This window comes from Bos indicus, chromosome 28, assembly GCF_029378745.1.
Source record: "Bos indicus isolate NIAB-ARS_2022 breed Sahiwal x Tharparkar chromosome 28, NIAB-ARS_B.indTharparkar_mat_pri_1.0, whole genome shotgun sequence".
Classification (NCBI taxonomy): domain Eukaryota; kingdom Metazoa; phylum Chordata; class Mammalia; order Artiodactyla; family Bovidae; genus Bos; species Bos indicus.
The window spans coordinates 17616062-17863451 of NC_091787.1; the positions used below are offsets into that span (position 1 = coordinate 17616062).

Below are 247390 nucleotides of genomic sequence, written 5' to 3' on the forward strand. Positions count from 1 at the left end.
ACATATGCCCCTAAATGACATATGATATATGGATGACTTCACTTCTCCCCATTTACAGACTTTACATTCAGAAACTACTTAAACGGAAAAGACTTACTGCTTAAAATCTGACTTCTTTGTTTAAAATGTTCAAAGAACACAGAAGTTGAAGAAGTACAAGTTTGTTTCAAATTCAGAAGCACGCAAGTAATGATTTGATTTAATAGTTACGTATTTTAAGAAAAGTCACAATAGAACAACTTTAGTTTGAAGTCATTCTTAGGGATTTTGGAACATCATTCTGGGTTGGATTTAGAGTATTGTGTATAAATAAAAGAAATGTTTTTTTAATAAGTTCAAAAGTATTTTAATGATCAACCATGTAATATTCAAGCTTGCAGTGACCTGGGGGAAATGAGATCCATGGTTTCTTCTTAGATTTGCTAAATATTGGCTGTATTACTAGCACTGGTCACAAAGTCTCCCAGGAGTTCAGTTTCCTCATCTCTAACCTAGGAGATTGGACTAAATGACCTCTAAAGTCCCCTTAAGTGCTGTGACCCTATGTTGGAGTCAAATAGATTATGGGAAAATATAAATCATGTGATCTGAAAGGAATGTGAAAGACGCTTTTGATAGTAAAATATTCTGAAATATCCAAACCTTATTGAATGAGAATTAGGCTATAATGCAAACAACATCTGGATGTGATTGTTAAAAACCAAATGCAAAAGGGGAATCCAAATTATGTTAGATGTTACACTAACATCAGAACCTTGGGAAAAGAAACAATTTAAAAGAAAAAACAGACAGAAATGGCCCATAAGAAAAGAGTGGTTACAATAAACGAGGGTATATTCAGAACAGGGGAAATGATACTGAAGTCCAGGAGACTGACAAATCCAGAAAGGTAAAATACTCCAGCAATATACTGCTTCATGTTGGGCCTAATTGACTTCATAATATTTATTCTAAATAAAATACAAATTTATTTCTCCATGAAAGTCTAAATGATAAACATTACCCAGACAAGTTAAATTAGATTTACTGCATTTGTCAGCCTGCTAAGCATTTTTATCTATCCTTTCCAGTAAAAACAGTTTCAGTGGTTATGACTACTAAATGTTCCCAAATTAGATGGGAATATTTTCAATGGTGGGGTTAAATATTTGCTAAAATTTTCTTTGTTCTAAATTGACAAAAATTGAAAATCTCCCTGGGCCCATTGTTATCCATGCATCATTCCAAGTTCCCCAACAGTAGAATCTTTTGAGGAATACAGCCAGTCAGAAGCTCAGGGCTATGAAAAACAAAGGTGATCAAAAAAATAATGAAAACTACTACTCCTACCATTTATTGGGAAACGTATACATAATCTTATCATGTACCAAGATGTATTAGGTGGGTGTTATCTCTGTATTAGAGTTGAAGAAATTTAACTGAAGCTCAAACATGGTAAGTAACTTACCTAAATTCAAAGTTCTAGTAAGAAGCAGGGCTAGAACCTTAACCCAGGTCTACTAGTCCATGCTCACTCCACTATGCTGTACTGTCATTGACAGAGGTAGACAGGATATGAAGCCATATGCATATAAAATGTGTGTGTGTGTGTGTGTGTGTGTGTGTGTGCGTGCGTGCATGCGCACGCGCACTCATGGGCACAGACCCATTTCTCTGCAGTGAATCCAGCAACAGATCCTGGCTGAATATTTCACCTGGAGAAAAAGCCAGAAATAACAACATTAGAAGCTCCCATCTAAATGACTTCATATGTGTTACCATCTGCATGCTTCATAGATGCATAGTACTTTAAAATGTACACAGCTCTTTTTTCATCCTCATCAGAGCCTTTCTACAATCACCAGTTTTTCACAGGAGGAAACAGGCTCAGATTGAATAGGAATCTCATGGAAGAGTTCCTCACGAGGTGAAGGTTGAACTATCCACTCCGTCCTCACTCCAAATCCGGTCCTCTTCTCCTCCTGAGCCGGGCATCCTGGTAATGTGCCATCACGCAAGGCATGCAGATTCTCAGAGCCTCCACTCTCTCCCCTGACCAGGTCTCTTAAGTTTCCTTTACCAGGATGAGATTACTGAGGCTGCTGCCAAATGCTCTAGAAAGTAATACAGAATCAAAGGAAGAATTTTCCAACCCTTTCTGATGTCCACCAAGAAAAGGAAGAACTTGAGTTTCCATTAAAATAATTAACATTTTAGTGTGCCTGTTTTTAAAGTAAACTCAGTCCTTTTCTCCATGGTTAGAAAGAGTGATTCTAAAGTAATTGCATACTGTCCCCACCCCCTCAAATACTCTTTTCCTTTCCCAGGCCACTAAAGGATCCAACTATTCCAGAAAACACACTTGTTTCAACAATTGTCCACCAAAACCGAATTGTAATATTGACTGATGCCTAATTTATGAGTCTGCTTAGTCTCATATTTTTCTGATTCTTTCCAAAGTATTTGTTATACATCTATATATCCTTCAGGCCCTGTTCAATTTCCAAAAATAGTCAACTATTTCACTGTAAGTTTAACCTTGCCAAATATTCAGTTCAGTTCAGTCGATCAGTCGTGTCTGACTCTTTGTGACCCCATGGACTGCAGCAGGTCAGGCTTCCCTGTCTGTCACCAACTCCCAGAGTTTACTCAAACTCATGTCCAGTGAGTCGGAAATACCATTCAACCATTTCATCTTCTGTTGTCCCCTTCTCCTCCTGCCTTCAATTTTTCCCAGCATCAGGATCTTTTCAAATGAGTCAGTTCTTCACATCAGGTGGCCAAAGTATTGGAGTTTCAGCTTCAACATCAGTCCTCCAGGGAATATTCAGGACTAATTTCCCCTAGGTTTGATCCCCAGGTTTGACTGGTTTGATCTTGCAGTCCAAGGGACTCTCAAGAGTCTTCTCCAACACCACAGTTCAAAAGCATCAATTTGGCTCTCAGCTTTTATACTCTGCATATAAGTTAAATAAGCAGGGTGACAACATACAGCCTTGACGTACTCCTTTCCCGATTTGGAACCAGTCTGTGTAAAATATACACAGATCTTATCACAGTTGCTAACCTAAAAAGGAGGAGGAGACAGCAATGGGGAGGAATGGAGACAAACATACAAAAAATGTATTATAGGGTTATGGAGTCTTCATAACTGTTCTGGAGGGAGAGAATGAGGAAAAGAGGAAGAGAAAGAGATGGAAGAACATTTTTTTTGGATAATATGGACTAGCTAGAGATTACAGCTATCAAGGATTTAGAATAGGTAAATACTTTCCTTGGAAAGATCTTCTCCTTGGGGTTACTCTTCTGCCTTTCCTCCACCCATCCTAAGGTGCAGAGTGGTGGTACGTGCCTTGGGGCAAACGTTCAGGTTTGTGGTCCAAAAAAAGGCTATGACCATCTATTTCGTATTTGTTCTATAGCCAAGTTAAGCAATTAAATCTCTGTATCCTACCTACGTAATTTGGAAACCAATGGTCAGAGATATTATCAATACCCCTTGTCCCTTGCACATTCCAATAAATCAAACTCCTCCCTGGGACTTCCCTGGTGTTCCAGGGGGTAAGAATCTGCCTGCCAATTCTGGGGACACAGTTTTGATCCCTGGTCTGGGAAGATCCCATATGCCAAGGAACAACTAAGCCTACGCACCACAACTACTGTGCCTACATCCTACAGCCTGGGCTCCACAGCAAGAGAAGCCACTGCAGTGAGCCTGTCCACCGCAAGTAGAGAGTACCCCTGCTGGCTGCAACTGGAGAAAGCCAGAGCACAGCAGTGAAGACCCAGAGCAACCAAATTAATTATTTTAAAAAAAGAGCTTCACTATGATTTAAAAAAAAAAAAATTCCAAAAGCCATTCCAGATTTTCATCTTGGGAAGACAGAGAGAACAGCTCTTATATGGCAAGTCCGGTTCAGGGCTTCATTGCTTTTCAGTGAGTCAGAAACATGACAAAGAATATCTTTGGCATAACATCTATCAGTGACCATTGAACATTTTCAGTGGGAGGATTTTGACTCTTTGATTCATGCCTTTTACAGGCTCTTAATTGATTTTCTTTAAGTAACTGAAAGGCAAAGCAAACTAATTTAAATCTTAAACAAATTCTAATTATTACCTCTTAATAACAAGACTCTCCCTTATGGTGATAACTCTAATCTAAGTCATGGTCTCTGCTTTAGCCCCTCACCCAAATATTTAATACATCATTCCTTTCCTGCGTAAACTTCCCTAGATCCTGTCTCATGTTTCTGGGCTGTTTATGAGAACAGATAAAGGAAATGACTTCTCACTTTGTTCTTTTACCCATATGGCATAGATGTGTCTAAGAATAAAAGTCACAGGACCCTGGGCAGAGAACAGAGGAAGAGAGAGAGTGATTTATGATGGCCAAAGTGTGGGATGGTGCGGGAAGATAAGAGAATACAGCAATCTCTTGCATGAGCCTTGTTTTCAAGGATGATTAAAAATAAACAGCTAATCTTTCCTTCTGCTTGAATGAAAGACTTGTACTGACATGTGGGTGGAGAGGGAGGCCACTTCTTCTCATAAGGACTTGAACTCAAATTAGTCAAGAGATGTTTATTGACTATTTACTAGTTATAAGACTCTGTTATTAATTCCACATTCTGCTCTTGAACCAGATTTATCTAATGGTTACCTAATTTTGCCTCTCTTATCACTCCTGGCTCTTCTAACCTAGAATCTTGCTTAGCTCCTATTTTTCCATTTAATTCTATGATAATGTAAGAATATATTACACATTTGCTGTTAGTCATCAAAATTATTTCCCCCCTTAAGTTCATTGGGTAGCTGTTGTGGCACAAATTTACCAAGTTACACACCATGGATCCCTGCATACCCCTTTTACCTGCAAGTTGACCTATTGTGCAGGTCCAGAGCTCCGTGCAAGCCTCTGGGGACATGGGACCCATCTGCTCAAAAGATTCTCAAAAATGCTCATGCCTTTAACTTTAAAAACTGTCAACTACTTCATGGTGAGACTGAGTCTTGAATTTACTTTTATTCTGCCCAAGCATGGGGATATTAATAAACCAGCAACCCAGTAGATTTATATTAAATAACTTGATTCACTCCTCCTCTAGATGTTTTTCTTTCTCAGAAGCTGAGTTCATTTTCTCCATTTTTCAGCTGGTATATAAAAGTGATTGCCGATCAGTTTCATGGCTATGGCTAGTATTATCTGAAGTTTGTTCAACAAGAATAGTCCAGCTTCTGGGACTTCCCTGACAGTCCAGTGGTTAAGAATCTTTGCTTCCCAAAGGACAAAGAATTAATCTCAAAAATATACAAACAACTCCTGCAGCTCAATTCCAGAAAAATAAATGACCCGATCAAAAAGTGGGCCAAAAAACTAAACAGACATTTGTCCAAAGAAGACATACAGAGGGCTAACAAACACATGAAAAGATGCTCAACATCACTCATTATCAGAGAAATGCAAATCAAAACCACTATGAGGTACCATTTGACGCCAGTCAGAATGGCTGCGATCCAAAAGTCTACAAGCAATAAATGGTGGAGAGGGTGCAGAGAAAAGGGAACCCTCTTACACTGTTGGTGGGAATGCAAACTAGTACAGCCACTATGGAGAACAGTGTGGAGATTCCTTAAAAAACTGGAAATAGAACTGCCTTATGATCCAGCAATCCCACTGCTGGGCATATATACCAAGGAAACCAGAATTGAAAGAGACACGTGTACCCCAATGTTCATCGCAGCACTGTTTATAATAGCCAGGACATGGAAGCAACCTAGGTGTCCATCAGCAGATGAATGGATAAGAAAGCAGTGGTACATATACACAATGGAGTATTACTCAGCCATTAAAAATAATACATTTGAATCAGTTCTAATGAGGTGGATGAAACTGGAGCCAATTATACAGAGTGAAGTGGGCCAGAAAGAAAAATACCAATACAGTATACTAACGCATATATATGGAATTTAGAAAGATGGTAACAATAACCCTGTATACAAGACAGCAAAAGAGACACTGATGTATAGAACAGTCTTTTGGCCTCTGGGAGAGGTAGAGGGCGGGATGATATGGGAGAATGGCATTGAAACATGTAAAATATCAGATGTGAAACGAATTGCCAGTCCACGTTAGAAGCATGATACAGGGTGCTTGGGGCTGGTGTACTGGGATGACCCAGAGGGATGGGATGGGGAGGGAGGTGGGAGGGGGTTCAGGATGGGGAACACATGTACACTCGTTGTGGATTCAAGTCAATGTATGGCAAAACCAACACAATATTGTAATGTAAAATAAATAAATTAAAAAAAAAAAAAAAAAAAAAGAATCTTTGCGTCCACAGCAGGGGGGTGCAGTGGGTTTGAACCCTAGTCAGGGAAGTAAGATCCCACATTCTGTGTGGTTAAATAAATAAATATTAGAAAATAGGAACATGCTAGCCAGAGTAGTTAAGCAATCTGAAAGAAATAAATATTTTAAAAAGTAGCCCAATCTCTTTAACAAGTGGTGCTGGGAAAACTGGTCAACCACTTGTACAAAGAATGAAAGTAGAACACTTTCTAACACCATACACAAAAATAAACTCAAAATGGATTGAAGATCTAAACGCAAGACCAAAAACTATAAAACTCCTAGAGGAAAACAGAGGCAAAACACTCTCTAACATAAATCACAGCAGGATCCTCTATGACCCACCTCCCAGGGTAAGGAAATAAAAGCAAAAATTAACAAATGGAACCTAATTAAACTTAAAATCTTTTGCACAATGAAGGAAACTATAAGCAAGGTGAAAAGACAGCCTTCAGAATGGGAGAAAATAATAGCATATGTAGCAAATAAGACAAAGAATTTATCTCAAAAATATACAAGCAGCTCCTGCAGCTCAATTCCAGAAGAATAAATGACCCAATCAAAAAACGGGCCAAAGAACTAAACAGTTCTCCAAAGAAGACATACAGATGGCTAACAAACACATGAAAAGATGCTCAACATCACTCATTACCAGAGAAATGCAAATCAAAACCACAATGAGGTACCATCTCATGCCGGTAAGAATGGCTGCTATCAAAAAGTCTACAAACAAATAATGCTGGAGAGAATGTGGAGAAAAGGGAACCCTCTTACACTGTTGATGGGAATGCAAACTAGTACAGCCACTATGGAGAAGCGTGTGGAGATTCCTTAAAAAACTGGAAATAGAACTCCCATATGACCCAGCAATTCCACTGCTAGGCATACACACCAAGGAAACCAGAACTGAAAGAGACACGTGTACCCCAATGTTCATCACAGAACTGTTTACAATAGCTAGGACATGGAAGCAACCTAAATGTCCATCAGCGGATGAATAGATAAGAAAGCTGTGGTACATATACACAATGGAGTATTACTCAGCCATTAAAAAAGAATGCATTTGAATCAGTTCTAATGAAGTGGATGAAATTGGAGCCTACTATACAGAGTGAAGTAAGTCAGAAAGAAAAACACCAATACAGTATATTAATGCATATATATGGAATCTAGAAAGATGGTAACAATGACCCTATATGTGAGACAGCAAAAGAGACACAGATGTAAAGAACAGACTTTTGGACTCTGTGCTGGACTCTGTGGGAGAAGGCAAGGGTGAGATGATATGAGAGAATAGCATTGAAACTTGTATATCACCATATGTGAAACAGATCACCAGTCCAGGTTCGATGCATGATACAGGGTGCTTGGGGCTGGTGCACTTGGATGACCCTGAGGGATTGGATGGGGAGGGAGGTGGGAGGGGGGGTTCAGGATGGGGGACACATGTACACCCAAGGCTGATTCATATCAATGTATGGCAAAAAGCACTACAATATTGCAAAGTAATTAGCCTCCAATTAAAATAAATAAATTTATATTTTAAAAAAGTAGCCCAGCTTCACAATAGAAAGGATAAAGCTCTCTGGTTGTGTGTGTGAAATATTGCTAATGAAGTGAAGTGATGTGAAAGTCGTTCACTGGTATCTGACTCTTTGCAACTCCCATGGACTGTAGCCTGCCATGGAATCCTCCAAGCCAAATGCTGGAATGGGTAGCCATTCCCTTCTCCAGGGCATCTTCCCAAACCCAGGAATCGAACCCAGGTCTCCCACATTGCAGGTGGATTCTTTACCGTCTAAGCCACCAGGGAAACCCAAGAATACTGGAGTGGGTAGCCTACCCCTTCTCCACCAGCTCTTCCTGACCCAGCAATGGAACCAGGGTCTCTTGCATTTCAGGTGGATTCTTTACTAGCTGAGCTACCAGGAAAGCCATATTGTTAATAGATATCTATTTACATGTTGTTAATAGATAACAATATATAAACATATATAATAAGCAACAAAGCAATCAAGAATAAGTAACAGTTTTGTGGTGGACTTGGTGAATAAACACATACGTGGCAGGCAGCGGAGCCACAGGATATAGAATGAAAAGAGCCAGTGATGGGTGAAAGAACTATACAGACCATAACCACCTCCTCCCTCTGAATTTAAAGTAAGCAGAAAGTCACGGTGAAGGTTAAATGAGATAATAAATGTGTTTGGAAGGATACCTAGCCCACAGCAAGTGCTCAGGCAAGGTTATTACTACTACCAGGTTCTGTGTGCTTACTATTACTATGTGCCTGGCAGTATGGGAGATGCTAGGGTGGCATGGGAAACAAAGCCAGCTAGGAGTCAGGTCTCATGGAGTTCACAGTGTAATGAGCAAAATAAACACAAAACAAAATGCATCTAAATGGGAAATTTTAAATGGGAAATTTCATAATTGGACAGGTCATGTGACAGGATCAAGCAGAATGCAGAAGAATAAAGAATGTGCAGGTGTTCATTTCCATAGAGCAGCAAAGGAAGGTCTGAAGTGGAAATGTCTGCACTGGTCTGGGGACCTCAGATGGGAAAGTGCGTTTACCATGACCTCTTGTATTCTTCTCCAAGAAAAGAAATGATGTCTTACCCTTGCCCTTAATTATACCGTCAAAGTTGCTCATGAGCTCTCTTCCCTTAGTTACAATTCCATATAAACCAAGCACACTTCTTAGTTATCCCTGTATTTTTTTCTAACTAGTGATTAAGTGTTTTATGATTTTTGGCATCAAACGGATTTGGGTTGAAATCCCACTTCTGAGGTGTGTGCTCCTGGCCATTTTCTTCACCGGTAAAAATGTGGAAATAAAACTGCCTATTTCATAGAGATGGAATTGGATAAGTAAAATAATTTATGTGATGTCATTACATAGTTACTGACGTAAAGCAAGTGTTCAATAAACAGGGAGCATTTATAATAAGAATTGGACATTTTGGATTATTCAGAAAATTTAAGTGTATTATTGAACAACCATGGTGATACCACTTTTTGCATTATTCATGATTATACTTATTTCACCTTCCTCAATCCAAGCTCTTTCAAAAAAAAAAGAATGAAATAAGAAAGAAAAAGAACCCAAAACTCAAATGCATATATTCAAGTTGTTCACCTGTGAACCTAATTTGTGGGCACCTTGAGGATCAACTATTAGTTTTCTTTATTTTTTAAAGTCTTTTTTTTTTTTTATATGAACCGTTTGTAAAGTATTTATTGAATTTGTTACAATATTGCTTCTGTTTTACATTTTGGGTTTTGGGCTTGAGGCATGTGGGATCTTAGCTCCCTAACTAGGTATTGAACCCGCGTATCCTGCATGGAAGACGAAGTCTTTACTGTACCGCTAGGGAAGTTCCTGTTTGTTTTCTTTATGTGACTGTCAACTTCCCCAGTATCACCAAATAGTTGCTGGCTACTAGAAAAATCCATGCCATTGTCCACATAAATGCTCACATTTCCAAAAGCAAAGCTTATAAAAAGCGAGGGAAAGGGCTCATTCTGTCAACTCCTTTCATAGGACAGCTCAACTTCTTCCAGTTTTGCTAGAATGACAACATACTCCTTCTTTTACATCTCTTCTTAAAAATCACAGATAACTCTTTGCATAAGAAAGTGGCAGTTCTCACTGTGAGACATGCAGATTCAAAGCCAATATCCACTCTTGCCATATTTCATCACGGGTGTCTGAGAGCCTTCACTCCCCTTTTATAGAGTACATAGATACACCCTCCAGACAGTTCTACAATGACTGTAATGAACTCATATGAACTGTTGGAAATACTGGCCTGTGTTGCTTTATACTTAGAATCCTACTTTACTGCCTCTGCTTACCAGGCCCACGTACACACAGAGGGAGTGTGTATCATTACCTGACCCCTAACAATTTACACAATACTCTACCAACAAGAAATGGTGACAGACTTATTTTTTTGAGCTCCAAAATCACTGTGCATGATGACTGCAGCCATGAAATTAAAAAACGCTTGCTCCTTGGAAGGAAAGCTATGACAAACTTAGACAGTGTATTTAAAAGCAGAGACATCACTTTGCCAACAAAGGTCCATCTAGTCAAAGCTATGGTTTTTCCAGTAGTCATGTACAGATGTGAAAATTGGACCATAAAGAAGGCTGAGTACCGAAGAATTGATGCTTTTGAACTGTGGTGTTGGAGAAGACTCTTTAGAATCCCTTGGAAAGCAAGGAAATCAACCCTAAATGTTCATTAGAAGGACTGATGCTGAAGCTCTGATAATTTGGCCACCTGATGCAAACAGCTGACTCACTGGAAAAGACCCTGATGCTGGTAAAAAATTGAGGGCAAGAGGAGAAGAGGGTGGGAGAGGGTAAGATGGTTGGATGGTATCATTGATTCAATGGACATGAATTTGAGCAACCTCTGGGAGATAGTGAAAGACAGGGAAAGCCTGGGGTGCTACAGTCCATGGGGTCGCAAAGAGCTGGACATGACTTAGCAAATGAACAACAACTTACCAACAAGAGTTGTTTAGCCCTCTGAACTTACCAAGGCTTTGTGGTGTCTATTTTCTGATTCAGCTTTCCAGTTCTGTGGAGTATGGCAGCTGTCACAGTGCCACTTTACAGTTGGAGAGAGACCAAATTCTAGAGTTTAGAGGATTTCTAAAAGCCACTATCAATAATTTTAGTATTTGCAAGTCGCTCATTAACAGGCCATCTGAAGGAGTTTAGATTAGAAAGATCGCCTCATTTTGATGAAATTTAAAGCAAGTGTTTTCAAGCAAGTGCAGTTGGAATATGTGCATGCGAAGCAAAAAAGCTTACAGTTCAACATTTTAGTCCTCAGAACCACTGCTTTTGACTGGTATGGACACCCTTTTAAAGTAGGGAGACAATGAAGCCTCGATCAAAGGTGCGATCTTCTCCCAGGTGAGTTACACTCTTCAAGTGCTAAATCTTTTCTCTTCTGCAAAGGCCCACCCTGGAGCCTAGTGGGCTGTTTCATAAATCCACATTTCTGATCACAGAAACAACTAGGTGGGACAGTGTGAACACTTCAAAGTAAACTCATAACAACTTCTGGAAATCTTTCTAAGCAAATGCCCTTTTGTCTCTTGACAGTAAAAAGGGGCAGACATTGTGCATTATTTTTAATAAAAAAAATTGGGGGGGCTGTACCACATGGCATGTGGGATATTAGTTTCCCAACCAAGCATTGAACCTCCACCCCTTGGATTGGAAGTGCAGACTCTTAACCACTGGACTGTCAGGGAAGTCCCCAGAAAGAAATTTTTAAATACATCAGAATACAGAATATAAAATTTCTATGCACATACGTCTTCCCTTAAAAATAATAACTTGTAGTTCTTTTACATCACCATGAAAGAGGGGATATTTTAAAAAATATAATAGAACAGCAAACCACAGCCTGCCATCTGTTTTTTGTAAATAAAGTTTTGCTGGAACCCAACCATGCCCATTGATTTATGGTTTGTCTATGACTTTTATGCTGTAATGGCAGAAACTGTATGGCCCAGAAAGCCTACAATATTTACTATTTGGCCTTGTATGGAAAAAATTTGCTGACTTCTGTTAAATAATGTGGTCCCAAAGTTTGAGGCAGAACAATATCCTAGTTTAAAGTACAGGCTCTGAAGTCAGTATTCTGTGCTTAAAGCCTGGTTCTGCTGTAGAGTAACTGAATCTTGTGCAAAATACTTAATGTCTCTAGGCCTCCATGTCCTCATCTGTAAAACAGGAAGATTAATAGCATCAACCTCAGAGAAGTGTGGAAAAGATTAATTGAGATAATACATCTAAAGGGTTTTGAATATTGCCTGGTATAAAACATCATTATTAGTATCACATTGGGAACAGCTGTATAAACTGAACTCCCACAGAAAAGCTTCAGCTGAGTTTCAAATGGCACTTAAGCATGCTTGTAAGAATTTCTAAGATTCATTGCTGTGTTATACAAAGGGGATTCTCAGCTTATTTCCAGTGACAGGCTATAGGCTGACACAAATGACAGCTTCAGAACACAGCCATTTTATATCCCTCCCTTATTCTATCCCCAAACCATTGCTTTTGATTTCAATAGCTTATGTCTACAAATGTCATATGTTAGTCAGTACTCAGGCATCCAGACTTCAAATTACTTGATCTTCAAACTTGTCATTCTTGGTGTTTTTCTTCCTCATCTCACCTCCCTTGGATGTTTTTACTCCCAACACTCTCCTTTAATATTGATTTTATAGCTGGAAGATGCTGGAGAAGGGAATCCTCATACTTCCACCTAAGCCTGCTGCTGCTGCTGCTAAGTTGCTTCAGTCGTGTCCGACTCTAGGTGACCCCATAGACGGCAGCCCACCAGGCTCCCCCGTCCCTGGGATTCTCCAGGCAACAATACTGGAGTGGGTTGCCATTTCCTTCTCCAATGCATGAAAGTGAAAAGTGAAAGTGAAGTCGTTGAGTCGTGTCCGACTCTTAGCGACCTGATGGACTGCAGCCTACCAGGTTCCTCCGTCCATGGGATTTTCCAGGCAAGAGTACTGGAGTGGGGTGCCATTGCCTTCTCCCCACCTAAGCCTACGAAACTCAAAAGATCCTGTGCTAAAATCCCTAGTAAGATTATTTAAAATGCAGATCCAAGCCTCACAGAATCTTATTTCATAGGATTGAGATGATTCTAGAAAACTGCTTCTGTAGGAAGCAAAGCAGCTGATTGCAGATCTTCCTGACCCAGGAATCGAACTGGGGTCTCCTGCATTGTAGGCGACTCTTTAGCAACTGAGCTATCAGGGAAGCCTGATTCTTACTTAGGATATTTTGAAATACACTGCCCTGTTCCTACTCTTTCCCCTGCTTCACCAAGACAGCAGCTTTTTGTGGTCAATACATGTGCATCACCATGTCCTCTTTCTCTTTGAAAATATGCTTTATGTGTTTGAAGAGTTGGAAAGGATGAAAGTAGGGTTAATATTTTTATGGGCTTCCAATGGTCCCAAATGGCTAGCATGAATGGACTTACTGAAAAGAAAACAGAGTTTTATGTCTGCTTGTAGGAACTGTATAGATTTTTCCAAGATGCATAATGATGTGTGCCGTGTACCAGAGGGTAAAATTAAGCTCATAAGACTCTTCAGCTGTATTTGATACTTTGGAACATGAGGGTCCTTATAGATCCATTTAAACTATCTGGTTGAACTATCTGCTTTAGAAATTACAGGACTTTTTTTTTTCCTGACTTAGCCAGTTTTGATTTGTAACTCCAAGTTTGGGAAAACCATCTCAAGTTCAAGGCTGGTTTTTGAAAATCATTCTGTTCACCACCACCCTTCCCCACTTCCCTTCTCAGCAATGGGATGAATTATTAATAATATGCTGAGGGTGTACAGCTCTGCCAAGATTTACTTCCTATTTCTACTTGGGCTGGTTTAGTATTATTTTCCAATGTTCTGAAATTACATGTCAGAATTTATTTGAAAACATAATAATTTGGAAACGGATATCTTGCTAATTGGATCATCTGTCTCTAGCTACAGCTCTTTTCTTCTCTTTGTAACATCCTGATTTATAATGATCATCTCACCTTTGCAGATATTGCAGTATTTAGGAATAATGCTCAACCCCATTCTGTCTCTGGAATAACATAAAGTCATCTTGGATTATGCTATTATTCTATTACCTAAGAATTATCTCTATGCTTCCTTCCTGATCGTGTTGGTTTGTTGCCAAAGCGGTGATTTATGTTTGCTTGCTTCTAGACTATATTATGCAATGCTTTCATATACAGACTGATTAGACTCTACACAGAAAGGAACACAGTTCAGTTAATCAAGTATGTTACATACCAATCCTTGTTTCCTTAGGCTTCCTCATGGCTTCCTTTCTGAGATGGGATATGGAATTCACACCACCAATGTAAAAACCCTGACCATTCTCACTGATGACTTTCAAGCTTACAGAGCTTCTGTTTCTAGAATTAAAATACTTCTTGTATCTGGCATAGCAAAAGAGCTGCTGCTATTTTGATAACTGAAAGGTTTAACAGTTGTACACACCAGAACTGATTTTGGTTTTACTCTTGTCATTTAAATGTACATAATTTGTACATACAACCTTATCCTTATAGAGTTGGGCCCTTCAGACTGACTGGAATCAAGGAAATATAGTCCTGCAGAAGGAAGGGGCTTCTCACATTGTCTAACATTTCTCTGCAGGCAGCCAACCCTTAACTAGCATCTCTGACCAATAGCTATTCAGCATCCCCATGGTCACCTTCAATGATAAGGGGTTCAGTATTGGAGACATAGCTGATCCCACTGTTGAGTATTACTAGTTGATGATTCCTTCTTGTTTTCAATAGGCACCAAAGCTTCATGTGCAGTAATCTCTACCCTGTAGCCTAGTTTTTTCTTTTTTTCTAGAGCACTTTCTATGGACTGGATGTTTGTATCCCTCAAAAGTCACATGTTGAAACTCTAATCCCAAATGTGATGCTATTTTGAGGTGGGGTCTTTGCGGGGGTAATTGGGTCCTGAGGATGGAGCCTTCATGATGAGATTAGCGCCCTTATAAAGAGAGACAGAAGCAATTTTGCTTCCTCTCTCACTACCAAATGAAGATACAAAGAGATGGTCTTTTGTGAACCAGGAAGAGGGTCTTCACCAAGAACCCCACCATCCTTGCACTCTAGTCTCTGAATTCCAAATTCCAAAATTATGAGAAATATGTTTATTGTTTAAGCCACACCATCTCTGGTATTTTTATTACAGCAACCCAAACCAAGGCAGAACTGATGAAGAACTTGATATGGAAACCATTCAAATAAAAAGACATATAAAATTCCCTTCTCTAGCAAAACATGCCCAATTTCTCTTGCTATCCTTCACATCCATAGTTTTCAAGTATTTCACCTTTCCTTCAAATTTTTAGCAATCACTTCTCCCTGTCAGTTTCTCTTTCTGCCTCTAACCAGCCCATGTAATCCTGGAAATAATCATTTCCTAACTTGTGTTATAGATGAGATGGCTGGATGGCACCACCAATGCAAGGGACATGAACTTGAGCAAACTTTGGGAGATGATGAGGGACAGGGAACCTGGCGTGCTGCAGTTCATGGGGTTGCAAAGAGTTAAACATGACTAGGTGAGTGAACAACAACAACTTGTGTTATAACAAACACACATACCTTCCTACTCAAAAATTCTAGATTCTAATAAATCCACAGGAGAAACCCACTGCAGAATACTTATCAAATTATTCTGAACAAATTACTCTATATAACTCAGTGGGAGAAGAAAAAAATATATATATATATGTACTTGCTAAAAGAATGAACATACTATTATTTTTTTTTAAGTTTGAAAAGATAGAATCCAAATGATAATAATTATTCTGGAAATATTATAGATACATTTTTCTGTTTTTGCATATTTGAAACTTTTTTCTACAATGAGCCAGCATTTTTTATGTAACTCTTTTTACAACCATTGTAAGAAAGACCCTGTATTCTTTAAACGATTTGTCAGTTAATTATCATGGCATAGGCAACTTCCAAGTGTTTAAACTCTGGGCATTTAAAACTTGGAAATTATATTTCAAAACCATTTAGTGTAAGACAATTATAGTTTTATAATTGATGCAGAATCATGAGAAATTATCCATGATCTGAAAGTAAAGGCAAGGATCTTGAACAAAGAATTCATTGGAAACATTTGAGCAAAAGCACTGCCTCTGGGTACATTGTTTTAAATCCATTTCTTTGAGAACCTTAATGTGGAAGATACACATACAATGATGTTAGCCTACGGTAATATGCAACAGAAAAATTTTATTATACTTGGAATACTTATAAGCCTCCTTAGACAAAAATGTCCAAAGTAGCTGCATGAATTGAGACATCTGGAAAATGAAGACATTATGTGTTGACCTAGGATAATTTGCCATGATGCTGGTGATTTTCTATTCATTTTCTTCAGTACTTTTCAAAAGACTATTGTATTTAAAAGCCAAATTGCTGGCACCATGCAATTTGGAAAAAAAAAATACATCAAGTACACAAATTACTGAAGAAAAATACTGCCTGTAGTTTCCAACCAAGTGAGATCCACAGAAAATGTCATGTCAAAATCCTGCAGGGTCATCCTTTATACATTTGTGGATGAATTTACTACCTTACTACCCAGACCATCCCCACATTATAAAGCAAAGCTGCCTATGTAATGGAAGCTTATGCAAACATTGATTTCTTGTGGTTAACTTCCAAATGTCTTCAGATCATTTCTGTGCACTCTGAAAGTTTATCTCTTCCCCCGCAGCAGCAAATCAGAATGTTAATATAGAATTCTTGTGTGTCCATTTCTGTTGACACAATGCCCAGACTATCAGTCGCTATTAATTCCAGGAGAATAAGGGCAGGGCAGAGGCCAGGCAAAGTGGAATCCCAACAAAACAGGAAAAAGAATAAGTGCTGTCGGATCTCTTTTTGTCGAATAGTTCAGTTGGGTACCACTGATCCTTTAAAGTCTGTGTTTCCACTACCTTCAATTACTTGTTGAAAGGAGCACAGATTGGCTGGTACATGTCATTGTTTGTATAGCACAGAAACATGAATTAAATCTGTCAGTCTTTTGATCTGCATGCCAAGTCAACAGTGTAGTCATTGTAAGTACTTATCAAAAAAAAAAAAAAAAAAAAAAACTCCTGTATTCTGCCATGAAGAGAGGAAACAATTTTTGCCCTTTTGCCTAATTTTGTCACTCTTCCTGTTAGATTCTTTTTAAAAGTGACATTTATTTGTCAGTGAAAACAAAAACAACAACAACAAAACCCTCTTGTCAGATACAATCTTAATTATATATTTTGAGGTCTGTGAAGACTTGAGTTACCTCTTTCCATTCCCTACGTAACCACACAAGAGAGAAAGGTAAATAGTAACACAAGGAAAATACTATTTTGCATTGGTCTTTGTAGGATGGTGTGCCATTTCTTCCCTTAGAACGTTTTATAAAATCAAATACTGTGGAAGCAGACAGAACATAAAACAATATTTTAGGAAGAAAATGGAGAAGACAGTGAGTTCCATACAGGCTGAAGTTCAACATTAAAAAAAAATCATCTACTGGAAAAAATTAAGCTGGTACTCTTCATTTTATTTAATCACCAAAAATAAACATTCTTGTCATGGAAAATGCTTCAAACAAGAGGAGATTTCTCTCCAAATCATGTCTTAGAAATCTCAGAATTAGAAGCTCCCTACTTTTTTATTTAGCTTGTATTATGGTTAATATTAATAGAAAGTGTGCAAAAATGTTACATTTTAATAGCCACAAATAATTAGAAGGAGATGGATACAATTAACAGTTGAACAATCTCTAAATCTCAATTTATTAACTGTTCCTTAGATAACTAATAAGTAGAGAATTCACGTCATCCAGTCATTTGTTGTGAAAAGGGATGAAGAAAGCTACAAGGAAGGTAAGAAAAGTAGACCAAATGATCTCAACAATAAATTATATAATCGAACTCTGAATATAGAGTAGGTAGGTACTTTATGACTGAAAATCATTTTTGAATTCCTTATCTCCACAAGACAATTTTAAGGTAAACCAATCAGTGTTCAGTGTGGAACACTTAGTCATTTATCTCTGGAGCTTTGGGGTAAACATCTTTTATGACAGCTACATTTATTTTATTTGATGAACTTGAGAGAACCCCGCCATCTGACCAACAATTAATATTCAAACGAACGATGTGCTAAAAAACCAGGATGATCATAATTGGAAGTTACTGAAAGTTACCTCTTTTAGACTGAGCTGAGAACAAAGATGCTACTGAATGTGTTGTCTTGGGTCTTTTTGTCTGGCTGACCTTACTGTAGATGAAAAATCGGTGACAGCTGTAGCTGTGCATGACACAAAGATCGCTCTCAGTATTCTGTATAACACACACACTTCAGCTCACTTTGCTTTGTTTCCAGAGGCGTTTTATTCTCGAGTTTCAAAGCTGAGAGGCAAAAAAAAGTGCCAACTGGAAGTCAAAAACGAAACAGCGAGGAGATACACTTTAATAGATTCATCTGCATTGCTTTGTTAACAATCTGTGATTCAGATTTTTTTCTCCATTGCTTGAATGAAGTACATCTGAGTCACATAAAGACAGTCTATGAATAGAAAATTGTCAAAGAAAGGTGAATAATTTGAGGGCCCCCATTTCCAGCAAATAAAGTTTCCAAGTAGCCATGGAAGAATTACACATTTTGTTTGGACTAGTTCTAGTGCCAGCTTCCAGGGTTTAATTACTTATATAAACCAAATATTTTATCCTTCAAAAGTAGGGTAAAAATGTGTGTGTGTGTACGTGTGTGTGCACGCATGTGTGTGATATGGTATGTGTGTGTGTGTGTGGCTGTTTCCTTTCATGAGTAGTCTGTCCAGAACTTAAAGCAATGTGAATCTGAAAAACAGTCTCTTATGTCTCTAATGCTTTTGTCAATCAGCAATGCCTCTGTTTGAACTTACTTGCTGAATATCATATGTCTGAATTCTCTCATATAAAAACAGTAAGTATTAAAAATATTCAATCTGACAAAGATTTGGGGAATGTAAAACTTCAGGATTCATAATGTATGGATGGTTTTTTAGTGAATTAATATCAATGGGTTAAAGGAGTACTTTTAAAAAATGCACTAGTCAGCAGAAAATCATGGATATTTGAGTCTGAAAATAAAGGCAATCCTATTTTCTATACCTTGGTGGAAGGCCAAAAATATAACAGATCCTCCTACATAGTAACACAGAAAATCTGTCCATTAATTAAAACAACAGTTGCCATGATTGTGAGACTGTTTTCTAAGTTCCTCAGACAGCATCACAGTGGTTGATTTCCTCAGAAGAAAAGCTATGACAAACCTAGACAGCGTATTAAAAAGCAAAGACATCACTTTGAAAACAAAGCTCGACACAGTCAAAGCTATGGTTTTCCCAGTAGTCATGTACAGATATGAGAGTTGGACCATAAAGAAGGCTGAGCACCAAAGGATTGATGCTTTCAAACTGTGGTGCTGGAAAAGACTCTTGTAAGGAGATCATACCAGTCAATCCTAAAGAAAATCAACTCTGAATATTCATTGGAAGGACTGATGCTGAAGTTCCAATACTTTGGCCACCTGATGCAAATAGCCAACTCACTGGAAAAGACCCAGACGCTGGGAAAGATTGAGGACAAGAGGAGAAGGAGGTGACAGAGGATGAGATGGTTGGATGGCATCACCACTCAATGGACATGAATTTCAGCACACTCCAAGAGATAGTGAAGGACAGGGAGGCCTGGCACGCTGCAGTCCATGGGGTCACAAAGAGTCAGACACAGCTTAGCAACTTAACACACACACACACACACAAGATTCTGGAGAATCTTGATGCAACATCTTAAAGTTTAGATAAATTGAGGCCCTATAGCTTAGTAGTTATAAATTTGGAATCTGGAACCAGATCGACCTGAGTTAAAGTCCCAATTCTGTCACTTACTGGCTGTGTGACCCTAGGCAAATGACTTTATTCTCTGAACTTGTGTACTCAACCATTAGAAGTGGAAAATAAAAGAGCTTTGCAAGTTTGTACAAAAGAGCTTTTGCGTTTGCTGGAAGGATTAAGATAGAAAACTCCTCTAAAGCGCTGGCAGGTAGTATGTACTTAGCAGAAGTCAAGGACTTAATTATTACATTAAAGGTTCCATCAGTTGTCAGATGACTCCCTGAGGGAATGTGGCTCATTGATTGGTCACAGATTAGTCCTTCACACACACTCAGTGAAACTTTTAGGAGTTTCCGGAATAAGAAACACAAGTAAGAGGAGGGAGGCAGAGAAAAGACCCAGCAAGGAAGGAAGTGAAGGTGGAAGAGAAAAACTCCGCTAACCAACTAATGTGATGTTGACATTGAGCCTTTCCACCAAAAGGATGTTAAGCTTTGAAATCTAAACTGTGAAAAGAAACTCTAAATGTCTCCCAGACATTTTCTCACTTGCCACTCCAGAGATCCTGAGGAAGACTACAGGATTTCTAGTTCTTTTAGAAGCAGAACACAGTAATGAGAGAACCACACCTGAGCAAAGTCACAAAGATTATGCGAAGTGTAAGACAGTCCAAGTGATGTGAGCAACAGGCTGCTTTGGGACTGGCTCTGAATTCCCTTCTGCTACCAGAAGTCGGCAGCCTCAAGAACATATTACACACACACACACACACACACATGTTCACATGTGTGCATTCACACACAGGCAGGCAGGCACAAATGCCATGTTGATTTCAGAAATGATTCCAGCACAACCATTTCATTACCAGATAAAACAGCTTAAGACTTAAGAGACAAGAATTTGATCCCAAGCTAGCACTTAGGACACAAACACTTTAATATCCATAGTCAACCCAGAAACCCTTTATGATATAATACCTAACAGCTCACCAAATGGCTTCTCAGAAAAAAATAATTATAATTAAACATCAAGCCAAAAAAACGATTTCTCTATTCCTTGCTACATCCAAACTGTTGGCAATTCTGTGTTCTCTGCTCCAAAATCGATCCCAAAGCTGACTGGGTTTCACCATTTCTAATTCCAGCATCAGAGTCCAAGCCCCACTCTTTCTCACCTTGTGACCCTATAGCTTCTCTTACCCCTTGAGAATCCAGACTTTAAATAGAAGTCAAAGACATTGTTTTAACTGTGAATCAGAACACCTCATCTCATACTCAATTTCCTCCAGGGTCTTCCCAAAGGACAGAGGAGTTACCCTGCTGTTCAGTTTTCCAAAGTCACATCTTAGCTGTCTCCCCAGCCCTCGGTTCCTTCGAGGGAACTGTGCTGTCCTCTGTGCCTGGAATACTCGAGTCCAAAACGTCCCAAGGCTGTTTCCTTGACATTAGCAAGGTGTCATCTGAAATGATATTCCTCACAGGGATCACTCAGGGAAAGGGTGATCCTTCTCACAGTCATTACCACCTAGAAGGACACTGTCTGGCATGTATTTTTGTGGAATAATCATGTGTTGAGTGGTTACTCTGGACAAGTAGATGGTAAGCTTTTTGTACAGATTCTCTTATTTAATGTTCTCCAACATGCTGGAAGAGTCGACTCACTGGAAAGACCCAGATGCTGGGAAAGATTGAGGGCAGGAGGAGAAGGGGTGACAGGGGATGAGATGGTTAGATGGCATCATCAACTCAATGGACATGAGTTTGAGCAAACTTTGTGAGATAGTGAAGGAGAGGAAATCCTGGCATGCTGCAATTTGTGGGGTTGCAAAGAGTCAGATACAGCAGTGACTGAACAACAAAAACATGTTGCAGGCAGTACAACAGGTAGTCCTACTTTTACAGAAAGAGCATGAGACTGAGATCAATTAAATAATTTGTTCAATCAGATAGCACGGAAATGATGGTACCTGTATTTTAAAAAGTTAAATCTATTGAGACTTTAGTAGTTTATGTATAGTAGCTTATGTGTAGAAAAATGTTCCCATTTTAAATATAGAGTTTTGATAAAAGAATGCACCTTGTAACCACCCCCACAATTAAAACCTAGAGCACTGCCATCACCCCCAAGATTCCCTTGTGCCCTTCCCAAGCTAACCCCCAACTAAGCCTGGCCCCCAGCAGCTAATGATCTGCTTTCTGTCAATGATAGATTAGATATAGCCTGCATTCCCTTGTGGCATCCATATTTAAATCTTCATTAGAAGCCATATTCAGCTCCCTAAAGCCATTTCTTTTAAAAAATATTTATTAACTTTTCATTTGGCTCCATCAGGTGTTAGTTGCAGTACACAAGATCTTCACTGCAGTGCACAGGCTCAGTAATTATGGCCTGAGAGCTTAGTTGCACCACAGCATGCGGGGTCTTAGTTCCCTAACCATTCCTACATTGGAAGATGAATTCTTAACCACTGGACAATGAGGGAAGTCCCCCTAAAACAGTATCTGAAGTTTACATCTTCTTTAATGCATGACCAGGTAACATTCAGTGGTTTAGATTCAATTGCTATGTATTCCAAAAATTTTAAAACAAAAGCTAACTGTGCAAGCATGAATGTAGATAAATAATAATGAATATAAATAAATGAATAACCATCACTTTTAAGGTACAAAAACTACACAGAGACTCACAAATCAGGTTCAGATTCTGGTTTTGCCTCTTACTAATTTGTTGACCATAAATTAGTCACACACCAAATCTTAGTTTCCTGATGTACATGTAAAAATAAGTATACCCACAATGGGCTTCCCTGGTGGCTCAGCAGTAAAGAATCCACCTGCAATGCAGGAGACCCAAGTTCAATCCCTTGGTCGAGAAAATCCCCTAGAGGAGGGCATGGCAATCCACTCCAGTATTCTTGCCTGGAGAATCCTATGGACAGAGCCGAGCTGGCTAAAGTCCATAGGGTCACAAAGAGTTGAGCATGACTGAAGCGGCTGAGCACACAGCACAGCATACCCACGTTGCATTGACAGTTAAAAGATTATGAGATCATGTAATTAATGCAAGGCACAGGTAGGTCATTGATAACTGTTATTACTCACTACTATTGTTATTTCTATTCCAGAAGCTAGGCCATACTGCCCTAAATTCTTAGTACTGTTTGTCTTTTCAAAGTATCACAGTTGCCTTCTGAGATACAGACATCTCTGTGAAATAGGTAGAGGAAGAAAGTATGACTCATATTGTTCAGATGCAGAAACCAAAGCAAAGAATAATCAAAGTGACTTGCACAGGCATCAAATAGACTATTGGCAGAGTAGGGTCAAGAACTCAGATTTTTCCAAAGACTCTCAAAGTAATTCATGTGCATTATTCATTGCCACTATATTTTAGCTAAGTTGATAGAAGGAAACGGCCCTCATTGCATTTGCTAAACGGGGAATAGAAAGCAGGAGTGTGCTAAATGACTTATACAAATTGTAAACGTTAAATAATGACAGAGCAAGAATGAAAACTTCTGCCTGTGGATTTCTGAGCTTGCCTATCCCACCAACTTTAAAACTGGAGCTTTACAAAAACAAATTACTAGTCAGCACATTCAAGAAAAATGAAGAGATAAAGAGACAGAAGGGAAATAGAAAAAAAAAAACTCTGAAGAAATTTGATGGAATAAAGATAAACACTGAAAATGGTTGGAAGTTGTGAATATGGCCCATATGTTCTTCTGGAGCCAGAAATTACCCAGACAAATAGGTGGGAATATATGCCTGCTAGACAGACAATGTACCAGAAATACCCATTTAGGGATATAGTAATCAATGTGTTATCAAGAAATGTGTCTTTAGGATCATGGAGAATATGCTATTTCCAGTGATGCCTTCGAAATTTCAAAATTCTTGGTCTGTGACTGCATAAAATGAGTTATTGGCTTGAACTAGAACAGAGGAGACAGACTTGCAATGCAAAAAAAAAAAAAAAAACTTGACTCTCTTTTAGCCAGCTCCTTGCAAAAGAATGTTGTGATAGTTAGTGAAAAAGCACTTTCTAAAATAAGATAATCTGTTTTGGGTACAGAACAATTCTTAATATTTCAATGTTTAAAAGCAGTAGTTTGCAGCAGTCTTTAAAAAATTATTAGGGTATGATGTTCCAGAATTCGTGTGCCCCTTTTCTGAAAGCACAGAGTGGAGAGGAGGGTTTTGCTGATGTAAGTCATGAGCTATATAAGGTTTACTTCTTGAACACTTGCTGGCATGGACTTAATTCCACTCCCTACATGCTAACCTACTTTTCTTACCCTTTCAGGTAGAGCAGAGTAAAAGCTGTACCTTCATGTTTTTGATGGAGATACAGAACTTTGTTCTTTAAGAGAGATACTTTCTGAGTATTTTAAAGGAGATCTTATTTCCAGGAGGGCTTAATGAATACCACAGGTGTTCATATGTCAAGAACACTTTAAGACTAGTCCTGCCTAGAGGCAGAATGACAAATCTTCGTGGGAGGTGTTTGAATTATGCTGGAATTCAGAACATGCAATGACGCATGGCAATATTCAGTTCATTCCCATGCCCGAACTCTCAAGAAATAAAAAGAGCAAAACAATACTCCATGTTTCTACATGTTTGGAATGTGTGGGATTTGTGTGTGTATATGGTTAAGGTGGGAGAAGGAATGTCTTCATTCCTTACTGAGGTTACCCTGTCACTCTCTGAGCTCCGTAGTTCAATTTGAACAACTGATCTAAGAGAATAAATAGCAGGGGAAGATAGACACTCAAAAAAATGTAGAAATCAGTAAAAGTTATCATTGAGGGCTTTTTTTTTTTTTTTTTTTTCCCATTGAGGGCTTTTGATGGGACCACAGCCACCCTTCCTCTCCAACGTGCGAATTTTGATTCTCTGGATGTGCTATTCCCCCATCCTAAGCCACACCACACAGTGTTGTATTCCACCCAAGAGCCATAGGCCTGAACTTTCCTGAGCTCCTGTCCAAATACTGAACTAGACCCAAAATATTGTACTAGCCTTTCTCCACAAGACACAATGACATGTGATTGTAAATGCATCTATTATGACTTGAATAGCCTCTTTTCAAATGTGATATCATGCCAATCATTCAAAATAGAGTGTTCATATACAAATCTGATTTTGTGCTTTTCTAGTAGAACTGAAAGATCTAAAAATACTGGGCTCACCATCCCCCAACATAGCAAACTCCAAAACAGCTGCCCCCCACCTCTTTCAACAGAATGGGCACACTACTCTTCCCCAAGCTTTCAGGGGGCACCTGCAGGTTTTTTACTGTTTCCTGGGGGCTCAAGGCAACAGAATGGGTTGTTTCCCATCTGGAAGCACAGAGGGAGTTGAGCGGTCTGGGGCTGCGACCTCTGACTAGAAGGTAGGTGAATGTTGACTGTAAACCTACAGGCACAACTAAGTCCAGCAGATTCGGGAAATCTTTGTTTCATTGTTTTACCTTAGAGCAAAAACTAAAACAACAATAGGAAGGAATCTTAGACCAAACTACCCACAGCCCCATCACCTAAATAAATCAGCATTGTCTTTGAATGTATTATCTGGTGACCTTACCTGACACATTCACCAATTCTGTATTGTTGGTAATGGTGTAGAATGGACTGTGTTACTACTATGTATGTTCCCTTCACATTATATTAATACTAGGAATAACTTAAGTGTTCTGCCTCCTTTAAAAAAAAAAAAATCCTTTCAGTACTCAAGCTGCAGCTGCTGTTTAATCTCTAAGTTTTATCTGACTCTCTGTGACCCTATGGACTGTAGCCTGCCAGGCTCCTCCGTCCATGGGATTTCCCAGGCAAGAATGGAGTGGGTTGCCATTTCCTTCTCTAGGGAATCTTCCCAACTCATGGATTGAACCCGTGTCTCTCACATTAGCAGGCAGATAGGTACCCAAGGTACCTATGCAAACATATACCAACGTCTATAAACATACATATAAAAGCATTTTGTTAGGGAAAAATGGGATTATGCTATGAACATTTCTCTGCAGTGTTCTTTTCTTGTATAACAATGTACCATACATATAGGGAAGATTTATGCCACTTAAAAACCTGTGACAAAATTTCAGAGCATTCTATGAAGCCTTCTGCCTCTTTATGGAGGTTCTGTCTCCACCTATAGGGCCCCACACACCCAGGACTGGGACGCATCTCAGGCATGGCTCACTAGGAAAGCCGCATTATCAAAAAGCCTGGGCTTTGGCATCAGACACACCTAAATTTGAATGCTTTCTCTGCCATTTACTGGGTCTGTCACCTTGGCACCAGGCCTCCATATAATTAAGGAGGAAAGTGGAAAAAAAAAAAACTGTCTTAAAACTCAACGTTCAAAAAACTAAGATCATGGCACCCGGTCCTATCATTTCATGGCAAAGAGTTGAGGAAAAAATGGAAACAGTGGCAGATTTTATTTTCGTGGGCTCCAAAATCACTGCAGAAGGTGATGCTTGCTCCTTGGAAGAAAAGCTATGACAAGCCTAGACAGTGTATTAAAAAGCAAAGATACCACCTTGCCAACAAAGGTCTGTATAGTCAAAGCTATGGTTGTTCCCAGCAGTCATGTATGGATGTGAGAACTGGATCATAAAGAAGGCTGAGCACCAAAGAACTGATGCTTTTCAACTGTGGTGCTGGAGAAGATTCTTGAGAGTTCCTTGGACTGCAACGAGATCAAACCAGTCAATCCTAAAGGAAATTAACCCTGAGTATTCATTGGAAGGACTGATGATGACGCTCCAATACTTTGGCCACCTGATGCGAAGAGCTGACCCATTTCCCTGAAGCTGGGAAACAGTGAGAGCAGGAGAAGAAGAGGGTGACAGAGGATGAGATGGTTGGATGGCATCACCGACTCAACGGACATGAGTTCGAGCAAACTCAGGGAGACAGGGAAGCCCAGCGTCCTGCAGTCACCATGAGTTTTTGAGCCATGGCTCACAAAGAGTAGAACATGACTTAGTGACTGAACAAGAGCAACAAACAATAGCCCCTCAAATTTGATACAAGTCCACCTTCAAGTAATTTACCTGGGATTTAGCCATAAAACAATCTGAAAATAAGCTATTTAACAAAGCATATATGTGAATGTATTGTGTGATGTGTTATTTTATTTTGAATTATATTGAGGAAGGGATGCCATAATCTCATGGAACATAATCTAGCTGTTCCATGAATCTTAACCATGTCTCATGTGTATGTATGTGTGTGTGTGTTATTTTGTTTTAAATTTTATTTAGGAAGGGATGCCATAATCTCATGGAACATAATCTAGCTGTTCCATGAATCTTAACCATGTCTCATATGTGTGTGTGTGTATTGAGATAAGATCTATTGTTTCTAAATGAAGCTGACCACATTTGGGTTCATGAAGACTGCAGGAGACAAACTGATGGGAAGGTTTCATTCGGGCAGAGGCTAGGTGTTCCTCAATTGTTTCCCCTCATGCAGCCACCATTCCTCTCTATTCGGCCCATTTTCCCTACCACAGACCTCAAGGTTTGACCCCTGACAGCCTCCCTCCATAAACTTTCCTCATCTCCCTCTTTCTGTCCTCCTCATCTCCTTTACCATGTTCTTGTTTTCTGCATTTTTTGGTACCTTTATCTCCACCTCCAGATGGAAAGCTCCTTGAAGGTAGGCACTGAATCACCGCATTCCCAACACCTAACTTCTACTCACTAACTGATACACACTGTAATAAGGCAGGCAGTGAAAGCAGAGAGCTGCTTCCAGTATCAGTGCTGAAGGCGGCTACCATCTTCAGCTGTTGTCGCTCTAGCTTGCATTCCCTTTTCTTAATTTTTTTAAAAAAAATTTATTTACTTTTAATTGAAGGATAATTGCTTTATAATATTGGTTTCATTTCTACCATACATCAACATGAATTAGCCATAGGTGTACATATGTCTCCTCCTTCCTGAACCTCTCTCCCACCTTCCACCCTCTAGGTGGTTACAGAGCCCTGGTTTGAGTTCCCTGAGTCATACAGCAAATTTCTATTGGCTATCTATTTTATATATACAGCCACTATGGAAGACAGTATGGAGATTCCTTTAAAAACCAGGAATAAAACTACCATACAACCCAACAATACCACTTCTAAGCATATACTTGGAAACCAAACTCGAAAAAGACACGTGTAACCCAGCATTCATTGCAGCACTATTTACAATAGCTTGGACATGAAGCAACCTAGATGTCCATCAACAGATGAATGAATGAAGAATCAACCTATCTTTTTTAGCTCAGGCGCTGGAGTCCAAGTGTTAAATGCCTCATTAGCACCTTTCTTTTAGTGACTTGGAAGAACTAAGGTTCTCAAGTGACTCTGAAGTTGACCAAGGTGCAAGGCTGTGGCAGTGGGGCAAGAACCCACATCCCTGGGGTCTGAAGTGAGGGAGAAAGCAAAAGGGGTTGCAACTTTGTTTCTGTCCTAGTTCTTAAAACAGCTCTCATTTGGGGCTTTTCAGTTTCAAGTTGTACACTCTGGTTTTTTTGTTTTTGTTTTTGTTTTTTTAAGGGGCCAAAGTGAATTCTTTCTGCACTGGACTACAGCCCACCAGGCCCTCCGTCCATGGGATTTTCCAGGCAAGAGTACTGGAGGGGGGTGCCATTGCCTTCTCCGGTTTAAAAGAATACACAGCCTTAAACACTAAATAGGGCAGCGCTATAACTCGGGTTGCTGAAAAAATTAGGGGGCTTCCTAGGTGGCGCTAGTGGTAAAGAATGTGCTTGCCAATGCGGGAGACTTAAGAGGTGAGGGTTTGATCCCTGAGTTGGGAAGATCCCCTGGAGGAGGAAATGGCAACCCACTCCAGTATTCTTGCCTGGAGAATCCTATGGACAGAGCAGCCTGGCGGGTTACCGTCCATTGGGTTGCAAAGAGTCGGACACAAATGAAGCAACTGAGCATGCAAGCAAAATGAAATTAAGATAGGCAATCATAAAAGGGATTTTAATATATAAAAAGACTCATTGCCATAATTTGCCTCCTAAATAATAACACCCAATGAGCTGTAGCATATTTTATCTGAAGTTTTGGCTGCCTTTATTTACTCCATGAAACGGGGCCCAGAACCTACATTATTGTATTAAGTTTACAAAGCTATCAAGATGCCCTTGAGTAAGATTCATCATCTTGTCCTAAATTCTCCACACGCTCCACTAAAAGCCTAGTGGCAGACTGAAGGGATTGTCAGAAAGCATAAAAGGCAAAATAAAAATTTTATGCTCTTTTAGGCAAGTGAAGATCTGCCCTCTAGCAATTTCTGATATTAACTCATTAATCCTCACAACCTATCTAGAGGATGGATTTCAGGAATGAACAACCCTTGTCACCTCAATCGCTTTTAAAACCTGCACCAAACACAGCACTGTCTATTTTCCTGGGTTGGTCTGAGCATCGCCTCAGAGCCCAGGAAGAGCTGAGACTGAGACAGACAGGATTCAGAAGCATCTCTACAACTCCCTTCTTTCCCTATCACCAGGGCCAGCAGCTGCACAGGACCCGGTGCTTGGTTGACACACTGTGCTGCCATCTTGAATTTTTTTTTTCCAAATGAATATTGATCAAGAAGTACTGCATTTTCATTCTACACTGGGTCCCACCAATTATATAGCCAGTCCTGCCTGTCACACATCCTGGGTGAAAAGACATCAGTAGTATAACACCTAGGCCTGGACGTGTTTCCTTGATCTCCATACTGATGCCCATAACAAACATGTCCACCTGCTCTGCTGTGGCATCAATCCTCTAGTTTGCAATGCTTGTTCAAAATGAAATTGGACTATATGCTTAGAATTGTATATAAAACTTAAGACCATATTCCTTCTCAACTGTATTCATGCCACATTTATGTTTTCTCGGTTTGAAATTTACTTTAGTGTGTTTAATTATTGCCACATAATACTGTACCTTCTTTGGCTGTGGCATCTCAACAATGTGCAATTTCTAATAGTCAGCATGAAATCATAACTTAGAAAAACATTGCTGAGCTAATTACAGAGACTATCAAAATACATCTACATCTTTTCTGGGCCACCGTCCATATCTGAATCATAATAAGTGTGAAAATGTTTACAAATCATTACAAGTTTTCCACCGAGTTTCGCTCTGTGTTGGGACCAATCGTGTTCTTTCAGTCATTTGAGTCGACAAGCTGGATCATCTCCAGTGAGAATGCCAGTTTTAGAAAACAGCTTATTAGAGATTATAAAAATCAAAAGACAGAATTAAATAGACCTGAAAATGCAAAATGTAAGGAACATTCTTCGTGTAACTATTAGAATACACCCCTCAGCATAATATTTATTTTGCAAAACATTCCACTGAAGTTAAAAAGGGAAAGAATTGAAGGAAAGTAGCCAGGGACTTAATTTGGTATATTTTGATGAATTTATATGTTTTTTAAAAACCCTATTTAGAAGCCTGGAAATTAGGTGGTAAGGAAGTTAATAGTTCATGACAAAATAAAGGAAAATTATTTTAGTAAGTATTCACCTAGTATTACTTTTATGACATTGGAGCTGAGCTGCTACATCAGAATTCTGATTTTTCATTACTTCATGTAAGATTCATTGTACCTATTATGTACAAGGTATTGGAAGAATCCAGTAATGCTCCAAATTTCTTACTCCTTCACATGTTAAGCCTTAACAACTGAACTAGACATATATTTTGAGGAATAATGAACCCATTTTTTTCCTCTAAATAGTTAGATATTATATATTTTAATTCAAGGAAGGAGGGTTTAGTTTTTGCATTCTGATAAAAATGCTGTGTATATGGTTGGATGGCGTCACCAACTCAATGGACATGAGTTTGAGCAAGCTCCAGGAAATAGTGAAGCACAGGGAAACCTGGTGTGCTACAGTCCATGGGGTCACAAACAGTTGGACACGACTGAGCGACTGAACAAAATATATATGTGTGTGTGTGTGTACATATGCATATATATGTGCATGTATATATATATGTATATATGCTTGAGTCTAAAAATGAGCTTTAAATATGTGTATGTATAACTGATTCACTTTGCTATACAACTGAAACTAACACAAGTCAACCATATTCCAATAAAAATTTTAAAACATAAAAATGAACTTTTGGGAGTCCACGAAACCCCAAAATTGTTCATGAAATTTTGGATGGAGGAACATTTTTCTGGTGTTAGCACTTGTAGTTTTCACGATTCTCAAAGAATTCATGATTCCAGGTCCTAACAGACTTCCCATAGTACTGCCGACTTCTGGGCTTCTCAATCACTATCCTGAGAACCTGGTGCACTCAAAAACCATGAAGTTCAGAGTCAGGCAGATTCCTTATTCTGAAAGCTCTCGGAGATTGTCTGGTTGTAGCATTTTGTGCTCTTGGCATCATTTGGTTCTGTGCTTATTTTCCCTGTGAGTGAGGTGTGTACTCTCCATGGGGATGCAAACTACTTTGGAGCCATAAATATTTTTAGTCTACTGCAGCTTAGATACATGTTGTATCCTCAGACATTTATGCAGTGTGATCCATAGTGTTTAGAAGATGTCAGAATTGAGAGCATTAAATTCCTTGATAGAAACAGAAAACAATTTCCAACTTGACTAATATTGTTAAGTAATGTGTGAAACAAGAAGGGTTACAATGTTGATAATGTTATGATTTGCTAAAAGTGGAAATTACTTTTGTGGTTGAAATGATTCAAATGAATTCATTCCAGTCTCACTTCTATCTTGCTTAGTATTTTTTTCTGATAGAAAATTCAGCTACTTTTCAATAGAAAATAAAGCAAATTATTTGTCTTTGACTTCAAAGTTTCACATATCATTCTTCAGAGATTCTGCAATGTGCTATATTTAATATAATTCACCTAGACCTCCTGTCCAGTCAACAATAGTAAACTCTTCCAAAGGTCATTGCTTGGGGAGAAGATTGAGAAATTTTGAATAAGTGAAATTCTTTAACTATATCCTTGCTTACATGCTTATATCCATAGCTATTATTTATCTGTATAAAAGCAAAGAATTTGATGATATACAATGAAGGCCCATGATTACCTCTGAGAGTGTATCTCAAACTTGGAACATACTACTAGGTCAGAGAGATGTAGTAGACATTTTGGCCTTCCCATTATCCATTGTCTTTTTTTCTTAGTCACTATACTCTAATTTCCTTTTGAGTATTCTCTCAACACAGCAACATTTATATATTTATATATTTATATATATATATATATATGAGTACAATTGCATTGCCTTGTTGTATTAGTTTCTGCTGTACAATAAAGTAAATCCACTATATGTATACATATATCCCCTTCCTCTTGAGCCTCTCTCTTGCCTCCCCCCATCCCACCCAGTTATCCCAGGGCACCCAGCTGAGTTCTCTGTGTTATAGAGAAGCTTTCTCCTAGCCATCTATTTTACACATGGTAGTGTATCTATGTCAACGCTACTCTCTCAATTTATCCCGCCCTCCCCTCCTCCAGCATGTCCACATGTTAATTCTCAATGTCTGCATCTCTATTCCTAGTCTGCAATAGATTCATCTGCACCATTTTTCTAGATTTCATATATAGCAGCAATATTTTCTGATGAGAAACTGACTCATCCCCAATACCAGACATGTTGATGACTGGCCAAAACCAGTCAGCAAGTCCAATCTCTGACATAATAACCAGAGTCCAGCAGGAGTCAATTAAACAATATTTTGCTGAGAATTTCTCAAGAACTAAGTTTCCACCCTCTTCTTTGAGAACTTCCAGGAGATGTTCTCTCTTTTATTACTTAATATGAATTAAGATGCTTTCAGTTCCCCAAAGCTGAGGCTTTCTTGGTTGAAGCAAACATTTTGGCAGGCAGAGAGGATAGTCAGAAAGAAAATGGAAACATTGATAACACTGTTTAACCCTCTGAATCAAAACCTCACTTGAACTCTAACCTACCTTCGACTCACTAGCAAGTCAGTAAAATACCTTTTCAGTTCTTTTTTTCTGCAAAATACAGATGAAGTCATGAAGTCTGTAAATCTAGAAAACTACAGGCAAGCAACATAGAACAAGTTGACAAATTTTGTCTCTAAACTATCACTTTTTCAATAATACAGAGTAGGAAATATATTTAGAGATAGTAATATAGCCTCAGACATCTTTCCTAGATTCAGCTGCCCAATAAGCATTTACAGAATGATAATGAGAACAATATTTATCAACAACTTGGCATGTTCACATACACAAACAAAAGCTATTTTTCTTGTGACAAAACAGGCTTAGGTTAAGGTATTTGTCAAATGTCACCAAGTCAGTGGCAGAGGCAAAGCTTGAATCCATGTCTGTCAGACAAAAAAGCTCATGCTCTGAACCCATCACTTACCCTAACTTCAGTGGCCTAAACAGTTTAAGTTTAAAAGTGCTTGTAAGACTCCCACGGTGGTCCAGTGGGTTAAGAATCCACTGCCAATGCACGGGACACAGGTTCCATCCCTGGTCCAGGAAGATCACCACAAGTACTGAACACGTGCTCTAGAGCCCTTCAGGTGCGACAAAAGAAGCCCTGGAAATGCGAAGCCCACGCACCAAAACTAGAGAAAGTCTGCATACAGTGAAGCCTCGGTACAACCATAAATAAATATATAAATAATTTTTATAAGGTAGTTTGCATCCTTATTAGACATCTATGCCTCACTCACAAGAAAAATAATCCAAGAATCAAATGATACAAAAACACAGCAAAATAATAATAATAATACGAAGAAATAATGAAGTTGTAGAAACTCAGAGAAATTTCAGCGTCTTATACCAGGAAGCAAGTGGCAGCATGGTGCCAGGAAGAGATGTGGCCTTGTCGCAGGAAGCTGAGTTGATTACTCTGGACCTCAGTTCCCTCATCTTGCAAATGACCTGGTAAACTGAATAATCCTTAGATTCCCTTCCAGTGTGTAGAATCTGGTAAGCCTCATCAGAGGAAAATGTCGGAGCAACTGCATGTTTTGTCTTTAAATATGGAACTCATCTATTTTGAGAGATAATTAAGTAGATATTCCTTTTATAACTTTATTAAAAGGATTCTATACCATGGTTAAACAATTTCAATCCTCAGAAAAATTAGTCCATGGAATAATACAATCAAGAAAAATAAGATGGTCTTCCATGTATATGACACTGAGCTAGTTCTGATTTTTATAATCAACTGCTGGCTGATTCTGCTATACAGTGTTACTTTGTACAGGTCTTTAAAATATGTTACTTATAACACTGGGAATTTTCCTGCCAATAACTTCATGATTTTGAATTTCCAATAGGAAAATTAGGAAGAAGATGAGTATTCTATGTTATGTCTTATTATTTTAATCTTAATACACTGTTTTTCAAACTGGCTCAAGAGCTCTAGATCAAATTCACATGTTAAATGGAAACTCTACACTGATTGACTGCTTTCAAAGGGACAGAGTTGGCTAAATATGTCACAGTTGCTTCTTGATGATGACCTTCCGGGGGGAAAACTAAAATCAAGTCACAGAATTAGGATCTGATCTAAGATTTTCAATAATAATACTCCATCTTCCTAAGACATCTACCAGTGTGCATATAAACCAGCAAACCTGTCTATACCTTCCATCCCCAGAGCTCTAGCCCCCACTTTCATTAACTGTCAAAATTACTAATGGATGGGTAGGTATTACACAGAAGCTCTTTAGAGGAACACAGACTTTCAGAAGGGGAAAAAAAAAATCAGGAATATTTTGCAACATTACACAGAATGACCCAAACTGACAAATTGACATATAGTATATCAATAAAATATGGCCATAGAGCAATAAATAAGCACAGGAAGTCTGTAGATGACTGGAAGCCACATGAACAATCTCAAGTCTCTTGGGTCCTAACTAGCATATAGAAGTCATTTGTTAAATGAACCTCCAACCACTTAAAATCTGATATGCAGCTCTGAAGAGCAAATTACATCCTGGGAAAGTTAAGTTAATTGAACCCCCTTATGGCTCTATTTTTATCAATTTAATGAACTTTGAAGAATTTGAAAATGATGCAGAAACCTGTGAAATCTCTAGTGATTTATAACTTTGGTGTAATTCTCCACTAAATTTGCCCCACAGAGTACCACATAACAGATATTTATTGAAATGGTCAATAGAAAAAATTATGTTGACATGAAAATCATTCAAATATTTGTTAAAACAGCTTTAAAGAGGCCCACAATTCTGCACTGAATGTAGCATTGGATATCCACTATTAATATATTAAATGGCAGGTGCCAGTTAATTATTTACACAGTTACTGACAGATCACCTAAAGGCCTGAAAGAATTAATGCAATTACCTCATTTACACTAAGGTCATACTTGAACTATGAGAACTGATCCTCCAGCTTTCATTCATTGATGATAGATCCAGCTGTCATTACTTCTAAAGAACTAGATACATTGGTCCCTATTTCTTCCCACTTTCCAGGAACATATTTATTGAATAAAGTGCATATTGGGTAATATTTTTGCATTGACTTCACCACTCTCCCATAAGAATTTTCTTTCCTAAACAGATTGTTTATGTCTGTCTACCAAATATATTTTACCTTTTCCTATCACTAACCATAGTTACATAGCATTGGATTGGCCAAAAAGTTCATTAGATACTATGGAAAAACCCAAATAAACTTTTTGGCCAACCCAGTATTTCCTTGTGCATGCTAAGTCACTTTAGTCATGTCTGACTCTCTGTGATCCTATGGACTGTAGCCTGCCAGGCTCCTTTGTCCATGGGATTTTCCAGGCAAGAATACAGGAATGGGTTCCATGTCCTCCTCCAGGGGATCTTTCCAGGACAGGGATCAAACCCTTGCTTTCATCTCCTGCACTGGCATGCAGGTTCTTTATCACTAGAGCCACCTGGGATGCCCAGTATTTCCTCACCTGGAGCTATAACTCCTCAACCTTGCCACATTGGATCCACCCTTTAGACCCAACTCTAGTCTTGCCATTACCTCTATTCCCACTCAAGGGCCTTCCCTTTCTTTCTGTTATTTATGTATGTGGTCCTCTCCACAGCTAGTTCATAAGCAGCTTGGAGAAAGAAACTAGGCATTGCCTCTTTTGGCATCCCCCGAAGTATATAAGACTATTTCTTATAACCTGTGCTCACAATTTAGATCCTGGGGGTCTGACTCTGAAAGACAGCATACTCTTTCTGTTTAACACTCGATGTGCAGTTGATCCCAGATTTTGCTGGACATGCCACTCTGTATTTGTTCGGCCATTTCAATCATTGCTTTTCAAATTATATACGGAGTTGAGAGATGACATCAAGTAGAAGACTTTTTAAAGAAGTTAGGTTCTAGGGACTTCCCTGGTGGCTCAGTGGTTGAGATTTCACCTTGCACTGCAGGGGATAAGGATTTATCCTTGATCAGGAAGCTATGATATCACATGCCTTGCAGCAAAAAGACCCATAAAAAAGAAACAATGTTGAAACAAATTCAATAAAGACTTTAAAAATGGCCCACATAAAAAAATTAATAAATAGATAACAAACTTGTTGCCTGGGGGAAAGATAGGAGGAAGGGATAGTGAGGAAGTTTGGGATGAACATGTACACACTGCTGTATTTAAAATGGACAACCAACAAGGACCTACTGTATAGCACATGGAATTCTGCTTAATGTTATAGGGCAGCCTGGATGGGAGGGAAGTTTGATGAGAATGGGTATGTGCATATGTATGTCTGAGTCCCTGTGCTATTCCCCTGAGACTATCATGGCATTGTTAATCAGCTATACCCCAATATAAAATGAAACGTTCAAAAAAATTTAAAGATAAATTTAAAAACTTTTTTAAAAGATCGACTATGAAGGAAAGAATCAAGCTAAGTCAACTGCTTAAAAAGAAGCTTAGATCAAGGACAAGTATCATGTTTTATGGACTGGATTTGGGGGGAAACTTGACAGTGCAAATTGCAGGAAAGAGGATAGTGGAGCAAGAGAGACTGAGGTGATCCCTAATGGAGCAAAGTCTAGGAAACAGTGAGAGAGGATGAGATCAAGGGAAAGAGTTTTATATCCTTTTTAAAGATACACATTTGTGGGCTAGAAAAAAAATAAAAGGAGGAGCACAGCCATGTTTTCAAAACAAAGCAATTTAGGTGGATGCCCAATTGAGGCTTCATGTATGATGTGAACAAGGTCAATAACCAGCATCATTGATGGATATTAACCATGTTCAGAGTGCTCATCATCTACCAGGCACTGTACCAAAGGACTCACATACATCGCCCCATTCAATTACCACCCTGGCACCTTAGCATGATAATACCATGAAGATATTAAACTCAGCATTAACGACTTCCACTAGGAAAACTTATCCAAAGGGTCATGTTTTTTTAACTGAGTTGTAGCAGGAATGTCTTGATGCCACTTATAAGGCAACTGAAGGGAAGTGTTTACAAAGTGACTGCCTCAGAATAACTCCTTCTGACAAAGTTCCCATGAGGCAGTTCCTGGAGTAACTAGCAGTGCTGTTCTGGAGTCATAATAAAGCAAATGATTCAGTCAGTTGAATCCTTCCATTGTGTGATTAACAGAGGCACAGAACATTACACAGATCATCAAACTGCAGTGTGATCATAGCAAAGCCCCAAAGCCTTACTTAGCCTGAGAGCCTAGAGGACTGGATATATACTACTGTCCAGAGGAAAACCAGCCTGACCAGTAAAAATGCTTCATTAGAGGAGAGTCCAGGAACAGGGTTTTCTTATTTTTGCTGTTTTGTTTTACTATTTTTTCTTTACTGCACAGGTAAACCAAGCATCATTAAGCCATTTAAAAAAAAAAAACAAAACAATGTATACATTACCTTGGGGCTTCCCTGGTGGCTCAGCAATAAAGAATCCTCCTGCAATGCAGGAGATGTGGGTTCAATCCCCAGATTGGGAAGATCCTTTTAGAGAAAAAAAATGGCAAACCACTCCAGTATTCTTGTCTGGAGAATTCCATGGACAGAGGAGCCTGGTGGGCTACAGTCCATGGGGTCACAAAAAGTCGGACAAAATTTATCAACTAAACAACAACACCATACATTACTCAGTTAACCCTTTATATTTTTAAACAGTTATTATTAAGAAATACTTGCCACAAAGATATGAAGTATCTGGATATGTGTCACTGATAAGTCTCAATTAACTTAGGTATTTATGTTCTGAAATCATAAATTAAAAAATTCATAATCACTGATTAATATATGGAAATGCAGCAAAAACAGGAAGGGTTAATAATAATACCACCAACAGTCATACTTATGGAATCAATGGAATGTTTTATAATACACAGAAAGAAGTATAAATAAGTAACATTTTTAAAGAGAGCCCAAAACCAGGAAGTGGGCCTAAGAAGCATAGCTTCTCATCAAGATCACTTCCTCATAACATCAATGTCCATTCAGACTGCCCTGTACTATCCCAGAACACTGGGAGTTTTAAAAACAAACCCTAAACTCAGGAGGTTAGTCTTACCTCATACCTCAGACACTACTTCACTAACCAGTGCAAAGGGAATCCTAAAATCTAAACAGAGAGACTGAGACACTAAAACACAGAGAACAAAATACAAGTCCTGACAACACCCATAGTATTCCAAACTTCAAAAGAAAACAAAGCTAAATTGTGGTGAAACTGCCAATGTATATGTGCATATGTTCAGTCACTAAGTCATGTCCAACTCTGTGAAACCCCATGGACTGTAGCCTACCAAGCTCCTCATGTGATTCTCCAGGCAAGAATACTGGAGTGGGTTGCCATGCCCTCCTTCAGGAGATCTGACCCACGATTGAATCCACATCTACTGCCTTGGCAGGTGGACTCTTTACCACTGAGCCACCTTGGAAGCCCATAAATACACACACATACACACACACACATATATATATATATTCATATTTGTTGCTTTATCTCATACAGTAGAAAGCTTAGATTACAGCCAGATTTTATGATTCTATTCAACACGTATAGATTGAGGTAACACTTATCATCATAAATCACATTAAATGAAGTAGGATTGATTCATGGTTGGCATCAATTTTTTCCATATTACTACTTTCCATGAACACTGCTGATACCAACATACACACAAACACACCGCAATCATAACCATAAACTAAATAACTCCATACTCAGAATAGATGGCTGTTAGAAAATACTCACACTAATTGATAATGACATCATGCTGCTATGCACATTACAATATAAATGAGGCTTCCAGACTCATTTATGGCTCTTTTATTCAAAGTTTAGTACTTATTAGTTTTTTTTTCAGGGTTTAGAAGGTTCTTCTTAAGGCTGTGGGATTACTTATTCCTGCTAATTTTGCCCCTTGGAATTGGACCAGGAGTACCAATTTTTGACTGTATTTTAAAACAGATGCTTAGCAGCAATGAAACAGAATTGAAATGTCTAATGGAAACCACATTAGTGAAAGAAAACAAGCAAAGAGAAAAACTGATTAACAGATTTACTCAGGCAGCCATTTGGCTTTATGAAAAACGTGAATCACTCTTTGCATCAAAATATAACAGCTTCCGTGCTTTTGTCTAGGTATGTGTGAAGAGAGCATCCAAATGAACACTTCTCTTTGGTGATATATTTTGAAAAGTGGTTTAAGATCCATCTTAAACACATCTGTAAACTTAAGTGACTTCTCAGGCTCATATGAAAGATCTAGGAATACGATACAGAACTCTGAACTTCCCCTAGTGTTTATAAAACTTAGCCAGATTTAGCAAAACCTGGAAAGAAAACAATGCTTGATATAATGCCCAACTTTTCTTTGGCTTCTATTAGTGATGATTCACAGCAAGACCACATGGTTTCCTGATGTCTCAACTCCTTTTTCTAAGAGCTCATGTTTCTAGAGCCTCTGTTAGTCTCCTCAATGCTAGAAAGTAAAGAGAAAAATTAGAGAAATGCAAAGTTGGGGCCCTGATGGAGATGTAGAATATACTTGTTTTCTTTAAGTTACAGAAAGCTGATCGATAACACTGCTGCTGCTGCTGCTGCTGCTGCTGCTGCTAAGTCGCTTCAGTTGTGTCCGACTCTGTGCAACCCCATAGACGGCAGCCCACTAGGCTCCCCCATCCCTGGGATTCTCCAGGCAAGAACACTGGAGTGGGTTGCCATTTCCTTCTCCAATGCATGAAAGTGAAAAGTGAAAGTGAAGTCGCTCAGTCGTGTCTGACTCTTAGTGACCCCATGGACTGCAGCCTACCAGGCCCCTCGGTCCATGGGATTTTCCAGGCAGGAGTACTGGAGTGGGGTGCCATTGCCTTCTCCAGATCAATCACACTACATGGTGGTAAAATTTTAAGTACAAGAAGGCTTACTTTTGCTGAGTTTAGCTCATAAGAACATTCCTTTATGTTTATAACAATTGCAAATTCCATCTATAAATCACAGCATGTAACTCACTGCCTAGATTGTGCACCTATTGCACTGTTCATGATGAAGATGGGAGAAGACTTTATGTGTTTAAGAAACAGGCTGAATAGGCTTAAAAAATATAGATGAGGAGATATATGTGTACATATACCTGATTTACATTGGTGTACAGCAGAAAACAACACTGTAAAGCAATTGTACTCCAATTAAAAACTAAAATGAAAAAACAGACTACCAAAAATTAATATAATGAAGGAAGAGAAAATACTTTATTACCAAAAATAATTTATGGAGCTGTAAAATTGGGATCAGGAATGATGGAAACTTTGTGAGAACTCGGCCGTGATGACCTCACCAAGTGATATCACTAGTCATTTTTCAGTGCAGTAGTAATTTGGCAGAGGGATGGTCTGACAGTGGCTCTACATTTTGCTTAGCTGAGAGCTTCCCTTGTAGCTAAAGACATCGCAAAATTGAAAGCATTAAGCTTTGTTTTGCAATTCACAATTCAGCCCAGGTGGGCCACTATTACACAATAACTGTGCAGCTGTTAGCATCATTGCCTAAATTGCCCTTCCTTTTTAAAATTTACAGTATAATCTGCTCAACCAATAGATACTAATGTCCAAAAACTCAGCTCTTATTTACCATTTACTCCCTATAAAGGTCCAAAATAACTAACAAATCATTCTCAAAGGAATTCCAATTATGCTGCTTGTTCCCTTAAAGAGTATAAAGGAGTAAAATGTCAGTATTGTGTGTAAGACATAAAGTACTCACACCTGCTAACAATACATACTGTATAAAGCACTTAGCCTGTTATGCATTTCTGGAAATCATTTCAGAAATTTACAAACATAATTTTTGGCCTATCTTCCCACCATTGTAAAGACTCACCATATGCTACAATTTTTATCTGAATTGCCTGATTCTTTAGTCCTGATGTTAACAGGGTGGCAGTGCTCTACAGGCACATAGATTATGTCAAATACCTAGATTTTTGTCAGTTAATGCTTATAAAAATTAATAGTTTCTGCTAAAGCTTTCTGATCCCAGTGAAATTGTTCATTTATTTAACTGATCATATTTGTATCCACAGTGGTCATGTATGGATGTGAGAGTTGGACTGTAAAGAAAGCTGAGCACCAAAGAATTGATGCTTTTGAACTGTGGTGTTGGAGAAGACTCTTCGAGTCCCTTGGACTGCAAGGAGATCCAACCAGTCCATCCTAAAGGAGATCAGTCCTGGGTGTGCATTGGAAGGACTGATGCTGAGGCTGAAACTCCAGTACTTTGGCCCCCTCATGCGAAGAGTTGACTCATTGGAAAAGACCCTGATGCTGGGAGGGAATGGAGGCAGGAGGAAACGGGGACAACAGAGGATGAGATGGCTGGATGGCATCACCGACTCAATGGACATGAGTTTGAGTGAACTCCGGGAGTTGGTGATGGACAGGGAGGCCTGGGGTGCTGTGATTCATGGGGTCGCAAAGAGTTGGACAGGACTGAGCGACTGAACTGAACTGAAGAAGTGTTGAACACATCCAAAGAGCTTTGGTCAGACAAAAATTGTTAAGCAGAACATGTGTATATTCATTTGTTTTCAAGGCTTTTAAAACATTATTTTGGAGTTCTAAGTGCCTTCAGAGAGGACAATAAATTAAACAAATTAGTGAGAACTGAAAGGTCAAACTCCAGTGTAGTCTATGATTTGTTAATAGATAGTAGCTAAAATAACACAGTAATAAGACTAATAGTTTTTATAATACACAGGTGAGACTGACTACAAACTAGAAAAGCTGTTATAGAACCAGTACATGGGTCTGCTTGCCTGTGTACAGTAAAGTCAATCTACTGACCCTGGTTTGTGGTGAAGGAAAGTGCAGCACTTACTGCCGTGCCCCAAACCAGGAGTCCAGAACAGCTAATGCTTAAAGAGCCCAAACTCTTCCTGATGGGTTTCAGCAAAGCATTTTTGAGGGCAAGGTGAGGGAGGGGAATCCTAGGGTGTGTGATCAGCTCATGCACAGTTCTGATTGGTTGATGGTGAGGTAACAGGTCAGCATAACTGGAGGTAACAATATCTAACAACCCTTAGATTCTGGTAGGTTTGGGATGGTGGTGCTTATGGTCATCAACTACTTCATTCCTTCCATTTGGTGGGGGTTTTAGCATCTGTAAAACATCTCAGGAAATGTACACCAGGTACTGTTATCTAAGTACTTCAGAGTGGAGCTAAAGCAGAGGATATGGGAGAGGGGCCTGTCCCAGGAAGGCCCCAGAGGGACCTGCTGTTAAACTCCCTCCTATTCTTTGCTACTTCTCCATCCTGACTAAAGAAGGGAAATGATCTCTCTGGGTCCATCCTGCTGAACAGGGGCAAAAGTCAATTTTTCAGGATTAGAGGAAAGAAAATCATTGACTTTCATTTCAAAGAATTCTTGAGTCCCAAGAAGCTTAGCATCAGTATTTTGTATTATGAAAACATTACCTCTCTTTTTGATGGTTTTTGTCAGAGTACCCAGAGAAACATTTGAAAATTAGTAGACACATTACAATTAGGAAAATGGTCAAAATGCACCCTTGTATTAATAGTATTTCCCAAAGGAATCTGCCTATTCCAGATGGCAACCAGGACAATAAGTTAAGATCTACAAATACCTTATAAAATTATTATATTTATTTGGGTTTCAATTTCTCCAGGGGTATTACATATCTAAAGAATCTAGTGACTTCTGCTGGGAGACTATAGCTTAAGATTGTCTTATTTATTATAAGAGAAAGGTTTCATGATACAAGAGGAGACCTTCAGACAATAAGGCTGCAGTCAGCAGCTGCTAGCAGATATTGTTTTGAGAACACCTGGCAATGTCCCTTAATCTTAAACAGTTTGGAAAATTCAAGCTCTCAGCCATCCATGAACATATCTGAAATTGTGTCCACAATGGCTGTCTAGTTTTACCTAGGGTGTCTGAACCATAGCTGCTCCATTTTGACTTTTAAATCCTCGCCCTCCTCAATTGCCACAGCAGATAGCAAGGTGTATTTAATAAGCAACAAGTTTGTCAGAAGTGTCAAAAATTTTCAAAACATTTGGTCAAATTGCATCATAAGGTACTGGATATATATTCATTTAATCAAAGTGACAAAAGATTTGAAAAGCAAATACAGATCCCTTCAATGACATAAATTGCAGCAATATTTTTTGAACCCATCTCCTAAAGGAAATAAAAGCAAAATAAATAAATGGGACCTAATTAAACTTAAAAGCTTTAGCACAGCAAAAGAGATCTCTAACAAAATGAAAAGACAACCTTCTTGGGGTAAAATGTTTGCTAGTGATATGCCCAATAAGGGATTAATATCCAACATATATAAAAAGCTCATACAACTCAACATAAAAAAAAAAAAAACTAACCACATGACTAAAAAATGAGCTGAAGAATGGAATAGACATTTTTCCAAAGAGAAAATGCAGGTGACCAAAAGGCACATGAAAAGATGCTTAGTGTCACTAATCCGAGAAATGCAAATTAAAACCACAATGAGCTATCACCTCACACCTGTCAGAATGGCTATCCTCAAAAGGAACACAACAAATGTTGGCAAGGATGCGGAGAAAAGGGAACCCTTCTACACTGTTGGTGAAAACGTAAATTGGTACAACCACTGTGGAAAACAGTGTGAAGGTTTCTCAAAAAACTGAAAAGAAAGCTAACATATGATCCAGAAATTTCACTCCTGGGTATATACCCAAAATACCCAAAACATTAATTCCAAAGATACATGCACCTCGGTGTTCACAGCAGCATTATTTACAACAGCCAAGATACGGAGGCAACTTAAGTGTCCATCAACAGATGAATGGATATAGACGTGGATATGAATGTGTGTATATATATACACATACATGCAATGGAGCTATAAAAAATGAAAATTTGCTATCTGCAGCTACATAGATGGATTTGGCGGAGAAGGCAATGGCACCCCACTCCAGTACTCTTGCCTGGAAAATCCCATGGATGGAGGAGCCTGGTGGGCTGCAGTCCATGGGGTCACTAAGAGTCCGACAGACTGAGTGACTTCACTCTCACTTTTCATTTTCATGCATTGGAGAAGGAAATGGCAACCCACTCCAGTGTTCTTGCCTTGAGAATCCTAGGGACGGGGGAGCCTGGTGGGCTGCCGTCTATGGGGTCTCACAGAGTCGGACATGACTGAAGCGACTTAGCAGCAGCAGCAGATGGATTGGAGGGCATTATCCATGGGGTCGCAAAGAGTCGGACACGGCTGAGCAACTTCATTTCACTTCACTTCAAATCTGAAAACTACAACAAACTAGTGAATATAACAAAAAAGAAGCAGATTCAGATATACAGAACTAGAGGTTACCAGTGGTGGTGAGTTACAACCAATGCTCCACCAGTCAGAGATGAAGCCACATGGCCATGCTTGATCCAAAAGGGAGAATCCCTAACCAATGACTGGTCAGAGAGGAAACCAAAATGACTGTCCAAAAGAGAAAATTCCAATCAATACTCTGCCACAGTGTCGTTACACGCGAGCCCCGTTACTCACCAAAGATGTCTGAAGCAGCCAAAGCGATTGCCTTGTTTCCTTCACCACAAAAGCTCTGTGGGCCAAGGATGCCCGAGTTGTGGCAAGCACTGGGGGCTGTCCCTGAGGAAAAGACGCTCTGTTAGCTGCTGCACAGGCCCCGGGAGCCACCATAAGCCAAGGTGAATGTGCCACGGGGGACGTCCCTTCAGGACCATGCCCACCTCAGGTGCCAAAATTACCAAACCAAAGTTGGGGTCTCTCAAGAAAAGCCAATTTTTGACTTGGGTTGTCCTGAAGGAAAATGCAGAGTTTCTTGTAAGAGGAAGAGTCTGGAACTGCTAAAGCTCAAAAAACCTGAACACTTACAGCTAGACAGTTTTAAAGACAAATTGCAGGGGGAGGCGGGGAAAAGGGCCTTCCTCCCCTGGGAGGGGAGGTACGCGATCAGCTCGTGCGCAACTCTCTGATTGGTTGATGGCCAGGTAACAGGGCGGAGTCACAGGTGTTAACATTATCAATCCTCAGGGTCTAGGGCTACGTGCTCCCGCTGTCAAGTAGTTAATTCCTCCCGTTTGGTGGGGGTTTGGTAACTGTAAAGCTTCCCTGGTGGCTCAGCTGGAAAGAATCTGTCTGCAATACGGGAGACCTGGGTTGATCCCTGGGTTGGGAAGATTCCCTGGAGAGGGGAAAGGCTACCTACTCCAGTATTCTGCTCTGTAAAATTCCATGGACTGAATAGTCCGTGGGGTTGCAAAGAGTCGGACAGGACTCAGCAACTTTCACTCACTCACTCAGAGCAACTCAAATGTTCTTCAGATGCTATTATTCAGGTACTTCAGGGAGGACCAGAAGCAAAGGATATGCGGGAGGGGTCTACCCTGGGAAAGCCCCATAGGGTCCTGCTCACTTACAAAGTCTTCTACCAGTAGTCTCTCTTAAGTGATCTTTTGGCAACTTTTGTGAGATTTATCAGAAGGCGGAACATGTTTGGGAACAAATTTCTGCAATATCATGTTTAAAATTAGTTACAAAGCAAATTTACTCAGCCTCACACTTCTTTGCATTTTCTTTTTGTAACTGAAACCGGGGTCCAGCTGGTGCCACTCGGAAGCCATTAAAGAAGACAGTTTAGTGGAAAGAAATCTTTGTTTTATTTTGGATGCCAGCAACTGGGGGTTGGGGGGTGGTGGATGCCTGTCCAAAGGCAAACTCCCCTCCCCATACCACCCCTGCAGACACTCAGGGGGCAAGAGCTTTTTAGACAGAGGGAGGAGGCTACATGCAGAAATAGCACAATCAGCTCTGACAGTCATCATTGGTGGTCTGACCAGAGTATATCTTGATTGTTTTAAGTATAGTTAAACTTCAGTTCCAGGGTGGGTTTTTTTTTTTTTTTCTTTTCTTTTCTTTTCTTTTTTCTCATTTCTTGAGGCTAGTTCTTGGATTGTGGTCAGACCGTAGAGAATCTGCCTGCAATGCAGGAGACCTGGGTTCCATCCATGGGTTGGAAGATCCCCTAGAGGAGGGCATGGCAACCCACTCCAGTATTCTTACCTCAAGAATCCCCTTGGACAGAGGAGCCTGGCAGGCCTACAGTCCATGGGGTCGCAAAGAGTTGGACACGACTTAGGGATTAAGCATAGCATATGCCATGGCTACAGTTTGGTCATCATGTAGTTAACTTCTCCACGTGGGGTCTCAGTATCTATAAGACAGCTCATAATATATGGCTGAGAATATTATCTATAGCCCTTGAGAAGGAACTAAAGCTCCTCCACTATGCTTAATGACTAAACTATTATTATTTGGTCTCTTTTGACTGTTTTCCTTTGTTTCTGCATTTTCTCACTTTTCTGACTAAACTACTATTTGGCTAAAGTTTTTTCACAGACAAAAGGCAAGCATGGTGGGAAGGGGTGTGGCAAAGACAATGTGATCCTGCTCCGTTTCACTTTATTGCTCACACTGGAAAGGTGGGTTTAATACCTATTTTCTAACTGAAGTAATGTTTCCCTCTGATATAGGTATTTCTACTTCAAAGTATTTCACTAAAAAGCCTATGAACGTAGCTGACATAGTTTGTGATTATAATCTCCATGAGCAATATCTCAGTGTATGTTATTAAAAAGTTATCTGATCCTGATACTGTTGTTTTCTGCTTCTCCCAAACAGCTTTTCTTCATTAATTATTTATTTTATATATATGAAATGTTCACTGCCGAAGGACTTCTGGGCTTGTGCATAAAATTTAATTCTGCAGCTAAAATCCTCTTAAACTAAAATGAAATTACCAAGTTAATGGAGTGGTATAATCAAACCAGAGTTAATAAATATGGTGTGGCCTTAATAGATGCCATAAGAACAAATGTCAATAGATATTGACAATTTGCCATGTGAAAGCATGACATTTATTATATTTATACTCATGTTGTCACACATTTATTATTTTTACGGTCCAGCTCTACTGAATGCATCGAAAGCACAGTATTGGACCTCATGGAAATAAAAGAAACAATTTTCCACTTTCTAAAAGTAAGTTATCTAGGATTGTAAAAAATAACACACATTCAAAGTTCACCAGAAGGGTTAGCCCATCAAAATGCATACACACCCACCAACACACAGTATGAAAATGTGCCTTTAAATCTGGCACAAAAACAGGAGTCTTAAGAGAGGTTTTTAGTTATAAATATACTAGACAGTGTCTGTTGCATCTCTTTGTCTTTCATTCTTCAGAAGGGAAAATATTTAAACTCGTGGGAGTCTATTTTTTTTTTTGCATGGAAGCACATAATCCTTTGGAGAAGACATGGTTGGCTGTTAACTTCTCAAATCTCCTTGCATTTCAAATCTGCTTACATTTCGTACATTTCGTATTTCAGATTCTGAATTCAAGAATGAAAGTGCATCCCAAACTGATTACAAAGTCTATGGACCCTTTAACTTAAATGTGTTTTACCAAATTCTGCCTCATTCCTAAACTATATGAAGAGATGCAAGGACTTCACACAAGTGGCCACACGGCCTTTTAGATCTCATTGCTCATAAGCTTCTTGTTTATATATTCAGAGAAAAAGTGATAAACTGCTAAATAACAGAATTGTGGCTTTTACTTGGATAAAAATTTAAAAATCACATTATTGATTTATTATATTCATTAAAAACATTGCTTTGCACTTTCTCTTACAAAAATTTTTGGTGACTAAGGCAATGTTTTGTAAACAGGATTTGGGCAGTGGAAACAAAATATTTTTAAAAAGAAAAATATGAGAAATCCCTTATTAAGAATCACATTAATAACTCCAGGAGGTTTGGGCACAATGGTTTGTGGATAACTGAACTTTGAGTGCCAAAGAATTGATGCTTTTGAACTGTGGTGTTGGAGAAGACTCTTGAGAGTCCCTTGGACTGCAAGATCCAACCAGTCCATCCTAAAGGAGATCAGTCCTGGGTGTGCATTGGAAGGACTGAGGCTGAAACTCCAATACTTTGGCCACCTCATGCAAGCAGTTGACTCATTGGAAAAGACCCTGATGCTAGGAGGGATTGGCGGCAGGAGGGGAAGGGGACAACAGAGGATGAGATGGCTGGATGGCATCACAGACTCGATGGACATGAGTTTGGGTGAACTCCTGGAGTTGGTGATGGACAGGGAGGCCTGGGGTGCTACGATTCATGGGGTCACAAAGAGTCGGACCCGACTGAGCGACTTCATTTTCACTTTTCACTTTCATGCATTGGAGAAGGAAATGGCAATCCACTCCAGTATTCTTGCCTGGAGAATCCCAGGGATGGGGGAGCCTAGTGGGCTGCCGTTTATGGGGTTGCACAGAGTCGGACACGATTGAAGCAACTTAGCAGCAGCAGCAGCAGCATTATAACTATAAACATATTTACTTATTATAACATGCATTTGTCTATAACTATAAAAACTAACATAATGAGACTGTTTCAGTCTCAGTAATGAAATTATTCCAAAATTCTGACTTGGTTTCATAATATTAAAAAAAAAAACTTGATCTACATAAGTAACTACAAATGGTAGGTTAAAAAAAAACATAACTTCCTGTAATCTCAGGATATTCTTCATTTAAGTAATTCAGAGCTTAAAATAAAATCAAGGGTTAGTCACTAATTATATCACAATTCAGGCAAAAAAACATCTAAACCGAACCAACAACACTAGAATTACATTTTATATGACATTACATGACCATGTTATAGGTTCTTTTTTCAATATGTTGTCAAGATTCCATCATGATGATAACATGCAATCGGCAGACATTCCCAATCCTACCTCATGCTACACATGAGCTATTTTAGAATTTTCTGTTGAACAGAACTACTGCCTGAATTTTCTTAATCATGCAAAATTTAAACATTGAAATGGCAACCCACTCCAGTGTTCTTCCCTGGAGAATCCCAGGGACAGGGGAGCCTGGTGGGCTGCCATCTATGGGGTCACACAGAGTCGGACACGACTGAAGTGACTTAGCAGCAGCAGCAGCCAATGAAACATTTGTACAATGTTCAAATACATGTACAAAAGTGGAAAAAAATTTGCACATGTGCAAAAAGTACCTAATCCTCAGTTTAACAGGTTGAGAACCTCCAATATGTTAACATGTGAATTATTATATATTTAAGTACATGGTTTTAAACAGTTTTAAATATAAGGCTAATAATAGATGCTTTGAAAAACTAATGTCAAATCAAATGTCACTGCAACCTTCAAATCCAGTTAGAAAACTGTTGCTTGAAACATAGTACAGGATGCATGATTTGGGCCCTTGATCAGAGAGTCTTGAATTTAAATTCTATAGCCTCCACTAAATAGCTGTGTTACATGAAGTAAATAATTAACTTCTTTAAGCTTCGGTGCCTACATCTGTTATGAAATTTAAATAAGAAATGCACAGAAAACAGTTAGCTAGAATGCTAGTTATGATAATGGTGATGATAAGCTTGCACAATTGTCATTTTTTTTCCAAGGTGAATCCTGACCATCCTACTTGAAATTTCAACATGCATAGATTCTCCCAACCCCACACTGCTGATCTCCCTTCAAGCTGATCTGTTTTTTCCCATAGCACTTGGGTGTGCTAAGTTGCTTCAGTCATGTCTGACTCTTTGTGACCCTATGGACTGTAGCCCAACAGGCTCCTCTGTCCATGGGATTCTCCAGGCAAGAATGCTGGAGTGGGATGCCATGTACTCCTCCAGGGGATCCTCTCAACTCAGGCATCAAACCCAGGTCTCCTGAATCTCCTGCAACTCCTGCAGGTTCTTTACCACTAGTCCCACCTGGGAAGCCCATAGCACTTATCACTCTCTAATAAACTATTAACCATCAACCAGCAGGATATTATTTCCATTTAAAGAAACATCACATAAAATATTGAGCTCTTTTCATGTCTTAAACTCTCAGATATTCATAGACAAAAAGCCTTCCAAAACACTAATTAGTGGGTTCTTATATCTTGAAATAGAATCTAGGTGTACTACCTCATTAGAATGGAATTTTTGGGCAGAGAGTTTTTTGTCTTTTTTTTTTTTCCATTTAGTCTTCTTGATATATCCTGTAACTGAAATACTATGATGTAAAATTAATAATACATAAATGCTGTGATATAAACTCAGTACATCTTATGTTACATAAGGGAATAAGAGAAAAGAAAACACACACAAGGGTGGGTGTTCATAACAAGGAGAAAATACTCATGACGATTATAATTTTTGTTTCTGTAAATGGTTGGTAGTGAAGGTTTGTAGCTACGTTTTCACTATCTTTTATGTATTCTTTTTGCCTTCAGCATGCACTTCAGCTGGTCATGGTTTTTCAGCTGATGGGGTGAACATTCCTGAAGGGTCTGGGCCATCAGTTGTCTGGCCTGGATTGGGTTTTGGTGGTTTTCTGTTGATCTTAATCCCAGGTAATATTAGCTTCCTCAGTGGCTCAGATGGTAGAGTCTGCTGCAGGTAGACTTGAAGATTCCCTGGAGAAGGAAAGGGCAACCCACCTCAGTATTCTTGCCTGAAGAATTCCATGCACAGAGGAGCCTGGCGGCTACATTCCATGGGATTGCTAAGAGTGAGACACAACTGAGCAACTAACACTTTCACTTTCATAGTAATATTGATATTAACAGAGGCCCTAAGGAATCTCCTATATACCTGACATACTCTCTTTACCCCCACCGTAGAGTAGTATCCCAGTTTCCTCTTGGTAGTCAAGTCAATCACCTCAGCCAATACCATAACTCCCTTCTTTGTCTGTTGATTCAGGCGTATGGGGTTCAAAGTGGCTGGGTAGCAGCCTTAACCTCCAATTCAGTGGGGTCATTGTTGTGTCTCCTGGTAGAAGTATTTGTCCCCCTGGAACTAAATGCATGCACATTCAGTTACTCAGTCATGTCCATCTCTTTGCAACCCTAGGGACTACAGCCTGCCAGGCTCCTCTGTCCATGGGATTCTCCAGGCAAGAATACTGGAGTGGGTTGCCATGCTCTCCTCCGAGGGATCTTCCTCACCCAGGGATCAAACCCATGTCTTCTGCATCTCCGGCATTAGCAGGCAGGCAAATTGTTTGCCACAGGACCACTTGGGAAGCCGCTCTGGAACTAAGACCACTAGGCTGACAGAGCGTAAGGACACGGAAACAAGAAAAAATATTTGGCTAGTGGATCGTTCAGAGAAGGCAATGGCACCCAACTCCAGTACTCTTGCCTGGAAAATCCCATGGACGAACGAACCTGGTAGGCTGCAGTCCATGGGGTAGCTAACAGTCAGACACGACTGAGCGACTTCACTTTCACTTTTCACGTTCATGCATTGGAGAAGGAAATGGCAACCCACTTCAGTGTTCTTGCCTGGAGAATCCCAGGGACAGGGGAGCCTGGTGGGCTGCCGTCTATGGGGTCGCACAGAGTCAGACACGACTGAAGCGACTTAGCAGCAGCAGCAGCAGTGGGTCATTAGGGTATAATAATTGTGCCACTCCCATTTCCACTCCTTGATTCCTGGACACATGTATCCTGACCATGGGAGAAAGAGTACCATATATTGGATGCTGATTCAGAGCATGTACAACCATCTGGAGAAACTTGATCCAGGCCTGCAATGTAACTGAGTCTTCAAAAGGTCATTCCACTGTTTGATCAAGCCAGCTACTTCAGGGGATGGGGGGTGGGGAGCAGATGTAATAAGACCAGTGAGTTCCATCAGCTTGGGCCCAGACCTGCACTTATTTTCCTGGGTAGTAAGTTCCTTGATCAAGGGTGGTGCTATGTAGAATACTATGACAGTGGATTCTGATGAATAAATGAGATAATGTATGTAATTTTCCTTCCCTCGAATCATAAACATGTATATACATCAGAAATGTTTAATAACAGTAATACTGTGTACTTGCCAAAGTGAACATTTCAGACAATGAATGCTTTGGGAAATTATATTGTAATAGAATTTTCAGAGATGAAGTTTCCTTAGAGATTACCTAGTGGATTTGAAACTTTTTAAAGCTCAAAGTCTTTCCTTCTAACAAAATTCACAAGAAAGCTATTATGTAAAACAGGTAAAATTAGACTTGCTATGTTTAAAAGTGGAGTGGGGTGGGAGGCAGCACAGAGAAGGGGGCAAAGCTTGCTCAGCCAAGGCACTTTTCAGAAGCCCCCAGGATAAATTTTCTCAAAAATATATCTGAAGAGCAATGGAGTCCCCTACCATTAATTAAATGGCACCCAATCACTTTTAGACAGTTTTAGAAGGAAAAAAAAATCAGTGAAACTGTTTTGATCATACATATTTCACAAATTAAAATGTAGGATAAATTTTGATTTTTACAAAAATTATTTGTGTCTAACTCAAATCATGTGTTTAAAGAGCTTGCTTTGCACTTCAAAAATTTGCATGCATTTGCCTGGGTGAAGGAAATAGGGTGTGGTTTTTTGTCAGCTGAAGTATTTTCATTTTAGGTGTATATTGTTGCTTAAATTTGTTAACTTGGTTTTTTGCATTAAGTTGTCTGTGTGTGTGCATGCGTGTGTGTGTGCACGAGCACGTGTGTGTGTGTATTCGGTCGCTTGCCCAGTCGAGTCTGGCTCTTTGTGATCCCTTGGGACTGTAGCCCTCCAGGCTCCTCTGTCCATGGGATTCTCCTGGCAAGAATACTGGAGTGAGTTGCCACACACTCCCTTCAGGGGATCTTCCTGACCCAGGGATCGAACCTGCATCTTTTCATCTCCTGCACTGGCAGGCGGGTTCTTTACCACTATCACTACCTGGAAAGCCCCAGTCCACAAGAATGGATTAAAGACTCTAAAGTAGTTCCCTGAGGAGAAATATCAATAACCTCAAATACACACATGACACCACCCTTATGGCAGAAAGCAAAGAAGAAATAAAGAGCCTCTTGATGAAAGTGAAAGAGGAGAGTGAAAAACTTGGCTTAAAGCTCAACATTCAGAAAACTAAGATCATGACATCTGATCCCATCACTTCATGGCAAATAGATGGGGAAACAGTGGAAATAGTGGCAGACTTTATTTTGGGGGGCTCCAAAATCACTGCAGATGACGACTGCAGCCATGAAATTAAAAGACACTTACTCCTTGGGAGAAAAGTTATGACCAACCTAGATAGCATATTAAAAAGCAGAGATATTACTTTGCCAACAAAGGTTTGTCTAATCAAGGCTAAGGTTTTTCCAGTGGTCATGTATGGATACGAGAGTTGGACTATAATGAAAGCTGAGTGCTGAAGAATTGATGCTTTTGAATTGTGGTGTTGGAAAAGACTCTTGAGAGTCCCTTGGACTGCAAGGAGATCCAACCAGTCCATCCTAAGGGAGATCAGTCCTGGGTGTTCACTGGAAGGACTGATGTTGACGCTGAAACTCCAATACTCTGGCCACCTCATGCGAAGAACTGACTCATTTGAAAAGACCCTGATGCTGGGAAAGATTGAAGGCAGGAGGAGAAGGGGACAACAGAGGATGAGATGGTTGGATGGCATCACCAACTCAATGAACATGAGTTTGGGTAAACTCCGGGAGTTGGTGATGGACAAGGAGGCCTGGCGTGCTGCAGTTCATGCGGTCGCAGAGAGTCAGACATGACTGATCGACTGAACTGAACTGAACTGAGGCCCAAAGGGTAGCTTCAGGGGCTAAGGGACCCACCTTAGCCATCAAGGCTTTTGGTGTAGGAAGCCAGCTACTGTACACCCAACTTGTAATCCTGAAGAAAGGAAACAGGGAGAATAAATGACCCTGGACCTCACTCTCCTATCATTAATCTGCTGGTGTTCCCACTGGCCAAAGGTAACCACAAGTCTCAGGCTGACGAACTTGGTGAATCCAGCTGATGGGTCAGCCTTCCAGGGCACAAGGCCAAGTAGAGAAGGCAAGGAATGGATATTTGGGACAAATAGGATAGGATGTCCACACACCAAGGAAGACAGGACCTGGGACAGCCCTTGAGAGGACGGCTTTAGGAGAGCACAGGCAATTAGAGACCAACTGTAGGACACGGTGTGGTTAAGGAGAGGTGACCCCATTTTTCTTTTAAAAGATCATCTGGAAGAAAAGGAACAAGTTACAAAATTATCTTTTTTATTTAAATGTAGTTGATTTATAGTGTGCCAATCTCTGCTGTACAGCAAAGTGACTCAGGTACACAGGCACATGTGTGTGTGTGTGTTTAGTCTCTCCACTCCATATACTATAGCCTGCCAGGTTCCTTTGTCCATGGGATTTTCCAGGCAAGAATACTTGAGTGGCTTGCCCCTTCCTACTCCAGGGGATCTTCCCCACCCAGGGATAGAACCCGCATCTCTTACATCTCCTGCATTGGCAGGTGGGTTCTTTACCACGAGTGCCACCTGGGAAGCCCAAACACATATATAATTTCTTTTTAGTATTTATTTCCTTTATGATTTATCCCAGGATATTGAATATAGTTCCCTGAGCTATACAGTAGGACCTTGTTGTTTATCCATTCTAAATGTAGTTTGCATCTACCCCAAACTCCCAGTTCATCCCTCTCACTCCACCCCTCTCCCTTGGCAACCACAAATCTGTTCTCATGTCTGTGAGTCTGTTTCTGTACAAAACTATCTTGAAGAGGTCTCTGGGTTAGGAAAAGAGAGCGTTTTCTGATTGGAGAAAAAGAAATTTCATCTTAAGTGCATAAGGATTCACTGTAAAGTGAATAACTGGATAATAAAGAATAACAGATATGCCCACAATGAGTTTTGAAGACAGGATGCAGTATTACATGAACAAGTTCAAAATCATACCAACTGACTGAAAATCATTACACTTCCCCCACTGCAACCAATAATTAGTTAGTCTCAGAATACATTCTACTACAGTCGGTTTACTATCCCATTTCCTATAAGCACTTTGTTAAGGTGAGACTAAAATGTTCTCACATATGACTTGAACAGATTAAGGCACTTAATTGAAATGAGAAGACCTGATTTGAGAAGTAGGTAAAGGTTAAGAAAATGAAATATATTTCAGAATTGATTAGCTACTGGAATACTTTCTTTGCTAAAAATTAAATGTGTAACAAAAAGTAAAGGGAATTATTTACAAAATAAAATGCTTGTAATAGCTTTTCTTTCTACATCTAACAATTCAATGTATCTCAAGGCTAAAATACAGCGTGTTATGTAAATTCCATCTCCACAACTTTGTGGTCTCTCAGTACTATTTCAAGAACAAACTGGAGTTTTTCCAGCCTGATCCACTTAAGACTATCATGGGTGTCACTTAAAAGATTCAAGACCTCAGGAATGACAGTGTTGGAACTACTAATATGTCATTAATCTCATTAGTGACATCATTTCATTTATTGTTGAAGAACTTCTCTTATACTTAAAATGAACCAGTAACACGTAAATCATGAGGAGTGGAGTGAAAATAGTTGCTGACCCTAAGAAGACAGTGGAAATCTCACCGTCAGTTTTCATTGTCTTATATTGCTACACTAGACCATCAATACCCAATAAAAAATTATCTAGCCCTTTCCTAAATGTTTATTTTTTTTAATGTATTTATTTATCTTATTTTACTCCATTGGGTCTTACAGCCTGAGTGATCTTTCAGTTGTGGTACTCAAACTCTTAGTTTCAGCATCTGGGATCTAGTTCCTTGACCAGGGATCAAAGCCAGGTCCCCTGCTTTAAGAGCATAGAATCTTAGCCTCTGGATCACCAGGGAAGTCCTGGTATTATTTTAAACATTCAAGGCTCAATTAGGGCTTCCCTGGTGGCTCAAACAGTAAAGAATCTCCCTGCAATGCAGTAGACTTGGGTTCAATCCCTGGGTCGAGAAGGTCCCCTGGAGAAGGGAATGGCTACCCACTCCGGTATTCTTGCCTGGAAAATCCCATGGACAGAGGAGCCTGGCAGGCTACAGTCCATGGGTTCGCACAGAGTCAGACACAGCTGGGCGAGTAACACAAACAAGGCCTCAACTGATAAAATTATAAAAATATCCCTCTTCAAGAAAATTTGATTTCACTTGTAAAATCTGCTCCTCATAGGTTTATCAGCATGTAGACTGGAGTATTTTCATTAGAATGAGGGCCAATCCAATTGGGCAAAAAATACTATCAAGCTACCCCATATTTCACTTTGATGTGCTTAAAGTCAGAGGTCATTTAAAAAACTAATTGTAAACTACAAGACCCATATGTTTCCTTTTCCCTACTAGCCCTAAAACAATAAACTAAGATAACAAATGGAATTTTGCAGGCTTTAGTTAGAAGCCTTTATCTTCCAAAGAGACTTGAGAAGGAAGATATAACTGACCTTTCCATGTAAGAACGCATATCAACTACTGAGATTTGTCTTTCCTGTTGGCACCTCCCTACAAAAGAAGTGAGACATTAAAATCAGCTCCAACTTGTCCAAATTAAAAGTAACCTTCAGGCTAATGAGTTTTCAACACCACTCCTTACCAGGCCAAAAAAAAAAAAAAAAAAAACGTGCCCCATAAAATTAAATTACCTCCTCGAAACTGACTTCTCTAATAAATTACAAGATTAAATACAGTAAAATTGAAATTACTACAAAACAATCCCCGCCCTGCCCCCACCAGAGGTAACCCTCCTGTCATTGGTAGAATTTCAGTTCAGTTCAGTTCAGTTTAGTCGCTCAGTCATGTCCGACTCTTTGTGACACCATGAATTGCAGCACGCCAGGCCTCCCTGTCCATCACCAACTCCCGGAGTTCACTCAAACTGTCCATCAAGTTGGTGATGCCATCCAGCCATCTCAGTCTGTCGCCCCCTTTTCCTCCTGCCCCCAATCCCTCCCAGCATCAGGGTCTTTTCCAATGAGTCAACTCTTCGCATGAGGTGGCCAAAGTACTGGAGTTTCAGCTTCAGCATCAGTCCTTCCAATGAACACCCAGGACTGGTCTCCTTTAGGATGGACTGGTTGGATCTCCTTGCAGTCCAAGGGACTCTCAAGAGTCTTTTCCAACACCACAATTCAAAAGCATCAATTCTTCAGCACTCAGCTTTCATTATAGTCCAACTCTCGCATCCATACATGACCACTGGAAAAACCATAGCCTTGACTAGATGGACCTTTGTTGGCAAAATAATATCTCTGCTTTTCAATATACTATCTAGGTTGGTCATAACTTTCCTTCCAAGGAGTAAGTGTCTTTTAATTTCATGGCTGCAATCACCACCTGCACTGCTTTTGGAGCCCCAAAAAATAAAGTCTGACACTGTTTCCCCATCTATTTCCCATGAAGTGATGGGACCAGATGCCATGATCTTAGTTTTCTGAATGTTGAGCTTTAAGCCAACTTTTTCGCTCTCCTCTTTCACTGTCATCAAGAGGCTTTTTAGTTCCTCTTCCCTTTCTGCCATGAGGGTGGTGTCATCTGCACATCTGTCTGTCTTCAATGGAGTCCTCCACTAGTTCTGGGGTCCAAAACCAAAGAGAGGTGAAGAAAATGTAAAAACTGTAAAAGACATGACAGAACAATTAATGGCCAGGAAAATAAATCAGAAGTTTGAGAAAATTAGAACTACAGTTTAAAGAAATAAATGTTTTAGCCATTAACTAAAGGCTAAATTTAAAGAATGCAAATGGCTTTTACTTTGCAGAAGGTTAGCCATTGTTTTCAGTTTCTCCGAAGTATGGATCAGAACGAAATAATTAATTAGCATTGTAATGAGTTTGTAAGGTGGTAGCTCTTAAGTATTAACTCTGACAATCACTAAAATTGTCTGTATTTTCACTAACTGATGGACTCTAAATAGGGTTTTAAAATAGAGTTGGAAATCATAAACACATTGTTGACTAAATATTCTGTACTAAGAACTAGTTTCTTTAGGTGTAAAATACTAAGGAGAGGAGGACTCTGCAATCCACTTAAAAGACTGACCAAACATATACAAACGTAGAGACAATTCATGAACCACAAGTTGACATTACAAATTGTGAGGCTAATCTTAACAAGTAAGACAAGGAAAGGCACAATTATCATGAAGTTATATAAAGGTAAATTGTTCAGTTTGGTCTGAAAGGCAGGGGTCAAATATAAGAAGAGGTCCATGATGGAAGTATTATTTTGGCAATGGTTGTACAGGATGGACTAAAGAGAAAAGTACAAACTAATACTAATCTTAATAATACAGAACTACAGTTGCTAGATACTGTCCTTAATATTTCCATATATTAACATGCTAAATCCTCACAATAATGCAATAAGGCCGACACTGTCATTATCTCGTTTGACAGAGGAGGAAAGTGAAGCATTTAAATGTCTGATATTTGCAGTAAGTTTCCTGCATAGCAACCCCATGGAAGTTAATAAAAGTAAAACACGTTTCATTATCGAAGCAGATACTATCGTTCAGAGAAGAACACTCACAAGAAAGTGAAAGTTGCTCATACCTGTCAGACTCTTTGTGACGGCACGGACTGTATGCTACTGCTGCTGCTAAGTCGCTTCAGTCGTGTCCGACTCTGTGCGACCCCATAGACGGCAGCCCACCAGGCTCCCCCGTCCCTGGGATTCTCCAGGCAAGAACACTGGAGTGGGTTGCCATTTCCTTCTCCAGTGCAAGAAAGTGAAAAGTGAAAGTGAAGTCACTCAGTCGTGTCTGACTCTTCACGACCCCATGGACTGGAGCCTACCAGGCTCCTCCATCCATGGGATTTTCCAGCCCATGAAATTCTCCATGCCATAATACTGGAGTGGGTAGCCGTTCTTTCTCGATGGGATCTTCCCAATCCAGGAACTGAATCCAGGTCTCCCACATTGCAGGAGGATTCTTTACCAGCTGAGCCACCAGGTAACCCCAAGAATACTGGAGTGGGTAGCCTATCTCTTCTCCAGCGATCTTCTGGACCCAGGAAGCGAACAGGGGCCTCCTGCATTGCAGGTGGATTCTTTACCAGCTGAGCTATCAGGGAAGCCATACAAATACTAAAAATATTGTTTTTCAACGTTTTTATTTGGAAAAAAATCAAACTATAAAGTAGAAATAATAGTATAATGACCATGCCCCTCCCCCCCCCCATCTTGATTCCTCTACTGTACCTCCAATCATTATCCATCTACCCTTCCTTATTTTGGAGTAAATCGTGGACATTTTATCACTTCACCATCACTAAATCTTTTAGCATGTTATCTCCAAAAAATAAAGGCTGTTTTTCCTTCTAAACATAACAATAATATCCTAATATTTTAAAATTACAATTTTTTCATGTAAAATATTAATTTCAATAATATACCTCACTTTAATACTTACTGGGGGCTTCCCTGGTGATTCAGTCGATAAAAATCCGTCTGCAATGCAGGAGATGTGGGTTCGATCCCTGAGTCAGGAGGATCCCCTGGAGAAAGGAATAGCAACCTGCTCTACTTGCCATGTATTAGTATTACACACCCACATTTGGTGGTGGTAGTTTAGCCGCTAAGTCGTGTCTGACTCTTGCGACCCCATGGACTCTATCCCGACTGAGCCACCAGGGAAGCCCCACTTCCCCGTTTTCTAGTTCAACTGCTTTTTTTCTTTCCCTTTTTTCACTCTTACTAAAAGGAAAGTCTATCTCGATTCAGTTACTCGAAGCCCTGCCATAGGCTTTCCCGGCACAGCGCCCCGCAGCGGTAGGGCCTGCTCTCTGGCTCTTACAAGCCTGGTCCTGACCATTTCCCAGGTGGGCATGGGGCTCGGGACCGGAAGCAGCTAAGCGTGGGCTAAGTTCCCCAGCCCAGCGACCCCGGCCCCGCCCCCTCCCCGGTTGCCTAGGCGACGAGGGGCCGCAGGGCTGAGGCGGGATCATGGCGACGTTTGTGGGGACGACACCCGGGGGAACGACTCCCGCGGGAATGACTTCGGCGGGAACCACACCCGAGTCGGAGGTACGCCGTCTCTGCCCGGTACCCGCGACCCCCGAGCGCCGGACCTCTCCCGCGGGCCTAGGCTGTTCCCTCGGAGGCGCCCCATGCCCGAGTTGGGTGCTCGGCCCCGAGTGGGTGCGACGCCCAGGCGGCGCGAGCTCTCAGGGAGTGAAGGGGGATCCCCAAGCCACCGTCCCGCGCTCCCCTGGCCCTGTCGTCCGACGCTCCTCCGTGCCCCCGAGTGTGAACTAAAAATCCCTCCATTGGACGGTTCTTTGCCCAAAAGGCCTCACAAATAAGCGCTTTCCCTAGGATTCTCTACTTAAAAGGGAATTTTGAAAAATTTAAGTGAGAGCGTCTCCTTTGTAAATGACTACTAATTCTCTTCAGATATCACAGTTCTGTTGCTCAAAAGATGTCATGGAATAATTACTCTTCATTGATAGTGGATTGATGAATATTTGAAGGCCAATGTTTCCCGTATTATTTTACTGTTTCTCTAAATAAGTAAATAGTTGATAGATCGGACAAAGGAGGAACGCCTAGAAAATCAACCTTCCGGTTGTGGCTGAGTTGCTCATTAGCACCTTGTCTTTAGGAAAAGACTTTAACATTCTTAGGCCTCCAGTGGTTTCCTGTGCAAAATAAAGATTTCTTCTCCGGCCCCTCCCAGCACTAATTCTCAATAATAAATGGGTTCTATGTAACTGGGATTACTCAGACGCTTTGTATCCTGAGATTTTAATTAAAAATATTTGCCAGATACTACTAAGAAATGTTTAAATCTTCACATACTGAGTCAATCATGTTATTCTAAGAAGTTTTTTCTTCAGCTTTTTTTAAGACTCTGAAGGTGAATAATAATGTTATAATTAACATTGCTGGGTTAAACTCACTTAGTCTAAATAGCATTTATTTATTTTTTGTACAGAAGATGTGTATGAGCTGCAGTTTTATAAATGAGGATACACAGAGCCAGTAATACAGTGCCTTGCCCAGAGATATGCAAGTCATTCCCTACGGGTTCTTCCCAGTACTGTATGCAGACCACTAAAGCTGCTGACTCTCCTATGAACCTTTTGAAATTAGCATACATTAAAAATACATTTTAATGTGATAAACTGGTTACTAAGCCAGTTACTCTCTTGTGATCTATAATGTAAGTAATACAGTTTCAAAAGTGGCATAGGAAATTTCCCAATTAAATCATGGTATATAAATATATACAAAAACTTTCTTGTGAGAATATACCCAGTACTTATCCATGTATCAATAATAGAAATATCCTTTATAAGTAACTGATAATTTGGAATTAATGCTCTTCAAAAAAAAAAAAAAGAAAGAAAGAAATACCCCTTAATTTTTTTTTAAGATGCAAAAAAACAAAAAACAAAACCGTGTTCCAGGGTGAAGGGTAATCACTTTTTATAAAGGATAAGTGAAACTAATGAACCAGTTACAGACCTTAGGTGATTATCTGCCATCTTAGCACAGTCACTGAGCTCTTTTGTTTAACTTCTTGGAGGAGCAGCAGGTATTCCTCATGGCAGTCAATTTGGGATATGCTTAGTCTTTTAATTAGTAACATACTGAAAAAGTAAAGTTGGAATTTGGACTCACTTAACTGTTCGTTTGCTAAGATTAACAGTCTGCATCTAGGAGGGTTCATTCTAAAACCAGAGTTCCTGTAGTTCATGGAGAAGACAGTTGATCTTTAGTGTTGTGTCATTCATAGAATAAATCCTGCCTGCCACCCATTTACCCCACTCCAGTACTCTTGCCTGGAAAATCCCACGGACGGAGGAGCCTGGTGGGCTGCAGTCCATGGGGCCACTAAGAGTCGGACACAACTGAGTGACTTCACTTTCACTTTTCACTTTCATGCATTGGAGAAGGAAATGGCAACCCACTCCAGTGTTCTTGCCTGGAGAATCCCAGGGATGGGGTAGCCTGGTGGGCTGCCATCTATGGTGTCGCACAGAGTTGGACATGACTTAGCAGCAGCAGCCACCCATTTGTGCCCACTGTGGGTTTCAGGGGTTAGATGGAAAAGATAGCAAAAATCTCTCTTGGTATCTCTATTCACAAGGCTACTTCTTTTCAGTTAGGTATTGAAAGGTTCTTGTAAGGTGAGATTCTTTCCAGAGTTGATCCCTGGAAACCTAGTAGTATAGCATTATTTCTCAATAATTTGTACCCAAATTGACTTAGCCAGTGGACCATTCAGTCATCTGAGCCAAACAGTAGTGAAATATTTCTTTTTTTGCCAAGTTTGTTGGAAATAAAGCATACGCTTTCAACAGTCTGAGGTTTCCCACTTGTTTGTTGTCATTACCTAAAATTAAAACAACTATATGATTGTCTCAATCATATAGTAGGCACTCAATAAAATTTGATAACTAATTGGAATTATAGAGGGTTTGAGGTATGCCAGGTATAATAGTTATCATAGATTGAACTCTATAAGTAACCTTGAACAAGCAGACATGAGATATGGCTCCAGAAAAATATTTTTATGTAACATTACATAAACTTTCTTGCCAACTTTCTGCATTTAATAGTACAGTTTCTTTAGTAACATGGGAATAAATGCCTCTTGCATAAGGCTAAAGTTTTGGGAGAGAAACATTTAAATGCAGAAAACCAGAGAAATGATGACAATCTGAAAATATTTGCTACCTAAAGATCTGTAAGTGAAAGGAGTTTATAAATGCTTATAAGTTAATTTGTACGTGAGTATATAAATTCAGTTCATAAACTGACTTTCTTAATATCTTCAAAAACACTGTTTGGGATATGTAATCATTTAAGTATTAATAGTATAATTAAAAGGGACTATACTCCAACTCTGGAGACGGCAATGGCAACCCACTCCAGTACTCTTGCCTGGAAAATCCCACAGATGGAGGAGCCTGGTAGGCTTCAGTCCATGGGGTCGCAAAGAGTCGGACACGAATGAGTGGCTTCACTTTCACTTTTCACTGTCCTGCGTTGGAGAAGGACATGGCAACCCACTCCAGTGTTCTTGGGCTGCTGTCTATGGGGTCTCACTGAGTCGGACATGACTGAAGCGACTTAGCAGCAGCAGCAGCAGCATACTTCAACTCACATCAGAGACGTAAAAGAAAAAGTAAATGATTGTTTCCCAGTTGGCCTTCCCAGGTGGCTCAGTGGTAAAGAATCCGCCTGTAATGTGGGAGACACGGTTCAATCCTTGGGTCAGGAACATCTCCTTGAGGAGGACATGGCCACCCACTCCAATGTTCTTGTGTGGAACATCCCATGGACAGAGGAGCCTGGCAGGCTACAGTCAGTGGGGTCTCACAGAGTTGAATGTGACAGAAATAACTTGGCACACATGCACGGGCTTTGAAAACAGCCCACCCCATTACTGGTAGGTCGGAGAGAAACACTTGGGGCTCAACTTGAGCACCAAGATGATCAGGTTCCTACAACTGAAATATCATTCTAGAGGGATTTATTGAAGCCATTCACACCACGTGATATAGATAGTATAGGACAATGGACAGGATGCCAAAAGGTTGCTCAAAAATATTGTTGAGAAAATAGTACTCAGTCAGTTCAGTTCAGTTCAGTCGCTCAGTCATGTCCGACTCTTTGCGACCCCATGGACCTCCCTGTCCATCGCCAACTCCTGGAGTTTACTCAAACTCATGTCCATTGAGTCAGTGATGCTATCCAACCATCTCATCCTCTGTCATCCCCTTCTCCTGCCTTCAATCTTTCCCAGCATCAGGGTCTTTTCGAATGAGTCAGTTCTTCACATCAGGTGGCCAAAGTATTGGGGTTTCAGATTTAGCATCAGTCTTTCCAATGAATGGAGAAGGCAATGGCACCCCACTCCAGTACTCTTGCCTGGAAAATCCCATGGATGGAGCAGCCTGGTAGGCTGCCGTCCATGGGGTCGCTAAGAGTCAGACACGACTGAGTGACTTCCCTTTCACTTTTCACTTCCATGCATTGGAGAAGGAAATGGCAACCCACTCCAGCGTTCTTGCCCGGAGAATCCCAGGGGCGGGGGAGCCTGGTGGGCTGCCGTCTATGGGGTTGCACAGAGTTGGACACGACTGAAGTGACTTGGCAGCAGCAGCAGCTTCCAGTGAAGTGAATATTTAGTATCATTATTTGTCAAACACTTAGAACCTCTGGAAATACTGATAGTGGATGTGGAGGTATTCACAGATGTTTGGTCTTTTAGTAAGTCTTTCATCTTACTATTAAGTTTAGTAAGTCCTTCATCTTACTATTAAGTCTTCCAATTTGCTATCTTATTCCTATCTATTTCCTGCTTCTCCCTACTCCATCCTCGCTTTCAGGTTGGACAAATCATCTTCAATCTTTTTCTGATATTTAAAGTTTTATTTTACTAAAGTTAGGTATCTAACACAGCTAACATTAATTTTTGATAGATGTATATTTGAAATGGGGATCTAATTTTGTTCTAGTGTGAACCATCATGCTAGTTTCATTCACTATAAATTAGCTTTTTTTTAATTCATATTTTACTGAGAGTTCTGCTGCTAAATTCTTACAAATGCATATTTATTATTTACTTATATAATCATGGTTTTAACTTTTAATTTGACTAAAAAGTACACGAGACTTGTTAACTATAATTTATCCTTGCATTTATGAAATTAACCTTATCTTGTCATAATGATAGCTTCTTATTATTTTTGTACAATGCTGGATTCAACATTCAAAGATGTCACTTTTAAAAAATATTTTTAAAGTTTTATGTATTTATTTGTTTTGGTTATGCTGGGTCTTCATCGCTGTGCTCAGTCTTTCTCTAGTTGTGGTGAGTGGAGACTACTTTTCTGTAATAGTTGCCGTACATGGGCTTCTCACTGTGGTGCCTTTTCTTGCTGTGGACCACAGGTTATGGGCTTGCCAGCTTCAGAAGTTGTGATGCACGGGTTTAGTTGCCTCACAGCATATATCAGTGATGGAACCCATTTCCGCTGCATTAGCAGGCAGATTCTTAGCCACTGGACTATCAGGGAGACCATAAGATATTTTTAAGTAGAATTTTTGCATCTGAGCTCATTAATTATTTTGACTTTAGTCACATTTCTGTGCTAGTTCAGGTTTTTGTATATAGACAATGCTGGTTTCTAAAAATGAATATCTACAATCTATAATCATTAGACTAACAGAATTTATGTGTTCTTGGTTGTTTAGTAGAACCTCAAGTGTAAAACTATCTGGACATGTGACCTTTTAAAAAGTAGACTTCCAGTTTAGTTCATGTTTGTCTGGTCCATTTTCTCCTTTACCCTTGGTCAAATTTATAACATATATTCCTAGAAAATCACCCATTACCTGTAATTCTCAAATGTGTTCATTTAATGTGGCATATATTTATTTCTTCTTTAATCACCTTTGCCCAGAATTTGCCTATTTTGTTCATTATTTTAAGGAACTAGCTCTTGCTTTTACTTATCCTTCTTTCATTTACTTTTTTTTTCTTTTTTAAATTGTCTCTTTATGATGTCCAGCACTATAGTGATGAGAGTGAGGCACCCTCCTTGGGTACAAAATTTAACGGATGCTAAAAAATTCCGTAGTCAAGAGAAAAAATTTAATGTAATATTTAAAAAATTATAATAAATGCAAAAACCCATAATGGATTTAAATTCTAAATAAAGACAGAATTGTTAATACTAATTTTTCGTTTTTGCCTCAGCTCTAACACGGCTCAACACAGAGCTGATCTTAGTTCATTTATTTTCAATCTTGAAGAAAGCCTTTCAGAGTGTGGAAATGGTAGACTACTCTATGTTCTCTAAGGCTATGAAACCCCTCTTAGGCATCTTTGGTGAACTGTGCTATATATTTCTTTAGTGAACATTTTTTAAGAATCTTTTAAGACATATCAGTGATGGATACAAAGATGCCCCCCAAAGATAAAATTCTAAAAGAAAGACGTTATGTTCAAATGTGAAAAGTTTAGCTGACATTAGAGAAAAAATTCACAGAAAAGATTATCTGACAAAAAATAGCAGCTTACAATTTTAATGCTTCTGGAATAACAGCTAAAATCCACCAGGTGGTGAAATAAAATGAGTTACAGTGCAGTTTAGCTCACATATTCTCCTAGTCAGAGATGTAATTTTACAGAGAAAGTGATAATTACATATTTACATTTTTATTAGCCTATTCATGAATTTTCCATTGTATCTTTAATTTTTACAAATGAGAATGTATGTATTGAAAGATTAAAGATATTTAACCACCTTACATCCTTTCTAGTGCACGGCAGTGTGTAAACAAACAGAAGAAAAGCTCTCATTTAAAATAGGTCCAGGAATTCAATTTAAAACAAAACAAAAAACCAGAGGCAAACCCTCCTACAAAATGATTATCTTAATCTATCAAGTTTTAGTAGAAGAACGAGGCACTGGTATTAGACTCCTTAGCTAGAATTATTATTGTATGAAAGATTAAGATTATACTCTTTTTTACAGTTCTTATGTGACCTATTTTCTCCTATTAAGAAAATTTTCAAGTCTGAGACAATTGATCTGAATGTCTATATATCTTTCATGTATATCTTTATTCATTTTTAATAATGATAACAATTGTGTTTGCATTAAAACATATCAAAATGATGTTTTAACATGAATCTAATTTTAGGTTTAAATGTCTTGCTGTTAAGTCACAGAATTCATCAGTATATTAAAGGCATCATGGTATCTCCAAATCTACGTCTGGCTTTTCATCATGGTCCATCATCTAACAATGTCATCACAGGATGAAGATGAATTCAGACACAGGTTGATTAACAACCTATGTTGACCTAACTAGGAACTACAGAATTCTCAAAAGAAATAAAAGATTGAATGACTGTCCCTGAGGAATTTACAACCTAATGGAATTAATAGTACAGTAATAATTATAGTTTACTGCTAATAATAAAAAATGCATGTAACTAACAAATATTTAAACAAATATATACAATATATTGTGAACTAAAATACTATCCTGTCTAAAAACTGCATGCATTTAATTCAATTTATAAGCATCTGAGTGCCTACTAGGTGCAAAGTATTGTATTAGGTCCTAAAATATTTTTTCTTCTTGAATTTATAATCAAATGGATGACCTAGTTTAGGTTAATTTGCTGACTCTATACTGAATAACGGAGAAGGCAATGGCAACCCACTCCAGTACTCTTACCTGGAAAATCCCATGGACGGAGGAGCCTGGTGGGCTGCAGTCCATGGGGTCGCTACAAGTCGGGCACTACTGAACGACTTCACTTTAACTTTTCACTTTCATGCACTGGAGAAGGAAATGGCAATCCACTCCAGTGTTCTTGCCTAGAGAATCCCAGGGATGAAGGAGCCTGGTAGGCTGCAGTCCATGGGGTTGCACAAAGTCGGACACGACTGAAGTGACTTAGCAGCAGCAGCAGCAGATACTAAATAAAGATAGTTAATAAAATAGCATATTTTACTTTTCAATTGAATTTTTAAAAATAAAAATATAATAACCTAATAGTAAATTACAAACATTAAACTGATTATTATTTCCAGTGAGTGTTAGCTTTGTGGTTTTCTATTCTTGAAAAAGAATAAAGAAAATTTGGGATGTAATCTTATTAATTATAGCAGAAAGTTTCCTGTTGTTCTTATTTATTGGAGTTCATTGACATGGAAGGATAAATAACTGTTTGTTGAATTAAAAACATTTGCCCCACTCTTGCCCAAATCTCACAATACTTTTTAAAAATTTATTTATTTAAAAAATTTTAAAGTTTATTCGGGCTTCCCCTGGCTCAGATGGTAAAGAACCAACCTGTGATACAGGAGACCTGGGTTCTATCCCTGAGTTGGGAAAATCCCCTGTAGGAGGGCATGGCAACTCATTCCAGTATTCTTGCCTGGAGAATCCCCATGGACAGAGAAGCCTGACGGGCTACAGTCCATGGGGTTGCAAAAAGGCGGACACAACTGAGCGACTAAGTACAGCACAGCACATAGTTGGTTTACAATATGTTGATTTCTTTTGTGCAGAGAAGTGACTCGTTATACACATATATATTATTTTTAACATTCTTTTCTACTACATTTTGTCACAGGATATTGAATGTAGCTCCCTGTGCTACACAGTAGGATATTGTTTTTTATCCATTCTATATATAATAGTTTGCCTCTGCTAATCCCAAACTCCCAATTCTTCCCTCCCAACCCCTCCTCCTGTTTGGTAACCACAAGTCTGTTACCTGTATCTGTGAGACTTTTTGTTTCATAGATATATTGATTGTGTCTTATTTTAGATTCCACATGTAAGTAATGTCATATGATATTTGTCTTTCTCTTTCCGACTTTCTTCACTTAGTATGATAATCTCTAGGTCTATCCATGTTGCTGCAAATGGAATAATTTCATTTTTTTTTTATGGCTGAGTAATGGATGACTCTACATATGGACATCACCAGATGGTCAGTACCAAAATCAGATTGATTATAATCTTTGCAGCCAAAGATGGAGAACCTCTATATAGTCAGCAAACACAAGACTGGGAGCTGACTCTGGCTCATATCATGAACTCCTTATTACAAAATTCAGACTTAAATTGAAGAAAGTAGGGAAAACCACTAGACCATTCAGGTATGACCTAGATCACCTCCCTTATGATTATACACAGAAAGTGACAAATAGATTCAAAGGATTAGATCTGATAGACAGTGCCTGAAGAACTATGGACAGAGGTTCATAACATTGTACAGGAGGCTGTGATCAAGACAATCCCAAAGAAAAAGAAATGCAAAAAGGCAAAATGGCTGTCTGAGAAGGCCTTACAAATAGCTGAGAAGAGAAGTGAAAGGCAAAGGAGAAAAGAAAAGATATATCCATCTGAATGCAGAGTTCCAAAGAATAGCAAGGAGAGATAAGAAAGCCTTCCTCAGTGATCAGTGCAAAGAAAGAGAGGAAAACAATAGAATGGGAAAGACTAGAGATCTCGTCAAGAAAATTAGAGATACCAAGGGAACATTTCATGCAAAGTTGGGCACAGTAAAGGACAAACAGTATGGACTTAACAGAAGCAGATGTTAAGAAGAGGTGGCAAGAATACACAGAAGAACTATACAAAAAAGATCTTCATAATCCAGATACCACGATGATGTGATCACTCACCTAGAGCCAGACATCCTGGAATGCAGAGTCAAGTGGGCCTTAGGAAGCATCACTACGAACAAAGCTAGTGGAGGTGATGGAATTCCAGTTGAGCTATTTCAAATCCTGAAAGATGATGCTGTGAAAGTGCTGCACTCAATATGCCAGCAAATTTGGAAAGCTCAGCAGTGGCCACAGGACTGGAAAAGGTCAGTTTTCATTCCAATCCCAAAGAAAGGCAATGCCAAAGAATGCTCAAACTACTGCACAGTGCATTCATCTCACATACTAGCAAGGTAATGCTCAAAATTCTCCATGCTAGGCTTCAACAGTGTGTGAACCGAGAACTGCCAGATGTACAAGCTGGATTTAGAAAAGTCAGAGGAACCAGAGATCAAATTGCCAACATCCATTGGATCATAGAAAAAGCAAAAGAATTCCAGAAAAACATCTACTTCTGCTTCACTGACTATGCCAAAGCCTTTGACTGTGTGAATCATGACAAACTGGAAAATTCTTCAAGAGATGGGAATACCAGACCACCAAGCATGCCTCCTGAGAAATATCTATACAGGTCAAGAAGCAACAGTTAAAATCAAACATATAACAATGGACTGTTTCCAGATTGCGAAAGGAGTAAGTCAAGGCTGTATATTGTCACCCTGTTTATTTAACTTCTATGCAGAGTACATCATGCAAAATGCCAGGCTGGATGAAGCACAAGCTGGCATCAAGATTGCCAGGAGAAATATCAATAACCTCAAATATGCAGATGACACCACCCTTATGGCAGAAAGCAGAGAAGAACTAAAGAGCCTCTTGATGAAAGTGAAAGAGGAGAGTGAAAAAGCTGGCTTAAAACTCAACATTCAGAAAACTAAGATCATGGCATCCAGTCCCATCACTTCATGCCAAATAGATGGGGAAACAATGGAAACAGTGAGAGACTATTTTTTTTTTAGTTCCAAACTCACCACAGATGTTGACTGCGGCCATGAAGTTAAGACACTTGTTCCTTGAAAGAAAAGCTATGACCAACCTAGACAGCATATTAAAAAGCAGAGAAATTACTTTGCCAACAAAGGTCCACCTAGTCAAAGCTGTGGTTTTTCCAGTAGTCGTGTATGGATGTGAGAGATGGACCATAAAGAAAGCTGAGTGCTGAAGAGTGGATGCTTTTGAACTGTGGTGTTGGAGAAGACTCTTGAGAGTCCCTTGGACTGCAAGGAGATGAAACCAGTCAATCCTCAAGGAAATTATTCCTGAATATTCACTGGAAGGACTGATGCTGAAGCTGAAGCTCCAGTACTTTGGCTAAGTGATGCGAAGAGTTGACTCACTGGAAAAGACCCTGATGCTGGGCAAGATTGAGGGCAGGAGGAGACGGGGACGACAGAGGGTGAGATGGTTGGAAGGCATCACCGATTCAATTGACAGGAATTTGAGCAAGCCTCAGGAGTTGGTGATGGACAGGGAAGCCTTGCTGGCGTGCTGTAGTCCATGGGGTTGCAAAGAGTTGGACACAACTGAACTGAACTGAATGGAGTGTATTAGTTTGCTCTTTTGGTCAGGAAGTCTTCCCGGAGAAGGGAATGGCTACCCACTTCAGTATTCTTGCCTGAAAAATTCCATGGACAGAGGAGCCCAATGGGCTACAGTTCATAGGGTTATAAAGAGTTGGATACAACTGAGCATACACTCATGGCAACTCTATTTTTAATTTTTTGAGTAACCTCCCTACTATTTACATAATGGTTACACCAATTTACATTCCCACCAACCATGTTTGAGTTACCTTTTCTCCACATCCTCTCCGGCATTTGTTATTTGTAGACTGTTTAATCATGGCCATTCTGACTGGTGTAAATCTCATAGTCTTCGATTTTCATGAAGCTCCTGGTGTCTTACCACTTTCTCAGTCTCCTTTTCCATCCCCCATTCACAGTTCTCTTTATCCTCTTGACTTTGGGCAGTTTCATTCATTCTCATACTTGCAGTGACTCCTAAACCAATATCTGTAAAGTTGACCTTGTGACTCTAGCATTTCTAGTTAATCTCGAAACATTTCTTGCTATTCATATTCCACCTAAAATTCAACCACTGAAACCAAACTCATCATCTTGCCTTCTTAAAACTAGCGTCATCTTCTAAATCTCTTATTTCTTTTGGTGTAATAAGAGTGTTTGTGTATTAGTTGCTCGGTCATGTCCAACTCTCTGTGACTTCATGGACTGTGTCTGTGGAATTCTCTTGGCAAGAATATTGGAGTGGGTTGCCATTCTCTTCTTCAGGGGATCTTCCCGCCCAGGAGTCAAACCCGCATCTCCCACATTGCAGGCAGATTCTTTACCATCTGAGCCATCAGGGAAGCCCAATAAGAGTGTCATGTATATTTTTATGGATTGTACTCTGTACAAAAGGACTCAGCTGAGGATTGAGCAGAAGGTGGAACTATTCTGTTCACAAGTGGTACACTTGGGTGCAGGGCTGTGTCAGACATATCTTTTAATACTCTACCCAGAGAGGATTCTTTTGTCTGGTTCGTGCATGGGGGCATATTTGCTTTTGGAGGCCCTGAGTCTCATCACCTTTTTCTTCTAGTCACCTATTTCAGAAACTCAGACTCTGCATTCATTCTTTCCTCTTTTTAGTCCCCCATATATATGTTGCATTTATCCTTATACATTTTCATGCACACTGCTAGGAGCCCAGTGCAGCCAATGCTTCATTCCTGAACTGTTCTAATAATTTTTTCATTTAACTCTTCCTTTTTATCCTTGCTCTGCTCCTGTCTTTCCTTCACCCTGCTACAGATTACCCTTCATTGAAGCATAGTTTTATTTTGTCATTTCACTGCTCAAAAACTTCACAGTCCATTTCTGCCTATATTATTAAGAACAGACTCTTCAACCTGACATTCTTCCAACAGCCACGGTCCAAAATATGTATGGTGACTTGTGCAATATCTTGTGTCTTGTAATCGCTTAGTAAATGTTTATTAAATTATTTAAGATCGCCTGTGATATTTTCCCAACACCCACCTTCCACTTAGGTTCAACTTGTACCCTGTGTGTATGCTTGGCACCACTGTGAATTACTGATATTCACAGAACTGGTACCCAACTGTCCTGGATTTATCATCTTGGTGTTGCTGATTCATTCACCTGGGGCACTATCCACATTCATGCTCCGAAAATCTATTCCTCTCTTTAGACTTTCTTTGTTCTGTTCCTGTCCTTGTCCCTTCCTTCCTTTAGACTGAATGACAGCTATTTTTAAATTTTAATCTATTTACTTATTTTTGGCAGTGCTGGATCTTTGTTGCTTTCTGTGAGCTTTCTCTAGTTGCTGCAAGCTCAGCCACTCTCTAGGTGTGTGCACCGGCTTCTCATTGTGGTGGTTTCTCTTGTTGTGGAGCACAGGCTCTAGAGCGTGCAGGCTTCAGCAGCCGTGGCATATGGGCTTAGATGCTCTGCAGCATATGGAACCTTCTTGGACCAGGGATTGAACTTGTGTCCCCTACATTGGCAGGCAGATTCCTATCCACTAAGCCATCAGGAAGGTCCTGAATGACACCTTTATTATGGCTCACTTATAATTTTATTTTCTTGTTTTAAAGTCACCTTTCGTTTGTTCCTTCCACAAGATGTTGAGCTTCTTTTGGGTAACAAGTCTTTGTTGTCTTTGCCTCCTCTTGTACCCCAGGTTCAAAGAGGAATATATAGATATTCAAAAATGTTTGTTATTTGAAAACCATCACCCAGTTTTAAATATGCACAGAAGACAGATTGACTAACCATTCAGCTTTGTAGAAGAGATACCATTACTTAAAAATTTTTTCCTGATAGCAGTAGACAAAAGTAAGAACAGATTTTGGTATTATTAGGATTAATATGTGAAATGTGATTGAAATAATTATTCCACTTTTTTTTGTAGAAAGATGCTGAATTCCAGGAACATGAAAAGATTCTGTCTCCAGATTTTCTTTCAGTTGCCCAGATCACTGAAATGCTAGCAGAGGATGTAGATGGAGTTCAACAGTAAGTACTTTGATATCACAACCAAATGTGGAACAGTTCTAGTTCTGCATCTATAAATGGCATAATATGTTATTACACATTTTAAACCTTTTTTCAAAATATGTGTTATTATGTTGTGCACGGATATATATATATATATATATATATCCAGACTCTGGAACACAAAAATTCTCAAACTGACTTTTTGCACTGCTCAGCAGTCTTCTTTATGGGAGAAGTGGATTTCAAACCAACTTGTTATCTTAACACAGAATAGGGATTTATTGTTAAAAGCAACCATTAACATATGACATCTTCTTTTCTCTTTCATTTGTAAAACTGACAGTATACATAAGAACCTCTAGGTCTTCCGTCTCATCATGACAAGAGTAAGATGTATTTTCTGTAATATTAATAGTCAATACATGTATAATTTTGGTAATCCTGAATATGAGCCATCCACCTGTGATTTTTATTGGATACGAAGCTATACTAAGTATTGTAATCTCACACATTTTGTTTAAATATGGTAATATAACTGAATCTGTAGGCATCAGTTCTAATACAGGTACATCTTATTTTTAAAGCCATTGATTTCTATAGTAGATCATTTACTTAGAACTCTTAGATATACTCAGATATATTCACCACACAAATGCCTAAATGGTGTTTTTAGTAACATTCATTTAATTATCTCATTCTAATAATGGAAGCCTGATTAGTTGTAATATATGGGGAGTGGTAATGATGTGATGGTGTTCTGGACTGTAATGTTCCAGGGTAAGATTTCTGTAGGCCAGTCATCTGGATGCGAGCAGAGTGTTGTAAACCATAATGGCAAATAGAAAATTACTCTGTCAGTGGTTATCATTTGCAGATCATAATATCAAATACTACAGAATAGAGGTGATTTACGGCTGAGAAGGAAATATGACAAATTTACTGGGTGGAGGAGAAGTTTGAGAAGGGAAAGCATATTAAGAGCAGGCAAATGACACTGACAGGCCTTTTCCTGAGATGCTCTTCACCTCCACTGCCTTCAAATCCTGCTAGAAATCTTGGTGGTCTGTGATTTGGCCATACAGCTTACTATCTGCATCTTTAGAAATATGAGTCAATTAAAAATTTCATAGATATCAAGTAAGAATTTCAAGGTCATTTTACCATTTTTATAGAAACAGATACTCTTTGGGAATTCTTATTTTTTAGTACCAGAATTAATTAGAAAAATTCATTTATTGTATTAATTTCACTGATTACTTAAGTCAACCATATTATTTTGGACTTCTAGGTAACCCCAAATGTTGTTATTGAAATGTAAAAAATAGATATTTAATACTAGGCAGATAGAGTAATATGATGTAAGTGACACATTTAATATAGTTTATAATTTAATTGTATTTAATAGTAAATAAAATATATTGTTTAAAAGTAGTTAATAAAACTTATTACACAAATGCTTTTTAGACTTATGTATTTCTCATCACATCTTAACCATACTGTTTATATAACAATCTTTTTGACAATTTTTTTCAACTATTGTCTCTTTTTTGTTAAATATCTAATTTCTAAAAGTATTTTTCATCTCTAAGAGGTGAGATCTAGGAGAAAGTAAATGATTCAAGGAGTGATACAGAAGTTAGCAACATAGAAACAACCCAAGCTAAACAGCAGGTTGACCTAAAAGGTCATTCTTTCAGGATATGTCATTGACCATCTGATTAATAGAATTCACCTGAAGTAATCTCAGATTATAGAACATCAGTTTTGGATAAATGACATCAGTATTATGCCAGGAACCATTTCTTAGCAGAGTAATTTTCTTGAGATTTTTTTTACATGATTTTTTTAACAGTAATCCTGAAATATTTGCAATCAGTCATTTACTTTCCATTTAAAATAGCATTATTATAAGTCAGGATTATATACCTTTCAAAATGACAAAAATATAATTGAAGTATCCTGTCACCAACTGGCAAAAGTATGCCAAAAATCATACAATCTAGAAAGCTAAGAAAATGAAAGTGTTAGTCACTCACTCCTGTCTGACTCTTTGCAACCCCATGGACTGTAGCCCGCCAGGCTCCTCTGTCCATGGAATTCTCCAGGCAAGAATATTGGAGGGGGTAGCCATTTCTTTCCCCAGGGGATCTTCTTGACCCAAGAATCAAGCCAGGTCTCCCACATTGTAGGCAGATTCTTTACCATCAGAGCCACTAGGGAAGCCCCTGCAAAGCTATAGTGAAGTGAAGTCATTCAGTTGTGTCCGACTTTTTGCGACCCCATGGACTGTAGCCTACTACTGGGTTCCTCCATCCATGGGATTTTCCAGGCAAGAATACTGGAGTGGGATGCCATTTCCTTCTCCAGAAGATCTTCCAACCTAGGGATTGAACCCAGGTCTCTCGCATTGTAGGCAGATGCTTTACTGTCTGAGCTACCAGGGAAGTCCTGCAAAGCTATAAACCTACTTAAATAAATTATAGGACATCAGCACATTCCCTTACCTTTTAACATTAAAAATTTTGCTCCATAAAAGCAACCAATCAAATGAAACTTTAATATTAAAATATATTTCTGGAATATAATTCAAGCAAGGATAAATATCTAGGTACATTTCTCATCTCCTAACTGCTGTCATTCATGTTTTCATGTAACCCTGATTTTATTTACAGATCCATGCAAATCCCTTAAAAGAGAGAGACTAAATTGAAAATAACTATTTAAACATAGAAATAATGTGGAGTGATCTTTTAATAACCTTTCTATAACTGGTTTCCATGAGCTGTTCAGCTCTTGCCTTAAGGCTTATTTCTGCATGTCATCATATTCAAAAAATGAAAGATTCCAATTTCAAGAGCATACAAGAATAATGTAATATTTTTACTGAAATTCTTGGTGAGATAAGTAGGTAATTACATCACCTATCACTATAGCAAAACTTCCTAAATCACTATTAAGCATCTTTTTCTTTCCCTACTTTCTCCTGTGGTACATCAGTGGCCATCTCACTATTCTCTCTGTCCCTTCTCCTTATCCCTAGAGGAGAAGCTTACAAATTTGCCAGTAAAATGCATGGAAACTTTACATTCAAACCACAGCTGTATCTTGTTCCCAGCATCTCCCTGCACAGTTTCCTTTGGAGTGAAATAACTAAGAGAATAGAAATGTTAAATATTTAGCCTGCAGCTCAAATTGAAGGTTAAGATTCGAATGGTACTTAGGGAAAGCAATGGAGGACACATTAGGGAAAGAGAGCAAAAGTGGAGGGACCTCAAGGAGATTTCACCAAAATATTCTCAGGCAGTTGTCTATTAATATACAGTTAAAACATTCAAACAATAAAAATGTAAAGCAAAGGACACATGCAGTTATTTAGGTCAGATATTTAATTGAAAAAATAACATGCAGATTGCAGATGAAGAATACATTTGGAAGGAAACCAACTTCCGGAAACAAAAAAAATCGTTAGACAAAGCTGATGTTTAAAGAGGACACTGATTCCATAAAACAAGAGATAAAAAAGAGATTATAAAATATGTTTAAAAAGAGCTGTTAAGACTAAGACTGGAGAAGGCAATGGCACCCCACTCCAGTACTCCTGCCTGGAAAATCCCATGGACGGAGGAGCCTGGTGCGCTGCAGTCCATGGGGTCACTGAGGGTCGGACACGACTGAGCGACTTCACTTTCACTTTTTACTTTCATGCATTGGAGAAGGAAATGGCAACCCACTCCAGTGTTCTCGTCTAAAGAATCCCAAGGACGGGGGAGCCTGGTGGGCTGCTGTCTATGGGGTCACACAGAATCGGACACGACTGAAATGACTTAGAAGCAGCAGCAGGACTAAGACAAGAAACTACAGTAAAAAATAAATCCTGGGGAACAAGATGGTGGAGGAGTAGGTGGATGTGGAGTTCATCTCTCTCCACGGCTACATCAGGAATACACCTTTAGACACAGAAGTGCATGCAGAACACCAGCTGAGAGCAGACAGGAGTACCTGACAAGAGGAAAAGAATATATAGAACAATGCAAAAGTCGGTAGGACGAAGGAACTCGTGGGGGAAACAGGAGTGTTAGTAGGACTGGACCTGCCCTTGGCGTGTGGGGGAACTGAAGCAGCATCCAGTCCCCACAGGGGCACTTGTCTGAGTCGGAGGAGAAACATTTAAGGCTGAGAGTGAAACAGCTGATCTATGGAAGCCTAAATGGAATGAGAATCAAACAGTCCTTGCCACAGCTGTACATACCCCAGAAAGGGACAAGGGTTCCCTGGAAGGCGCAGAGGCTGGTAGTGTGGAGCAATCCCAGGGCAGGGGCTGCTGTTGATTGCAGAGAGACCGATTGAGGGGAGGTAAGGGAGGAGATTGTGATGGGAAATGCCTGTGGAGGAAAGCCTGGCAGCCATGGAAGCAAGGTGATACTGCTGAGTCACACATAGGGGGTGGAGCCATCACCATAGCCTTTCTATCTCCACACACTAGGATTGGCAGCTGAACAATACAGAGGCTGGCCCATCAAATGCCTGATGCACTGAACTACAGAGCAGGACCCCACCCAGGTTGCTGCTCTAAGTGACTGACACACTGATCTACAGAGTAGGAACCCAGCTAGGGCGGCCCCTCTATGTGCATGATGCACCAAACAACAGAGAAGGACCCCAGGCAAGGGAGCCCTCTAAGTGCCTGAATGGGCGGAGCTACAGAGAAAGACTAGCCAAAGAGGCCTTCTGATTGCCAGCCAAAAAAAAAAAGCTCAAAAAAAAGACTGATGGGGCCATACTCCTGCGGCGGAAGCAGTCCACATCCCTGCACACTTGGCACCACCAGAGTCCCCACAAGCCAAGCAGCTGCACTACCTTCACGCTCAACTCTCACTGGGGCAGAGCTGCCACAGGCATAAAAAGCTTTGCATCTGTGCAGGCAAGGTCACCTGGGTAGTATCCAACTCTATGTGACCCTGTAGACTGTGGCCTGCCAGGCTTCTCTGTCAGGGAAGGGGGTTCTCCAGGCAAGAATACTGGAGTGTATTGGCCAATACTGGTTGCCATACCCTCTAGAGCACTATATTTCCTGCTGCCCTAGCCACCAACTCCCCTGAGTACCTGGTGCTGGCAGAACCCCTGCGACCCAAGCAGCTGCATCACCTCCACACCTCACAGGGGCAAACCCGAGTCCTCCAGGGCAGCCTCAGGAGCAAACCCCAGTGGACGACCCTCATACAGAGGTGGAAATAAAACCACAGTTGAAACCCAGGGGAAGGGTGGCTAAGGAAGAAGACCCAAAACCTTCCCGCCAGCTGTACAAGCTGCAGACTGAATCCATACGATCAACTAGGCAGACTCTGTGCCTATGGACACATGTAAAAGATCATTGAGAGCTCCCACAAAAGAAAACACGCTAGTACTGATAGCCGTGGACATTGGAGGCAAGAACACACAGGAGTAGCACCAGATTAGAATCTGAACTGCCCCCACAGCAGGTCTAGAGATCAGCACAGTGTTGGAGGGCATCCTAGGGAGGTGAGGTGGACTGTGACTCCCAGTGAGGGAAAGGACTCTGATAGCAGTGACTCAAGAAAAACATTTATTATTCTTATGTTTTGACTTGCTCTGTAGATTCTTTTGGATTCCCCTCTCCCCCTTTTTCCCCCTATGTTCTAGTTGTCGATTTTATTGGCACTATTGAGAGAGTCATTTCCTAGGCAGGTTGATAAGGAGTCTAGGGGTCCCCAAGGAGAGAGGGGTCTGGAATTCTCAAGGAGGAAGAAAGGACAAACTTTTTTTCCTTCTCTACATTCCTTAGGATTATATAACAATAATGTATCCTGCCTGAGGACAGCCTCTGGATTAAGGACAGTCTCTGGATTAAAGCTTCTGGCTAATTCTGTTATCCTAAAATGTAAATTATGGGAGTAGGTCTGGTGAGGTCTTTACAAACTCCAGACATTCTTTGGATTCATTGGAGAGTATATAACTTCATTGTTAACACTAGCAAGCGGGTACTCTTTCTGCCCCCTTCTGATGCCTATGTCAGAAGCTTTCTCTATCTCCTTTATACTTTAATAAAACTTTATTATACAAAAGCTCAGCGATCAAGCCTCGTCTCTGGCCCCGGATTTAATTCTTCTCCTCCGGGGGCCAAGAATCCCGGTGTATTCGCGTGATTCAACAACAACCTTTCACTATGAAATCTAATTCAGCTCTTGAGCTTTTTTTTTTCATTCATTTTTTATTGCTTTTATAAACCACTGCCACTATATTGGGCTTTTGCAGTTCTGTGGGGTTTTCTTTTTTTTCTTTTTCTTTAGTTTTAATTTTTAAACCTATTATTATTTTTGTACATTTATTCATTTGTTGGCTTTTCCTCCTGTTCTTTTCCCCTTGCAGTTGATCTTTACTGTATATAAATCTTCTTTATCTACCTCTATTTAACTTTGCATATCTATTCTTTCTTTCCTTTCTATCTTTCCTTTCCTCTCAACATATTTGGTAGTTTTATTTGCATTGCTTTATTCCCTAGTTGGCACCTTGCTTTAGTTTTGTTTTCCAGTTTGTGCTTTAGTTAGTTTTGTTCTGGTAGATATAATTTTTGGTTTCCTTTGTTTGCTGGGTCAATAGGTTGTACTTTATTTTTGTTGGACTGTTTTGATTCTGCTTATGAGTGTATCTGTATATGTGTATATTCAGTCACGCTTTTTATTGTTGCTGTAAACCACTGCCTGGACATGGGGCTTTTGCAGTTCTGTGGACTTTTCTTTTTCTCTTTCTTCTTCTGTTATTTTTTTTTCTCTTTTTATAATTTTAATTTTCATTTCTTCAAACCTATTATTTTTTTTCTTCTTTTGTTCCTTTGTTTGCCTTTCCTACTGTTCTTTTCCCCTTGCAGTTAATCCTTAATGTATGTAAATCTTCTTCATCTGTTTAACTTTTCATATCTATTCTTTGTTTCTTTTCTTTATTTCCATTCCTCTCAACGTTTTGTTAGTTTCATTTTCATTGCTTTATTCCCCAGTCGATACCTTACTTTAGTTTTGATTTACAATTTGTGCTTTAGTTCGTTTTGTTCTGGTAGATGTAATCTTTTAGTTTCCTTTGTTAACTGGGTTGATTTACTGTACTTTATTTTTGTTGGACTGTTTAGATTTTGCTTATGGGTATATATGTATATGTGTATATTCAGTCACACTTTTTATTGTTGCTATAAACCTTTGCCTGTACGTGGGGCTTTTGCAGTTCTGTGGAGTTTTCTTTTTTTCTTTCTTCCTCCATTTTTTTCCTTCTCTTTTTTATAATTTTAATTAAAAAAAAATTATTATATTTTTACTACATTTATTCCTTTGTTTCCTACTGTTCTTTTCCCCTTGCAGTTAATCTTTAATGTATATAAATCTTCTTTATCTACCTCTATTTAACATTGTGTATATATTCTTTCTTTCCTTTCCTCTCAACATAGTTGTTAGTTTTGTTTTCATTGTTTTATAACACACTTGGCACCTTGCTTTAGTTTTGTTTTCCAGTTTGTGCTTTAGTTAGTTTTGTTCGTAACTGGTAAATATAATTTTTTATTTACTTGGTTGGCCAGGTCAATCTACTGTTCTTGATTTTTGTTGGACTGTTTTCAGTTTACTCATGGCTTTATATGTGTATGTGTATATTCCATTATTTTAATTATTATTTGCCTGATTTAATAACTGCCATTTGTCTGGGGTTCATCTTTGGTTTCTCATTTTTGGATATTTGTTTTAATCTCACTTAATGCCATAACAAACCAGTTGTGGAATCTTAATTCCTGACCAAAGATCAAGCCCTGAGCCTTTGGAGTACGAGCACTGACTCCAAGACCCTAGACTACCAGAGAACTAACCCTAGGGAGTATGAAATACTGAGAACTCACAGAAAGGAAACCACGTAAATACAAGACCTGGCATCACCCAACCACCAGTAACACCCTATGCAGAACCCCTCATCTAAACAACAAACAAAACAAAAATACAAACCCAGTTATCAGCAAATAGGATTGCCACCCCATTCAGCCTTGCCCATCGGAGGAAAAACAAATAAACAAAGAAAAACTCAGCACAAATCTCATAAGAAACTTACACAAGTCACTGGACCAACTTTCAGTTCAGTTCAGTTCAGTTGCTCAGTCGTGTTTGACTCTTTGCGACCCATGAGTCACAACATGCCAGGCTTCCCTGTCCATCACCAAGAGCCCATCTTTGCATGAAATGTTCCCTTGGTATCTCTAATTTTCTTGAAGAGATTTCTAGTCTTTCCCATTCTGTTGTTTTCCTCTATTTTTTTGCATTGATTGCTGAGGAAGGCTTTCTTATCTCTCCTTGCTATTCTTTGGAACTCTGCATTCAGATGCTTATATCTTTCCTTTTCTCCTTTGCTTTTCACTTCTCTTCTTTTCAGAGCTATTTGTAAGGCCTCCTCAGACAGCCATTTTGCTTTTTTACATTTCTTTTCCATGGGGATGGTCTTGATCCCTGTCTCCTGTACAATGTCATGAACCTCCGTCCATAGTCATCAGGTACTCTGTCTATCAGATCTCATCCCTTGAATCTATTTCTCACTTCCACTGTATAATCATAAGGGATTTGATTTAGATCATTCCTGAATTGTCTAGTGGTTTTCCCACTTTCTTCAATTTAAGTCTGAATTTGGCAATAAGGAGTCCACGATCTGAGTCACAGTCTGCTCCCGGTCTTGTTTTTGCTGACTGTATAGAGCTTCTACATCTTTGGCTGCAAAGAATATAATCATTCTGATTTCAGTGTTGACCATCTGGTGATGTCCATGTGTAGAGTCTTCTCTTGTGTTGTTGGAAGAGAGTGTTTGTTATGACCTGTGCATTCTCTTGGCAAAACTCTATTAGCCTTTGCCCTGCTTCATTCCATACTCCAAGGCCAAATTTGCCTGTTACTCCAGGTGTTTCTTGACGTCCTACTTTTATATTCCAGTTCCCTATAATGAAAAGGATATCTTTTTTTGGGTGTTAGTTCTAAAAGGTCTTGTAGATCTTCATAGAACCATTCAACTTCAGCTTCTTCAGTGTTACTGGTTGGGGTATAGGCTTGGATTACTGTGATATTGAATGGTTTGCCTTGGAAATGAACAGAGATTATTCTGTTGTTTTTGAGATTGTATCCAAGTACTGCATTTTGGACTCTTTTGTTGACCATGATGGCTACTCCATTTCTTCTAAGGGATTCCTGCCCACAGTAGTATATATAACTGTCATCTGAATTAAATTCACCCATTCCAGTCCATTTTAGTTCGCTAATTCCTAGAATGTCGATGTTCACTCTTGCCATCTCCTGTTTGACCACTTCCAATTTGCCTTGATTCATGGACCTGGCATTCCAAGTTCCTATGCAATATTGCTCTTTACAGCATTGGACCTTGCTTCTATCACCAGTCACATCCACAACTGAGTATTGTTTTTTCTTTGGCTCTATCCCTTCATTCTTTTTGGAGTTATTTCTCCACTGATCTCCAGTAGCATATTGGGCACCTACCGACCCAGGGAGTTACCCTTTCAGTTATCTATCATTTTGCCTTTTCATACTGTTCATGGGGTTCTCAATGCAACAAAGTGAAGTGGTTTGCCATTCCCTTCTGCAGAGGACCACATTCTGTCAGACCTCTCCACCATGACCCTCCCGTCTTAGGTGGCCTCACATGGCATGGCTTAGTTTCATTGAGTTAGACAAGGCTGTAGTCCATGTGATCATAGTGGCTAGTTTTCTGTAATTATGGTTTCAGTGTGTCTGCCCTCTGATGCCCTCTCACAACACCTACCATCTTACTTGGCTTTCTCTTAGATTGGACATGGGGTATCTCTTCATGGCTGCTCCAGCAAAGCGCAGCCGCTGCTCCTTACCTTGGTCAAGGGGTATCTCCTCATGGTCGCCCCGCCTGACCTTGGACGTGGAGTAGCTCCTCTTGGCCCTCCTACACCCACGCAGCCACAGCTCTTTTGACATGGGTTGTTCCTCTAGGCCACCTCCCCTGACCTCGGGCTTGTGGTAGTTCCTCTCGGCTGCCGCCCTGACCTTGGGCTTGTGGTAGCTCCTCTCGCCGCCGCCACTGACCTCCATCATGGGGTAGCTCCTCCTGGCCGCCGCCCCTGACCTCGGACATGGGGTAGTTCCTCTTGGCCACCGCCCCGACCTCAGATGTGGTGTAGCTCCTATCGGCCAGTACTATGTTGACACAGCCTGGCACTCTTGGTTGCTGCCCCAGACCTTGGGTGAGGGGTAGCTCCTCGGACCAACTTTAGGAGGTCAGAAACCAAAAATAAAGAATTCAACCTTGAAGCTTGGGGATAGGAGACCTCAAAGATAGTCAGGTTTTGAAAAAATGAAAAAAGCAGAGAAATACCACACAAATGAAGGTACAAACTAGAAACACAGAAGTCCAAATGAATGAAGATGAATTAGGCAAACTACCTGAAAATTAATTCAGAATAATGATAGTAAAGATGGCCAAAAACTTTAAAAAAGAATGGATAAAATGCGAGAATCAACTAACACAGACCTAGAAAAATTAAAGAATAAACATACAGAAACAATCAACACAATTACTGAAATTAAAAATACTGTAGAAGGAATCAATAGGAAAATATCTGAAGCAGAACGAATCAGTGAGCTGGAAGATAAAACAGTGGAAATAACTTCTGAATAGCAAAATAAGTAAAAAGAATGAAAAGAACTGAAGATAGTCTCAGAGACCTCAAGCAATATCAAATGCACCAACATTTGAACTGTAGGGGTCCCAGAAGAAGAAGAGAAAAAGAAAGGTTATGAGAAAAATTTTGAAGCGATTATATTTGAAAATTTCCCCAACATGGAAAAGGAAATAGTCATTCAAATACAAGAGCCACAAAGAGTCCCATATAGGATAAACCCAGGGGAAAATATGCACGACACATACTAATCAAACTAACAAAGACTAAACACAAAGAATATTAAAAGCAGCAAGGGAGAAGCAACAAGTAACATAGAAGGAAAACCCCATACAAGTAACAGCTGATCTTTCAGCAGAAACTCTGCAGGCCAGAAGGGAATGGAAGGTTATTAAAATATTGAAAGGGAACAATCTACAACCAAGATTACTATACCCAGCAAGGATCTCATTCAAAAGTGATAAAGAAATAAAAAGCTTTTCAGACAAGCAAAAGTTAAGAGAATTCAGTATCACCAAACCATCTTTACAACATATGTTAAAGGGACTTATATAGTCAAGAAATAGATGAAAAAAGATCTACAAAACCAACCCCAAACAATTAAGAAAATGGCAATAGGAACATATATATCAATACTTACTTTAAATGTAAATGGATTTAATGCTCCAACCAAAAGATACAGACTGGCTGAATGGATACAAAAGCAAGACCCATATATATAATGTCTACAAGAAACCCACTTCAGAACTCAAGAGGTCAAAACCTCAAGTGAGGTCACTTCAGACCTCACTTCAAACCACATATAGACTGAAAGTGAGAGGATGGAAAAATATATTCCATGCAAATGGGAAGCAAAAGAAAGCTGGAGTAGCAATCATCATATCAGACAAAATAGACCTTAAAGATTACAAAAGATAAGGAAGGGAACTCCATAATGAACAAGATATCAATCCAAGAGGAAGATGTAAATATCTATGGACCCAGCATAGGAGCACTTCAGTACATAAGGCAAAAACTTACAGACATAAAAGGAGAAATTCACAGTAACATAATAATAGTAGGAGACTTTAACACCCCAATCACACCAATGGACAGATCATCAAAACAGAAAATTAATAAGGAAACACAAGTCTTAAATGATACATTTGATGAGATGGATTTCATTGATATCTTCAGGATATTCCATCCAAATCCAGAAGAACACACCTTTTCAAATGTACATGGAACATTCTCCAGGGTAGACCACATCTTGGGTCACAAATCAAACTTCAGTAAATTTAAGAAAATAGAAATCATATCAAGCATCTTATCTGACTACAATGCTATGAGACTAGATATCAATTACAAGAAAAAGATGTAGAAAACAAACACATGGAGATTATACTGTAAGTTTCTAAATAACCAACCAGTTACAGAAGAAATCAAAAGGGAAATCAAAAAATTTCTATAAATAAATGGCAATAAAAACACGACAACTCAAAACCTATGGGTTGCAGCAAAAGCAGTTTTAAGAGGGAAGTTTATAGAAATACAATCCTACCTCAAGAAACAAGAAAAACATCGAATAGACAACCTAACTTTACACCTAAAGCAAGTGGAAAAAGAACAAAAAAACCCAAAATTAGTAGGAAAGAAATCATAAAGATCCGAGCATAAATAAGTGAAAAATAAATGAAAGAAACAATAGTAAAGATTAATAAAACTTAAAGCTGGTTCTTTGAGAAGATAAACAAAATTGACAAACCTTTAGTCAGACTCATCATGAAAAAAAAAGAGGAGAATCAAATCAACAAATTAGAAATGAAAAAGGAGTGGTTACAACGACAATGCAGAAATACAAAGGACTATAAGAGACTATTTTGACAACGATATGGCAATAAAATGGATAACCTGTAAGAAATGGACAAGTTCTTAAAAAAAGTTCAATCTTACAAGACTGAACCATGAAGAAATAAAACAACCTAATTACAAGCACTGAAATTGAGGCTGTGATCAAAAATCTCCAAAAGAAAAAAGCCCAGGACCAGATGGCTTCACAGGAGAATTCTATCAAACATTTAGAGAAGAGCTAATGTCTGTTTTTCTAAAACTCTTTCAAAAATTGCAGAGGAAGGAGCACTTCCAAACTCATTCTACAAGGCCAGCATCACCCTGACACCAAAGACAAACCCAAAAAAAGACACACAAAGACAACACAAAAAAAGAAAACTGCAGGCCAATGTCACTGATGAACATACCTGCAAAAATCCTCAACAAAATTATAGCAAACAGAATTCAGCAACACATCAAAAATCTCATACACCATGATCAAGTTGGGTTTATTCCAGGGATACAAGGATTCTTCAGTGTTTGCAAATCAATGTGATACACCATATTAACAAATTAAAAGACAAAAACCATATAATCTCAATAGATGCAGAAAAGGCTTTGGACAAAATTCAGCACCCATTTATGATTAAAAAACTTCAAAACTAGGCATAGAAAGAACCTACCTCAACATAGTAAAGACCATATATGATAAGCCTACAGCAGACATTATTCTCAATGGTGAAAAACTGAAAGCATCCCCACTAAGATCAGGAACAAGACAGGGGTGTCCACTTTCTTGACTGTTATTTCAAAATAGTTCTGAAAGTCCTAGCTACAGAAGTCAGAGAAGAAAAAGAAATAAAAGGAATCCAGATCGGTAAAGAAGAAGTAAAGCTCTCACTGTTAGCAGATGACATGATACTGTACATAGAAAATCATAACAATAGTATCAGAAAATTACTGGAGCTAATCATTTAATTTACCAAAGTTGCAGGATACAAAATCAATACACAGAAATCACTTGTATTTCTATATACTAGCAATGAAAAATCAGAAAGAGAAATTAAGGAATCAATCCCATTCACCATTGCAACAAAAATAATTAAATATCTAAGAATAAACTTACCTAAGGAGACAAAAGAACTATACACAGAAGATTATAAGACACTTATGAAAAAAATCAAAGATGACATAAACAAATGGAGAGATATTCCACACTCCTGGGTAGGAAGAATCAATAATATGAAAATGACTATACTACCAAAGGCAATCTACGGATTCAATGCAATCCCTATCAAATTGTCAATGGAATTTTTCATAGAACTAGAACAAAAAATTTCACAATTCATATGGAAACACAAAAGACCCTGAGTAGCTGAAGCAGTCCTGAGAAAGAAGAATGGAGTTGGAGGAATCAACCTTCCTGACTTCCAGTTATACTACAAAGCTACAGTCATCAAGACAATATGGCCCTGGCACAAAAACAGAAATATAGACCAATGGAACAAGATAGAAAGCCCAGAAATAAACCCAAGCACCCATGGGTACCTTATTTTTGACAAAGGAGGCAAAAATATACAATGGGGCAAAGACAGCCTCTTCAATAAATGGTGCTGGTAAAACTGGACAGCTACATGTAAAAGAGTGAAATTAGATCACTTCCTAACCCCATACACAAAGATAAACTCAAAATGGATTAAAGACCTGAATGTAAGACCAGAAACTATAAAACTCTTAGAGGAAAACATAGGCAGAACACACAATGACATAAATCAAAGCAAGATCCTCTCTATGGTCCACCTTCTAGATTCAGTTCATTACAGTTGCTCAGTCATGTCCGACTCTTGGCAACCCCATGGACTGCAGCATTCTAGGCTTTCCTGTCCATTACCAGCACCCAGAGCTTAGTTAAACTCATGCCCATCAAGTCAGTGATGCCGTCTAACCATCACATCCTCTGTCATCCCCTTCTCCTCCTGCCTTCAATCTTTCCCAGCATCAGGGTCTTTTCCAGTGAGTCAGTTCTTCTCATCAGATGGCCAGAGTACTGGAGTTTCAGCTTCAGCATCAGTCCTTCCAATGAATATTCAGGACTGATTTCTTTTAGGGTGGACTGGTTGGATAGGGACTCTCAAGAGTTTTCTCAAACACTACAGTTCAAAAGCATCAATTCTTCAGTGCTCAGCTTTCTTTATCCTCCAAATATCACATCCATACATGACTACTGGAAAAAGCATAGCATTGACTAGACAGACCTTTGTTGGCAAAGTCATGTCTCTCCTTTTTAATATGCTGTCTAGGTTGGGAATAACTTTTCTTCCAAGGAGCAAGTGTCATTTAATTTCATGGCTAAAGTCACCATCTGCAGTGATTTTGGAGCCCCCAAAATTAAACTCTGTCACTGTTTCCATTGTTTCCCCATCTATTTGGCATGAAGTGATGGGACCAGATGCCATGATCTTCGTTTTCTGAATGTTGAGTTTTAAGCCAACTTTTTCATTCTCCTCTTTCACTTTCATCAAGAGGCTCTTTAGTTCTTTGCTTTCTGCCATAAGGGTGGTATTGCCTGCATATCTGACGTTATTGATATTTCTCCTGGCAATCGTGATCCCAGCTTGTGCTTCATCCAGTCTGGCATTTTGCATGATGTACTCTGCATATAAGTTAAATAAGCAGGGTGACAATATACAGCCTTGATGTACTCCTTTCCCTATTGGAACCTGTCTGTTGTTCCATGTCCAGTTCTAACTGTTTCTTCTTGACCTCCATCCAGATTTATCAGGAGGCAGGTCCAGTGGTCTGGTGTTCCCATCTCTTTTAAGAATTTTCCACAGTTCATTGTGATCCACACACTCCAACGTTTTGGTGTAGTCAATAAAGCAGAAGTAGATATTTTTTCTGGAATTCTCTTGCTTTTTCTGTGATCCAGTGGATGTTGGCAAATTGATCTCTGGTTCCACTGCCGTTTCTAAATCCAGCTTGTACATCTGGAAGTTCATGGTTCACATACTGTTGAAGCCTGGTTTGGAGAATTTTGAACATTACATTACTAGCTTGTGAGATGAGTGCAATTGTATGGTAGTTTGAACCTTCTTTGGCATTGCCTTACTTGGGTTGGAATGAAAATTGACCCATTCCAGTCCTGTGACCACTGCTGAGTTTTCAGATTTGCTGGCATACTGAGTGAGCACTTTCACAGCATCATCTTTCAGGATTTGAAATAGCTCAACCGGAATTCCATCACCTCCACTAGCTTTGTTCGTAGTGATATTTCCTAAGGTCCACTTGACTTCTCATTCCATGATGTCTGGCTCTAGGTGAGTGATTACACCATCGCTGTTATCTGGGTCATGAAGATCTTTTCTGTATAGTTCTTCTGTGTATTCTTGCCACCTCTTCTTAATATAATATCTTTGCTTCTGTTAGGTCCATAACATTTCTTTCCTTTATTATGCCCATCTTTGCATGAAATGTTCCCTTGGTATCTCTAATTTTTTTGAGACATCTCTAGTCTTTCACATTCTATTGTTTTCCTCTACTTCTTTGCATTAATCAGCGAGGCAGGCTTTCTTATCTTTCCTTGCTATTCTTTGGAACTCTGCATTCAAATGGGTATATCTTTTCTTTTCTCCTTTGCCTTTCGCATCTTTTCTTTTCTCAGCTATTTGTCAGGCCTCCTTGGACTACCATTTTGCCTTTTTACATTTCTTTTTCTTCAGGATGGTCTTGATCACAGCCTCCTGTACAATGTCATGAACCTTTGTCCATAGTTCTTCTGGTACTCTGTCTACCAGATCTAATCTTTGAATTTGTTTGTCACTTTCAGTGTATAATTGTAGGGGATTTGATTTATGTCATTCCTGAATGGTTAGTGGTTTTCCCTACTTTCTTCATTTTAAGTCTGAATTTGTTGATATGGAGTTCATGATCCGAGCCATAGTCAGCTCCCAGTCTTGTTTTCACTGACTGTATAGAGCTTCTGCATCTTTTGCTGCAAAGAATATAGTCAATCTGTTTTGGTATTGACCATCTGGTGATGTCCATATGTAGAGTCTTCTCTTGTGTTGTTGGAAGAGGGTGTTTGCTATGACCAGTGCGTTCTCTTGGTATAACTGTTAGCCTTTGCCCTGCTTCGTTTTGTACTCCAAGGCCAAATTTGCCTGTTACTCCCGGTATCTCTTGATTTCCTACTTTTGCATTCCAGTCCCCTATAATGAAAAGGATCTTTTTTTGGTGTTAGTTCTAGAAGGTCTTGTAGGTCTTTGTAGAACCATTCAACTTTAGTTTCTTCAACCTTACCTCCTAGAGTAACTGAAATAAAAACAAAAGTAAACAAGTAGGACCTGATGAAACTTAAAAGCTTTTGCATAGCAAAGGAAACTCTAAGCAAGGTGAAAAGACAACCCTCAGAATAGGAGAAAATGATAGCAAATGAAACAATTAACAATGGATTAATTTCCAAAATATAAAAGCAGCTCATACAACTCAGTGCCAGAAAAACAAACAACCCAATCAAAAAGTGGGAAAAGGACTTAAACATACAAAGAAGACATACAGATGGCTAATAAACACATGAAAAGATGCTAAACATCACTCATTATTAGAGAAATGCAAATCAAAATTACAATGAGATATCACCTCACACTGGTCAGAATGGCCATCATCAAAAAGTCTACAAACAATAAATCCTGGAGAGGGTGTGGAGAAAAGGGAATGCTCTTGCACTGTTGGTGGGAATGTAAACTGATACAGCCACTATGGACAACGGTGTTCAGATTCCTTAGAAAACTAGGAATAAAACCACGATATGACCTAGCAATCTCACTTCTGGGCATATACCTTGATGAAATCAAAATTTTAAAAGATACATATATTGCATTGTTCATTGCAGCACTATTTACAATAGGTAGAATATGGAAGCAACCTCGATGTCCTTCGACAGATGAATGGATAAAGAAGTTGTGGTATATATACACAATGGAATATTACTCAGCCATAAAAAGGAACACATTTGAGTCAGTTCTGACAAGAAGGATTAACCTAGAACCTATTATGCCGAGTGAAGTGAGTCAGAAAGAGAATGATAAATATCCTATTCTAATGCATATATACGGAATCTAGAAAAATGATACTGAATAATTTATTTGCAGAGCAGCAGTGGAGAAACAGACATAGAGAATAGACTTAAGGACATGGGGAGGGGGAGGAGAGGGTGAGATATATGGAGAGAGTAACATGGAAACTTACATTACCATATGTAAAATAGATAGCCAAGGGGAATTTGTTATATGCTTCAGGAAACTCAAACAGGGGCTCTGTATCCATCTAGAGGGGTGGGATGGGGAGGGAGATGGGAATGAGGTTCAAAAGAGAGGGGACATATGTATACCTACGGCTGATTCATGTTGAGACTTGACAGAAAACAACAAAATTCTGTAAAGCAATTATCCTTCAATAAAAAATAAAGGAAAAAAAGAATAAATCCCGTATCTTGCTGAAAATAAAGTCAGTAATGAAAAAAAATTTATGAAAACATTCAAAATGCAGATTATAGCAATTAGATGTTAGAGTATATATCCAGCATAGTGAATCAGAGAAGTAATTAAACTTCATAAAATAAAAGCTTTGATAGCAAGGAAAATAAGAAAAGTTGCTGTTCAAAAACTGTTTCTTAAACAAATACACTGTTATTGTAAATTTCCCCTCTTCCCCCAAAAAACCAAAGCTTTAAGGATATAATTCAGAATAAAATGCTACTGGGTTTGTTTTAGTTAATCCATGTATTGGTTAAAGTATTGTTTTATTTTCTATGTGGCTAGCTAGTGCTGCCAGCATCTTTTTTTTAACTTTTTAATTTCTGTTGGAATAAACTAGCATCATTCTTGAACAATTCGTACTTCCCTTACTGATTTTGAAATATTACCTCTCATATTCCTGTTTCCATATATATTTGGTCTGTTTCTTTGTTTTCTACCTGTTTCTTGGCCTGTTTATTGATTCTAGTAAAATACCACAAGTTTTTACTACTATAGAAGTTTTCTTACTGCTTTTCACCTAAGACTAAGTGGTACTATAAACATTGAAAAATGAATCTTTCTGACTGAGATCCAATGCAAATGCAAGATGGCTGGCTAGTAAGATAACCTCCCTCCCCAGAGTGCCTGCCCGTTCTTTTCTGCATCTATCATTTAATTTCTCTGCTTGACAAAATGTATCAGTTGTGCATGCTTTTATTTTCTTGTAACATACTGATTGTATTGTCTTAAAAATAAAGTTTATGCACATGTACACATATGAGAAGGCTGGATGGCATCACTGACTCGATGGACATGAGTCTGAGTGAACTCCGGGAGTTGGTGATGGACAGGGAGGCCTGGCGTGCTGCAGTTCATGGGATTGCAAAGAGTCGGACACGACTGAGCGACTGAACTGAACTGACACATATTTGTGTATGTAAACTATCACATAATGGGACATTGAGAGAGAGAGTGACTACAGTGTTGGTTGACTCAAGTCCTCAAAATTATCAGGAAGTAAGGCTTAATCTTGGGACTGATTTTTCTAAAACAGCTGCCAGTAGCAGTCAAAGCTACTTATTTATGCTTTTGATTTTTGTTCCACAGAAGAAAATTAACCTTACCTTTAGTTATGCATTAACTAGAACAATTTAGGACAGTACCCACTGTAGGTCAATAATTATAAAGAATGCCATATACAGAAAGGCATTATATAGCATTATGAGAAGGGAGCTATGATTACTGTGAAAAGACTCAGATCTCACTTTGGGGATTGGGGTCTACTCAGATACCACTGTAAATGAAATGTTTCTGAGTTGGATGAGAGTGTGTTAAACATAACATCAGTTTTATTTTTTCCCAAACTTGTTTAATCTTGCTGTATTCATTATTCTGATCATATAATTTATTTCAATATTATAAATAATAAGGGCTATCTTTTTTTTCAATAGCTGTATAAAGTTGTCACACAGACACATACACACACTCTCTTTCTCCCTCAGAAATCACATATAAGCATCAAGGAAATACCAATTCCATCTCTGTACTAACAAGGAGAATGAAAGTCCAGACTGCAAAATGTGAGTATTACTGCCAGAAACATGGTAGATCTAGCCAGAAACATGGTAGATCTAGCAGAAGTGTGGGGAAAAGTACAAGGAAGATCACATAGTTGAAGATCTGAGAATGAGTTTAAAAATATACTTATTGTCCCAGGTGAAGTGAAAACCCTGAAGTGCCATTCCAAGAACACTTGTTTGCAACAGCAGGACTATATTATAAGGTGTGGAGCAGACCCTATATCTATAAGAAATAGATTATTTATGTGGTATAAGGACAACTTATTGTACATCTTTCATTTTTCCCACTAATTGAATAAAGCCTAAAAAGTAAAATAATTGACATAAACTTATTTCATATAGAAAATAGCTTGTAATATGACCAGGTTTGAGCATTAAACTAGGAGTATACATACAAAGACATTGCGAGGATAAAAATGAAGAATAGGAAAAAGAAATGTCAGGCAAAGGAAGTACACGAGAAAAATATGTCCATGAACAGACAAAAAAAAAGCTCAAATATTTATCATGAATTAAGAATAAGAACTCTTGTGAAGTAATCACAAGAACATAAGACAAAGATACAAAAAAAATCAAGGTAGAGATAAAAAGAAATAAAAGGTGATGAAACTTTTTTTTAAAAAAAGTAGAGAAGGCGCGATCTCACAGAAGTGAAATTTATAAGTAGCCCAAGGGAGAATTAACAATGCTGAAAATACAAGGGACATAGAAGACAGTAATGAGAAAAGCATATAAAATGAAAAGGAAATTGATTTAAAAATTTTTGAAGATAAAATTACAGTATTAGAAAAAATGAGTAAAACATACATAATTGGAATTCTTAAAAAAGAAAACAATAAATATTTAACAATCCAGTTCCAGAACACTGCTAGAAGTAAAAGAAACTTGATTGTATAAATGGAAAAAGACATTGAATTTGAAAGAAAATAAAAAGTTACGACATTTTACTTCAGAGATAAATAAGAGAAAAAGGAACCTCCCGACAACTGTTGGTGGGAATGTAAACTGATATAGCCATTATGAAGAAAAGTACAGAGATTCCTTAAAAAAACTAGGACTAAATATACCATATGACCCAGCAGCCCCACTACTGGGCATAATCCCTGATAAAACAGTCCTAAAAGGCGTATGTACTGCACTGTTCATTGCAGCACTATTTACAATAGCCAGGACCTGGAAGCAACCTAGATGTCCATCGACTGATGAATGGATAAAGAAGATGTGGTATGTATATACAATGGAATAGTACCCAGCTATAAAAAATGAATTTGAGTCAGTTCTAGTGAGGTGGGTGAACCTACAGCCTACAGAGTGAAGTAAATCAGAAAGAGAAAAACAAATTAATATATTAACCCATATATAAGGAATCTAGAAAAACAGTATCAATGAACCTACTTGCAGGGAAGGAATGGAGACGCAGATGTAGAGAATGGACTTGTAAACGTGGTGGGAAAGGGAGAGAAAGAGTGGGATGAGTGGAGAAAGTAGCATCAACATATGAGCAGCTGGTGAGAAGTTGCTGTATAACACAGGGAGCCCAGCCTGATGCTCTGTGATGACCTACAGGGGTGGTATGAGAGAAGGGAAGGGAGGCTCAAGAGAGAAGATATATGTATAATTATGGCTGATTCACATATTCTATGGCAGAAACCAACACAACATTGGAAAGCAGTTTTCCTCCAATTAAAAAAAAAGAGGAGAGGAGAGAAATTTAGAAGAAGAAGAAAGAGGAAGTGGAAAAAAAAGAATAATAAGAATTTTCATGTGCTCTCTCTTTTGAATGCTGTTTTGAATTTAGGATGTTGATATAATCATAGATTTTTTCGATTATGAGCATTATAGAATCTTCATTCAAGAATAGTATCTGTTTTCAAAACTTAGAAAAGGAACTGTCAGTGTTTAATCAATTTTAATATCTGGATTTTTCTTGTTACAGGAAACTAGAAAAGTTTTTGAATTTCAAAAATCTTCAAACCTGTTTAAAGGAAGCCAGTCTACTAGATTATTATGTATCTGGATTTTTGTGGGCAAAAGGAATGGACTTCTCTGTTATTCAATATTCAAAATTTATGACTTTACTAGATATGCTACTTCATAATCTTAGAAGTAAGTACATTACTTTTTCTTTTTTTAAGAAAAGAAAATTTAGTCCACTGTCTAAATGAATTTTCTCAAGCAAAAGCTCCTAATTTTATTGTAAATCCTACAATGAAAATTATGTTTTTTCCTTGGGTATATATAGAAAGAATATACTTCATAACTTCATTAAGTTGTAAAGTGTTAATACTTAATAAGGTTAATGTTCTCTTAATAATGAATTTGCCAGATATATTACTTTAATTTTGAAATCTCATCAGTGTCATCATCCCAAAAATGTCAATTAGTTCAGATTTATCTAGATATTTTTTATTGTTTGAGCTGTTTTCATCTTATCTTACATTTAAATATTACTGTAATATCAGGTTTGCTGTTAAGAGGAGGTACTTTGGTCAGTATCAAAGCCCCATGAAATACACATTAGTCCCATACACTTAGATTTTGTGAGTTTTTTAATTTACTGAAATGAGTTACTACGGAAATTTGGAAATTCTTCCTTGGAGCAGTTTTAAATGTGATGACTTTTGTTTGAGAATAAACAGAGTTACTTTCTTGGAAGGAGGAAAAGAAGGAAATCTATCATTACTTATTGCCAACTTTGTCCTAGGCAGTATATTTGGTTCCAATCTTCAACATAGATTGTAAAATGCAGAACAACTGCAGGGGAGGTATCATAACCCCTATATCACAGTTGAGCAAGCGGTCCAAGGTGCATAGTTGGTAAGTGGCAGAACAGGAACATGAATCTTACTGTGTAATCAAAAGACCATGAACACAATAAATGTCAAGATATTTCTAACTCCACTGAAAGACCTGCTTGTGTCTACGGGAGGCAGCTTTGCTTCCTTCCTTCCTTCATTTCCTCCTCCTTCCATTTTGTCTCTTCTTTTGATTATTTGCTTGTTTTTAGTTTCTTTTTTTTAAAAATTTGGGGAGGTAGAAGACCTTTCTACCCCTAAAGTATTGTCACCATTGTCCTACTAAAATTAATGGAGGGCTTTTGGTCACACAAAGCTTATTTTGTTCCTTGTATCATTTTCTAACTGTTCAGAAGCAGCGGAAGTACTGTGTTAGCAAAATTAATTGAGGAATCACTCACACCTTATGTATTCTTCCTGCTCCTTATCACTCTTAACAAGGGAAGAATTGGTAGTTTTTTGTATGTGAGGAAGAAAAATCCATATTTTTTCTTCTCTGCAAATAGGAGAATTTCATTTTTTCTTTACTTAGGTATGTGGTGCCATGTTAAACACTAATAATGTACCAATAGAAGAAAAAAATAATTATATTTGACAATGAGAAATATTGTATGATATTAATTGACTGATTTCAGATTATTCTGTACCTAATATAAAACTAAAACAAAAACTGAAGTCTTAGGTAGTTAGTTTTGAGAATTCAGTCTTTTCAGTACTATTTTATTAAGAGTCCTGATAAATAATATAACATTGTTTCAGTGTCAGTTGTTGAACTATAATCTTCCAAAAAAGAATTCTTAGTAAATCATCACAAAAACAGACTTTGGCTGTTTTTTCCCTCATTACATAAATATTTGTGGAATCTTTGAGTACTACAGGTCTCGAAATAGAAATAATATTATTTGAATACTATTGTCAAAATTACTAGGCAGACAAAGAACTATGTGGATCTCATCCTGTATGGAAAATATTAGTAACTAGATACTAACAATAAGATGAAATGGATATTGAGATTAGATGACAAAGACTTCAAAACAGCTACAAGAGCTTAAAAGAACTGTTGTGAACATTGTTGAAATAAACGTTAAAATATAAAGCATCATGAAAGAAACAGAAGGTATAATCAAGAAACAAAATTTTAGAACCAAATTGTACAATGACCAAAATTAAAATCTCACTGAATGGAATCAATAACAGAATGGAGACAAAGGAAAAATCAGTTAACTTAAAGATGGAAGAGCAATAGAAATTATCCAATCTGTGCAATACAGAGAAAAAATAAAAAAAAGATTGATAAACAAATGAACAAAACCTCAAGGACCTATGGACAACGGAAGTTCTACTATACATATCATTCAGAGTCCCAAAAGGATAGGAGAAAGAGTACAGCAGTAAACAAGCATTTGAAAAAGCGGTAGTTGAAAACATCCCAAATTTATCAGAAGACATAGACCTGTAAATTCAAGAGGCTGACTAGGTCACAAATAAGGTAAACCAAAAGAAAAACATTAACTGTCTGTATCTAATTGCCATTTACAGAACAGTATACCCCAAAACAACAGAACAGTCATGCTTTCAAGTGTGTATGGCTGGCACATTCATCAAGGTGGACCATATCCTGGGTCATGTAACAACCTTAAGTTTAATTGAAACCATACAAATATATTTTCTGACCATCATGGAATTAAACAGTTAACAACAGAAACATGTAAGGGAAATCTCCGAACACTTGGATATTGAACAGCACAATTCTTAATAGTCCATGAGTCAAAGAGAAAGCCTCAACAGATATTAGAAAAGATTTTTAAGTAAATGAATAGAGCATGGATCAAGGAGAAAAGAAATAAATAATAAACAGAAGTCAATGAAATTAAAAATGGAAAACCAATAGAGAAAATCAGTGAAACAAAAATCTGGATCTTTGATAAGATCAAAATTGATAAACATGAAGCAAAACTGACTAAGAAAAAAGATGGCAGGTACAGGTTATTTTTATCAAGTATAAAAAAGGATATCACTAAAGACTGTGCAGACATTAACAGAATAATAAGAGAATATTAATTATATGTACATTAGAAAACAAAAGTAACTGACCAGTTTTCAAAAACCTCAAACTAATAAAATTCACCAGATGAAGTAGATATCTTGATAGTCCCATAACTATTGAAAAAATTGAATTTGTTGCTAAGAACTATTGGAAAAAATTCTTCAGGCCCAGATGTTTCTACTGGAAAATTCTGTTAAACATTTAATGAAGAAATACCACCAACTATATATGACATCTTCCAGAAATAACAGAGGAAAGAACTCTTTGTAACTCATTTTTTGAGGCTAAAATTATCTTCATACCAAACCTGACAAAGAGAAGAAGGAGGGGTGAGGAGAAAGGGAAAAGAAGAAAAAGTTGAGGAAAGGTGGGGGGAAGTAGGAGTAAAAGGAGGAGAAGAAATTACAGAGCAATGTCCCTAATGAACATAAAAGCATCTCAACAAAATATTGTCAGAATTAATCAGGCAATTCATAAAAAAATAATATAGATGACCAGTTGGGCTTTATATCAGAAATTCAGTGCTGAATGGTTTGGTGTTGAAAATGTGATTCATGTAAAAAATTGAAAGAATAAAAGAGCACATGATCATGTAAATGGATGCAAAGATAGCATTTGACTAAGTACAACACCCATTCATTATTTTTAAAGTCAGAAAGTTAAGAAAAGATGTGATTTTTGTCAACCTTATAAAAGACATCTACCGAAAAGCCACCATCATACTTAGTGGTGAAAAGCAAAATTCTTCCCTTGTAAGATCAGGATCAAGGTAAGAATGTCTGGTCTTACCTCCTTTTCAACATAAGAATTGGAGACTTAGCAATAAGTGCAGTATACTGAGAAAAAGAAATAAAATACAGGCAGACTGGAAAGGAGGGAATTATACAGTGCCTGTTGTCAGATGAAATGATTCTCTATATAGCAAATTCCACAGAATCAAAAAAATTCCTAGAACTAATGAATTTAGCAATGTTGCAGGAAGAAGGTCAAAATACAAAAGTCAGTTGTATTTCAACATACTAGCAATATGTATTAGATACCAAATTTTTAACAAACAATTTCATTTATAATAACTCAAAAAATGATAGAAGTATTGATACAGAAGTATAAATCTAACAAAATGTGCACAATCTATATGCTAAAAACTACAAAATGATGATAAAATTAAAACCTAAACAATTGAAAAAATATACTGTGTTCTTGGATTAGAAATCTCCACATGATAAAGATGTCTTCCCAAATTGATACGTAGATTTAATGCAGTATCAATCCAAATGCCAGCAGGATTTTTTCTAGACATACTCACTGATTTTAAAATTTATATGGAAAGGACAAGGAGCTAAAACAACTAAAAATTTTTTGAAAAATAAGAGTAAAGTTGCATAAGGCTTAACACTCAGTTTAAGAATTACTATATAGTTATAGTAATGAAGTCAGTGTGGAATTAGTGAAGGGATAAACACATGTATCAATGAAACAGAAGACAGAATTCAGAAATAGAAAAATGATCATCTGACTTTTTGATAACTATGCAAAAGTAATTCAGTGGAACCAAGTCTCCTTTTCAATAAATATATTGAAACAACTGCTCATCTATATTGAAAAGAGTGCACTTCAGCCTAAACTTTTCACTTGATGCGAGTTAACTCTAATTGTTATAAACTTGAAATATAAAACTATAAATCTTTTAGAATAAAACAAGAGAAAATCTTTATGACCTTGGGTTATTGAGACGTTCTTAGATGTGAACCCCAAAACAGTACCTGTGAAAGAAAAATTTATAAATTGAACTTAATCAGATTTTAAAATTTTTGTTTTATGAAAGTCATTGTTAAAAGAATGAAAAGTTGCAGACAGGGAAAAATATATTTGCAAATCACATATCTAAAAAAGGGCTTGTATCTGTAATGCATGAAGAACTGTCAGAACACAGCAATAAGTTAAAAAATCCTATTAGAAATGGACAAAGCCATCAAAAACCCATAACTTCTGTTTAACCATCAGGCAAACTAAATTGAGGAACATTGTACAAAAATATTTGACCGGTCCTTTCCAAGCTGACAAGGTTATTACAAATAAGAAAAGTCAGAGAAACAATCTAGGGGGACCTAAAGGGCATGACAACCAAATGTAGTTGGTGTCCTGGATGATGTCCTGGAATATTAAGTAAAAATTATGGAAATTAATAAAATAAGGGCTTTAGTTCATTGTAATGTTTGTGTGTGAAGTCGCTCAGTCGCGTCCAACTCTTTGCTACCCCATGGACTCTAGCCTACCAGGTTCCTCCATCCATGGGGTTTTCCAGGCAAGAATACTAGAGTGGGTTGCCATTTCCTTCTCCAGGAGATCTTCCCGACCCAGAAATTGAACCCAGGTCTCCCGCATTGTAGGCAGATGCTTTACCGTCTGAGCCACCAGGGAAGCTCATTGTAATGTTTAAATTTGGTTTATTAGTAGTAATAAATGTACCATGATAATGTTTGATATTAAAAATAAAATATACTGTGTGGAGGGTTAGCAAGAACTCTCAATATTATTTTTGTAATTTTTCTATAAATGCAAATCTTTTACAGAATAAAGTTTACCTTTTTCTAAAAAAAATGGGAAAGAATCTGAACAGATGCTTCACCAAAGAAGATATGTAAAGATAGCAAATAAACTCCTGAAAAGAAGCTCAATGTCCTTAGGGAAATGTAATAAAACCATTGTGATACCATTACACATCTGTTAGAATGGATAAAATCAAAAATACTGACAATATCAAGTGCTGACAAGGATTCAGAGCATCTGGAACTCTTGTTCTTTGTTTGTGGAGATACAAAATGGCACAGCCACTCTGTACAATAGTTGGCAGTTTCTTAGAAAATTATATCCCATTCATCCCTCTCTAAAGAAACATTCATTACTTTCATTACTCTAAAGAATGAAAATCATATATTCACACAAAAACCTGCACATGAATGTTGTCTAGCAGCTCTGTTCATAAGTGCTGAAAAGTAAAAACAAATTCAAATGTCTATCAGTGGATAAACAGGTAAATAAACTATGGTATATCCATACAGTGGAACACTACTCAGCAGTTAAAGTAGTTGAGCCATGATACAATTTGAATGAGTCTCAATAGCATCATACTGAATTAAAGAAGTCAGTCTTAAAAGATTGTATTCTGTATGATTACATCTATGGGAAATTCTCAACAAATCACGATAGCAGTGGAGAACAAATCAGTGTTTGCCAGAGGTTGAAGTGATGAGAGGACATAAAAAGATAGTATGAGGGAGCTTTTGGAAGTGATGTACCTTTTCTGTATCCTGATGGTTACATGGGCTATCCAAGCATTTAACTTTCTAGAACTGTGCACCAAAAGGGAAAGTGAATTTTACTGTATGATGGTGTTAAAAAATATTTATGTATAAAAAATATTTGTACATAAATATTTATGTATAAAAACATAATATGTATAAAATATTTAGTGGAAGAAAAATATGTGCTCTAACAACAACAATAAAAGACTAAGCAGGAATAAGCTTTAAAAAGGCAATGTGCAGGCCCTATATGAAGAAAACTTCAGAGCATTTTTAAAGTCACACAGGAGGCTTTTAACATTTGGAAAAACTTACAACATTCTTTAAAAGACTCAACATCATAAAGATGTGAAGTCTTATCAAGTTAATTTATAGCATTAATATTCCAATAAAAATGCCAACAGTATTTTGTTAATATTTTTGTCTAGGAGTGAGTTTCTAGGCAAGATGATTCTAACAAAATATGGAAAATAAACAGGACGAATTGCCAGAAAAACTGTCTTCAGAAAATGTAATAAGCTATAGCATATCTTAGTAGTAGTAGTACTAGTAGTAGTACTTCTGTAGTTTAGTAACAGAAAACCTCAAGTATTTGAACACAGTGGTGAATCACTAGATAGACAGACCAAAGGAACAGCAATTTAACCAATAGAAGTCAGTATTCAGTAAAATGACATTTCAAATCTGTGATGGAAAGATAAATTATTCAATAAATAATACTAGGACAACAGTATCCATCAAGAAAAAAATAAAATGAAATTGGATTCAAACCTGTGTCTGTCTGTTAATATAAACCAGAATACATTCCCAATGAATCAAATGCTTAATTTTAAATTAAGTTAAGCCTTAAAAATATTAGAGAAAAACATGGTTTAATTTATTTACAACCTTGGATGGGGAAGATCTTTATACTTCAAAATTCGGAAGCCATAAAGATAAAATTTGATATATATTTGATATAAATTTCATTTATAAAAGTCAAAAGTCTGCAATGGAAAAATACCAAAATAAAAATTAGAACCTGGGGTAAACATTGCATCTCAGACATCAACAAACAAATTCTATAATATAAAAAAGAGCATACAAAAGCAAGAAGAAAAAGACCAATAGCGCAATAGAAGAGTATACCAAGGCTATGACTAAATAAATACAAATGATTCTTAAATAAATGAAAAGCTCAGTCTTAAAGATAAGAAAAACATTAATTAAAACTACACAAAAATGTTATTTGTCATATATCAAATTGACAAAACTGTAAAACTTTGGTAGCATTTTCAGCTGTCAAAGCTGTAAGAAAACAAGTACTCTCTTGTGTTGCTGATGGAAGTAAGAGCCCCATTATGGAATGTAGGTTAGCAGCTGTCTATCAAATTTACAGATGTATTATCTCTTTGACAAATGTATTGACTCTTCCCAGCAATTCAACTTTTGGGAACTTATCATGCATATTCACTGGCACACACATAGCCTGACATATATGTAGTGTCATTAGTTGCAGTAATGTTTGAAACAGCAAAAAATTAGAAACATCAATTGAAAATATTGGTGTGAACTCTTAACATAAGAAATATACAGATGAATAGTTGTAGAGTTCAGTGTAAACATATATTCATAAACTTCTCAGCTCTATTCACAAATAGGGCCGAAAAGCAATGATATCCAATAGCATTGAGCGTACCACCCAGGACTCAGGCCTTGGTTTATAATTTCATTTTCAAATGAAAGGAACTAGGGCTCCTTAGAAAAATGGCTGATTGTAGACCTAGAGCAGGGAACATAAAAGGTGAGCGTGGGGCATCTTGTAGTGGCCAGAAAAAAGTGCTTAGAAATAAGAATGATGGGAGTATGTCCAAAGAATGGAGAAGCCAACTGAAAAAGCTCCCAATACCCACAGAACAAATTGAACAAGATAGCATAGTATTGAATTATAATCCAAAGTATGAAATTAACTTCCATGAATCCATGCTGATGAAAATTAATGATTGAATAAATAATTGGAATAAATGAATTAATACTTGAATAAATAATTAACTACCTACAAATGGCCATGGGATAACATGGCTTTGGCAACCTGAAGTGGTGTTGGTGGCCTGGGAAGTGGCTTCACAAAGATCACCCCAGAGACGGAGATGGGAGCAGGGTAGTGACAGATTGGACCCAGGACAACCACCAGCAGTGGAGAGGCCTGGGTACTGTTCACTCCAAGGTGGCTGATCGGCTCCAGAGTAGACAGTGGCTCCACAGCAGACAGCGGCTCCTGGGCGGCACATCAGCTCCACTGGTGGACAGCAGCTCCTGGGCGGTACATCAGCTCCATGGTGGACGGTGGCTCCTGGGCAGCAGGTTGGTTCCAAGTGGCCAGTGGCAGCCATGATGCTGGGGTGCCCTCTGCTCCTGGGAATCCTTCAACATTGGCTCCAGCCTTCCTCCGACCCACTTACCAGTCATTCCAGTGTTGCCTTTGCCTCGATCCCCTGACTGCACATTGACTGACACTGGATGGCTAGTGACAGTTTAAACGCTCAAGGAGGATAACAGTGGGACCGCGGGCCAGCCGGGGCACCATGCATGTAATCCAGCTACCTTGAGCAGCTGAAGGCCATGTCCCTGCTAGTTAGGGCCTAACAAAACATGGTCCCCTGGAGAAGGGAATGACAGACCATTTGAGTATTCTTGCCTTGAGAACCCCATGAACAGTATGAAAAGGCAAAAATACATAACTGAAAGATGAACCTCCCAGGTTGGTAGGTGTCCAGTATACTACTGGGGAAGAGCAGAGAAATAGCTACAGAAAGAATGAAGAGGCTGGGCCATAGCCAAAAGGATGCCCAGTAGTGTTTATATCTGGGGGTAAAAGTGAAATCCAGTGCTGTAAAGAAAAATATTGCATAGGAACCTGGAATGTTAAATGCATGAAAAAACGTAAATTGGATGTGGTCAAACAGGAGATGGCAAGAGTGAACATGGACCTTTTAGGAATCAGTGAATGAAAATGGATGGGATAGGCAAATTTAATTCAGATGACCATATCTACTACTGTGGGCAAGAATTCCTTAGAAAGGATGAAATAGGCCTCATAGTCAGCAAAAGAGTTTAAAATACAGTACTTGGGTGCAATCTCAAAAATGACAGGATGATCTCAGTTCGTTTCCAAGGCAAACCATTCAACATCACAGTAATCCAAATCTGTGGTGCAACCAGTAATGCTGAAGTTGAACTGTTATTTATTTTTTTTTTTTGAACTGTTATTTATGAAGACCTACAAGACCTCCTAGATCTAACACACACAAAAGATGTCCTTTTCATCACAGGGGACTGGAATACAAAAGTAGGAAATCAGGAGTTACCTGGAATAACAGGCAAGTTTGGCCTTGTAGTACAAAATGAATCAGGGCAGAGGCTGACAGTTTTGCCAAGAGAACATACTGTTCACAGCACAGCACAGTACTCTTCCAACAACACAAGAGACAACTCTACACATGGACATCACCAGATGGTAAGTACTGAAATCAGATTGACTACATTCTATGCATCCTAAGACAGAAAACCTCTATACAGTCAGCAAAAACAAGATCTGGAGCTGACTGTTTCTAGATAATCAGCTCCTTATTGCAAAATTCAGGCTTAAATTGAAGAAAATAGGGAAAACCACTAGGCCATTCGGGTAGGACCTAAATGAATCCCTTATGATTATACAGTGGAAGTGACAAATAGAAACAAAGGACTACATCGGAGAGAGAGTCACTGAAGAACTATGAACGGAGGTTCATAACATTGTACCAGAGGTGGTGACCAAAAACAATGCAATGCAAAACCAAAAGAAATGCAATAAAGCAAAGTGGTTGTCTGAGGATTCCTTATTTGTAGCTGAGAAAAGAAGAGAAGCAAAAGGCAAAGGAGAAAGGGAAAGATATTCCAAATTGAATGCAGAGTTCCAGAGAACAGCAAGGAGAGATAAGAAAGCCTTCTTAAGTCAACAATGCAAAGAAATAGAGGAAGAAAGCAGAATGGGAAAGACGAGAGATCTCTTTAAGAAAATTGGAGATACCAAGGGAATCTTTCATGCAAAGATAGGCACAATAAAGGACAAAAATGGCAAGGACCTAGCAGAAGCAGAAAGGATTAAGAAAAGGTGGCAAGAATACACAGCGGAACTCTACAAAAAAGCTCTTAGTGACCCAGACAACCATGATGGTGTAATCACCCACTAGAGCCAGACATCCTGTAGTGTGAAGTCAAGTGGGTCTTAGGAAGCATTACTACAAACAAAGTTAGTGGAGGTGATGGAGTTCCAGCTGAACTATTTGAAATCCTAAAAGATGATGCTGTTAATGTGCTGTACTCAATATGCCAGTAAATTTAGAAAAAGCAGTGGCCACAGGACTGGAAAATGTCAGTTTTCATTCCAATCCCAAAGAAAGGCAATGCCAAAGAATGTTCAAATTACCATACAATTGTACTCATGTCATGTGCCAGCAAGATTATGCTCAAAATCCTTCTCACTAGGTTCTACAGTACCTGAACTAAGAGCTTCCAGATGTACAAGCTGGATTTAGAAAAGGCAGAGGAACCAGAGATCAGTTGCCAACATCCGTTGGATCATCGAAAAAGCAAGAGAGTTCCAGAAAAACATCTATTTCTGCTTTATTGACTATGCCAGAGCCTTTTACTGTGTGGATCACAATAATCTATGGAAAATTCTTAAAGAGATGGGAATGCCAGACCACCTAACCTGCCTCTTGAGAAACCTGTATGCAGGTCAGGAAGCAACAGTTAGAACTGCACATGGAACAACAGACTGGTTCCAAATAGGAAAAGGAGTATGGCAAGGCTGTATATTGTCACCCTGCTTATTTAACTTATATGCAGAGTACATCATGAGAAACGCTGGACTGGAAGAAGCACAAGCTGGAATCAAGATTGCCAGGAGAAATATCAGTAACCTCAGATATGTAGATGACACCACCCTTATCAGTTCAGTTCAGTTCAGTCGCTCAGTCATGTCCGACTCTTTGCAGCCCCATGAATTGCAGCACGCCAGGCCTCCCTGTCCATCACCAACTCCCAGAGTTACTCAGACTCACGTCCATCGAGTCGGTGATGGCATCAGCCATCTCATCCTCTGCTGTTGCCTTCTCCTGCCCCTAATCCCTCCCAGCATCAGAGTCTTTTCCAGTGAGTCAACTCTTTGCATGAGGTGGCCAAAGTACTGGAGTTTCAGCTTTAGCATCAGTCCTTCCAATGAACACCCAGGACTGACCTCCTTTAGGATGGACTGGTTGGATCTCCTTGCAGTCGAAGGGACTCTCAAGAGTCTTCTCCAACACCACAGTTCAAAAGCATCAATTCTTCGGTGCTCAGCTTTCTTCACTGTCCAACTCTCACATCCATACATGACTACTGGAAAAACCATAGCCTTGACTAGATGGACCTTTGTTGGCAAAGCAGTGTCTCTGCTTTTGAATATGCTATCTAGGTTGGTCATAACTTTCCTTCCAAGGAGTAAGTGTCTTTTAATTTCATGGCTGCAATCACCATCTGCAGTGCTTTCAGAGCCCCAAAAAATAAAGTCTGACACTGTTTCCACTGTTTCCCCATCTATTTCCCATGAAGTGATGGGACCAGATGCCATGATCTTCATTTTCTGAATGTTGAGCTTTAAGCCAACTTTTTCACTCTCCCCCTTCACTTTCATCAAGAGGCTTTTTAGTTCCTCTTCACTTTCTGCCATAAGGGTGGTGTCATCTGCATATCTGAGGTTATTGATATTTCTCCTGGCAATCTTGATTCCAGCTTGTGCTTCTTCCAGCCCAGCATTTCTGACGTACTCTGCATATAAGTTAAATAAGCAGAATGACAATATACAGCCTTGCCGTACTCCTTTTCCTATTTGGAACCAGTCTGTTGTTCTATGTCCAGTTCTAACTGTTGCTTCCTGACCTGCATATAGGTTTCTTAAGAGGCAGGTCAGATGGTCTGGTATTCCCATCTCTTATGGCAGAAACCAAAGAAGAACTAAAGAGCCTCTTGATTAAAGTGAAAGAGAAGAGTGAAAAAGTTGGCTTACAGCTCAGCATTCAGAAAACTAAGAAGATGGCATCTAGTACCATCACTTCATGGGAAATAGATGGGGAAACAGTGAGAGACTTTATTTTGGGGGGCTCTAAAATCACTGCAGATGGTGCCTGCAACCATGAAATTAAAAGATGCTTACTCCTTGGGAGAAAAGTTATGACCAACCTAGACAGCACATTAAAAAACAGAGACATTACTTTGCCAACAAAAGTCCATCTAGTCAAAGCTCTGGTTTTTCCAGTAGTCATGTATGGATGTGAGAGTTGGACTGTAAAGAAAGCTGAGTGCCAAAAAATTGATGCTTTTGAACTGTGGTGGTGGAAAAGGCTCTTGAGAGTCCCTTGGACGGCAAGGAGATCCAACCAGTCAATCCTAAAGGGAATCAGTCCGGAATATTTATTGCAAAGGCTCATACTAAAGCTGAAACTACAATACTTTGGTCACCTGATGGGAAGAACTCACTCATTGGAAAAGACCCTGATACTGGGAAAGATTGAAGGCGGGAGGAGAAGAGGATGACAGGATGAGATGGTTGGATTGCATCACTGACTCGATGGACATTAGTTTGAGTAAACTCTGGGAGTTGGTGATGGACAGGGAAGCCTGGCATGCTGCAGTCCATTTGGTCACATAGAGTCGGACATGACTGAGTGACTGAACTGAACTGAGATGCAGAGTACATCACGTGGAATGCCAAGATGGATGAATCCCAAGGTGGAATCAAGATTTCAGGGAGAGATATCAACAAACTCAGATATGCAGATGATACCACTTTTAATGGCAGAAAGTAAAGAGCAGCTAAAGAACCTCTTGATGAAGGTGAAAGAGGAGAGTGAAAACCTGGCTTAGAACTCAGCATTCAGAAAGTGAAGATCATGACATCCTGTCCATCACTTCACGGCAAATAGATGGGGAGAATGTAGAAACAGTGTCAGATTTCGTTTTCTTGGCCTTCAAAATCACTGCAGATGGTGACTGCAGCCATGAAATTAAAAGATGCTTGCTCCTTGGAAGAATAGCTATGACAAACCTGTACAGTATATTAAAAAGCAAAGGTCCATATAGTTAAAGCTATGGTTTTTCCATTTGTTGTGTATGGATATGAAAGAGTATAAAGAAGGCTGAGTGCTGAAAAATTGGTGCTGGAGGAGACTCTTGAGAGTCCTTGGAGAACAAGGAGATCAAAGCAGTCAATCCTAAAGGAAATAAGTCGTGAATATTCATTGGAAGGACTGATGCTGAAGCTCCAATAGTTTGTCCACCTGATGGGAAGAGCTGACTCATTGGTAAAACCCTGATGCTGGGAAAGGTTGAGGGCAAGAAAAGAAGGGGATGACAGAGGATGAGATGGTTGGATGCCATCACTTTCTCCATGGACATGAGTTGGAACAAACTCCAGAAGATAATGAAGGACAGAGAAGCCTGTTGTACTTCAGTTCATGGGGTTGCAAAGAGTTGGCCATGACTTCGTGACTGAACAACATCAAATAATTAACTGGGGCAAAATAGACAAATCTCCCATGTGGAAGTCCCAGTAATTTTTATAGATACCTCCCCTGGAGGAAAGCATGGCCACCCATTCCAGGATTCTTGCCTGGAAAATCCCCATGGACAGAGGAGTCTGGCGGGTTACAGTCCATGAGGTTGCAAAGTCACAGAAAGGACAGAACAACTAAGCACATCACTGCATCCTCAAGAAGTTGAACACCTTTTCCCATTTCTTAAGAATGTGCTGCACACCTCATTTCAAAGAGGACAGTATGGAAAGGAGGGAAAATAGTAACTTTATATAGGGAAGCCTGATAGATACAACCTCAGCAGGTCCAAATAGTAGCACTATTAGTGATGAGCCATGTTAAATAGCAATGTGATGTGGGTGGCAAAAGCACGCATAGTAAGGTGTGTGCTTGCTCAGTCACTCATGTCCAATTCCTTGCAACCCTGTGGATGGTAGCTCACCTCGCTCCCCTCTCCATGGGATTCTCCAGCCAAGAATACTGGAGTGGTTTGCCATTTCCTCTTCCTAGGAATCTACCTGACCCAGGGATCAAACCCGTGTTTCCTACATCTGCATTTGTAGACAGATTCTTTACCACTTGTTATAGTGTGAAGAAAATGGCTCTGTAGTCTTCCTCCCCAAAACCTTTATTCCTTATCTAATCATGACAGAAGTATCAAATTTATACCAAATTTAAGTATACACTACAAAATACCTGATCAGTATTTCTTGAAACTGTAAAAGCCTTTAACAACAAGGAACGTCTGAAAAATTATGCAATCTCAGAAGATGAGATGAGTAAATGTAATGTGTTTGGAGGGAATCCTGGGACAGAACAAAAAAGACTTTAATAAAAACTAAAGAAATCCAAAGAGTGAACTTGAATAATAATATAATATTTGCTCATTAGTTGTGCCAAATGCACCATAGCAATGTTAACAATGGGGGAAACTGTGTATAAGCTATATGGGAACTCTTTGTGATATTCTTGCAACTTTTCTGTAAATCTAAAACTACTCCGAAAAAACAAATTTATATGTAGGGATTACCCTATCCCTAAATCATGATACCATGCAGCTGTAAAAAAAGAAAGAATGAGGAAGCTTTCTAGATATCATATGTTGTTACTGAGTCAAGCAAAGTGCAGAGTTGTATTCTTTTGTTTAAAAAAGAGAGAAGAATAAGTCTTTATATGTTTTTATTTGTTATATATACAAAGAAGTGCTGAAATGATGTAGAAAAAACTAATAATCAAAATTTTATGTGCAAAGGGTATAGGAACTAGACATATGGACAACAGGATTGGAGTAAGTCTTCTTACAGTACACCTTGACATATATTTTTTGAACCATGTGAATGTACCACTTATGAATTTAATTGTAAAAAGAAGTATATGACATGAATAGTCTTAAGCTTTGCAGCCTGTGAGCTAAGAATTTATGAACTAGAAACAGTAAAGGAAAGTAGAAAAATTTCATGAATCTCACATTCCAAATTTGACAAGAGATTTCCATTTTAAACTTTTTCCATAACTTCCAACTGCATCACAAATATTTCTTTGATGTGAAACTTTATATTGCTAATGTCAGTCCAAAAATGAATTTTTAAAACTTGAACAGGATCCATTCAAGTACTCATAAACTATGAGAGAGTGAAAGTACATGTGTAAAGGCTAACCAGAAAAAAAGCAAGGGATCTAGTTTTTACCTTCTGATAAAAACAGAAAATCCCCTCAAACCTTTCAACCTGAAAAGGTTCTAACTACCATCAGGACAGAATGTAATCTTAGCCAGGTATACCAGGGAAATAGGTAAAGTATGTTTATACTTAAACGAAAACGTGGTAGAGTCCTGAGTGCATAGTGAGCACTCCCATTCCATTCTGCAACATCTTCATAGAAAAAGCACTGAAGAGCAATCTGCTCTGAACTGTAGCATGGTTGATGGTTACTAATAAAATTCTAGTGTGGAAATGACATTTTATACTGACTCACTTCTAACCTGTCCCTTGTCTCAGATTTTGCTGCATTATCTATGAGACATTCTGCAGACAACCCACCTGGAGTCAAATTAGATCAAAATAAAGGACTATGGAACATAAGATTTGTACAATTATCTTTCGTGAAGTCATGAAGTCACTCAGTCGTGTCCAACTCTTTGTGACCCTATGGACTGTAGCCCACCAGGCTCCTCCATCCATGGAATTTTCTAGGCAAGAGTACTGGAGTGGGTTGCCATTTCCTTCTCCAATAATATACATATTGAGGTCTAATTTTTCCAGGACCTGACCAAGCATTGGATGTAGACAGACAGACTGGATATTTGGCCTCTGTCAAGGTCAATGGGCCAAGATTAATTCTCCTCTATATAACATGAATTTATTAAATAATCATAGAACACTTCTTAGTTCTATTAAGTTGAATTGTTTTTCTTCCAAATAGGAATAATATTAGTAAATATTTCATAGAATTAACTTGTGTCACTCACGGTGCCATTTGCTTTCCAAATACTGTCACTTAATTCATCCACAATCTTATGATATAGTTCTATTAATATTATTCTCCTTATTTTAAAAATTATAAAAATAAATGAGATTAAGAGATGCCACATCTGAACTCCAGCAAGTGAAAGCCCATCTTCCTGACTACCTCAAATGTGCCTGGTTTTGGGTTGAATTCTAGAAAGCGCTATCAGTTCAGTTCAGTCGCTCAGTCATATCTGACTCTGCGACCCCATGAATCGCAGCATGCCAGGCTTCCCTGTCATCACCAACTCCCAGAGTCTACCCAAACCCGTATCCATCATGTCAGTGATGCCATCCAGCCATCTCATCCTCTGTCGTCCCCTTCTCCTCCTGACGCCATTCCCTCCCAGCATCAGGGTCTTTTCCAATGAGTCAACTCTTCGCATGAGGTGGCCAAAGTATTGGAGTTTCAGCTTTAGCATCAGTCCTTCCAATGAACACCCAGGACTGATCTCCTTTAGGATGGACTGGTTGGATCTCCTTGCAGTCCAAGGGACTCTCAGGAGTCTTCTCCAACACCACAGTTCAAAAGCATCAATGCTTTGGCACTCAGCTTTCTTCACAGTCCAACTCTCACATCCATACATGACCACTGGACTAGACTTGTGGTCAGACCCTTGACTAGACGGACCCTTGTTGGCAAAGTAATGTCTCTGCTTTTGAATATGCTATCTAGGTTGGTCATAACTTTCCTTCCAAGGAGTAAGTGTCTTTTAATTTCATGGCTACAAGCACCATCTGCAGTGATTTTGGAGCCCAAAAAAACAAAGTCAGCCACTGTTTCCCCATCTATTTCCCATGAAGTGATGGGACCAGATGCCGTGATCTTCGTTTTCTGAATGTTGAGCTTTAAGCCAACTTTTTCACTCTCCCCCTTCACTTTCATCAAGAGGCTTTTTAGTTCCTCTTTACTTTCTGCCATAAGGGTGGTGTCATCTGCATATCTGAGGTTATTGATATTTCTCCTGGCAATCTTGATTCCAGCTTGTGCTTCTTCCAGCCCAGCATTTCTGACGTACTCTGCATATAAGTTAAATAAGCAGGGTGACAATATACAGCCTTGCCATACTCCTTTTCCTATTTGGAACCAGTCTGTTGTTCCATGTCCAATTCTAACTGTTGCTTCTTGACCTGCATACAGGTTTCTCAAAAGACAGGTCAGATGCTCTGGTATTCCCATCTCTTTCAGAATTTCCCACGGTTTATTGTGATCCACACAGTCAAAGGCTTTGGCATAGTCAATAAAGCAGAAATAGATGTTTTTCTGGAACTCTCTTGCTTTTTTGATGATCCAGCAGATGTTGGCAATTTGATCTCTTGTTCCTCTGCCTTTTCTAAAACCAGCTTGAACATCTGGAATTTCACAGTTCACATATTGCTGAAGCCTGGCTTGGAGAATTTTGAGCATTACTTTACTAGTGTGTGAGATGAGTGCAATTGTGTGGTAGTTTGAGCATTCTTTGGCATTGCCTTTCTTTGGTATTGGAATAGACATATAATATGTATGTTTTCAGTTTACCAAGAGTTTCCCATGCATTCCTTATTCGATCTTCACAGCAGCACTATTAGTTTGAAAATTGATATTATTCTCATTTACAGATAAGCAAATGAAACTCAGATCACCTCGCTAGTAAATGGCAGTTATGAGGTACCAATCTAAATCTTCCAACTAATTATAAGTATATTTTGTTTTTTGACTCCCCTAAATTTTCAAGGATAAATTTTATTTCTAACAGCTTTTACTATTTAATTGGTTTAATCTTTTATATTTTAATCACATCACTAAAAGTGATTTTTTAAGGAGCAAACATTTCAGTTAGATAAGTAACTTTCATATTTTAAAAGGCATTTCCTATTGAAAGACATTAGACATAAAAACAGTTTTAAAGAGTCAGTTATATTTTAACATAAGGAAATAGCCGTATAAATTTATTTTTGTGCCTGAAAGTATAATTACATATAGAATTATAATCATCTAGATTTTTTCTCTGCATCTCTAATTAATATCATTTTATTAAAAAAATGATTCAGATTTTAGTCCATTCATTTCTTAGGTAATCTTATCCAACAGATTTTTCATTTCTGAAATTGCTCTCACTATTTTCAAAAGAAGTTTGTCATGAAAAAAGAAATAATTCAATAATAATTGAGCTCCACTTAAAATGATATAGGAAAACCTAGTTATCTAGCAATAATTCTATATCTCTGACAGATATAAAATAGTATCTGTAAGGAGGCTATGAGAATTAGACTAACTGTCATTCATTAAACTAGATTTTAATTGTTATGTAGTTGTATGCTTTTCTAATTCCTACACATAGAATCTAGACTAAACAAATTACAAGCTGGTGTTTATAGTGTCTCCCAAATTTTTAAATTACTGTCATTTTATTAGTAATTTGGGGACCTAGCACTTACATCCCAGGAAAAGTTGCTGTGTAACTCAGAAATAAATGGGTCCAACAATCAGCCTATATTCTCATAACTTCCAGCACTCTCCCCTTCTACCTCCCTGAAAAATCCACACACCCCATTAACAAGACATGGAAACTTTATTAATGGTTTGGTTGGGCTTGGGAGGATGAGGTTCACATTGTTCAGCACAGTTCTCTCCTAGTCCCTCATCTAGGCCCCCAGCTGACAAGTGCCTTCCCCAAGCAAGCAATCCAACCTCCTCTGTGCTGCTGCTGCTGTCACTTCAGTCGTGTCCGACTCTGTGTGACCCCATAGACGGCCTTTCAAATCTCCAGCTTCATGCTCTTTGGTGTCATGTCCATACACCCTTCACTTATCAGCAAAGGACAACCGAGACACTCCAGTTACCTGGATTCATCCTCAGCACGCAGGGAGCCATGACAGTCTGTGTATGTGTATTTTGTATTTGCCTGCCACAAGTAAAAATATGAAAAGATGAAAGTTAATATTTGTAATATACACATTGTAAAAGTTTAAGTCTCATGCTTTTGACACTTACCTACTTCTTTTTCAACTGAATGCCTTAGGAAATAGTTTTACTTTGTTGGTTGTTTGCTTTTAATAGTGAAATAATTGACTTGTTTGGTGTAATGGTGACAAAGTGGTGCCAGTGTCACTGTTTTTGCACTGTCATCTGGCTCTCACCACCACCATCAGGCATACGTTTGAGAAACAGCATATGTATGTCTGTAGCTTGGAAAAGAAAAATGAAAAGTCTTGATGTTTTACATAAAAATCCATATTTCTGGTGTCTTTGAAACTCTTCAGGCCCAAATTCCCACATGGTAACAATCAGCTAAAACTGAGTATTAGTCAACTCTAACTCTGTTCATTTACATTTTCAGCTCTGGGTTTGGTTTTGCTGTCTACCATGGCCAAGTCTACCATGTAGGCCTTCCTTACCAGCTAATCTAACCAACCTTTGGGTCATTTCCATCTATACTCTTGATCTAAGATCATAAAAAGATTTTCCTTTCCATTCTAAAGTAATTTTTTGAGGGTTTTTTCCCATCTTAAAATGGAAACAAACTCTTTAGACATTTGAATAGTGTTTATGGTAATTTACTGTTGTTCGGTTTGTCACCTGCTGTTCTTTTACATAAAATGTAATTATTAGCATAAACAAACAACAGTGGTATTACCGTTTGTCCTCACAAGTACTGAAATTTTTACACATTAAGGACATCTTTGGTTATTTTGTTGCCAAAACATCCATAAAAATAATGCTTAAGACTTCTATGGATTTTTTTTTCAGCACTGCATATGTCCTTAGAAGACAGCATAAAATGGCTTGGAGAAGTTATGGCTGAAATAGGACCATCACACAAAAATGAAAAATGGAATATCTTTGATGTGAAACAAGCCAGTGCTATTGTTGATTACTTGAAAATCAGGTAGGGACTTTATTCAGTAGCATTTAGTTTTTTATTTCAGGTTTTCTAGAAAAGGTCTATTAAATAGAAACTGAATTTTTAACTAAGTTATACATTTACAAAATTTATACAGTAATTAAGTGAAGTGAAGTGAAAGTCACTCTTCATGTCTGACTCTCTGCGACCCCATGGACTACACAGTTCATGGAATTCTCCAGGCCAGAATACTGGAGTGGGTAGCCTTTCCCTTCTCCAGGGAATCTTTGCAACCCAGGGATCAAACCCAGGTCTCCTGCATTGCAGGCAAATTCTTTACCAACTGAACTATCAGGGAAGCGATACAGTAATTAACCCAACCAATAATTAGATAATAGTCAAATCATCCATCCAGTAGATCCAGGACATTGAACATTTTTGCTAACTTTGCGAATTTAAAAAATCTTTGTGTTTGATAAGTATAATATCATTGGGATATAATTCTTGTCTAAGAATTTTTTCTCTGAATCACTAAGTACTACTGTTCTTATTAATAAAGTGATTTTTTCAGATTATTCAGATTTGATCACAATGGATTCTTTAGGTAGTTGATCTTGACATTAAAATTTTACATTTTATAGAGTAAAATTTATTTCCACTTATACATTTATTTAAATAGTTTGTATTAGAAATTGAAGAGATTTATGTATGTATTTCCTCAGATTTATTATGTGCCCTGAAATATTTTGTAGTATTGACCAATTAAACTCATTAAGTCTTTCTCTTTGCTTTGAAAATGATGAGGGTTGGAGGAAAAGTATTTTTATTACAGTGATTCTTCATTGTTGAACTAAGAAATCTGTCTTTTTATATGCTCTGTCACAAGACCTACATGAGAGTCATGCATCTCTCTCAAGGGATTTTTTTTAAAGTTAGCAAATATTTAAACAAGAGTTGGAAAAAAAAATCTTTCTTTTGCCTAACTAAAAGTTTCTGCAGAATATCTTTGTTCCTCCATTACTATATACTGCAGTACTTTTCAACTTTAAAAATTCTAAAATAAATGGTGCTACATGATGGTCTAGACGTGCTCGTAATTTGCTTGGCAAGGATCCTGGTTGTAGTCTGAAAGTTTTTTTAAAAATTAATGTGTTTAATATGATAAGGTTTATATACTGGTTTCTGGCATGCATTAATAATGGTGTATGATGTATTTTTATGTAATAACATTTGATATATAATAATATGATTTCTTAATGTAATAACATAACCTCTTAATGTGTGTTGCACTGAGAACCACAGTAGTCTTCCTATCAACCAGATTAAAGGGAGATCCTATGTGGGGAGAGAGAAGGGAATGGAAACCCAGAATTGGAAAGGAAACAGGAACAGGAGAAGGAAAGGAAAGGAAAAGGAAAACCTGTTGCCCAGGATCCTTCTTCCCATCAGACTTTGGAGATCACTAGGCAGGGGAGTTTAGACCATTCTTCTTTCCTTTCTCTCTCTATTTGAGCCTTCTAGGTCTCTCTTGCACATTTTTCAGCTGAACTCTCAGCCTAAGAGTTTTACTTTGGGCACAAGGATGGATAATTAATCACAACAGCAAAACCCAAGCACCTTCTAGATAGTGAAAGATGGCAGCTCTTTTCTTCTTCATCTCATCTCTCCAGACGAACATTCATCAACATGTTTCTTTTCATTTTATTTACATTCAGAAAATGGTTAAGTGAGGAGAGGTATCAGTATTAGTCACCTTTAGATCCTAACCAAGGTAACTTCACAAACCAAAATTACCTAGTAATTTTGTAAGAAGTAAAAAAGTAAAATTTTGTAAAAGGTAAAAAATCTTACCTCTCCCCACCCCACCCCCCAAAATTGGAAGTTTAGTCAAATAAAGTAAATCAGAACTAGTTTTTCTTTTTAAAAAAAATAATTTACTTACTTTTTGACTGCACTGGGTCTTCTTTGCTTTGCACAGGGTTTCTCCAGTTGCAGTGAGTGGGGGCTATGCAGCAAGCAGGGCCTACTCATTGGTGCAGTGCACAGGCTTCTCACTGCAGTGGCTTCTCTTGTGGAGCACAGAATCTAGGGTGCGCAGGCTTCAGTAATTGTAGCACACAGGCCCAGTGGTTGCGTCTCACAGGCCCTAGAGCATGCAGGATACAGTAGTAGCAACGTGCGACCTGGTAGTTGCAGCTCATGGGCTCTAGAGCACAGGCTCAGTAGTTGTAGTTCATGGATTTAGTTGCTCTGTGGCATGTGGAATCTTCCCAAACAAGGGATTGAACCCGTATCCCCTGCATAAGCAGGTAGATTCTTATCCACCACTCCACTAAGGAAGTTCCAGAACTAGTTTTGATGCTATTAAATCTTTATGTCGTGACTTCAAAGAAATTATATGTTTTAAGTGTCTATGTCACATAGAATAAAATATCAGTTGGTAAGTAGGATATCTGGAATTGATACTGACATTGTGTAAAGAGAAATGTGCTTTACTACAACACTTGTTCACAGTGTCACATAGATCCACAAATATTAGTTTAATGGCAGTTAAATCATATAAGAGTTACCATTTTAATGACTACAGAGAAATTTTCTAAATATGAAGCTAACTCATGTATCAAAAATATAACCATGTTTCATTTTAGCCTGATAATTAAGTTTAATCAACCAGCGATAGCCCTAGTCAATTTTGGGAGAGTGCTTTTTATAATATGACTTATTGCATATGAAACTTAACTGACAATAAAATTGAAATTTCATTTGATGCTCTTAATAAGTCTACACCATATACTCTATCAGTATAAAGTGTTTACGAACTAAAAAATAAATACCAAAATTCCTTCCCAACATTGCTATGAGTACTGAGTAATCTGAGTAATATATACGTAGCTTTTTAACATAAGACATCATTTAGATATCCATCGGCTTCAAGGACACTTCTGTCATTGTATATTCTATATCTTCTGTAGAAATCAGGTGAAGGTAATGTGCACAAACTTATACCCAATATAAGAAAAGCAGCACTGTCCCTGTTTGCACACGTGCACTTCCTGGTGTGGAGCCAGGTATCTTGACCCATTTTCATTCTGAGTCCTCTCCTTTTGATTTAAGACCAAGACAGATGTTTGGCAAAATAATCTAGGGATTTGAGTCAACTGGAAGTTCAACGGTGGAGGTAAAAAATACATTCCCATTTCAGAAGTGATACTTTGTTCCCATATAAGTCTCCCTGGTAAAGTGAGAGAACCCCAGCTGTGGTGGGGACCAGATCAAGGCACTGGGGGTGACTTGACCAGAAACTGAGTAAGTGCCTGCCTTTGGTGGCCCCTCTCCTTGCCTGTCTCACTATAATCCTGACCTTGCCCAACTTTGCCTCTTTGACCACTGCATCCAAGTCATGCATTTTATATTCATTGTAAGAAGTGAATTTCTTTTTTAGTATGGGATAATCTAATAATGACTTCCCTGGTGGTTCAGGTAGTAAAGAATCTGCTTGTAATGAGGGAGACCCAAGTTTGATCCCTGGGAGATCCCCTAGAGAAGGGAATGGCAACCCACTCCAGTATTCATTCCATGGACAGGGGAGCCCAGTGGGCTGCAGTCCATGGGGTCACAAACAGTTGGACACAGCTGAGCAACTAATACTAATCTAAGAACTATATGCAATAAGGAGAATAAAGTGGAAAGATTGTGAAATTGCAGGAAGGAAGATTTATGAATTGACTTCATTGAGTGACACAAGATGGGGAAAGTAAAGTTTTATATCAGTTAACTGAAAAGAAGCCAAGCTCTTTCCAAAATACTCTACAGTCTTATTTTTCTACTCAAAGTCAGTTATTGACAATGTAATAGTTTTAATCTTAAAGCTTTCTCTAGGTAACCAACGTAAGGGAAGGTGGATTTGAATGTATTTTGCTTCATTGAATCATCAAATGTCACTAATCTTAATGTATTTTCTAGCCAACAAATCAAAGTAATGTCAAAATCTAAGTTAGTTTCTGAATGTTGATGACTAATTTGAATGTAGTAAAAAAAAAAAAAAAAAAACATGACTGATCTGCACACACATCACTTTTTAATGGATTGTGTTAGTAGTGAGATCAACTGCTAATATAACTCAGAGAGACCCAGCTGCCTGAGGATTTCTTCATTGATTTCAAATGAATTGAAACTTTGATCCATTACAGCATTCAGAAGCCATTATTATACATGCTCTGTAGCTACATTTTGCAAATGTTAATTTCTCAGTTATATTAAAATCAATTTTCTTAAATAGCAAAAGGCACCAGAGTGAAAGAGAAACCGCTAAGACAATTTTTTGTTCTTCGGCATTTCACTGTATTATGAGTCTATTAATTTTCCCAACCAGCAGGAAGAGAATTAGAAAAATTCAAATATTATCACAAACAGGATATTAGAAGTCAACCTTTCAGTAAATTTTTAACTCTCAGTAACACATTGCTGAGATCTTTAACCTTACTAGAAATACATATATTTTAAGAAACTCCTATTTTTTATTTCTTTATAGGTTTTATACACTGACCACCTAGTCTTTAGGGTAGGAGCTAAAGAGATTATCTTTCTTAAGTTAATTCCTGCCTTTGATGTGAAATCAAATATTCTTTAAGAAAATAAGACATCTTCTAAACAGTAGTTCAGTTAACATTACATCATTTTTCAGGTGTTATTAGAGATTAATCTTGAAACAGTTTGAGAACATGAGAGGTATAATTGATATGGAAGTAGCCTAGAATTCAGTGCTATTCATATGAGAGGAAATTGATTCCAGTTTGGAACAAAACATGAAAAAGAATATGAAGGTTGGTGTTTAGGTATATTGCATTATTTGGTCATGAGCCAAGAAAAGTCAAGATGAAATCTACCCCAAACCTATCCATTCATCACAGATTAGTTTACTGATACTAACTGTGTTATATTGTCATTGTATCAGAAAATAAGCCTTTAAATTTCTTAGCATTTCTGGACAACATATTTTGAAGTAGTGGAGGTGACTGATACCATATTAGTGTTTAATGTCTTTAGCTTGGTCAATGCAGACAACTTTCCTGTATTAAATATTCTTATATATTTGCTTTTTTTCCTGAAATAAATTTATCAATTTTCCACATTTATTTTGTGTTTCAGCTTATTTCAACACTACAAGCTGTATGAGTTTCTGTTCTTCTCTGCCAGGGAAGAAATTGTGATAGGAACTGAGGTAAGTAATTTATCTAGATGGAACCAATTAAGCTGAATCACTTAATGCATGCTGATCAGCATCTGGATCTTTAACTGCTTAAAGCAACTTCTTGTCAAGATTACTCAAGTGTTAATATAACCAACTAGTAGTTTGCAAAAAGAATAATTACACAAAGTGAGCTTTGGATTAAGAAAATAAGCTGTCTTTTGGCATTAAAAGCATTGTTAATCACATATACTTTATGTATTTATGGATTATTTGACAAAGCTCAGTTGGATAGAGTATGTGTGTCTTCATACAAATAAAATCAGGAAAAGTGAGATAAATTAATTCAGTTAAAGCTCTTCTAATTTCACATTTATTTTCAGTGTACTCATTGTTTAAGGCCTAATTCAAATCCCACTTTCTCAATGAAGCAAACCTTCCTTAATTACATCGCATCTCAAAGGAAGGGTTTAGAGAAACTCTTTAATCACATTCTATTATTTTATTCCAATTTATCTCTTTCTGCTGAATATTGGCTACTCTTGGCACACCAACAAGCATGTATGTTTACATCACATTATATGGTTTTCTGATTGTTTCCCAGGGATTGATATAGTTGACATAATCCAACTGTAATTTACTTGAAGCCACGAATCATGTGCTGTTTTATTATGCAACATATAGTATAATGCAGGGCACATAGTAGTGCCTCTTAATACTACATAATTCATGATTCAGTGATAGTGCATATAATAGCAGTTCTACAAGAAATGGTTTACCTAAAGATATTTTTGAACACTCTTACATATAATCACATATTCATAATTACTAGAAATGAATCCACGATAAGAGAACATCTTATGAAGGCTGTGCTGTACTTAGTCGCTCAGTCAAATCCAACTCTAAAGATGCCATAAAAAGTGCTCTTTAGATTCACAACTAGAAAAATAGGAGACGGGAATGGTCATAAAGTGAATAAGGGGATATTTACATTATCTGTATAATTTTCCTAATATTAAGAAGCAGATGCAATGTGCCAGCCATTTGGTCTTCCCTAGTATTGTTATTCTGCAGTTTATAAATTGCTGCCTTCATTAAACACCTGAGTCATGGTGTCTCACTCTCCATTTGGGTACTTGTTCTACCGTTGGCCTTTTAAATGAGCTGAAGGAAAACAAAGAACCCTTTTTGCTTTTGACTTTCCTTAAAATTTCTTCTTTGCAGTCTCCTCATTCTGTATCTTAAATTGTCACTTGACAAAAGTTTCACTGAAAACGTTTCCATTTCAGAATTAAATCATATAGTATGACAGCATTATAATAATCATCTGTTTGGCGTACAACCCTATCTTATCTACTCAGCAGAACTTTGGGAAAATGGTAGTGGCTTCCAACAATAGCATACACATATTTAGAATCATGAAGGAAAAAAAATTTCATGAAGAACTCCCTTTCCCTTTGTTAATTACACAATCATGACTTTCTTCTCTGTTGTAAGGTTATATTTAGGTGACATTTATGCTTATGGAAAGAAAAAATGGAGAAAGTAGACAAGGATTGATCCATTTATTTTCTATTGTCTTTTGCATTTTCCCCAAGTTGACCAGAGCTATAAATAGATTCCTTAAGGAAAGGATGTTGGGTCTTCAAGAATTAGATCATTCATGTAATTTTAAAGGATTAACCAAAGCAAATGTTATACTACAGTTATTTTATAGCATTTTAGAAGTTTCTGATAATGTTTGGTGCAAATACCTTTTTTTAATTAAAACCTTTCATAGAGGCCTGGTCCACTAATGTAATTATTCATGCTGACCTCAGGGCTCTGGAACCAAACAAGGGCCATACAACAGCCATGTAAGTGTTCCAAATTTAAATCTCAGGCAAGCATTCAAGTTAAGTAACACTGACGAAATTTAGTTTGTTTCTTAGTTATGGATAGATGATTATAACAAAACATATAAATCACCTCTAAGAATAACTGCTAAATAGTAATTTTAATTATTAATAAGGAACATAAATAAATCATACTCAATCTTTTCTTGGGTTTTAGTTTAAAGAAAATTGAATTTGTATTTTTGATTTTAACAGTTGTTTCTAGCTATTTCTACTCACCTTTTTTAAGAAATTTCATATTAGGTCATAGAGGCACCTTTTTGTTAACTCATTATTCTTGACCTGAGATTTTTTAATAATCTAGAAATCTAATGTATATAGTTCTATAAGCAGCATGTTTTGTAGTTCCTTCAATAGTTCGCATATAAATATATGTTGAAAAAGGTAGTAAACAACTAGAATGAGCTAGAATAATGACAGGATGGAGCAGATATCTATCTATCTACAACTACAGGTATCTATCTGCTGTCTTCCAGCAGATAGATACCTGTAGTTGTAGCCATCTTAGAGGATGACACTTAATTTATTTATAGAGATGAGAATTTCCTTTTAATCACCCAAGCCAAGAACTCTCCAAGTCTGTTGTTTTGGCAATACGATTGGATCACAGATCCACAGATATAACAATTATAAGGGAACCAAAATCTCCTCAAGGCAGCAGTCCCCAACTTTTCTGGCACTAGGAACTGGTTTCGTGGAAGACAGTTTTTCCATGGACCAGGTTGAGGGGGATGGTTTCAGGATGATTCGTGTATATTGCATTTATTGTACACTTTGTTTCTGTTATTAAATGGGCTCCACCTCAAATCATCAGGCATTAGATCCCAGAGGTTTGGGACTCCTGCCTTAAGGGATGAGGACCCACCCAGAAACCTGGAAACTGTCCTTTGCTTTTGTTACCTGAAAACTAGGAGAGACAGTGAATACTTGTACACAAAGAACCCTATTGGATAGTAGCAACGATGATCATCAAAAACTTATAGCAGATACCCAAAGACATGGTTCTAACCAGCTATCTACTGCCGGGCATCTACTAAAATGAGATGATACAGTTACAACATTTATTCATTATTCCACATGTTTATGTGATCCAGTTCCTATTATGCTCTAGGCCTTGTACAAAAGTTCTAGGGGTACACAGTGACAAGCAATGATCCTTGTCCTCATGGAGTTTATTGTCGAATGAGAGGAGAGAGATGATTAAGTAATTACAATATAGGGGGGCTTCCATTAACAAGTGAAGTCTAAAAGGAAATCTAAAGGCTATGACTGAGTTAGCCAGAAAGTATATTTTTTTGGTGCAGGCGAAAGAAATTCCACTCAAAATAGTTCAATTAATTAAAAAAGGGGAAGATATCTTATTATGTCATGTGCTTGTGTGCTTAGTCAGTCAGTCATGTCCGACATTTGGGACCCCACGGACTGCAGCACAGCAGACTTCTCTGTCCATGGAATTCTCCAGGCAAGGATACTGAAGTAGGTTGACATTCACTTCACCAGGGGATCTTCCCAACCCAAGGATTGAACCCTGGTCTCCTGCATTGCAGGCAGATTCTTTACCAACTGAACTACCAGGGGAGTCACTAACAGGTAAAGGCAGGGGTGAAAGCTGGACTAAAACTAACTGGATCTCATAGTCAACCGTGTTACTGAGTGCATATGTACATGTGGATCTGTATATGCATGCATGTGGTTCAGTCTCTCATCTCTCCTAGACTTTTTTCATTTCTTTTTTCTGAAGGGCCTTGTTCCCTTCTATTGCAGTCAGGCTTCCTCCAGCCAGTGGTGGACATGAAAGAGACAGCTCCAGTTTAGCACCTCCAAAAGAAAGAGACATTCCTCCTCCCAATATTATTTTCTGTGTTTGTGTTATATGTCTGCTCTCAATTAGTCACTGTGACCAGAGGAGTGATACTATTAGAACACCCAAGATGACCATATTGAATGAGTGAAAGAACATGAATAGATCCCCAAAGAAGCAGGAAGAACTTTTCCAAAGGGAACAGTGGTTTTATCAAAAGAATAAACTAAGCACACATGTATAATTCCTCTTGCATCCCAAATCCTATAAAAGACCAAAATTTTCAAAATTCAGAATAATATAGATAAGAGGTTTGATGACATCTAAAATGATAAATTATTGATTAGATGAAACTGTAGCCCCATATGTATTGAAAAGACACTACAGAGTAATGCTACATTTCTTTAGGCACCCTAAGTTGATACAGAAATGAGAGAAACTTTGAGAGGGAAAATGATGAAAGCATTACTTTCAGGTCAGTTTTCATTCCAATCCCAAAGAAAGGCATTGCCAAAGAATGTTCAAACTACCACACAGTTATACTCATCTCACATGCTAGAAAAGTAATGCTCAAAATTCTCCAAGCCAGGCTTCAACAGTACGTGAACCGTGAACTTCCAGATGTTAAAGCTGGATTTAGAAAAGGCAGAGGAACCAGAGATCAAATTGCCAACATCTGTTGGATCATCAAAAAAGCAAGAGAGTTCCAGAAAAATATCTACTTCTGCTTTATTGACTATGCCAAAGCCTTTGTGTGGATCACAACAAGCTATGGAAAATTCTTAAAGAGATGGGAATACCAGACTACCTGACCTGACTCCTGAGAAATCTGGATGCAGGTCAAGAAGCAACAGTTAGAGCTGGACATGGACCAGACTGGTTTCAAATTGGGAAAGGAGTACATCAAGGCTGTATATTGTCACCCTGCTTATTTATCTTCTATGTGGAATACATCATGAGAAATGCTGGGCTGGATGAAACACAAGCTGGAATCAAGATTGCCCGTAGAAATATCAAAAACCTGAGATATGCAGTTGATACTACCCTTGTGGCAGAAAATGAAGAGGAACTAAAGACCCTCTTGATGAAAGTGAAAGAGAAGAGTGAAAAAGTTGGCTTAAAACTCAACATTCAGAAAACTAAGATCATGGCATCTGGTCCCACCACTTCATGGCAAATAAATGGGGAAAGAGTGGAAACAATGATAGACTTTATTTTGCTACTGCTGCTAAGTCGCTTCAGTCGTGTCTGACTCAGTGCGACCCCATAGATGGCAGCCCACCAGGCTCCTCCGTCCCTGGGATTCTCCAGGCAAGAACACTGGAGTGGGTTGCCATTTCCTTCTCCAGTGCATGAAAGTGAAAAGTGAAAGTGAAGTCACTGAGTCGTGTCCAACTCTCAGCGACCCCATGGACTGCAGCCTACCAGTCTCCTCCATCCATGGGATTTTCCAGGCAAGAGTACTGGAGTGGGGTGCCATTGCCTTCTCCGACTTTATTTTGGGGGGGCTCCAAAATCGCTGCAGATGGTGACTGCAGCCATGAAATTAAATGATGCTTGCTCCTTGGTAGAAAAGTTATAACTAACCTAGAGAGCATTTTAAAAAGGAGAGACATTACTTTGCCAGCAAAGGTCCATCTAGTCAAAGCTATGGTTTTTCCAGTAATCATGTATGGATGTGAGAGTTGGACTATAAAGAAAGCTGAACACCAAAGAATTGATGCTTTTGAACTGTGGTGTTGGAGAAGGCTCTTGAGAGTCCCTTGGACTGCAAGGAGATCAAACCAGTCCATCCTAAAGGAAATAAGTCATGAATATTAATTGGAAGGACTGATGCTGAAGTTGAAACTCCAATACTTTGTCCACCTGGTGCAAAGAACTGACTCATTGGTAAAGACCCTGATGCTTGGGAAGATTGAAGGCACAAGGAAAAGGGGACACCATAGGATGAAATGGTTGGATTGCATCACCGACTCAATAGACATGAGTTTCAGTAAGCTCCAGGAGTTGGTGATGGACAGGGAAGTCTGGTGTGCTGCAGTCCATGGGGTTGCAAAGAGTTGGACACGACTGAGTGACTGAACTGAACTGAACTGAACTGATGAAAGCAGGTAGAGCAGCTACACCATTTAGCCCATTTACCTTCTGCTGCTTGTATAGGACACTGGGATTCTGCGGCGTTCATTCCCATGCTAAAGAAACTATTGTGGGTGTTGACACTAAAGAGGAGAGCAGTTCTGAAGTGGCCATTGATGTTCAGAAGTGACAGTGAGTACACCCTGAATGCCTCACCTACCTAACATCATTCTTTATGCCTCCCCTACAGTATCTAAAGGCAAGCTTGGCAAACAGACATCCACAGACAAATGAACAAGGATCATCTAATTTGAAGGTCAGCTGGCAGCACAAAATCAACTAGTTGAGGAAAATAAAATTATAAGAGAGGCATGAAACTCTGTGAACAGGTCAAATGATAGCTAAGGAACAGAGTTGATAGAGCAAACAATAGAAGATCTAAACTCTGATTAATAGTCTCACAAAAGTTTGAAAGTTTATTGTTTTCTTGATAAATGAACTGATAGAGATCTTGTTTGTTTAAAATGAGATTTGAAAATGTTTATAAAATACCAATTTTCTGTTGATAGGCTTGAAAATCCAGAAAAAGCAATATTCAGGGAACTGTAAATTTTACTTGAGAAATATAAATTTACTTCAGAGTGTAGAAAATCCTAATAGAATGTTAAACATATAAAATATTGAACACTCAACACATAAAAATGCCATCAGATGTAGATTTTATAGGCTACTTCTACCAAAATTTTTTTTAACTTTTATTTTGTCTTGGGATATAGCCAATTAGCAAATAATGTTGTGATAGTTTCAGGGGAACAGCAAAGGGATTCAGGCATATATATATATATATACATACATATACATATATCCATTCTCCCCAAACTCCCTTCCCATCTAGGCTGCCACATAACATGGAGTAGGTGCTATATTGTAGGTGCTCTTTGGGTGTCCAGAAAATTAGGAAGTTTGGGATGGACATGTACCAAAATTTCTAAGAGGAAATATTTCCCTTTTATATGTTATTATAGAGCATAGAAGGAGATGGAAAGCTTTCAACTCATTCTCTGAAGTTAATATAATCCTGAGAAAGTTTTAAATTTATCCTTTGAATCGGTAATGAATTATAATTAGAAATAGAAAAGAATAACACAATATTGTAGGCAGTCACAGTTATGAAAATATTATAGATGCATTAATCTTAAATAAAATATTATGAAGTGAAAAATGGCAAAGGATTAGATGTTCAGATAGTGTTTATTCCAGATATGAAAGGATGGTTTAACACTGGGATATCTATTAATATAATTCAGTACATTATCATATTAAAGGGAGAAAAAACCAAATGATGATCTCAATAGATACAGTAAAACATTTGATAAATATCCATTTCTCATTTTAAAAAGACTCTAGTTAGTCCGTAATGTAGGTTTACACTCTTAACTGATAGAATATACCAAAAACTGAAATCTCTCTAAAATGTCTTAATGAAACCATTAAAATACCCACAAGGAACAAGACAAGGCTGATTATTTTTACCCAACATTGGATTTTTAGTTCCTCACCAGTTTGATAAAACAAAAAAAGAAGTCAAAATTAGAAGAAAAAGGGAGGTATTGAAAAACAAGATACAAAGCTGTCATTGTTTGCAGATGGTATGGTAAGAAACCATCATTAAGAAAAAAAATCTTCCTGTATTTTGGTAATAGCCTTGAAGAAAAGGATCACATTGGTAATAATGAAAACCATAGAATATGTAGGAATGAACCTAACAAAATGTGCAAGAATAATACAAAGAAAATCGAGCATTTTATTTGTTGAAGACTTTAGATCTTCTATCCTATAGAATTTACTGACATTTGACTAAATTTTACCTAAATTTGACTGCATTTCTATGGTATCTCTTCCTTATTTCCAGAACACAGTTAATGTTGGAAGGCTAACTAGATTTCACTTCAGATATTTAACAAGAATGATTTAAACGTGGTTTTGCACAATCTTATTAAGAGGCAAATAGTGTCTGGTTTTCTTTCTTTTTATTTTCTTTTTCTTTTAATATTTTGTCATTCTTCATTTATGAGATCAATATTTCTAGAAACAGAAACTTTCACTCTTCAATTATTTGATTAAAATGAGATACAGTTCATATGGAAAAGAAAGAACAGGTTTCTTATTCTCTCCCTTTCTCTGAAAGTTTTCAAAATAATAAGTTGGATTTTTAGTATACTTCAAAAGTGATGGTGGTGGACTGAATAATTAATTTCCCACCCATCATTTCAAGATGCCTGCATACCAATTCCTGGAACCTGTGGATATGTAATCTTACATGTGAAAGAGATTTTGCAGATATGATTAAGCTGAAGGCTTTGAGATGGGAGGACTATCCAAGTAGGCTCAATGTGATCATGTTCCTCCTCAGAGGAAAAGAGAGGAAAGAGAGAGTCAGGTGACAAGGGGAGAGATTTGAATATGCTAAATTGTTAGCTCTGAAGATGGAGAAAGAGGCAAGGAACCAAGGAATTCAGGTGCCTTCTAGGAGCTGACAGAGAAGGCAGTGGCAACCCACTCTGGTACTCTCGCCTGGAAAATCCCATGGACAGGGGAGCCTGGTAGGCTACAGTCCGTGGGGTCATGAAGAGTTGGACACGACTGAGCGACTTCACTTTCACTTTTCACGTCCATGCATTGGAGAAGGAAATGGCAACCCACTCCAGTGTTCTTGCCTGGATAATCCCAGGGACGGGGGAGCCTGGTGGGCTGCCATCTATGGGGTCACACAGAGTCGGACACAACTGATGCGACTCAGCAGCAGCAGCAGCTAGGAGCTGAATAAGGCAAGGAAATAGATTCTCCTGTAGTCTCTGAACTGAATGGAGCCTCTTCAACACATTAAGTTGAGGACTTCTGACTTCAAGAACTGTAAAATAAATTTATGTTAATTTAAGCCACTGTTTGTGGTAATTTGTTGTAGCAAGAATAGGAAACTGAAATAGATTTTATTTTGTTTTTGTTTTGTTTGATCCATTAATTACTATTCTTAATGCTCAGTTTGACTCATTTTGACCAGTAATCCCATTGGTTTATTTGTGAATCCCTGTCAGAATATCATCCTGCTTTAATTACCATACCATAGTAGAATTTCTTGCTATCTACTATGGCAGTGCCTTCTTATTGTTATCCTTCTTCATTATTTGGTTGATTATATACTTGATACTAAAATACTGTAAAAGAAAAGAGGAATACTTTGATGAGCTTATTGGTAATCTGGAAACAACTGAGGAAAGAATCTCTGAGTTAGAGGATATTATCAAAAGAATCCTCAAACCAAAAACCAAAGAAAACAAACACTGAAAGAGAAAATAAAATGGAACAGATTATCTAAGGTCTACAGGACAACTACAAAAGGTATAACATACATATAGTGGGAAAAGCAGGAGTAGAAGGAGAGAAAGGAAGAGAAGAAATATTTGAAGCAATAATGAATAAAATTTTCCCCAGATGAATTTCCCTACATCCTGGGAGGTCAGAGAACCCCAAAGATGATAAATGCCAAAAAATTATACCTAGGCATGTAATTTTAAAACTATATAAAATCAAAGATAAAGAAAAATTCTGAAAGGAGTGGGGGGAGGGGGGAACTCAACCTATAGGAACTAATATAAGAAGTACTTTCAGTTTCTCTGAAACTGTATAAGTAAGAACTGAGTGAAGTGTTTAGTGTTGAAAGGAAAAAACTACCAACCTAGAATTCTGTACATTGTGAAATTATCCTTAAGAAGTGAAAAAGGAGGGCTTTCTCAAACAAATAGTCCAGAGGGAATTTGTTGCCAGTAGACCTTGCTTGCAAGAAATGTTAGAAAAAAGTTATTTAAAGAGGCGAAATAATATAGGTCATAATCTTAGATCTGCATAAAGTGAAGAAGTGCATTCAAAGAGGGAATAAATGAAGGTAAAATAAGAACTTTTGATTTTCTTTTTTCTTAATTTATCTGAGTAAAATTTATTTAATAATAATGCATTTGATTTTACATATATATATATATATATATGCTTATGTATAAGTGACATGAATTTCATGATGGATATAAGGGACAACAGAGAAGAAGTAGGTTTATTTTGTTTTTATAAGGTATTTACCCACGAAGCAGTATACTATTATTAATATTTAAAATTGGACTTGGATTGTCTGTAAGTGGATATTGAAAACTAGAGAACACCACTAAAAAAGTAATATGCTAAGAAATGGAAACAAAATGTAATTATATAGAATTTTCAATTAAAAACCAAAAGGGCAACAAATAAAAAGCAGAAACAAATATGGCATGTATTAATCCAGCTATATCAAATTTAATGTCAGTGGTTTAAATGCATGAAAAAAAAAAGATTTTCGTAAAAACAATACGATCATCTCAGTTGATCCAGAAAAAGCTTTTGACAAAATTCAACACCAGTTTATGATAAAAAAAAACTCTCTAGAATGTGGGCATATAGGGAGCACACTTCAACATAATAAAGGCCATATATGACAAACCTGTGGACTTAGCTGGTGACTCAGATGGTAAAGAATCTACCTGCAATGCAGGAAGCCCAGGTTAGATCTCTGGGTTGGGAAGATCCCCTGAAAAAGGAAATACCACTCCAGTATTCTTGCCTGGAGAATTCCATGGATAGGGGAGCCCGGTGGGCTACAGTTCATGGGGTCACAAAGAGTTGGACACAACTGAGCGACTAACACACGCATACACACATGACAAACCTATAGCTAATACTGTACTCAGTGGTGGAAAGCTGAAAGCACTTCCTATAAGAGCAGAAACAAGACAAGGATGTCCACCTTCACCACTTTTATTCAACATAGTTTTGGAAGCCCTGGCCACAGCAATCAGAGAAGAAAAAGAAACAGAAGGAATCCAGATTGGAAAATAAGAAATAAAACTGTCACTATTTTCTGATGACATGATACTATACATAGAAAACCCTAAAAATGTTACTGGAAAACTACTCCAAATGAATACAGTAAAGTTGTAGGATGCAAAATTAACACATAGAAATCTGTTGCATTTCTGTACACTAACAATTATCTGTCCCTGCATTCCTATACAGTAAGAATGAAAAATCAGAAAAGAGAAATCAGAGAAACAGTCCCATTTACCATAGCATTAGAAAGAATAAAATTCCTAAGAATAAACCTACCTATGGATATAAAAGACTTGTACTCTGAATATTATAAGATGCTGATGAAAGAAACAAATAATACAAGTAGATGGAAAAATATACCATGTTCTTAAATTGGAAGACTCAATTGTCAAAATGACTGCACTGTCCAAGGCAGTCTACAGATTCAATGCAATCTCTATCAAATTATCAATGGCATTTTTCTCAAAATTAGAACAAAAATTTTTACAACTTCTATGGAAACACAAAAGACCCCAAATAGCCAAAAAGCAATCCTGAGAAAGAAAAATGGAGCTGGAGGAATCAGACTCTTTTACTTCAGACTATACTACAAAGCTACATTTATCAAAATAGTATTCACACACACACACACACACACACACACACACACGGAAATATAAGTCAATGGAACAGGATAGAAAGCTCAGAAATAAAACCGAACACCTCTGGTCAATTAGTCTATGACAAAGGAGGCAAGACTATACAATAGAGGAAAGACAGTCTTCAGTAGATGATGCTGGAAAAACTGGACAGCTATGTGTAAAAAAAAATGAAATTAGAACATTCTTTGACACCATACACAAAAGTAAACTCAAGATGGAAGAGCAGTTTGGCATGCAGCCAGTTTTAAGGTCATTGTCCAGTAAGAGGGAGAGAGACTTAGTGCCACCTCTGAAGCCTGAACAAGACTACTTTACTAGCTTCCCCAACACAGGTATGAAGAGGACATCACAGAGTGATAAAAGGGTTAATTCTCCAAGAAAACATGACAGTTCTTAACATATGTGACTTAACAACAGGATATCAAATTGTGTGAGGCAAAAACTAATAGAATTACAAATAAAAAATGGATAAATCCTTTATCATAGTTGGAAAGTTCAGCACCCCTCTATTCATAAGTACATAGATCTAGCTGGCAGAAAATCTGTTAAAGACATAGTAAGACTCAACAACACTATAAGTCAACTGAATATAATTGACATCTATGGACTACTTATCCAACAATAGCAGAGTACACATTCTTTTCAAACTCACAAGGAGCATTCACCAAAATAGACCATATTCTATACCATAAAACACACCTTAACAAATTTAAAAGAACAGAAATCATAAATGTCTGCTCGCAGATCACAATGGAATTAAACTAGAAATCAATAACAGAAGGGTAACTGAAAAATCCAACAATTTGTAGTAATTAAACACACTTCTAATAACACTGGCTCAGATAAGGCATCTCATGAGAAACTTGAAAGTATTTTGAGCTAAATAAAAACACAGCTAGTCAAAATTTATGGGATACAGCAAAAGCAGCACTTAGAGGGAAATTTATAGCATTGAATGTATATATTGGAAAACAAGAAAGATCTAAAATCAGTAATCTAAATTTCCATGTTAGGAAACTAGAAAAATAAGAACAAATGGAATACAGAGTAACCGAAAGAGAAATAGTCTGCTCCTAAAGAACTGGAGCAGAAATTAATGAAATTGAAAACAGGAAATCAATAGAGAAAATAAGTGAAACCAAAAACTGATTCTTTGAAAAGATCAATGGAATTGATAAGCCTCAGCTAAGCCAATTAAGGAAAAAGAGAGAGGACACAAATTACTGCTATCAGTAATGAAGGAGGGAACATTACTACTTCCCTATGGATGTTAAAAGGATAATAAAGGAATACTGAGAACAATTCTCTGCCCACAAATTTGATAACATTGATGAAATGGACCAGTTACTTGAAAGACAAAGTGTGCCAAACCTCACAAAAGAAGAAACAGATGATGTGAATAAATGAATAAGCCTATATCTATTAACAATGGCAACCCACTCCAGTACTCTTGCCTGGAAAATCCCATGGACGGAGGGGCCTGGTAGGCTGCAGTCCAGGGGGTCACTAGGAGTTGGACACGACTGAGGGACTTCACTTTCACTTTTCACTTTCATGCATTGGAGAAGGAAATGGCAACCCACTCCAGCGTTCTTGCCTGGAGAATCCCAGGGACGGGGAGCCTGGTGGGCTGCTGTCTATGGGGTCGCACAGAGTCAGACACGACTGAAGTGACAGCAGCAGCAGCATATCTATTAACAGACTGGTTCCAAATAGGAAAAGGAGTACGTCAAGGCTGTATATTGTCACCCTGCTTGTTTAACTTATATGCAGAGTACGTGTGAGAAATGCTGGGCTGGAAGAAGCACAAGCTGGAATCAAGATTGCCGGGAGAAATACCAATAACCTCAGATATGCAGATGATACCACCCTTATGGCAGAGAGTGAAGAGGAACTAAAAAGCCTCTTGATAAAAGTGAAAGTGGAGAGTGAAAACGTTGGCTTAAAGCTCAACATTCAGAAAATGAAGATCATGGCATCCAGTCCCATCACTTCATGGGAAATAGATGGGGAAACAGTGGAAACAGTGTCAGAATTTATTTTGGGGGGCTCCAAAATCACTACAGATGGTGATTGCAGCCATGAAATTAAAAGATGCTTACTCCTTGGAAGGAAAGTTATGACCAACCTAGATAGCATATTGAAAAGCAGAGACATTACTTTGCCAACAAAGGTCCGTCTAGTCAAGGCTATGGTTTTTCCTGTGGTCATGTATGGATGTGAGAGTTGGACTGTGAAGAAAGCTGAGTGCCGAAGAATTGATGCTTTTGAACTGTGGTGTTGGAGAAGACTCTTGAGAGTCCCTTGGACTGCAAGGAGATCCAACCAGTCCTTTCTGAAGGAGATCAGCCCTGGGATTTCTTCGGAAGGAATGATGCTAAAGCTGAAACTCCAGTACTTTGGCCACATCATGCAAAGAGTTGACTCATTGGAAAAGACCCTGATGCTGGGAGGGATTGGGGGCAGGAGGAGAAGGGGACGACAGAGGATGAGATGGCTGGATGGCATCACTGACTCGATGGATGTGAGTCTGAGTGAACTCCGGTAGTTGGTGATGGACAGGGAGGCCTGGTGTGCTGCGATTCATGGGGTTGCAAAGAGTCGGACACGAGTGAGCAACTGAACTGAACTGATATCTATTAAAGAAAGTAAATAATTAGTAATCTTCCAAAAGATAAGACACATGGCTTAGATGGGCTTACTTGTGAATTGTAACAAACAAATAAGGAAGAAATCATACCAGTTCTCTATAAACTCTTGCAGAAGACAGAAATAGAGGAAATACTTCCTAACTATGAGGCCAGCATTACCAAAGTACTAAAATTAAACAAAGACATTACAACAAAAGAAAACTGTAGACTAATCTCTCATGAACATAGATGCAGAGGTACTTAAAGAAAATTTAGCACATCTCATCAAGCCATGTATTCACCATGACCAAGTGTGATTTATCCCAGGTATACAAGGCTTATTCAACATTCAAAAATCAATTACTATAATACTTCAAGGCAAGATAAAAAATGAAAAATCACATGATCATAATAAATAGATTCAGAAAAAGCATTGCATAAAATTTGATACCCACTTGATATAAAAACTCAGCATACTAGGAATAGAAGGGAACTCCCTCATTTGATAACAAATATCAAAAACCTACAGCTAACATCATTAAACCACTCAATCCTAAAGGAAATCAACCCTAAATACTCATTGGAAGGACTGATGCTGAAGCTGAAGCTCCAATGCTTTGGCCACCTGATGCAAAGACTAACTCATTGGAAGAGACCCTGATGCCAGGAAAGATTGAGGACAGAAAGAGAAGGGGGCAACAGAAGATGAGATGGCTGGATGGCATCACTGACTCAATGGTCATGAGTTTCAGCAAATTCCAGGAGACAGTGAAAGACAGGGAAGCCTGGTGTGCCGTAGTCCATGGGGTCGCAAAGAGTCAACCACGATTTAACAACTGAACAACAAATATCATTAAATTAGAAACTCAAAACTTTCCACTAAGGTAAAGTGTACTACAAGGCAGGGATATCTCTTCTGTACTATAAGTTCTAACTAATAAGAAAATGATATAAACATTATACAGATTGAGAAAGAAGATATAAAAATGTCTGTTTGCAGATGACCTGACTGTCTTTGTAGGAAATCTGATAGAATTTACCAAAAAAAAAAAAAAAATCCTATGATAAACACAAGGAATTCTCGAAAGAGTACAGGATACAAAGTTAATATATAAAAGTCAATTTCTTTCCTATGTATCAGAAAGAACAAGTGGAATTTGAAATTTAAATCACTTTATTCTTTGTATTAGCACTCAAAAAATGAAATACTTAGCCATAAAACTGACAAAATATATACAAGATTTACATGAGGAAAATAAGAACCTCTGAAGAATGAAATGAAAAAAAAAAAAAAAAACTTGATAAATGGAGCGATATTCCATGTGTGGGTAGAAAGACTCAATATTGTGAAGATATCAGTTCTTCCCAACTTTATGTATAGATTCAATTCAATCATCATCTAAACCCCCAAAATTTATTTTCAGTTCAGTTCAGTCACTCAGTCGTGTCCAACTCTTTGCAACCCCATGAATCACAGCACGCCAGGCCTCCCTGTCCATCACCAACTCCCAGAGTCTACTCAAACTCATGTCCATCGAGTCAGTGATGCCATCCAGCTATCTCATCCTCTGTTGTCCCCTTCTCCTCCTGCCCCCAATCCCTCCCAGCATCAGGGTCTTTTTCCAATGAATCAACTCTTCGCATGAGGTGGCCAAAGTATTGAGTTTCAGCTTCAGCATCAGTCCTTCCAATGAACACCCAGGACTGATCTCCTTTAGGATGGACTGGTTGGACCTCTTTGCAGTCCAAGGGACTGTCAAAGGTCTTCTCCAACACCACAATTCAAAAGCATCAATTCTTCAGTGCTCAGCTTCTTCACTGTCCAACTCTCCCATCCATCCATACATGACCACTGGAAAAACCATGGCCTTGACTAGATGGACCTTTGTGGCAAAGTAATATCTCTGCTTTTGAATATGCTATCTAGGTTGGTCATAACTTTCCTTCCAAGTAGTAAGAGTCTTTTAATTTCATGGCTGCAATCACCATCTGCAGTGATTTTGGAGCTCCCAAAAATAAAGTCAGCCAATGTTTCCACTGTTTCCCCATCTATTTCCCATGAAGTGATGGGACCAGATGCCATGATCTTAGTTTTTTGAATGTTGGGCTTTAAGCCAACTTTTTGAATTTCCTCTTTCACTTTCATCAAGAGGCTTTTTGGTTCCGCTTCACTTTCTGTCATAAGGGTGGTGTCATCTGCATATCTGAGGTTATTGATATTTCTCCTGGCAATCTTGATTCCAGCTTGTGCATCATCCAGCCCAGCATTTCTCATGATGTACTCTGCATATAAGTTAAACAAGCAGGGTGACATTATACAGCCTTGACATATTCCTTTTCCTATTTGGAACCAGTCTGTTGTTCCATGTCCAGTTCTAACTGTTGCTTCCTGACCTGCATATAGGTTTCTCAAGAGGCAGGTCAGGTGGTCTGGTATTCCCATCTCTTTCAGAATTTTCCACTTTATTGTGATCCACACAGTCAAAGGCTTTGGCATAGTCAATAAAGCAGAAATAGATGTTTTTCTGGAACTCTCTTGCTTTTCTGATGATCCAGCGGATGTTGGCAATTTGATTTCTGGTTCCTCTGGCTTTTCTAGAACCATCTTGAACATCTGGAAGTTCACGGATCACGTACTACTGAAGCTTGGCTTGGAGAATATTGAGCATTCAGTTCAGTTCAGTCGCTCAGTCATGTCCAACTCTTTGTGACCCCATGAATCGCAGCACGCCAGGCTTCCCTGTCCATCACCAACTCCCAGAGTTCACTCAGACTCATGTCCATCGAGTCAGTGATGCCATCCAGCCGTCTCATCCTCTGTCGTCCCCTTCTCCTCCTGCCCCCAATCCCTCCCAGCATCAGAGTCTTTTCCAGTGAGTCAACTCTTTGCACGAGGTGGCCAAAGTACTGGAGTTTCAGCTTTAGCATCATTCCTTCCAAAGAAATCCCAGGGCTGAGCTTTAAGAGTTAGAGATATGTTTTTGGATCTGTCTCATCAGGCAAAGGAAACAAAAGCTAAAAAACACAAATGAGGCCTAGTTGAACTTAAAATCTTTTGCACATCAAAGGAAATCACCAAAATTAAAACACAACCTACTGAGTGGAGAAGATGTTTGCATTTTTATGCAGGTTTTTTTTTTCCTTCTGTTACTGGCTTGTATGAAGTCTTTTTATTTTTGGTGTATTAACAGAATGGGAAAAACTAGAGATATCTTCAAGAAAATTAGAGATACCAAGGGAACATTTCATGAAAAGATGGGCTCGATAAAGGACAGAAATGTATGGACCTAACAGAAGCAGAAGATATTAAGAAGAGGTGGCAAGAATACACAGAAGAACTGTACAAAAAAGATCTTCACGACCCAGATAATCATGATGGTGTGATCACTGACCTAGAGCCAGACATCCTGGAATGTGAAGTCAAGTGGGCCTTAGAAAGCATCTCTACAAGCAAAGCTAGTGGAGGTGATGGAATTCCAGTTGAGCTATTTCAAATCCTGAAAGATGATGCTGTGAAAGTGCTGCACTCAATATGCCAACAAATTGGAAAACTCAGCAGTGGCCACAGGACTGGAAAAGGTCAGTTTTCATTCCAGTCCCAAAGAAAGGCAATGCCAAAGAATGCTCAAACTACCGCACAATTGCACTCATCTCACATGCTAATAAAGTAATGCTCAAAATTCTCCAAGCCAGGCTTCAGCAATATTTGAACTGTGAACTTCCTGATGTTCAAGCTGGTTTTAGAAGAGGAAGAAGAACCAGAGATCTAATTGCCAACATCCACTGGATCATCAAAAAAACAAGACAGTTCCAGAAAAACATCTATTTCTGCTTTATTGACTATGCCAAAGCCTTTGACTGTGTAGATCACAGTAAACTGTGGAAAATTCTGAAAGAGATGGGAATACCAGACCACCTGACCTGCCTCTTGAAAAATCTGTATGCAGATCAGGAAGCAACAGTTAGAACTAGACATGGAACAACAGACTGGATCCAAATAGGAAAAGGAGTACGTCAAGGCTGTATATTGTCACCCTGCTTGTTTAACTTATATGCAGAGTACATCATGAGAAACACTAGACTGGAAGAAGCACAAGCTGGAATCAAGATTGCTGGGAGAAATACCAATAACCTCAGATATGCAGATGACACCACCCTTATGGCAGAAAGTGAAGAGGAACTCAAAAGCCTCTTGATAAAAGTGAAAGTGGAGAGTGAAAACGTTGGCTTAAAGCTCAACATTCAGAAAACAAAGATCATGGCACCCGGTCCCATCACTTCATGGGAAATAGATGGGGAAACAGTGGAAACAGTGTTAGACTTTATTTTTGGGAGGCTCCAAAATCACTGCAGACGGTGACTGCAGCCATGAAATAAAAAGACGCTTACTCCTTGGAAGGAAAGTTAAGACCAACCTAGGTAGCATATTGAAAAGCAGAGACATTACTTTACCAACAAAGGTCCGTCTAGTCAAGGCTATGGTTTTTCCTGTGGTCATGTATGGATGTGAGAGTTGGACTTGAAGAAGGCTGAGCACCGAAGAATTGATGCTTTTGAACTGTGGTGTTGGAGAAGACTCTTGAGAGTCCCTTGGACTGCAAGAAGATCCAACCAGTCCATCCTAAAGGAGATCAGTCCTGGGTGTTCATTGGAAGGACTGAGGCTGAGACTCCAATACTTTGGCCACCTGATGCAAAGAGTTGACTCATTGGAAAAGACCCTGATGCTGGGAGGGATTGGGGGCAGGAGGAGAAGGGGACGCCAGAGGATGAGATGGCCGGATGGCATCACTGACTCGATGGACGTGAGTCTGAGTGAACTCTGGGAGTTGGTGATGGACAGGGAGGCCTGGTGTGCTGCAATTCATGGGGTAGCAAAGAGTTGGACACGAGTGAGTGACTGAACTGAACTGAACCCTTTATGAATCACATTATTTCCAAAATATACAAACAACTCCTACAACTCAATAACAAAAAAAAAAAAAAAGAGGAAAAAGGCCCAACTGAAAATGAACAGAAGACCTAAATAGGCATTTCTTCAAAGAAGACATACACATGGCCAATAGGCACATGAAAAAATATTCAAAATCACCAATTATTAGGAAAATGCAAATCGAAACTACAATAAGGTACCACCTCACACTGGTCAGAATGAGCATCGTTAAAAAGTCTACAAATAAATGCTGAAGAGGGTGTGGGAAAAAAAAGCAACCCTCTTACACCCTTGGTGGGAATGTAAATTGGTGTATTCACTATGGAAAATAATGTGGAGATTCCTCAAAAAACTAAAAATAGAGCTGCTGTCTGAGCTTACAGTCTCACTCTTGGACATATATCCAGACAAAACTATAATTTGAAAAGATAGATTCACCCCACCATTCATTGTATCACTATTCACAGTAGCCAGGACATTGAAACAACATCAGTGTCCAACAGATGAATGGATAAAGATGTGGTACAGTGTTCTTGGATTGAAAGACTCAATATTGTAAAAATTATTATTACTACCCAAAGTAATTTATAGATTCAAAGAAATCCCTATCAAACAACCAATGGTATTTTTCGCAGAACTTGAACAAAAAATTTCACAATTCATATGGAAACACAAAAGACCTTGAATAGCCAAAGCAGTCTTGAGAAAGAAAAACAGACCTGAAGGAATCAACTTTTCCAAATTCAGACTATACTACAAAGCTACAGCAATCAACACAGTATGATACTGGCAGAAAAACAGAAATATAGACCTGTGGAACAAGATAGAAAGCCCAGAAATTAACCCACGCACCTATGAGCACCTTACCTTTGACAAAGGAGGCAAGAATATGTAATGGAGAAAAGACAGCCTCTCCAATAGGTGTTGCTGGGAAAACTGGAGAGCTACATGTAAAAGAATCAAAGTAGAACACTTCCTAACACCACACACAAAAATAAACTCAAGATGGATTAAAGACTTAAATGTTAGGCCAAAAACTATAAAACTCTTAAAGAATGTATATATAAAGCAGTATACTCTTTGACATAATTACCAAGATCTTCTTTGACCCACCTCATAGAGTAATGGAAATAAAAACAAAAATAAGTGGAATTTAGTTAAACTTTAAAACTTTTGCACAGCAAAAGAAACAATAAACAGGATTAAAAGACAACCCTCAGGTTGGGAGAAAATAATGACCAATGAAATAACTGACAAAGGGTTAATCACCAGAATACATAAGCAGCTCATACAGCTCAATATTAGGGAAAAAAACAGCCCAGTCAAAAAATGGGCAGAAGACATAAACAGACATTTCCCTAAAGAGGACATACAGATGGCAAAAAACAAATGAAAAGATGCTCAACATCACCAATTATTAGAGAAATGGAAATCAAAACTACAGTGAGGTATCACCTCACACCAGTCAGAATGGCCATCATCAAAAAAAAAGCTGCCAACAGTTAATGCTGGGGAGAATGTGGAGAAAAGGAAAACCTCCTATACTGTTGGAGGTAGTGTAAACTGATACAGCCATTATGGAGAACAATATGGAGATTCCTTTTAAAAACTAGCAATAAATCTACCTTATGATCCAGCAACCCCCCTGCTGGGCATACACCCTGAGAAAACCACAATTCTAAATGACCCATGTACCCCAGTGTTCAGTGCATCACTATTTACAATAGCCAGGATATGGAAGCAACCTAGATGTCCATTGACAGATGAATGGGTAAAGAAGATGTGGTACATATATACAATGGAATATTAGATGGATGAACCTAGAGCCTGTTATATAGAGTGAAGTAAATCAGAAAGAAATACAGTGTATTAGCATGTATCTATACGGATCTAGAAAAATGGCATCGATGAACCTATTTGCAGGGAAGGTGTGGAGACACCAATATAGAGGATGGACTTGTGGACACAGTGGAGGAAGGAGAGAGTGAATGGAGAAAGTAGCATCAACATGTATACAGTATCGAAGTGTAAGATAGATAGCTGGTGAGAAGTGGCTGTGTAGCACAGGCAGCCTGGGCTGGCATTCTATTATGTCCTGGAAGGATGGGGCGGGGGAGGGGGGAGGGTTTAGCGAAGAGGGGATATATGTATAATGATGGTTGATTTACAGTGTTGTATGACAGAAACCAACACAACATTGTAAATGCTAAGAAACAAAAAATAAAAGAAGATATTGTACATATATACAATGGAATACCACTCAGCCATAAAAAGAAAGAAAGAATGCCATTTGCAGCAATATGGATGGACCTAGAGATTATTATACTAAGTAAGTCAGAAAGAAAAGGACAAATACCATATGATATCACTTATATGTGGAATCTAAAATATGATACAAATGAACCTATCAAAGAAGCAGAAACACACTCACAGACCTAGAGAAAAGACTTGTGGTTGCCAAAGGGAAGGTAAAGATTGGGAGTGTGGAAATAGCAGATCCAAACTGCTGTATAGAGAATGGATAAACAGTAAGATCCTATTATATAGCAAGGGAACTATATTCAATACCCTGTGATAAATCATAATGCAAAAGAATATAAAAAAAGAACATGTATATGTATAACTGAATCACTTTGCTGTACAGTAGAAATTATCAAAACATAAATCTATACTTGAGTAAAACTAATTTTTATTACATTTTTAATGAAATGATTCTAGATAGAAAGTGAAAGAAATAGAAAAAAATGAAAACAAGTAAAATGTGACAGTAGATCTGAATAACACTGAATTATAATACACCTGTGTTTTGTGTGGCTTAAAATATTACATAGAGAATTAAAATAAACTGATGAAAGTGAAAGTGAATTCTCTCTGTTGTGTCCAACTCTTTGCAACCCCATGGGCTATAGCCTGCCAGGCTCCTCTGTCCATGGGATTCTCCATGCAAGAATACTGGAGTGGGTTGCCATTTCCTTCTCCAGGGGATCTTCCTGACTCAGATCTCCTGGGTTCACTGCCTGAGTCTCCTGCAGGAAGACTCGTTAAAAGTCTGAGCCACCAGGGAAGCCCAGATAAACTGATAATACTTAATAAATTGAAAGGATGGTAAATGAGTCTGGAGAAGGAAATGGCAACCTACTCCAGTATTCTTGCCTGGAGAATCCCATGGACAGAGAAGCCTGGTGGGCTACTGTTCATGGGGTCACAATGAGTCAGATATGCCTGAGTGACTACGCACCTTATAAATTGAAAAGAAGCTAAATGAGTTAATGTATTGCTTCTGACAGTTTTTGAGGAGTCAAAGTATTGATTTATAAACATTTAATAATTTGAGGATGCATAATATTGAAAAGCAGAGATACTAATTTGCCAACAAAGGTCCGTCTAGTCAAGGCTATGGTTTTTCCAGTGGTCATGTATGGATGTGAGAGTTGGACGGTGAAGAAGGCTGAGCGCCGAAGAATTGATGCTTTTGAACTGTGGTGTTGGAGGAGACTCTTGAGAGTCCCTTGGACTGCAGGGAGATCCAACCAGTCCATCCTAAAGGAGATCAGATCAGTCCTGGGTGTTCATTGGAAGGACTGATGCTGAAGCTGAAACTCCAATACTTTGACCACCTCATGCGAAGAGTTGACTCATTGGAAAAGACCCTGATGCTGGGAGGGATTGGGGGCAGGAGGAGAAGGGGACGATGGAGGATGAGACGGCTGGACGGTATCACCGACTTGATGGGCATGAGTCTGAGTGAACTCCAGGAGTTGGTGATGGACAGGGAGGCCTGGCGTGCTGTGATTCATAGGGTCGCGCAAAGAGTTGAACACGACCTAGCAACTGAACTGAACTGAATCTCTAGGATAAGCTTTGGATAAATAATGTTAAGCTAGTAGAAGAGAAAATGGAATAATAAAAATCCATTGAATTAAAAAGTGCTAAATTTAAAATCTCTCATATGAAAACATGAGAAAAGTATGGAGGAAAGTAGTTTTTAATTTTGAGATTAAATGTAGTTGTAGGATTAACCGCCTAAATTTTTTTTAAGGTTTAAGTAAGATACTACAAAGAAAAATGTTTTTAAAAAGGCACTTGAAAATTTTTGCAAACAACATATAAAGGTCAAAATTATTTTATGCATAAATAGTAAGCACAGAGAAAACAAGTAAAATACAAACAAGACAACAGCAACATTGCAAAGAATTTGAACAGACTAAATTTTACTGATAAGAAGATATAAATATATTTAACCTCACTATTTATCAAGGAAGTACAAATAAGAAAAACTATTTTCAACTGTAATATTGGCTAATATCAACAAGATTGATTAACAGCCAGTATTAATGAAGATGCAAGAAAACACAGCTCTATGGCAGGGGATTGTTGAGAAGTTAAATTTTTAAAGCCACTTTGGAGAGTAGATTGGAAAAATCAAATGTAAATATCCTGTGTCCACCAAATTCTAATTTATAAGTATCTTTCATTTGGACATACTCATGTTATATAAAGATGTTTATTCATGAATATACATCAAAGTATGGTTTATAACAGCTAATAATTTCAGAAGGGAAATGACTAAATAAAATGAAGTATAATCACACTATGAAAAACTAACTAGTCTTTAGAAGGAATCCAGCAGATCCACCTGTATGGTTATGTTAGGATCTCAAACATGCTTAAAGAAAAAAGAGCAGTAGAACAATGTGAATAGTGTTTCCACTTATTCTTATAGGCAGATAAACATGAAAATATATAGACCTGTATATACATTTAAATGATGGTAAAGACTTGAAAGGCTAGAAGATTTATACTAATCTTTAACATGGAAGACCTTTGGGCAAGTGAGTGAAAGTAGGAGTTGGATAGGATTTGAAGAGGGATATTTTATTCTGTGTATTTCAGATTTATGGTAACCTGCAAGTGTGAATGTCTTCATGTATTACTTGTACAATAATTAAATTGTTCCCTAGTTCATTCCCAAGTAGTGAGGTGCATTTTGTAAATTAAATGCAGGCATATAAGCATGCTTCCAAACTAATATATTGACAGAGAATTATCATCTGGGTGTTTACAAAATGAAAAACTGAATAGAAAAAACATAGGTGAACTCTTGATCGATAAAATTTTTAGATACTTTACAAGTATGTTGCTGACATATTTTAAATTTAAGTATAAACTTGGTTTAACTGAAAAGTCATTTATAGATTAAAAATCTGGTGCTGTGCTATAACATCCCAAATTTTCCCTAAGAAATTAAAATTGATATCATGAATTATGTATACATAGCACATTTTAAAAATATTTATCCAGTTTAATTTCACCAGAGTGACAACACATCAAATCTTGGATCATTTGTACTTTCAAAGGTTTTATTATATATATATATATATGTGTGTCTGTGTGTGTGTGTGTATGTGTTTAAACAGATGCACACACACATATACATATTTGTATTTAAATATAAAAAAGATTAAGTCTGCTTTAATAGTTTCCCTAATTTACACATGTAATAGGTATAATTTTATCTCTTAACTGTTTAAGCCAAAATGCTTAATTTCAGACTTTAAGTTTATAATATGGACGTTTTCACACACTCTCCCTTTGCACAACTCCAGAGGGCACTGTTCACATAATGGTCTCTGTGATTAGTGGAGTTGTGCATTATGCAGCCTGCACAGCTGAAGGTGGAGGCCCTGTTTTCACAAGTGGTACTGTGGCAGAATCTGATTATTATAAGTATGACATACTTAGAAAGATATTTAAAGAGAATGATAAATATACCTAAGTGGTTACCTTGCCTAGAGTCATATTTTGGCAGCCTTTCAAAACCTAAAATAATACCACTTATAGTCAGCAAATATAGAAAATTCAGACCTCTCTAAAGTCAGTGATGTCAATTGTATATAATTTTATGTTCTGAGCACTTATTCCTAAATCAAAAACAAAATAAATAAAACACTTTTTTCTTCCTTATTTCAAAACCCACACAGATTATGGGTGTTAATGACACTGTACTTAAAATGTTAGCTTTTGGCGGGGAAAAATAACCAGATAGATATATGAATTTTATTTTCTTTTTTTAAACTATAAAGTTATGGTGTCCTTAATAAACAAAATATGACACTTATGTAAACGCTCAGCCTTTTAAGGAAAAACAAAAAGCAGAAACAGCATTGCGTGTCTGATCGTATTTTGGAACAGAGTGTGGCAACTGAAGCGTAGCTATGAAGATATCTTTTTTCTCTTTAGCTTACCCTTGAGATGTACCTATCAAAATAATCTAAACTTATCCAGATGATGTTTTTAATCTTGAAAAAGGCTTTTTTTTTTTTCCCTTGTTGGATGATCCTATTAGCAAACTGCTGGAAGGGAAAATCATACAGGACATAATTTGTAGCTTGACCTACTCACATTGGGTGTTGCTAAAGAAAATCAATCAGAAATTGTTGTGTTAAAATAACTCTATCTGCTCTACCTGGCATGTGTGACTGACTTTAGAATCTATCATTTAAAGAAAATGGTTGATGCTTGAGAATACAATTTATCAAACTTCTTGTTCTTTTTCTGCAAAGCACAGGAAGATAATCATCCCGCCCTAAATATCAGTCTTTTAAGAGAAATTCAGGGGATCTGTCTCCAGTATGAAATAATTGATAGATGGCAGGAGCATAATTTAAAAACGGTTTCTGTCACCAATCATATGGCACCTAAACTCTTGAACCTGTTATTCAAGTCTTTCCATCTGTTGGCCCACTAACATTAATCTCAGTTCCTCTGTGACCAGTTCTCTGATGAACTAGGTTGGTCTTTTCATAATTACAAGGTTCCTACTTACTTTTGCCTTGACGTAAGCTTTTCCTGCTGACTGAAATGCTCTTCAACCTTTTTTCTGCCAATTCAAATCTAATTATTCCCTCATAGCTGTTTGAGGGATGCTTCTTTTAAACACCGAAGAAAAAGGAAGGGGTGGGGGGAGACTGACTTTCTCTGGCATTTTTACTTTTAATTTCCTTAGAATTAAATGTTTTCTAAGTATAGAGTTGTATCACTTGAAACTATGTAGCTCTGGGGGATTAGGATAACTGATATTTTTTTCTCTTATTTTCCTCAGTAGAGAACCTATATATATTCACATACTTCCCTGGTGGCTCAGAGGGTAAAGAATCCCCATTGCAGTGCAGGAGAACTGGGTTCCATCCCTGGGTTGGGAACATTCCCTGGAGGAGGGCATGTCAACCCATTCCAGTATTCTTGCCTGGAGAATCCGCATGGACATCCTTGGGGTGGCAAAGAGTCAGACACAACTGAAAAACTGAGCACAGCACAGCATTCAGTAGTTGTTTACTTAATCAATTAATGTAAAGGAAGGAAAATTTTATTTCATTGACTAATTCCAAAACATTTTATTTGGAGAATATTATTTTTGTGCACAGACTGAAAAATCTAAATCAGCTTATTAAGATATCAATCATTAAACCCATTACCAGGAAATTAAAAGTCAGTATTAGAAGAAAATATGCTTATATGAGTTGTTTTAATCATGAAGAACCTCTTTGTATGGACCACCATGGGAATGTTTAATTTATAATGGGAATTCCCATTATAAGTTGAGACTCTTAAGACATCAGAGACCACTAATATTTTAGACGACATCAAAATTTTAAAATTCTGTTTGGGGAGGGGAACACCATAGACAAAAATTAAACACTCTAAAAATAAAACTTACAGTATGGGCAGAAGAAAGGCATAATAGTATTAATGTGGGATGTAATGATTTCTTACAAATCAATGAGCAAAAGGTAACAATACTAGTGAAAAAAATAGTGAAGCATATTTAGAAGAGAAGATATATAAATATCCAATAAACTTATGCAGATTTCACCCTTTGTAGAACTCAAAGAAATGCAAATTAAAATTATCAGATTCTCAAGAATTAAAGTGATGGCACCTTATCTTGAGAGTATCTTGAACTGGCACTACATACACTGATGGTAGGAGTGTAAACTGGTAAACTTTCCAGAGAGAACTTTGGCAAGATTTATCAAATTTTAAAATGTGTTTACCTATTGAGCTAACAGTTATTCTTCTTTGAGTTTATTCCAAAATGATAATCAGACACTAGACAGATCTATCAGTGCATATATTTGTTTATGATAGGAAAAAAACCCCTCAAACTACGAAATACCTGAACATCTATTAGAAGAAAATGTTCAAAATCTGTGGTGTCTCTATATTTGTCATCATTAAAAGTACTCATGTTGTGTTGTACTTACGATGAAAAATTATTCACATTATGTTAAGGAAGTAAAAAAAAAACAGACTACCAAATGTATCTATTGTGATTGTGATTTATAATTTTATATCCTATTTATATAACTATATAAAGAACAGGTCCTGAAGGACATATTTCAAATTGTTAGCAGTAGTTATTTGATGTTGATAGTATATCAGATAATTTTTGCTTGCTCTTTACACTTGTCTATATGTCCTGAATTTATTTTTTATAATCAGCATGTACTTCAACACACAGCTGTTTTCTGAGTAAAGACTTAAATTAGCAAAGATTTATTCAATTTCCCTTTATTTTCCTTATCCAGCAGTATTTTTTTCTTGCTTATTTAACTTTAAAAGATTGCACAACATTATGAAAATGTCTTTTATTTTGAAGAGATGCATTTCATGTTTATGTGATTAGGCAGTGTTCTTTTTCCCTAAAGCAAAAGGGTCTATTGCTAATGAAGATTTAATTGTTACTTCTGTGAGCATCTTATTATTCATGAGTTCTATAAATCACCAAAATGTCCAGGATGATCACAGTAAGACCTAGAAAACAAGGACACCAGCTATAGAGATGTACTCTATAGTTTCAGATACTTATCTGGCCAATAGATGGCAAGAAGTGAGGGAATGAATGGAGTCTTAAGAAAAATCAACATGTCTCAATTCTGTGATTACATACTCAGCAGAATCCATTAATAATCTAGCTTCTGGTTTAAAGAAAAGTCATCTTTTCATTCTTCATTAAGATGTCCAGACATGTCTAAAATAGACCATACAGGGTTCAGTAATGTACATTTGAAAAGGGATATATTCAAATCAAAATGTGTTCAGAAGAAAATAACCTGGATTTTTCAGGACCAGAGGTTTCTGAAGGAGAAAAAACTGAAGAAAAATATAACAGCTGTCTTCAAATCTGAAGGTCTGACAGGATTAAAAAGAAGGGAGACAAAAGACTATTGGCTGGCTCTTCTGGATCTTGTCTAGGAATATGCAGTCACTCTCTGAATAATGAATAACATACCCAGTAATGGAAGCTCCTGCAAGCAAAGGACACTTAAATTTTATTGAATGAATTGAGAAATAGTAAATTATATCTTCATTGAATATATTTTAAATTTAGCTGTATGATTTTTGAAACAGATTTTGTAAAGTTGTTTAAAATGTAAAATTGAGCCAGGACATCTATAAGGATGTGACCATCTATCCTAGATTTTTATAGAATTTTCTAGGACAATTCCAATTTAAACTATTTTATCCTGTTCTTCCTTTAAATATACTTCTAAATATTCTCATTGGTAGTGAAGTCCCAAATTTATGATAAGCCTGTCTTGTTCTAGGTAGCATAACTAATAGAATGACAAAACAGATTCTGTTCTACAGACTGAAAATCATGTTGGACTGCTACAGTTGGTGTGGATAGAAACTATGGTTGTTTATAACTAGGAAGTCATTTACTATAAATATAGAGCTAGCTGTATCTTGGTGAATGCAGGCTTAACTGTTAATAAATTTATGTAATCAAATGTAAGTCAACCAATACTGTAGGATGATATATTTTTATTGATTACTTTCTTTAAAAGATGATTCTGGTCACAGTTCTATAATATTGGGCCACATACTAACCTTTCCTCAGTGTTCAAGTTTGATTATGAGGCCAGCCTTTAAGGCTTGGTGAGTGTTTGACAGATGGCTGAGAATATGCAAGTGAGTATGCATTGTGCAGAAAAGCATGCAAGTGAAGAGTCAATCAAGAGAGAATAAACATGCTTAGAAAGAGGCCACCTTATTGGTATTCTGACTACAGAATGGAGCAACTTTCTATGCAAATTATGCAGCTGCATCAGCACCATTGACTATAGGAGTGAAGAGGGAAAAAACCCGAAGTTTTCTGTAGCAAACTAGCTCTGTGCTTGATCAAGGAAATAATATAAGGATAGATGAAGTAGAGTGAGTTTTTTTGTTTTTTGTGTTTTTTTAGTTGCTTATTTCTTCTCTTGGCTTGAAATACTAATGACCATAGCAAACGTGGCAGGTTTAAGTGATGAATATGGAGTTTTATACCTCCCAGAGCTTGGCTTTTAGACTAATCAGAATTTAGATGGGGAAGCAACTTTACTTTACTTCAGGATTTGCATGCTCGGTATATACAGAATCATATAAATGTGCCAGTGCTTGTGGGGAGAAACACACACACACACACACACACACACACACACAAACACAGACACACACATACACACTTTAAGAAGAGGAAGAACTGATAGAGAAGTCTCCATTATTCAAAAAATGTTTTTCTACCCTAATTCAACACACAGTAACTTAAGGAATTACAGGCTTTCAGCTAAAGAGATCAAGTATTTTAAATGGGAAAGAAATGATGCATGCTGCTAACAAATGAATACAGATAATTTTGCTCTACTTAAACAATGAAAATCTTTACTTAATTTATTTAAGAAACTATTTGTTTAATAACTCAAACTAGCAATCTAGAGAGACATTAGTATGTGAAGCTAAGCCTTTTTTATAAGCAAGGCTTATTACTGATAACTATACAACTTCACTGGGAGATGTTGGCTCAGTGCTCTCTTTGGCTCAGGAACAGGACTAGATGTGCATTTCAGCTCCACATGGGCAAAGCTGCCTTGCAGTTTAAGCTCATCTCCTAAGGAACAAATTATAGGTTCCAGATCACTGTCTTCTAAATGCATTTCCAGTTGTAGATGTTGCCTATAATCTTCAGGTTGCTCTCTATTTTCTCCTTTAATAATCAAGATATTTATTAAGCAAGTGCAGTGTGCCTACCACACTAAGTACTCTGGGAACTTACTGTTCATATGTTTATAAAATATTACTTTTAGTATCAGTATGTGACATTGTGCTAATGCAAAATAAGCACAGTTGTTCATAATGCTAAAGAGAGAAATGGACATTAATTTCTCTAAAGAGAGAAATGGACATTAATAAACTCACTGGAATATAGGACTTCCCAGATAGCTCAGTGGTAAAGAATCCACCTGCCAATGCAGGAGACACAGGTTCGATCCCTGGGTTGAGACCCCCTGGAAGAGGAAATGACTACCCACTACAGTATTCTTGCCTGGAGAATCCCATGGACAGAGAACCCTGGTAGGCTATAGTCCATCCAGTCGCAAAGAGTCATACATAACAGAACGCATGCACACACAGGCATATAATTACAAGCCAAGTACTGTAAAGGAAAACTACAGATTATTGTAAAGGAGATTAGAGAGTGCTTTCTAATCTGAAGATTAGTGGGTCAGAGAAGGCTTCTCTGAGCCTAGTTATCTTTTTGGGGTGGATACCTGGAATAATAGATGTTAACTGGGCAAACGTTTAGGGAGAAGGGAAGTTAAGCTAGTTGAACATTTAGTATACACCAGGAACTGTGTACAAACTTTAAATCAACAATTTTCATAACCAAAGGAGGGAGGCAAGTTTTTAACCATGAAACCTGAGGACTAATGTCCGCATGCTTAAAGACTGTCCCAAACTTCCTCTGCAGAGGCTTTGATTTAATTCCTAGGATCACCAAAGAAAGCCTTAAATGAGACAGTTTAGGCCACTTTTAAATTAAGCAGGATGTCATAACATTGGTTACCTACAGATGTTCAAGCAATTAAACAGAAACAAAGTAGGACACAGTTTAACTATAGTACCTTCCAAACACACACTAAAAAAAAGATAATAGAAATAATATTATAACAGTTATTTTAAATTAGTTATCACTTTTACAGTCCTTTTAAATTCTTTATGCTTTCTACCCAGAAGCACCATGATGTTCTTTTTTTATTTCATAAATATCATTAACCAAATATGTGCCTTTGGCTTATGTAGTTTATGAAAATGGACATTAAGTACAGTACTGTATATTAAGGTACAGTCAAAATTGAGAAAAGAAAAGTGAAAGTACTTCATTATTTTTGTTAAATATTGAATGTTTTGAAGTAATGTGATTAAATGTAAATGAGCATAACTCTGATATAAATGTAAATTTTTCAAAACTTGAGATGTTACTTAAGATAAACTCTGGCTAAAGTTCTGAATATTTAATTATGCCATTTTCATAAAATGAGTGCAGTCACCTATTCAACATAATCAGTTATCTAGATAAAAATAATTATAATTGAACATAGCTATTTCCTAAATATATTTTAAATACCATAAACAATCCTACATTAAATATTTGGCCTGTTGCTTGATGTTTTCTGTTGGCTTCTCCAGATCCACTTTCTACCCTTTTCTATCCTTCTCTGTGTCTCAGAAAACCAATGTTTTTGGAAATCATCAATAGCTTCTTACCTTCTGACTTCTAGGTAGGCCACTGTGTGGACGTGGGTGGTTGAAGGGAGAGGCTGTGTGTTTTTACTCTCAGCTCCCCTCCCTGTGGGGTCACTGGATATTGAGTGTGGCCTTTACAGAAGGCCAGAGTTCCTGTCTTGTCTACATAACTCTTCTCTCTGTATTCTGGAAACTGCTCCCTCTCCTCCCAGGTTGATGCTGGGATGAGAACAGTGTGCCAAACCATCCTTCTTGCTTTCCCCTAAATCAGCCTCCTTTTTGGTAAATAACCACCTTTTTAAGCCCTCCTCAATTACCAAGCTTCAGTGTGCCTTTTTGTCACAAAACCTGGACTGTATAGTAATCGGTAACAGGAGTGGCCTCAGGAAACAGACCCTCAAAATGGGATTCTGAACTGAGCTGTCCACATATGTGTGTGATAACTTATTGTCCAGATAACTGATTGGGCAGGGGTTGGGGGAAATAGGGATGCAACAATGAAGAAAATGGTTGAGTTGACTTTAAAGGTATAAGACAAAAGAGGATGAAACAAAAGATGAGACAGTAGAGGCTGAGTAGGCCGAATATATTGATGGAGGTATGTTCATTCCATATTCAGGACTTGAAAGTATGACTTGAGTACTGATCTCATTTTATATCCCCAGTGCTCATATAGACAAAAACACATGAGACACCAGCTTTGTAAGTGAATGAATGAATGAGTGTGTTCTTTTAATAATGAAACAGAAGTGGTCGGTTTATTATTTGCCTTTCTTTCCATTTCTCTACCTGTGTTAAAATTTAGTCTCCATCTGCTGCCTTTAGAACCATGGACAAATTACATAACTCTACTGAGCTGTGGGTCCCTCATCTTTATTTACTTACTTATTTAATTTAAATTTATTTTAATTGGAGGCTAATTACAATATAGAACAGTCTTTTGGGTCCTTAATCTTTAAAACTGAGAGAACACCTCTTATTCTTATAGGAGTGCTATAAGAAACAAAGGAGAAAATGCTTAAATATTGGGAAAATAAGGAGTAGGGAGTACTACATAAATTTTATTTTGCTTTCTGTTTCCATTTTTATATCTCAAGTACCTGGCACATGATAAGCACTGAAACAATGTTTTCTATGGTGGATCACACATAAAGTTCTAATTTTAAAAGCTTATTTATACTCCATTTATTCCCTTAAAAAAGAATCCCTGAATATCAGATTACTGCCCATGGGATTGCAAAATATTTTTAAGCCTTTTATGGTTAAAATGCTCTAAGAATTTGGAAGAGGGAGGCCTCACTTTCGAAACTTACTTTAATAAATCCAAAGTAGATAGATGTGGAAAATATTTAACGTTCAGCAGTTAATTTTGAATAGAAGAAATATTTAATTTTATCCCTTTTTTCTACAGATCATAAGGAGAGACAGTTTAGATAGGTTATTCAAAAGAGATTTCCCAAATCATTTCTAATGGAATACATCATCTCAAGTGTTGCCCAAGATTATTCTTAACAAATACACATATTGTTTGACTTTACTTAGAATAAACAAAAAGTTTAAAATTAGATTATTGCTTAGACATAGAGCCATTAAGTTAAAATAAGCCCAGACACTTGGAATTCAGTCAGTTTAAGATAGTCACCTTTAATTAAAGCATGGCTAAAATACGTGGATTGCGTTATTAGCTTTATGCTATAACCATAGAAGCTCACTTAAATTTTCACAGTAAATGCATAGCGCCTTTACACAAATCACAAATACACTAAATCAGTGCCTTTGCACAAATTCATTTACACACTAGAAGGGGCTCCAACAGCCAATAAACCACTAAAAACAAAAGACAGAAAGAGGAAAGATTGGTTTTAAAGTCATTTAAATCACTGTTGGCCTGACTTCCTTTCTTCTCTTCAGAAAGAGAAGAATATATACATATATATATATATATAAAAAACTGACGAAACTCAATGCTGTATCTCTCATTTTTTTCAAGGCTCCAAAAAATATAGCTAATTTAAACCAATTTAGAAAAAGAAGCTTTACTTAGAGCTTTATTTGCGCTGAGTGGCTTTTCAAAAAACACATTTTTCAGATTAAAGGAAATGTTTGTGGTAACATAAGCTCCACTTGCCATTTCAAAATTATAAAATGAATTAAAGGGTGAGGGACGTAAATTAAAGCAGGAGTGACTTCATAGAATAAGCATTTTATATAATTTGTACATTTCAATTTTTGTTACCTCAAAATGAAGACAATGATTTAAGAATGTAATGCTTTTATTCACCAGAAACAAGAAGAAAATTACTATTTTAAATAAAGTTTCCAGTGAGTTTTTTGTGTATATACATAATGGAAACCTTTTGTTCTGTGCCATAGGTTTCCAGTTCCTAATATAGCAGTGACTGGAGGCTTGAGATGCTGATTTTGTGTGTGTGTGCAGAGACATAGATATAGAGAAAGAGATAATGATAGAGACTTTATTATAATAGTTTCTTTAAGGAGCTCTTACAGTTAACTAGAGAAACCCTATTGAACACAATTTGGATCCTAAAAGCAGTTGTGATGCTTTTGAAATCCCCTGGATATAAAGTAAACTCAAAAATATTCTCTTTTCAAAACAGTGGAAATTTGTAATTTGGGGACGTTAAACAATAAAGCATAAATTTGACAAATAATTATGTATCTTTCTAGTGTAAAAAATACTTCATCAAAAAATAATCATTCTGTCACATCTGTTTCTAGCTCTCATGGAGTATCTTATAACAGAAGATGCTCTAATCAAGAACAAATAAAAAAGTGGATAAATTTTAAAAACTCATTTGGAGATCTTCCAAGGCAGTCAAGACTTAAGAGGCTGTGATCCTAGAGAGATGTGAGCCCAGTATTTTTGAAGTAAGCCCAAGTATATGTGCTGCCTCTCTCCTGGGGTATTTGTTTTAGGAAGTACAAGTCAAGAAGCTGAGAAGCAAGCAAAAGGCAGTCCCTAAGAAACAGACAAGCCAATAGAATTTTTGGCAAATTCATAAGACTTTTGTTGTTATTCAGTCACTAAGTTGTGTACAACTCTTTGTAAACCCATGGTCTAAAGCAGTCCAGGCTTCCCTGCCGTTCACTATCTCCCAGAGCTTGCTCAAACTCATGTCGATTGAGTTAGTGATGCCATCCAACCATCTCATCCTCTGTCATCTCTGTCTCCTCTTGCCCTCAATCTTTTCCAGAGTCAGGGTCTTTTCCGCTGAGTTGGCTATTCATAGCAGGTGGCCAAAGTATTGGAGTTTCAGCCTCAGCATCAGTCCTTCCAATGAATATTCAGGATTGATTTCCTTTAGGACTGACTGGTTTGATCTCCTTACAGTCCAAGGGACTCTCAAGACTTTTCTCCAGCACCACAATTCAAAAGCATCAATTCTTTGGTATTCAGCCTTCTTTATGGTCCAACTCTCACATTTGTACATGACTACTGGAACAACCATAGCTTTGACTATATGAGGAAAACAAAAATTAGAGTATGGGCATGCCACTGGTGCTAGGATTAGGAGATGGAACTTGAAGAGAGAAGGTAGGTGTATAGAAGTGAGCCTAACATTCTATGACAGTCATCTACTCCAGGTATATGCAGTTTTTCACAAACAGTGCTAATAAAACAATTCAAATGCTGTGCAAAGAGCATCCAGCAAGCATAGCAGAACTTTCAGTGTCTTATACTGCTGAGAGCATAACAAATTAAAGTACAGAAGTCCAGAGAGGTAAGGGCCCTAGTCTTTGGGATTCTGGAGTGGAGTGTAAATGAATGGTACACTTAGCCTTATAGCCTAATAGTGAGGATGAATTAAAGGTGCACTTAGCTTTACAGCGTTTGAAAACCAGCCTCATGATTTTCTAGACCATGTTTGGATTGAGGCATTTTCTCCTACTCCATGCTTATCTGGAGGAAGTTAAAATAAGTCAGTGAGCTGTGGGATATTTTCAAGTGGCCAAATACACATGTAATTGGATTTCTTGAAAGAGAAAAGGAGGAGGTGGGAAAGTATTTGAAGAGATAGTGGCAAATTTTTATCCAGATTTCCTGAAAACTATAAACTCATAGATCCAAGAAACTCAGCAAACCCCAAACATAAGACCATAAAGAAAACTAATCTGTAATACAGTATAATCAAACTGCTGCTGGTGCTGCTGCTGCTGCTAAGTCGCTTCAGTCGTGTCCGACTCTGTGCGACCCCATAGATGGCAGCCCACCAGGCTCCCCTGTCCCTGGGATTCTCCAGGCAAGAACACTGGAGTGGGTTGCCATTGTGTTCTTCAAATCAAATTGCTAGACTAGTGATAAAGAGAAATCTTAAAAGCATCTGTAGAATTAAAAACATTATCTTTGTTTCTCACAGAGGAACAAAGGTAGAATGAAAATAGAGTCCTCCTTAGAAACATTGCAAACCAGAAGAGAATGGAGCACCAAAAGAAAAATGATCAACCTAGAGTTCTACATCCAGTGACAATATTGTTCAAAACTTCTGGTGAAATAAATACTTTTCTAGATACACAAAAGCTTAAAAATCCATTGTGAGCAGACCTCCAATACAGGAAATGTTAAGGAGATGTTCAAGCAGAGGAAAATGATATAAAGTGGAAATCTGGAACTATTCAAAGGAATGAAAGCACTGGAAGGGTAAATGTATGAGTCAATATAAAATAATTTTTTAACATTCTACTATTTAGAGAAAGAACGTATTTTTGGTTTATAGCATTTAAAACAATTAGAATGTATGATAATAATGGGCTTCCCAGGTGGCGCTAGTGGTAAAGAACCTGCATGCCAGTGCAGGAGACATAAGAGAACATGGGTTTGATCCCTGAGTCAGGAAGATCCCCTGGAGGAGGACATGGCAACTCACTCCAGTATTCTTGCCTGGAGAATCACATGATCAGAGGAGCCTTGTGGGCTATAGTCCATAGGGTCACAAACAGAGTTGGACACAATTTGACACACATATACATATGATAATAGCACAGAGACTAAAAAGGGAGATTTGGAAGTCTATTGCTAAAAGCTTCTGTACATGAAATGTACAGTATCACTCAAGGTAGACTGGATTAAGGATGTGTACTGTTAACACTAAATCAACTGCCAAAAACATTTCAAAAAGTCCTTAACGAAGAAATGAAATCAAAATAACGAATCCAAAAGAAGACAGAAAAAAATTAACAAAGGTTTTATGGAACAAATAGCAAGGTGGTAACCCTAAACTCAGCTATATCAGTTATCACATTAAATGGAAATGTAAACCTAATCATGTGAATTATCATACTGAATGTAAGAACCCAAATAAAAGGCAAAGATCATAAACTTGCCAACTATATGATGCCTACAAGAAACACACCTTGAATATAAAGATAGATATAGGTTAAAAGCAAAAAGATGGAAAAAATATATACAATGCTAATAAAAATGAAAAAGCAAGGAGGAATGGCTTTGTCAATATCAGATAAAATAGAGATCAGAGCAATGAATTGACCAGTAAGAAAGAAGATCATTTCAAAATGATACAGGAGTCAATTAAAGAAGAAAAAAATATCCTAAATATTTATGTGCCTAGTAACTTAAATACTAAATATATGAAACAAAAACCAACAGATCTATAAGGAGAAACAGATAAATCCACAGCTACAGTGGAAGATTTCAGTACCTCTCCCTTAATAATTGATAGAACAAGAAAACTAAGTTAGTAAAATACAGAAAACTTGAACAATATTATCAAATAGCTTGACATAATTGAACAACAGAAAGCTTTTCTTTTAAGTACACAAAGGATATTTACAAAGTAGTTCATTTCTGGACTATAAAGAAGTCTAATTAATTTCAAAGAATTCAAATTATACAAAAGGTCTTCTGATTATAATTGAATTAATTAGAAATCAGTAAGAGAAATCCCCAAATAGGTATAAACTCAATAACACAGTTCTCAACATAAACCATGGATCAAAGAAAAATCAAAAAGGAATTTTAAAAGTATTTTGACTGAAATGAAAATAAAAACACACACACAAAAATCAAAATTTGTAGGATAAAGCTAAAGCAGTATTTACAGAGAGATTTACAACATTAAACAAAATGTCCCACATCTCTGACCTCAGATTCCACCTTAAGAAACTAGCAAAAAGTATAAAATTAAGCATAAAATAAACAGAAACAAAAAACAGTAATCAGGAACAGAAACCAATAAAACCAAACAAAAAAGGTTGAGCTATTATTTAGAAGGTCAATAAAAGTTGATAAATATCTATCAAAACTAAGCAGTGAAAAAAGAAGACAAAATTACTAATATCAGCAGTAAATGAGGTTATATCACTGAAATTTCTACAAATATTGAAAGCATAATAAGGTAATAGTATTGTCAAGATCTGTGAAAGGACCGAGATTTTACGTACTCTACAAGTTAGCTGTCACAGTTTAATGGATGCTTGAAGAAGACGTCCAGACTGCTGGGCCAGAGACCATATTAGAGAAGTAAAAATTTTAAATACCAAATTACACTCAAAGGAAGGATAAGCAAGAAAATAAAAATCTAAGAGCAGAAATTAATGAAATAGAAAATATACAACCAGCGGAGAAAATTAAGAAATATATGAGGTAATTCTTTATAAAGACTAATAAAATTGATAGTCTCCTAGAAAGACTGTTTAAGAAAAAGAGAGATGGCACACAAAACAAGGTCAGTAATAAACTGTTACTGTTCAGTCGCTCAGTCATGTCTTACTCTTTGTGACCCCTGTCTGCAACATGCCAGGCTTCCTTGTCCTTCACCATCTCCCACAGTTGGCTCAAACTCATTGAGTCAGTGATGCCATCCAACCATCTCAACTTCTGTCATTCCCTTCTTCTCCCGCCTTTAGTCTTTCCCAGCATCACGGTCTTTTCCCATGAGTTGACTCTTCACATAAGGTAGCCAAAGTACTGGAGCTTCAGCATCAGTCCTTCCAGTGAATATTCAGGGTTGATCTCTTTTAGGATTGACTGGTTTGATCTCCTTCCACTCCAAGGGACTCTCATTGCTAAAGATTATACAGGCATTTAAAGATAAGAAGATAATATAAGCCACATTATACCTAAATTTTCATGCTAGTTAAAATGACAAAATTTGGAAAGTTCTAATAGCTCTATATAAAAGAAATTGAAATACTTAATTAAAATATTTTAAAAAATTAACAAAATATTTTCCACAAGGAGATTTCTAGCATATCTTCATGCTTATAAGAAAGTAATAAAACTAATGATATATGAACTTCCTGAGTTCACAAAAAGATCAACATACTTAAACCTAGTAAGGATATTATAAGAAAGGAAAATTCTTGACATTTCTCCCTTATGAACACACATGCAAAAATTCCAAATGAATTGTTAACAAATCAAATCCAGTGGTATATGAAAAGATAGTACCAATAAACAAGCTGATTCTTTCAAGAATGCAAGATTTGTTTAACATTTGGGAATCAGTCAGTGGAATTTGCCACATTAAAATAGAGGAGGGTAATCATATGATCTTCTCATTAGAAGAAGAACTATCATTTCATAAATCTGACACCCAGTCATTATAAAAGTCTGTGGCAAATCTGGAATAGAAGAATTAATGGTCATAATTATCGTAATTATGACCGATATGACATAATTATGGCAGATATTGAAAGCTTTCCTCTTAAGAATGAGAATAAGGATATCTCCTCTCATTACTTCTATTCAGGATATGCTGGAAATCTTAGCCAGTGCAATAAGGTAGGAAAAAGTTGAGGATATAGAAATAGGAAAGTAAGATTTAAAACTATTATTTCTCACACTTGATGATCCAATTGTATATATAGGACCTACAAAAGAATTATTGCAATTTATAAAATAATTTCATAAATCAATGGACATGTGACCAATAAACAAAAAAGTTTTTTCATATTTTATCAAGAAATAATTAGAAAATAAAACTTAATAAAATGACAACATTTATAATAACATCAAAAAACATGAGCTATCAGGAATTCTTTGGTGGTCCTGAGACTAAGACTCTATGCCCCCAATGCAGGGAGGGCCTGGGTTCTATCCCTGGTCAGGGAACTAGATCCCATATACCACAACCAAAAGATTCCACATGCCACAATGAAAGTAGATTGTATGCCACCATTAAGACCTGTCACAGCCAAATAAGTAAAAGAACTAAAAATATTAAACAAACAAAAAAAACACCATGAGGTATCAAACTGGAAGTCTATAAAGAAGATGTACATAGACAATGGCAAAACATTATTGAATGAAATTGAAACTATATAAACAAATAGAGGAATATACAGTGGCCATGGACTAGAGGACTCAGTATAATAAAGATGTCAGTTCTATCCAAATTTATCTACGTATTCAAGGTAACCTCAATAAAAATTCCAGCAGGTTTTGTACATATAATTGCTAATCTAATTCTAAAACATATAAAGAATCTCAAAAAGAAAAAAAAAATCTTGAAAACAAAATGAAGGGTTTGTACTACTGTTTTCAAGATTTACAAATCTGTAGTAATGAAAGCAACTTATGTTTGATTTAAGGGCTTCCCTCATAGCTCAGTCGGTAAAGAATCTGCCTGCAATGCAGGAGACCCAGGTTTGATTCCTGGAGAAGTAAATGACAACCCACTCCAGTATTCTTGCCTAGAGAATTCCATGGACAGAGGAATCTGGCAGGATACAGTCCATAGGATCGCAAGAGTTGGGCACGACTTAGCGACTAAACTACTACCATGTTTGACTTAATGATGGACAAATAGACCATCAGAAGAGAATTAAAAAGTACAAGAAGAGAACCATACATGGTCATTTAGTTTATGACAAAGCTGACAATACAATGCAGAGGGGGAAACGGCCTTTTCAATAAGTGATGCTAGGTGGTATATATTCCATAAGAAAAAATAATGTATCTGGACCCTTAGCTCACAATATAAACAAAGATCAATTCCTAATGAATTTAGATCTGAACATACAGGTAAAACATATAAGGTTATAAAAGAAAACAAAAATACCATGGCCTTAAACAGGGTCACAGAAAATACTAACCATAAATGAAAATGTTGATAAACTGTACTACGTTAATATTAAGAACTTTTTTCAACAAAAAACACAATTTAAAAGATAAAACTTTTTAGTAGATTGGAGAGAATATTTGCCATAAAATGTATGTGACCAAAAAAAAAAAAAAAGATGTATTCACAATAGATAAAGAACTACAAATCAGTAAGATAGAGGCAAACCAATAGGGGGAAAAAATGGGCAAAAACTTGAACAAAGTCTTCACAAAAGAAGATATCCAAATGAAAAGGTATGTCCGGCTTTATTAGTCATCAAGAAAATACATATGCTTAGAAGCTGACCTCTCTCTCATGATCTCTACACATTTCATCTAGCTGGCTGGACTCACTGCAGAGTCCTTGGATCTCAAAAGTGAAGGTTGCAAGAGGGAAGAAGCAGAAGCTGCCCAGTCCCCTTGGAGGTGAGGCTCAGAACTGCCAGTGTCGCTTTGACCATGTTGCACTAGGGAAAGCAGTCACAGAACCAGCTAGGGTTCCAAAGGGAGGGGGAATAAACTTCATCTCTCAATGCAGAGAGTGACAGAGGACTAGCAGTCATCCATACCTATCACATCTTCCCACCTCCCTTAAATGGATGCTTGTCCAAAACTAGCTCTATCATCAATGTTCACTTCAAATCCTCTCTCTCTTATAAATTATTAACCCCCTAAACTGAAAATAGCTCTTCTATTTCCCCTGTGAACTCTCGTTTTATCTTTACCTTTCTTGGGGCATTTTTAAATTTCAACCTTGAATTATTTATATGTCTTAACTCCTCTACATTTTAAATAACATTATTTCTAGTTGCTTAAATAAGAAATTCATATTATATAAAATAATCAGCATCTATTTTGAATAATATGTGCCTCCCCCCATTGCTTTATATATATGAGGTAGTAATGTATCTTTATTGAGGAAGATTAGAATAAAATTTAAGCTCTCTAATAGGCCAATATTGGGTACTTCTGAGGGCCTTTCTTTGGCTTGCCATTTCCTTCCTTGTCCTTAATTGTGTTTTTTAAATACAAATATGCAAAATGACACTAAGTGATGTTTGTGTATATTTTACCAGGCTCATGTTGGTGGTGTGCTGGGAAGCAGGGAATATCATAATAAAAGAAACACAATACTCAAGAAATGACTTTAGGGGAAAAAAAGGGGTATCTTTCCTCTCAGATTAGGATCTGAAGTGAAAAAGTGAAAGTGTTAGTCTCTCAGTGGTGTCTGATTCTTTGCAGCCCCATGGGTTGTAGCCTACCAAGTCCCTCTGTCCATGGAATTCTCCAGGCAAGAATACTGGCATGGGTAGCCATTCCTTTCTCCAGAGGATCTTCCCCACCCAGGGATTGAACCCAGGTCTCTCTCATTGCAGGAGATTATTTATCATCTGAGCCACCAGGGAAGTCCATATACACTTCCAGTTTTATATGGAGTATAGTCTATCTCATGAATTATAATCTTTGAAAACAAAATCATCCACTTTCTGCCTTATTGGAACTTCCAGGGCTTCAGATTATCTTGGGATACTTTTTACTCTTACTGGTGGCTCAGATGTTAAAGAGTCTGCAATGCAGAAGACACGGGTTCAGTCCCTGGGTGGGGAAGATCACCTGGAGAAGGGAATCCACTGCAGTGCTCTTGCCTGGGAAATCCCATGGACAGAAAAGCCTGGAGGACTACCATCCATGGGATCACAAGGAGTTAGACACAACTGAGCCACTAAAACTTTTCACTTTTTCAGGTTTTAATACAATGGTAAACCCTTGAACCACCTACCTACACAGGAGAAGCAAAATCTGACAATAACTGCATTTTAAAAAATTGTGATCTACCTAGAGGAAATAGTCTACAGTTATAAACAGAAAAAGGTAAACACATTACTCATACCTTTGACAGCCAAAAAGTATTATGTGTCCAGTGCTATGCTCTTTATGACTGTTGAAAAATAAAAAAGTATAATATGATACCTGATATCAGAGAATATACAGGCTACTTGAAAAGATAAATATTAAAGGAATTAACACGCAGGCTTTAGTTTAGAAAGAAAAGGAAAAAGAGGAATCACTGTGGACTATAACAGCAAAATAAAATTTTGTTTGAGGAGTTTGGAAATGAGGTAGGCCTACAAAGAAGGGCAGCATTTAGAAAAGTTAGTAAAGAACATTCCATATTTGAGAAAGTGGAAATTAGTTACAGTATGAGCAAGGTCATAGAGCCAAGAATAATTGTTGCATTTTAACCAGATAACAGGGAAGAGATTACTCATCTTGAGCAAGGCTACATATTGGAGAGTGTTGGGAAATAAAATTTAGTGAGTAAAGTAGAGTAGATTATAACAGACTGTAAATGGATGCTAGACACTGTGATTCAGGCTTGGTGCAATAAACAACTTGAACCCATTTTCAAACTTGACTGTGAGGGTGAACTAAAGGGAACCTTACTGAGTTTTAACATAGGAAAATTCTTCCTGAAGCACAGTTGGGTAGAAATCTTGTTTGCCATAAATTCAGCATGATTTTCCATAAAAAGAGTATTATTTTTGACATAAAGCAAAGGTCAGAGTTTGGGTGTGTGTTTATGCCCATGAACACGATGATGTGTGTAGGTGTTTTAGTTTCCAAAGTCAGGGTCATGAGGCAGGTTAGGGCTACACAATGTCATGGCAACTAAGCAAGCTGTTCATTTCAGTCCAAAAAGTAGTTCAATTCACTAGAAAACACTCAGTCAACAAAGTTTAAATTAAAACACTTACAAATTATTTGTGAAAAGTAGCCTGTTTGTTTAAAGAAAGGTATAAAAATAGCATAGTTTTCCAAAAGGAGATTATTATTTAAACATGAAACAAAGGTCAGAGTTTGGATGTGTATGAGTGTGCATATGTGTGTGCATGTGTTTTAATTTCCAAAGTGGCAGTCAGAAGTCAGATTAGTACTACATCAAGTCAAACCATCCAATCCAGTTAGTCACTGCAGTTCAGAAAGTAGACAGTTTACTGGGAAAAGTTAAAAAAAAGTAAGTTTTAAACAAAATATTTACCAATTCATTGTGAAAAGCTCCTGGAAGTTTATCTAATGAAAATTATTAATACAGGTGTTATTTCATGAGCTTTAACAGCTTGTCTCTATGTCATGGAAATAAATTTGATTAATCTGATGAGATACATTTCTCACAGAAAACGTTAATTTCTACCCAATGCCTGTATCTTCTGGGTGCTTAGAAATTGATTTCCAGTTCATAATAAAACTTCCAGCAAAACTGCTAAATGAAAAACTTTCATCAGTTACTTTTCATTTCATAAATATGCTTTGAAAACACGTTGTTAATTTTACAGAAAATCATTAGGCTAAATAAATTACCTTTTGGATACACTTACTAATGGAGTAAAATAACTCCAATATATAATTTACTTCTAAATGCCTCCGAGTTTCAGGAAGTGTTAATAAAGCCCTGACTTCCTGTATCTTAAACCAAAGATTAAGTCTGATCATTGCTTTCCTGGGTCTTAGTAAAACAAATTTTGAAAGTTATAATGGACTTTTTGGAAAGGGAATGACATATAGGCATATTTACAAAATTCCTTTCTTTGATTTCCAACTTAAATTAAGAAAGGTTAGGCCTAAACAGAAAACTATAATGCCACTGAACAACTGTTATACAGTACTATTTAGACTGTACTCAAAGGATAGTTGAGAAAGGATACCGAGAGCCAGACTTAAACTCTCTAGTTTATGAAGACAGAACAGAGTTGCAGGTGACATATGATAGAAAATCTAAAGATTCACACTTTCTTATTGTTAGCTTTGAAAAGCCAGAAAATACTCAGCATAGGTTCTGGTCTTCTTCTGGTAAGCAAAATTGGCAGTAGATGGGAAACAGCTTCTCCAAGCTACAGGCAGTTATCTCTGATGTGTGCTTTTAACCAAAGGTGGCGCTGCTGCTGCTGCAAAGTTACTTCAGTCGTGTCCGACTCTGTGCGACCCCATAGATGGCAGCCCACCAGGCTCCCCCGTCCCTGGGATTCTCCAGGCAAGAACACTGGAGTGGGTTGCCATTTCCTTCTCCAGCGCATGAAAGTGAAAAGTGAAAGTGAAGTTGCTCAGTTGTGTCCGACTTTTAGGGACCCCATGGACTGCAGCCCACCAGGCTTCTCCGTCCATGGGATTTTCCAGGCAGGAGTACTGGAGTGGGGTGCCATATCTTGAGGTAAACTTTAAGCTGTAGGGTATGAGATCCTTCCTTTCATGTTTTTCTCTACATTTTTTTTTAACTCCTGAACTGGAGGATGCTTCTCTGTGTTGGGAGTTTATCCTGTTTTGTGATTTGGTCCCTAGCCTGTCTGGCTCCTCTGTCCATGGGATTTTCCAGGCAAGAATACTGGAGTGGGTTGCCATTTCCTTCTCCATTTTAAAAGGTGGATCTATAATTAACAATAACATTTAAAAAATCAGAAAGAAGGAACAGGAGGAGGAGGGAGGGAGGGAGGGAGGAGAGCTAGATAAGAAAAAGGAAAGGGACGAGCAAGGGGAAAAGGAGTGAAAAAAAAAACAACCAAATAGACCTACTAAAGATAGATGAAGATTTACCCTAAAGAGTTTAAACTATGATGCTTTCTATTTCTTTCCCCCACCCAGTCCCCCCAATTTAGGACACATGTCATTTAAAGATATAAAACGGAATAAAATAAAAAGGAAAATGATATTCTAAAGAGAGAAAAATAACACTGAAAAACTGCAAAATATTTAGAAATGGTGAAGAGTAGAAATTACACTAGAAAAACCAAACCATGACAAAAAAATAAGCTTTAGAAAATCACACAAGAAATGTGAGGGAAAGGACATAGAGAGGAGAATTACAAGAGATCCAGTAGAGGTCCAATGTACAATAGGACTGCTGTATCTGAATAAAACAGCAGAATGAAAGGAATTTTTTTAAGTATTTAAAGATAGACTGAAGTAACATTTCTGCAGTGAAGGAAGACAGGAAGTTAGTCCAAAACCATTTGGCATAGACCAAACATGCTCATGGATGTTTTAGATAGGGTCACATTTCAAAGACGTTTAGGAATGGACCAAATTTCTTATGGCTATTTTGGACAGAACTAAAATGTCCTGCAAGGTGAAGAGCAAAAGGTGTCAGTGTCCTAGATGGAAAATATAAAGAATGACAAACCTCAAGACATCTCCATGTGAAGTTACTGAACTTCATGGTTAAAGCATTCCAGCAATAAAAACAAGCCACTGATAAAGGAAGAGGTAGAAACAAACATCAACTTAATTCTCCTTAGCAGTTTTAGATGTGAAGGAATAAGAAATAACGTCAATGAAGTTTAGGAGAAGAGATTTGACTCGGAATATCAGGCAAAGGAAGCCAATAATAACTGAAGATTTGTCATTTAGTGTATCTTATATAGCCATATGTCATTTGTATTAGAATTGCATTTAATAAAAGGTATTTACTGTGGGGGGGGTGGAGAGATTTGACTGTAGAATTACATACTCAAATTAGTATTCAGATGTCAAGACAATATGAAATAAGCACAAACAGACAACATTTGAAGAAGCATATGTCCCAGGTTTACAAGTACCATTTTTGAAAAATATATTTCTCAGTACCAGCTAATACAGATAATCATCCAAATAAAAACTATAGAAATGGCAGAGTCACTGGATGAGAGATGACTGATGAGTACTTCACGTAGTTGAGCATAAAATTAAGGTCAAATTACTAATGAAGTATAAAACAATGTAATTATAATTCTTAAAAGAAAAACTAATTTTCATTGAGTTTCAGAAATAGTGATAAAAGATTCAGTGAACACCACAGTATCAGAATTCTGGGCATGAAACAGACAACATTTCAAAAAACTTGAAGATCATTTCTATATATCATCTGTATGTTTATATTGGGATGAGAATCCCTGCAGCCTGGTGAGCACCACATACAGTCAACAGGTGCTGCTGCTGCTGCTGCTGCTGCTGCAGCAAAGTCGCTTCAGTCGTGTCCGACTCTGTGTGATCCCATAGAAGGCAGCCCACCAGGCTCCTCTGTCCCTGGGATTCTCCAGGCAAGAATACTGGAGTGGGTTGCCATTTCCTTCTCCAACACATGCATGCATGCCAAGTCACTTCAGTCGTGTCTGACTCTGTGCAACCCCAATGGACAGTAGCCCACCAGACTCCTCTGTCCACAGAATTCTCTTGGCAAGAGTACTGGAGTGAGTTGCCATATCCTTCTGCAACAGTCAACAGCAGGGAAGACATTATTGATACCTTTGACAGATTCTGTTACTACTGTTCACCCATTTCTGCCTCTACCTAAGAAGGCTTATACTTGCCCATTTCATTGAAGTTATACTTGGTCATGACTTACATGAGCCAATAAGATGTGAGCTGAAATGTCATGAAAGAGATGGGAAGAAGCTTTTAAAGCTAGTTTGTGCTTCTCTATCACCTGAATCCCAGAATAGACATCAGGAAGCAGCATCACAACCAATAACTAATATTAATTAATCCATATAGTTGTAAGTCACTCAGGTTTAAGGAGTGAGTTTTATACAGCAGCAAACTCAACCTTTTGTCACTAGCCCTAAGGCTGAAGAGGAAAGATCCAAGGGCTCAAGGTGTAACTAGAAGTAACAAATGAAATCTGGAAAGGCGAGCCACAAAGTTGGAACTGAAGTCATAAAGAAGCACAGTGTAGTCCAGAACCATAACCAAGTAATAGGGAATGGGGCAATAAATACCCTGATTTCTCTTTCCTCCTTGCCCTGTCTCTTATGTCCTACTTGTGGCTCTCTTTGGCCAAATCCAGCTGGAAGCTGAGGATTAAGGAATGATGCATTCTATAGGATTCATTGTCACAATTTGAGTATCCCATAGTCATTCTGAGATGAAGTTTGGGTGCAAAATCTTTACTAGGGAATCTTCCGAACCTGAGGATCAAACCTGTGTCTCCTGCATGACCAGTGGTTCTTTACCACTGAGCCACCAGGGAATCAGATCAGATCAGATCAGATCAGTCGCTCAGTGGTGTCCGACTCTTTGCGACCCCATGAACTGCAGCACACCAGGCTTCCCTGTCCATCACCAACTCCCGGAGTTCACTCAGACTCATGTCTATCAAGTCAGTGATGCCATCCAGCCATCTCATCCTCTGTCGTCCCCTTCTCCTCCTGCCCCCAATCCCTCCCAGCATCAGAGTCTTTTCCAATGAGTCAACTCTTCGCATGATGTGGCCAAAGTACTGGAGTTTCAGCTTTAGCATCATTCCTTCCAAAGAAATCCCAGGGCTGATCTCCTTCAGAATGGACTGGTTGGATCTCCTTGCAGTCCAAGGGAATAATTCTAGCCAAAGATTAATTCTATGCCAAAATTGTTAGGAAAATAACAATCTAAATACTCATTGCCAAATAAATGGATACAAACAAAGTTATACACAGGATCTTAAAGTTGTTTTAATATGAAACAGTTAAAAAATTAAAAAAGAGTAACAAAACATTCTACTCAGGGGTTTAAGAAATAAAAGTAATCACAGAACAAACAAAATTATTAAGATAAAGGCAAAAAATAATGAATTTGCAAAAGAAAAGCAATAGAATTAATAATTACTCTTTAAAAAGAATTTTCTTTTTTACTAGGTAAAATACTAGGTAGCCTAAATTTTAAAAACATAAAAGCACCAATAGAAAAGTAAACAGGAAATAAAAAGCAGGAATAACCAGAGATCACTATAGAGTAATGTGGTTGAAAGGGAAGGAAAAATTATTAAAATAGACAAAAGATGATACTGAAAGCCTAAACCAACTAATAACTATAAGATAAAAACTGAAAACATAAAAGTCTTCAGAAATGAAATATTTTTAACCTTCAGGTGACAGAGGTTGACATATTTAAGCTCTTCCAGGGAAACAGAAGAAACGTTGCTCGTACTTTTTATGAGGGCAAATAGTGATTCCAAATCTTGTCAAAAGTAATTTAAAAGAGAAAGCTACAACTCAGTTCACTTGTGAATATTGGTACAGGTGACCTAAGTAAAATTTGGTCAAGTAGAATTCAGTGATACTTGAGAACAACAACACACTGTGATCAAATTGAGTTATTACAGGAGTACAAGGCAGATCCGTTGACATGTCATCCCTGAATAGACAAGAAGAAAAACTTTGTTATCTTCTTGATAAATATTAAAAAAGCATTTGATACAACTTAATATTCACACATTATATTTTTTAACTTTTTATTTTGTATTGGGATATAGCCAATTAACAAACACTGTTATGGTAGTTTCAGGTGAACTATGTAGTGCTGAAGAAGCTGAAGTTGAATGGTTCTATGAAGACCTATAAGACTTTTTAGAACTAACACCCCAAAAAGATGTCCTTTCATTATAGGGGATTGGAATGCAAAAGTGGAAAGTCAAGAAACACATGGAGTAACAGACAAATTTGGCCTTGGAGTACAGAATGAAGCAGGGCAAAGGCTAATAGAGTTTTGCAAGAGAACGCACTAGTCATAGCAAACACCCTCTTCCAACAACACAAGAGAAGACTCTACATATGGACATCACCATATGGCCAAATCCGAAGTTAGATTGTTTATATTCTTTGCAGGCAAAGATTGAGAAGCTCTATACAGTCAGAAAAAAAAAAAAAAAAGACTGGGAGCTGACTGGCTCAGATCATGAACTCCCGATTGCTAAATTCAGACTTAAATTGAAGAAAGTAGGGAAAACCACTAGACCATTCAGGTATGACCTAAGTAAAATCCTTATAATTATACAGTGGATGTGAGAAATAGATTTAAGACACTAGATCTGATAGAGTACCTGATGATCTATGGATGGAGGTTTGTGACATTATACAGGAGACAGGGAGCAAAACCATCAGCATGAAAAAGAAATGTCAGAAAGCAAAATGGCTGTCTGAGGAGGCCTTACAAATAGCTGTGAAAAGAAGAGAAGCGAAAAGCAAAGGAAAAAAGGAAAGATACACCCATCTGAATGCAGAGTTCCAAAGAATAGCAAAGAGAGATAAGAAAGCCTTCTTCAGTGAGCAATGCAAAGAAATAGAGGAAAACAATAGAATGGGAAAGGCTAGATATCTCTTCAAGAAAATTAGAGATACCAAGGGAACATTTCATGCAAAGATGGGCTCAATAAAGGACAGAAATGGTATGGACCTAAGAGAAGCAGGAGATATTAAGAAGAGGTGGCAAGAAAACACAGAAGAACTGTACAAAAAAGATCTTCATGACCCAGATAATCACGATGGTGTGATCACTCACCTAGAGCCAGACATCCTGGAATGTGAAGTCAAGTGGGCCTTAGCAAGCATCGCTATGAACAAAGCTAGTGGAGGTGATGGAATTCCAGTAGAGCTATTTCAAATCCTAAAAGATGATGCTGTGAAAGTGCTCACTCAATATGCCAACAAATTTGGAAAACTCAGCAGTGGCCACAGGACTAGAAAAGGTCAGTTTTCATTCCAATCCCAAAGAAAGGTAATGCCAAAGAATGCTCGAACTACCACACAATTGCACTCATCTCACACGCTAGCAAAGTAATGCTCAAAATTCGCCAAGCCAGGCTTCAGCAATACATGAACCGTGAACTTCCAGATGTTCAAGCTGGTTTTAGAAAAGGCAGAGGAACCACATCAAATTGCCAACATCTGCTGGATCATCTGGAGAAGGCAATGGCACCCCACTCCAGTACTCTTGCCTGGAAAATCCCATGGATGGAGGAGCCTGGTAGGCTGCAGTCCATGGGGTCGGTAAGAGTTGGAGGCGACTGAGCGACTTCACTTTCACTTTTCACTTTCATGCATTGGAGAAGGAAATGGCAACCCACTCCAGTGTTCTTGCCTGGAGAATCCCAGGGACAGAGGAGTCTGGTGGCCATCTATGGGGTCGCACAGAGTCGGACACGACTGAAGCGACTTAGCAGCAGCAGCAGCAGCAGCTGGATCATCGAAAAAGTAAGAGAGTTCCAGAAAAACATCTATCTCTGCTTTATTGACTGTGCCAAATCCTTTGTGTGGATCACATTAAACTATGGAAAATTCTGAAAGAGGAATACCAGACCACCTTACCTACCTCTTAAGAAATCTATATGCAGGTCAGAAAGCAACAGTTAGAACTGGACATGGAACAACAGACTGGTCCCAAATAGGAAAAGGAGTACGTCAAGGCTGTATATTGTCACCCTGCTTATTTAACTTCTATGCAGAGTACATCATGAGAAAGGCTGGGCTGGATGAAGCACAGGCTGGAATCAAGATTGTCAGGAGAAATATCAATAACGTCAGATATGCAAATGACACTACCCTTATGGCAGAAAGTGAAGAAGAACTAAAGAACCTCTTGATGCAAGTGAAAGAGGAGAGTGAAAAGTTGGCTTAAAGCTCAACATTCAGAAAACGAAGATCATGGTATCCAGTCCCCTCACTTTATGGCAAATAGATGGGGCAACAGTGGAAACATTGGCTGACTTTACTTCTTTGGGCTCCAAAATCACTTCAGATGGTGACTGCTGCCATGAAATTAAAAGACGCTTACTCCTTGGAAGGAAAGTTATGACCAGTCTAGACAGCATATTAAAAAGCAGAGACATTACTTTGCCAACAAAGGTCCGTCTCATCAAGGCTATGGTTTTTCCAGCAGTCATGTATGGATGTGAGAGTTGAACTATAATGAAAGCTGAGCACCGAAGAATTGATGCTTTTGAACTGTGGTTTTGGAGCAGACTCTTGAGAGTCCCTTGGACTACAAGGAGATCCAGCCAGTCCATCCTAAAGATCAGCCCTGAATATTCATTGGAAGGACTGATGTTGAAGCTGAAACTCCAGTATTTTGGCCACTTGATGCACAGAGCTGACTCATCTGAAAAGACTCTGATGCTGGGAAAGATGGAGGGCAGGAGGAGGAGGGGACTATAGAGGATGAGATGGTTTGATCGCATCACTGACTCAATGGACGTGAGTTTGAGTAACTCCGGGAGTTGGTGATGGACAGGGAGGCTTGGTGTGCTGTGGTCCATGGGGTCTTGAAGAATTGGACACGACTGAGCAACTGAACTGAACTGAACTGATGTGGGAACTCATCCATACATACAACTGTATCCATTCTTCCTCAAATTCCCCTGCCCTCCAGGCTGCCTCATAATATTGAGCAGAATTCCCTGTGCTACACAATAGCTCCATTTTAAATATAGCAGCCTCATATTATTGATAGGACCTCTTATTAGAATAGGAGTAGAATAATACTTAGTGTTTTCAAATCCGACATTTCCCAAACTAATTACAAGAATTCCCATTAAAAATAGTGATAAGATGAGGGTTCCTAGGGAGGATAAATTAGGAGTTTAATATTAAAATATACACACTAATATATATAAAATAAATATAATAAGTAACAAGAATTTTGCTGTATAGCACAGGGAATTATAATCACTATCCTGTAATAAAACATACAATGGAAAAGAATCTAAAAATAATATATATATGAATCACTTTGCTATATACCCAAAACTAATACAACACTGTAAGTCAACTATTTTCAATTTTTTTAAATTTAGTGATTTATTTTTCATTTTATGACTTAGTTCAGTTCAATCGTGCCAGGCTTCCCTGTACATTACCAACTCCTGGAGCTTGCTTAAACTAACGTCCATTGAGTCAGTCACACCATCCAACCATCTTTATGACTTAAAGCCACTCCAGTAAGAGAATGAAATAAGTACATTATTCTGCTCAGGCCTCCATGACAAAATTCCATAGACTGGATGGCTTAAACAATAGAAATTTATTTTCTCTTTGTTCTTGGAGAAGACCAAGATCACAGCGCCAGAATGGTCAATTTCTGTTAAGAATTCTCTTCCTGGCCTGCAGACAGCCACCTTTGCCGTGTTTCCTGACATGGCGGAGAAAGAGAGGTTGTGCTCTGGTGTCCCTTTTTATACGGACACTAATGCTGTAGGAAAAGGGAAACCTTTATGACCTCATTTAACCTTAATTTCTTACTTCAAACTTGGTCACATTGGGGTTTAGACCTTCAACATATGAATTAGTGGGGAGGAGGAGGGCATCATTTAATTCAAGAAGAATCAATATTAGAAAGCAGAAGGAAAAGCATGATTGGCTTTAAATTGTATAACTATTTACCTGAAAAATCCAAGAGAATCAACTGAAAACAAGAAAAATAACATTCTGTAGGCAACAAGTAAAAATTAAAGTATGAAAGTCAAGAGCATTTTTATGTTTAAAAAATATAGTTGGAAAATATATTGGAATAAAAACTCCAATCACAAAAATAAGACCAAGTTTTCAATAGCCATGAAAAAATCAAAACAATATGATGAAACCAAATGAATAAACTGTAATTTACTGAAGAATATAAAAGAAGGCTTGAACAAAAAAATGAAGCATATTTTCTTCTTTCATAGAAGTACTTAATACTTCTGTATGAAAATTCACTCTTAATGTTTAAATCCAATGCAATGCCACTCAAAACCCTATTAAAATTTGTGGCTGGGATACTCTTACTCTTATGATGAGGTATATAGACTAACAAGGGAGAATATAACAAAATTATTCTTCCAGCTGGAAGAATGAAAATGCCATGTTAATGAAGAGAAATTTATCCTACCAGATACAATGATGCAGGATCTGAAAAAAACCAGCAGGTCAAGTAGCACAACCAAGAGTTTAGAAAGAGCTGTGAGCATATCTAAGATTTTAATATATGATAAAGATGGCATTCAAATGAATTACTGAAATACGGAAAATTACTCATCACCATCTTACGTCTTTCATCCAAGAAAATGCCAGATAAAGGAAATATATTAAGTTAAAAAACAAAGCCATACTAGATCTGGATGAAAATATGAGCAAACTCATTTCTAATTTATTTGTAATTTCCGATGAGAGAGCTTCTGAGCATGTCTCATAAGATATAAAGGAAAATATTGATGATTATAAAACCCCAAATTACATTTTAACAGAAAGGTAACACACAGAATCAAGTTTGAAAATTTCTTAAACAGAAATGTTATTTTTAACAAATGTTAAACAAAGGATTAACATTCGTAGCATCACATAAACCATCCCAATAGTAAATTAAATGACACAAACAGCATTTTATAAAAGAGGGGACAAATGGCCACTAAATATAGGAAAAAGATATTCAGGCCCACTAATAATGAAAGAAATAGTGACAAGTTCATATGATACCATCCTGTCTTTATTGGATTGGCAACACTGAGAGTTAGCCTATCTGGGTATGAGAAACTACACTCCTTATGGAAATTCAAATTTCTTCTCTGCTAGTCTGCAATTTGTTAAAATGTATCAAAAATTTTAGGATGCATACCCTTTGACCTGGAAAGTGTGATTCTATGGCTTTATCTCAAGAAGGTAATTCAGTGTGCACAGATATATCTATGAGGATTCTCCTCCTAGTGTTGCTTTTATAATCATGAAAACTGGAAAACAATGTCCCTGAATAAGAAATTGATTAAGCACATACTAGTACATCCATCCAAATTAAGATCACATACCCATTAAATATGAGCTCTTGAATTTTCACATAAGATTGACAAAGACTATAAAATATCTATATCATATCATCCTAGTTCTTACAGTAAATATATTATACGTATATAATATTAAATGTAGTAATATAAAAGATGGGCTTAGTGGCTGGTGGCTCAGTGGTAAAGAATCTGCCTGCCAATGCAGGAGACACGGGTTTGACCCGTGGGTTAGGAAGATCCCCTGAAGAAGGAAATAGCTACCCACTCCAGTATTCTTGCCTGGGATAGCCCATGGGTAGAGGAGGCTGGCGGACCATAGTCCATGGGGTCTCAAAAGAGTCAGACGTGATTTAGGGACTAAACAACAATATAAAAGGTACAGCTTTATTTTTATGTGCATATTTGATTACATAGAAAAAATACCTGGAAAAATATTTAAATATTAATAATATATGGAATTCTGGTGACAGTTTTTTCATATATTTTTACTATTTCATATTGCTTGATCCATTTTAAGATGATGCTGTTTATTCTTATGGTCAAAAAATAGTAAAATCATTTTCACTGGTGGGAAACTGATATAACAGGGGACAGCATGGAATTCTTTAGGCAAAAATACTAGAGTGGGTAGAATTCCCTTCTCTAGGGCATCTGCCCAACCCAGGGACTGAACTCAAGTCTTCTGCACTGCAGGCAGATTCTTTACTATCTGAGCCACCAGGGAAGCTCCGCAACAGGGAACATGTTACTTATAACATTTAGAAAATACTATTTTTCATGAAATCGTATAGGATTGCCCAGAATTGGATAACTTCCTTTGAAATCCCATATAACATTATGCTACTTGTATAAATTAAAATTATAAAATACAAAATAAGATTTATAAGTTATTACTTTCTGTTATAAACTCAATGAAATGAGGACATTTACTTAACTGACTTTCCTACAGATCTTAACATAGAGAAATATGCAAGAAACATTTATTCAGTTGAACCAGTTGGACTTCAACTATTTTTAAATATCATAATATTTTTACCTATACTAATAAAACTGGAATTTCCAAAGACCCTAAATTTACAAATCACCCTAGTGTCAAAAACCAAATTCTGCATGCTGAGTGAAACAAAGTAGGCGGATGAGTTTATTGCAAGGTTTTCAGCTTACCAGCCAGGGAACTCAAGGCCACAGGAACAATGAGTTCTCAGTTGCTCACAGACTAAGGAATTTTTATGGGAAGAATGCAGAAGTTGTTTGGCTTTTTCAGCTGGTTTGTTGCCTGGTGGTCTTCTTTCTTATTTGGATCAGGGTAGCTGAGTTAGGACGGAGAAGGCAATGGCACCCCACTCCAGTACTTTTGCCTGGAAAATCCCATGGATGGAGGAGCCTGGTGGGCTGCAGTCCATGGGGTCTCGAAGAGTCGGACATGACTGAGCAACTTCACTTTCACTTTTCACTTTCGTGCATTGGAGACGGAAATGGCAACCCACTCCAGTGTTCTTGCCTGGAGAATCCCAGGGACGGGGGAGCCTGGTGGGCTACCATCTATGGGGTCGCACAGAGTCGGACATGACTGAAGCGACTTAGCAGCAGCAGCAGCAGCAGCTGAGTTAGGAAACAAGAAAATCCTGAGATGGCATGGAAAGACTTGGTATTTGGGGTCTGGCTAGTGTCCTCTGCTGATTTCTAAGAAGAGCTGTGAGGTTAGGTTAAGATTCATTTTTGCTCCTGTGTCTTAACTGATGCCACTTTGTCCTTGACATAAGTGACTCCATTTGGTTTGGTTCCACACTAATTACAAAAGGAAAGACTTATAAATTGACCATTGTATAAATCTCAAGAATAATTTTTACAATAGTTAAAATTTTCTTTGGCGTTCTCAGAATATTAAAGAAAAAGATTTAAAGCTGTTTCAAGTTAGTTAAAATGCATCTAAAAGACCTCTAGAGTGCAAAGAGTGTACAATCAAACCCCTTATACACAGCATTTATCTCCAGAAAAAAAAAAAAAAAACAACTAGAAATGTCTGTTTTTATCCATAACTCTTTTCAAACAGCACAAGCTCAGTTTGTTGGTTTTTTTTTTTTTTTTAAGAATTTTTAATATATCTTGGATGGAAAAAAAAGCAGAAATGTTTTCCTGATAATTGTCTGTAATTCTGTTCCTTTTCTGTATTTTCTCTAATGTATATCTATTATGATCAAGAACATTTTCTAATTTTGTAAATGATCAGCATGACTCAATAAAAAATCAACCAAAATAATTTTGAACACCTAACTGGTAATATTTTTAAATTTTCCTTGAGCTGGAACAATTAGATGTTTGAATTACTTACTCTGAATGCTAATGTATGAATACTTTTCTCCTGTTCCACATTCATCTCTCTATATATAAACTATTTAAATCACAGTATAATTATGGAATATGTTAGTAGAAGGAAGGCAGTGTTTTATCAATGCCTGTAAGCATCATTTACATTAGCATCTGTTACAGAATTGGCTTGAAATTTTATTTCTAGAGCCTTAAAATCTGTGGGTCACACACATTGTGTTTCTAGGCTCTAATGTCATACGACTAAAACCATTTTTCAACCTTCCTTTATTTCAACATGCTTTTGAATGCATCTGAAGATATGGGTATTATGTTTTTCTGGTTTCTTTAGATCCTTTCATCTCTGTAAGTCTTCTAACATGTTGGTGGCTTTTCTTTCTATTTTTGTTTTCTTTTAAACATACAAAGTTAGCTCTTACTCATGTTTATATACAAGGCCTTTAACACTTTTGGCATATCAATTCTCAGATGTTTGGTAATAAAAATGTCTTTCTTGAAATATGGAAGTACAAGATAGATCTGCAAGTGTTGCAATTGGCCTGTCAGTATTTACAAACCAACACCTAATGTCACCAGGGGATTGCAGATTTCTGGACAAAGACATACCAGTAGGGAGCTAGTCTCATAAGTAAATTTATTAGATATCACCTTTTAGATATCAATTACAAAGAAAGAATAATCTATAATATTTCTATGGATTTTATAGAATATAAAGGGACTATAACTATTAGTTTCTTCTATATGCTTATATTGGAGAAGGCAATGGCAACCCACTCCAGTGTTCTTGCCTGGAGAATCCCAGGGACGGGGGAGCCTGGTGGGCTGCCATCTATGGGGTCGCACAGAGTCGGACACGACTGAAGCGACTTAGCAGCAGCAGCAGCCGCAGCATATGCTTATATAGCTAACCTGTTTGTTTCAATTAGTATACAATAGACTCCAAAAGATTACTTTATAATTTGGATTTTCATAAGTTTTTGACAAAGCTAAGTTTCTACCAGCACAACCCAGCAGGGCACTGGAGAGCTACTGTGTTTCTCTCCAAGTTCATGTTTTAGTTGTGTGGAGGACTGTGATGCCAGAGCCAAGATTCTTTATTTCCTCCTTCCTTCTTCATCTACTTCCCATCCTCCTCCTTAGGTCCAAGCTGGGGGCAGTAGGAGAAAGAGAGGGCAGCATATATCTAGGGTTGAACTTTTGAATAACACAGCTTTGAAAATTGGTTATGTATGAGAAGAGACATAGAGAAAATAAGTAAGTGTATCAAGAACAATGGGGAGGAAGTTATACAAGTTATATAAGTAGTAAGGGGGAAGACTACATGGTTTTGGAGTTATCAGTTTGAACTAATGGGTTTTAAGATAGGTGGGTGGACAGATAGGTGGATAGACAGGTAGGTAGATAAACACACAGAGAATAATATAGTGTGATGTAATGTAACTTTTTTCTAATTTTGTCTGCTAAGAGGACCCTTGGCAACAATGAGCACACTAAGCACCAGGCTCTTGGTTTCTAAATACTGTGGCACAATAAAAGAAACTAAGGCTCCATAAACATCTGACTTGGCTATAGGGAAGGAAAAAATTAGGTGGTTCTGGAATGTGTTATTGTTCTAGAAAGGAAAGAAGTATACAGAGAGCGATGGGGCCTTGTCCATTGAACACAGGCTCTAGTTTGAAGGATCACCTGCTGGCCAAACGGAACATCAGAATAAATCATGATAGTAATGAATGCTCTACTAGCTAATTTGAACACCAAAATAAACTATGATAGTAATGGACTCTATTTGTAAAATACATATCCGTGAAGCTTTACTGTTGTAAATTCATGAATTTTAAAAATAGATTTATGAGGGGAAATAGTACACATCAGTGGAATGACAACTTGTAAATCAAAAAGAATAATGAAATTAAACTATTACTATTTAATAATAACTTTAGATATAAATGATCAAAGAATGCTAAAACTGAAGGTGTACGTTTGATGAAGAACTGAATATTTACATTGTCTCAATGTATCTTTCAAAAAAAGTGTTACTAATTGCTTATTAAGTACAACATGCTGAATAATTAACTTCAAAGAGTATTTAACCAATACCATCTCATCCAAGTAACAAACATTAATATTATAAGAAATTATGCAAATTAGCACTATTGTCTCCTGATAACTGTAATTAAAAGGATATAACATTACTTCTGGGGCATCTTGTCAAAAATGTATTAAATCATGAGGAACATCAGAAAAATATTCTAAAAAGTTACTGTTAGGCTTTTCAAAAAATCAAGTTTAAGAAAAGTAAAGATAGACTGAGGGACTCATCAGTCTATCTTGACAAGGCTAAAGAAACAAATGCAAAACATACTGCTGGATTGGATCCTGGACTTACAAATGACATTATTAGGATAATTGGCAAAACGCTACTAGAGTCTGGGGATTATATGGCAATATTAGATCAAAGTTAATTTAAATAGCTGTCCTGTGGTTGTATAGGAAAGTGCCATTTTTCTTTAAAGCATATTGAACTCTGATGAGAAATACAGCATTGGTCTGCAGCTTAATCCAGTAGTTCTATCAGTGGTACTACAGGAACTCTATTGATGATTTTTATAACTTATATGTAAATTAGAAGATATTTCAAAAAAAAAGTAAAACACAGATACAATTTTAATCAAACTTCTATGCATTATTTTTAAAATCCTAATGTCTAAATCATGGGAACACTGAAAATGTTGATATGGGTCATAGAGGAATCTGCTTTCACATGTTGTGACTCCCTCTTCTATTGGCTTTTGTTACATAATTCTGCCCACAGAGGCACAGTATGTCATTTCATTCACTAAAGGATGAAACCATGTAAAATCAATAGTTATACATTGATCATCATCTCTCTCTCTTCCCTCTTGTATTATGGAGGTTTCTAGTACTCACCTAATGTCATATTTCACCTTCTGATTGTTTTTGTTTCAAAATAAAAACATCAATCACCCTCAAAAAACTGTTTTTTTCTTTGGGGGGGATCAAAGTTGGAAATTAAATAGATTTTGGCAGCAAAATTTTGATTAAGAAATGAAGCATCCTGATTAACCAAAATTTTGCTTTTTATTTTGGACATATTAATGTTGTGAAAAAATGTTTTGGTACCACTTCCTGACTTTGGTAAAAATGAAAAAGAAAGCAAGGAAGGATGAAAAGGAAGGAAAGAAGGGAGAGAGGAGAAAGTGAGAGAGAGAAGGGGGAAAGTCAGTAGAAATGTGGCCCGTCTCTAATACAGATCCTAGAGGTTAAATTTTTTTTAATTACTGGCATAAAGTCATTTGACTAAAACTGAAATAATCCCACACATATATGAACAACTGATCTTCAACAACAATGCTAAGAATACACAACTGGAAATGGATAGTCTCAACAAAAGGTGTTGGGAAACCTGGATATTCACATGCAAACAAGTGAAATTGGACTCCTATCTCACACCATACACAAAATCAACTCAAAATGTATTAAAAACTAAATGTAATACCTGAAACTGTAAAGCTCTTAGAAGAAAACCTAGGGGAAATGACATGGGTCCTGGCAGTGACTTTTGACTATGATGCCAAAAGCACAAAGAAAGTGAAAGTCACGTCTGACTCTTTGCAACCCCATGCACTATACAGTCCATGGAATTCTCTAGGCCAGAATACTGCAGTGGATAACCATTCCCTTCTCCAGGGGATCTTCCCAACCCAGGAATCAAACCAGGGTCCTCCTGCATTGCAGGCAGATTCTTTATCAGTTGAGCTACTAGGGAAGCCCAAAAGCACAAACAAAAAAGCAAAAATAGATAAGTGGCACTAAATCAAATTAAAAAGCTTCTGCACGGCAAAGGAAACAAAACAGTGAGAAGAAAACTGTAGAATGGGAGGAAATATTTTCGTATCATATATCTGATAAAGGGTCGATTTACAATATAAGAAACTTCTATAAATAGGAAAAACCAAATAACCTGTTTTAAAAAGTGGGCAATGAACCTGAACAGATACTTCTCCAAAGCAGATATACAAATGGACAACAGATACGTGAAAGATGCTCAGTATCACTAATTATCAGAGAAATGCAAACCAAAACCACACTGACCTATTACCACACACCTGTTCAGTAGAGTTCAGTCGCTCAGTTGTGTCTGACTCTTTGCGACCCCATGAATCGCAGCACGCGAGGCCTCCCTGTCCATCAGCAACTCCCGGAGTTCACCCAAACTCGTGTCCATCGAGTCGGTGATGCCATCCAGCCATCTCATCCTCTGTTGTCCGCTTCTCCTCCTGCCCCCAGTTCCTCCCAGCATCAGGGTCTTTTCCAATGAGTCAACTCTTCGCATGAGGTGGCCAAAGTATTGGAGTTTCAGCTTTAGCATCAGTCCTTCCAATGAACACCCAGGACTGATCTCCTTTAGGATGGACTGGTTGGATCTCCTTGCAGTCCAAGGGACTCTCAAGAGTCTTCTCCAATACCACAGTTCAAAAGCATCAATTCTTCGGTGCTCAGCCTTCTTCACCATCCAACTCTCACATCCATACATGACCACAGGAAAAACCATAGCCTTGACTAGACGGACCTTTGTTGGCAAAGTAATGTCTCTGCTTTTTAATATTCTGTCTAGATTGGTCATAACTTTCCTTCCAAGGAGAAAGCGTCTTTTAATGTCATGGCTGCAATCACCATCTGCAGTGATTTTAGAGCCCAAAAGAATAAAGTCTGACACTGTTTTCACTGTTTCCCCATCTAATTCCCAGGAAGTGATGGGACCAGATGCCATGATCTTTGTTTTCTGAATGTTGAGCTTTAAGCCAACATTTTCACTCTGCTCTTTCAGTTTCATCAAGAGGCTTTTTAGTTCCTCTTCACTTTCTGCCATAAGGGTGGTGTCATCTGCATATCTGAGGTTATTGATATTTCTCCCAGCAATCTTGATTCCAGCTTGTGCTTCTTCCAGCCCAGCATTTCTCATGATGTACTCTGCATAGAAGTTAAATAAGCAGGGTGACAATATACAGCCTTGACATACTCCTTTTCCTATTTGGAACCAGTCTGTTATTCCATGTCCAGTTCTAACTGTTGCTTCCTGACCTGCATATAGGTTTCTCAAGAAGCAGGTCAGGTGGTCTGGTGTTCCCATCTCTTTCAGAATTTTCCACAGTTTATTGTGATCCACACAGTCAAAGGCTTTGGCATAGTCAATAAAGCAGAAATAGATGTTTTTCTGGAACTCTCTTGGTTTTTCGATGATCCAGCAAATGTTGGCAATTTGATCTCTGGTTCCTCAGCCTTTTCTAAAACCAGCTTGAACGTCTGGAATTTCATGGTTCACATATAGTTGAAGCCTGGCTTGGAGAATTTTGAGCATTACTTTGCTAGTACATGAGATGAGTGCAATTGTGCGGTCGTTTGAGCATTTTTTGGCATTGCCTTTTTTGGGATTGGAATGAAAACTGACCTTTTCCAGTTCTGTGGCCACTGCTGAGTTTTCCAAATTTGCTGGCATATTGAGAGCAGCACTTTCACAGCATCATCTTTCAGGATTTGAAATAGCTCAACTGGAATTCCATCACCTCCACTGGCTTTGTCCGTAGTGATGCTTCCTAAGGCCCACTTGACTTCACATTCCGGGATGTCTGGTTCTAGGTGAGTGATCACACCATCATGATTATCTGGGTTGTTAAGCCCTCTTCTGTACAGTTCTCCTGTGTATTCTTGCCACCTCTTCTTAATATCTCCTGCTTCTGTTAGGTCCATGCCATTTCTGTCCTTTATCGAGCCCATCTTTGCATGAAATGTTCCCTTGGTATCTCTAATTTTCTTGAAGAGATCTCTAGTCTTTCCCATTCTGTTGTTTTCCTCTATTTCTTTGCATTGATCTCTGAGGAAGGCTTTTTTATCTCTCCTTGCTATTCTTTGGAACTCTGCATTCAGAATCTTATATCTTTCCTTTCCTCCTTTGCTTTTCACTTCTCTTCTTTTCAGAGCTATTTGTAAGGCCTCCTCAACCATTTTGCTTTTTTGCATTTCTTTTCCATGGGGATGGGCTTAATCCCTGTCTCCTGTACAATGTCATGAACCTCCGTCCATGGTTCATCAGGCACTCTAACAGATCTAGTCCCTTAAATCTATTTCTCACTTCTACTGTATAATCATAAGGGATTTGACGTAGGTCATACCTGAATGGTCTAGTGGTTTTCCCTACTTTCTTCAATTTAAGTCTGAATTTGGCAATAAGGAGTTCATGATCTGAGTCACAGTAAGCTCCCAGTCTTGTTTTTGCTGACTGTATAGAGCTTCTCCATCTTTGGCTGCAAAGAACATAATCAATCTGAGTTCAGTGTTGACCATCTCGTGATGTCCATGTGTAGACTCTTCTTGTGTTGTTGGAAGAGGGTGTTTGCTATGACCAGTGCAAAAGTTCTGGTGCGTTCTCTTGGCAAACGTCTATTAGCCTTTGCCCTGCTTCATTCCGTATTCCAAGGCCAAATTTGCCTGTTACTCCAGGTGTTTCTTGACTTCCTACTTTTGCATTCCAGTCCCCTATAATGAAAAGGATATCTTTTTTGGGTGTTAGTTCTAAAAGGTCTTGTAGGTCTTCATAGAACCGTTCAACTTCAGCTTCTTCAGCTTTACTGGTTGAGGCATAGGCTTGGATTACCATGATATTGAATGGTTTGGCTTGGAAATGAACAGAGATCATTCTGTCGTTTTTGAGATTGCATCCAGGTACTGCATTTTGGACTCTTTTGTTGACCATGATGGCTACTCCATTTCTTCTAAAGGATTCCTGCCCACAGTAGTAGATATAATGGTCATCTGAGTTAAATTCACCCATTTCAGTCCATTTTAGTTCGCTGATTCCTAGAATATTGACATTGACTCTTGCCATCTCCTGTTTGACCACTTCCAATTTGCCTTGATTTATGGAGCTGACATTCCAGGTTCCTATGCAATATTGCTCTTTACAGCATCGGACCTTGCTTCTATCACCAGTCACATCCACAGCTGGGTATTGTTTTTTCTTTGGCTCCATCCCTTCATTCTTTCTGGAGTTATTTCTCCATTGATCTCCAGTAGCATATTGGGCACCTACCAACCCAGGGAGTTCCTCTTTCAGTATCCTGTCATTTTGCCTTTTCATACTGTTAATGAGGTTCTCAGGGCAAGAATACTGAAGTGGTTTTCTATTCCTTTCTCCAGTGGGCCACATTCTGTCAGGCCTCCCCACCATGACCCACCCGTCCTGGGTGGCCCCACACGGCATGGCTTAGTTTTATTGAGTTAGACAAGGCTATGGTCCGTGTGATCAGATTGGCTAGTTTTCTGTGATTATGATTTCAGTGTGTCTGCCCTCTGATGACCTCTCGCAACATCTACCTTCTTACTTGGTTTTCTCTTAGCTTGTACGTGGGGTATCTCTTCATGGCTGCTCCAGCAAAGCGCAGCTGCTGCTCCTTACCTTGGACAAGGGGTATCTCCTCACAGCCGCCCCTCCTGACCTTTTTGACCCCATGGACTGTAGCATACTGGGCTCCTCTGTCCATTGGATTTTCCAGGCAAGAATACTGGAGTGGGTTGCCATTTCCTTCTCCAGGAGATCTTCCCCACCCAGGGATCGAACCCAGGTCTTCCGCATTGTAGACAGATGCTTTACCATCCTAGCCACCAGGGAATGTGATTCACACCTGTTAGGAAGGTTATTAATAAAAAACAAGATTTATTTATGTAAAGAAATTGAAACTTTTGTACAGTGTTGGTGGGAATGTTAAATGGCACAGTCACCTTGGCAAATAATAAGGACATTCTTCAAAAAAATTAAAAATAGTACTATCATATGATCTAGCAATCCCGTGTCTGATTATATAGCCAAAAGAGTTGAAATCAGGATTTCAGAGAGATACCTGCATTCCCATATTTCAGTTCAGTTCAGTCGCTCAGTCATGTCCGACTCTTTGCGACCCCATGAATCATAGCAGGCCAGGCTTCCCTGTCCATCACCAACTCCCGGAGTTCACTCAGACTCATGTCTATCAAGTCAGTGATGCCATCCAGCCATCTTATCCTCTGGCGTCCCCTTCTCCTCCTGCCCCCAATCCCTCCCAGCATCAGAGGCTTTTCCAATGAGTCAACTCTTCGCATGAGGTGGCCAAAGTACTGGAGTTTCAGCTTCAGCATCATTCCTTCCAAAGAAATCCCAGGGCTGATTCCCATATTTACTGCAGCATTATTCGTAATAGGCAATGTATGGAAACCACCCAAATGTGCATCAACAAATGAATGGAGAAAGGAAATGTGGTACAGAAATATAATGGAATATTATTCAGCCTTTAAAAAGGAAATCTTAACCATTTACAACAACACATGAATGGATCTGGAGGACATTGCATACTTGCATGCTAAATTACTTCAGTTGTGTCCAACTCTTTCTGACACTATGGACTGTAGCCAGCCAGGTTCCTCTGTTCATGGGATTCTCCATACCCTCCTCCAGGGGAATCTTCCTGACCCAGGGACTGAACCTGCATCTCTTATGTCTCCTGCATTGGCAGGTGGGTTCTTTACCACTAGTGCCACCTTATGCTACGTGAATTAAGCCAATCACAGGACAGGTATGGAGTGACTCCACTTACATGGGGTATATAAAATAGTCAGATTCATGGAAAGAGAAGACAGAATGGTATTGCCAGCGGGTGAAGAGAAGAGTAGATAGGGAATTGTTCAATGGGTATAAAGTTTCAGGTATGCAGGATAAATAAGTTCTGGATACCTGCTATGCAGCATAGTGCTATAGTTAGAAATACGGTATCGTGCACTTAAAACTTAAGAAGATCAAGCTCATGTTAAATGTTGCTATACCACACCAATAAACAAAAGTAGCAAAGGAAACACAAGAAATCTTTTGGAGGTGATGGGTATGCTTATTACCTTGATTGTAGTGATGGTGTAACAAGTGTATGCATATGTCAAAATTCATCAAAATGTATACCTTCAGTTCAGTTCAGTTGCTCTGTCTTATCCTACTCTTTGTGACCCATGGACTGCAGCACATCAGGCCTCCCTGTCTATCACCAACTCCTGGAGTTTACCCAAACTCACATCCATTTAGTCCCTTATGCCATCCAACCATCTTATCCTCTGTCGACCCCTTCTCCTCCTGCCTTCAATCTTCCCCAGCATCAGGGTCTTTTCAAATGAGTCATCTCTTTGCATGAGGTGGCCAAAGTATCGGAGTTTTAGCTTCAACATCAGTCCTTCCAGTGAACACTCAGGACTGAATCTCCTTTAGGATGGACTGGTTGGATTTCCTTGCTGTCCAAGGGACTCTCAAGAGTCTTCTCCAACACCACAGTTCAAAAGCATCAATTCTTTGGTGCTCAGCTTTCATTATACTGCAACTCTCACATCCATACATGACTACTGGAAAAACCATAGCCTTGATGAGATGGAACTTTGTTGGCAAAGTAATGTCTCTGCTTTTTACTATGCTGTCTTGATTGGTCATAGCTTTCCTTCCAAGGAGTCTTTTAATTTCATGGCTACAATCACCATCTGCAGTGGTTTGGGAGCCCAGAAAAATAAAGACAGCCCTGTTTCCATTATTTCCCCATCTATTTGCCATGGAGTGATGGGACCAGATACCATGATCTTAGTTTTCTGAATGTTGAGCTTTAAGCCAACTTTTTCACTCTCCTCTTTCACTTTCATCAAGAGGCTCTTTAGTTCTTCTTCACTTTCTGCCATAAGTGTGGTGTCATCTGCATATCTGAGGTTATTGATATTTCTTCCAGCAATCTTCATTCCAGCTTGTGCTTCATTCAGCCCAGCATTTCTCATGATGTACTCTGCATATAAGCTAAATAAGCAGGATGACAATATACAGCCTTGACTTAGATACGTGCTATTTATATTGTAAGTAATTAGCCTCTAATTAAAATAAATAAATTTAAATTTTAAAAAATAATAAATAAATAAATAAAAGTATACCTAGTAAAGCTGGAAAAAAATTTTAAATGGAAGTTTCAAAAAAGCCAGTGTGTTCTGGTTAGCTAGATTCCAGATTCAAAAAGCAAAGGAAAACCTTGATCTTGTATGATTCTATTATTTAAGTATCTGACTATATAATTTGCCAATTTTACATAAGAGTAGTATATAAAAGTAATTTTTATTATGTGCAAGTAGAGTATCCAAGTCTTACTTTCTGATATTTTATTGCTTTTAAATCTACTGCTGAATTGTTTATTGGCTAGAGAATCTGTAAGTATGAGCTAAAAGAAAAGATATTTAAATTAAAACAGTCTGCCTTGAGTCCCCAGGGGAGTGATGAACTAGCATTTTAATTACCAACAAATTTAATTATTCAACCAGGTGTGAGCCATCAAAAGTTTAGCAAACCCTGTTTTAAGTAAGCGCTTTGCATTTGTATAAAATGATGATGCCATACATTTCTAATACAGAATGCAGATTCAGAAAGCTGTCAGGCTTGCAGTGTGGTTACATCATTTTGTCTCAACTTATATTTCCAGAATATTGCAGCTATCAATATTAGACCATAAAGTGGAACATGTTGCACCCAAAAGTTAAGGCCATTGTTATGGGGATTTTCACTGCAACATTCTACCAGCCTTTCCCTTCATTATTAGGATTTATCTAAATGCCATTTTTTGGAAGAACTATAATGAAATGAGTAATTTGCTTAATGGAAACAGATCTGTTATGTAAAGTTATAGAGCTATGTCTGTAACCCCTGCTCTTACTGCTCTGTAAATTTAATGAAACTTTCTATCCAGTGGAGCTTTTGTGGACTTGTACAGCATTCTCTTAGTCCTCAGAATAAGGCAAGGGCCACAAAGACATTTCATAATTGCCAAGATTACAATTACTCTTACATAGATTTAACTCTAGTAAAATATCTAAATTTTTATCTGCTAGAGAAAAACTTGGAAATACACTAGTGAAATTGAAAGTTAGGGCCAGGGGCATTTTGAAAATCTTAATTTGAATCAAATCTCCATCATTATCATTGCAGTAAATGTTTTCAGATCCTTACTGGGATGAGGTGAACTAGTTTGGAGACACTTTGGTATTTATATTTTGAATCTGTTTCTACATTCACTAGGTAAGGTTGATTTACCTGTCCACTGTCTAGTTAGGTAGACATACCATTATAAGTAACATGTACCATTTGTTATACCAATTTTATATACAATTTACATATACTGTTTATAAATACATGCCACCAATAAGTAGTAAATGCATTTATCTTGTTTTATTTATCTAGTTTTGATTGCATAGTCTGATAGTTCTAAAATATTCCTGTTGTTTCAATATTATATAACCCTAACCTATGTAGATTTTGCCTCATCCAGACCATGCACCTTACCACTTTTGCTGTATTTTGAGATAAAATTTTATGTTGAATGTATGGCACAAAAGAAAGATTAAATTACCCATACTTTTTTGTTTTTTTTTTTTAACTAAGAAAATAAATTTGCCACATATAAAACCTACCTATCTTGAGTTTTGAAAACTAGAATTTTCTAATTCAGGAGAAGGACTCAGTATTTTAGATGTTTAATCAAGGGTCAGATAATGACTGAATGGGTTGCAATAGTTGCAGTTTATACCAGAGTCACACTATAGTGCCCTCCTGTGGAGGTTTGGTTAAAACTTTATTTTTATACCCATGAGGATGATTTTCAAAGTGACAAAATCATTACATTCAAACTACCAAAGTTTAACTTGGTCCTTTTTTTTTGTTTATAACTAGATGTTAAATTACTTTTAAATATAAAAGCATTCACAGTTCAAATTTGCAGTTCAAAGTACAAACTGAGGAATGTCAGCTTTTTATCTATATTTCTTTATTTTCTTAAGATATGTTTTTCCTTGATTTTTCCTTAAATGATCAAATAATAAAGAGGAAAGAGAATAATCAAGCCCTTAACTAGAAAGATACATTTTTCAGCTAAGACATTCTTAGATTTATGTCATGAAAAAGAGTTTTATTGTTATAAGCATGAAGACTATAATATTTTTAAATTACAACAGAAAAACTGATAATAAAAGTTTAGTCTAGAATGTACACTCATTTATATATACCAAACATTGTGCAAGAGCTGACTTTTTTTTAACTCTAGCTTTTTTTTTTTTCCAGTTTAAGATTTAAACTTTTTTCTGAGGATAAATCAATTATCATATATTAGGTATTTATTAATATTTCAAAAATGATTTGGCCTGTTTTTTCTTCCAGCTCTAAAATTTCTTTTAATTTCAGGAGTATAGTAATGTAATGTTTATTACCATATGTGGCATCACATGCGTGTGTGTGTGTGTGTGTATCCATTCCAAGACCTTTTTACTCTTGGTCCACATTTGTAATCAAGTTCAATGTGTACAACATTCTCAGATCAGTGGATTTAGGTGTCCAGTAGTTGCTATTGTATTAGGATGGTGCAGAAGTAATTGCGGTTTTGCATTGTTGAAATTTGCTGTTTGATATTGGAATACATTCTTAAATAAGTGTGGTTATGTTATACATCATTTTAATGAACATATTTCACTTTATTTCAATGCTAATAACTTATTGCTGTTTATTTTATATTTATTTTAGACTAGGGAAATGATGTTAGACAAAAAGCAAATTCAAGGTATTTTCTTGTTCAAATTCAAAATGGGTCATAAAGCAGCAGAGACAATTTGCAACATCAACAACGTATTTGGCCCAGGAACTGCTAACGAACATAAAGTAAATGAAGTTTTGCAAAGAAGATGAGAGCCTTGAAGATGAGGAGTGCAGTGGGCGGCCATCAGAAGTTGACAGCAACCTATTGAGAGCAATCATCAAAGCTGATCCTCTTACACAAGAGGTTGCCAAAGAACTCCACGCTGACCTTTCTACCGTCGTTTGGCATTTGAAGCAAATTGGAAAGGTGAAAAAGCTTGATAAGAGGGAGCCTCAGGAGCTGACCTCAAAAAAAATCTGTTTTGAAGTGTCTTCTCTATTCTATGCAACAACAGTGAATCATTTCTTGATCGGATTGTGACGTGTGATAATAAGTGGATTTTATACGACAACCAGCAATGATCAACTCAGTGGATCGACCAAGAAGAAGCTCCAAAGCACTTCCCAAAGCCAAACTTGCACCAAAAAAAGGTCATGGTCACTGTTTGGTGGTCTGTTGCCCATCTGATCCATGACAGTGTTCAGAATCCTGGCAAGACCATTACATCTGAGAAATATGTTCAGCAAACCAATGAGATGCACCAAAAACTGCAGTGCCTGCAGCTGGCATTGGTCAACAAAATGGGCCCAGTTCTCCACAACAGTGCCCGACCGCCCATCACACAACCAGCACTTCAAAGGTTGAACGAATTGGGCTATGAAGTTTTGCCTCATCCGCCATATTCACCTGACCTCTTGCCAACAGACTACTACTTCTTCAAGCATTACAGCTTTCTGTAGGGAAAATACTTCCACAACCAGCAGGAGGTAGAAAATGCTTCACAAGAGTCATCACATCCCAAAGCATGAATTTGTATGCTACAGAAATAAACTTATTTCTCACTGGCAAAAATGTGTTGATTGTAATGGTTCCTATTTTGATTAACAAAGATGTGTTTAAACCTAGTTATAATGATTTAAAATTCACGATCCAAAACCACAATTACTCTTTCACCAATAATATTTAGTCTTTCGCTCCAGTGGCCCACTGCTTTATTACTCAACCTTTTCCATTTGCTGATACTAAGGATGTCTGCTAACTACTCAAAACACACCTTACTTTTTTAATGGAAAATTAAACAGATGTTAAGAAACACTGGAACCTAATTAAGAGTTTCCTGAAGAAGTAGGAGGGAAAAAATAAAACACTAAAGAGAGTTGAGACAAAAGCCAGAAAGCTATCTGCAACATTTTATGTCAACAACAAATACAATGGATTTTTGCCTCCTTACTTAAGTCTCTTTAAATCTGTCTCCTGCAAATGGAAAGGGAAACACACTGGGTTTTTCAAAGTTTAAACGTCTGAAATCACAGACTGTTAGACAACTGGCAGCATTCATAACTAGAGAAATAAGTGGAGCTCTTTCTAAAGCAATAGCCGTGCTCAAAGAGATTATGAGTAAGCTCATCCAAATTAGAAGTGTTGAACAAGGTCTTAAAATAAAAACAAAAATAAGATGAAATAATGTGGACCAGAGTGGAGGATGGCATTAGCTCCTTTTAGTAAAACTAGTTTCATTAGTGAGACCAGGTGAGATTTGTGAGAATTTCTCACAAATTAGTGAGAACCAATAGCCAATGAAAGTTTGCTGCTTGTTTGTGGCTTGCTGAAAGTTAAGGAAAATACAAATAGGTGACCAAGTCAGATAAATGAAGGATAAAAGGAATATTTATAACAACTCTGAATCCATCTTCCCTTCTCTTAGTCTGAAATAATGTGGTTCAGATATCCCACCAAGGAAACCCTATCCAGACATTGCTTAGGGTTCTCACTAATTGGTTCTCTAATTTCTCATTAGTGAGAACCATAGTTGAGAAATTCAACCTAACCTAAAAGTAATCTTAAATTTTTAGATGAAGCATGTTAGTACTGAGCATTCTTCTGTGTTCTAAAGAAAATCCAAGAAAAGAATGAGATTTTCCAAGTCTGGAAATATAGAGTTCCACTGATGAGCAACGGTGAAATCGAAGGTATCGTTATACAACCGTGAAGTCAATGGAATAAAATTGGGTCCTAGCCAGAAAATTTCTCTCAGAGGGCTCCAGGATAAACCTCAAAAGGTGTTCACAAAATGAGGTTCACATGGTCCACAGTCAAAAGGGAACACATGGGGATTAGACTACAGCCTCCTACGAAAGCTAATTCAGCAGGAACTTGATCTTTCTTTCTAGACTCCAGGCAGACACGAGAGCCGCTTTCTGTCAATAAAATCAAATAAAGTCTGCTACGTGAAATTATCTAAGACTAGGTAATGGCAATCCTTAAATCTTGAGTTTCAGTTTCCCACCAAAAGTCTCTGGAACAGCAAGACTTAGCTAAATCAGTCTGGGACCAGTGCATCTTAGTTATTACCTCACACTAACATTTCTCCAGCTTCCACCATGGTGTAGACCCTGGAGGTCCTTCTGAAAAAGATGAAGACATTGTCTTCAAGTAGTACATTTATAGCTCTGAATGTTGTCATTGCCACCTAAGTTCCTCGCAGGAAATTTTTTAAAGAAAAGTCGTAAATTCCTATTCCTCCTTCTATACCCTCTGCCGTATGAGCTGTGGCAAAACCACTCTGAAGGCTTGCTGAAAGTTAAGGAAAATACAAATAGGTGACCAAGTCAGATAAATGAAGAATAAAAGGAATATTTATAACAACTCTGAATCCATCTTCCCTTCTCTTAGTCTGAAATAATGTGGTCGGATATCCCACCAAGGAAACCCTATCCAGACATGACCAGGTATCTTAATCACCTATTGTGCTTGTACAAATAAACTTTTTTTTTTTTTAATTTTATTTTATTTTTAAACTTTACATAATTGTATTAGTTTTGCCAAATATCAAAATGAATCTGCCACAGGTATACATGTGTTCCCTATCCTGAACCCTCCTTCCTCCCCATACCATCCCTCTGGGTCGTCCCAGTGCACTAGCCCCAAGCATCCAGTATCGTGCATCTAACCTGGATTGGCAACTCGTTTCTTACATGATATTTTACATGTTTCAATGCCATTCTCCCAAATCTTCCCACCCTCTCCCTCTCCCACAGAGTCCATAAGACTGTTCTATACATCAGTGTCTCTTTTGCTGTCTCGTACACCGGGTTATTGTTACCATCTTTCTAAATTCCATATATATGCATTAGTATACTGTATTGGTGTTTTTCCTTCTGGTTTACTTCACTCTGTATAATAGGCTCCAGTTTCATCCACCTCATTAGAAGTGATTCAAATGTATTCTTTTTAATGGCTGAGTAATACTCCATTGTGTATATGTACCATAGCTTTCTTATCCATTCATCTGCTGATGGACGTCTAGGTTGCTTCCATGTCCTGGCTATTACAAATAAACTTTTGATCCCTTCCACCATAATTCTAATTCAAGTAAGTCTAGATAGAGTTTGGCATCTCTAGTTCTTAAAAGTTCCATGGTGATTTTGATGTACAAGCATGGCTGAAAAACGGCTGACTAAAGTTTGCCTGCCCAACTGGGTGTAATTTTCTGGCATAGGATCTACCCTCTCCATAAGAATGCAGTATGAGTGGTTTATTATCAGATAAAATTAGGATTATAGGATTTGTGGTAGAGTCTGTTGAGTCCTCTCCCAGCATCCATTCTCTCCCTTCTTCCCCTTTTCCCCTAGTAGAAAAATTTTACTGGGAAGATGATTGGCTAGGATAGACTTCATTTCCCAGCATCCTTTTCAGCGAGTAAGTAAACTTAGGCAAAACAGTTTTGGCCGATGGAATGTAAGCAGAAGTCAAGTGTGAATCTTAACGGAATTTTCATTAAAATGAAGGAGCACACCAATCTTTTTCAGTTCAGTTCACCCTCTCAGTTGTGTCCGACTCTTTGTGACCCCATGAACTGTAGCACACCAGGCTTCCCTGTCCATCACCAGCTCCCAGAGCCTGCTCAAACTCATGTCCATCGCATCGGTGATTCCATCCAGCTATCTCATCCTCTATCGTCCCTTTCTCCTCCCACCTTAAATCTTTCCCAGCATGAGGGTCTTTTCCAATGAGTTGGTTCTACGCATTAGGTGGCCAAAGTATTGGAGTTTCACCTTCAGCATCAGTCCTTCCAATGAATATTCAGGACTGATTTCCTTTAGGATTGAGGTTGGATCTCCTTGCAGTCCAAGGGACTCTCAAGAGTCTTCTCCAACACCACAGTTCAAAAGCATCAATTCTTCGGTGCTCAGCTTTCTTCACAGTCAAACTCTCACATCCATACATGACCACAGGAAAAACCATAGCCTTGACTAGACGAACCTTTGTTGGCAAAGTAATGTCTCTGCTTTTGAATATGCTGTCTAGATTGGTCATAACTTTTCTTCCAAGAAGCAAGTGTCATTTAATTTCATGGCTGCAGTCACCATCTGCAGTGATTTTGGAGCCCCCAAAAATAAAGTCTGTCACTGTTTCAATTGTTTCCCCATCTATTTGCCATGAAGTAATGGGACCAGATGCCATGATCTTAATTTTCTGAATGTTGAGCTCTAAGCCAACTTTTTCACTCTGCTCTTTCACTTTGATCAAGAGGCTTTTTAGTTAGTTCCTCTTCACTTTCTGCCATAAGGGTGGTGTCATCTGCTTATCTGAGGTTATTGATATTTCTCCCAGCAATCTTGATTCCAGCTTGTGCTTCATCCAGCCCAGCATTTTGCATGATGTACTCTGCATATATGAAAAATAAGCAGGCTGACAATATACAGCCTTGACATATTCCTTTCCCGATTTGGAACCAATCTGTTCTTCCATGTCCAGTTCTAACTGTTGCTTCTTGACCTGCATACAGATTTCTCAGTAGGCAAGTCAGGTGGTCTTGTATTCCCATCTCTTCCCTTCTTTTTGCCTTTCTCCTATTTTTCTGGGTAGACTGTGAAAAGGATGGCTTCAGATGGAGCAATCATTTTGGACCAGGAGCATATCTTGGGACTGGAGGCCAGCATAGAGGAGCAACAAGCTAAAAGGAGCCCAGACCCCAAAAGACTTCATACAGAGCAGAGTCAAAGCTGCTGTGTGTGTGCTGTGTAGCAGCTTTCTTTTGCTAACTTCTGAAATTTTATGTGAAGACACGATAAAATACTGTCTTGTTAAAGCTGCTGATTTTGGGTTTTCTGTCACTTTAACAGCTAAATGCTATCCCACTACACCAGTTCACTGCCATATAGTGTTAACAAACAACTATTATCCACTTTTCACTTTAAAAATTAAATTTAAAACATTTTTAATGATAGCATCCTGAAAGATGATGCTGTGAAAGTGCTACACTCAATATGCCAACAAATTTGGAAAACTCAGCAGTGGCCCCAGGACTGGAAAAGGCCAGTTTTTATTCCAATCCCAAAGAAAGGCAATGCCAAAGAATGTTCAAACTACCGCACAATTGCACTCATCTCACACGCTAGTAAAGTAATGCTCAAAATTCTCCAAGCCAGGCTTCAGCAATACGTGAACCGTGAACTTCCTAATGTTCAAGCTGGTTTTAGAAAAGGCAGAGGAACCAGAGATCAAATTGCCAACATTCTCTGGATCATCGAAAAACCAAGAGAGTTCCAGAAAAACATCTATTTCTGCTTTATTGACTATGCCAAAGCCTTTGACTGTGTGGATCACAATAAACTGTGGAAAATTTGAAAGAGATGGGAATACCAGACCACCTGACCTGTCTCTTGAAAAATTTGTATGCAGGTCAGGAAGCAACAGTTAGAACTGGACATGGAACAACAGACTGGTTCCAAATAGGAAAAGGAGTACATCAAGGCTGTATATTGTCACCCTGCTTATTTAACTTATATGCAGAGTACATCATGAGAAACGCTGGGCTGGAAGAAGCACACTGGAATCAAGATTGCCAGGAGAAATATCAATAACCTCAGATATGCAGATGACACCACCCTTGTGGCAGAGAGTGAAGAGGAACTAAAGAGCCTCTTGATGAAAGTGAAAGTGGAGAGTGAAAATGTTGGCTTAAAGCTCAGCATTCAGAAAACGAAGATCATGGCATCTGGTCCCATCACTTCCTGGGAAATAGATGGGGAAACAGTGGAAACAGTGTCAGACTTTATTTTTGGGGGCTCCAAAATCACTGCAGATGGTGACTGCAGCCATGAAATTAAAAGATGCTTACTCCTTGGAAGGAAAGTTATGACCAACCTAGATAGCATATTCAAAAGCAGAGACATTACTTTGCCAACAAAGGTCCGTCTAGTCAAGGCCATGGTTTTTCCTGTGGTCATGTATGGATGTGAGAGTTGGACTGTGAAGAAGGCTGAGCGCCAAAGAATTGATGCTTTTGAAGTGTGGTGTTGGAGAAGACTCTTGAGAGTCCCTTGGACTGCAAGGAGATCCAACCAGTCCTTTCTGAAGGAGATCAGCCCTGGGATTTCTTCAGAAGGAATGATACTAAAGCTGAAACTCCAGTACTTTGGCCACCTGATACAAAGAGTTGACTCATTGGAAAAGACCCTTTTGCTGGGAGGGATTGGGGACAGGAGGAGAAGGGGACGACAGAGGATGAGATGGCTGAATGGCATCACTGACTTGATGCACATGAGTCTGAGTGAACTCCGGGAGTTGGTGATGGACAGGGAGGCCTGGCGTGCTGCAATTCATGGGGTCGCAAAGAGTCGAACACGACTGAGCGACTGAACTGAACTGAACTGAACTGAGTGATAGTTCAAGAATCAAAATGTTTTATTATAGTTGACCTCTCTAAATATGTTTAGATTTCACATAATTCTAACGTGAAAATTACTGTAGTATACATTATATTATATAACAGTTATATTGGACAATATATGTTGTAGCAGTTTGGATCTTCTGGCAAATTATAGACAGTTAAAAACCTCATTAATTCACCTATCAGCCTGGTCTGCACTAATAGTAAAACTTTAGTCTGTAAAAGTACAAAGACAAATGATATAGACAGTATTACGTGGAAGCTGTTAATAAACAGCCTCTGTTCTCTTAAGTAGGACAGGGTTTGAATTTGGCAGCATGGTTTGTATGCAAATGGACATTGCTAATTATGAATGACGTGGGTTTTTTGTTTCCTAAGTCATTAAGGTAGATGCAGAATCTCTACTTGGTAACATTTTATTAGCAGTTTATATCAGTTATGGTTTATTTCAGTTACTGTATCAGCCTTTTTAACAGGAGTTCTACAAGACAACTAAGTCCTACAGAAAATTGTTTAAATTATTATTTTCTCAAGGATGGCACATAGCTAGTAAGATTCAAGATGCACAGGAAAGAAGTTAATTCATTATAAACAGTAGATAATTTGGGCATGAAGGCTGAATTCTCTGGAAATCCTGGTAGAAAGGCTGAGAATTACAACTTGGAAATAAAGTTCTATGTAGAAAATAATGCTATAAATCAGACGCTGTCAAATTCAGCATGGCTTTCCACTCAGTTCATCCTAATTAATATTTGAGAGATACGAAAGTAACTTTAATTCTTCAGAAATTTGAGTTCTTTTTATTCCATCTTTGGTAAGAACTGTGATCTAAATGTAATGAAAAGAATTTGGTAAAAGCTGTATTTTGAGCAAAGTTAACTTGGCAATGTTATACACAACATTGTGAAATGAAAAGTGATTGGGGAACAGAAAGCTAAATTAGGAAATTGAGAAATGATTAAAAAATAGAACTAGGATATAGCAATCGAAATGGAAAGGAATAGACATATGTAAGAACTACTATAAAGAAAATTTAAAATAGAAGTTGATGACAATTTGGATATGAAAGACTAAATTAAGACAAGTCAAAACTTGTACAGATTTGAATAAAAGGATCTAAAAGTAATTGTGCTGTTGACATAATTAGAAAAGACAATTTTCATAATGATACTAAGGGTTGTGGTGTTGAGTTTAGTGTTAAATACATTAAATTTAATGTGATACTGAAATGACAAAACATACATTTCCTACAGACAGTTGGAGATTTATGGCTAGATAAGTACATTAGAAAGGTCACTGATTGAACTGGGAGAGGGAACTCATGTGTAATAGTCTTTATCTAGCCGTCTTTGTGCAAGTGTGGCTCCTGCCATGCACTGGGACATCATGATGCAGAGGTTGCATCGTGATACAAGGTCACATTGTAATGTGAGTGTGTTCTTTAGGGCCAGGGCCTGGGCATGTGTGAGTGGTGGTGTCGCAGGAAACCAGGTTTGAAGTGTATGGAGGGAGAATCTAGTCTGTGGAAAATTCTAACAGTCATCAGCTGTGTAAAAAGTTATTTAAGTCTTATAATATGAGTTAAATGACATTTTAAGAACTCAGATATATTTTTGAAGACTTGGAATAAAAACCCAAGTGCAAATGAAATGCAAACATTTTATTCAACAAATTTTGAATATATCATCTTAACTGGAATTTGGGCAGACTTTTGGAGTGTTTTAATTCAACAAGTGAGAAATTAACAACTTCTGATTTGGACTTATATTCAGAGCACCTTCTTTTGTCATCTTTAAATTGCTTTATAAAGAACTGAGAAAAAGTCAAAATATAGTAGAATATAAAATAAGAGCAATGCAGATGAGAAATTAAATCAATATAAATTATTCTGACATCAGTGAATAAATTGTAACGCCTCAAAAAAATTGAGATCATAACAAAAGTAGTAACTCAATAAGAGGAAAAAATGCATTTTAAATAGAAGCAATGACTAGGCCAGATTGCTTGATAGTCCAGTTAGTGAAAAGGAGTGAATCACATGAACACATTGTAAAAAGATTTTAATTTCTTGCCTTTTACCAAAAAATACTAACATTGATGATAACATCAAATATATAATATACATCTACAGTGAAGATATTGACAGAAATTGCTTAATGAGTGCCATCTTTATAAGGATTAAGATTATTTTAAATTGTTCACTGTATAAGAGAATCTGAGAAGACCCTATAGTGTTACATTTCATATATGGAGGAATCTTGCTACAGGTGTTTTTTTTAATTTGACATCAGTCCTAAAATTCACATGATATTATCTATAATGAGTTGTGATGCTGAAATTTTTCTGAGCTATATCAATAACAATTTTCATTAATCAAGCTAGAGGAAAGACTAGATAATCTTTCTAGTCTTTTTGTGGAAAATAGTATTACAACATTTTGTCATATGAAGAGCTGATTAGAATATGAAGCCCCAAAAGTAAAGTGAGATGAATTACAGATATAGGTCAAGCAGTTGACAGTTATTCATTTTTTTATTTTGCAATATTTGTGGAATTTGTCAGCTTTTTAATATCTAATTTGTTGTTAATTCCTTGCATATTTATACATATATATATATTCACTTGTGTGATTTCTATAGATCACTTGTGTATGTAATTTTTTTTCATAATTTAACTTCAGGCTCCACAAAGCTTGCCCTGGCTGCATCTTATACCTGGTTCTGACTGGATAGGGGAGCAGGAAGACCAATGAGAAGGTGATTGCTCTGGTCTGGGATGCTGGAAAGGGTGATAGTAGAAAAGTTAGAGAGAAGTAGATTCCAAATATATTTCAGAGCAGATCTGGCAGGAGTGGCTGAAGAACTGGATGTAAAGCATGAGGGAAAAGGAGAAATCAAGAATGACCCACGCCTCCACCACGATTCTGATTTGAACAGTTGGGTGAATATTATCACCATTACCTGGAAGCCTGGAGAAGGAGGAGGCCTAAGGAAAGAGATAAAGAACTCTATCGGGCATGCTGAGTTTGTCATGATTTCGTCGCTATACTACACTGCCTTTCAGGCTGCTTGTCACGTTGTACCTTATAGTCATGCCCACATTAGACTGTAAACTCAAAGAGAGCAACAACTGACTTCTCTTTGTGCTCGTGAGCATAACATTTTCATTTAGTTGAATTTAACATGTATTGCATCAACTATATATGCAAGATGCTCTACCAGAATTTTATTTAAATCTTGTAAATCAAATTCTACCTACAAAAAAAAATGCACATAGATAAGAGCCAAGGTTTAGAATGAAAGAGACCAGGCTTAGCACCTTAGTTCTGTTACCTGCTAATCATGGGGTCTTTGAACAATAACATAACCTCTCAGAGCCTCTTGTTCCTTATCTTAAAATGAGAATGATTATTCCTATTTCATAGGATTACTGCGAGTGAAAATAGACCAGTGTGTGCAAAATGCCTGGCATACATGAGCACTCAATAAATGGTAGGATGCGCTTGCATTTGGTTTTCTTGCCAATACAAATAATATCTATAGCACAGGCATCGCAAAATCAGTATACTAGAAAATGTTAAGAGAGAAGTTACATTTTCAGCCTAAGAACATATCTTAAATAGTTTCGGAAGGAGATAATAGGTTTTTGCACTTTCCCAGTCCTAAAAGGGGGAGGGGATAAAAGGCACTGTGAGCAAAAATAGAATGAATTTACCCAATTCTTTACTGCACTGTTTAACCTCTGCTTTCTTAATCATATGCACAGCAGGGGAAAGGATGTGCTAAAACAATTTATGTGTCATGAACAAAGCAGCCGCAGATTTTAGCTCAAAAATCACGCTAGGAAAACCACCGGTTGGAAGTAAAGTAATAAGGCCAAATTTATTTTTTTAATTGAGTCTTGAGTTACAAGCAACCCTTTAATTACATTAATCAAGCAGCCTTCTTCTCAGCAAATGATGAGGGAAATGCATTGTTCTAACTTTTGCTCAACTTGTTTTTTAAATTGCTGGATATTATTCGGACATATGGAAATAAATCCCTTAATTTCTTTTTCTCTCCATCGTTTCAGTGTAGCTATAGCAAAAGACAAATATACACTTACTTCTAGACATGACTGACTCTAAAAGATTATACATCAAATTTTAAATTTGAAACCTTTACAACATTTAAATATTTAAAACATTAGCATGCCTCAAACAAAATTTTACATGATAACTTTTATTTCAGTTGTTCTGATCTTTGAGATCAGAGTTGATTTGACTTTTTGAGATTTGAGTTGATCTGACTTTTTGAGATGTTCCCACAAAATCCTCAAGGAAATGGGCTCTACCAATGGATGATGTCAGTCAGAAGGTTACTTGCCCCATATGATAGACTGAAAACCTAAAGGTTACAAGAAATTAAGTGACTTGTCCAAAAGTTGTGTAGTTACTAATGTGCAAGCTGAAACTCAGCCTAGACCTGATTGGCCCCAACTTTCACCAACACTGTGTGCATGTCCGGTCCTGGAATGCTCTCCTTACTCTCGATACTTTTGAACGTGCACTTCCCCTGTCTGTCTTTGTGTATGGGATTGTCTCTTTGTTCAACCCCATCTGCATGCTAATCCCTATTTATCCTTCAGAATTTAATACAGGTACCATCTCCCCTTTACGCTTGTCCTGAATCCCTTCCTCTGTTCTTTTCTATCAGAATGGAGTAGCTGTCTTTCCTCTCTATTTCTAGAACACCCTACATATTCTTCTAACAGTTATTTCACTCTGCAAATTATCTTGTATGTCATCCCTACCAAGAACCCCATGTACACTCTGAATTATGACCTGCTTGAAAGTAGAGGAATATTTGATCATCCCTGAAAACCTAGGGCCTAGACAATGCTGGTTTATAGTGCATACTCAGTAAAGTCACACTGCAAATGACTGCATAAATGAGAATTTTAAAAACAGAGTACCTTGTTTTCTGAATAAATTATGAAAGCTTTAAGGAGGAGCTGGGAGTTTAGCTGAACTTTTGAGGATGCATAGGATTTATAGAGAAGGAAGGAATGTTAAAATTTAAAGCAAGTGATTTGTAGTAATCCCAGAATTGAAAATTTCCAGAATATAATATCATTACAGGAAATGTCAAGAAAATTTAATTATATTTCTGTCATTGCCAGAATGCAATGAAATTGAGAATGCAATAACATAATTAATATTTTACAGTAAGAGCCCTAAGAGTATACATTAAACATTTTGTTTTCTGGTCTTTAAAAATTATTATTGCAAGGTAATTTACGCTTTATTTAAGTTAGTAACAACAAACATGGCATCTTTTCAGTCAGTGTCAACAAGCAACAGTTCTAATTTGATCTAATATTTCATAAAAGAAACTTACTTGAGCCAGATGGTTTTTCTCATATAACTAATAACAATTTTGGTTGGTGATGAAACTGAACTAGTCTTTCAGCAGGAGGCAGTCCTGTGTTTCACTGGCATCTCAGCCCTCCTTATGCTAGGAGGCACTAAAGAGTCAGAGCTGATGTCCTCAGAAAGGAGGTGCCATCAACCCTGATATTCACTGCTGTACAACAATCATAAACCAACATCTAAGAAAAAATACAAACACCTTAAGTGTCTTAATAAGAGAATGGAGTTTAAAAAGCCCAGTAATTCAATAATGTTGAAATAAAATATGGTCAACATTTTGAAATGTGGCCTTGTGTTTCTAAATGCACACCTTTAGTCTACAGACCTATATTTAAGTAAATCAACCATTTGCTACTTTTGTCTTGGATTTAGTATCTAGTAATTTGCAAGAGCAACAGCATTTCAGTGCTATTCTTGTGTATATATAGTCATTAATGTTTGTCAAGGGCTTTGGGAGGAAAGGACTACATAAATGTCAGTGGTTATTAATATTTGGATTTTTTATATTTAGCTATCAAATGTGTTTTTCATAATCTGTGCCCAGAGGTCTATCTGTGCTCCTCCAACTGTAAACATTTAAAGCAAAAATAATCATCAGCCAATAATAGTATTTGTTCTGTTCTTCTTTATAATTAGAGTAATATTTATCAGTAATTAACAATTATATTCAACTTCTTCAAGAACCAAATTTATTTTAACATATTTTCATATGCAAGTTATTTAATGCCACTTACTCCTCTGACTTTGGGTGATTATGATGAGAGTAGCCAGCTGACACGGTATCCACCCACATACTCCTCCTTGCCCTGCCCTTCCGTTCTCTGTTCTTGTCTTTAACTGGCACATCACTCAGTCATTCAGTCGTCAGCTAAATAAAGCAGGACTAGCCCAGTAGTCCTCTCTTCTAACCTAACGTAGTCATTTTCACTTATTGTTATAATTGATTATACAGGTACTTGTATCCCCTGCCTTCTAATTCTACCTCCAGACTAACTCCTATAAGAGCAGAAATCCTGCCTGTGATGGGGCTACCTGGATGGAATGCATTCAGATCAATTGAATTGAACTGAAATCTAAATCTTATACAAGAGGAAAAACTCTTCTTTTAAGTGCAATCTGGTACAGCATAAAGCTTACTAGAAGAAAATCAGAGCAAAGCCAGCAAAATGGCTTTTTATTTTTCTCTTAAGTGGTATTTCCACTCTATTTTCTTTGAATGATAACAATGTATTTTTTTAAGGTGTTGGGAGTATGAAATAATTGGGTTGACTTGCAAGTGGTTCTCCAGTCTAGAGTTCAAATTCCAGTTTAGGTTAAAAAAATAGACTTGGGGTCCTCTTACCACATGCTTATCCACTAATGCATTTTTAAAAGAATCATACAAATTTCCATGTTTGGCATTGACTCATAAGAACAAGACTAGGTCAAAATTTATTGGCAGAGCTACATAAAGCAGTCTACGAATATAAGCCTATACTCTTTCTGGCTCAAGCTAGCAGCATTAGCCCTTCACTTTTATGAGCACTAAACTCCACTCTAGTTTTAATATTATAATAATAATAAATATAATAATAAAATCTTGTTTATATAAGAAGTTCATCTTGTTAAAAATGCATTGAGACTCATGGTTCTTTATAGGACCCAGTTTATACTGTCTGATGATTTAAAGGTGATAACTTAATGTGATTCATTGCCACCTAGTTCTGAATTTTAATAATAGAACCACTCATCATGATTTTTTCATTTCTTAAAGAACCAGCTTGTCTAAAACCATTGCAGTGTTTTTTACTGGGGTCATCTGAACTACGGTTCCCAGAATACTCTTAAAAGGGGCATGCTTATGTATTCTGAACAGCCATAATCTATCGTGACTGGTGCCAGGTCGACACATTATGAGTTTACAGTGTCAGGCCGGTGAATTAAAGCTTTGTTGTAGACCAGCTTGCTATGCAATTATTTCCAGTTCATATCCTATCATCACTCTTCACATGACAATTGGCAATTTCCATTTAGCATTCTAAGCATCCATATTTTGTCTTAATTGTGCTGTCTGATTCTGCACCTAGAATGGAGTGACATGACTGGTACCAATAACTTAGAAAATAAATTTCACTGTCACTGGAACCTATTTAAGGAATATTCTATGTTCTGTTGTTGTTGTTGTTGAGCTATTTGTTACTTATGTTAAAATAATAGGAAATTAATTTAAATAGAAACACTTCTCATGTCTTATCTCTGCAAACAAAAAAAAAACATAATTTACAATAAATTAGCACAGCAGTTGTTAGTGTAGCTCAGCTTTATTTTGCAATTCTCACACCTAAGCTCACAAGATGACACTTTTTCTGATAAGGTAATCTTTATAAGGTAGTTTTTGTAGGTGATTAAAGCTGACAGATGCTAGTGAGATGGTGAAGTTCAGAGATATAACAGCAAACACTTTTTAAAAATTCTCATTAAAGTAATAAAATATCTTTTGATCTACCAATAGAAAAATTGATCTGACAAAGGATAAGTTAGTTACAATGCTATATTTCTGTATCCAAACAAAATTAAAGTTATAAATAAGAAAGTAAATGATTATAACAAAATAAACTGTAAATAAATGGTATTTTTTAGGAATAAAGAATTACTGTAAAATCTTATCTTCCCAGTCATTTCTTAGTATTTACCATCACTGCTGAGCTGAAAGAGAATAAAATGTTTCAAATATAAACAGAAGCTACAGAAATAGAATATGTCTTTTAATAACATTTTGATACTCTATCTGTTCTTCACAACATGACCTGAACTCCAAATCCTTCAGAAGTAAAACCTTCATCTTTCCTAGAGTAATGATGATAATCAGTGGACTTATGTTTTCAATGATACTCCAATCCGAATCTGTTAAGATCCAGTCGTAGATTGAATAATTAGATTAACTTGAATAATTCTATGACTTAGTTTTGCAGTGTGCCTTACTTATTATTATGGGTTTAGTTCTGCTTTCTCATATCTAACAGAAGAATTTTGAAACAGTAACTCATTGTCCCTGCTTGTTTTTGATTACTTAAATGACATTAGCTTTGCTAGAATCAATTTGTATTACAATCCACTGAAGCACTATATTACAGCATGTGCTGTTTTCCAATTTTCTTATCTAAATATCAGTTGTCTGATGTACAGAGTTCATTTATAAATACCAGGAAGTTCCCTGAATCAAGTAAATTAACATGCTGGGCCAGATTCTCCAGCTTCATTAGCAACCCCTCATACCAAGGCTGTGTTCATACAAGTGTGAAAACCAGAACGATCCTTCAAGGGTTTTCCTGGCCTGAATAATTTCCTCATCAGGGAACAGGCTACACTTATTCTAATATTCTGGTCTCATCGCCACAATCTATTCATTTTGCAAAACTCCATGGACACCCCCTGGAAGAATCTAACCATTAGATTTGAGGAAAATGTAAAGTCATGGAACTGGACTGGACAACCATGATGAGGAGCAGCCTGAGTTACAGGTCATAGTGGGAGGGCAGGGGAGAGATACAGAAAAAAAATCCATAAAATTTGGCAGCCCCTATACCAACAGACTATATAACAGGGGGAAACTAGTAATAGAATGATTTACTGACCAAATGAGACCACAATGATTTCCTGCATTCAGTTATTCAATAAATATTTACTACTGTCCCACTATTTATCAGCCACCTGCCAGGCAGTAAAGTAGGGAACAAAACAACAAAACAGACCAAATCCCTACCTTCACAGAGCTTTGTGTAGACTTTGTTTATTGTAGACATAAATATGTGACATGAAAATCTAAAAATAAGAACAAGCTTCACACTTTTAAGCTCTTCCTACATGCCAGGCACTCTGTCCGTGCCTTAAACACATTGATTTAATCCTCACAGAAAACCCCATGCGGTGGGTACCTAACATCCCTATGTTCTAAATGAGGACAGTGGCCCTTGCCAGAGGACCATGGATGAGTGAGCATCCTCAGAGAGCTGCAGTTACGCCTTTTGCTTGTGACAGTGACCATGTTTGAATGAAGCAGCAGATGACACAGGTTTTTTGGTGCAAAGAATTTTAAAATGTGTGTGCATTCTCTGTTTCCCACTCAAAGAAATGAGTGATTCAGACTATGAAAATAGGTGCCTAAAATCCACAGGACAGAAGCAACACCACAGTCCCAATAGGACAGCTGTTGAGATAAAGCCAAAGCACCACTGGGTTTGTGCTAGAAGAGTAACTCGGCACAGCTGTCTAATTCTTTTCACGAAATGGTTGGAACGGATCAGAAACAAGAGCCACAAGACAGACAATGAAACTCGTCCACAGCAGACCTAATATCTTATTCACCCAGGTTGACTTTAAAATTATATCAGTCATGAAAATTTTTTCACTGTCTTCTGTTGTGAGTCATTGGGCTATATTTAATTTTAATCATTAAAATGTAAAAATAATAAAAGCCACCAAATAGTCTATAGTCAATTTTCTGATAAAGCAAATTTGTTTTTTCTCCCATTTGTGATTTAAATGGCCTCCAGAAAGTTTTTTGGAACTAAGTGTTAATTAAAAATATGGAAATGGATTTAAAGTACATTACAGCGCACAGTGGAAGAATAATCACAAGAGACTTGTTCACAATACCATACCCATTTCTCAATGTGTTTTTTAACTATCTAGGTTATTGGTTGTTTTTCTGCATGCCTGTTCCTAGAAAAAAAAACCTGTGATTCCAGTGAAAACAGTAATTACAATTACAACAAATAGGATAAATTGCTATTTGAACAGGAACATGCAGTTTTAGCCACCAAAAGCAAACTGATGCTCCTAGACTTTCCTGTTTACACAGATGAATTTAAGCATGTTCTCAGATTACTTTATAAACTGAATGCTTTTTATATCTTGCCATCTTTAAAAACAAATTTAGTCCTCCGTGCCTTACTTTCGTTAGCTTATTCTGAAACAATGCCCTACGGTGCTGTGAGGAACCAGTGAACAAATTCTCTTTCTGAAATTCCCTGAGAAGTTATATTTTCAGATATTTAAATAGTGTGCATATATCATTTACTTTTCTGAATCTCTAGTTTCTCATTATAAATTCGAGAGAAAGATCATGAACTAGAGAGAAAGATTTTAGGGGATCCATAAAGAAGCAGAGGGGTTTCACTTGCCCGTAAGGATTGGGTATATGGACTTTGGAGTCAAATAGATCTGGGTTCAAGTTCTGAGGGAATTCCACATACTCTAGCTGTGTGACCTTGATCAAGTTACTTAACCTCTTTGAACTTTAGGTTCTTCCCCCAAAATTGAGATCAGTAAAATCTCTCCTCACATCATGGTATGAATTGAAGGGCCTAATATTTGTAATATGCTTTCTATAATGTCATTTCTAATGCCTAGCTTAGAGCAAGTTTCCCTATAAATGAGAGCAGCCTTTTTTCATCATCAGTGTTCAGCTTCCTGGTCATGGCGAGCACTGGCAAAACTCCAGTGGGTACCATTCAAATTGTTTTGGGGGTTGGGGGCTGCCAATGGACAACCCGTGGAAAGCAATGTGAATCATGCCCCCCAGAGTTAGGCAACAGAAAATCTAGTAATTTTTTGATGTCACTCCCATCCGAAATTGTAGGGAGAACAGTATCTCTGAGGAATCCTTTAGAATTTTAAACTACACTGACTGATAACTATTAGTCAGTTTAAGCAATACAGTCAAGTCTTTGAAAAGCTGTTTTCATTGTGCTAATCAAATGAATACTCTAAAACTCCATTCATAACTGAGAAATACAGGCATTGCACTGATGCAACAGTGAACCATTAGATCTGCTTGTCCAACGGTATCATTTTTCAGGACAAACTTTTTAAACTGAATCGGAACTGATCAAACAGACTGGCAGCCCTGAAAATGTTTTCATGGATGGTTACTGTAATGGAAGACTCAACACCTAATGTATGCCTCCTGTGTACAGAAACCTGCGCTGAGGTCCCAGAGACATGGTTCCTGCCCTCACGAAGTTTCCACAAAGTAGTGGGAGATCACTCATCCATGGTTGTAACTCAAGGCACAATGTAGCAAGTACTATCAAGAGGAGTAGGCAGTATTCTGAAGCACAAGAAAAAGGTCACTGAGGTGATTTGAGCTGGCCTGGAAGGAAGGCCAGATGGAATTATCAGCTGGCAGGGATGAAGGAGAAATACCCTCCCGGGCAAGACACTGGTTGGGAAAGCACCTCCATCTATGGTTTTATTTTTCATATGAAAAAATATGTAGTGAGCACCCCTCAAACTGTAGTGCTGGAGAAGACTCTAGGAGAGTCCCTTGGACTGCAAGAAGATCAAACCAGTCAATCCTAAAGGAAATCAGTCCTGAATATTCATTGAAAGGACTGATGCTGAAGCTACAGCTCCAATACTTTGGCCACCTGTTGCAGGAGCCAACTCATTGGAAAAGACCCTGATACTGGGAAAGATTGAGGGCAGCAGGAAAAGGGGGAGACAGAGGATGAGATGATTGAAAGGCATCACCGCCTCAGTGGACGTGAGTTTGAGCAAACTCCAGGAGACAGGAAAGCCTGGTGTGCTACAGTCTGTGGTGTCGGAAAGAGTCGGACTCGACTGAGTGACTGAATGACAGCAACGCTGTGTGCTAGGCACTGGACGTACTTTGTGCAAGCCGAGTACTCCAGTATGGCGGAAGTACTCAAGATCTGTAAGGCAGGAATTTGGATTTGAAGCCTTCCCAATGGGCACTGTCGTGTAAAAGAAGGGAGTGGGTCTGGCAGACATCACTGAGGTGCCCCCAACATGCTTTGTGACTGATTTAATATCAGGGACAAGGGAGAGTTAAGTACTGAGGACAACCTCCAGGTTTCGAGTCCGGCAACCAAAAAGCTGGTGATACCATCAAGAGATAAATGGAGGAGGAGCCGGTTTGGAGAAGATAAATAAGTAGAAATAAATGAACAAGCCGCAGCCTGTCTGATTCCAGTAAGCACTAAGTGTGTAATCCAAATATTCCTCTACATCATGACATAAAAATACTGAATCTGAGGCTCTGTATAGGCTGGCGACTGTGAGTCTTGTATAAATAGAGAAAAAAACCACTTGAAATTTAGTAACATAGGATAGAACATCTGTAACTGGACTAGAGATGACCTAGTTCAACCCCCTAATTTTACAAATAAAGAAACCACATCTCAGACATACTCTCTACTGAATGGCAGAGCCAACCTAGGACTCCCACTACACATTTAATGGTGGGATAGCGGGGGTGGAATCCAAATTTCTAAAACATTCAAATCTGGAATAAAGGTACCACCTAAATTTTTCAGATGGTGAAGGACAGGGAAGCCTGATGTGCTACAGGCCATGGGGTTGCGAAGAGTTGGACCCAACTGAGCCACTGAACAACAAATTTTTTCAGAGTTGCTGTTACTTCAGTTTTTTAACTAAACTAGCGTGATTTATGGAGAAGGCAATGGCACCCCACTCCAGTACTCTTGCCTGGAAAATCCCATGGACAGAGGAGCCTGGTAGGCTGCAGTCCATGGGGTCGGTAAGAGTTGGAGGCGACTGAGCGACTTCACTTTCACTTTTCACTTTCATGCATTGGAGGAGGAGATGGCAACCCACTCCAGTGTTCTTGCCTGGAGAATCCCAGGGACGGCAGGGCCCGCTGGGCTGCCGTCTGTGGGGTCGCACAGAGTCGGACACGACTGAGCGACTTAGCAGCAGCAGCGTGATTTATTACTTATAGGCAAAAGGTCTTTTTGATAAAATCTCTTGCTGTATATGCCATTGTACACAGAATCAGTTTTGTAGTTAATTTCGAAGAATTCAGATTCCATGAAAAGTCTTGAAACTACAGTACCTAGAACTGTTCCTTGCAAGGGAAGACATGCCTCTTCTTAGGTCCTTGAAACAATAATTGTCCCATGTAAATAATAAGGGGCTGCCCTGCATGGAAGGAAGGGCTTGGGTGCTTCCTGAAAGAGCCATGTTTCTAGAATGCCAGGCACATAAGAATAATCAACAGCAGTTTCCTCTGAAGCAAGAAAATCCTGTCCCGCTGACCAAAGAGTGCCTAATACAGTTAAAGAATTAGTTGAGATTTTTAAAAAGGAGGGGGAGGGAGGGGGTGGGAGCTAAGCACAGAGAGAAATATTTATAACTATGACAACATGTTTCCTTGTAATAATTCGTGAGCCCACTGGAGAAAAAAGAAACATATAAACTATGAATAAAATATCCAAAATATAAACTTTATGCCTTCTGCAAATTTTCTTAAGTTAAAAATTAAGATTGTGGTTGACTAAATGAGTATATTTTCATGGTCTCTTATTTCCTTGATGCTAAGGGTTACCAACTGATTTACAACTTCCTGTGTTGTTTTTTAATCTATATTTGTCAGCACATTTTTAATGTCAGATTACTTAAAATAGACACTTGGGCTTAAGAGGTCAGGAATAATAATATTCTGTTGACTTTTGTAAAGATTTCATAGCACTTACAAACATTCTAGTTTAGCCCAAAAAAGCTTTATATTTCTAAATGAAATAAATTTCAGTATAGTTTTAAAGATTTTCTTTCAGCTGATGACGGGGACTGAAGTGTAGCTCAATCCATATACTTTGAAGTTAAGTAAATTGCATGTGTAGCTTTCTCCAAATAGTTTTAGCCGCCTTTTATTCAGATAACTTAAACTGGGAAAATAACAGAAAGTCCATGAAGAGACAAAGTCTAGAACCAAGGACTTAGGATTCTTCCATCGTCGTTTCTTTTCTAACCATTATGATTTATATCTCTCATAATGTCTGCAAATTATAGATACTTGTTCAAAAGGAATAATTTTCAAGTATAAAAGCCATGAAATAGCTTTATCTTCATATAAGCTATCATAAGCTATAATTAAATGTAACGTTTATAAAATCAAAATTTTAAATTTATATTTCATAATTCAGAATAGGCTCTCCACAAAGATCATTGCATAACTCATCTTATTATTCTGACTAACTGATACTTAATTTCCTGATTCTTAAAACAAGAGGTAATTTATAGTATTTCCTCATTTTTAAGTACTAGAAACCTCAAATTTAAATAGAATACACTGGATGAAACCAAACAAAAATTCACCCACCATCAGGGCTGTTTGAAATAGTTTACAGTGAGTTCAGTGATATGCCTTTTAGAGTATAACTTAGTAAGCTAAACAGATACACTCTGAGTGGCTTCTATTTTCAAAAGATATTTTTGAAAAGAAATAGTTTTTTTCCTAATTATTTGTAATGGTACTAACCATATTTTCAGTCTCTCACCCTGAGGAAATTGCACAATAAGGACAATTCAAGAGTCAAAAGTACAGTGTTGAACTTCGTAGTTGTAAGAGCTCTGGTATCTTGATTTTCACAAGAAAGACGCATTGAAAGTTTGCCCTAACTGTGCTTTTGACAAAAATTTTTTAAAGGAAATCTTTTTAATTGAACTCTATCTGGGAAACCACAAGCCACATTGGATACTGGAAAATGAAAAATAAACAGAGTGATAAATTGGGGGTGGGGGAAAGAAGCAGATATTCTAATTTTGAAAGTTGAACATAAACACTCTCCTTTTCTAAATAAGGTGATTTGCCATAGTCCTGACCAAGCCACATACCTACCTAATTATGTCATGCTATCTAAGTCCCAAAAGAGGAGTTGTTTGGGTCCAAGGAATTCATCAAATAAAAAGGCATTGGATATATGTTTGGTATTTTAAAAATTGAGACTATATGAAAACAGGGTGATGGGATGTCATCATTAACAAATTCTTCTGAGTTAATTGGATTGCTTGGGCGATGTTCCAATTAAATATAGAAATAGCATAGACTAGTATCCCCAACATGGCTACTCTAATCTGTCTTCCAGTGCTGGCATTAGAAAGATGATCCTTTCCATAATAACAGTAATTATAAGTGATAGTAATATAATACACCTTCAGGTTCAATAACAGTTTCCCTTTGAAGAACCCCCAACATTTTCACCCACATTATCTAATTTGTGCCTTGAAACAATTAGCCAGGTAGCAATTATCATTATCTTCCTTTTACAGATAAATAAACTGAGGCCTAGGGATTTCTTAGCATCACACAATTAGGAATAGAACCAAGTCTAAAACCTATAATTCATTTCTGTATCTTCCAGATTATTGCCATCTTTAGAAAATATCTGAGTTTCTGAAGGACTGTTCTGTCCCTCAGGAATTGTACCAGAGCCAGATCAAAACATCTTTTCCTCTTAAATTGCCTTTACAGTATAAGAAGGTACTCTTTTTCAGATTCATTAGAGAGGATTTTGTCATCTGAGGTCTTTAAGATAGGGGTCCTCAGATTTCTTTTCAAATTAGAGGGTTGGCCTTAAACAGAAGTACACTTAGAAATACTAAAGATGTCTAAAATACCCTGGAATCAATTTCTTTAACTATCTCACTTAAAAAAAATTTTAAGCCCAAGTTAAACAAGATCAAATCAAGAGATATAAATAAAGTGGGCACAAGGTGTTAACTGGAGTGTCCTAGCCAGATTGCGAATTGGTTTACTGGCGCCTGCCAACCTAAATTCCTCCTTGACGCTTTAGCTGGACGAGTAGTCTTCATTTCCTGTCCTAACTTGTTGTACTGTGTTACCCTTCACTGTTTAGGTGATTAGCATGTGAATCCGATGGTCTCAGAGCTCTATTAAGTTATAAATGTTCAAACTACCAGTATGCTGTGGATAAAAATAGAAGTTGCTATTAGATGTCTATTCATACCCTGCAGAAGCCTGGCAACATTTTGAACCTTTTCAAAATGTAAATACTGCATATTAAGCATAGGAAAGAAAATTAATGTGCTGCATTTGCGAATTTATTTCCAAGTCAAAAATGCAACTGGGGAGGAGGACTCCTAGCAGAATTGATATTCTACATTTATAGGGTATGTTAAGAAATTTATAATGGCCTGAACACACAAAAAAAGCCACTTTAGAAATGGATTAATTAAAGTTTCTCCGATAATCTCAGCTTTTGAATTTCCTCTCTTTTCATTTTAAATTTATGGCCTCAGTATGACATTACCAGAGTTGATTGCATTCTGCAGGTGGCATTCATGTGTTAGCATTTTATGTGTTGCATATTGTGAGCAATGGGTTACAATTTGTGTTAAAATTTTCCAGAATGACACAATACGTCTTAATTAGACTTGCAAATGAGTAATGCTTTTTTTCAAGGAGAGAAAATAGTTAAAACATTACAGGAATTTTTGTGCCTTTTTTCCTTAGTATTGGGGAAGTTTATCATAAAGTTTTCTTTTTGAAACTTTGACATTGTGTAGTAAATTCTGATTTACCTATGATGTCATCATCTGACAATTCCAAAAAATGTCTCTTTGAAGCATACCAGTTTTTTTGTGTCTGTAGCTCAAAAAAAGTTTAATGAATTTTTCTTGTTTTTTGCCATTCAGAACAATAGAAAATTGTCATTTCAATGACATTTTAAATATTTTCAATAATTTAATAATTGCCATCTTAATCATGGATTTCAGTGATACAAACACTACTGACAAATCATGTACGGTTTTTCCAAAGAAAAACTATACTAAATAACAATAAGCAAAAACAAACAACAAAAATAAGAAAACAAGTAACAAACAATAAACTAGAGTTAATGCTACCAATAATGTTAACACATAAAGTAGAAAAAGAAAACATGAAGTAACACAATTTTCAGATAAGATCTTTATACTTCTGAGACACAGAAAGATCTAGAAGCAGGTTTTAATTCCTGTAAGTATTTTTTAGACCTAAACTGACCCTGTCCTGAGTTCCAGGAGGTTGAAAATCCATATTATTTATTCCTGTAGTAAATGTCTATTTCATACTGAATATGTAAATTCTTAAACGACTTCTAGTGATTTCATTTGGCTTGTAAGTAAAGATCTTGGATGTTTTTAAAGCTGCATAATGTTTGGTGATGAAATTTTGTACTTACGAGTATAAATTATGCCAAAAGCCATTTACTTGATATTCTTTAAATACCATGGCACAATTCAACTAAACTCAGATTATAAACCATCTTAAATAACACTAATGCAGTGTGCACTTAATGAACACTATAGCCAACTTAAGTTCATTTTCATGTAACAGATAACATCTGGGGGAAATGTATACTGGTAAGTTATGCAAAACAAATTTTCTAACGACCACATCTGTAGATGTTATTTATTGTACGTTCACTTAACAGTTCATTATTCTGTTTAGAAATCTATTCTCTTCTTTATTAGAGCTTTTAATGTACTCACCTTAGTTCAAATGGTCTGCTCATTATCAGAAAAAATATAAATGGCATTCACATGGAACAACATAATTGTTTTTATTATATCCATTTGTGTGCAAGCATTCAAAAATGGCAAGAGAAACACATTTATTGCTTTACATTCAAAGTAATATTTAGGGGGTATTTGAAAGTCAGGCAAAACCAATCATTTGGTCAAATGATGTACGTGTATAATCAGAAACTCCTGAGTTTTAATCCCAGCATTAGGCCCCAGGCAAATCACTTAAAGTCTTTCTCTTTGTTTTCTGATCTGAAGATTATGGGTGCTATTCTCTTATAGACTCAAAGAGGGGGTTGCTAAACCAGAGTACCAAATAGGAGTATTTTTTTATAAACATACTTTATACTTTTTCTGTTTTTATTTTCCAGATTTAAGAGGTAACATATTATACTTTTGAGGGGAAAAATATGAGACAATTAAGTTCTACAGGAATATATAAAGTAGTTATAAAACTAGTTTAATTTGCTTCAGCTATTCATAGACTTGAGGAAATTATAACGTTCTTTCAGAAAATCTAACTTAATAAAGCTGACCATGTCTTTCTGTTTTAAATAGATTTTATTACAGAACCAGTGATGTTGTAAAACATGAGGTTTTGTTAAAAAAAAACAAAAACAAAGGCCTAATTGTATTTTTTAAAGAAAGTATTGCATCAGACGGTTTCATTTAAACATATTTGATGGCTCTGTGCTCTCACCACAATTATTGATTCTAATTTTCCTTAAACTTGTTTTCTAAAAAGCCTGCTTAATGGGGAAAAAATCACTATGATGCTTCTGGGCACTATGTTTATTTCAAGCTATATATTTAACAGTGTACCTTCGTATTACTAATGAAATGACTTTACATTTACCCTCATCTGAAATTGGGACATTTCTCTCCCTTACGGTATCTTACTAACGTAACCAAATATAGACTCTTTGTGAAAGAAAAACATAGCCGTGTTTTGGTTCATTGATGGTATGCAAAACACCCTGAGGTAAAGAAATCCTCACTGCCAGTTATTATACATGAATCAAATCAATGAATAGCTATATGAGCTATACTCATAAAAATCAAGGAAAAGAAAGCCTAGTTCTCAGTCAGAGGTTCAGGTTCTTGGGATAAATAGGAGCTTCACCCCACCAAAGAAACGATGATGTGGAGCTGAGGAGCTCCAAGTTTCAAAGTGTGTGCCCAGTACACACACACACACACACACACATGCGCGCGCGCGCACCAGTGCCAAAGACTAGGGAAACAGAGGCATTGGAGTCGGCACGCAGTTCAGATAAACTTTATAAAGAAATCCAGACCACAGGGGATTCAAGGAATAAAATGAGATCCGTGAGCACAAATATCTGTTTGCCCTTAAGTATTTAAATATATAATTTGTTGGAAGAAAGGATACAGGTGGGCAGATGGTAGAATTCTCTACTACCAGGTTGGAGATGTGATCTATTGATGACTTCCACCAAAGGGAAAGAAAATTAGCAAAGTCTTAGCCTATGAATGGAAGACTATACCAGCAAGACAGATATGGCAAAAGCAACAAGATAAAATTCTCCTTCATTAAAAGATTTATCTTGCAGGTTATCTCCTGCTTACCTTCTCAGTGCCTGTGGTAAATAAAATAAATTCAATTCAATTCCTTTCTTCTTTTTTCAATGTCTAACTCACTACCACTCCCCTCAAATTTCTAGTTTCACCCTATATTAAAGTCAGCTTTAGTGAATTTAGTGTCCTTTAGTCAACCAAGTAAATACCTCATTATCTTCCCTTGTCTCTGGATTCCTATATACAGCTTATTTATTTTATCTATAATGTTTCAGAAGACACTAAAATATATTTAACTATTTTACTTTTCTAGCTTAGTAAAATAAAGTGCAATATAAAGTGTAGGAGGATAAAAAAGCAAGCATGCTGAAAAAATGTACAAATAATTTTGTGAGGAGATGAAAATGCTTGGATGTCCCATTTAGGAAAAAAGAATGTTTTACTAATGTGAAGAGACAGAAAGATTATTCTGATACAGTTTTTTCGATCTTTATTTTTATTAACATTTAGTCATCTTGGTCAATTTAGGATGAATAATCGGGAATGATGTCATCTAACAGATTAAAGATTAAGTGCTTAATAATATCAGCAACTTCCAAATGTGGCAACATGAGGACATATTACAGTTTACTGAAAATGGCATAGGCCACAAAGTCAGCACACCAGGGCTTAACTCCTAGCCCTGTCACCAAGTAATTATTTGACCTTAAGCCAATCATTTAATTTCTTCATTTCCAAATTGCCTTGACTGTAAAGTTACAACACTTCAGTCCTTATATATATTTATACTAAGCAGCAGCTTCCTATAAGATCAAATTAAAATTAGTAATACAAAGTCAAGGCAAAATATATTGGTATGACCAGGCAATAACCTAGCCTTCAGTTCATTCCAAAACCTATCTAAATCAAAAGTATTAATATGTGAAAAATGAAGTATTATAATACATGGAAACGTTAGAAAAGAACATCATGATTTCAGGGTTTTTCCAGGTGCCATGGGATAGTAATTATTGGTGTTTATGCATTTCTAGATTACTGTCTTAATGTAGGCACTTTTTTTTTTTTTTGTCTGCATCTGGTCTTGGTTGCAACACTCAGTCTTCTCTCTAGTTGTCATGAGCAGGTGCCAGAGCCCATGGGTTCAGTAGTTGTGGCGCTAGTTACTGAACTAGTACTACTAGTTCAGTAGTAGGGCACAGGCTTAGTTTCCCTTAAGCACATAGGATCTTGGGCTTCCCAGGTGGCACAGCAGTAAAAAATCCACCTGCAAATGCAGGAGACTCAAGACATAAGGGTTCGATACTTGGGTTGGGAAGATCCCCTGGAGTAGGAAATGGCAACCTGCTCCAGTATTCTTGTTTGAAAAATTTCATGGACAGAGAAGTCTGGTGGGCTACAGTCAATGGACTCACAAAGAGTCAGACACAACTAGTGTGCGTGCACACACACACACCACACTACACACTACACACACATGGGATCTCAGTTCCCTGACCTGGGATCAAATCAGCATCCGCTGCCTTACAAGTCATATTCTCAACCACTGGGCCTTGAGGGAAGTCCCAAAACTTGTAGTCTTAAAGACTTTGTCAGCATACAGTGGGTAGCTTCATCTCAGAGCCGTAAAAACAAGCTCCTAGGACCTTACTGAATAAATCAGAACATGGGTTTATTGATTTACAATGAGGAATGTAATAGGTATAAAGATCAGAGTACTCAGCTGTAGAACAACTGAGTCATGTCTGTAGAACAACTGAGATGAGAAGTCAGATTATGATCAGAATGTTGCCTTTTAAACATGAAATCAAAGCAAGAGGAACCATTGAGATGCATCAGATGTTTAGTGTCATCAGTACCCTCATCTCTGCTCTCTCCCTCAAGGCATGGTGAGATGGACATTTCTTTGACTCGTTTCTTCATTTCCGCTGTTGACCACCCATCACCCTTCTCTGATTGGCACAATCTTGCCACAGAATTGTTAAATGCTTTCAGTGACATCTTGCCTTGCCCTCAGTATTTTTGCTTGACTTTGCACATCTCCTCTCTGAGTTACTCTGTGCTAACTTTGCACATTAACCTTTAGAACCTTTATTATCCTCATCACCAAGTTCTCATGGCCATTTCACCATTGCCTGCAAGAACAGCTAGACTCTACTGGGTAATATCAGTCACCATCAGACTGTCATTGAGTGTTTTAAGATCAAACTCTCTGCCAGAACTGGAGAAGATGTACAGAGAATCTAAAACATGGTCTCTGCCTCCAGAGAGCTTGTAGGCAGGAGGATGGGAACACTGACTCATGGAACAATTCAAGATCAAGGCAGTATAAAATGAAGTCCCAAACTACATAGTATAGAAAAATAAGACAGAGGAGGAAGTAAAATGCTAATTATCAGAGCACAAAAAGCACTATAAAGCTAAGAGATCTGTGGCATCAAGAATTCAGAGTCAATGGCATTTTAAAAATAATAGACTTGGAACTTTATGTATATTGGCTGAAATTGTGGTTACTCACCAGAGCTTTTGTCACAATACAGCTCTTCTCTTCCCCTCTAGCAATTGATAGAAGTTGTGAATCCTGCAGATCACCCTTTCCCTGATCCTCTAGAAGAAGGAATCTCATTTGATATTTACTCAACATTCATAGAGCCACCTCCACCATTGGATATGGAAATAAAGGTATGTTTCCTTTTGTCTCTTACTTCACTGTGTCTCAGTATGATATTCTCTAGTAGGAGAAAAAGAACCAAATGCACTTCTCTTTTCCTTCCGATCTTTCCTAGTTAAATATAAATGTTTCTTTTGGCATTGATTCAGAGGTGGGCCAGCTGAGGCTGATTAAGCAATTTTAATCTTTTCTGCTCCACCTTCCCCAATCTCTACCTTCATTTTCTCTGAGTAGGTAAAAGCGCCACTTACTGACCTGTCATGATGCTCATGAATAATGAAAATGCAGGAAAACGTCAAATCAAAATCCACCTAGATTGACATCATTTTTGATAGGAAAGCAGCCGAAAGAATTCTGAAGTTATGTATAAATCAGTAAAGGCTCCAGAAATTACTTGAGTGTTGTTTACATTTAATATTCTAGGGGTTGAATCAAGAACAAGGCCCTGGAGAGTCCCAGCCAGAAGCCGATACTTCAGAAACTGATCTGTTAGTTGGTTTCACCATTGAAGAGATAAAATCGGTGCTGGACCAAGTCACAGATGACATTTTAATCAGCATTCAGGTACTCAGCCTTGATCATGTGCTTACTTGATAGTGTGCTTACTTACCTTATTACTTGTTAATTAGCCAACCTCAACCTTAATGTCTGTAAACACTACCCACGCTCTGCCAGCAAGAGTGATGCTGATGATGGAGCAGCTCAGTGTAACATCTCCACATAACTCTCAGTTGAGTCATCTGAGACTCAGTAAGATCACAAAATAAATTCACTAATAGCACATTTTGTGGTATGTTACCAGTTTACGGAATCATGCAGCATCAGGACCCACAAACACTCCATGCCCAGTCACACTGACTGACTGCTCATGCAGGAGGAATGGTAGTACATTTGTAAACAGTAAACACTAAAGCTCAGCCCATCATTCTTAGCTTAGTCTTTTCACGAAATTTCTAAAGAGAGGCTTTCTTATCTCTGAACTCCTTCTCAGATAGTTTGCTCCTTTCACATATCAGTCAGAGCTAATGGATGTGTGAAAGTGAAAGTTGCTTAGTCATGTCCAACTCCTTAGTGAGTAGCCCATCTCTTCTCCAGGGGATCTTCCCAACCCAGGGATCAAACCCAGGTCTCCCACATTGCAGGCAGATTCTGTACTGTCTGAGCCACCAGAGAAGCCCAGCTAATTATATATATATATATTAATGGTGTTACCACTGACACCAGTGGCTGCATGAAAATGGTGATGACAACAGCCATCTCAGTAGCAACTGCTAACGATGAATCAGTAGGCTTAGCTTTATACTTAATTTTTTTCCTGTCCAAACCAAAAAGAATGCCACCATTTCTACCTCAACACAAAGGCTTGCATCATTTCCTAGGCAAAATGATTAAGAGTCATTTGCATATTTTGAGAGGATTTATAATTTCCTGTGGAAATAAACATGAACCAATAGGACATTCTACTGCATGTTTAAAATATGAATGCATCTCAGGGAAAGATTCAGTTGTTTTGGACATGAGACTATATATAAAAAGCACTCTGCATTAATGACAATTTAGAGGGAACAAAAGATTAGCTTGGCAATAGCATACCTTGTTACTTGTTTAATCATCAAATGTTAATGTACTATTTACACGAACATTTAATAATTCGATGCCAACAGAATCAGCCAAAGTCCTCGGCTTAATAAGGGGTGTTTATTGTTTACCAGAAATAGTGAAAGGACACGTTTTACACAAAGCTTTATTGTTAACAACCCCATGAATGTAATAACTGGTTACTCATATTGAAGGGCAGAGAGCAGCTGAATTAAGCTGAGTTCAAAACATATCTTCTCTTTAAATTTGATAACATTTCATCTAAATATAGTTTATGGATAATCATGGCCCTGGGCTCCTTTGTGATCCTGTGGCTCTGAAATTATCACCAAGGCCCTAGACAGTAATAAAATTGTTTGCAGGCCCTCAAAATTGAAAACATCTTTACTGAGGCCATGTTCCATGTAGTGAGCAGTATGTTTTTTAAATATTCATTGAATTTTTTTTAATGTTAGAGTCTGTAGCGTTTATATCAATACCCTTATATCAGAAGGAATATGATGTTTCTATGTGTAAGTGTTGTCCCAGTGGCCTGCAGCCATCCTTACTGGGCCTGGAAGTCCATTAGCTGGCTCATCTAAATGTAATTAGGCATAGAAAGAACTCGGGACACTGGACGACAAGATCCCCCGTCTCGTCGAGAATTAGGCATAGAAAGGACCAGAGGTGAGGGATGCAGATCTTTCAGGTGCCTTGATCATTTCCATACTAAGTAGATTCATGGACATTCAGTTCAGTTCAGTCGCTCAGTCGTGTCCGACTCTTTGCGACCCCATGAATTGCAGCATGCCAGGCCTCCCTGTCCATTACCAACTCCTGAAGTTCATTCAAACTCATGTCATCGAGTCCGTGATGCCATCCAGCCATCTCATCCTCTGTCGTCCCCTTCTCCTCCTGCCCCAAATCCCTCCCAGCATCAGAGTCTTTTCCAATGAGTCAACTTTTTGCATGAGGTGGCCAAAGTACTGGAGTTTCAGCTTTAGCATCATTCCTTCCAAAGAAATCCCAGGGCTGATTTCCTTTAGAATGGACTGGTTGGATCTCCTTGCAGTCCAAGGGACTCTCAAGAGTCTTCTCCAATATCACAGTTCAAAAGCATCAATTCTTCAGCACTCAGCCTTCTTCACAGTCCAACTCTCACATCCATACATGACCACAGGAAAAACCATAGCCTTGACTAGACGAACCTTTGTTGGCAATGTAATGTCTCTGCTTTTGAATATGCTATCTATGTTGGTCATAACTTTCCTTCCAAGGAGTAAGCATCTTTTAATTTCATGACTGCAGTCACCATCTGCAGTGATTTTGGAGCCCAAAAAAATAAAGTCTGACACTGTTTCCACTGTTTCCCATCTATTTCCCATGAAGTGATGGGACCAGATGCCATGATCTTCATTTTCTGAATGTTGAGCTTTAAGCCAACTTTTTCAGTCTCCTCTTTCACCTTCTTCAAGAGGCTTTTTAGTTCCTCTTCACTTTCTGCAATAAGGGTGGTGTCATCTGCATATCTGAGGTTATTGATATTTCTCCTGGCAGCCTGAGCCAAATTATTGCCAGTTTTTCAATAAAATGGCTTGATGATGTTTATTTATACAGTATCTAAAGATAGCAAACCCCTTTATATATTTTCTCTCAATAATCTTAGTAAACTCCATTTGAATTAGGCAGGCACTTATCTGATAAATAAAATGAACACTGAGAGGAACAGAAATATTAAGTCATTTGTCCAGGGTTTCCAGGGTCAGAAGTTGACAAAAGACCCTGATTGGGAGCTGTGAACTGGGTTCTAGTTCTAATTCCAGTGTAATCCACAAAAACCACATAACCTCTAATATCACAACTAGATTACTTTGGTTTTTAATACTCCAGTGGTGTGGCACTTTTTCAGTGTTTACTGTTTTGTCTTGGTCAAATTCCAAGTTGGGTAATTACTCTCTGCCTACCTAAATGTCTCCCTGCTTTAAATGGGTAAGTTATTTTCCACTTCTAAAACCTGCCTTCCAGTGTTCTTGGCTCTTAAAACTGTCTCATCCCTGTTCAGAGGTAGCCACTTATCAGTGGTCAGTGCATATAAACCAATGACTTGCTGTAGGAACATGTAATGAATTCTTATTTGTAAGATATTTTAAATTTTCCAATAGTTTTTTCTCCTTCTTTATGTAAAAATCATACTCAAAAAATATACAAAGGTAAAAATCATAGTCTTATTATAATTTTTGTAGGAAAAGGCAGTAGTGAATTCATGTTTTGAGTACAATTTTTTTCAGACCTCATTCTCCATTGTGGTTACAAGCATATTTCACTTCTGTAACTCAGAAATTTCTGAAAATAGTGTGAATCCTTAAATTTTTTATGTTAATCTACTTACTTTCCCATTGACTCACTTTATAGCTTCAGAAATGTATTAAGAATGAAGTTATCTTGGCCCTGAGATGTTAATTAAAATTATACTGAATAGAGCAAACATTTTAAGCTTATATAGCCTAGGTATTTTAATTTTAAAGATACATTTAAAATGAAATTAGTTTGGCCCTGAGTTGTATAATAAAAATTATACCCAATGGAGCAAACTTTAATATATTTAAAGAATTATATTTCAGAGAAATATGAATGCTAGCACTAAATTCTTGCATTCGTATTTCAGAGAAATATGAATGCTAGCACTAAATTCTTTCATTAAATGTTGGCTGTTGGCCCTATCTTAAGCAGTAGAGTAAAATAATGTGAAAACCTTAAGAGAAGTTTGCCATCCTGGGACCATAGGTATTTTTAGGTCAACTTCCCAGATTAGAAAAGCTGAGTGGGAAATCACCTCAAGATGTGATCACTGAGAGGCTGTTGGACCCAGGTCATGGATTTTCCATTCTTTCCTAAAAGGCAATAGAACTATACCCTATCCTGGGATGTGTAGATAGCACATCTGGTCATCGGTGTTCTGAGGATTAACATGGAGACACTGTAGACCAAGGACAACCTGTTCTTGACCAGACAGGGGATCTTGTCGTCCAGTATCCAAAGTACTGATCACCATGGTGTGGAAATCTGAGATGTGTCCTTCGGTCAGCACAGCTCTAGCAGGCATGCCGCTGACTTTCGGGAGCCTTTTCCCCAGAGCCCTCACTTGCTGGCAGTCAATTCTGTCTCAGTGAAATACCAAAAAGACCTCCAGGTTAATGTGAAAACCCTAATGAAATAGGGAAACAGAAGCTGGAAGATAATAATATGTCTGTCCTTAGTTAAAAAGAAATGAAATTATTGGTGGACCTAAAATACATTTAATTGAAAGTGGGAAGAGTCAATTGTCTAGTTAGACCAGTACTTCCCGATCCTTTGGAACTGTAACAGAATCATTTCTTCAAACTATTTCATGCCCTGTATGATATAATATATAGCCTGCCATAAAGAAACAGAAGTAATATTTTTTAATATAGCACAATATCATGATAAAGAAATAGTATAACATCAGTGATATATCACAGAATTGAGAGTTAGAATTATGAATTTAAAAGTTAACATACTTGGAATTATGAATTTAAAAGCCAACATATGTGAAATTTAACATACTTAATTTTAAACTACTTAATTTTTTGATAAGAACTAAAGGTGGTTAAGTGACCTGCTCAAGGCTGCAGAGCTAAACTAATCCCTAGGTCTCCACACTCCTAGACCCTTCCTCCTTTCAGCTCTCCCAAAATTTTGCCCGAGGGGATTATAGGTTCCTAAAAATAAGACATTTCTTTTGTAACCTGAACAACCATGCTCATCCCTCATTGCCTCCTTCACTTAGCACCAAGAAAGGAAAAGAGGAAAAGCCAGAGGCCAGACTTGACCCCAGGACTTGATAAAACTTGAGCCAAAAAAGATATACTCGTGCGAGAACCCAGAATTATTGGCACCAATGTGATCTTTTCAGAAATAGTTTCTCTTAACTGTGAAAGTGAAACAATATCTCATCAGATAAGGCAAGCAGGTAGACCTTTCAAAACTAGCTGTTATAATTACAGCTATAAATAAATAAATAACAATGAAGGTATATTTGGACCAAAATCAGTATTTGATTTTTTAAATTTCTTCTATATAAATTAAAATGTTTCTTAAAATATAGTTACCCTGATGACCTTAAATTAGGTCATAGGCATTACAATTCTACATTTCTAATTACTTACTAACATTTATGTGTATGAACTATTCCTCATATGCTTGTTGACTATTTTAAATCACCTAAACAAAGACCCCAGTTTTACCATGCCCCTGCCACTGGTTTCTCTATACATAATGTTATAATCCATCATGAAAAAAGGAGGACATTTCCAGGGCTACAAATGTTCAGCTAATATGAAAATATTTTTGGAATTGTGCAGGTAGCAATGTTAGTCCACAGAATATCACTGCCAGAGGCTAAATGCTATCATAGCCACAGCAAACACGAAAACCTGTCAGCAACTGCTTACTTTTTTATACCAAAACTATATATCACAAAGGGCATCATAATTTTAAGAGCTGTATATGTGGCGAATACTCTTTAATTATGAGAATCATTCTAATTGTGAGATTATTTGTGTTGTGATTTCACAACAGAAGCTTTCTGGGATCCCAATTAGAATGTATTACACGGGAGACAAAAACCTCCATTGCAGAGGGGTGGCAGTACCAACAACGCTGCAATAACTGAGCCTAGAGCAGTTATTCTGATTCGGTGCTTATTGGTAAAGTCTTTCTGAAAATGCAGATAAATTAGCCTATCTTCCAACACAAGCCTATGTGAAAAATGGCTGTCCAAATACCACTTCCTGTTCATAGCAGACATGCTATACATTGGGAATGTGCAGAGAAATATGATAAAGTGTTATCACATCACTACAGGCTGAAACACGGCTACGTCTGCAAAACAGGAAGGTGTGTGAGGGATAATGTCTGTCTTTAGGCACTATAGTATGTCAAAACCACAAAGACAATGTGCAGCCAAAGATAGCTCCATCATAACCACTTTTTTATGATTGTCTTCACAGACCGAGATAAACGAAAAGCTGCAAATACAGGAAGAAGCCTTTAATGCACGGATAGAAAAATTGAAAAAGGCCTGAGGACTCCGAACCAGGAGAGTGATACTAAAACTTCACGAAACAAACAAAACCGGCCGGAATCATAGACTCTCTCGAGCACCAGATCGCCTTCATTTAGTTGAGAGAGGAAAACCAAGCCCCACTTTTCATTATCCTAACTAATTAGAGAGATATTGGCCCCAATTTCTCTATCTCCTGTCCTATAACAGCCTCTGAATTTATTGCACTGTGTGTAATAAGAACATTTTTATATAAGAGTTTGGAGAACCATATATAAAAATACAATTACTTTTATAATACTCCTTTGACATTTTGACTAGTAAATGTTATTCATCTTCAAGGAGAATGAAGTCAACATTTTAAAATAAAGAAGAACAATGATTTTATCCATATTGACCCAAATGAACTGCCACATTGCTGAAGCCTTGTGAACACAGACCACCACCATACTGCTGAGGGTAAAATTTGCTAAACAATAGCAATTCAAGTGCATGTACTAGGGTTTTTTGTTTTTTTTTTTTCCCTTAAATCAGTTGGTTTTCTTATTTAAATGTTTCAGTGTGAGACCAATTTTCTGAAATTATATAATGCAGTTTGAAGCACTTTAATTTATTCTGTACTGTATTTGTTATTTCTAATCTTGTTACTCTCCCGGGAGAATACATGACCTATATAAAAAGAAGCAATGTATAAATGGTTATTAAAGACCAACCTATATATAGATTGTAAAAATCTTAAATACAAATCAAACTCACAGAGCTCTTAAAATTAACCATTATATTGCAGTAGAATGATTGAAAACATCTCAAGCCTTTAAATACCATTATTAAAAATATAATTTCAAAAGAAAATATCCATTTGCCAACTGATTATCCCTAGTTTGGCAAATTAAGTTGACTACTACCTCGGCCCTTTCCCAATTTCTGAGACTTCAGAGTGTTCTAGAATGTAGAGCATTGCAAGGAGGGGACCATTTCTCCAAGAATTTTCCAGTTTATATTGGAACCAAATGTACTTACATCTGGGTGGCACTTGGTCGAATATGTTTGGTCCGTGCTGTGACCTTGGGCTATAACCTTGCTTACTGCATCAGTACCAAGGGGACTGCCCAAAATATATTCATTTAGGGCAGAGACAGATCTGGAAGGATTTGGTTTTTTTAACTACACTGATCAGCAATGTAAGAGAAGTCCTTACTTTGAAACTGTCTGTATTTATTGTTCATGCACTTCCAAGTCTGGAAGGCCTGAATGAGCTAAGGTGTTTCTTCCTTGAGCTGTCCTTCCTAACTGAAAATGCTGATGGCCTTCAGTGATCACTAGAAGGGCTCACAAGTCTTAATTTCATCAATCTGTCTTTTTTCTAGGGAAAACAGAGGTGAAACTAGAGAAACCACAAATAGGAAATAAAGGAGCATCTTAAAACACCCAGTACAGCTTCAAATGCAACCATTGGCACAACAGTGGACCTCCATTTCTAATAAAGAGTGCTGATTTTGAGCAAAGGTACAAAGAGTTCAAAACTGAATAAAAAATACGCAGTTGGCCCTAAAAACTACACAAAAACAATACCCTATATGAACACCAAAAGCCTGCCTCTGGAGTAAGTCTCCCAGGGTCTGATGTGTGACTTTGGACAGGCTGCTCACCCTATAACTGGTCATCTGTTAAGTGAAGATAATACTTATTTTTTGTGGTTGTTCTGATAACTCAATGAATTCATATTAAAGGATTTTTTCCCTAAGGTTTGATTTCTGTTTACCTCTTACGATAACCCAAAACCCACTGCCCATCCCTGATACCCACTGTCCAGTTGTTTGGGGCAGCCACCTTGCCAGAATTCCCAGCTTTCTCTGTCTTTCCACTGGAACTTGTGGATCGGTACGTCCCCTCGTGGTAAGTAACTTGTCATCCTGTTTTCTTATGTCTTTATAGTGTTGGAGCAGCCCAGGGATCCCTGCAATAGCCTGACTGTAACATCTAATAATAGGAGAAAGAGCAATTGTAGTAGCAGTAACTACAAATTTTAATTCAGTCTCTGCTCTTTTAAATTAATTTTGAATCAATAAAGCAATATATGCACTCTGTTACCAAAAAAAGGAAAAAAACAGTGTAGACAATGAAAAATAAATTTCACCCTGGCTAGGTACCTTCATTTCTTTTCCCATGAGGCAACCACAGCTTTCAGTAAGTCCATAGGAAAGTATTTTTTGCCCATTTACACAACTGGATACTTGTATAGAGTGGTCTTTAAAAAAACACACACAGTTTGCATTGTTCTTTACAGTGCTTTTTTTGTGAAATAATATATCTTAAGATAATTCTCTATCAGTATTTTTTAGTGACAGCCCATGGGGTTCAAAGAGTTGGATGTGACTGAGCACACACTTTTTAATGACTATGTATAGAGTATTTCATTTTAGAAATTCCGTAACTTTTAAACTATTTCTATTAATGGACTTTGTATTGTTTTCAGTACTTTTGCTTGGAGAAGGAAATGGTAACCCACTCCAGTATTCTTGCCTGGGAAATCCCATGGACAGAGGAGCCTGGTGGGCTATAGTTCATGGGGTTGCAAAGAGTTGGACACAACTAAGCGGCTAACACACATCTGCTATCACAATGTCGTGTTGCCATCTATGTGAACATGTATGATTATACCTCAAGAATGAATTCCTAAGGAGAGAAATTTCTAGGTCAAATTTTATTTGCATTTCCAGTTTTTATAGATATTGCCAAAGTGCCTTCCAAGGATATTTTACCAGCAGTGTATGATAACTCTTTCTCTACATCATTACTAACAGATGCATTAGACAGTTTTTTAGCTTTAGTATTCTGATAGAAAATGCTGTCAAACTCTTGCTTTAATTTGCTTTTACTGCTTTAGCCCACAAAGATTGAGCACCTTCCATATGTTTATAAGCAAATTTAAATATATATATATATGTGTGTGTACATTTAAAGGCTTCCCTGTTCAGACGATAAAGAATCCACCTGCAATGCAGGACACCTGGGATTGACCCCTGCATCAAGAAGATCCCCTGGAGAAGGAAATGGCAACCCACTCCAGTATTCTTTCCTGGAGAATTCCATGCACAGAGGAGCCTGGCAGGCTACAGTCCATGGGGTGGCAAAGAGTCTGACATGACTGAGCAACTAACACTTTCACTTTCATATATACTTTTAATCCTCCTAATAACCCTGAGAGATAGACAGACAGATACTACTGGCCTAATTGTATAGTTAAGGAGCCTGAAGCTTAGAGAGATGACTAACTTGAACCGACAACTGACAGATCAGGGCTTGAAATCCAGGTATGACCTGTTTTACAGATGAGGAAACGGGAGCAGAGAAATTCAAGTAACTTTCCCATGATTACACAGCCAGTAATGGTTGAACCAGGTTTTGAGCTTAGGCTTGTGTGATTACAAAGCCCATATACTTAACCTAGCTATCTCATAGTCATATGAAACAAAGGGAAAACTGACCATTTGGGGTTTTAGTTATAATAAGGGAACAAACTTATTTGTATTGTAAGCATATTAAGTATTTAGAAAATTTATGCAGGGATGGAATGCCTAACCCAGCTCCATTTGTTTATTTATGTACATGGTGTATATTCATTGAGTACCTACGACGTGCCCAAGCATTTACTAGTGAGCCAAACAGACAGGGCATCTGTCCTAATAATCTAGGAGAGTTCAGTCACTCAGTCGTTGTCTGACTTTTCGCGACCCCATGGACTACAGCATGCCAGGGAGACAGGGAGCTGTCTATCACCATCTAGGCGAGGGAGACAGCTAATGCTGACTATGATAAAGACAGGTTTCAGGAAATTATGAGCATATTGAAAAAAGAACTTGATCTAGTCTGGGAGATCAGGGAAACTTCTCACATGTTTTGCCCCTTGAGACACAAGAGGTAGGATTGGGAGAGGTAGGATTTAACTTCACAGAAGGTGGAGGAAGATGGATTTCAGGCAGAGAAAGAGAAGCATGTGCAAAGTCCCTGGGGTGCAGAGGAGGCTGTACGACTGGTCACAGCCAGAGCTCTCTAAGGGACCTAAAGCCCCACAGTACAGATTTTTAGTTTTACCCTAAAAGCAATGGGTTACTTGTTGATAAGTTTTAAGTAGTCAGTGACATCAGATTCATATTTTTAAAAAGGTTATCTCCCAGGTGCCAGGATTTCTATACATGGAGGCGTGGAAAAGAGTGAATTCTCATAAAAGCTATAGCTCCACTTCTTAGCAGTTTCTAAGAGTGGGAGAAATAAATAACATTTTTTGCTTTTTTAGTCACAGGGTCCACCTACTCTATGCAGTCTTTGGCACAAAGGCAGCCCTCTAAGGATTCACCTGAATAATAGTTACAACCTCTCACATAGACACATAGCAGCCTTGTTCTTCCCATCCACAGTGAGATAGCATCTCTCCATTTGCAGGAATAATTTGTGATGATTGTTTCCTCACCCCCATAGACAGTTTCAAATAGAAAATACACTCATGATGATACAAGCAAGCCACAGATGCCACTGTTTCAGGTATTTGTAGGCACTGTTGCACCTAAATATAGCTGTGGAATCATTTTTCCAAAATCCGAATATAAAGCCCTTATTTCTCTCTTCCATTTGATTGGAACCATTCAACCATCCTGGTAGATAATAAGTTTGCATGTTCTTAGATTGCATTTCATTATGCTTCAGTTCCCCTAGAGAAGAAACGTGCTACTTTTCTCAACAATTGCAGAGGAGAAATACTTATGATATCTCAAGTTTCAGAGTCTCAGGAAGATGTCCCTCTTCTGGACATCAAAATCTTTTTCTTTTTTTTCCTGAACATTGGTTTGTTAAATGAGAGGAGTCAGGACCTCTTTGTAGCAGCCAAAATAACTGTTAGTTTAGGTTTCCTAAACAAAAAGGAATCTAAATCAAAATAATACCATCTTGTTGGAATTCAAATTTCAAAATTAAGAGAGAATACGAAAAATGTCTTTGGTTCTTGCAGTCCTTCCCTTGTTCATGAAACTACCAACAACAGAGATCAAGTCATCACATTTTTGTCTGAGCTGCCAGAGTTTTGTGTTATTTAACTTTTAGCTTCAGGGAATGTTGAGTGCAGATGTCTCCAACGGTCATTTGGTGTTTCTTGTTTTTAATCTAATTTATTTACTCAGGGCACTTTCTAGGTATTAGGATGAAATAAGACAGATAAGGAGAAGGCAATGGCAACCCACTCCAGTACTCTTGCCTGGAAAATCCCATGGACGGAGGAGCCTGGTAGGCTGCAGTCCATGGGGATGCTAAGAGTCAGACACCACTGATGCGACTTAGCAGCAGCAGCAGTAGCAGCAAGACAGATAAGGTCCTTGACTTCATGGAGTTCATGGAATTGATGCTATCCAGCAACTTGAAATCAAGCTTGGTAATGGTCACCAGTCATCCTATCATCTAAAAAGAATTAATACAGACTCAATATTTTTATTGAACATCAATCTCAAAATCAAAAGGAGGATAAAAGCCCTTGTTCTTATACCAATGAACATTTATATTAAGGCATTGTCAAAACATGACCTTCATAAAGCCAAGGCACAAATTCAAATAGAATAAAAGTAACATGATACTCATTTTCCAGTCCCAAACCGGAATTAATCCCTTACAGTGACTAACAACATATTTATAGATTTTATTTCCTTATCTTTTTCTGTATAATCATTGGTGCTATTATTTTTTATTAACGTCATCCAATCCCCTTTTCAGTTATGATTGAACTTCATAAATTAGGATAAAGTTAAAGTTTGTACTGAATTTGTAATCATCAAAAATTCAAGACAAAAGAATAAAATATGTTTTTACTCTACTTGCCAGATCCAGAACTTGTAGCATCTGCTTAGACAACATAGCTGAGTGATTGGAACAAACATAATGACCCACAGGATTCAGTTTTAAAATAGTAGGACCATAGGACCATGGTGCTGAAAGTTTTAAACATCATGTTAGTTCAATTCTTTGCAGACAAAGAAACTGAGGCCCCAAATAGTAAAAACTTTGTGATCACATGGCTAATTTGTGGCAGGGCCCAAGCTAGAATCCAGATCTTCATCCATGCAATTGTTCATTCATTTATTCAAATATCCTGATATTCAACAAATATTTACTGAGTATCTTCTGTAGAAAAACCGACATAATCACTGACCTCATGGAGTTTATAGTCTAGTGTAAGAGGTGGATTTTAATCAATCACAGAAACAATTATAAAAGAATAACTATAATGGGTACTGTGGGGAAAAACAGTATAGTCTACAATGAGAGCTGATTTAGAGGAATTTGAACAATCCAGGCAAGTTCCCGTGGGAGAATCACGTTGAAAGGATGAGTAAGCACAAATTAGGCAAAGAAGGGAGAAAAGAGTTTTTAGGCAAAGGGAACATCAAGTGCAAAATCCCTGGGAAAAGAGAATAGAGGAAATAGAGGATGTGAAAGGGGAACTGTGTGACTGGAGCCTTGAAAGGGAGAAAGGGCATTTTCCAAAATTGAAAATTAATAGATTAAAGTAGCAGTCCCCAACCTTTTTGGTACCAGAAACCAGTTTTGTGGAAGACAGTTTTTCCATGGTCGAGGCGTCAGGAGGAGGGAGGGTGGTTTTGAGATGATTCTCATGAGGAGCGCACAACCTAGATCCTTCACATGCGCAGTTCACAGTGCACGCTCCTATGAGAATCTAATGCCACCGCTGATATGCCAGGAGGCTGGAGCCCAGGTGGCAATGCCAGTGTACAGAGCAGCTGTAAATACAGATGAAGCTTTGCTCACAAGCCTGCTGCTCACCTCTGGCTGTGTGGCCTGGTTCCTAACAAGTCACGCACCACCGGGTATTGGAGACCCCTGGCTTAAAGGACATTAGATTATGTTGGGATAAAGAGTTTTGTCTTTGTCCTGAATATATTAATAGTAGGTTATTGAAGGGTTTTCAGCAGAGACTTGAAGGTGGCTGGTGAGGGACAAGCACATTTGAACTATGCAGCTAGGATAGTTCTAGCTATCTAAATGCAGTGGGGAGAAGGGCCTAGGGAGGACGAGGTTGCTGGTCCTCTTTCTGTGACTCCACATCTGTGTCAGAAGCTGTCCAGCAAACCCCTTCTCCTATTTTTCCTAAGCACATGGCTGGTCTCCATTTTCCTGATCCCTTTGCAGTGAGGTATGACGATGGGACCAGGTTCCAGCCAGCAAATGTGAACACAAGTGCATTGTGCTCCTTGAAGAGTACCACTCAAGACCAGACCACACCTCGTCCATGTTCTTTCCCTCCCCTCTCTGCTGGCTGGATGGCAGTGAGATAGTGATGACTGGAAGGTGACCAAGCAACTGTCTGCCTGGGTTCCTACACATAACAGGTGACACTTACCAACCCAGATCACACATCCAGACTGTCACATGAGGGAGAAAGAAACTCCCATTTCTGAGAGTGACTTCACTCTTGAGTCTGTCTGTTAACGGGATTTGACCTGCCCTAATTAACTAATGAATATGTCTCTCTGTGCTTATGCATATGCAGTATACCTCATATGGGTCAATGTCTATAAATTGGGAGAACAACCAGCAAATTCATTAACTAGGGACCTGCTTATAGTTTTATTGCATAAAGTAATTACTTCTTAGCTTATATAAGCCCACAGTCCCTCCTGAACAGACTTTCTATGAAATAATTGACTGAGCCTCTCAAGCATGATGAACTGCACACTCAGGAAACTCTCATGAGAGGCCACACCTTCAATACTTCCTACTTTAAGTGAGGCTAGTAATTTTTTAAATGTCTATGGATGGCTTGGGATTTCTCTAATATAATAAGTATAAACAAGACTCTAGATTATTAATTTGCTAATAGTTTTTCCCTTAAGCCAAGGTTATTTCCTCAACTCCTTGATTCACTGAAAAGTATTTACTAGATTCCTACTCCTGAACCTAGCTAAAGCCCTTTCTACAGCAAATAGGGAGAAGGCAATGGCACCCCACTCCAGTACTGTTGCCTGGCAAATCCCATGGATGGAGGAGCCTGGTGGGCTGCAGTCCATGGGGTTGCTAGGAGTCGGACACAACTGAGCGACTTCACTTTCACTTTCCGCTTTCATGCACTGGAGAAGGAAATGGCAATCCAATCCAGTGTTCTTGCCTGGAGAATCCCAGGGATGGGGGACCTGGTAGGCTGCAGTCCATGGGGTTGCACAGAGTCGGACACAACTGAAGCGACTTAGCAGCAGCAGAGCAAATATTGGTATGTTGCCCCTTGATATTAGCTATATCCAATTCTAAAGATTAATATGTATTTCAGAAGCATTATTTTCTGATTTGTGTAGTGGACAGTCCATAGGCAAAAATAAACAGCACAGTCAGATCATAGACAGAGTTGGAAACAGAATTTAGTTATTCCCTCCCTCACACACGTTCTGTCCCCACTTGTTTACTTGCTGTTGGTGACCACCTGTGCCACTTAGAATGCTTTTGGCTACAAAGCAATAAAATCTGAAATTCAAAATGGCTCAAACAATTATCAAAATGTACTACATAATCTTACAAGAAAGAAGCTCAGAGGTGGGGAGCCTCAATGACATCATGGAGGACCCAGATCATTTCTGCCCGTGGCGTCCCCTTCAGCACCTTGGCTACTGTCCTACGTTGTCCCCTTCTAATCCCAAGATGACAACTACATGCTCACAAATTTTTTCTTCACTTACGTTTCATTTTAAGAAGAAGAAAAACTTTTCCCAAAGCCTCCTGGGAGAGTTTCTCCTGTGTCCCTTCAGCCAGCGTTGTATCACATGATCAACTCTAAACCGGATACTGGTAAGGGAAGTAGAATGGTAAGAATTAACTTCGATGAGTCAGGATTCGCCAGCAGGGGTGGGAGGGTGGCCCTGAAACACATGGTCAGCCAGTAATTGAACAAAATTGGAATTTCCTTTCAAGAGGGAAAAAACATACAATGGCTGGCTATTGGACAGGTCCCTGCCATTTCCACTCCAGCAAATGGTCTTTCCTCCATAATGTTTTTTGTGGTGGTGTTTTTTTTCCATATTTTATACTTTGGAATGTCCTAGCGTTCTCAGCATTCTTCAATTCCAAATTTAGATGGATAGGTAGGTAGGTAGACAGATAGATAAAAGACTTATTTTTTTCCTCTTTTTCAAAGATTATGCTGCTAGTGCTGATTATTATCTGTCTGTGTGGGTGTGGTATTTTAAATGTTTGCCACAGAAGAAGCTATTGCATTCCAACATGTCTATGAAAAATAGCTAGAAATTTTTGAAACCAAACCTATTCAGCTCTTAAGGTGCTAGACTCTTGTTTGAATTATTGGTACCATTTCCTTTCTGCTGAAATTTTGATGACAAGGTCATCATTCATTCAACCAAGTGTGGCCATTTTAGATTCAGTTAAGTGTCTTTATTCAAGGTGTCCTCACAGGCTCCTTTATTTGTTAGAACTCTTTCAAAATGAATAGACAGATGAATCACCAGAGCACTGCAAAGGGAAACTCAAGGGCCAGGCCTCAACTGATGAGACAAAACAAACAAAAAGATGACACAATTATAGACTTGGGAAATTGTTCAAGATATTAGAGGAAAAATCTATCACTCAATATGATAAGTGTTTTGTAGGGAAAAAATGATATGCAAAGATAAAGCATTCAAATAAAATGGAAGTTATCTGTTGATGGTAAGGTTGCAGGTGATTTTTAATTTTTTTTCTATTTTTTCCATAAATACCCATGTTAATTTTTTTAACTAATAAGAAGTAAATATCACTTCTGATAGGTTCATGCTACACTCTAGCCATCAGTTTCCTTGACCTTTGCCAGCTTCTGGACCAACTCCAGAAGCTTGGGTGCCCTTTCCCTGCCCTCTCTGGGGCAAGTAGGGAGTCTTTACAGACGTGACCATTAGAAAGCGGCAGGTACTATTCTGACTCATGGAAGCACAGAATGCTTCCAAGAAATGGCTCCTGTTCTGAAAAAGTTCTCAATCTAAGTTGGATATATTGACAGGTGCTTGTGTGCTCAGAAGTTCAGGAATGTCCGACTCTTTGCCACCCCATAAACTGTAGCCCTCCAGGCTCCTCTGTTCATGGAATTCTCTAGGCAAGAATATTGGAGCCGGTTGCTGGTTCCTTGTCCAGGGGATCTTCCTAACATGGGGATCAAAGCTGTGGGTGAATAGGCGCATTGCCCTGATGGTACCAGGATGAGTTCTAGAAGCTGGATTCCATGGAGGATTCGGTCACACACACACACACAAAAAAACTGCAGGATGTTAGACATGCTCCATTAGCCCAACATGAGTTTATTGTTTATAAAATGGATGGATTGACAATAGTTTTTTTTTTTTTTAAGGCAATGTTGAGAAGAAGCCTTTTCTTAAAACCCCAGGGACATTCCTGACTAAAAAACTAGAACCTTGCCTTAGAAGGACATAGTATGTTAAAGATCTCACGTTGACTTGGACTGAAACACTAGGTGTATTCCCATTAAAGTCAAAAATGAGATAAGGCTTGGAATTAATGACTTACTAATAATTACCTGCTAAATGTGTGTCTCCCAGCCCAGGACACAGTTGTAGGAGGGCAGGTGCCGTTTCTATCTTGTTCTGTGCTCTACCTGCAAGGTCTAGGACAGTGCCTGGCACAGAGAAGTCCTTCATGAGTGTTTTACAGAAGGAAGAGGAAAAGGATACAGGTACACAGGCTGGCTGTTTTCACCAATGATATCTCACTTTCCCTACCCCTGGAATAAGACAACAGAAGGAAATTAAAAGTATAATTATCACAAAGTTAAAATCGTTATTTGTAGATTATAATATGATCTACATTAAAAACTCAGAAGGAATTCTTTTCTAAAAAGAAAGATAAAATATAAAGACTAGATTTTCTACAAATTAATAATGGTTAGAAGATATAATGGGAAAAAAATCTCTTACAACAGTTAAAAAGCATTCAAAATATTTAAAGTGAAAATAGGAAATGTAAAGGACCTACAGAAGAAAAATAAACTGTTCTAAAGGATATTTTGCTTGATGCAAAATTTAAATACTATAAAGATGTCATTTTTACATGTAATTCCACTGAAAATCTCAGGATTTGTATTTACTGATGTTAGTCTGAGGCCAACATGAATACACCTTAAGTAACAATAGAAAATGGCTTTCTTTTTTAAAAAAATTATTTATTATTTATTTATTGATGGCAGCACTGGTCTTCATTGCTGCACGTGGGTTTCTCTAGTTGTGGCCAGCAGGGGCTACTCTTCATTTGGGTGTTCGGGCTTACTGTGGGGGCTTCTCTTGTTTCGCACAGTCCCTAGGCACACATCTTGAGTAGCTGCAGTGAACGCAGTTGTGCCTTACAAACCCTAGAGCACCGGCTCAGTAGTTGTGGTACATGGGCTTGGTTGCCCCACGGCATGAGAAATCTTCCCAGATCAGGGATCGAACCCATGTCCACTGCATTGTCAGGCAGATTCTTAAACACTGGACCACCAGGGAAGTCCAGAAGATGGCTTTCTGAAATACTTTTAAGTATTCCTGAAAGCTGAAATGCTTAAAAGTGTGATATTAGTTGGGCTTCCCCGGTGGTGCAAAACTAGCCGCCAAATTGGGCTTCCCTGGTGGCTCAGACGGTAATGAATCTGCCTGCAATGTGGGAGACCTGGTTTGATCCCTGGGTCAGGAAAATAGATCCCTGGAGGAGGGCATGGCAACCCACTCCAGAATTATTACCTGGAGAATCCCCATGGACAGAGGAGCCTGGCAGACTATAGTCCATGGGGTCGCAAAGAGTCAGACATGACTGACTAAGCACAGCACACAGCTGCCAAGTTAGTGAAACAATAAAGAATCCAAAAATAGCTATAATGCTAGGAATCTGTTTTATGGTGAAATTTACATGGGTGACTGAATCTAAGAATTTGGAGGCACTTAATCCTGAGATCCCCTCTTAGATCTGCCTTTTGTAGATAAGTATTATAAGGTATCTAGGCCTCAGTTCACTCACCTGTAAAATGGGGATAAAAATAATTATCCTAGAATTATGAGGATCAAATGAAATCTGTAGTCATTAAAATTTTAAATTCATTAAGAATATTTAGCACAGTATCTCAGTATGCAATAAAGAATTCTTATGACATGCTTGAAAAACCAATTAGAAAGTAAAGGAATTTACAAGAAATGATGCTGAGATAATTAAGGAAAAATATTTATATGTTATCTGTGTTTTATATGTTACATGTTACAGAGTATAGGAATGAGTTAAAGCATTAAATGCAAATATTAAAACTACAAAACAACTAGAAGAAAGTGTGAGTGACTCTTCTGATCTCATGATAGAGAGGGCTTAACAAATAAAAGAAATGAAGTAACATTACAAAGACAAGAACAGGTAAGAAGAAAAATTTTAACTACAGGAGAATTCTGAACTGCTTCATGTGAAAGAAAATTTATCATTAATAAAAATAGGAAAAAAAAACTGAAAAAAAATACCTTCAGCAATATGTATGGCATTTGGAGTTAATAACTTTAATACATAAACAGCTCTTTAAAAGCAATACAAAAAATGCTGACCACTCAATAGGAAGTTACAAAGAATCTGAAAATATAATTCGTAAGTTAAAAAAAAATTAGTAAGTACAAACAGTAATGATGAAGTTTTTAATTTAATCTGTTCTAGAATTTCCAGATGCTATATATTTGTAGGGTATGTGAAGCCAAAGAAATCCATAAAGAGAAAGGCAGAAATGAAAGTATTTTATACATGACTGTCAGGAACTGCCTGAAACTAACTCAAATACGTGAAGAAGCATTGTGCAGCTCCCATTTAACACCTCAGGAGTTCTTTAAATTTTTAGATATCAAAGTTCCCTTTCTCTGCCATTCCATGTTTTTCTCTGATGTTTCTAACATGGTGCATGTGGCTTTCAAATCTGACAATTTCCATGTCATAAATACATATCTGAATGAGTATGAACTAAGTAGTTAATAAAACATCCCTGAAGAAAAATGGAAAGAGATGTAGTTTGGGGTCTTGCTCTCTTACCACTAGCTGTGATTCAGGCCATAGGTGAGACACATCACTTCTCCAAATGTAGGAGGATTAAATCACTTTCTCCCAAGGAAGTCTGTAATTCCTGCACCCCACTCCAGCCCTGCAGAGTCAGAAGGCCAGACTGGGAAATTGGCATTTTTAACAAGTACCGCAATTAATGACCAGGTACTTTAAGTTGAAAAACACCCTAATGGCACACCACCAAATCCCTTCTAATGTCAAAAATAAAATATTCTGAAGGAAAAATTATGCATGTAGAATAGTACTCCACTCTGCACATCTGATAGTGAGCATCCACCTCAACTCTCAAGTTTGGGTTCTCAGATCCAAGTTATATTTCAGCTGATATCTTTTTAGGTTTTGTTCTCCTAATCCCATGCATCAAATTACACTCACTGAAGCTGCCAGTCTTCTAAAGTGCTTTCAGAAGGCACATAAATCCAACCCTGAGTCCTCATGATTCAGACATTTAATCACACCATAAAGTTAATGGAATCCAATTTGAATGTAGACACCTCAACAGCTACGTTGCATTGAATTCACAGCATTCATAAAATGTGGGTCTCAAAATGAATCACCGGCCTGACGGAAAGTTCAGAGAAGAATGCCACCCTCTCATTGGTCACTGTCCTAATCTTCAGCTGCCAGGAAAGGGACCAGAGCTGTCAACACAACACTGTAGCCCAGGCAACCAGCCATGCCGCTAGGAACTTTTCAACACTTAAAAAAATAAAAGTTACTATGGAAACTCTCAGAGACTCTAGATTGCTTGGACAGCCCATGGTTTATAACAGTAATGATGCCTCATGGCCAGCCATCACCTATCAACCCTAGGACCTCCCATCATTCACAGCCCAGCAAAGGCTTGCTTTGGGGATCCTCCAGACTTTTGCCTTAGGGCAGTGAAGTGTGTTCCTCTGGTGGCACGTGTACTCTGGGCTAAGAGTAAATAGATACTGAGTTTCCAAGAGCCCCCAAATCCATTAGTTAATGAAGTAATAATGGCAGTGGCCCTCCAGACATCCAGATGTGGTGTCAATGATGTTTGACTTCCAGGAGGTGAAGACATCTGCATGATTGATTCTGAGCTTTGATGTTCAACCTTAGCGGCAGGTCTGTTTTGAAATGAAGCTGGGGGGAGGGGGTGTTGCAGTCATTGCAGAGGTACCTGTATAAGCTCGTTATATTGGGAATGTCTCTTCACACTAGTTTTCCCACCTTGGACAGGGTGGCTTTGCCTGAAAGAACCTCAGGCACTGCAGAACTGCTTAGATCAACCTTCCCAATTATGCTTTCTGTTCTTCAAGATTCTGCAGCCATTGCTAAGCTAAGTGGAAGGAAGACCCAGTCCTTTCCTATTTTTTTTTTTAAGTCAGCTGCCAGAATCCACCCATTCTTTAAAATGTATTTATCTGAAGTATGAACTTTGCATATACGGGAAGGAGGCAGGGTTCTCAAAATGTCCTGTCTACTTTTTTAGTCTAATATGCTGAACAACAAATTTAATCCACTGAAGTGGTTTCATGCAAACACTTCTCTCAAACTCCTTTTATACAAAATCTTGATGCATAATGTATAGAGTCTGAAAATGGATTAAGCTACATTTGGAAATGGTTTGAGTTTTGTTTTTTTTTTAAGCAAGCAAAAACCAGCAGGTTTTTTGTTGTTGCCTTTTTTAACCCTTCTTGCTCAAAGCAGTCACATGGATTGTGTCTTCTCAAAGCTGCCTTCTACACAATGTTTCTTATCTGGTTTTTTTTTCTGTCAAAAAGCTTGAAATGTAAAACATTTTAATTAGAAACGTAAAGAGTGAATTGGATTCATTTCCCTCATATTTCCCAACTAAAACAAGCAAATAGAATGGTAAAACCTGATTTACTCCTGGAAGATAATTCAGCAGCTGAATAAGCAAGTGAGTGAAATCTTACTGAATAAAGTGTTCCCTGGTACTCTAGGATCGTCATTATCCAGAGGACCGTGGCCACAGATAGAATGCCAGTCTCTGTGTTATGTAGTAAATGCTCAGACACACATTTCCTCCAGTGCCAATCAAAGCCAAAAAGATGAAAAAGAAGATGGCCAGGGGACTGCCAAGGTCTCCAAAGGAATCACAGTGAGTTGGCTACAATCCCAGGTTTCAGTGGATCAGAACGTTTATAATGCTGTATTTCGTGATTGCTAATTTTTACATAACATTTGAATACTATGTAAATTGTACTGGAAAGAGAATTGCAGCTAAAATCAGAAGATCTGGACTTAAGCCTTAGGTCTGACCTTACACGGTCATGTGACTTTTTAAAATTTTATTTATTTATTTTTGGCTGCACCAAATCTTTGCTGCTGCATGTGGGTTTTCCCCAGTTGCAGCACACGGGCTTCTCATTGCAGCGGCTTCCCTCATTAAGAAGCATGAGTGTGCAGGTCAGTAGCTGCAACATACAGGCTTAGTTGACTCGCGGCATGTGGAATCTTCCGGACCAGGTATCGAACCCATGTTGCCTGCATTGGCAGGCAGGTCCAGACTCACTGGACCACCAGGGAACTCCCACAGTCCCCATGTGACTTCAAACTCGCTTGTTCTCACTGGTTCCAGGTTCATCATCTGCCAAGTGAGGACAGCCACCCTCCCTGCAGCTACTCATGCATATCCAGGGCTCTGAAGAACAGGTGAGATGGGTGGGAAAGTACTTGGCAAAGTCTCAGCTTTAGGGATGCTGCTGAACTCCCTGTTTTTTGAGTTAACCACCGTGTTCTCCTGAGAAGGTAGCGGTATCCTCGGCTCTTCTCCCACATCCTTCATCATCCAGGTTTCCCCCAAGCCATGAGCGAAGCGACCAGGCTTCTCTGAGGCCAGCTTTCCTGCCGTTGCACAGTGGACCACCTCTGGGGGGAGCTCCATCTTTGCAGCCCCAAGGGCTTTTAAGCTGACAAGGCCTTACCTGTGACACTTGAAAATGGCTTCAGACAAACAGAAAAACATCCTGCAACCCAGTATGTCTCACGGCCTCCATTCCAAGCCCTCACCTTGATCTAATTGTTCCTGGCCTGGTGACTAGCATTTTTTGCTGTGTTTGTTTCACCTCTCCTGATAATCCCAGTTACCTGGCTTGGTTGGGCCTTTTGAGTTTTCTTCTCCATCATGATTGAAATGATTTACTTAATCGTACTCTCTTTACCCACTCCACCTTGCTCCTAGCACCTTACACTCCAGCCCTGAGAATGGGACATAAAGAGAGGATATCGTACGCACTGTAGGAGCTGAGGTGTGCCTCCCCAGACAGGTAGTATAGAGATTTCTGCCAGCACGGGGCATGTTTTCTCTTTTGGAGCTACAGACTTAGAACAACTGGACAATTTCAAATTCTATGGGACAGGTACCTTGGGAGAAGGTGATGAGACGAAAAGTAGTGATTTTTCACCCCACTCACCTCATCTTCCTACTTTAAATGTTACCGCACACCAAGAAGCCACAAAGGAACCATAACCTATTTGCATCTCTCCATTTGACCTTGATTTTTATTGAATGGGAAAGGAAGACTAATTCAAATTCATTCCTCTTGATTTCACAATAATATAGATTTTACCAAATTTTTATTTAAATTTCTACACTGTAGTGAGAGGAAGACCTTGAATGTCTTATTCTTTGGAGTACTTCTAGAACTTAGCAAACAGAAGGTGTTTAAAAAATATTCATTGCCTAAATGAATACATAAGAAAAGACATGGTGATATTTGAAAGATTTCTTATTATCTGATGCTGATAGAGAGTAAAGTTAATGATTTAGAGAACAAGTATCCAGCAGCAGAGCCCACTAATACCTTTTAAAATGTGTTGATGCTCATAAATCCAAAATAAATGACCTGTAAAATCACTTAAGAAGAAATAATACGCATTTAATCAGGCTTCCAGAGGAACATCTGAGGGTAAAGCCGAGAATTTCAAGAAGAATTATTAAATCTCTTCAAGTTCAATCACTGGCCGATCTCAAACACACCACATGTCCCTCTGCCCACAGGGCTGTCACTTTAGGAAGTCTCGCTCAGCCTTCGTTATGAAACTCCTGAATTACAGCCACCTCCTGGAGCCAGAGGGAAAGGCTTCGGGTCATCTGAAAAGGGTAAGTCCTCTTGCAGGTCAACCCAGCACATTCTGCTACATTCCCCAGAAGGATCTTAAATAAAGAGGGAGAAACTGAACACATCACCCACATCCTAAAACTAGCATCTTCAAAGCCTTACACAAGGTTTTAGCTTCAAGTCAAAGGGCCCTTCCTCTGGCCAATAAAATTCAAAACACTGTGAAATGCCAGACTGTGCCTCTGCTTTACAATCCTGTTGAAATTTTTGGGCTCTAACCATGTTCTGGAATCTTCCATTCCATCCTAGATTTTTACTTCTGAGTCTGCTAATAAGAGTTACTTTACCTTTCCCAGAGTGTGACTAAGGTCCTGAGGGTGGTGGAAAAGTGGATCCATCTTTTTGTTACAAACTCAATTAGCAGAAGTTGGAATTGCTCTCTTCAACAAAGTTACATAAATTGTTAATGAGAAATTTACCGTCACTTGATTCGGTGGTTGCCTTATTAGCTTGGAGTCAATGCTATTAAAAGAAGGTGTTTATAAAAGCTTAAGGTGTTTGCTGGATTGAATGTTAAAAAGAAGATGGCAGGATAGCACCACCAGCTGCCCGTCCAAAACCCAGAGGGATTTCCACGCTTCATCCAAAATGAACAATTCTGAGCCCGCGTTTGGGGTCTAGCGATTTACTGGGAAGACAGAAGTGCCACCCATTCCTGGGGTGCACCTAAAGCCTTTGGGGTGCACCCGGCAGCTTTTCAGCAACTGTCATGAGAGTGTTTTCTCAGCCCGTGGACACCAGCCTGAAGAAAGGCCACCCAGTTGCAGGTGAGTCTGAACACCTTTTCTCCATTGGTAAGGAAGGCACTAGAAGGCCCTCCATAAATGTCAGGGGCACAGGAGAAGGAAGCTATTTATTTACTCAAGATAATTCACATGAAGACCTCAAAACCACCGCCCAAAGAAAATCCGGATGTCTCCCTCATGAGGCATTCCTAAAATGCCTCCTCTGAATAACGATGTCCAGCTCTAAGCACAGTGCCAAGGTCAGTCAAGGTTATTTTCAGCCCCTTCTTCCTTTCTCTCACAAAACTGCTCTTCTGCCTTGACCCCCACCCCTGGCCCCCACCATGCAGCCTACAGATTGGTTCACACTCACCCATGCCAACCCCTTCAGAGCCACTGTTTGGCTCTGCTGAGGGTGACAAGCCAAATGGCCTCATTTCCCAGGGTGCTCTGCAGCTTAGGTTCGACATGTGACATGACTTCAGCCATGCAGACACTGCCTGCAGGACATCATGAAGCTGAAAGTAGACATCTAGGTGGAGGCTGCACCTGGCACTTCTGCTCGCCAGCACAGGGCAGAGTTGTGTGGATCCACACCCTAGCATTGTGGCACCTGAGAGGCAAGTCACAGGTCTCTTGGTTGGTGCATGTTGGGGTAGGTGTAGTGAGGGATGAGAGCCAGAGGTTGTAGAGGTGACTTCCTTCTTCACCAACTTGATCATATGGCAGAGGCGGCCGCTGTCTTAGTGGGTCAGTTCTGAACTGTGTGACTTCTGGAAATTCTGCTGAAAGCTTCTTCCTCCAACCCTTCTAGGGATTTCTGTAAGCTCCTCATTTCTGGCATGGGATCCATGTTTGATTTTTTTTTTATTAAATAGACTGAATCCTGTTATCTACAATTAACTCTGACAGAGACACTTCCTGCCTGCATAAACCCAAACCTTTAATGCTTGCTCCCCACCACCATCTTCACAGATGAAATGAGTTGATAAACTAATTTTACAATCAGTAGTTAATAACCAATAAAGTAACTGTTTATGGGTATTTGCTTAACCCAAGAAAAAAATATTCTAATGGTGAATTTCCAACCATATATGGCTGATAGTATTGATGGGATTTTTTTTTTTTTTTTTTTTTGGCTAGATGGGGACACAACAGTTTTTTTAACTGTAAAAAAGCTTTTAGCTGTTAATGATGATGGAGATGTTAATGGTGGTAGTGCTGTTTAAAAGTGTCAACTGATCTAACTAATAAGGCTCACCCGGCTGATGTCTCCAACTCCCCCCATCCCCCACTCAACTCTCTAACCCGCGCTGGAAGCACCAGGATCATCACCCAGTTGCTTGCCTCTCACTGCAGACCCGCCCTCGAGAGCTCTTTGTGAAATCAGAAGCCTCATCCCAGGAAGGAGAAAACCTGCATCATAAGGGGATGAACAAGGGTGCTAACGCTCTCAGAGAGGAGACAAACAAGCAGATAAAGAAGGCGTTTGGCAGGAGACATGATCGATGATGTCTGTCTGCACAACCACAGATGTTCTTGGATGAGCTACTCCACTGAGGCGCCACCTCAACACTTGTGGAGAGGTGAGGCTGCCCCCGGCCCCTAGAAGGCCACAGTACAGGGGAATAACAGGAATTGCTGTTTTTTGATCTCTCTATCTCCATTCATTTCATTCACTCAACAAACGTTTTGTTTGTACTTCTGTTTCAGTTGTAGACATGAGTGAATAGGGGGGTTCCCTGGTGGCTCAGATGATAAAGAATCTGCCTGCGATGCAGGAGACCCATGTTTGATCCCCAAATCAGGAAGATCCCCTGGAGAAGGGAATGGCAACCCACTCTAGCATTCTTGCCTGGGAAATCATATGGACAGAGGAACCTGGTGGGTTACAGTCCATGGGGTCACAAAGAGTTGGACACGACTAAGTGGCTAACACTTTCACAGGTGAATAAATTAGGTTCCTTAACCCCTTATAGAGGGAGCCAGATATGACACCAGTATTCACAATGTTCTCCATTACAACTGAGGTAACTGTTACAAAGGAAAACCATAGCACACTGTCTGATGGGAGTATGGGTGGCATTTCTTGGCCTGCAAGTTCATGAAACACTTCCCAAAAGAAAAGCCATTCCTGCTGAATCCTAGAGGCTGAGCACAAGTTAGCTTGAAGGAACAGCATGAGCAAAGGCCCTGAGGTAGGACGGAGCTTAAGCCTCTGGGATATTATTATCCCCACTTTACACATGAAGCAATAGAGACTTAGGGAGATTAGACAGCTTCCCAAAGTTTTGCAGAACGGAGGGCAGTGTGAACCCAAAGATAACTTCCTGCCATGTAATCCAATATAATCCAGCCTCTCTGGAAGACAGAGACAAAGATACTCACAGGCTTTGAAAATAATTGTCAAAAGACCCTCTCATGTCCTTTAAGACTACCCCCACCCCCTCCTGCAGGAGCTGAGGACAGATTTTCATTTTGTCACTCTACTGGGCTCAAGACTAAATTAAATGACAAACCTGCTATTTCAGACGCAAAAGTCCTGGATGCTTTGGGGGTAATGAAACCATCTTCCCTCCTCCCCAGGGCCTCTAGTACCATTATGGTGCAGTCCCAAGCTATCAATGATAGTGAAAAAATGGGGCTTTGCAGTGGAGGAAAGAGGCTATTCAAACCGCTCCTGATTTCTATAAAAGAGAGATCTTTTGATCTTTGAAACAGCCAAAAGGGCAGTTTGATCTTCGTTAAGCTCATTTATTTTAGATTCTTGCAAATTTCTTTTCTGTAGGTTTACTTCCTTAGAAAACTCAATATTCAATTGAACAGTGACTTTTATATATTGAAATGCAATATTGAATAGCTGAAGCCTAATAAATGCCATCCTGGCTGTATAGGATATTTTAAAAATCATAAAAGGGCCGATTGAGCCCGATCCAGGCAAAGATGACAAAGCGAATTCAATGCTTCTTTTGAAAATGAGTCATGGTCAGAAATACTCACTTTGACCAAAAGCATTTCTTTGAATGCCAGAGGTAAATTTGCTCACTTTCATTTTCTGCCTGGGTTTCAAGTCAGCACTGCAGAACTGAACAAAATCGACTCCAAGAGGCCCTGGCAGCTGTTCCAGATGTAAATGTGAGCAGGATAGTAGGGCTGGGCCTGTTCCCTTCAGTGTGTTATTTTCAAATTATGCAGATGATATTCAGATAGGGATTGATCAGAGTTTGTCTGTTTTTTCAGGGAGGAGTCAATCATTGCTCTTCTCCACTGCCTTCACATTCCCCAGGACCACCCTTTCCCTTACTTAGAAAAAGGATGTTTTATTATCACAAGCCTCCAAATTGCTGGCAAAAGGGAGACTCTGACATATGTTGCCAGTCGTGGGGGGCTCAGGGGAGGACAGGCACAGCAGACTCAATCGATTAGCCAAAAGGAACAGCCTTTGATGTCAGGGAACCTTTCCAAACTTCATTTAAGACTCAAACAATCTGTGGGAAATCAAAGTTCTCAACCAGGACCTCTGCCCTACTCCTGCAGCCGAGGCTGGAGGAACTTATGTTTTAACTATTTGTAGATGATTACTCAGTTTGGGAATGTGTTCCTCTTGTGGCTCTTTCTACATGAGGCTCTTTAAGAAGTTGAATAGTTTTATTCTGTACTTCCTGTCACGTGTACCTTAGCCCTCTTGCATATGTCTTAAGAAAATGCAGATTAGCACTGCCTAAGAGTTGTTTTTTTTTGTCTCAGCCCTCTCCTCCGTGTGACCTCTGAAGAAGATCTGATTGTGTAAACTAGTACAGGAGTGCCATCTGTTTTGCACACTCTCAGTATCAGCTGAAAAGTAGGTTGCACTTGGGAAAGGAACTAGGGCCAAGAGATCTAGGGCCAAGGAACTAGGGCCCATGGAGGAGAAATGGTAACCATTTGTAAGAAGATGGTGGAGAAAAGGAAGTCAGAAAGACATGGAAGAATTTGGGTCCTACTCTCAGAAATAGCAAAGTCAAGAGGAGGAACCAAAGGTAGTGTCAGTTTAGAAATCACAGTTTGGATTTTGAATAAATTTGAATTTACATGGTTCTCTGTATATCCCAGCAGAAATGTCAAATTTTAGGTACTGCCTATGAGCCTGGATTACTTTGGTATTTAGAGGCAGATGTTTCTTCTCTGAACAAGAACATGAAAAGCTTCCAGAAAGGGATTCCTTAGCCCCAGCCGGGTCTGCACTGGTTAGACCACACGGAGGATACCATGGCCCTGTCAGTGTGGATACGCAGTTCTGTCACTTGAGCACCCTGAGTTCTTCACATTGGTTTCTAATATAGACTGACTAGTTGGAGTTTGTACAGACAAGAGTGGTCAAGAGTGGGCCATGCCTGGGCAGCAGTTAACCCCCTAGATGCTTAGCCCCCAAAAGAATGACTTAAAGAAGATGTGACAGCACTGAAGATCTGTCATGTGAATAGACATTTGATGAGCCCCTTTTGCTTTGGAAGAGAGGCTCCATGAGAGTTGCAGGGAGTGGGCAGATAATCTTCACAATTACAGAAATGCCAAAGAATGCTTGACTCAAGGAGTGAGTTCCTTGTCGTGGAAGACACTCAGCCAAAAGCTGGGAGGGAGGTTGTGTCAGTAGAAGAAGTAACTGCCACATTCTTGGATAATATCAGAACTGGAAGTGACCCTCCGGGTCACACAGTTCAAGAGTCTTTAAGGTGTAAGGAAACCCTGACAATCTCCCTTAAGGCTTGTTTCCCTACCAGCAAGTACAGTCTTTCCTTGTGGGGTTAGGATTTCAAGAACATT

The 247390-nt window shown here is 38.0% G+C and overlaps 1 protein-coding gene and 2 long non-coding RNA genes across 6 annotated transcripts; 2 read left to right on the forward strand and 1 right to left on the reverse strand.

Annotated features, from left to right (window-relative positions):
- Window positions 1-54732: 54732 nt before the first annotated feature.
- LOC139180343 (uncharacterized) lies at window positions 54733-59857 on the reverse strand. The gene is made up of 3 exons (XR_011564613.1): window positions 59612-59857; window positions 58752-59263; window positions 54733-57813 (listed from the first exon to the last, which is right to left on the reverse strand). It is a non-coding gene; the product is annotated as an uncharacterized lncRNA (long non-coding RNA).
- A 230-nt stretch (window positions 59858-60087) lies between these two features.
- On the forward strand, window positions 60088-226384 carry CABCOCO1 (ciliary associated calcium binding coiled-coil 1). Of its 4 annotated transcripts, none has more exons than XR_011564612.1 (9): window positions 60088-60225; window positions 73287-73390; window positions 94907-95076; window positions 114944-115082; window positions 120186-120258; window positions 217868-217990; window positions 218403-218543; window positions 224588-225099; window positions 226008-226384. XR_011564612.1 is itself a non-coding variant. In XM_070781839.1 (9 exons), coding segments are annotated over exons 3-9 (723 nt in total). In that variant the 5' UTR covers window positions 60205-60225; window positions 73287-73390; window positions 92893-92968; the 3' UTR covers window positions 224663-226384. The 4 variants fall into 4 exon arrangements, 3 of the variants coding, with proteins under 3 accessions (XP_070637938.1, XP_070637939.1, XP_070637940.1); XM_070781839.1 differs by adding an exon at window positions 92893-92970 and having other exon boundaries at window positions 60205-60225; window positions 224588-226384; XM_070781837.1 differs by having other exon boundaries at window positions 224588-226384.
- An 11218-nt stretch (window positions 226385-237602) lies between these two features.
- On the forward strand, window positions 237603-243539 carry LOC139180344 (uncharacterized). Its single transcript, XR_011564614.1, has 4 exons — window positions 237603-238839; window positions 239682-239839; window positions 240320-240393; window positions 241742-243539. It is a non-coding gene; the product is annotated as an uncharacterized lncRNA (long non-coding RNA).
- The last annotated feature ends 3851 nt before the right edge of the window (window positions 243540-247390 follow it).

Excerpts from the sequence above, each read along its gene's own strand:
- CABCOCO1 (XM_070781837.1), top strand. The coding sequence starts at position 60,145 with ATGGCGACGTTTGTGGGGACGACACCCGGGGGAACGACTCCCGCGGGA. Across the intron at positions 120,259-217,867 it reads AAATTGTGATAGGAACTGAG|CAATTGATAGAAGTTGTGAA; the intron begins GTAAGTAATTTA and ends CTTCCCCTCTAG. Across the intron at positions 218,544-224,587 it reads ACATTTTAATCAGCATTCAG|ACCGAGATAAACGAAAAGCT; the intron begins GTACTCAGCCTT and ends TTGTCTTCACAG.